Source organism: Chaetodon trifascialis, chromosome 2, assembly GCF_039877785.1.
Source record: "Chaetodon trifascialis isolate fChaTrf1 chromosome 2, fChaTrf1.hap1, whole genome shotgun sequence".
NCBI classification, from domain to species: domain Eukaryota; kingdom Metazoa; phylum Chordata; class Actinopteri; order Chaetodontiformes; family Chaetodontidae; genus Chaetodon; species Chaetodon trifascialis.
The window spans coordinates 27,034,957-27,323,314 of record NC_092057.1 but is presented as its reverse complement, the minus strand read 5'-3'; the positions used below and the strand labels follow the sequence as shown (position 1 = coordinate 27,323,314).

The 288,358-nt window shown below is 40.5% G+C and overlaps 1 protein-coding gene across 1 annotated transcript; it reads right to left on the bottom strand.

Annotated features, from left to right (window-relative positions):
* Positions 1 to 72,288: 72,288 nt before the first annotated feature.
* On the bottom strand, positions 72,289 to 287,373 carry sorcs3a (sortilin related VPS10 domain containing receptor 3a). The gene is made up of 27 exons (XM_070972419.1): positions 286,445 to 287,373; positions 191,371 to 191,438; positions 166,605 to 166,704; positions 154,769 to 154,927; positions 133,450 to 133,523; positions 132,116 to 132,180; positions 130,464 to 130,582; positions 127,852 to 127,941; positions 127,312 to 127,491; positions 123,302 to 123,448; positions 121,106 to 121,208; positions 119,861 to 119,937; positions 118,736 to 118,827; positions 117,433 to 117,540; positions 116,314 to 116,431; positions 116,083 to 116,216; positions 112,873 to 112,986; positions 108,317 to 108,488; positions 99,034 to 99,220; positions 96,526 to 96,659; positions 94,379 to 94,502; positions 93,722 to 93,834; positions 84,291 to 84,422; positions 84,062 to 84,161; positions 81,081 to 81,186; positions 80,094 to 80,254; positions 72,289 to 75,886 (listed from the first exon to the last, which is right to left on the bottom strand). Exons 1-27 carry the CDS (start codon positions 287,126 to 287,128, stop codon positions 75,828 to 75,830), a joined length of 3,720 nt encoding a protein of 1,239 aa, XP_070828520.1. The 5' UTR covers positions 287,129 to 287,373; the 3' UTR covers positions 72,289 to 75,827.
* Positions 287,374 to 288,358: the final 985 nt, after the last annotated feature.

Genomic DNA, 288,358 nt, shown 5'->3' with positions numbered 1-288,358 from the left:
ATGAATGGTGGTAATGGTTATATGATATTGTATTGCATATAATACTTATTTTATTGTTAGTAATTTTTTAATGTTACAGTGTTTTCATTATTATTATGTTGATAGTGATTACTTCATATTGACGACTCACTCCACACACCACACCAAAATCACTAAAGACATTCCCTCTCTTACACACACACACACACACACACACACACACACACACACACACACACACACACACACACACACACACAAGCACTTAACCTAGACATGCCTACCTAATTAAAACAATCTCTACTCTTGGACACTAATCATATTGTCAGATACCATCATTAATCATTGTAACTATTTTAGGCTATTGGCAGTATCTTTGAAAAAAGAAAAAGAAATCAAGAAAACACCCTATTTTTTATGAATGTGTGCTCACTTATGGATGGATTGAAAACCTGGACCCTGATACTATCCGTAAGTGAACCCACATTCTTTGCTGTACTGTTTTCTGTGACACTGTAGTTAAACCCATGCTAAGTCTTTGCTTCTTATTGTTTCTTTATGATAAAGGTCACTGCAACCCAGGCAGCCATTGAGGCAAATCAGACAATACCAGACACACCCAGGCTCATTATGCTCAGTAAGTATGTGGATTTTCCACTTTAATTTATTATGTACACACACACACACACACACACACACACACACACACACACACACACACACACACACACACACACACACACACACACACACACACAGCTACACTGGCACAAGCACTGTCAAAAAAAATTTCTTTTATTCACAACCAGGCACATACATTTACTCGTGCTCACACACTTGCTTTGGTATTTGAATCTTGTATCCACTTCACTGCTGTAACATCGAATATATATAAATAAATGCTACCATTAAGAATGCAGTGAGGTTTTTGATGGTGCAAAGTTCTCCATGGACTTTACTGACATGGTGAGGTTACTTTCAGAATAAAATGAAGTAGCTAATTGAGTAATAATTTGACCCTTCATTTTCAGAACATTAAATCGTGACAGCATCCAGTTGGATGGTGCTGGATGATGCCGGACAACAGTGATAACTTTGCAGCTGCCTTTGCGGTGCCCTTGGCAAGCTACCGCGTCTTCAGTGCGTAGTATCAGGAGGTTGCTGCTTGTATAATGGAGCTTGTTCACAGGCAACAGTGAAATTGGATTCAAAAGTTGCAGGACATAAGGAATTGGAGCACTTGGTGAGTGTTGGAGTCTTCTTTCTAAGCATATTTATTGACTGGTGTGATTGCTAACAGGTTGCCTGTGGATGGCAAGAACTGCTCTGCCAGACAAGAAATGAGCAAGAAGACTGCAAAGGTGGTGCAGAGGAAGGTGATGACCCTCAGCCTGCATGACAGCTGCTTCATTCTCACCTTGACAGATTTTGAATGGAGGACTTCAAACTGAGGGCCAGTGGTAGGCAGCAAATGACCTAATGGCAACCACACCACTCCAGGTGAGCAAGGATTTGTAAGGTTAATCAAGTCCTCCCTGTCCTGTTTGGGGCGGAATAGTGAAACTTGAGTCCTTAAACAAACTCCAAGAACTCTGGACAAAGCACATATATTTGTGTTTGAGCTGTACATTTAAAAAAAAAATAAAAAACACTATAACCTTGGATGAAAATTGGATGAAAAAGGTATCTATAAGTTGAAATGATTTGATTAAATAAAACTCTTTTATTAAGAACATTGTGTCAATTTCCTTTTGGAATATAATTCAGAGTTATAGTAATAGTACAATATTTCTCCTTGGAGATAATTACTCAATTTATACATCATACAATATAATCATTATTGGAAACAATAAAAGCAATCATAATTAGCATTAGTAGTGATTATTAGTGATAATTAGATGTAATAGTTTTATTTAACTGGATATATGACAATACACAGTAAAATACAGTGGAAAGAGACCAAAAGACACACACACACACACACACACACACACACACACACACACACACACACACACACACAAATATATATATATATATATATAGTAAAAAACTGTTTTGTGGTATAGTATTGTTCTTTTTAAAATATCTTCAGTAGAATTACAGTAGATTATTGTAAATCAACATCTAACTGTCAACTGTGCCATCAGTAATTTATACATAGTAAACATACACAGAAGTAATTAAGAGTGCATGCTTTTATAAAACATCACAATCTTAGTCTGTGGTTTTGCAGAATCATACGATAGCATTCTTGTCTTGCGAGAAGACTGCATTATAGCAAGATCACATATTTAACATGAGCACAAATAATCCTAAATAGTGTGGTAATGCATGCAAACATGGATGTGAATAGCAGAGTCAGAATTAGTCATGAACATAATGATGTGGATTTATTAGCATTATTTGTTGTTGGTAAATCTTGTATTTTTGAACCAGGACAAAGCAAGCGTCTACTCAGGATGAATACTTTATTAACTCCTGAAAAACACCTTCTTGCATCAATGCATTCAATAATTTAGTAATATGAAAGCTATACCAGGGCTGCACGGTGGCGCAGCAGGTAGTGCGGGTGCCTCACAGCAAGAAGGTTGCCGGTTCGATCCCCGGGTCAGGCGGGGCCTTTCTGTGTGAAGTTTGCATGTTCTTCCCGTGCACGCGTGGGTTCTCTCCGGGTACTCCGGCTTCCTCCCACAGACCAAAAAAAATCATGCTCATTAGGTTAATTGATGACTCTCAATTGTCCGTAGGTGTGAGTGTGAGTGTGAATGTTTGTTTGTCCTTACATGTGGCCCTGCAATCGGCTGGCGACCGGTTCAGGGTGTACCCCGCCTCTCGCCCATTGTAGCTGGGATAGGCTCCAGCCCCCGGCAACCCCGAAAGGGATAGGCGGTATAGATAATGGATGGATGAAAGCTATACCAAGCTCTTAACCACTTCTACTGACAACATGTATACAGTCTGGACCTCAGAATGGTTCCTTCTCGACTTCTTGGCACTAAATACGATTCTGTGACTTGAAATACAAATACCAGAATGACACACCAGCATCTCTGGGGCCTACTCAATCTATGTCAGATTGGCAGGAGTAACAGGTAATCATTAGAGGTATCATCCAAACGCTGTAATTAAAAGACCCAACTTGATTTACCTGAGGGTCAGTCGTCATTGAACCATGGCAGCAGCCCAGTGCTCTTAAACATGAGCAATCCTCTAGTAGCTGGATTTAATACATAAATATGATCAAAGCCCTCTTTCCATTTTAATAATACTACTAAAATCTTGTCAATTTATGAAAATAATATGACAAATAAGACAGGGCAAGTTAAATTGTTGTGAATTTTCAAACAGAGGTGATTCAAAGTGTATAAAGCATTTGAGCATCATTTCAAAAAATAAAGTTCAATTGAATAAATTAAATAAACAAGGAAAAAGTGCGTTGTAATTCAGTTATGACTTCCCCCAAAATGTGATTAAGTAGATAAAATCTCAAAGAATGGTCTGGACATTCCATTTTGTTAAGTGAATTAATGATGAATGTTAGACAGTAAAACAATTGTGGATTATTGGTATACAGAATTAAAGAGATTTTGTTTTCTGGAACTAATGAATTAGCATTTTGTCAGTTAGGAAAGGTTAATTTGCATATAGCAGTATTCCTTATTTACTTTAAAGTCTATATTTGTGTCCAATGCAGAGAAAAATACAACCCCACTGCTCGCTCTGCACTAAACACCTGACACTGAGAGGAGTCAGACTCTGCAGAGGGAAACACTGTAGGGGGCTGACGCTTGCTCTCATGTCATTAAGCAGCTAGCTGCAGCTTATTTTTGAGCCCCCAGAGTTCATGTGCTCACACCACTGTGTAAGAAACATGTATAAATAACCAGGCTACTTATGCTCTCACAAATATTACAATATGATCCACAGCGGATAACTGGGATACAGATAGTGTGTACAACCTTAAGTCCAATCACAGAGCAGTTAGTATTTTTCCCACCTGACCTTTTAATCTCGTCTCAGTACTTCATTCATGGTTCTGAGTAATTGGCTTGTAGTGTTGCAGATAACAATCCACCTTCTCTTCTGCTGAAAATCCCAGTGTTAGCAGAGACAGGTGATAAGGAGCTTCATCATACCAGTTATCCAGGATCACCAGTGTTAGATTTAGTGATGCAAGTAACCCCCAGGACAACATTTGACATGCAGCCAACAGCATTGGTATGCTAGTGTTGTTTGAGCATTACAATGTCTTGGTGCTCGAATCGAATCTTATCAGCCAACGTGTCTGCCTCCCTTGCCTCCACTGTCTCTTTTTACTACAAAGTATGTGTGCACATATAAACCCACACGTTGGCCTCAACAAAGTGTACAACTGGGAGGGGGGAGGGGGAAACAAGAGACATCATCTGACATAATCTAACATCTAACATATTCCTGCGGTAAAGGGTGACCATGACAGTATGTACTGTACTAATGCTGCTAGCCTCCAATAAAAGTTAAGCCCTTTTGCAAATAAAGAGCCAAAGCCATGACATGTGATGACATGTCCAAACGAGCCTCTGTTCTGCTTGATTTGTTCCTCAATGCAATCTCTCATTTGACATTTCTGAAAGACATGTTCTTTTGGTTTACTTTCCATATTCTAAGACAAACCACAATCCACTACATCAGTTGTCATTACAAATTAAAGGCTTTGTGATTTCAACAAAGTCAAACATGGATTATTTTGTGAATAGAAAAACATTGCCATTGTGGGTACTTTTGTCATTGTAACTTGGTTTCATCCACATCCATAAAATTCACCAAATACTCTCTTCTTTCCCGAATTCTATATATATATATATATTTTTTATGGGCAGGAGAAGGGAGGCCTCCTGCACACTGTCCCTTCACTTTCAATAAACCTTACTGGAGATACAATGTTTTGGTCCTCAGACTTTCATCAAGTAAAATTGATTGACAAAGAATCAACAACCAATCAGGGACCCTGAGTTGTCTACATTTAGTGAATTAGAAGGCCCATCCCAACATCAGAATGGACATTCCACAATTTACAATGAACAGCAACTGCGTCAATCTATTCACAAACACTAATTAATCTCAATTCAATTAAAATCAATATATCCAATATCATCTCTTCTATAATGACAATAATAATATTGGACTAACGGTAGATTTCAGGATAACACTATCATAACTCACTGTTTAGGCTAGTCCATGAGTATGTAGTAAGTTATCAAAATACAAACTAGCCACATTCAATCATACAATAGTAGAAATAGTAAATTTCATGAAGATAAAGTATTATTATAGAAAATGTCATCGGGATTACATTGTGATGATGAAGACAATGAACAAAGATCACCCAGACAAGGCTTCAGTTCCTCTAAACAGGCAGGAGGTTACCATGGCATAAAATGAAATGCATTCAATCACATAATAGTAGAATTAGGAAAATAGAAACAGAAATAGGAAAGGGGAAAAAATAAGAAAAAAAAAAGGGAATATAGAAAATTGCCCATTGTCTAATAATTGAAATAAATTAACATAAGGATGATGAAGACAATGTACAAAGATCATCCAAACATGGCTTCAATACCTGAGCAATAAAAGGCCATAATTTTGGCTAAACTATAATGGCAAACAAATAGGAATATGTCCTGACTGATCCCATTCAAAACTGACATTCACAGTGTCACATTAAGTAGAAACTCACCATTAAGACCTCTGGGAGGCAATATCTACAGTGTGAAGATCCAAATAGCTTCACATCTCTTCAATAACAGGTCATGCTCACCACCTCTAGGTGGTCTTAACCGTCCCTATACTATGAAATCGTAAGGAAGAGATGTCATGCAAAGCAAAGGGATAATCACGTCATTTCTGCATATTGCACTGTGTTCCCTGATGTGTTGCTTTAATTTTCTAGTGGTGTACTAACATAGACCACAAGGGCCATGCAACATGTAAACCACAGGAGTGGAGGAGCAGGTGATAACAATTTTGATAGGAAACTGTTTGCCTGTGTGTGGATGACTAAAATGTGTAATCTTAGAGGTGTTGTTACAGTGTGCACAGTTACCACAGTGGTGGTTCCAATTTGGGAGAGAGCTGTGTGAAAGTGTCTTGGTTGTGTGGGTCTTCTCACGTGGAAAATTTCCATGTATGAAGTAGTCTGTCACATTTAAAATTAAAAGGAGGGGATCTTGATTTGACTGCAGAATGTGCCAGTGCCTTTTCAAAACTGACTTAATGACACCTTAGTTGGGAGAATATGTGGCTATGCATGTGACAGGGCATTCTATTCTTGTTTTTAATACTGGTGCAATTTCAGCGCAAGATTGTTGCAGTGCTGTCTTTTACACTTGGTCCACCCAAGACATAGGATATGCTAGCTGAACAAACCCCTATTTCATTTCGCTAGCTTTTTTCTGTAGAGTCTTCTGTAGAGTGACAGATCCTTCTCAATCTATGAAACTGGCTTTCAGGGAGACCCCTGTTCAGAGGTGTGGGGTGGTAGCTGGTGGCCAATAAAAGTGTATTTTTTATCTGCCTCCTTCCTAAAAAATAAAAATAATAATAAAAAAAAAAAATCCTTTATTAATCCCACAGTGGGGAAATTTGTTGTGTTGCAGCAGCAAAGGGGATAATGTTATAGTAATACACTATAGGTGTAAAAGCAGGTTATGATAAATAATTAAACAATATAATAAGCAAAGCAGACAGGTTGAATTCACAGTATTGCATATAGAAAATATTGATATTAAAGAGTTTGGTATGCCGTGATATTGCACATGCGTGGGTCTGTCAGTTGCATGCGGTCTACTGGGAGCAGTGTTGATTGTAAAGTCTGAAAGCAGCAGGAAGGAAGGACCTGCTGCATCTCTCACACACCGTGCGTGAAACAGCCTGTCACTGAAGGAGCTGCTCATTGCTGTCAGAGTGTCCTGCATGGAACGGGACATGTTCTCCATCAGGGATGATAGATTAGCTATCATCTTTTCTTCGACCACCTCCACTGGGTCAGGGGGGCATCCCAGGACAGAGCTGGCTTCTTAACCAGTCTGTTAAGTTTATTCAGTAAAAAAGGCCCTTAGGAGCCCCCCATGCATTCCAAAAGACCTGAGTTTCCTCAGCAGATACTCTCTAACCTTTCTCATATTTTTTATCTGGAAGTGGGTCTGCTGGCACAAATGAACAAATCCCTGGGTCAGTTATCTGAACTCTCTATCTGCCCCGTGTGTGATGAGGGCAACAATTCCACAGTCATCTGAAGACTTTTGCAGGTGGCAGTTAGCTGATTTGTGCATGAAGTCTGCAGTGTAGAGGAAGGGAGCCAGGACTTTTTGCTGCAGGGCCCCCATGCAGTCGACAACCATGTTGGATTCAGAGTCCTGTATCCTTACACTGTGGTCAGTTGTTGAGGTAGTCCATGATCCATGCTGTGAGGTGGTGGTCGACCCCTGTGGACCAGCGTGTCCTTCGGAAGTGTGGGCTCTATGGTACTGAAGGAACTGGAGAAATAAAAAACATGATTCTCACAGTGCTCCCAGCCTTTTCCAGGTGATAACAGCGTCAACCCAATGCCATGGTTGATAAGCCAATTGTTGGTGAGTCTGGTGATGAGCTCACCAGGGGGCAGAGATGGACAAGAACCAGGCTCTCTAGGGTCTTCATCAGGTGTGAAGTCACTGCTACCAGCCTGCAACTGTTGAGGTCCTTGCAGTGTGAAGTCTTTGTTTTCCATAAAGCTTCAGGCTGAAAATGTATTTAACAATGACATGATGCCTGCAGACCTGCAACCTTCTTCACCTTGGTCCTCCTGAGTTCTTTCCTTGCCTGGTCTGTTGTATGGAACAAATTGGGGCGGTGGGGTCGTGATAGCTAGCTCACGACTAGGGCTCATGGGAAATGGGGTTCATTGAAGGCCGTGAAAAACAAGTCATATTAAATAAATATTAGATTTTTTTTTTTTTTTTTTTTTTTTCAAAAAAGTCTTTCCTCTCCAGGTGTATGAATCAAACCACATGATATACTGTTGGATAAATCTCCAAAGCTGTATTTTAAGTTAATAGCATTTTTTACAAATGAACAAGGTTTTCTTACTACCCGAACATAAGCGGGAAGATTTGGTTTCACTTCAGCTCTCTATATCAGCACCTCCTGTCTTTAGCCCACTTCCTTTAATTCCTCACTTCAGACATCAGTGATGACAATCATACAATTTCCTCACATACTGCTCAGTGAGAATTTAATCGGCATGAAGAATATGAAATAGACGTTACGTTATTCTAAAATAATATACTACATGAAAGCGAGGCTGCTCATTTAGTCTTTATGTAATTTGTTTTCATCAAGAGAAACACAGACTTCCTGCAGAGCCTCACTGTAACTGAATGCCAGAATGTCAGTCAGGGACTGAAGTAACTGACATTTTGCTCAGCATGATGTCTGTGCCAATAAATCCAAGATGTATATGGATTCATAACTTTGGACTTATTTTTAGCGAATGTAGCAGATGGTGTTCAAAACTTTACAACTTTAAAAATGACACGCAGAAGGATTGTTACAGAATGTTCAGTAGTGTGCTATCCCACATATGGATCTGGAACATGTAGGCTGAAGAGTGATGTCTATATATTTGTTATATTTGGTTTATTTTGCTTTGGTTACAGAACCTAATACTCTCGGTGACTTGACAAGGTTGACACGGGGGGTTAAAATATGCACTGGGTACATATAAACACCAAAAAAGTGAAGTGACCAAAGTCACAAAACATTTTTTCATGGTTTTTCAGCAAAAATATGCATCCCTGGTGTTTCTTGAGAACACCAAAATATGACAAAAAGATATCCTTTTCAAAAATATGTGTTCCTAAACTGCAGTCACATTTGCCTCCCTGTCTGATGTATTATTGGGCCCAGCACCACCTGATGTCAGTAATTTTACCACGCAAATTATCATTAAACACACTTCATCTAAACTCAAGTGAAACAAAACTCACCAAAACCATCTTTCTTAGGCTTTACATTGTTCCTATGATCACCAGCTCTGGTTTGGTCAAAATAAACCCATAGGTCATTCAAGTTTGATTTGAAAATATTGTTGCTGTGAGGATCTGCTAGATCTGTCTGCTCCTAGTGTTCTCTGTTTCCCTTTCCTCTAGTGTTATATGTCTGTCTGTCTGTTCCCCTGCCTGTCTCAGCTTCCCTGCACCCAGCCGACTCTGCCTCTCAGCCAGCGCACCTGGAGCACATGAGCCTGATTAGAGCTCAGGTACTTAAGGAAGAAGCTGAGCTAGAGTGGTCACTGGATTATCCTGATCTCTCCCATGAGTTATCCAGACCTGAGCCCAGTGAGTACTTCCAGTCTATGCCTAGTTGCAGTCTCTGTTTTTTGCCAATGTTTTTTTCTCTTGCCTCACCTGTGCTTTTTCTGTTCACAGTGCCTACCAGCCACGTTCAGTCTTCGCCCAGTCTCAGCTTCCCACATGGGGAAATTGTTTCACTCATTGAGTGTGCCTTTTGTTTGCTCTCTCCACTCCTTATGAGTGTGTTTTGTGTTATCTTTATTGCTAATAAATTTGGTTTGTTTTTCTTACTCTTGTCTCCAGGGGCCTGTTGCACAAAAGTAGGATTAAGGCATCCAGGGTAAGTGACTGAGCTGAGTTCAACCAATCCAAACATGAGCGTCCAGGCTTAATCGGTTGCACAAAGACCAAGCCAGGATGAGCAGACACGGATTCAACAAGCCAGGTGAAACCTATCCTGCCATACCCACCATCGATCACAGATTCACCAATTCACCGTGGCAACTAGAGCGGCGTACTTCTCCCCGTCGGAGGCAGAAATCCTCATGGAGGCTTACGAGGAGGTGAAGGACCAAATTAAAAAGAAAGGCAACACCGCCACAGTTATAAAACAACGAGAGAAAGCGTGGCAAAGCATTGCAGACTGCCTGAATGTGTAAGTGGCGCACAAATATCCACTCACTGCTCCACTAAAACCATCACAATTACAATCCAAATAGTTAATTAACATCTCTGAAAACGTAGTTGTGCTCCGATTATGAATCAGTTGAAATTGTATGTGAAATTGTGTAAATGTAACTCCATCAGACTGTATAACTCCTTGTTAATTTCCCTTTGAGATAAAGTTGATCTTATCTCGTGTGTGTATATATATATAGCTGTGTCACGATTGTCACTGTATTTATGAGGTTGTGATGATGAGATTTTGTATTGACAGGTGAATTCTCTGGTGTCTTGCTGGGGTACAGGGGGTATGCCAGGCATTTCTCCTGACACTGTACACATACACCCAGGAAGCATAGCAGGTCTACAGTCATGCCCATGCCAGGACAAGGACCAGGATTGAAATGACCTTTGGCCTCTTGAAGGCACGCTTTCATTGTCTTCATGACTTACGGGTCAGCCCTTTGAGGGCATGTGACATCACTGTGGCCTGTGCTGTGGCCTGCCTGAGGAAGGAGAGGGCCCCCAGAGTGCCATCACACATGGACTAGGACAATCCTGCCATCTTCCCTGATGACAACAGTGGTCTGCTGGTCAGGGACCAATATGTGTTAAATTATTTTAGTTAACAGGCGTGCTTTAAATTTCAGTTAAATATGTCCTGCATTGGCAGATGAATTTGTGGGGGGTTCCCAATTTAGATTGATTTGGCCTCTTATGTTTGTGCATACTGTGTGTATACAAGCTTGCAGGCAGGCTACCGCATGCATTCATTTGTTGTGTACAGATTTGTCCTGCATTTATTTCAGTGTGCGTACATGTGGGGTGTATTATATACAGACCGTTGGATGTGTATTTATTCTTGTATTGTATAATATGCTTTGACTCTGTTCTTTCTATCTTGTAGAGTCACTGTGTGACTTCAGTTTGGAAAGGAACTGATGCTTTGATTTATCCTGATTCAATAAAGGAACATCATGTTATTCTTTAATGTGTAATTAAATTTATATTGTGTGTGTATATATAGATTGTCTATGTAATGACTGCAACATCATCTAAAATCATAATTTATCTACAATGATTGAAATTAATTAAAATTGAAATCAATGATGCTTAAGTTTTGTGTTAATGTTAAATAATGACAGTGGATCTAGTTGAATGTAATAACAATGTGTAGTGGTCTGTGGAATAACTGTTGGTTTCCATTTGTGATGACTGCTGACTGAGATAAGGGATGAGATTAAATAGATCCTGGAACTTAGCCTGGTCTGGAGCAGGCTAGCTCCATAGAATAAATCTCCATGGTAACTTATCCCATAACATATCCCACTTTCCGCTATCCTGCTTTTGTGCAACTGGATCACGGATAAGTTGAGCCAGGATAACCAACATATCCCGGCTTAATCCCTTATCCTAGTTTTGTGCAACGGGCCCCTGGTCTGTACATTGAGTCCAGTAACTATTAAATTTGGGGCCTAGCCTAACAGTTGCAGTACATGCCGTTTTCTGATGCCAAAGCCTTTCTCTTGCTTCTCTTGTGATATTTTCGCATCTAACTCTGTGAATTGAGGGTTTACTTGACTAAATACCACATGAAGCCAATGAAGGAGAAGCTTAGAGGCTGGAAACTGTTTTTTCATGATGGCTTTTGTGTAAACTTACTGCAGCGCTAGCTCAGCTAGTGTTAGCTCGAACCAGATGCCTCCTTGAACATATGGGTAATTCATTTCTTGGTTCATTTGCTGTTGTGGTGACATGTATGGCAGACATAAACTTCGTCATAGTGATTATTCTAGCTGCAAAAACATAGACAGAGATGACCAGAGAAACAGCAAGCAGTACCGGATGAAGCCTGTGCTACCTAACCAATCAGAGCAGACCAGGCTTTGCAGCCTTAAAGAAAGAGGAGGTAAAATGGAGTGTTTCAGACAGAGGGTGAACAGAGGTGCTGCAGTAATGTACAGTATGAGAAAAAGAATGTGTTTTTGAACATTGAAGCATGTAAACCTGTTTTAGTAGACTGCCCAAATAAAAGAATAACCCTGAAAATGAGCATGACATGTCATCTTTAAGATGCTGGTGTGTGTATGATTTGCAAAATATTTCCCCAGTTTGTGATGGGGCCTTTAAATATTTGCTATGGTCAGGTTAATAGTGTTGATTGATGTATTTATCATGTTGAAACTGTTGTCTGTGTCAATTTGGTGGAGATATATGTTAATGGGATTTTCCCGTGAATCAATATGGATACACCGCTTTGTCTTGAATTATAGGGTGCAGAGAAAACTTATCTGAATTCTGGTGACTTTGGCATGTGTCTGGATTAAATTTATTTGTATGATTAAACATTATTATTGCCTTGTACGATCCCGTACTTGAATTTTGTATGTGTGTGAGTGTGTGTGCTTTTTGGCATTTCAGCAGGCCACTTACCCAAATCTAAAGGGATAAAAAAAACAGTCAAGTTAGCTGTCATTTGTTGTGTCGGTTTGATCTTGGTGTGTGTGTGTGTGTGTGTGTGTGTGTGTGTGTGTGTGTGTGTGTGTGTGTGTGTGTGTGTGTTCTGAACTTTCAGTCTATGGGGTGGATGGATGAAAGAAACAAAATGAGGGAACAGCTTAGGAAGGGAGGTAAATAAAACTTTAAATGGAATTAAGAAAATACTAGTCATCCCCAATGCTAATTCTGCTATTATTAATAACTACAGTCAGTCAGAAGTCAGGAGGACTGCTACCCTGTCCACCATCAGGGAACTGTAATTATCAATATGAAATGTGAACTTTGGCACCATATTTTCAATATTGTTTTGTACATTTTTTAAGGAGATTTATGACAGATTGGTCCAGCTTTGGGTCACCCCTTAAGAAGGGGCATTTATGGATTGACAGTTAGTTTACATGAGGTATTGGTTAACATAAGGACATAGTTGACCCATTCTTCTTTTTCCATGCCGTCTGTTCTGTTCTCAGATAAATTTATAATATTAAGGTGGCGCAGGAGTATTAGAGAGGAAGAGAAAGAAAGATAAATAAATAAACTAAGAAAATAATAAAGTGAATAGAAAAAACCGTGTGGAAGGGTGATTACATAAAAAAGTATGTAAAGATGGGGATATAATATTCAAGACAAGTATGCAAAGATTAATAAGTAACAAGAATTGATGACAATTTAGAGTCACCAATTAACCTAATGAGCATGTTTTTGGTCTGTGGGAGGAAGCCAGAGTGCCTGGAGAGAACCCAAGCATGCACAGTAGGAACATGCAAACTTCACACAGAAAGGCCCTGCCGGTGACCTTCTTGCTGTGAGGCACACGCACTACCTGTTGCGCCACCATGCAGCCCATAATATAATATCTGTCCACCTAATTGGCTGGCACATACCATTTACAGAGAGTCATACAGATATCTACACTTATAAATATGCAAGAAATATTTACATAAACCCCTAATCAAACATATACACATACACAGGCTTTATAATTATTGACACACCCAAAAAACTTTGTAAATACCAATAGATATCTTACACAAATAAATACATTCAAACAAACAACTCCCCTCTACCCACTTCCCACTTGATGTTACCCTCCCGGAACTGATAAAAAGGTGTGTGGGCCCCAAGGAAATCCTTTTACCCAAACACCCTGGAAGAAGGAGAACAGGCAGAGGTCAGTATGAGCATGGCACCAGCTGCAGTTTGAAACTCACTCTCTACTTAAACATTATAACATTCTTGAGTCAAACATTACTATACCTTATTTCCTCTTTCACAGTGACGCAAGCCAACTGCAACTTCAAATAAATAATAAATGTTTGTTAAAATATCACGTGTCTCTCACTTGCGTGCTCATATGTATATGTCAATCACATTATCATCTTTAATGGTAAAATATACTGTTAATGGAGATTTAGTAATGGCAACCCCCAACTCCCTACTCTCAAGAATACAGTACCTCAATTTTCATGTACCCAGGAGAGACTGTCACAATGTGGCGATGACTGTGAAGCCATAAGGTTGCAAGAACAGGTACCACCCCGTGAGACGCGTGTTATAGTCCTTTATCCGGTTCAGCCACTGCACAGCACAATAATCTTTCTCAAGGTAGAAGTGACATCCCAGCAAGTAGTATCTCAGTGACTCAGACTACATTTACACTTAGGGAAAACGCATATGTTTTCATGTAGTTTGGCCTCTCATTTACACGCAAACAGAGTTTTTTTCACGGACAACGATCATTTTTAAAAACTCCGGCCAAAGTAGAGATTTCACACACCTTTTTCTTGGTGGAGGGTACAGGATATGAGTGGATGGCATCCACCTTTCCCACTTGAGGCTTGACCACACCATGTCCAGCAACATGTTCCAGGTACTCCACCTGTTTCTGTGAAAAAGCACACTTGCAGCCTGGGTTGATGGTTAGTCCAGCTGTCTTGATCAGGCAAAGGACTTGTCTAAGGTGAGCCACATGCTCCTCCCAGGTCTGCCTAACATGAACTGTGACTCCTCCCTCAACACTTGATTCATTGAGTTGTTGAAATGTTGCTGGCGCCCCCTGGAGACCAAACAGGTCAAACAGGTCTAGCAAAGAAATAGATCTATCTATGTCTATGTATCATTGACATAACAGTGATATGACACATCCTGAAAGCAGCTAAACAGATGACTCAGAGGAAGCTGTTTGAAGCTATACCAGAAATGCCAACAAAGTAGTATTCAACTTTGTCTGCATTTACAAGTATATCATTAGCTACTCTCAATAAAGTAGTCTCAGCACTATGCTTGTGACGAAAGCATGAAATTTGTTGAAGATTTTATGACTCTCAACCCTCAATTTTTCTGACTCTCAACTATAATTTTTAAATTTTAAAGGATTCTATCATATGGACTAAAGGAGGGACACAAATGAGCTACAGTGGTTTCAAATCAAATCAAATCAAACTTTATTTATATAGCACTTTTCATACATATTAAAATGTAACACAAAGTGCTTCACAGGATTTAAAAACAATAGAAATCAAAATAAAGCAACAATAAAAACCCATCCCTCCCACCCTCCGTATGTACAAGCACCCACCCTCAACTACATGCATACACATGCACACATGCGCACATACACGCACATACATACACACACACACACACACACACACACACACACAACGAGACATGGCACGGCACTAATGACTGAGGAAAAGGCCACCTTTCGGGTCGTCCACACCGAGAGACATCAGGGACTGTGAGCACAGGATGCACCCGCACCCGGGCCAACCCGAGCCCGACAGACCGGTGGACCCCACACCAAGGTAGGGAGTCCCCCAACCAGCCGGGCCAAGAGGGCCCGAGGACAGCCCCCCCTGCAACAGATCAGACACATCTCTCGGTATGGAGGACCCGCCGAGGAAACACTGGAATTAAAAAATAAATAAATAAGTTGAAAAAATAAATAAATAAATAAACATTTAAAAGAAGAAAAGTTCATAAGACAATAAGTAAAGTAGATAAGATAGAGTAAAATAATACAATATATAAAACATGAACATTGAGTGAAATGAGATTAAAGGAATAAAAGGAATAAATAGTAAATAAACTATAAATGAAAGCTATAGATAAACTATAAATAAACTGAGTAAATGAAATAAATAGTAAATAGTCATGTTGTTAAAACATACAACTAAAATATGATAAGATAAGAAGCCTGATTAAAGGAATGAGATAAATCAGACACATCAATTAAAAGCCTGGTTAAAGAAATGAGTCTTGAGCCTCTTTTTAAAAACATCAACGGTCTCTGCGGCCCTGAGGTTCTCCGGCAGGCTATTCTACAGTCGGGGGCCATAATGACTAAAAGCCGCCTCCCCGTGTGTTTTAGTTCTTACTTTTGGTATGGTTAAGAGGCCGGAGCCGGAGGACCTCAGGGTCCGCGAGGGTTGATATGGTAAAAGAAGGTCAGATAAATAAGAAGGCCCGAGACCGTTAAGACATTTGAAAACTAATAAAAGAACCTTAAAATCTATCCTGAAACGCACGGGGAGCCAATGCAGCGATTTTAAAACTGGTGTAATGTGCTCCCGCTCTCTGGTCCTCGTCAGCACACGAGCGGCTGAGTTCTGTAGTAGTTGAAAATTTGAAGTACTCTTTTTGGGAAGACCAGAGAGCAGGGCATTACAATAATCTAAGTGACAAGAGATAAAAGCATGCATCAGCACCTCCGTGCTGGCCTGAGAGAGAAACGGGTGGACTCTGGCTATATTCTTAAGATGGTAAAAACCTATCTTTGTTATGTTTTTGATGTGTGGAATAAAAGTAAGCTCAGAGTCAAAAATCACGCCCAGATTTTTTACAGAATGTGTCGGTTTAAGATCTTTTAGTTTTGGTAAAAGTTTCTCTTTCTGGCCTTCAGGACCAATGACTAAGACCTCTGTTTTGTCCTGATTGAGCTGAAGGAAATTTTCTGCCATCCATGACTTGATGTCTAAAATACAGTTAAAAAGGGCATCAATAGGCCCTGTGTCATCAGGAGACACGGCAATGTACAGTTGCGTATCATCAGCATAACTATGGAAGCTGATGCCATGCCTCCTGATGACGTAAAAAAGGTAAGTTGGATACAGGTCGATAGTTATTAAGAATATTGGGATCTAAATTGCTCTTCTTCAGAAGGGGCTTCACCACCGCCGTTTTAAAGGAGGCGGGGAAGACACCTGTCTGAAGAGAGCAATTCACCATGTATAACAGCTGTTCCTCAAAGAACCCATAGAGCGTTTTAAAAAACGGTGTGGGAATTGGGTCTAAAAGGCAGGTTGTGGGGTTTACCTGGGAGAAAACTCGACCAAGTGTCCTTGCATCAACCAGGGCAAAACTCTCCAGTGTTTCCTCAGGTAAAACCTGTGATCCAGACGTATTGGTAGTTAAAACCTGTTGTGATAAAAGACTGGATCTGATGTTATCAATTTTGCGCCTGAAGTGGTCTGCAAAGTCTTCACACAGGGTATTTGTTATTGTCTTATGAGATCTGTTAAAATTACTGTTTATTAAAAGATCAATTGTGGAGAAGAGAAATTTGGGATTATTTTTATGGTCAGAGATTAGTTTTTTGAAGTGAGAAATTCTTGCCTGTTTAATGGTGTTATTGTAAGTTTTGAGGTGATGACGTAAAATTTCATGGTGGACTGTCAGCTTTGATTTTCTCCATTTCCTCTCAGCACTCCTGCAGTTTCTTATAAGGATCTGCAGGGAAATATGAACAAAATCAAAAGCAGAAGGTAGCAAATAGCTGAAGGATAGCAGATGGCTCGTCCACCACGTACAGCTACATGTCAGACCACAGACAAAAAGAATCGAAGGTGGGCACGATGCCAAGGTGACAGCAGAAGGCAAAGAATCCAGGTGACAGCAGGTGGCACTCTTGTCAGAAGAGCTAAACCCTGGCAGTCCTGGCAGCAGAGAACGGCTGGTTCAAGGCAAAGTCACCAACCAGCTCAAGAGCAGAAACCTGGGTATAAAATGGATGGTTCCTCAGCTGGTGCCAGATTGGAGAGGTTGGTCCATGCCCATTGTCCAGTGCTTGGAATGTATTGTTCAGCTGAAGAGGTTTGAATTAGAAAGGTGGGAGGGAGCATTTATCACAATCCCTGCCACTCTTAATCAGTACCCATGGCTCCATGTTGTAAGGAGTGCATGCCTGTGTAACCCAAGTGACAAATCCTGTTTGTTAGATGATCGCGGTATCTCTGTCCATCTCGCGGTACTTCCGTCCATGTCGCGGGATGGTCACCTGAGCCAGCTGGCCAGTCGTTGTCGATCATTTGGTGCCGTCATACAGTCACGTGGGTCAGCGTGGCCAGTATGCTGCTGTAGCTCAGTCTGAGGAGGAGCAGTGGGGAGGCTGCACGAGAGATGAGCTACAGGAGCCTTCTGTCGCGACCAAACCCACGACGAATGAGTGTGTGTAGTACAAACTGTGAACAGGCCAGGTTCCGGACTGATGGCAAGCTAAAGGAGTAGGCCTAGAGCCTATGAACTGGCACATTGCTGAAGAGTTGCACTTCTCCTGCCGGACCGGTAGGGGGCTCTCTGTAGCCCACACTGATCACCTGTCATCCCACTCAATTTCACTTTATTTGTTGTATGTCATTTACTATTCTTCACAATATATGGTACCATCCAAAAAGCAACCTCAGTCTCCTGTCCATTCTCTCCGTAAGCGAAACCTCGAGTTCTGGTTACTTGCTATTACAACTCGTTGCTGCGTTAAACCTCATATATACATCATTTGGTATTTATATGGTACTTATGAGTCTTTGCATTATTATATGAATGACACAGTTGCTACACTTGGGACGGGTTTTGCCCTGAAGAGGGGCCATCTGTTGTCACCTAAAGCCAGGACCAAGGATCAGCTCCCCTCTGCTGGTGGCACAACCTAACCAGGGAAAGGTGACATTATTTGGTGTAATGGAGGCTGAATGCTCAGTGAACGTGTTGCCACTGAAGGAGGAGCCCACTGCGGAAAGTAGTTTGGCTTGGGCAGTAGCAATGGATGAAAACCCCAGGATTACCTCATAGCTTTCTTTGAGACCCTGCTTCATCTATCCAATGTCATCTTGTAACCGTGGGTATGCTGGCAAGCAGTGTCCACAAACAGCCATGATGAAATTTAGCTGTTTCAGAGACAAATTAGTTTAGCAATAACAATAGCAACTTGGCGAGAGAGAGAGAGAGAGAGAGAGAGAGAGAGAGAGAGAGAGAAATGTCTGCTTCTTTTTTTTTTTTTTTTTCAATGACAGAAGCTTGACAGTTGTGTGAAGTTGATGCAGGCCAATGAAAGAACAGGCCAAAAATCCTGAAGGCATCTCACAATTTTAGAGCTGTGAAACTAATATGTTTTGTGCTCAGGACTAATGCAGCTGTGACACATTTTGATGTGGAACTGGGTTTTCCATTACCACTTCTTTGCATTAGCTTATCAACTGTAGATATTTGTAAGTCATTAATTCATGCTTTGTAGATGAGTTATAGGTCACTAATAACAACAACCTTTAGGTTGCCTCAGTGTGAAAATTAATAATAAATTAATAAATGGTAATGAACTATACATTCGCGTAATTAACAAAGGGTCACAAGTTTCTCACATTGTGAGAATCCATTAGCAAATTATATCATCTGCATTCAGAATTTTAAGAAGCTACTGACTGACTGTGTTTTAGTAATTCATAAAATAAGCAGTTTGCATTAATTGTAATTTCTACTCTGCTCACTGTTTGTGTAAGGGGATATACACTGCAATGGTGAATGATTTATCGCTCATTATTAATCTATAAAGCATCAGTATCAATTATTTATAAATCATTAATCAAGTCATTAGTTACAACTTATAAACCCTTTGTAACAGTACCAAAGTTTGTAAAACTATACTGAAAAAGTTTCATACAATATGACATTATTTTCAGTGTCAAAGTTTTCAAAGACAATTCTTCAATAGTGACAAAAAAAAAGTTGGAAATGTCTTAGCTCCACAGCATTTATAGCTTAGAGAAGAATGATTTATGGCGAGTAATGGATCAAATCTCCCATTATAACCCACATAAATGTTAAGCAACAACCTTTTTTGTTGAAATTTTGACACTGGATCATCTTTACATTGTGATTACAAGAAGGAAAAAGCACAATGTGACGATGCTTGTGTTATGGGACCAAAAAAATGGGGTGAAATAAAAGATTTGGAGTTCCATCCTCCTACATGTTGTGATGAATGGGAGCTAGGTAGCTAAAGCTGAGGTCATCCATCATGAGCTATAGTGTTAATTAATGTTGTAGGAGGCAAGCCAACGAAGCCTGTTCCACATCAGCAAAAAGAAAAGCTACTGGTCTTCCTTCAGCCTCTCGGACGGACTGCAGATTAAAAATGTAGTTCTTCAGGATACATGAGATACTAGAGACAAATACTGATAGAAACATACGGACTTGCATGCACACGCAGCCAGCAGACCAGCTGGTCACGACTCTCTTTCTCGCACACTGAACACCTTACAGCGCGATGTGCCACTGTAGCTCAAAGCAAAGGTAGCCCCTGCCATGTAATAGCTTCACCCATAAACCTTTCTTATCAGCCTGAGATGTGACTGGCCATCATAATGAGTTTTCATTACTCTATAATATGATTTATGTTAGCGGTCATTTTGAACACTCTGCCATTGTAAATCATCCCAAAGGAAAACCCTGCAAATAAACAAGCATGTCATGATTGTCAGCATGAAGTGATTTTAATTCATTACAAGCAACCTCTGGAAACATGTCTGCCCCTCAGAATGCCGACTAATCAAAAAAGCTCCTGACAAGTGGGAGAAGCAAAATTTCATGTGTTTAAAGTTATTTGTATTTCTTGGGAGTGATTGTGGACTCTGAGTGCAGGCTTGGGAGAGAAATGCAAGTCTAAATGTAATACTACGGCTTTACATATGGGACACAAAATGGAGGTGTGCAAGGCTGCTTTGCATTTTTACCGTGAGTGCAGTCATGTGAAAGAAAAAGATGAAAGCCCATTGGATCAGGAATTACTCTTTCTTGCTTTCTTGCCAAGACTTAGATGAGAAGATTGATATCACTTTCAAGGATGTCCATTCAATATGAATCGAGAGCGAACAGCACGTTCACTCTAATACTCACTAATTATCACATTTTATCTTGTTTTATTTGTACAAAAACTGAAGCATAAAAAAAATAAGAAAAGAATCATGGTTTTGTAGGGGTTGGTGTGCAGCCTGTAAGCTTGATATGAGCAGAGTATCAATATTCTCATCTTATTCAAGACCACAAAGAGAATTAGCATATTTCCTACGGAGTTAAAGCATTCCTTTGAAACAATATTGTTTACACTATTCTTACATTTAAATTAATATTACATTATTTGTGCATTGATTTTTATCCAGATTGTGGAACATATATAAAACTATTCACTTAAAATATTAACTTGATATTTTGTGTGTACTTGGCTATATGTTTTTACTTAAAGGCAATTGATTCTATTGTCCTTGTCTTTAATGACTGACTTCAAATTTTCTGTGTGGATTTGTTTTTCTTCATGGTAATGAAGATGTTTCCAGTTGGCACTGAGACCAGTTATTGTCCAATCTGCCTTCTCCACGCCTTTTTTTTTTTTTCTTTTGCATAATACTTATTTTGCATGGTCTATCTGATTGTATAATACAATCCATTTCTTCTTTTCCCACAGATTTTGACCTTGACTGTTATATCTCATTTAAAAAGAATAGGGACATTTTGTGGAATCCATGTATCAATTTTCTTGCTAAAAGTTAGATGAAAAGATTGATACCACTCTCATGTCTGTTCAATAAGTATGCAGTTATAGTACTGCCAGAAGTCAGCTTATCTTAGCGTAGGCCTAAAGCAGGCATGTCCAAACTATTCCACAAAGGGCCAACTGGCTGAAGATTTTCTTTCCACACAAGACTTGACTCATTTCATCAGCTGATCTCAGTCTTCAGACAGCTGATTGGTCAGACTGCATGCTCTTGATTGGTTGGAGGAAAAACCTGCAGCCACACGGCCCAATGTGAAATAATTTGGACAAGCCTGGCCCAAAGACTGGAAGCAGGCCAAAACAGCTGGCTTGGCTCTGCCCGAAGGTAACAACACCTATAAACATCTCCACTAAACCTTACTAATCAAGATGTATTGGCTCATCTTCAAAAATCCCGATTAACACCAAATGTAGAAACATCAATTTGTGGTTTTACATGGATAATGTGCAGGGCTATTTCTCAGCAAGGTGCAATAACCCGGAGTCTTGTCATGCTCATGGCAAAATAAAAATACATGTAATCCTTGGCAACAATATATTTATAAATATATAAATTATATATAAAAATTATAAATGTATATTTATAAATATATTTCCCAAAACTATTCCTTTGAAGGTGTCAAAATTGTTGGTCTTTTTTTTGGTAATTCAACATTTTCTTCCACGCTGATTTAATTTTCCTGTTTACCTGCCTAACTTAACTCTAGTGTGCCCTGAGTGCACTGAAAAATGGTGATGGATATGTAAGATATCTATTTGACCTTGGTTTCACCTGGAAAAATGGCTCAGTGCGGTCTTGAATCTTAAATTCGACAAAGTGGACGTTTTCCACTGTGAAGAGGGCAGAAAAAGAGTGCAGTCTGTCAGTGTGATAGGTTAAATGTCAGAGTATGAAGAGAAAAGCAAAGATGTATCTTAAAGTCGGAAGTCTGTGATTAGCCATGAGTGGACGCAAAAGGGCATCTGGCCAGAGCACTGTCAAAAACAAACAGGTCAATGATGTTCACTTTGACACATCTGAAAGAATTAGACATATTAGGTTCTATCTAAAGGTTATGAAATCCACACAGTGCAGCAGGACTCTGCTGAAAGAAAACTAACACCCTCAGCTGAAAATAGATGCCTTCTCCACTCTAATGAATTAAATTTAGCTCAACAATATAACACAAGTTCTTACTTCCCACCAAACTTCAGCTTTATTACAGTTCATTAGTCACCACAAATTCAACTCGCATGCCCTTTAGGTGAACAAGAAGTCCACGTCTATAAGACAGCAGTGACAAATGAAAGCACAAATGACTTAATAAATGTCTGGTCCCTCTCTTTGGATTTTTTGTTGAGTCACTAAATGCATCTTGCCTGCTCTGTTGTGATCCTAAACAATATATCCTCCTGTCTTGGTGGAATTTCACTTCCATTATTCATTTACAATCACCCATGCTCTTCTGGTAGACTTTTTTCTCCTTTTTTATCCTGTACATCTATCTCTGAGTGAACCAGAGTCAAAGTCAGCATATGGGCAGATATCAAGAAGGCAAATTATCAGCTGCCATCATCTCTCCTAGGGCATTATAAATATGGCATTTATCACAGAAGCGATTCACAAACCTCACTTTAATATATTCTCATTTGACAGCAGGCAAAGTGATAAATCTCTCCTTGGACCGTTTTAGACGAGGGAACTACAACATGGAGAAGCAACAACCAGAAATGAATAATTCATACAGTGACAAAATGGTGCACCAATTACCCAGCACATTTACAGCACAGTTGTACTCCGTCTTGCTTGCAGTTAAATATATGCATGATTGGGGAGATGGATGTGACATCAAAGTTAGTTTTCACAAGACAGAGATATGGCATCGTCATGGATTTCATTCCTCACATACAATCTTTGAAGCATTTGTTCGACACTGCGCTGCTTCACAGTGAAGCAATGAATTGCACATTTCACAAGCAGGTTGCAGGATGAACATCAGAGTTTAACGTTTGGTAGCCTGACCAGGCTTCAACACTGACCAGCTGACTGCACCAATAAACTGCAGAACAAGGTAAACAGTGCCTATCGTGTGGATTTAATATAATGGTTTAAATCAGCCATGATTGTCTATAGCCATGCTAGTAACTCTATGAGGCTGCACAACAGTGTTTTCAGCAAAATGCTAATGTCAGGGTCTGAACAAGCTCACAATCCAATACTAACACGGTGTTGAGAAGGCATTCCGTTTACAAAGACAAAGCAGTGAGGCTAATGGGGATGTTATTAATTTTGCAGGATTTTTTTCATACACCAAACTAATGGACTAACTGAAATGTTTAAATGATGACAGCACTAGATGAAAAGTCAGAGGATTGCCAAGGTCCATGGCTTCACCATCTTGGGAAATATCTGTAAATGTCTGTGGAAAACAGAATATTTCAGGCTGGACAAAAAAGGATGGACCACCTGACATTACATTCCTAGATCAATGTCATTGTGGCTGAAAAAGTGCTTGGTTAAGGTTTGGCACAGATAATGGTTTAAAGAAACCAATCCTGATAGCTGATAGGTGACAAGAGACAAACTGTGTCCTCTAAGGTCAGACTCACACTTTGTCAACCGAAATGTCCACCTGGACCTCCTCTTTGACAGGTTTCAAGCCATTTCCATATGCTTCTAAAAAGAACAGACAATGTTTGGTTCACCACCAGGTCACTTGTGGAGAAAAGGTATTTCATTTTAGTAATTTGAACAAGAACCAATGCTGTAATTTTTCCCAGTAATGAAAGTCTTAAAATTTTACTGGAAAATGCATTGGCATTTTAAACAGCACAGCATGCTGCATGACACATGATCACATGAATGTATGATAAACACTCATGCCTTCACTCATTACAATTTATGCAATGCGCTAAAATTTCATTGCTTTCAGCAATTTCAGTGATTTTTGCCCCATATGCATGTTTAAACCCTTCCAACAGTCTAATGGTCAAATTGGACATGTAAGTAACTGCATACATAGACAGCTTGTGCATGTTGCTGGAAGGAAAGGAAATAGCTGCTGCACTAAAAAAAAAAAAAAAAAAAAAATGCAAGTTGGCAGCTCTGTATGATTGTGATAGGTCATGTTGCATAGGTCTCAGTGTAAATTTTAATGTTGGAACATTCTCCATATGCTCATATTGCTGCTTTATACGTCATGTATAAAATAGCAGGATTGCAAACAGTCTTAAGCACAGAGAAGAAAATGACAAGTTTTAGCAAATATAACAAAAAATTACTTTTATACAAGTTACCTACTGCAGCTTTAACATGTGTCTTAGCGGGTCCGATCACAAGTGGACAGCTGAGACACACTGCCGTTCACGGCTGTGTCTATCATACATCTTCAAGGTGTCCAGCTGACCACTTGCATTCAGATTTCGTTGTTGCCCGCGTCACTTCTGCTAGAGGGTCAAAGGACCCGTGCACAGTTATTATGTGTTGTCATGTTTATTTCACACTGGCTAACAACTAGTTAAGAAAACCAAACTCGGCAAGTGGTTTGAGTAATCGGATCACAATGCGTCTTGATGGTTGTTTACTCTTGTGTTTTGCGCTGTCCACTTGTGATTTGATCACCGATCACTGCTCAGTCTGCGATTCCAGTCTTCGCTAGTTAATATTTTCCTTTCTTCCCATGCCTATTCTTGTTTCTCTTCTCCCAGCAGCTCTGTCTTGCCAGTCCTGCTCTTCAGCCCTGAATGGTTACTAACTACTTCAGCTTTGGTGATTGTGTCCACCTGTGTCTCTTTAGTTCCCCTGGTCTATTTATGTTTGGTCGGTCCTTTGTCTGTGTGGGAGCATTCCTGTTGCGTGCAGTTTCCTTGTCCCTGGTTTCACTGTGAGTATTTTGGCCTGGTCCTTGTTTTCCTGGTTTTGTTTATGGATTTTTGTTTTTTTGGGCCTTACCTTTTGTGTTCTTTAATATTCTTGTCCTAAGTGGATTTCGGTTTGCCTGACCTTTTTGTTAAATTAATTACCTGGACGCTCTCCGCTCAGCCTTTGGTTTTGTTTAAGTCTGCATCTTTGGGTTCACACCTTAATTTTTCCTTGCTCCATGATGCCCAGTCATAACACTATTGGACTTTAGAGTTCCTACAGAAAAGTCAGTTATTGCAATATATATATATATATATATATATAATGTATTTTATTTTTTTTCACATTTGAAAGCAGACAGCTGGGAGTGCTGGAGCTTGAGGTTCTTGGTAATGTCCACCATAAAGGTTAAATTATTTGGATTATTCCAAACGCACTAATACTGTGGAACAATTTTACTTTGTCCTTTGCAGCTCCACAGCAGCAATAAGGCACTCATTCACAAATTCTCCTTCTGAATAATTTTTCAGCTTGTCTGAATAACACTGTCTCTGTCAGAATGTGGTCTTGTGAAAGCTGCTTGTCGGCATCCAAACTCCACCGAAGCATTAACTTTATTCAAGTGCATTTGTGCTTCAACATAAAAATAATTCTCTGCTAATTTCTCTTGGAAAGTGAAACATTCTGCACTGACTTTACTTGAGAGTCGCCATCATGCATGTTGTCAGCAATGTGACCAATGTGAACATAAACGGGCCACTCAAAACGATGTGTTTGTATGATTTTATGTTTGTTTGTTTATCTTTCTTTTTATAGAATAAAAGTAATTATTGTCTGCAGAACCTTTTGTATTTCTGAGTTGCTTTTTTGTATTCATGCAATGCTTTGTGGGCCAGATCAAACGGTTTTGCGGGCCAAACGTTCCTCACCCCTGCTGTAGGTGACTGGTTTTCACAAACTCTACAGACAGTTGTGTTTCCGTACAAAGGAGATGTGGCCAGCCAGCAACAAGATTGAACCACCAAATCCATGAAATGTTCCAGGACTATCTCCTAAAGTGAACTCCCTGCATGGGGATACCAAAGAACAGAATGAGCAGCAGAGGAAAGAAAGAAAGAAAGAAAGAAAGAAAGAAAGAAAGAAAGAAAGAAAGAAAGAAAGAAAGAAAGAAAGACTGTGATTTAGACTAGATAATAATAAAGGGTGAATGAAAAATAAAGTTGCTCATACCTACTTACAGTTGCTCATACTTAAACCAAGCTAGTAAGACACACACAAACACACAAAACTCACAACTCAAAACCAGTCCAGTGGAGCACCAGCAGAAGGTGTATTTAGACCATATTATCAGAAACAAAGTCAAATCTTTATCAAAACATTTGGTAGTCACTTGGACTCAAGCATTAACTAATTAGATTTTGGTGGTCAAAGATCAAGGTCATTGTGATCCCTGCCTCATTCTTGTGAATGTGATATCTCAGGAAGGCCTTGGGAGAATTTCTGGTCCAAGGTGTAAGTTACTTTGACCTTACAAAATCAATTCAAGGATATGCTCATTTTGACAAAATTTCACACAAATGTCTGATAGGTTCAGTAAAGTAATGACATTTTATATCCCAAGTGTCAAAGATCAACTTCACTGCCACATAATTCTCTGCAAAACCACGTTAAAAATACCAATACCACTCTTAAACAGCATAACTTAGGAACAGAAGAGGAGATTGCGACCACATCATCTGGTCAGATACTGATTTGGTGACACTAATTTTGGGTGTCAACCTTGAAACTGTGGTGATTGTGTAGATCTTCTGCTGAGTTGAAGATGTGTGTGAAGGATGCATATTGTACAATTTGTAGCTTCTTTGCAGCAACATCCGCATTTGAAGCACCATAGAGTGTACACACACACACACACACATTTTTCCAACTGCTCACAAGTGTTAGAAACATTGGAACAATGTTTTCTTTTCTCTCAGAATTGCCAGTTGAAGAAGGTGAGCTGTTTTTAATATATTCTTCTTTATTTCTCTTCTTTATTTTTCATTCACCCTTTATTATTATCTAGTCTAAATCACAGTCTTTCTTTCTTTCTTTCTTTCTTTCTTTCTTTCTTTCTTTCTTTCCTCTGCTGCTCATTCTGTTCTTTGGTATCCCCATGCAGGGAGTTCACTTTAGGAGATAGTCCTGGAACATTTCATGGATTTGGTGGTTCAATCTTGTTGCTGGCTGGCCACATCTCCTTTGTACGGAAACACAACTGTCTGTAGAGTTTGTGAAAACCAGTCACCTACAGCAGGGGTGAGGAACGTTTGGCCTCTGGACTGTATGCGGCCTGCAAAACCGTTTGATCTGGCCCACAAAGCATTGCATGAATACAAAAAAGCAACTCAGAAATACAAAAGGTTCTGCAGACAATAATTACTTTTATTCTATAAAAAGAAAGATAAACAAACAAACATAAAATCATACAAACACATCGCTTTGAGTGGCCCGTTTATGTTTAGGTCACATTGCTGACAACATGCATGATGGCGACTCTCAAGTAAAGTCAGTGCAGAATGTTTCACTTTCCAAGAGAAATTAGCAGAGAATTATTTTTATGTTGAAGCACAAATGCATTTGAATAAAGTTAATGCTTCGGTGGAGTTTGGATGCCCGACAAGCAGTTTTCACAAGACCACATTCTGACAGAGACAGTGTTATTCAGACAAGCTGAAAAATTATTCAGAAGGAGAATTTGTGAATGAGTGCCTTATTGCTGCTGTGGAGCTGCTAGCAAAGGACAAAGTAAAATTGTTCCACAGTGTTAGTGCGTTTGGAATAATCCACAGAAATGAAGGAAATCCTGATGTGAAAACTCAGTGACAGTCTGTCTAATTTAACCTTTATGGTGGACATTACCAAGAACCTCAAGCTCCAGCACTCCCAGCTGTCTGCTTTCAAATGTGAAAACATTTGAAGTGAAATTAAAGCTGTGGCAAGGCCAGCTGAAAGAGGGAACACTGTTACCTCTTACATTATTCCTTCTTTTTCTTCATCTTCATATTGTATTGGTGGGAACTGTTTGAGTGAATGACTCCTTGTCAATAGATTGCAACTATTGTTCTACATGCTGCCATTTTTTAAAACTATTTCTATTTATTTATTTATTTTCAGAACATTTCAGAGTTTAGTTTTCAAATGTTGTGTCGGGCAGAAAAGTGCCTTGCTGCCTTTGAAGACGTGTTCAGCAGCGAGCATTAATGACAGAATAAGACTGAGTGTACTCTGAACTTACTCTGCAGTTACAAGTACTTTCCTCCATTTGACCCTGATTGTTCAGGATTACTTTTGTTACCCTTTTTGTCATTGTTACTGTCACATAATACAGTCATCTAATGCACAGGACTGGTGAATGAGCTTATGGCAACATTTTGCTGCTCATGAACAGCCCTCACGTAGCTGACACTACAAGGTCATTATGCACTGAATGAATAGCAGTGACGTGAGTTGGATCTTCAGAAACATGCTTATGAAACGCCACATCCACATCTCTCAATCAAACTTCACACATATATACAATAACACTGAATACAGAGTAACACAAGATCAGCCATATTTTATTTTACAATGACAACATAGTCACCAGGTGTTATATTTACAGACAAGAGAAGACTGTGTGGTGAATTTCAGTAATATAATACAAATGAGCATTCACCAGGTGCAACACAGATTCTCTGAAAATAAATGGGCCCCCTGGAACTGGTCCTTCTCAACCTGTCCAGTCTCCTGTGAACCTATACCAAAGCAGAAAAAACATCAGAAAGAAAAATGCAGCAATCATATTCAACCCAGGTATCTGTCAATGGAACACATTTGATTGGTCTTCAGGAAATACTTTATACCTTCCTCTCAGTGTCACTTCCTGTCCTCAGAGGATTTCATTCCAAAATAGTTCAAACCAGGGGATACTAAGGACACTGAGGTCATGCCCTATGTGTCTTTTCTGGGAATCTTTTTTTTATTATTATTATTTTTTTTTTATTTAGGTAGTTTACATTACATTTTGTTCTTTTTCATTCATTCTGTTCTCTTCCACCTGGTAGTTTCAGGGCTGGGTTATGCTAGAAGAGGACTTGCTCATATAACCTTGTCCAACCTTGTCAGAAGGAAAAAGTGTCTACACTTGTTTTGAATGGTCACACTTGAAAGCAATGTGAAAAGCCAGCCGTCATAGAGAGGAGGGAGATGTGATGTTGTTTAAATATGGGTATAGGAGAGCACATTTTCAGAGCACAGAGCACAGTCTCCCCGAGAAGGCTTTCCAATGAAAAAACAGCACTGGAGTTCAACCTCTGGCTCCTTCCTCACTGCCACACACCTGGCCAATCACTGCCTGACATAGATGTGAAAGCTGGATTGTCGGTGTCAGAAAATTACAGAAATTGTCTGCCAAGGCGTGTCGGAGGAGTTTCTGGAGCTATTCAACTGTCCTACAAGCAGTTCTGATGGAGTATATTTGCACTGCAAGATTCTACAGCCATGCTAGCTGCTCTGTGAGGCTGCACCCGGCACAGCAGAGCGAAATGATAATGTCAGCTTGTTGTTATTAGAACTACTCAAAGTAGAGTTGAGGTTGATGGAAATACAATTAATATTGCAGATATTTGTAATAGCCAAACTATTGGGCAAAGTGATGATGGCAGGGGAAGAGAAATTAAAGGAATCACTAAAGGTATTACAACTCATCCGAAAATGGACCAAATTTCATGGCAACCCATCCAATAGCTGTGCAAGGCATTTCACTTAGATCCACATGTCGACCTCAACGAGGACCATGAATGCCTGCACCAAATTGACTGTCAATCAACCCAATGGTAGTTGAGAAATTTTAGTCTGGACCAAAGCCCTGGTCTGGACAAAACCGACAACCTCATCCCTAAAAATTACACATGGCAGGTATTTCTTTTTTTGTTGCCGGGGTGGTATGAGCAGCTCTCCACTCTGTACCGCAGTATTTCTAAAATCCTGGTACAGTCCAGTTCCTAACATAGGAATGATTTGGGTAAAAGGGATGAATTTACAGAAGTCACATTAGTGGGGATGGTATGCATTGCTCTACTGTGATTCTGGCTAATAGCACAGGTGCAGTGTTACATAAAATCTTCCCTAGCTTTTAGGCTTTATGCATGTACTGTATAATCCATACATGCATTAAGCCTTGAGCTAGTATCCATGGACGAAGACTGTAATTTGCATAATGGAAGCGGCTTTATGAGCAGTGGTTTTCTGGTTTGGTCCGGTTTTAAATTTCCTCTGGTAGAGCTGCTCAGTGGACAACGGTTGTCAGTGAGTGGAACCACATGAAAATGACACGGGGCATTGCTGATAGAACAGATGCATTGTCACAGAAGCTTCCCTGAATGAAAATTTGCTTAAAAGTAGTACAAAACATGAGTGACGTTTGGCACTTTAAATTATGTATCGGTTGCTTATGGAATTGTGGACAAACACAAACCTGGCGAACCAGGCGAACCTTAGTGCTACAGACAGCAGAGAGTAATCTCCTCAATTTAATATTTTCACCTGACACCGGGGAAACAGATGGTTGCTGGAATGGTCTTATGGGTCCTCTGCAGGACATCTATAACAGTTCTTGTTATTAATGTCCTCTGAAAGGCTCTAAACTTCCCAGTGGATGGCAGAGTTTCACTTTACACCTCTTGTCTTGACAATGATTCTCGGCTTTGTGATTTGTTGTGTACAGAAAAGAAATGCATTCTGCTCCTCATGGTAAGCAGCTCTGCAAACACTGCCATTACTTACAAATACAGTATATCTCAGCACAAAAACAATTACTGCATTTTGTCTTTCCTATTCAGTTATTAAGGAAACGAACAAAGGAAAGTCATGAATATGGATGCCTTCTGACTTCTTGACTTGATTGAATTGGATCATTGCCCAGTCATTTTGCTCCAGTCATTTCCAAAAATGTGTTGCACTGTTACGATACATATTGTGAAACGCTGAATTCGGATGCAACCAAGAACCCAGGAAGCTTTCAGACACATTCACTGTTTCTGTGACTGAGTATTATGATCCTAAGACACAATATTCCTGAGATCACAGAAAAGGATTTTGAATTTGTTTTAATAAACAGATGGATTATCGTTAACAGTGCTGACATCCATTACTGGTGCATTAACATATGGGACTATATGATCAGGGAGCAGCTGGATCTGAATTAGGGGAATGTTGTGTTTTTTTTTCTTTTGAGGCGAGGTGAGTCTGCCTGCTTTTATTAGATTATGTTTTTCATTTGAAATGCTTTATTCCAACATGAAGTGGTAATAATATCATTCTATCCCTTATACTGTATATAACCTAATAGACCTAATAAGAAATTTGGTAATTTACATTGGTGCGTACTGAAACATATTTTCCTATTAACATGTTAACATGTTACTTTTTTTTTTTTTTTTAACTTTTTAAATCATTAATGGTGGCATTAAGCATACTAGTTCAGTTTTATTTTGGAGGGTCTTGCCTTTTGGGGGGGCTGTAATAATGGACCAGAGTCTAAGTACTCCAAGCCAGCACACTAAAATCAGTGGAGAATGACCAAAGGACCAAACTGTAATGATATCTATTACAAAAAGCTGTTAAAAAGACCAGCCTCACTAAAATGATATAAAAAGCCTTCTGCACTGCCCAGTATCTGACTTTGTGTCTGACTGGTCAGCTGGCTCGCTTCACTCTTCTTTTTGCCGGCTGGCTTTGACGGGGACAATTCTCATGACGTGTTGCTCTTTACTGATGAGCCCACGGCCCTTACAAAGCCAGCAGCAATCATTCAAACCCACTCCTCACCTGAACTGCAAGGCACATCACAGCACTTGCTCCCCACATCCATCGTTCCCCTGTTGTGATTCTAAGCCGCCATCTTTACCATAGTCATCCTCTTCGTCCTTCTGCTGGCAGCTACTTGTTACATGCCATGGGGCAACAGGTCCACCTTCTGTTGCCTCGCAGGCCCTGGGACTGGTCTTCCAGGTTTACTCAAAAACTGCACAGGTGCAGACAGGCATAAAATAAAGTGCATGCAAATAACGCAATCCTTAATGAGTGTCTACTGTGTAATATATATATATTCTCTCAAAGTGTGTGTTAGAGATGTATACTGAAGTGACAAAATACTGAGAAAAACTTGATAATAAAAAAAACAATAAAAAAGGAATAACAAGCACAACTGCTACTTACACTGTGCTGTGACATGACATATTTCATATAATGATATATTTTATTAAAACTATTGACACACAATGACGGAGTTGTGGAAGTGATGGCAAGAGTGTAATTGCAATCTGTAAAAATAAGTTCATTACATTTAAATGAAAAATAATGAATTAGATTAATTGATTAAATCAATTAAAGGTATGCATAACCGATGTGCATTGAGCATATCATTAGGTGAATAATCTCAAACAAACAAATGCAGGTAATTATACAGACGAACACCAGATCAACTTCACTTCACTTCAACTTCAAGGAAACACACTCCCTGTTCTGAACAGTGCCACAGGGCTGACTTCCTGTCTTTCCTGCAGCATTCATGATGTTCCTTGGCTAAGCTGGCAAGATACTCATATTTGAAGATTTCACTGATGCAGTTTTTCTTGACTCTATGAGTGCCAACATTTTTGCCAGATGCTACTACATTGAAACAAGCAGCTGTGATTGGTTCTGGTGGTTAGACTGCAGTTTACTGAGCTGCTGTGTTTTTTTCTGACGGCCATTGTTTGGACTCCTTCAAACTGTATCCTTGGAGAGTATGAGACAGGCGATCTGCTGTGGTCAGGGTAACACTGACTTTCATTTCAATTAGTGCTGAGCAGAACAGACTGTCATTTCACACACAAGATCTTTTTTTTTTTTCCAGCTATTGAAATAATACTTCCGAATCACTAAATTAATCTTATTTATATACAGCAGCTATGACAGAGTAAATTACTATTTTGTGTTTGTGTAGTGTCCAGTGTTGGCAAGCTTTGATACATTCACTTTTGATCAACTGCAAACCATCTTAAAAGCACTGACCTTGGAGGGAATACAGAGTCTCCAAGATGGAGGAAGCTTTGCTCTTTTGCTTCATCTTATTTTATACAACTTTGCTCTGTCAGAGCATAAACACAAAAGAGATTCAGCATGAGAATAGAAGTGGATGGTACAAATGCATTTGCTTGAACTAACTTTGTCAGAGGGGAAGTCCACTGACTTTACACATCAAAGTCTGTTTCCAGGTCTTTGGGACTACGACTGCATATGTTGAAGCCCTTCGAGGCTCCAGGCGTAGCTGAGCGAAGTCTGATAAATTTCCTCACGTGATGTCACAAAAGATCTGTGTGTGTGGAGTTAGCAAGAATAAAGCTTAGCAGACCTCTGCAGCCCACTGCTCATCTCTGTTAGAGGCTTGTGGCTCAATTAGCCACAACAAGCACAACACACCTGAATCTCCAAACAAAGAGTTGGTGGTTGAGTTGCATTGTAGGGAACATTAAATAAAGTAAAACAGATGATATCTCAGGTTCTGCTGCATTGACTTTTTTTTTTTTAAACCGTCCATCGTGAGTATGACAGTGTTAAAGGAATACAATGTTAAACTGGTGGAGTATTCTTTCACTGTTCAGGCAGTTCAGCAATTGAGCACTAAGATGCAAGCACCACCTATTTTGCAGAGATGTGACAATGAATTTTTTTGTGGCATTTTTTTGCTGAGCTTCTGGTGTGAGGACAGTGACAAAAACCCCTTTGATTAAAGCTGAAATAAGCTTTGTCCCTTCCAGGACTTGCCATTGTGCAAGTTCATACAATAGCCTGCTTCCTGAAGAGTTGTGCTGAAATCTAGCATTAAGGGGAGGGGGTTTGAGTGTTGAGTGATTTCTTTCTTATCATAGAGTCTTGTATTACAAAATGTGCCCATTATTATCTTCTCTATTACTCTACTTCTTGTCTTTTGTTATATATGCATAATGTATTCAAAAAAGTTCAACTTTATAGCTTTTAGATTCAACTTTTATATGTACAAAAAATGGACTTGACAGTCTTTTTCTAGGTTTTGTTTTCACATTGATAGTATCAGTAACTTCAGTAGGTCACACTGTTTAAATCATTTTATACAGCTTAGAGTTAACATCAGATATTGATTGATTTTGAATTACTGAGAGCAACTGAAGGTCTCTCCATGGTTGTATTGTGTGTCAGGTTTTCTAAGCCCAGCTAGTTGACCCATCAAAGAAAAGTGTCTCACTAAACCTGCAAAACACTGAGAACAGTTTGTGTGAAGGATTCTGGTCCACACAGATGGTGAGCCTCCCTGTTGATCTCACCTGCACAAAGACATCTGCTTCACCCCTCTGATCCTCCTTTCAGTGGGGAGTGTCAACCATGGACACACACACACACACACACACACACACACACACACACACACACACACACACACACACACACACACACTTGTTAAAAATAATCGCTGGCAATTGCACAAGAAATAAATGATGATGTGGTAATTAGGTGCCAGACGTGGCGTGCCGACTACATGTATGACCCTGATTGATCATGGAACGTCTCATCTCACAATCACACACGACATCAGATGTCATCGAGGAGGCAGGTGAAGCAGCTGTCAATCAAACTGACAGAAGCATTGTGTGTGACACTGTGGTCTTGTGGACCAAAAAAAGGAATGAAAGGCTTTGGATGCACTTTAACATTAAAAGCAAACGCAAGAGTCAGTGTAAACTTTGGCCAATTCGGTCATTATGGACGACTTTCACATACAGCATACAGCAGTGGTTACCTGACTGCGGCCTAAAGAGAGCACCTGATTGGTCAATGCTCATGAACATGTCGTGGAAGATGTCACACCAAATGAGTCAATACAAAAAAATGCTATTTTTTGTGTCTCGGTGTCATGGTGTCCCAGTGTCACACTACACAAGTACAGACATCTGATTTTTGTTCACAATCGGCCATGACGCTGGCAATTCGTCGGCCACGACAAAATCGTCTGCAGATTGGGCCAAAGTCATGTAGTCTGACCCACATCTAAGACGCTTGTGTCTTTAGCAGTGCTAATTGGGAGCTAGTATAGCCTCACAGAAGTGCTAGCATGGCTGTTCCCTCTCAGAATCTAGTTCTGCTCGAGGTTTCTGTCTGTTGGAAGGATGTTTTTTAAAAGGGAAATAGTTGGAATTATTGGGTCTCTGTACGTTGAAGAGTATGGTCCCGACCTGCTTTATATGGGAAGTGTCACAAGGCATCTTCTGATTTTAAGAGGTGCTATATAAATCAATTTAAATAAGTTAGTAATGATATTTTGAGGTAGCCCTTTTTTTGTTTTTTTTCTTTCATTTTTATATATCGTTGAAAATAACATCAACTGTAGATGATGTCTCCTAATTTTTACCTGGTGATGATTAGTTTAATTTGCTTATTCCTTTCCCTCATATAAATACAAAACACATGAAGGAAATACAAAAGTACAGCATGTGAGGGTGTGACAGAAACCTCTAGTGGCTTATATGAAGAGCACAGTCAAAAGACATGCAAAATGTAAACAGAAGTGTACCAGGCCACTAGGGGGACACTTCTTTGCACCTGCCAAACAGCACTGAATGGAGCGGGTGACGGGTCCAAGACGGCGGCCCCACGGCTGGTCAGCGCCGATACTCTTTATATGTCCAGGGTCTGTCCTACAGGACCGGTCCATTCCTCAGGTCGAGTCCCCCTAATGGCCTGGTGCTCTTCCGTTTTGTGGAGTGAATTTGCAGTGTTTGTCTCTTGCAGTTGTTTTGGGTTTGTGTGTGTTTTGATATTTGCAGCATTTTTCTTTCGCATTTGTTTTGTGTGTTTGTAAGTTTTTGCTTCTGCTTTGTTTCTGTGATTGCAGCGTTTTTCTCTTGCAGCGTTTTTCTCTTGCATTTGTTTTATGTGTTTGTGTGTTTTTGGCTTTGCATCATTCCTGTGTTTGCAGCGTTTTGCCGTTTGCGCCGCGTTTGCCTTGTCGGCCACCGTACCTGTTTGAATAGAAAAAAAACTTCAGCCATTTTGAAGTCATGCTAGTTTCTATGGATGATGTTAAAGTGGATTAACAATTCCATTTGCCACTTAAGTACATGTTTATTTTTCTAACTATTTCTTTGTTCACAGTGTTTGTTTGGTTTCATTACTTTATGTTAACTCGAAAGTCCATGTGATAACGCTAGTACACAGTACTATCCCGGGTCTGTTTTGTGTTTAGCGTTATCTTTCCATCATCTTTACAACTGAGTTAGCATAGTAAGGACAGACACAAGTTATGGGTATTTCATTTACTTTTATTATTTTCTGTAAATAGTAATGATGGGACAAACGACTCGAGGTGTCAGAGCGTCTTTCGAGAAAAAGTGGGCGTGCCAGATGAAGCCCCGATTCGAGGCTTGTATCATTCTTGTGGAAATCACGTGACTGATGACAAACGAGGCCTCGGTTTGTGTGGGTTACGTCACTGTCTCATTCCGAGTATCACTTTCGTATAAAGCTGGTTTGAAATTCGCGCTTCTTTGTGGGTGTGTCGGCGTTTAAGGTGGTGTGGAGTGGAGTGTTTCAGTGTCTGTAGCGAGTTGGTAGAGAGTTAAGTAAATTATATAAGTAGATTATTAGCGAGTTCAATATATTATAGATAGATAGATAGATAGATAGATAGATAGATAGATAGATAGATAGATAGATAGATAGATAGATAGATAGATAGATAGATCAGTACTAGCGCCATTATCACAATTATTAGTATTAGCTTCTGTTAGTTAGGGTACAATTATAACAAACATAGCTGGAGGGCTTCATCCTCTCTTTCTATGGAGCCTCCAAGAAAGAGGAAGTCTTCTCCTGTCTGGGAGTATTTTGAAATGGTTGCTCACAACAAGATATATGTCAATGATTATATGTTATTTGCACATCATCACAATATGGCCATATAATCTTCATTGTGTATTATTTTATCTCAAAGGTGAAATGTCTGCTGTGTCAGAAGGAGCTGACTTACAGCAACAATACATCCTCCATGCTGAGGCATTATAGAGCACTGCATGAGCATGTTCAACCTTCCAGCAGACCAGACACCAGCCAAAGTAATTCATGATCTTTTTAATCTTGTCATGTCTTTGGCACTTACAATTGAGCAGTATTTCATTTTTCTCTGTAGATTCCAGTAAGCAACTGGTAGATGAGGCCCTGGTGAACATGGTCATTAAAGACACTCAACCATTTTTGATTGTGGAGAAGGCCAAGGAGAAGGCGAAGGAACAGCTGCAAAATGCTGTAGCTGTTAGCCTGACTTCAGATATGTGGACCTCAATCAATATGGAGGCATACTTGGCAGTGACCTGTCATTACATTAATGAGAATGACGAGCTCCACACAGTTTTGCTTGGAGCGCAGCACTTCCCTGAATGCCACACTGCTGACAATTTAGCTGTGGAGCACCACAGAGTCATGGAGGAATGGGGCATAAATGGCAAGGTGAAATGTCTGGTGACTGATGGTGCAGCCAATATGGCTGCCTGTGTGCGAGCACTGAACATCAGGCATTCGCTTTGCATTGCACATGTCATGAATTTAATGGTTAAAAAATCATTTGATGACGTTGCTGCCCTCACTGACATGAGAAACAAGTGTAGGAAGCTTGTAATATATTTTAGGCCAAGCACTACAGCAAGAGAACGGCTGGTGCAAGTACAGCAGCAGATGGGGAGACCAACACTGAAGCTGCTAGTGGAGGTCGACACTCGCTGGAACAGCACTTTTCTAATGCTGGAGAGGCTTTTCCAGCTGAGAGAGCCAGTGGGGGCGGCCCTTGCCTCCCCCACTGGGGACTGATGTCACGGCACCAACTGCACTGGAGTATGACTCGATAAAAGACGCACTTCATGTTTTTTCCCCATTCCACCAGGCCACAGTTGAGCTCTGTGGTGAAAAGAGGGTGTCTGCTTCCAAAGTCATTCCACTGCTGAAGATGCTGAGCCACACCATAATCAGCAAATCAGAAGGCCTCACTTCAGACAGTGGAAGACAGCTCTCCGACGGGTCAATACACATTCTTCACATGTTGAATCACAAAGTGTGATGACACTACCCACCTTATTGGACCCAAGGTTAAAAAAAATGGGCTTTTTAAGTAATGGAAGACTTCAAGAGGCTATTACAAGGCTGAAATATGAATGTGCAAACATAATCAGGAACTCTGCAGCAAATTCCGCTAGTGGCACAACCCCAGCTCGGGTAGCAACCTCTTCAGCAACAGCAAGAGCAACACCATCAACATCAACATCCATAACCAACAGTAAGTAGTTTGTTTCTTTGTTTTGTCAAAATTAACATTAATTGGTAGTAATGTGATTTGTTAATGCCATTGTTAATGGGTTTTTGTTTTTTTTTTAACATTTATTAGATGATCTTTGGCATCTGCTGGATACAACAGTGAGTCAAAGCCAAAGCCGAAGAAGCTCAAGTGTCACAGCAGATGCCACGGTAGAAGTGGATCGTTACTTAGCAGAGGTGAACATCACAAGAAGTGAAGACCCCCTTGCTTACTGGAGCAAACAAAACCACCAACATCCACACCTTTACCAGCTGGCTCTCATGTTCTTATGCTGTCCCGCATCTTCTGTGCCATGTGAGAGGGTATTTTCAAAGGCTGGAGAGATTGTTTCCAAGAAGAGGAACCGTCTGAGTCCCAACACTGTGAAAAAACTTTTATTTTTAAATAAAAACCAATGACCATTCTCATCCACTACTCCGATGAAAGTGTTTCCTGTGTCCCCCCTGCACTAAGCACAAAAACAAAGTTTTATTTATGGTATTCATACAGGCATCTGTAATCAAAAAAATATTTTACAAATGAGCATAAACATGTGCGTGTGAGAGAACTGTGACAAAGATTAATGTTTTATTATATACAACCACAGAAAAAATGTCCACTCAGGTGATGAGCAAAATTAGTTTTATGTCTTTGCACAGCAGATGTCGCTAGTGAGAACTGAATGAAGCTTCGCGTAGTGAACCCTCTGGCAAACCAATGGGCTGCGAAGCTTCAGTGGTTCAGGAAGCCTCAGTTTGCCATCACTAGTTAAGCACATGTCTTTTGTTTAAGCCTTACCAGGTGCAGCAAGCCAGGGTGAAAAAGGAAGCCACCCAGCAATTCCCGGCCTTTTATAGAGTTGGTGACATCATCAGTGAGGTCAGGGATGCCACCATGTCAGAGGGGGGGAAGCTGCTGATATTATTGAGCTCATTACAGGTTTCTGCTGGGTATAGCTGAGAATGGTGTCTTGGGTTACATATTTGAATCTCATGGGAAATGAGAGTTTCAGGGAGAAATTGTCCAATGTGTCTGTTATGTACTGCGTTTAGGATGGTTTGTTTGCCCACACTGAAGAGAGGATGGTAGGGGCCTGTTACCTGTAATGGAGGGAAAAGGGAAGGATAAAGGGAGTTGTCTGGAGAGGCCAGGTTGAGAAGGGTATGCACAGCAGCTACCAGGGCTTGTGCTGTTAATTTGTGAGTAAATGAGTTCATTTCTTCTCAGTTCCTTATGTTTATAGTTTTTGTTTAGTGTTGTTTTTTTTGTTGCACTATTCTGGAAGCACATGAAAATAAAATGTCCAGCCATGGGGACTTTCAGCTGAGCCTTCTGTGTCTGCCTCCTACTTCAGAGTAGACCCTCTGGTCTCACAATGTGATATACACTTGAAAAGAAACCATTGAAACCAGTGAGAGAAGAACTTGCTAGCTGATTAACAATTTTCCATGTGGCCTTGATATTTCTTTTAGATTTTTTGAACTGGCCACTATAAAACCTTTTCTTGGGTCCTCTAAAGATGAATACATTTGTTTTTAGAAGATTTATAAGTGGCTTCAAACCAGCATTTTAAACCAGCAGAAAGCCAAGGATTGTCATTTTCCCCAGTGTCAATAGAATGTGTGTGGAAAGTGGAAATAATCATCAGCGTAAGTTGAATTAAATAGTAATACCTACATACCTTTTCAAAGGAAACTTTCTCTAACAATCCTTTAAATTTATTGCTTGGATTGAAATTTTTGTAACATTTATTTATTTATTTATTTATTTATTTATTTATTTATTTATTTATTTATTTCATCCATTTAATTGAAATAAATGGGAAATTATGAAATGAATGAATGTTATGAATAACATTCCTGACTTTGTTTGATAGTTAAGAGTGCAGCAGGTTTGTCTGTTACCCTGGTAGGTTTGCTAATAGTGGGACAAAAATAACTTGAAATGGTTTAGAAAATGTTGTTGGACAATGAGTTTCACTTTTAAAAAGGTTAATAAAACATACAAATGGACAAATCTTGCAGCACGTAACATCAATTGAATCACAAGAATCTTAAATTTCCAACGACACACAGCATGAGTTTAAACTTAATGTAGCAGCTGTGCAGAGCACTGAACACTCTGACAGCCTGTCTGCAGGTTAAGGGAAACCCGAGTGCAATGGCACCAGCTTTTGGAACCTCCATGTTAAGGTTAACTCAGAGCCAGTAACTCTACTCCTGGGGACATGAGACTGTCCTCCCAAGAAAAACCAGAGCATCATTCGGTTCAGCTAGTACAATGTTTATGTTCAAATGCCTGTCAAGTGATATTAACCAGGCTTTTAATTGATGTGTCTGATTTATCTCATTCCTTTTATCAGGCTTCTTATCTTATCATATTTTAGTTGTATGTTTTAACGACACGACTATTTACTATTTATTTCATTTACTCGGTAAATTTATAGTTTATCTATAGCTTTCGTTTATAGTTTATTTACTATTTATTCCTTTTATTCCTTTACTCATCTCATTTCATTCAATGTTCATGTTTTATATATTGTATTATTTTACTCTATCTTATCTACTTAACTTATTGTCTTATGAACTTTTCTTCTTTTAAATGTTTATTTATTTATTTATTTTTTTTCAACTTATTTATTTATTTATTTTTTAATTCCAGTGTTTCCTCGGTGGGTCCTCCACACTGAGAGATGTGTCTGATCTGTTGCAGGGGGGGCTGTCCTCGGGACCTTTGGCCCGGCTGGTTGGGGGACTCCCTACCTTGGTGTGGGGTCCACCGGTCTGTCGGGCTCGGGTGGGCCCGGGTGCGGGTGCCCCCTGTGCTCACAGTCCCTGATGTCTCTCGGTGTGGACGACCCCAAAGGTGGCCTTTTCCTCAGTCATTAGTGCCGTGCCATGTCTCGTTACCCCTGCCATCGTCTGCAGTAAGAATGTGTGTGTGTGTGTGTGTGTGTGTGTGTGTGTGTGTGTGTGTGTGTGTGTGTGTGTGTGTGTGTGTGTGTGTGTGTGTGTGTGTGTGTGTGTATGCATGTAGTTGAGGGTGGGTGCTTGTACATACGGAGGGTGGGAGGGATGGGTTTTTATTGTTGCTTTATTTTGATTTCTATTGTTTTTAAATCCTGTGAAGCACTTTGTGTTACATTTTAATATGTATGAAAAGTGCTATATAAATAAAGTTTGATTTGATTTGATTTGATTAAGCATGTCCAGCAGAAGCAAACGAGGAAGAAAGGTGATGTTTTATTAAAGCAAGGAAGGGCAGAGGTTGAGGTGGATATTTGTCAACAAGACATCAGAACAGCACTGTGGGTCGTTGTTGGTAGTCATTTTAATCCAAACCGCATTTACCTTCATCATGAGTTATTTTAACCCAACAGTGATCTCACCTCGAGTTGTTGTATCTAAAGCTAACCAAATCATGGCAGTGTCAGACCAGAAAATGGTTTTATTTTCAAATCTCTCTTAATCGGGGCATCAGACCAAAAATTGTTTGCACGTGTTGTTGTACTGAGCATCTTTTCATTTTATTTATTTTATTTCATTCTTTTGTTAAATAATAGAGAGAATTATAAGAATGGTACTGTCAAATTAAAATGAAGTGGACTTATTTTTTTAAGTTATTCATCAGGTAAATTGTTTTGAGCTCATTTTAGCCCCAGGAGCTGTCCACAATATGACCTATTGACAGTACAGGTTATCAGATGGTTAATTCATGTTGTTTTCTCTTGGATTTAATTGGGCTCTAATGTTCTGTCTACACCAGATTTCTGAAACAGACATGCAACCTTTCAAAGCAAATATCTAAGTTCATTCCCAGCTAAAATTAGATGAGAAGTATTTTGTAGCATCATATTTCTTTGTCCCACAGAATCCCTAACTCTGTGTGTGTGTGTGTGTGTGTGTGTGTGTGTGTGTGTGTGCGCGCGCGCGCATCTTTAGAAGTGTAGTCCACAAAAGTGTTACAGTATCAGTGTAGTAGCTCTTGCGTGTTGCTTACGAGCAAGTTAATGAGCTTAAACTTGGAGTTGTTTGAAGTTAAAAAAATCTCTAGATGAAAGAGTTGTGGAAAAGTATAATAGGCTGGAATCCATACTACTGCAGTTTTAACAAGTCAAGAATCTTATTGTTTCAAAAAAGTTTTTTCCAAGTGACCGTTATTAAGGAAACAGTAAAAGCAGCTTGAATGTTGTACAGAAAATCACAACTGGGCTACAACTGTTACAACTGCAAGGCTTTGCTGTTATAAAACAGCCAACCAGGCCATGTCACTGCATTTAGATTAATACCCAAACTACTGATGTTTCAACTGTATGCTTCTCCCCATACATATTTTTAGGCTGACTAACACAACAGTATGCAAGCTGAAATAATCTTCAGCTGCGTGAATCCATTTTATTCATATTTTCTTGGCTTAGTAGACCAGAACAGACATATTAGTTCACCAGAAGAAATCTAACTGTCTGGGTGTGTGGCAGTCAAACACAACTGTCATCAGAAAAGTTGCCTCCATCAGGTAAAGTGTTGCTTAGTGTATTTAGCTGTGAACATACTCCTGTATAGTTCAACATGAGGTATTTGTCTCTATCTGAATACAAGGTTTGGCAAAGGAGAAATGATGAACTTTTTGTTTGTTCCTTCTCAGTTTGTTCAGTATTATTTATATATTTGGAAGCCTGTTAAACAAACACTGTTGTAGTCCACTAGGGAGAAAGTTTTTGGCCTACAAATTATGTATTTCTTGGCTAAATATTATCTAAAGTATAATGTGTGATCTGTAGTGGAAGAATGTTTTATTTAAAGGTCCCCTGTGGAGATTTTTTGTAAATAAACATAGTTTCTGTTTATATTCAGTGTTACTCACCAGAACGCATTATGTGTAACCTTGAGCTGTTTTCTTCCTCATAAAACATTTGCAAAGCACACTTTTCTTAAAAGTTTCACAGCTGCATTTTTTTATATCCATGTTTCCTTGCAAGCACTCTTCTTTCCACTACCACACTGTTTGCTCTGCTGTAAACATTCGATGCTGAGATGAGTCTACACTCGGATTATGTAGAGAGAGAGAGACACTCTACAGGGGCTGATGCATGCTGTTCTATCATCAACCAGCTGGCTGCCACCAATTCTGTGACCCTGGATTTTATTTGCTCACACCACTGTGTGAAAATCACTTATGAATAGCCAGGCTACTTATGTTCCACACAAACATTAGAATATGAGCCACACTAGGATCATTCATAACAAAGAAGCTAATACAGTGTGCTCAGGTGGGTCCTCAGCAGCGTTCATGTTGTAGTCAGTGAGTCAGTAGGTTTAGCAAAAGATGGGAATGATAAACAATGATGTACACCTTGATATTAAGTTAAAGGGAGAATGTCCTGAGGACCAATCCAGGAATTTTGATGACTAGGTATCACCTGCAAACCCCCACACCCACTCCTGGAAATGATTGCTGTCAAAAACATCACACTCTGGTCTTATTATTAAAACACTGTGAGTGAGCTGCTGAGCCAAGAAATATACATTGCTGTCAGTTTAGGTTAATTTTCTGACAGTGAGCAGCAGTGAACAATGTGAGCACATTAGTTTAGTCCAGTGGTTGCACCCTGGGGGCTGAGTTCCTTCAAATGGGTAACAGACAAATCTGAGGAGTTGTGAGTTGATAACATGAAAGTTCTGGTACACAAAAGACTTTCGAATGAAAAAATGCTTAAATTTGACTTTTATGGACATCAAAAACAGTTATTTAATTGAAATCATATGATGGGTTTGGAGAGCGATGGACAGCAGTAGGAGGAAGGGTGGGGGCATAGCGATCTTTATGAACAACAGGTGGTGTAACCCAGGGCACATCAGTGTACACCACTGCACGAGAGACATCAAGCTGCTTGTTGTTAGCTGTCGGCCATATTATCTCCCAAGGTAATTCTCAAATGGCATTGTGATAACGGTGTACATCCCCCTGCTGCAGCAGCCTGCAAGCTCCTACACACTGTAGTTTTACAGCTGCAGACATTGCACCCCCAGGCCCTCCTCCTCATCTCTGGAAACTTCAATCATGCTCCCGTCTTCCACTCTCTCCACCATCACCCAGTATGTTAAATGCCACACCAGAGACAATAGAATATTGGACTTACTGTATGCAAGCACAAAGGACGCTGACAGTTCTTTGCTTGTTTGTGGTTCCAGAAGCCTCTTATCCAAAAGGCTTCTTCAGTTTTAACTGACAAGTGGGGAGTCCAAGGCATTTGTTAGAGTCACATGAGTCAAGATGTGGCTGGCACAAAAGGTGTTTATGGTTGAGTAGCTGTTTATATTTAGGCAACAAAACTACTCGATTAGGTTTAGGAAAATATCATGGGTTAAAATATATACAGGGGTTAGGGTTAGGGTTAGGGTTAGGGTTAGGGTTAGGGTCATGTTGTTAGCAGTAAGGTAGTTACTCCAAATGCAGACTTCCTTGCTCTTTGTACTATGTCACCTGACTTCCTGCTTTGCTCCTGTCATAATTACCTATTACAGAGTCAACCTACAGTATACTGTTGTTTTCTGGTGAGGACAGGCTCACAGTGTATTGCATTTTGAAAACTTAAATCTGCTTTTTAATATAAAATCAAAATCTGAAAAGTATCTAGTAACTATATCGCAATAATAACTGTAGTGGAGCAAAAAGTACAACATTTCTCAAAAATACAGTGGCGTAATAATGTAAGGTAAAACATATTATGCTGCTCCAGTTTCCCTTCCATTTTCCACTCTGCTGCAGCTGTATGGCATTTTGTAGCATTAAATGTTGTTTTTCACCTTCGGATGTTTAATCTTCTCGCTCTGTCCCAGACCTTTACCTCAGGGAAATCATGGATTACATAGACAACATATTTAAGAAGTGAAGTGAAGACTAATATCCCAACTTAAAAGAAAATTAAGTACTTTGATTTAACTGTTGTCGTTTCAGTCACGATAATGATATTTGCCCCTTGCTGAACACCCCACAATCAGATGTGATGCTTGCATCAAACAATCTTGGGAATCTATGTTGATGCATTGACTAAAAATACATTGAAACTCTATTTGGAAAGTCGAGAACTTGCTTTGGCAACATATGTGCCTACACTTCATGTATGTGCATGGTGCCGACGATGAACCTGTGGCAAAATGCTACTCACTTTTCCAAACTCACTGTGAAAGTAGCAACTAATGATGGACAGTAAGATAAAAAATAAAGCCCTTGGTGCAATATGTTAATGAATTTAAATGTGGCAAAACTTGTTATAATCCAACATAATTTTATGTAAATGTGCTCATTACATGATGTAAGGTCAAAAATCCCAAATGTGCCACAAGTACAAGTACATTAAAGCCAATATGAACCATGAATAAAAGAGACATCATCTGCCAGCCCAAGCTTTGATGTCCATCTGTTAGTGCGCATGCAGTATTCACTGCAACAACTAATAAAATACAGTAGCACAGATTCCTGTGCATCAAAAACTGGATTTATTTTCAAATTTGTTCACTTTCGGTAAAAAAAAAAGAAAAAGAAAAAAGAGTGAGATCAAATGTAAAAATGTTCAACTTAATAAACACAACCATAGAACAACTTTGCATGTACTAGTAGCTCCCACCACACAGCTGCAGCAGTTGTTTCTATGATCAACAGCTTCCAAGTGTTTGACTGCAGTCCATGCACACCTCCAGCTGTCACACTTCCGAGCCTGGGCAGCTTGTCTCCATAGGGAGAGATGGGGTGGGGGAGGGGTGCAACATCCCAGCTTGGGAAAATTCATCTATGATTGAAGCTCCAGCAAAACTACATCCCAATGAGTAGGAATTCTGCCACAGAGCAAAGAGACACTACTGGTGCCAGTACAAACACAGTATTCCCAATAGGACTTTTAAAATACAGTCATTAAATTATCAAAGAAATCAAGAAAAGTTTTATCAAGTGAACTGAAAGTCACAGTTTCAAATGTCCTGAACACCAGTATATTGACCCCAACCTCCTCTTTCAAATGTTGAATTTTTTGTTGACTTTGTCAGTTCTTAAACCTTCATTGACTTCACTGAAATGAATTTGTCTAATACATCCTGCCACAATAATCTTTTCCTGCAGCGAAGCTGCCTCTATTCACAGAATGTTCCACCATCAATGTGTGAGTGAGAGCTGACATGTTATATTATTCTATACTGTCAGTACGTGCTGCCTCCATGCCACCTGCTCATGTATGGCCTTATTCTTTGGGCTCTGCATGTGATGTCTTGCAGCAATTATCTGCCTCTCTCTTTTGTGATACGCTTATTCAGAATGCAAAGAAATCATGAATATTAGAAGAAAAAAGCTTTGTAATAAAAAAAAATTGTAATAATGTTCAAAATAGGACTTGATGAAGTGATTTGGTAACACTTTATCCCTGTCAAAGTGCTTGACTCCTGCACATTTAATTTGATTTTATGGACAATTTACAAAGACCGTCTTGTCTCAAATAAGACAACTGGGCTGTTAAAGCCCCTTGTCACCAATGGCTTGGACCAACAGTGGCCTAAATCTGCATGCCAGATTGCTGGACTCAACCCAGATTCATGATGAATGATGTGCCAGAATCAGCTCAAGTACACTGGTCCCATTCCAGGAGCCAAAGTTGGCCCATGTTCTGCTAGCTGGAGCTGACTATCAGCTCAAATTGGCCCAGGTTCACACTGCCAAAATCTAGCCAAATCTGGCCTGCCAGCCAAATAGAGGCCACAACTGACTCACAATTTGGTTCCCAAACAAGGCAGAGTCACAATCGGTTTGACTCAGTTGGCATCTTGTGTAGAAATAAAAGAATAAATTCATGAGAAATGATCATTCAGTTACACATCAAATATAGTCTGTGCCAAGACTGTCAGTGGAGATGAGTGTTGGGGTATTTGATGTAGGTTTCTAGGATAGTGTCATGTAAAATATATGCAAATAGAAAATGAATTGAAAAAACACACGAAAAACACAGACAACAAATATACATAGAGTTGTTGGTGATCTTTAGACATTAAAGATGCAATTATAAAGTGCACTAATAATTTATATTAACAATGAACAAACAGGGCATCTCAGCCAACTCTGCAGTTTAACTCACCTCTATGAAATATTGAGCACCCTGATTTAAAAAAAAAATAAATACTGTCTAAAACAAAAATTAAAACAGAATGCAATCATTTGCAAACAAACTATGTTTGCTGATAAGTTTTACAAAGTGTTCCTGCATGTAGTAATGTCCTTTATGCAGTCATGTGTTCACAAAGTGGTGAACCTTGCTCCAGCCTCCTTTGTGAACAACTGCAACCCAGGTTGCCCCTTTCATACCCAATCATGATACTATCACCTGTTACCAATGAACCTGTTTACCTGTGGAATGATCCAAACAGGTGTTTTTTGAGTATTGCACATCTTTCCCAGTCTTTAGTTGTCTCAACTTGTGTGAAATGTGTTGCTGCATCATATTCAGAATAAGCAAAGTTATAATAATAATAATAATTTAATTTAATATTATACTTCCTCGAAGTTGTGGGGCTTGCAAGAGAATGATCAAAAGATACTTTGAGTTTTAGCAGTCTGTTAAATATTCACAGGTTGAGTACAACTCCTCATGACTGGTAAATTGACTTTGACAGGCAAAACTGATGGAGTGCACTTTAACATTTGTCTTTACAGCTAATTTTTTGCAGTTCCACTAATGACAGATCAATTGTCTAGCAGTAATAGGTCATTTTGCAAAGATACAGAAACAACGCAAAAAGAAAAGACAGCAGCTTTCCACATGACCCCAGCGAGGTGGTCAGACACTTTGCCTAATCAGCTTTTCATCTGCTGTGCATTTGTCATCCAGAATTGTTGAAAAGGGAAATTTGCACAGGAATAGCTGTGTTGAAGACTGTTCACACATCAGCCAGGTCTCCCTGCTCACTTGGCTCTGCAACAAGTGGACTTCCAGTGATCAGTTGATAGTGTTCCTCACAGTGGGAACACATTTTTACTGCCTTGTGCATCATTTACTTGCTCAGACTATGAATAGCATAATTAAATGCTGATTGGGAGACGATCCATGATGATGTAGATAATTGTTGAGAACTCTGAATATTCCCCTCTCACAGTTGTTGTTGCCGCAATCCAGGTCCATTGGGGGAATAATTAGAGGAGGGGACTAGATATTGAATTTTTAATTTGCTATGCCCCGAGAGTAGAGTGACCTGCTACGCATTGGAGTTATTGGGAGTAATTCCAGTTCCATTAAGAATTCTCCTGGTATGTTAATGGGGGTTGATGAAGTGACTAGAAATCCATAGTCATTTCACACAAAAAAGTGAGCAAGAGCAACAAAAATATCCGCTGTTTCTTCACTGAGCCAAGATGAGGCTTTTCTATTGAAGGGATAAATATGTGACAACAGTGAGCAGGTTATAAATCAGAAATAACCCAAAATGAACTCAATAAATTTTCTGTCTATTCCCATAAGTGCAGGGAAAGTGAGAGTGAAGGAGCTTCAAAGCCTTGGCTCTGTTTAGCAGTCAGTAGGTAACCAGGCATACAAATTATTGCACCAAACTGCTTTTTTCAAGTGTTGTCTCCCACTGCAACTAAAACAGCTCAGGAAGTTTTATGTTTATCTCAGCTGTTCATCTTGATATGTGTCTCCAGGTGCTTTGAAGTGGGTACTTACCTCCTGAAAGCTGCAGCCCATTCTCATCTTAATGAACAAATCACCTAGTAAAATATGTGAGGCACCCTATTGATGAAATGGAAATGGGAATGCTGACCCAGCAGCGTCGTTCAAACACTGACATAAATTACCAATTAAAGCCCTGTGTCTTTCTTATCAGCACAGCTACAGTGATAACTCACAAGACTAATTAATTTTCATTTAGCACTTTTTTTTGGTTGAAATACTGTATTCCTGACATCTATGTATTTCACATATTTTTAAAGTGGTGTATTGATGGGAACATGTTCTCAAGGAAACATTAATCAATGACAAAATGTACTGTTAAGATGTCCAGGCGAAAGTTGACATTTTTAACAAGTTATGTAACATTCAATTTATGTACTAGATACTATGTATTGCACATTTTCAGAGATCACTCTTAAATCAGCTATGATTGAAATAGATAAATACTATGAAACTATGAGATTATCATTAAAAATCTTTAAGTGAATGTTTGACTGTGATTGGGGGTAAGAGACTGCATTGAAATCATTAAGAGGAAAAATATGGAAGGTCGGAGGTGCCATGGGTGTCATTGGTATATTGCCTCATTATCACACTTCCTTGATCTCACCTTTACATTGTTTATTTTCTTGTGATCACAACATAACAGAACTTGACATTACAAACTTTGTTATAGTTGAGTGGCTCAACAGAATTGTATTTTTAGAAATCAACTTCGCTTGTGACAAGATAATGATGACATCAAGCTTGTATGTCAAAATCATAACTTCAAGGAATTGTTTGTCAACATTTTGTGAAACATGCTTGTTCATTTTCTTGCTGAGAATCAGCTGAGAAAATTGATACCATTCCCATAACCATCTGTTAAGTATGACGCTAGAGCCGGGACACAACTAGCTTGGCTTAGCACAAAGACTTGAAGTTGGGAAAACTTTCTTTCCAAAGAAAAACAGTAACAATGAGACTCCAGGAAGTCACTGCATCAGGCCAGCTGTTCCCCACTGCTTCTAGCTTTTATTCTAAGCTAAGCTAACTGTCTCCTGGTTCTTAGTGCATACAAAAAGCATTTTCCAACTATGTCTTAAAATATAGTATTTTTTGATTATAGCAAGTTACTGCATGATAACAACAACAATAAAGAAAATCCATACTTAAAAATTATTGCTCTCAGGGTATCTGTGACCTTCAGCTGCCAGTCAGCAAAAGATCTTAAATGTTTGTAATGGTTCTCTAGACCTACTTTTAATAATATTATATGATTATTTGAAATGCTATATCCCATGGTCTTAAAAGAAAGGCCAGTGACTGTAATTACCATTTGACCATGTGTGCAAGTGGAAATTCAGGGATAATGGCTGTGCTAGAAAAACTACCAGAGGAACAAACATTTACAACATCAATATCACAAAAGCCACAAATTTGGATACTGGTTTTCTATCTTATGTAAAACATAAATTTTCTAAATTGTGAGAGAGGAGTGGGTTGACATTCTGGGGAACATAATTGAGACTTTTCAAACTGCCTTTTTCATAATGATGTATCATGAGTACAAGTGGACATTTGGGGCTAGTGGTGGTGCTAGAAGAAAGGTCAGAGGGGCAGGAAAACTATAGGACTCTTCCTTTGGGGACCATGACTATCTACACCAAATTTCATAGCAATTTTACCTCTAGTAAGCTGTCTTCTCGTTACATGAATGGGAAAAAAAGTTAAACGGTTACAAGAGTTTTATATGCTGATTTTGGCCATCCATTCGAGCAGCACTTTTATCTGTGGAGCAGTTTCATCTGCGAGACCTTTTTGGTAATTAATTCAACTGCCTACTAAACTCCTGTGAGACATGTTTTGTTCCAAGTCAGAGTGAAAATCAAGCTTAATTGACCTTTAAACTGATATTTAATCTTTGCCAGATTGCAGCATAGGCGTTTGAGCAGCTCTAACCGTGTTGCTTGCTGTCAGATTGTGTCGCCATAAATAACCAGCACAGCCTATAAAACTGACATCCACTCTCAGTCATATGCTTTAGACAATTGTTGGTGCCTCATTCTATACAGCCAGCTGTTTAAAAGCCAATCTGACTGTTGGTCTCCCAGTTTTTGGGTGCAACAAATCCCACTGCCAAATGTATTTCACGATGAACTGTAAATTAAAGTTTCTGTCCACAGTGATGTATCTCAGTCTGCTCTGATGCTGCCTGATGATTTTCAAGAATTTATAAGCAAAATGTTAAATACAGTTTAAAAAAAAAAAAAAAAGCTCTTCCTATTTGGCATCCAAATCACACCACCCATCCTTTCAGCAAGGCACAAGGCATCAAGGACAAGCACCAATTTCCCAGGGAGTGAAGGAATACACCAGGCTGCCTTTTTATATGCAATTCCAGATGCCTCATTAGAGCTTGATGTCTTTCATCATTATTCTTTCATGTAATTCTGTAGCACACAGCATCTGCACTCCTCTCACAGTGTTTGTTATTTATGCAAATCATTTCATCAAAAAGCAAATAAACATCCCTTAAAAAAATGGAATTCAAAATCACAAGGTGAAGAGACGACATTGGCCCAATCCTAAAGAGTTTATAACTTACACAATCAAGAAAAGGAAACACCAGCTGTTTTTGTTTTGTTTTTTTCATTTACTAACTCAAGCAGGTGTCTGCCACAAATTTCCATTTCCACCACATTTGCAGACTCAGTTAACCTCCATGTATTTATTTTCATTCTTTTTTTCTCCCTTAAACTACCCTTTAATCTGATCAACAAAAAAGAGTCACCCTCTAAATGAATCCCATGGAAATAACCTCATCCATGCCCTGAGTTCCTGTAGATACATTGATGTCTAAGAAATTAAATCACTTGATTGTTGTTGGGGTTGTTTGTTTGTTTTGTTTTTTTTCCAGGTTATTTTTACTTAAAACTTTAAGAGAGGGGGTAAAACAACATTAAGTGACAAATAATATTTAAAGTTTTCAAACCACATGGTATAATATAATTATATCTAACTACATCAAATGACAGTAATCAACACAGCATGATTCTGTATGGCCCCTATGGCTGTTGCTCTTCTGCTGAGAATTAAAGCCTAAAAACAACAGTTTTAAACCAGAATTCAAATGCAAAAAAAACTGTAACGATGCACAAGCCCAAGACTAAGATGTGCAATTCTGTATATAATATTTTGTTTTCTTCAGGATCAGCAAATGAGTCTCTAAGCTCTAACAACAAAGACATTTTGCTTTTCTTGCTTCGTAAAAACAACAAGAATCTTTGTTTGGTTATAACAGTATGATGGGTTACATCATCATGTTTATTTGTCAGCCTTTTTTATGACAGCCACTACAATTTTGTTGTATTTAAAAACAGAAGATTGATTTCTTTGCTTTCATTAGTATTTATTTTGGACTTTTTGACCACATCACACAGTTCACACTCAGTTGTCATGGAACTTTCCATTATTCTCAACACTTTTAGGACTCCAATGCAGTTTATAGGTGAGTTTGGTCAGGGCAAGAGAGCGGTGTCACCTGTCAGATCTTCCACAGCTTGCATTTTACCGACTCCAGGATGTAAAACATGATTTAGCATAAAAACTAGGCAGCCACAGAATGCTCCCCAGTTTTAGCATATTTAGCTGTGTATTCTTTTCTAAACTCACATGCATTTCATTGACCAAATGTTAATTTCTGAGTGATATTTGAGGAGAAACAATCCAACTCTAAAAGTTTTAACCATAGCACAAAGTTACTGCTCTATTGTGCGAGAGGCAATAAAACCACAAGGATTTAAGGGAAAAGTAAGGTTTATTCCAACTTTTATTTCATCATTATATTTTCATACACCCAGCATTTTGCTCTACTAGTTATATTAACATTGTAGTCACTAAAGTAATTACTGAGATCTTGGAATGCAAAGATAGTGCTGAAAATAAATCTTAGTGGTACAAACAGGTTGTAATATTATTTTTAAGAGAAACCAAGGTAAGCAGTGAAAGTGTCCAATGTAAATATCCATCAGCTGACAGTTGACAACTTCCTGCTCCCACTTTAAATATGAAATTTCATCCACTAAAAAGATCCACACAGCAATGTTAACAGATTTTTTGTCCAGCGGTGTTAAACATCATAGAACTTGCTATGCATACTATGCATTGGTAGGCGTAACCTCATTTCAGCTCTGCAGAGGTGCATACTTCCAAAGAAAGCCAAACTCTGCTTTTACTTGATTGTTGTTGGTACCTCCAAACTCAAAGTTTATGGGGGAATAAATGCAACTCAAGGCAAGTCTTGCAGTGTTTATCTCCAATAGCCCAGCTGAACGGGATTAAAGCGTATTTCACATTCGAAACTTCAACCCCTGCTGTACTGTGTCAAGCTTGTTGGAAACACAAAGTCAAGCTATAGCCAATCTTTTAATCATTCTGTTAAAAGAAAGGATTCACATTTCAAAATGAATTACTAATGCATCTGCATGCAAGCAACAAGGTGCAAGGATGAAACTCAAGTAGGAGTGTAAAGAGCTGAAAGATCTGCATACAAAGTGACACAATAGCTTCAGACAGTCTCCATATGGGCCTTTGGAGCCGGGAAAATTGAAAATGAAAGCACAGATGCTGTCGCAATACATCGGGGGATCACAATTCAACAAAGAGTCTTAGAACTGTCAGGATGTGGCAACAGGACTCGTGACTTGTGTTGCTGAAGAGAGGCTCCTTCTGACAGCTTCACTTACGGCATCATCTCTGTTTTTATGGGAGCCAAATTATCATATTTCATATGTCAGTCAAAAATAAAAAGATGGGTGTTATCCGCTGGCTAAAGCAACAGAGTGAAGTGTTTTTTTTCACTTTCAGATATATAATCTGCTTTATGAAGTACTTTTTGATTAAAGACTTTAATAAGTTTCAATCCATTTAGTCCTCTTAAAAGTAATCAAACTTAGCGAATGCCTCAGTATCCCTTATACTTATCTCTTAATGGGTTATTTTAATGGGTAGTGCTAATCCAAATATCTAAATTATTATCAAGATAAGAGGAGCAATCATATTGATGTTAGACTCTCTGCATCTGATATATCTGCCTCATCTATCTCTGCAGCCATGCTGAACCCTCTAATTGGCCTCCGTGACCTTCCATTCACAGCACAGGATCCTGCTCTGAGGCTTTGCCAGTTAGATGAAACTAACATACGAAACGAGAATGTTTTATGACATCTTAAGCTTACTGGTATTTACGACCCTGTACTGACTTTGTTGCAATCTTGGTGTCATATTTATACAGTTACCACACAGCTGATTCATATCGACTGTGAAGCTCAACATTGCGGTGGTTTCACTTCATGGAATTTGAAATCTAGTAGGGTATCAGCTAGTGGGATTCATCAGTGATGGTGATTAAAATGAAGAAAGCAGAGGATGACTGAGTGAAATAGTCACTGCTTGAGGCAGGGACTCACATTACAATTGTTGGACTGATTATTTTTCTGATTTGGGAATTATGACTGACCAGTCCAAACTGGACTCAATCTGTTATCTGGGTCAGTTGATGCTGATATTCAGCAGACGATTAAGTTTTCTTATTACCTTATGTGTATCTCAGAGGAAATAGTCATTATGTGTGGGCTTTCCTGCTTTAGTCAACTGTTCACAACAAAGCTGTAACCTGTACACTGAGTAAGCGTTACACTCATGCTTTCAAACTAGACTTAAGTGACAATCATGGTAGGATTTTTTTTAATTTATTTTTTTTCTTCTATTTATGGCACAGTTTAGCTCAATATAAAGCTTATTAATTCTTCTAACTTTGAATTAATGACAAATAGCCCTGGGCTTGCAGTTCAAACTGATCAAAAATGCCTCTCTAACAGCTCTGATATGAGGTACATGGTGCATATTTATGATTTACATTTGTGAGTATAAAATCATAAGTAAATCAACTAACCTCAAAGAGTGAGTTTATTCACACAGGCTTCATGGGGATCTTAACAATTTTGTTTGATACAGAGATCACTTCAAATGCATATTGTCTTGGTCCAAGTGTTGTGAATAATGATTGCTTAATTTCATGAATAAATAAAGAAAATTGTAATTTGTTGGGCACAGGATCATCGCTCATATGTTATTCATATGGCAACTGCAGAGGGAGGCAAAGTTTCCCCTCTGTGAAGTCCAGCTCAATTAATTGGGTCTGAAGCCTCTTTTTTATGACAGCATTACAAAGGTCAGTGTCCCAGCAGCTTGCCTCTCTGGCTAAGTGTTGGTGGAGCTCCTGAATGAGCAAACAGCTGATCTTCTGATCTCATTAAGTGTCTCTGTTTATGAAATGTGATCTGTTCTCCAAATGTGATTTGGCGGTAGATTTAATAAATGTATCATTATTATGACAGACTTTCAAAATGCATAAGCTCACCCTAATGGCTCTTAAACCAGTCATGTCCAAACCAACACAGGTCAGTTCTTCTTTGTCTTTGGTTGTGAGTTTCAGAAAATACATCAAAGTTACTGATTTACTTCATGCGCAGATGTTACATCTACTTTGTGATTATGTCATTTTGCCACCCTACACAGATGCAGAGTAGATGGTAAGTTTGCATTCCTCTAAATCAGTGTTTCTCAATTCCGGTCCTCGGGCCCCACTGCCCTGCATGTTTTAGAGGTTTCCTGCTCCAACACACCTGATTCAAATGAGTGGCTCATTATCAGGCCACTGCAGAGCTTGATGACGAGCCTCTCATTTGAATCAGGTGTGGTGGAGGAGGGAAACATCTAAAACATGCAGGGCAGTGGGGCCCGAGGACCAGAATTGAGAATCACTGCTCTAAATCATAAGCTCCAACACCTTAAAGTGAAGTAAATATATCCATCCATTATCTATACCGCCTATCCCTTTCGGGGTTGCGGGGGGCTGGAGCCTATCCCAGCTACAATGGGCGAGAGGCGGGGTACACCCTGAACCGGTCGCCAGCCGATTGCAGGGCCACATGCAAAGACAGACAAACATTCACACTCACACCTACGGACAATTTAGAGTCATCAATTAATCTAATGAGCATGTTTTTGGTCTGTGGGAGGAAGCCGGAGTACCCGGAGAGAACCCACGCATGCACGGGAAGAACATGCAAACTTCACACAGAAAGGCCCCGCCTGACCCGGGGATCGAACCGGCAACCTTCTTGCTGTGAGGCACCCGCACTACCTGCTGCGCCACCGTGCAGCCCAAGTAAATATATATAAATGGAAACTTTGTTCATAGCTTATCGAACATTTCATGTTTTTGAATAAGAAAATTATTGTCATTTATTATGATAATTTCAATGAAGGCTCTTAGAATAAGTTATATATGCACAGTGAAAACACTGATATTATTTAAAAAATGTTTAATTTAAATATTAGATTTATTACATTTTGTACAAATGTCAACGATATGTTGCAGGAGCAAACATAATACAAATGTCTACATTATGCACACTAAACAGGGACCAGTTTTAAAAAGCACAGTGGTACCACTTGTGGGCTTTAACTAGTTGTTTGAAATCTTGACATTGACATTTTTGCATTCATGGGGCTCTGTTTTCCTCCCCGCTGCTGGCCGGGCGCAGGGAGCGAGCCACGCGCAATGGTATTTTCCTGCAGTGCAGGCGGGCACGCAGCGCACTTGGTATTTTGGTAAACAGAGGCGTACAGAGGTGCGCCAAGATGGGCAGTGGGGCGCAGTAGGGGAGGTGTCGTCATAATCAGCTGACAGATTTGGATTTTCGGTCCATTTCGGTCCACGCCCGGGTCGGCACATGAGTCATTCATCGTGGCGAATTCTAGCATCCCTACAGTCTTTCAGGGGGACACCCCTCTGGATGGGTGGCTGCTAGGTGATAACAGCTATCCACTGAAAACGTGGTTGAAGATGCCAAATATCACACCGCCAACAAGACGGCAGCGTGGTTTTAACAGTGTTTTCAGCAGTGCTCGGTCAGTCATCGAACGCACATTTGGGGTTTTCAAAATACGTGTTAGATGTCTGGACCGGACAGGTGGTTCATTAACATACAGCCATCAAAGTGTCGGTGCATTCTTCGTGGCATGTTGCGTTTTACACAAATGGCTGTACGACGTGGATGTCACTATGAACTCACGGAGGACACATTAAGAGAGTTAAGATGGAGAGAGGCCGAACTGCATGTGCCGTGTCAACTGGGAGAGCAGCAGAGCGCACGGGAGAGGAGGGAGCGCCTCGCCGCCCAGCTTTGTCATTCAGTGAGTATTTGCAGTTACATCAGTTAAAAAAAACATCTGACGATCAATAACTTTCCACACTAAACAGATAGACAGTATTGAAATAAATTTCACAAGGCGGAGATACGGCCACTGCGAGCCTGGACCTCCCAGACCAGAACATCAGTCTTCCCCTGGGAGAAGTTTGGGTGTCGGATACTTTTCTGCGCGGGCTCAGGTCGTTTCTCAATATGCGTTCTTCTCTGTACTTGTGTTCTTGTGTACTTGAGAAACGTCATCATTCTGAGTCCAAGTACTGTTCCAATTCTCAAGTCCGCATCTCGACAAGTACACTCAAATACCCGGATGTGTTCTTGCCCCTCCCACTTTATTGAGGATGCATCGGATGGTGACTTGTGCGGACTTGGGGCAACCACATATCCCAGAATGCATTTCATAGCAACCATGCCGGAGGAGAGGACTCACATCTATAAGTTACAAGTTTCAAAATACTGCTGTTTTAGTAGTACGGAATGTGGTTTTAAGATTATTTTATGTGAGAAAGTGGTTGTTAAAACTTAAAATCTGTGGTCGATTCATCACGATAGCGCGTAGTTTAAAATTTGCTCCAAAGTTTTCGGAGAGATGTGTCGTCCTGCTAACGTCATCAAGTACGCTGCTGTCCCAATTGCAGAATGACGGTCCTGCGTCCTCCCGTCCTGGAGAGACTGTACTCCCAAGTCAAACTTGCTAAGTCCGAACTGCCAGGTTCGTAAGTCCGAACTCGGCGTACTTGGTATTGAGAAACGGCCTCAGTCATCCTCGAAACTTGCCATGTGCCTAGCTAGTGGCGTTTTAAAAGGTGAGGCGAGGAGCTGCTGTGATTGGCGCCACTGGGTGGGACTGAGATGAGAAGGGGGAGTAGTTGCGTCAACAGCGCAGTGCACAAAAATACCTAACTCTGCGCCACCAAGCCCCATCGGCGAAGCGGACCTGACTTTGCGCTGCACCTCCGCCGTGTTGGCAGCGGAATCGAAAATAGAGCCCATGGTCTCAATGTGGGGCAACATTCTCCTTTAGATGTGGGACAAATGCTAAAAATCGGTAGCCTGACATGCCAGATGAAAAAGTACTTGGGAGATGACTGCACGAACCTGAATCTGTCTATCAGGTACTATCAGGATAACTTTCAATCAATCAGAACAATGGACCATATGACAAGAACAACAAAAACATCTTTTCCATCAAGGAAACCTTCTATATAACTGATGCTACAGCAGCATCTATGCTAAACTCTTTAGGAGCCTTTGTTGTTTTTGACTGTACAGTTCGGTCATGCCTAAAACATGACCGAACAAGCACTGAACTTGTGGCAAGATGGATTTTCAGCTTGTCTAACTTGGTGAGTTGGCCAATCCAGCTACCCCCAAGGGGAAAAAAGTGGTGAAAGCCAATTTTTCAAATGACTTATTTGAACATGTGTGAAAATGAAACTCTTTTCTAATATTTTTCACTTTACTACATATCCATGTTCATCACTCGACTTCAAGTTGCCTGTCAACAGTGGGATCTGAAAATAACATACCCCTTACTTTTAGACAATATACACAGTGAATCCTAAAATCGCCACTAGGTAACCACTTGCTGTAAAATATCTTCTCTAGTTCCTTCATTAAGTGACTTTAGTTTGGTGGTTGGAATCAGATTGAGATGTGAAATGTTGTGAACAACCCTGTATTATAGAAATAAGAACACAAAAGGACATAGAAATTCAGCACTTTGTTTATTCATGTAGTACTTCACTGCACATGTCATTTACACATTATGCTTCAGTTAAGATAAGACAAACTCTATTAATCCCATACCAGGGAAATTAAATTGCTACAGACAGTTTTGTTTTTTTTTGTTACCAAAAAAAAATTTGAATTGCACATCAATGTTAACGTGGATAATAAATACAGTGTTTGTACTATTGCACAGTGAGAAATATAATGGATATGATAGCATACATTACAGTAGGTTTGTGATGGGAATCAACATCAGCACAGTGCCACATTAAATGACATGTTTAGGAATGAAGGACCTGTGGTAGTGTTCTTTCTTACACAATGGATGCAGCACTCTGTTGCTGAAGGAGCTGCTTAAGGCCCCCACTGTTTCATGCAGGGGGTGAAAGGGGTTGTCCATGATTGGTGTTGGCTAACATCCTCCTCTCACTCACCTTCTCGATGTTGTCCAGATGGCCATCCAGGACAGAGCCAGTTCTCCTGACCAGTTTGTTTAGTCTTTTTCTGTCCCTCTCAGAGCTTCCACAGCCCTAGCAGACCACTGTGTAGGAGATTGCAGATGCCACCATAGTTTCATAAAATGTAAAACTGTCCTACATACTTCAAAGGACCTCAGTTTTCTTGGCAGATTGATACAACTTTGGCCCTTCCTGTACAGGACATCTGTGTTGTTTGTCCAGTCCAGTTTGTGGTTGAGGTGAACACCCAAGTATTTGTACACATTCACAATCTTAATGTCCAAACCCTGAATGTTCACCAATGTAGTCTCTCCTTTGTCTTGCTGGTGTTTATGTGCAGGTGGTTCCATCCACACCATTTGACAAAGTTGGTGATCACTTCCCTGTATTCCAATTCATACTGTGATACACGTCCAACTTCTGGATGTGAGAGGCTGTCAGTGTTTTGTCTGAAGTCCGATGTGTAGAGGGTGAAGAGGAAAGGAGAGAGCACTGTACCCTGTGGAGTCCCCGTGACTATCACATCAGACACAGTTGCAGAGTTGCAAAGCCTCACATACTGTGGTCTGTTGGTGAGGTCGTTGATGGTCCATGTAGCCAAGTGGCAGTCTACTCCAGCTCCTTCCAGCTTCCCCCTGAGCAGTGATGATTGGATTGTGTTGAAAGCACTGGAGAAGTAAAAAACATGACCCTTATCTTGTCTTTTTGGCAGGTACTCCATCCCATCACATTCATCCATCATCCATCTTCCTTTTCTTGTTCTTCAACTACTACTACTATTGGAGGGTGCCAGATATGTGATTGACTTCTCATCACTAGATGTTAAAGGTAATGTTCTACATGCTGCCACCTGCTACACTTGAGAGGAACTTAGAAAACACATCAAATAGGCAGTTATGCCTCCCATAAACCTTTTTTTTAATGAAAAGTCAAAGATATGTGAGATTTAGAGGAAAATATTTCAACTGGACATCAGCGGCACAGAAGGGTAAAATATGCTGTAAACTTAAAACATGGTTTCCACAATGCAGTCCTCCACAAATCACTGGGAACCTTTAAGAAAAAATTTCCTCCCACTTCCCAGACAGATATCAATGTCAACAAAAGGTAGAGTAGGAGAGAGATAATAATCCAACCTGACCTTGGCTGGAGCCAAAAGGTTTATGCAAAAAAATTCCCTGAATCCAAAATGATACAGGACTCTCTGAGTTCGGGTCAGGCTGCTGACCAAAAGCTTGGACACACACCAAATGACCTATACTCCCTAAAATAAACTAACAATATCACCTACTTGTAAATGAGTTTATTATCTATAGTCTGTTCTTTGTACCAACAAATATTTCTATATGAGTATTCCTCATCTTACTATGACAGAAAGCTGCTTGCATCACCTTAATTTTTAGCCATCCTCAAGCAAATGTTCCATATTTCAGGAAATTCACTTAGCCTATGTGCTTTCTGGCTGAGGGTTAGGTAAAAAACTTGATACCATTTACAACTGGCAGCAGCTGGTTAGCATAGCTCAGTATGACTGGAAACAGGGTACATGTAGCCTGTCTCTTCAGTTTACAGGGCACTATGTTTTGGACAATTTCTTGGCAGTTGGCAGACAAAAACCTGAGTTTTTGGACATTTTAACATGGTTGATGATATATCACCCAGCCTTCTGATAGCTTGTAGTGGTAAGAAGGGTGTAGTGTAGGCAGTGACATTGTCATTAATGGTGAATGTGCAGGTGGCCAATAGAGTTTTACGTATCTTATGTAACTGTATGTTACATGTTACAGCTATTTATGTAGCTGTAACATGTAATGACAGGTATGTAATGGGCGGTTTGGCATCTCAGTCAAAAGTGGGTTTTACCTCCTTTCCACCATTTATTCAAATGGTTTCGTGTTATCCATGCTGTTTGCTGGCATTCTCTTCTCCAGATAATTAAAATTTTCAGCACTAATTTTTCATATTAGCATACATTACATTGATATATTGAATCAGTGTGTAGAAACACATTCATAGAATCTGTGTAAAAAAAAAAAAGGCCAAGTAAAATCTAAGTGAATCAATGGCGAGTCCAAAGTACAGACGCTCTGTAGTCTGTCCTGATCTGACTTCCTCTCTAGTATTCTGTAAGAAAGTGTATTAAAAATCAAACAATGTAGCAGAAAATGCAATATTGTGGACTGTACACTATAATACAGTGGAACCCAACCTTTACTTGTTTTTTCCACATTAAGCTTGCACTACACTGTGTGTTCTGTGCCTCTGTCCTCCACCTGACATGCAAGTCTATCAGTAACCTGCACCAAGGGTTAGAGTATGTGTTCAGGATTCTAAGAGCCCTGTAATACATTGTATCAGGCTCCCAAGGTGAAAGGGAGAGACAGGGGCCCAAGATTAATTCGAGCCACAGTATAATGAGGCTGCTCTCAGAATTCCCTGCTGAATAAAGACAAATGGCTTTTGTTTGTGCCAGCTTTGCCATCTTGCATTGATAACTCCAATAATTCCATTTCATGTCCAAGTCTCATCTGCCACAGCCAGTGAAAACAGTAAAAAAAGAAGTGAAAGAAAATGTAATTGAGGGAGGCTTTTATTAAGTGACAGGGTATTTTCATACGCTAGTGGAAGTAATCCCATGGGGGTGGGTGGATGCAGGGAGAGTGGTGGATGGTGAATCTGAGATGACAAAGCTGTCCTCTCTCTGGAGAAAACTCTTTCATGGAGCACAACAAATATCTCACTTCCAATCACTGTGCTCTTGGCTGAATGGACATTTGCATGTAGGACTCTTGAATAGGAGCCATCAAATCAAAGATTTTACTGGTCAGGGTCAAGAAATAGTAGCAGGGATCTGACCGCCATATCATGAAGTCATACCATCACTGCAGTGATAATTAAAGCCCCAATCAATAATCACTTTAATTGCTCCATTAACTGTCATATCACCCCTGAGTATACATGGTCTACAAGGTCAGAGCCATCCCATGGAGGGTGGGACAATCATGTCTACACATGACCCTAAACCTGACACTAACCCTTTAAAGTGCAGCGATTGGCCCACTCTAGCAATCGAAGTGAAGAACTGAATTCATTAATACACTCATAATCAATATTAAAAAGCCCACAAAACCTATTTTCTTAAATGCCTCTTGCCAGGGCAGATTGTGGACTAGATAAACATACAATATTCTGCCAAAGCATTTCACAAGTTTTAAGGTTTCTGGACTCATGCTTTGTCTTTGCTCCACTCACTGTCTGAAGTGTTAAATGTTCCACTATGTTCACCAGCTAGTTTCAAACTGCATTTGTCTACCATTTGATGCTGAACAGGTAGCGTACAGGTGCTAGCTTCTGCTGGAAAGGTCGTCGATGACAGCAGTGAAACCATACAAAAATCAAAACAACAAACTAAAAGGCCCTCTAGCTTCGTAGATCTGAGAGCAACTGCAGAGTTCAGTGATAATTCTCTTATAAAACTATTGTATTTCTGTGCTAGTCATCAACATCGTATGTGCATTACTGTTTTTAGTACAGGTACACAAATATGTAGATAAAAGTCATGAGTTTAGAGCAATTAATGTTACATTTTTTGTTTGCCCCTTAGTAACAATATAACAAATTTCTTGATTATATTGTTATGTTCTTGTAGTTTTACCATTTCTTGTCAAGAAACCAGTTGGCGACCATGTAATGGTCTTCAGAGTCATGATGAGTGAAAGTTATTTTACTGTCAGCACTGACACACCATGTGTATTACAGTTTTTCTCAAATGCTAAAACACAAAAGCCAATCCTCTAAACCAAATGACCAGTTGTCTAAACACATTTACTAAATCTAGCCATCATTTGCCAATATCATAAACACATTTCACATGAAGACACAATTCACAAAACACAATCCTCCGTTCTCATAAATCTAAACACATTTTTCCTTGCTAAAACACAAGTTGCAAAGGAACTCTGCCCATATTCTCAAATGAAAGCTCATGTGATGCAAAATGCTTGCCACAGTCAGCAATATTTGAACACAATGAACACACCTGGCGTCATTCATTACACACAACGACTCAAAATTGAAGACACCTGTTGCTAATGCTGTGACCACATGTATAAAAGCAAGTTCAGAGTGCACAGTTTGCTGAAGATTCCAAACAAACACAATGGATGAAGGCAGAGTCAGGGGAAGAGGAATTCGAGTCAGAGGAGGGAGAGGAGCTGGCCATGGAAGAAGAGGAGCAGGCCAACGAGGAAGAGGAGAAGGCCCAGGAGGAGAGGAGAAGGTCCAGGAGGGAGAGGAGAAGGTCCAGGAGGAAGAGCAAGACAACCTTGCACCATCATTACGGACGAGATGCGAGCAACAGTCATTGACCATGTCACTGTCCATGGCATGACAATGGCTGAAGCAGGACTAAGAGTCCGTCCAAACCTGAGTAGATTCACCGTGGCCAACATTATCAGGGCATTCAGACAACACAACAGGTATTGTACTCTATTGCTTTCTTTGTCACAATACAGTTTTACAAGCCTGTGAAAGTAGTCTATTGGTTTCAAATCAGTTGTTATTGTAAAACATGTCAATTGATAACACATGTTTCTGTCTTTAGAGTTGAAAGAATGCCATATAGAGGTGGGAGGGTTGCCATATTTACAGCAGCACAAGAAATCCTCATTGTGGATATGGTTCGTGAGAACAACCTCATCAGACTCCGGGAGATCAGAGACAAAGTCATTGCCGATAATGTCAACTTTGAGAGCATTGTTGATGTCAGCTTGGCCACAGTAGACCGAGTTCTCCGGCGCCAAAAGATGCAGATGAAACAGGTCTATAGGGTTCCCTTTGAGCGGAACTCTGCGCGACACAAAGACCTACGTTACGAGTATGTGCAAGTAAGTATACGTCCATGTTCACAGTACAGTTAGTGGACATACTGTGTTGCTCAGTGGCCTACATTACTTCTGGACAATACTGTGCTACCTGATTGACTGTTATTCTGAACACCTGTGCACTTTCACATTTTCACAGAGGATATTACAGTTGGACGCGATGGCCAGACCTCATGAGTACCTCTTCCTGGATGAGGCTGGCTTCAACTTGCAGAAACGAAGGCAAAGAGGCCGTAACATCATTGGCCAAAGAGCCATCACTGAGGTTCCTGGCCAACGGGGGGGTAATATTACTCTTTGTGCGGCCATGGGTTCAGAGGGGCTTGTCCACTGGCATGCTGTCCTTGGGTCTTACAACACCCAACGTCTCCTCACCTTCCTAGAGGAGCTAAGAGACATCCTCCTGGACCGCCAAAAAAAACACCATCCTGGGCCCGCACATCCCATTTATGTGATCATTTGGGACAATGTCCGCTTCCACAGAACAAACCAAATCAGAGAGTGGTTCACCACCAACAGTAACCAGTTTTTAAACGTCTGTCTGCCACCCTACTCCCCTTTCCTGAACCCTATAGAGGAGTTCTTCTCATTGTGGAGATGGAAGGTTTATGACAGACAACCATACACTAGAGAGAACCTCCTAAGGGCAATGGAGCTGGCCTGTGTTGACATCCCAGTGGAGGCCTTCCAAGGATGGATTCGCCATTCCAGGGGGTTTTTCCCACGGTGCCTGGCAAGAGAGAATATAGCCTGCGATGTGGATGAGGTGATGTGGCCCGATGCAGCTCAGCGACATGATGCCGCACAGTGATTGTGGTGTGAATAAAGTAAATAAAAAAAACTTCACACCCTGAACATGTTTTCAAGAGTACTGTTGTGTGCAATAGATTCTGTTTTTGCATTGAGTTGTGTTACAGTAGTGTACATGCAGTATTTTCTATAGATTTATACTCTTCATATGAAACTCACAAATCTAAATGCCTAATCCTCTACAGAGATCTAAGAAGATCAGTTACTGTAAAGTTTCTAAAAATATGCATTGGCAGTTATGAAACAAAGAACCTTCTCACAAATTGAGCATTGTGTTTTCAATTGTTTTGCTGTAGTGTGTAATGATGTGTATAGTGTTTACATTTTTGAAAGCTTCGAGCTGCTCTTTTGGTGTGAAAGTTTGAGTTTTGAAGTGAGAAGGTGTGGTTGCGTTTATGTAGCTTTAGAAAAGGGTGTTGTGTTTAGACATTGGGGAACATAGAGGAAACGTTTGTGAAATGTGTTTTAGCATTTGAGAAAAACTGTAATGAATGGAACAACAGACAAGGATTTGGTCCTTATAGCACTCAGCATATATCCTACTGTACTCCATCATGTCTAACAAGGCACCTTCAGTCAAAACATTGTCCTGTGCTTCATGTTCTCCAGCCCACTCCAGTGCCTCATTTACTAACTCTGCCGCAGCTGAGGCAAGAGCAGTGGCTGCAAGTGAAGAGAGGAAAGAGGCAAGTGACAAGAGAAGTGGTCATCAGTTGGTACAAGCTATAATTGTGACCATCGTGTCTCCTTTCCATCTGAAGCTGATATCAAAAATGATCCAAGTGTCAAGTTTGTACCGCATGCTCACCTCACTGGAGATTGAATAGAGAGAAATCTCTGCACAAATCAGAGATACTTCCCAAGCTTAGATTCTGATTCAGAGAGGTTTTCATAAAGTCAGATAACTGTGATAAACAGTTGGCAAAAAAAACTTAATTTCCTCAAGCCATCCTGGACCCTCACCAATTTATATTCAGAACCAACAAATCCACAGAGGATGCCATCTTCATTGCCCTCCACTCTGCCTTCACACACTTTGAAAATAACACCTACATCAGAAAGCTACTGCTGTGACAAACAGAACCAAACAGTTCAGATTGGCAGTCATATCTCCTCCACTGTGATGATCAACACTGGGACACTAAATGAAAATACCCACCCCAGCCACAGCCTTTTCACTCTGCTGCCGTCTGACAAGCAATACAGAAGTATTGCTTCTGTATAGCTTCTGACTCCTCAACTTATCTTCTGCTTTCCAAATGGTCCCAACAAGGCACCTTAGGCTCAAACGTTAAATCTCTGATGGGTTATAATAGGCAATGTATGTCTAGCTGTCATCCAAGACACCCATTAAAAATGTGCTCTGTAGCATCACAGAGGCTGTCGAACTGTCTTTGAGCCCTGCCCAAATGTGGTTCATGTAAAGGACAAGCAAACATAGATAAGGATTGAGCAATAAATAATTAATATTATTTTCATTATAACAATGATTATTATGTCATAAAAAAGGACAAGACTTTTCCCAACTTAAAGCTGTGATGGAAAAAGGTTTATTGCCTCTTGTCTTTCATTTGACATTTCCATCAACTCACATCCCAAATCATTTTAAATATTACAAGAGCTATTTATTGGAAACACTTTAATTATTGCAACTGCTTATTTTGGGTCATGTCAAAAACGGTCATCTTGCAATTGAGAGAATTTAAAGCTAGCAAAGGGAAATGATCTTTACATTCTAAGAAGAATAAATAAATTAAAAGAAAGAAAGTATTTGTGGCTGTTGCAGACCTGTAATAAGCCCATCCATTCCAATCCAATTGGATGGCCTAGCTGCCTGTTTACCTACGTACCTGTGAAACCAGGGTCAGCATGGGTATGACATTTCAAAAATGCATGAACTGAGGTAGTTGAGGGGTCTGAAAAGCAATGACTTGTTTGCTGTATTTCTGGACTGGTGAATCTGGTTTATTGTGTTTAGTGTTCCTGGTTTATATCCATTATGAAAATGTTGGTTTGGGTTGTCGGGGCCCCCGCCCACGACTGCCACCCATATCGCATAGCACTGGCCCCTTCTGATCCTTCCTGCGGGTGGTGGGCCTGCGGGAAGGTGGGCCCACATCGCTCCTTCGGGCTGTGCCCGGCCGGGTCCTGTGGGCAAGGACCCGGCCACCAGGCGCTTCTCCACATCGAGAGGAGTCAGCTGAGGTGGCTCGGGCATCTCTATCGGATGCCCCCTGGACGCCTCCCTAGGGAGGTGTTCAAGGCATGTCCCACCCGGAGGAGGCCCCGGGGAAGACCCAGAACACGCTGGAGTGACTATGTCACTCGGCTGGCCTGAGAATGCCTCGGGATCCCCCCCGGAGCTAGGGGAAGTGTCCGGGGAGAGGGAAGTTTGGGCGTCCCTGCTCAGACTGCTCCCCCCGTGACCCAGCTCCAGATGGAGCGGGAGAAAATGGATGGATGGATGGATGGATGGATGGATGGATGGATGGATGGATGGATGAAAATGTTGAGTGTTTTCTTGCATATGAATCAACATGACTTGTTTGGATACAGTCTCATGAATTCATCCGCCAGTGGTGTTCATTCATGTATTTTGGGGGAGTGAGTACCTGTCAAGCTAACATGACTGAAATCTTTGAGCCACCTCACAACCTGACACACACCTGACAACATGAAACATTGCATACCAATTAGACAATAACTTAAGAGCCTACACTCATGGAGTTAGGGGTTATGGTACATAACTAACTTGATTTAACTGTATTTATAGGAATACAGGAAACCCTTGCTTTGTTGTTGGCACTTCGGCACTTTGAGGCGTGCGTTGGGTCCAGTCCGTTACCAGTCCAGTCCATTGTCCATTGCTCATTTTTCCGTCCCGCATGTACAATCATTACCTGCACCTCATGCGGTGGGCTCTGATTGTACAAGACTACAACCTGGAAATCAGGCACAAGAAAGGGTCAGAGAATGTGTTAGCTGATGGTTTGTCTAGACTTTAAGTGTAGAGTCCACAATTGGTTGTAACAAAACCCCTGGTTTTGTGCTTTAAGGGGAGGGTTGTTACGGCTGCCACCGTTCTTGGGGGTGTTTTTGTGCATTTGTGTGTGTGTTATTGTGCCTGGCATGTGTATGAGTGGTTGCAGGTGAAGGGGTGTGGAAACAGGACTGTCCCTCTGAGCCGCTGGTGCCAAATTGCCTGCAAGCTGTTATTTCCTGCCGGCTACAATAGTCGTCCCAGCCTGGCAGTCTGCGGCTGGCATCTTTGGTGACCAGTCTTAAGCACAAGAGAGAGATCCAATTGATTTGTGACAGATTTGTCATAGCTCTGCTTTTTGTATCATTTTGGCAAACAGACTCGAATTGAGCTAGGTTAGAGGGGGATTAATTTTGCACACACTAGTTTTTTTTTGATTGTTAGCTTCAATAGGATTAGGGGTGCTATTTGTAGGCCTCATTTAGGAGGGTTTTATTTCCATTTTGTTTTGTGTGTGACTTAAGGTAAGCTCTCATTTTTGGAGAGTTCTCTTTTGGTTTTGATTATTTCATTTGTTTGAAAAGCACCCACTTGCTCTTTTCATTGTCTTGGCCTTTTGCCTTTTGTACAAAAACAATTTAAAACACTTTGATTGAAATAAATAACTAATTTCAACCATTTCCATCGGTTGTTTTTTGTTACTTCCTTTCCCCTAGCGAGCTGGATTATAACAGACATTGACCATAACACATTTGTCTGATTATCTTTGCTGCTGTTGCTGCATTTTGATGTAAGAATTGTTTTTGCAGTATGAGAGCATGACACTGAAGGTAATAGTGTGGAACATGACAGCAGCGTCAGAGTAGGCAAACATGACTGCAATCATTGTTTAACATGATGTTCAACATGACATAGTCAAGGTAGGGGTATGTACACAATATTGCCAAAAGTATTGGCTCACCTGCCTTGACTTGCATATGAAATTTAAGTGACATCCAATTCTTAATCCATAGGGTTTAATATGACGTTGGTCCACCCTTTTCAGCTATGACAGTGTCAACTCTTCTGGGAAGGCTTTCCACAAGGTTTGGTGTGTTTAAGGGAATTTTTAACCATTCTTCGAGAAGCGCATTTGTGCGATCACACGCTGATGTTGGGCGAGAAGGCCTGGCGAGGTCTGCGCTCTGATTCATCCCAAAGGTGTTCTATTGGGTTGAGGCCAGTCAAGTTCATCCACACCAAATTCTCTCATCCATGTCTTTATGGACCTTGCTTTGTGCACAACATGCAGTCATGTTGGAACAGGAAGGGGCCATCCCCAGACTGTTCCAACAAAGTTGGGAGCATGGAATTGTCCAAACTCTCTTTGTATCCTGAAGCACTTAGAGTTCCTTTCACTGGAACTAAGGGGCCAAGCCCAGCTCCTGAAAAATAACCCCACACCATAATCCCACCTCCACCAAGCTTTACACCTGGCACAATGCAGTCAGACAAGTACCGTTCTCCTGGCAACTGCCAAACCCAGACTCCTCCATCAGATTGCCAGATGGTGACGCGTGATTCGTCACTCGTCACCACTACTCTAGAGTCCAGTGACGGCGTGCTTTACACCACTGCATCCGATGCTTTGCATTGCACTTGGTGATGTATGGCTTGGATGCATCTGCTTGACCATGAAAACCCATTCCATGAAGCTCTCTACACACTGTTCTTTAGCTAATCTGAAACCCTCATGAAGTTTGGAGGTCTGTAGTGATTGACTCCGGATGGTTGCCAACCTCTGCGCACTATGCACCTCAGCATCCGCTGACCCCGCTCCATCATTTTACGTGGTTTACCACTTCGTGGCTGAGTTGCTGTCATTCCCAATTGCTTGCACTTTGTTATTATACCACTGACAGTTGACTGTGGAATATTTAGGTGCAAGGAAATTTCACGACTGGACTTGTTGCACAGGTGGCATCCTATCACAGTACCACACTGGAGTTCACTGAGCTCCTGAGAGTGACCCATTCTTTCACAATTGTTTGTACAAACAGTCTGCATGCCTTGGTGCTTGATTTAATACACCTGTGGCCATGGAAGTGATTGTAACACCTGATTTCAATTATTTGGATGGGTGAGTGAATACTTTTGGCAATATAGTGTATGTGTGAGTGGCCATAATCAAATTTTTTAGAACAATTCATTAAATAACAATATGAATACAATGTCAAAATGGGAAAGCAGTTGCTCGTAATGAACTGACAGAGAAATCTCACCTAAATCAGCATTGAGTTGAAATTGAGTTTCAGCTAATAGTTTAGCTGTGAGGCAGTGGCCAAAAAATCAGTTATTGCGGGTTTAAATATCATAACATAATCTCTTCTGAACCTTGGTTTTGAAAGCTGCATTTAAAAAATATATAGCCAGTATTATTATGATAGATCATTTTAAGTAATAAGATTACAGTTTCAATCTATGCCTGTTTCTATTTAATGCACCGTATTATCAAGGAACTTACCTCCCCTCTAATAAGTCATGATAACAAATTCCAAACATTCGAAGGACAAGCACATTGAAGAAAAATCCCATCCCCCTGCTGTTGACTGCATGATGCTCACACAATTATGGCTGATTCACAAGTGGTTGAGAGACTGTTGTGTCTTATTGTCCATCTCACTGTTTTGTTTTGTTTTTTTTAAATCTCTCTGCATGTGTTAGTGCAGAGGTTCTCAAACTTATGACTTAAAGGTCAGCATCTGATGTTTATCTGTTTTTCAAGGTCAGAGGTCTGGAATGATCGGCAATAACAAAATTAATTAATGTCACATCTCTTATGATTGGGTCAGCATGAAACAAAAGACAAGGGTCAGACAGTAAGTCCATATTTATTTCTGACATATTCTTACAGCTACACTCTCGATAGTTGTAGAAACTGTGTGCAAGAGGAAATAAGACATGTTCTGTATCTGTGATGTAGGAGCTGATAGTAAATTCTGCAGTGTAACGTTAATGTGTGAACTCACAACAATGTCTCTAGCAGCTACCATGACAATGATGTCAACGATAGGTAAATAAGCCACGTTGAATTTCAAAATAGAAAACATTACATGTAATTATATATTGTCTTACATAACAATGTGGCTCTCAGTTGTGACACTGAACCCATCAAAGTGCATCTATGGGAATGCAACAATGGGGAATAGCTCTGGTCAAATGATAAGACAGTTTGTAAATAAGCCAATAATTTAGCCAGATATCTAAAACATTGTATTTCTGATAAATTTGCATGGTTCTTTGATTGCTGTGAAAAACACTGACTGCATGGCAGCTTCACTTGACACCATCTGTTGGGACAGTAACTCACTACTGATTGACTATGGCAAAATTAAATAATTTAGTTGGATTATAAAGCTAAACAACATTTAGAAGAACTTTGCTGTTACTTGTTTTAGCATGTGCTGGGCTTTATAGCATGTATGGAAACAAGTATTGTTAAACCCACCCAATGTCTTTAGCACTTCATACAGGATTTATGGTGGCAGCCAGTAATGCACACATTTTCATTTTGTACATCAGCAAATGTCTATATTTCAAAGAAGTGCCTATATGTACATACTATCCTGTACATACTATGTGCACAAGCTCTCCACTCAGCAGTATTCACTAGCATTAGACATTGTTTAACACTTGCCCGTGGTCCTAATAATGATAAAGTAGGAAAATGCACACATTAATTTTGACTCCTTTTTTGTGACGAGCTGACACCATTGTGTTTTGGTAACACCAAATGGTCTATGATTGGAATAGGAGCAGGAAGACAGAAACAATGCTGGTAGTTTCCTAACCTCTTTGTGTGCTTCTTTCCTGTAGATTGGTACTGGTACATTGAGTCATCATGTGAGCAGTGCAATTCGCAGAGAACATCATCTTCTTTGCACCCTCCAGTTCACAGGAATTTCATCACCCAGAGAACAAATGCGTTGATGTACAAAAATACATTTATTTGAAACAATTTCAAAATGACAGTTGCTTTACCGTAGAAATATTGAAATAAAGATGAAGCAGAACATTACTGATGATGCATGCATTGTAGATTTTTGTGCACTGAAGAACATTACAATGCTTTTGCCTTCTGAAATGTCATGAAAGCAAGAATCTCTTTCATTTTTCAAGTTTGGATTCCCCGGAGATCTGGTTCTTACAGTATAATGTGGCATTTAAGATATCAGATGAGACAGTGATTTCATAAAGCTGGATCCTAATGATCAAAGTGGTGATTAAATTAACAATGAGGAAATAACACCAGGAAATTATCCAAAGTGCATGAGTTTGTTTTACTGGTGACAGTTCCAGTATGTCTGTGTAGATGTAAAGCACAACATTTTTAATAGCTATTATTTACTTTCTTTACGGGCTTTAATGGATTGAATTCTTACCCCACAACAGCTGCTACAAAGCATTATGGCCTGGTTATGAAGTGATGTAGTCATACATTCTTTACTATTTCACTATTTCCAAAAAGACAAAACAGAAGAAAAAACTAAAAAAAAAAAAGTATGATTTGAGTTGTGCTTAGCACATTTCTTTCTGTTTCACCTAATCCTGTTTTGCTAATACAAATCAGAACAAAGTGACAACATCAAAGCCCCAACCCGATCAAAATCCAGCCAAGCAAACAACCCTTTGCTTATGACATGTGTTGAATACAACAAAGCTATAAAACAATCTTTGTTCAGTGTATATGTTTCAGTAACAATGCTTGGTTTGGCTGTTTGGTTTGAGATGAGAACGCACTGTTCGAGGTAATGCATTATGTGATGTGACAGCCTATGTCTTTGTGCAGTGTTCCTCTGCCCATCTCACCCCTCCTACAAGTGCTGTTTACTTGAGCTGAGTATTATGGGAAAGCTCTGCATGGGGCATCTTCTGCTCAGCTGTCCAGCTTTCTTTGATTAGCGTCATGCTGGATAGCAGGAGGCCGACGGGAGTCAACCCAAGGACACTTAGCTTTTATAGGACTGGAGAGCACAGCGTTGGTGGAGAGTTGCATGCTGGGAGGACGCTACTCTCTCATTTCAAACTAAATGCAAAGCAAGAGTCAAGTGCTGGGTTGTGAAAGGAGCCTGTTGTATCAGCGAGAGTGGATTAATTACATCAACCCAGCTCGATTGCACTGTATCTGCTCTGTTTGTATACTGTGAGACATTTCAATAGATACAAATTGTTCCAGTCTTCATATTTGGAGATAATATTCTGGTTTTGTCAAATAAAAAGACATGTTTGTGAGACTATTTTATAAAGACAGTGGCAGACAGAGCACAGTGGGCAAATAATCATGACTCTCTGTCACAGCTGACAAATACAAAACACTCCTCAAGCTGCATGGAACAGACACCCCAAAACCCTGAGCAAAGAACCAAGTAAGAAACACTGCACCAAAGGGGTTCATTCCAAGTTACGCCCATTTATGAACAAAATTATAACGACAAAATACATTTGATCTTTTTGATATTCAATATCCACTTTAACATAAGCAATGCGATAGCCTTCTAAAATACCTATATTCTATAGACATCCTTAGAGTTGGGTTTTGATAGCATTAGGTGCAAACATGTGCAGGTAACATTCATACATAAAAAATTCCATTTAGGTCCGTTGCCCACCTTTGTTAGCCCAGAGGGCAGAAAAAATGTAGATTTTAGAGGTAGTCTAATTAATGTTAGCGACCTGAAAATGACATGTTGAAGTTACAAGTGTAACATACTTACTCAGCAGACATACTTTTACAGGCTACTGGTCCAAATCTCGGAAGTTCCAATTCATAATTATTAAGTTAATAAGGATAAATATGCATGCAAGTTTAACTGGGAGGTTCCAACTACTGAAAATTACTTGTGATCAGCCAGATCGTCAACTCATCATTGTCTTAACGTTTCATTTTTTATTTGTCCAGTACTGTGGTTTATGGCCAAATACCGAACTGATTAATACCCACCTAACGTTTACAGGTGTATGGACCAAAGTCTTGGACAAAACAAAATTTTGACCTGATTATGGGCAGATCAAAAGTTCTGGGGTCACTCAATTTTTCACATTATCCTGAATGTCTGCACAATATTTCACAGCAATCCATCCAGTAGTTGTTAAGATATCTCAATAAACTGACTGACTGAAAGACAGACTAAGAGACCAGACTAACCAGAACACTGCCATCCACAGAGCCATGCTGAGATCATGGCTTAGAGCAAGGAGGGATGAAGAATAAAAAGGTTTAATAAGATGTTCATTAGTGTCAGAGCTTGGCAGATTTGGGTAGTTTGCCAAACAGAAAGTGAATACAAAATGGAACAAGCTATCAGAACCCAACCCTAGGTCTATTAGTATTTTAGAAGGTCTTCACATAACCTAATGCCACATTCAACTTTGGAATCAGTCTCATCATCTTTTCCCAACATGTGAATGTTGTGAATTTGATCACTGGTAGCCACAGTATAGTAACCATTGATAATAAGTGATTCAGCTGTTGTTCTGAGGCCAAATAAGAACTATCAGAGCCATTATCTTAAAGGCCAATGCAATGATGCCAGTGGCAAATAATGTTTGTTTTAGATAGTTTAAAGACTGGCGTCAATGTAAAAATGTCTGAATATCTACTGTACTGTATATGTCAAATGAATATATAAATATTAATGATGATTAATAATCATGTTCATTTTGACCCTTTTCATTTTATTTCCGGGGTAATGAAAGGAAGTTAAATCTGTAATATACCATTACAATTCTACCTGCGTTGACATATAAACCCTTTCTATCAGATACATAGCGCCCAACGATAACTGGAAAAATGAGAACAAAATCGATCAGGCTTTTTTGATGAATGATTAGAAAAAAAAATATATTTACAACACTTGCTTATCTACAACACAGAAATTGTGTCCTCAATAAGAACATGCACAAGTCAAGGACCTAAGCAAAACAAAGTTGATTTCGTAAAGTACCTAATGTTTGACTTTTTGACACACTTTCAAAAACAGACCACTGTCAGATCTTCTGTCATCGCCGTGGTACTCACTACAAGCATGTAGAAAGCAATAATATATACACTTAACAGAACAAATGATAGTATTGTACATTTCAATAATATTCCCTGTTTGTTTGAGGACTCAGACAGTATAGTCTATATATAGGCAGAAATGATTTTCAAAGCAAACTCCTTAGGAAATTTACATAACTCTTCATAGGTTTTGACGAAAGATATTTCACTCTGCAAATGAATGTTGTTATGTAGCTTATACATCCACAAAACTGATAAGTTTTGCCGGTAATTACAATGATCTCATTGAGTAGATTGACATTTGCTGCATGGATGTTGTTGAACGAGGCATCCATGCAATTTCTGTATAAATGAGGTCCCTTAGAAAACTATTAACATCAGTTGTGTTGAGAATTACAAAACAGAAAAAGAGAACCCCCGACACTGTAATATTTTTCTCTGTACATGAACTGTTGCTTTCCGGCTTTACACACTAGTACAGTTTGGAATCTCCCTTGTGCTCTCGCAGGCATTTCCAATTCCCCCTGAGCAGAAATAAATGAAACAAAAGAAGCCAAGAACAAAGATAGTTAGTTTATGCTTTAATGCCTGTAAAACAAATAACTTCTTTGACATTGACACCTCATGTTAATTATTGAAATTCCAGTGTGATGTTTTATCAACTGCTCTGAAGCTGTTAAAAAGCATGCAAATTAGAAAATGACCCACTGTGCAAATTTGTCTTTTATTATGATATTCTTAGTTCAATCAATGGGCGCACACACAATGACACTAAATTAACACTAAACACTAACGCTGAATTTCAGCTTTGAAATGTATTATTTCTTTGATGTATGTTACTGAGAGACAAGACGAAAGACAGAAGCTGTTAATGTACAGCTCCACTACTGTTCAATGGCTGTCCATTCAGACAAATCATGCACTATGGAACACAGTAATCAATGAATAAATTAAAGGGGAACACCATGAGTATTACTTGGCCTGTGGAACCATAATGTCATCTAGACAAATATTTCATAGAAAGGCTGCATGACAAACTGAGGATGTTGAATTTGAAAGATGTGGGCCTTTATCAGGCAGGCAGGGTCTAATGAATAAGGGCGACAAAAGATATCTTCTGCATATCTCTGATATATCAGAATCTTCTGCAGCATCTTTGACCTTTCTTCTTTAACTGTGTCCATCAATACTAAAATCACAGGAGTACCCTTTTCATGTAATATTTGTTCTAGGGCTTCAACTAATTATTATTTTCATTATTGAATTATCAATAAATCATTTGGTATATAAAATGTCAGAAAATAGACACAATTTTCAAGTTTTGATCAAAAGTCCAAAACCCAAGTGTCCTATTACATTAGATAAAGAAAAGCAGGAAATCCAAACATTCAGAAAACGTTTGGTATTTGTTTGGCTTTAAGGCATACTTCACTGATAAATACGATTTTCTGTCAATCAACTAACTGACTGACTAGACATTCACTCTCTTGGAATGTCTGCCGTTGAAGGATCCTCGTGGAGTTTTCTCATGTTACTCACTTAAATGCACTGTGTGTATCCTTTGTGATGCCTAACTGTTTCTGCCTCCAACTGTCAATCAGTGGAAAAGAGGACACCAGGCAAGAATGTGTAATAGGCATGTGCCTCTTCACTTGCGATACAAACAAACGGTCCCACTCATGATCCATAGCACTACTGATGGTCAGGAATATAGGGAGAATATCAAAATGACTATGGAACTATTACATCTTTCTTTCTGCTGCTGCTTTTAAATCTTGTCTTTTATCCTTAAGCTTTTGAGAACACATATGCTAACACAAGATAAGATAAGATAAGATAAGATAAGATAAGATAAGATAAGATAAGATAAGATAAGATAAGACAACTTTCTTGATCCAATACCGGGGAAATTTAGTTGTTAGAGCCAGCAAGTATTACAAAGAGCACACATAGTGGCATAAAGATATCAAAATAAAAAAGTGTATAGTATACACGGCTTTACATGATACCTTCTATTCTATCTAATGTGTTCTTTCAGTGTATTTTTACAAGAATATGATAATTGAAATGTTCAATTCTGTTAGTGTACAGTATTTCTTATCTTCTCAGGGTAGCTCTCTGGTCAGCATTATTGTTATATTTTCCTGTTCAATATGAGCCAAGACCACCATCAAGTCAAGCTGCTATATGGATTTCGACATGACTGGATCTACTCTGTGGAGGATTACGGGCTGTATGCAAAAGATAGCAATCGACATTGACCTGAATAAAATATTCAGCTGCAAATCCGGAAGAATACTGATGGCCTTAGTTCTTGATGGTGTCCAGTAGTGTCTGACTTGTTTCTGTCCTCTACAGTCATTCTGAAATGCAACACCTGAGTCTGAATCAGCTGGTTCTCCAATTCTGGGAATCTACAGGAGCTTTGTCTGCCTTGTAAACTCAGAACCTAATGAATCCAGGTGCTGCACTTGCCATAGGACCTGCACTGCTTTCTGTTGGTAAAGATGCAAAACATAATCTGCACATCACATAAGGTTAGAGTAAGACATAATCTGCAAATTTGCATTTTACGATCTGGTGTTTTTCTTGATTGAAATATTATTATTAAACAAGTCATATTGAGACCAAATAGTCAAGTCATTAAGGCTGCTGCCTCTGTTCCTGCTGGCTGATCCAGTCCTAGGGCTGCATGCTTAAACCTGTTGGTTTTATTAATTATTCAATGTTCTCAGCACTGCAAGCCTTGCTGGAATCCATTCTTTACAGTGTTAAAACCCTTCCAGGACCGTCTCTACTCCCTCTGCTTTCCTCTTCTCTAAATGATTAAAAATACTAAAAGGAGACTAAGTTGCCAATTCTCTGTTTAAAAAAATAATTAAATAGCCTAAGTATGCTGAGGGGGTCAATCTGCATACATTTGTTCTTTGTATTACCATGTTGACTTCTCCCTTACAACGAAACAAACAAATCCTGTCTCAGACCAGGAGACCAAAATGTCTTTTAAGACAATGGGCTCTATTTTCGGTTCCACCGCCAGCGCAGGCGCGGCGCAAAGTCAGGTCCGCTGCACCGATGGCGCGTGGCAGCACAGACTTTGGTAATTTCGTGCACTGCGCTGCCGGCGCATCTCCTCCCCCTTCTCATCTCAGTCCCACCCAGCGGCGCAACTCGGAAAGAGGGAGAGGAGAAGGCGTGGAGTGGGTTTGACGCAGCTGAGTCCAATCTTCACCAATCACACCAGCTCCTCGCCTCACCTTTAAAAACGACACCGGCGAGGCACATGGCAAGTTTTGAGGATGACTGAGCCCACGCAGGAAAGTGTCCGACGCCCAAACTTCTCCCAGGAGGAGACTGACGTCACTCATGTCTAAATATGAGGTCCTTAGATGGTAAATCCTCCTCCTCCTCCTCATCCTCCTCAAAGCAATGATGTACTCCATCTTTGTAGATAACGTTAAGCATTACAATGATAACATTTGTATTTGGATGAAATGACGTGGGTAATAGCGGACAACGATCATCACTTACGTTTTTTCATGTGTCTGTCTCTCTCTGTCTCTCGAGTGCTCTGAGATAGATGCAGTATATATGCTCTGTAGGATGCCACGGCTGTTTCTGGTTGGCACAGCAACGTTAACCGATTAGTTCGCATCCCTGTTTCACCTGTGTACATTCAGTCAGGGTGAGTGACCATTACGCGTGCTGAACGCGCTTGCGATGTGGTCACATGAGATACTGATCAAAATATATAAATTTAGGTCTGACTGTATGTACTGACTCAGATAGCTGCATTGAATCGTGGCTGTTGCTAATTATTGATCGCAGTGTGCGTTCGATGACTGACCGAGTCCTGCTGAAAACACCGTTAAAACCACGCTGCCGTCTTGTTGGCGGTGTGACATTTGGCGTCATCAACCACGTTTTCAGTGGATAGTCGTTATCACCTAGCAGCCACCCATCCAGAGGGGTGTCCCCCTGAAAGACTGTAGGGATGCTAGAATTCGCCAGGATGAACGAGTCATGTGCCGACCCGGGGAAAGTGGCATATACGTTTGTCACCAGGCAATTTGAGTCCAGATCACCAGACATCCCTGTTTCACCTGTGTACATTCAGTCAGGTTGAGTGACCATTACGCGTGCCGAACATGCTTTCGATGTGGTCAGATGAGATACTATATATAAATAATATATTTATATAAATATATAAATTTAGGTCTGACTCAGATAGTTGCATTGAATCGTTGCTGTTGCTAATTATTGAATGACTAGTGAAATGCCAGACACTGTGGAAACCTGTGAGATGTTGATGACGTGAGCGCACGACTCCGCTGGTTTATGAAAATCCACTTGCCCAGCGGTGCGCCGCTGGCGCACAGAGTTGACCAGGTCTGGGATGGCGAGCTTTCAGCGCACTTTTACACCACCGGCGTGGACCGAAATGGAACGAAAATCCAAATCCATTGGCTGATTATGCCTACACCTCCCCCTACTGCGCCGCAACGCCCATCCTGGCATACCTCTGTGCGCCTCGGTTTACCAAAATACCAAGTGCGCTGTGCGCCCGCCTGCGCTGAACGAAAATACCACTGCGCCTGGTGCTCAGCCTGCGCCGCGCCAGCAGCGGAATCGAAAATAGAGCCCATTGTCTTAAGTGTAGTAATGTCAGCAAGCAAACATATTGACTGATTCAAACATAGTATGACCTGAATATGAAAGCTCTTCACTTACTTTTGACCCTGGCATCCAGTTCCTTCTCCATGAGCTCTTTGGATGTGGAGAACTCACTTAGAGTGATTTTAGGTGTGCTGTCACCTTGGCCCACCGAGCCAATCATCTCCTGTTCTTTCTCCTGGTTCACCTCAGCGTATATGTTAATCCAAGGTATTTTTCTAATGATTTGTAAAAGAAGAAATTGATAAAGGAGCCTCAGAATGATGCTCGACCAGCTTGTGGCTTTTTTTTTTCATTAAAACGTTCTTCATTCATTCTTAGAGTAAAAGCAAAACGTCTGATGTCGTAAGTCATTATTTTATGAAATTCTGACAGAAGTAAGTTTGAGATGACAAACTTTTCTTAAAAGCCCACACATCCCTACTAACCTCAAAGAAAACTTTCAAACTTGACTGTAATTATACCTCAGTAACTAATTCATAGGCAAATTACAGTAACATCAGTATCTTTTCCCATCTGCATGTACATATAACACATTATATACAGTACATCTTTATTTAGTCATTATCCAATTTATTTCCAATTACTATTCATTTTGGTTATTAATTGCTCTGTTTTGTCAACTGTGAGATTTCCTGAAAAATGCATCCTCTTTATACTAATGGGAAATATTGCATATCCATAATTAATGACAGCTTTTCCATTTCCCTCCAACTTTTCAAGAGAATCATTTTGAGTATGAATAATTTATTCAGCAAATAACAACCGAGGCAGAGCAACTGCATATTAAACCATTTAATGGTCGTTTTCTCTGCATTTTATCACTGATTGGTGTGGGTGCCTCATGCATTGGAATCCTGCTAGAAGGATTTACAACCTCTAGGGGGATTTATCAAATGAAATTTCCAAACACGACTGTGATTGACTGGTCCAGACTGTGCTCATCTGGTATCATCAATAATGGATAATATGGAAATAGATATATACTAGAGTTCTATATGATCATGCTGTGCAGCAGGTGGAAGCAATCACAAAGATGTGTACCTCTTGAATTTGTAGATGAGGAACACTGCTAGGCCCAAGAACACCACTGACAGGAGCATTAGCATGGCTGAACTGCTGTGTCTGGGGTTGGAGTCCACCAAGGGTGCTGTGGGAGCAGGAGAGAGGACAGGACAGATTCTGCTATTGTTACATGCACTTCAGTGTTGTTTGTTTTTAACTAAACCTACCCACGCTGGCCATTTGGGTTAATCTGGCTCATTTACACATTGATGTCAATTAATATAAACTGTCCTTCATATAAAAATAAAGTACTTAAAACCTGCAATAACTGATTTTTTTGGCCACTTGGAGGTAGCCGAAACAAGTTTAATACAATACAGCTTATTTACAAATCCTGCAGTTACTGAGCAACATTACCATTCATCTGGAGTGGTTTGTGTCCATCTTCTAAATGTAAGTTCAATATTGACTTTCTTTTAGCTCTGTCTTTGGTCTCCAACAACTCCTGACTCTTTAGCCTCTTAATGCTCCGCTGTGTCACGGACTAGTCTGTAACTCTGTCTGTCTGCTTCTTCCTTGAGCAGGTAGTGTGCAGTGGGTTTTATAGCTGCCTGTTGCAGTTGAAAACAAGTTATATGCGTGGTGAGAGTGAATTGAAACAGTGAAGTTGGAGCTGGACAGCTGAACAATGAGCTGAAACTCACTATAAAGCTCTGGAATGCCGAGGGGAGCTGCAGATTCAGGTGATGATAATCTGTAGGTTTATTACAACAGGTGGCCGCAAATGCAAAATAAAGTAAAGCTGAGGAAAAATTCAGTAAAATTAAGTAAACTTGTTAGAAGACACTCTTTTGAAAACTGTATGCAGTATAAGCAAGGTAGTTTTGGCATTTGGCCACATCTGGTACACAGGAGGATGGTTTCCACCTATGCAGCGATACAGTTCCTAACAAACTACATCATAATGATGTTAATGATGAATGATAAAGTAAAACCATGTAAAATAACAGCAAGTTGGCTTAAGTGATGTCAGGTTGGTGGAAACTCTGTGAGTAGCTGCATATAAAAGGGTTTCCAGCAAAAGTTTTGTTTTGTTTTGTTTTGTTTTTGGCAATTTAGCATTAGGCTATATCCAGTCCATTTACGTGAATAATGTTATTTAAAGGTCTGCTCTGGAGGTTCACATTCATTGCCTCTCATGAAAAAAGACATTGTGTGTGTCTAGTGAGGCCTGACACACTCAACACACACTCATTTCCTTCCTCACTAAAACACAAAATATTGAACAATATTTGAATAGTGCCTGTTTTAAATCGTGGATTGCTTACATCCATGTCTGCTAGCTTTACCTTTGCCATGCTTCTTTTATCTGTTGATCAGCAGAGTGGTGCGAGACAGGAATGTGTATCCTGCGTATACAATACCAATAGGGATCTAACAACATTGCTCCTTTGAGGTACTAGTGGTCACAGCTACACAAGGTATCTTGTGGTCTACTCCTAATGATTAAGTTTATATACTTATATATGCTATAATCACTTTAGCATTTTAGGAGAAGATCGGAGAGGGTGTTAAAAATATTTATTTCAAATTATCTTATCTTCTTTTATCAACATGCAAATTGCAATCTTTTTCATTTTCCTGACTACAGTCACATCACCATTCTGCCTCTGAAATGATATAGAAACCATGTTTATTTGCCAGGAAATGAATTCCATTGCTGATACTGAGTACTGTAAATATACACGACAGTGCACACCGTGAGATGATGCTCTTATTTTTAATATCTCAAATGTCATAAGTTGTGGTAGTGTGAAATTGCTGTTTCAATTGCTAGGCAAAGAAGACAGCAGCAGGTAATTCCTATATTTCATGGATTTGAAATGGTTAAATGCACTTACATTTCAAACAAGCAACACAAACCCAACAAAACAAGCACTTTGATTGATGTCACAGTACCTGGTTTTGCTCACAAGGCCTCCACCTTAAATTCCTATCTTTATTTTGAAGAGTGCATGGCTGTCGTTGCAGAAGTCACACTACAGTTTCCAATATTACTGTAGTACTTGTGAGCCCTTCAGCTCAGAGACAGCAGTGTGTATAATGCTGACCTTTCTCAAGCAGCTTGAAGGCTTTTTAGACCTTTTCTTGGGAGGCGAAATATAAAGATCCAGCTGGGTATACCTCCAATGTCATTGGAGTGCAGCACACCACAAAACGTCACAGAGCAGCACATGCCAGGCTGTTAATACCTGGCACTTTGAGCTACAGACAACTCATGGCTGTGTGCCTCCAGAGACTGTGTGCCTAATGAAACCAGCCAAGCAATGAATACAATGTAAGATCTGTCCAGCAGTGGGACACAGGAGTTGTGGAGGACTAACACAGCACAAGCCAATAAAAAGTAGAGTTTTCCATACTATCCACATTATTTACAGTCAGTGTGCCTCCATGAATCCAGCATTGATTTGGTACGTATCACAGCAATTTGTTTTTTGGCAGGAGAGCATTTGAATTTCTCAAAATGTCAACCAACCTTCCCTTTTCCAGCAGTTAAGAACTTAACAGTGCTGTTGACTCTGCTGATTCTGAATTCTGCTAATGCCCTTAAATTGTACAGTGTTCTTTCTCAAGGACTAAATAATCAACATAATTATACTCAGTGTAACACTCATTTTGTGGTTGGATGGCTATAAAAGAAATAGAACAGATGTTCAGCTTTTGATGGCAGGCATAAAAGATGCCTCGTCTCAAGGAGCTCCACTTAAAATCACACCCCACCCATACTCCCCTGTGTTCTTTTGCCTGGGATGGAGGCAGACTGACAGGAATTTTAATTGATGGACCAAAAAAAAAAAAAAATCTTGTTGTCAACACATGGTTATTACAGTTCCTTTTCTTGGCACTTCAAAATGAAAAATAGAAAATGCTATGCCATTATTAAATTATTACTGCATGTTAATATTATGGTTGATAAATGAATGGCGGTGTTGAAAGCAGTGAGAGCAAATGTTTCTTACCCAGTGTTAACTGTGTGTTGTACACAATCACCCTTACACCAGGTTTGAGCTCGAACTCCACCAAATTTTGGTTCAGCGCACTTACAATTATGTCAGATACCTGTTAAAAACAAACAGTGTTTTTACATGGTAAGAGCAGTTGTAGTCACTTTTTTTTTTCTTTTTTAATAGAGTAATCTATAGAATTTCAACAATTTGTGATATAAAATCCAATCATAGTTGCCCACACCTGCTCTAGCTCCTCCTCACTCTTTTTCTTGCCCGCTGATTGGTTCTTGTGAGGTAACAGGAAGAGCTCAGCGGCTGTTGGAACTCCAGGGAACACAGCTACCAAGACCTGCTCGTCAGGAAAGTCAGACACCTGTGACAAAGCCGAAATATGCCTTATTAGCTATCACATCATACCATCATCATCGATTCAAAATATACATGAAATCACACACCAAGATCATTTCAGTCAGCAAAATCGCATGGAAAGGATTATTTTCTGAATATAATGTATGTATTTTCACTCCCCACAGCATGCTGCCATACACAAGAGTGTATGGATGCATTATGCATGTTGAAGTGAGAGGAGTATGCCGTGTGACTGTAGTGGCAAACTTGAGTTGACTGTCTGAACTATATGTCAGGGTTCACTTTAAGTGGTGCGTGGTTGCTGTGGTCACTCCCTGTGGCAACAACAGTAGTTAGTAGTTCGTAAGTTTATGTGTAACAACCATTCCTTAACAGCCATGGATGAATATATGCATCATGGTAATGCAAGGGTAGACAGTTTCATTCACAAAGCACATTTCATTCCAAGTGAAGTCCATGTGCTTCACATTCAAATGCAAGATGTAGATCTATCCCTGTTCAGAAATTGCATGATTCAATATAATCTTCCATGAAGAGTTACTTTTTAATCTTAAGAGAGAATGTAATTATGTACTCAAACTCAGTCAAGATATAAATGCCTGCCTGTTAGTCCCTGTTGAAGGCTGAGTGGTTGTATACAGTGAACACAAGGCAGAAAGTAATGGTTCAGATGTTAGTGAGCATCTTCAAGCAACAGTTTCTATCTGTCACTATATAGTCGGAGCTCACTGACGCAAAGTCCAGCAAAGATTATTTTAGTTTGATTTGCTTGTACAGTGGTGGAAAAAAGTTTTCGGACACCCCATGCATTTGTGAAATATTGCGTTAAGAATCACTCTTAGGTCTTCAAGTACAATTTCTTTTAGTACAGTCACAGCCAAAATACTAAACTAAAACTAAAAAAAGCCATTAAAAACTAAAAATTGATTGGTTCCATAAAAATACAAAAGAAATTTTGATTATTGGGTCATTTTGGTGCCAGTGATCCATTAATGAAGGTCGTGCTTTTTATTAAAAGGCACAATTTTTGTTGCCGTGCTTCATGTCTATATAAAGCCAGCACATTTGAAAGTTCTTCAGAGACAAAAATGGCTAAAACGAGGAACCTAAAGCAGGAAACACGCCTGAAGATTCTCAGCCAGGAAGGGTACAGCTGCCACCAGATAGCCAGGAAGTGCAGATGCAGTCAAACCAACAGCTTGGAAGACAAACCAAGATCTGGGCGTCCAAGGATTTTCTTCAGCAAGAAATGACCACATCCTGATCCATAGGTGCAGGGAAAACCGTTAAATGACATCACAGGAGCTTCAGCAGCAGTGGTCAAACCAAACTGGTGTCCAGTGTTCCACCTGCACTGTACGTGGCCGACTTTTAGATCATGGCTTAAGGTCCTACAAGGCTGTAAAGAAGCCCCTGATCAATGAGAGACAGAGGTTAGCCCGGCGTCGTTGGGCCCAAGCACACATGAAGTGGACAGCCAGGAACTGGAAGAAGATTCTGTGGTCAGATGAGTCCAGTTTCCAGCTTTATCTTCCTCCTGCTAATGTGAGGATATGCAGAAGGCCAGGCGAAGCATTATCTCTAGCATGTACAGTACCTACTGTCAAGCAACGTGGAGGCAGTATCATGGTTTGGGGATGCATGAGTGCTGCTGGTGTTGGTCATCTCACTGTCTGTGATGGCACATTGAACTCTGCCAAGTATTGTGCCATTTTCGAAATGCTCCCTTCTGCATGTGCACTGTTCCATCGAGATCAAAACTGGACGTTTCAACAAGATAATGCCCCTTGCCACACATCCAGGGCCAGTAGGACTTGACTGCAGGAGCACAGTATCCAGGTCTTAGAGTGGCCAGCTCAATCCCTGGACATGAGCCCCATTGAAAATCTGTTGTGATTATCAAAAGGTCTGTTTCAAAGCGTAAATCAAAGAATTTAGAAGAATTAAAAGCAGTAATTCAAGAAGAATGGGACAAGATTACTCAACAGTGTGAGAGGCTCGTGGGGAACGTGCCAGCCAGGATTAGAGCTCTACTGCGTGCTAAAGGCAAGACTACTAAATATTAATTTGATGATGTGATGTGGTTTATTTATTTTTTTTCAGTTTTGGACACATTCTCTGTTATTTGATGACTTTGATACCGACAATGTATAGTCACTGTATAGTCAGGAGGAGATCTGCTGTATTTTAGTTTTATTTGAATTTGTCAGTGCAAACCTTGGAAAATGCACTAGTTCAAATAGATTTACTACAAATTCACCTGTTTTGTACAGTAAATCAATGAAATCTAGTACAGTTTATAAAAATAAACTTGAACTCCTGCATATCTCTTTAATTCAATTTTAGTATCTTACAGAGACTCAACCCTCAGAGTGTAGCTGTACATTCAGGTAACTGTTTTCCCTGTGAGACAGAGAAGAGCAGAGGCAGAGATGGAAAGAGGGAGATGGAGAGAGATCTGATAGAAAGACAGGGTGAAACACGCAAATAGCAACAGAATGAGAGATGCAAGGAGACAGAGTGTTGAATGCAAAATGACCTTTATGTCTAGCTGACAAATGTGAGAGCACCCTACTTTCTTGGGAAAGAACAGAGACAATTGTTGTTTTTTTTGGATTCGAAAATGACCCTTGTTCATGAGCCAATTAAACCCTCCAACACTTCAGATTAGTTTGAAGATACTTTCACAAAGGGAATTTTTTTTTTCTTATGAGCTTATGAGTAGTTTACATTTTGGAGATACAAGGCTCTCACAGGACAGGGACGAATGAAGGCTACAATAACTGCATGTCAATGTTCAGACTGCCTTCAGGCACATAACTAGTTTATTTGAAACAAACAAAAGGTGAAATCAAACGGTTTGGTTAAAGTTTTCTGACTTAATCTCAGCTTCCAGGGATGTCAAAAGCTTATTTTTGTGTTGATAAAAAAGGTGAAGCCAAACAACTGTTTCTGGTCTTGTTTCCAGAAAAGCAATTTCTAAGCCCTTAGCCCTTAACCAGCTTATACAAGCAAGGGAGGCAGAGCCTGGCTGGTGATCACTCTTCATTTTAGAGCCTGTGATGTTTTTATGTTTTCTCAGTGGCCTGGGTGGACAATGGATTGGGTAGCCAAAGCACATCAATTATCAAGCACAGAAATCACTATTTGAGTACCAAAGTAGTGGACAAATGATAACCATGGGCATGACTTGCAATGAGAGAAGAGGCGGACGAGGTTGGAGATAAAGTGAAAAGGATGACAGAAGAGGCAATAGCCCCTGAAAAAAAAAATCAATACACTTTGACCATGTTTGTTCTCATCACAATCAGTCATTAGTTTAAAAAGCTGGGTGGCCGCTTTGGAGTGCTCCCTTTTGATGCTCTGCAAATTTATTGGTGGATACAAAAAAGCAGATTGGGATGGCAAGCTGAAAGAGAGGTGAGACACTCAATGATGAAGGCGAGGTTACCTGCTGCAGGGAAGCCTAGCTCAATTTGGTCTGATACAAAGATTCCAGTGTGCAAGATTCTGCAAGTTTATTTGAAGAAATACTATTTGAGGAAGATAACCTCTAGAGGCTCTCAGCACAGAAATGAAACCATATGCATGCAAACTGAAAGGTATTTCGCCCCTACAGTCACAGTACATTTTTTTACTTGCCCAACTCAGTTTTACTTTTATATGTTTGAGATTAGATTTAATATAGATAAACCATTTGAGATGAGATGTCATTTTTCAGCAATTCTATGTGATATTTAGATACTACTTCATCAGAATAATCCAGTGTTCCTGCTCAATATATTTTAGTTACCAATTAACCTGTTGAGCATGTTTTTGGTCTGTGGGAGGAAGCCGGAGTACCCAGAGAGAACCCACGCATGCACGTGAAGGACATGCAGACTTCACACAGAAGAGCCCCGCCTGGGGATTGAACCGGCGACCTTCTTGCGGCATGTGCACTACCTGCTGCGCATGGTGCATGGTTATCATGGCTGATATTTGCAAATAAGCACTATGAACAAAATACGGATGAGGCTAATGGAAATGTCATTAGTTTTGCAAGTACTGGGTCATAAACCAACATATTGGACAAATAAAAACTTTGATCTGATGATGGCATTAGACAAAAAGATAAGTGATCACAAAAAACATTACAATGCACTGCTTGGGAAGCATAAGTACATGAACCATAATTCATTGAACCTCATCCAGCAGGTGTTGAGACATTCAGCCTGACCCAAACATGTTTGACCTGATGGTAGTGCTGTAAAAAAGCCAGGATCAATTATCTGTGGACCAAGAATGGATGTATTAAATCTAATTCATACCATCCATCCATCCATTTTCTATGCCGCTTATCCCTTTCGGGGTCGCGGGGGGCCGGAGCCTATCTCGGCTGTTGACGGGCAGGAGGCGGGGTACACCCTGGACCGGTCGCCTGCCGATCGCAGGGCACATACACACAACCATTCACACTCACACTCACACCTAGGGGCAATTTAGAGTCACCAATCAACCTAATGAGCATGTTTTTGGTCTGTGGGAGGAAGCCGGAGTGCCTGGAGAGAACCCACGCATGCACGGGAAGAACATGCAAACTTCACACAGAAAGGCCCGACCTGGGAATCGAACCTGCGACCTTCTTGCTGTGAGGCACCGTGCAGCCCCTAATTCATTCCAGTCAACTAATTGTATGTTAACATATTCTATTGTCCTATGTAACTGGAAACTCGTTTTTCTTTATGTTTTCTTGACTTGTTGTACTTACTCCTTTATTTTATATTTTCTTGAACTATGTTCAAGCAATTTCCTTGTAACTGAAAACTACGGTGGCCAACAAGGGCAAATGCGGCGCAAACGGCAAAACGCTGCAAACACAGGAACAATGCAAAGCCCAAAACACACAAATACATAAAACAAATGCAACAGAAAAACGCTGCAAGAAAAATGCTGCAATCACAGAAATGAAGCAGAAGCAAAAACTTACAAACACACAAAACAAATGCGAAAGAAAAATGCTGCAAATATCAAAACACACACAACCCCAGAACAACTGCAAGAGAGAAACGCTGCCAATTCACTCCACAAAACGGAAGTGCGCCAGGCCACTAGGGGGACTCGACCTGAGGGATGGACCGGTAGGACCAGACCATAGACGGCGCATCGACCGCTACTGCCTATTGGCGCTGACGAAAACCTCCTTGACAATAAGTTCTGTTTCTGAGTCAGTAGGATTCATCCACTGAGGCCTTGAATATCCGCAGTAAATTTCACGGCAATCCATCAGTCAGGATTCATTGTCTGGGGACCATGACTCATCATGCCAAAATTGACAACAACATGACAATTCATTTAACAATTGTTGAGATATTTTGATCTGGGCTGAAATGGTGGACAAAGTGACAAACTGACGAGCATTCTCATTCCATAAGTCATGCTAAGAGTGTTGCTCCCCACACCAGGGTATGCAGTATAACACTACCTCTGCTCACTGATGATTTAAACCAGTGCTAATGCTAACTCCAGCTTAAGTACTTCTAAAATGAACCCTGACGTTAATGGAACTCCTGATTGTATTTCAGTTCTTGTGATGGGGAATCTTTTAAAACCCAACATGCATTCCCGCCATTTAAAAGTAAGTTAATTATCAACACTATAATTGATGAATTGAAACAGTGAAAAGATGAAAATATCACATTGTTCTGCATGATTTACCACGCATCAGTTGAATGAGAAAGTACTTTGGTGCCTTTGGGGAAGCAATAAGGAGATGATCGCTTGATAGCTTGCATTAACCTTCAAGGAAAGCTATGGGGGAGTATGAACATTGTAAACTGTATGAGTTTAAACTGAGAAACGTTAAGGGAATGTGAGAGGGAGGTGGCTGAAGATAGTCAGAGTGGAATGAAATAACCTCCACCATTGAATGTGCATTCAGGACCAGAAGAGGCAATAGCATCAAAATGAGCCTAGGTGAAAAGTGCAAAGTCATGACTTGAAAGATTCAGCAGCAGGGATACACGGCACGGCACCTCAGTTAAATGGACCTTGACTTTAATTGCAAGTTGTTCCCTCTCTCATCTCCTGTTTTATTATTGGGGAGTTGTTTACTATGTTGAAAAGCCATCAGTTGTAGACTGGCCTCTGTCTCAAGCAAGAGATCTCAACCATAACAAAATAGAGGAAAAATAACCCTTCCTGTCACCACTCGGACAATATGTTTGTCTGGAAATGAACTTTGTGTCAGCTCCAGCCTCATAAACAGATCTACCTCCCTTTCATATGAGTAGTAGCTGATGTGAGATTCTAAAGGATAAAGAGGAGGAAAAGAGGAGAAAGATGGGTACAAAAAGTGACACGTCAGCCCCAAGTGGAATTTAATTTAATATAAAAAAAGAAAGAAAAAAGAAAGCACACATTGAAACTTTCACCATTTTCATGCACTGTTCCATTTTACAGAGTCTCCTTCAAAGGGAGACTGTGCAAAGATGCTTAAGAATTGTAATATCAGAATTATGATCACTTGTAGATCCCTCTAATGTGTATTGTAGCACTGAAACTGCATGTACCTGCTTAGACTACCTGAGTGAACCGATTTAAGTACATTGTAGTTTTCCTATAAAATAAAAGTTGTCCTCATCACTAACGGGGCAGCTGGGTGTGAGAGGAGAAAGAGGGTCAGGTCAGAGTCAAGATTCATGTTTCCTATCATTTTGAATCAGTTCACAAATTCTAATTGTTGATTCTTGTAGATTAGAGTTGCTCCTCAGTAAATAAGATACGCCCACGTGACAAAAAAGAGAAGACTATGCTGTCAACAGAGTGCAGTCAAGAGTGGGAGGTGATGAAATTGAGGAGAAAAGTAGTTGAACCCGACAGTTATTCTTATTTTATTTTTTTTAAGAGGAGGAACTTGACATCAATCACAATATGCAGTGTTTGGGTACTTTATTTTAAAGCTTTTAGTATGTGTGCTAATGCAGGAAGACTTACTCATGTTTTTAGCCAGGGCCAGATTAGTCTGGTGGTGAGGGGCCCTGGGGCTAAAATGAAAGTGACCTGTAGAACTCTACTGATCAGTCATTGCCTCCATTCTCTGTACATTATGTACCAGATACATTAAAAGACATGTTCACACTCTTATAAGTCCATCTTAAATGATTCACAAATGTCAGGTATTCGTATAAACAGCAGGTTTTGCATGCTGTAATCACTCCTTTTCATTTTGGCCCTGAATAGACCTGTTCCCAAATCAGTTTCAATGTAAATCATGGGGGATAAAATCCACAGTCCTCGTGTTAGTGTAAAAATACATTCCAAAGTTTATGTGAAGCTCTTTGTTTTCCTGTCACTCCACTGCAGCTCAGAAAGGAAAGGCTGTCTGGGGAAACACAGCGGGGGAATTTATCCTTAAAAGACTGTAACATTGCAAGATATTCACTTGAATTGAAGTGCTTAAGTTTCATATTAGATAAACTTTACAATACAATTTTGCACAGAACAAGGACTAGATTTAGCCTCCCATCACTTACACTTAAATCATGTTAGGAAGATCTTTATGGCCAGTTTCCAGTAACCAATGACTCTTTCAATGCATAGATGGCCAGAAATCAGCTTTTTTAATACAGTCTCAAAAATGCAAAATGTATAATTTAACCACACATTTAATCGTCCTGCGTACCATGATGCAAGCAAAATATGAATTGGAACAATACCAGCCTTAAAAGTAGATTTGAACTCACTGCATGCATTACTCATACACCAATAAACCTTCGCACACAGTGAACCTGGAGCTTCAGGCTCAATGGAAGTCTCAGGCTCCATGGCAGTTTTTACCTGGAGGGTCTTCCACTTCTGTTTTTAACCTGCTGTGAAGTGGAACATAACTGGATTAATCTTCAGACCTGAACTTTAATTTGGACAATGCAGCCCTGAGACAAATGGTAACACATTGTCAAACCAAAATAAAGACACACAATAAAACCCAAGTGGCTCCTCAGATTTTTTGTTGCTCAAATTAATTTATTACCAAAATAATGTAAAATTAGGTGTAAAATTAATTACTAATGTACAAAACATACTTTATATCAAATTTTAATATTAATTTTATATCAAAATTTTAAAAATATATCAGCGTTTTGTCAGCTCTATGTGTGTGTGCGCGCTGTGTCTGTAACCCCCGCCCCTCCCCCTCCTGCTCAGTGCGTACACACTGAAGCTTCACACGTCATGTAGTTGACCAATCAACAAACTCCGATCGTCCACTTCAAAGAGCCGACTCCGAGAGACGTTTCGTTTGCGACCGACACATCACTAATTTCATGCACATACTGCAAGAGTTAACCATGGCTCAGACCATGCCAGTTTTCATGCCAATCTCTGTGATAAGTGAAGCACACAAGGCTAGAATAGCTCTAGAATACATCAATAACTCCTGTGATTAATCGAAGAGTAAAATTTACGTCCTCAGTCGAGTGAGTTCAAACATAAACAAAACCATTGTGACTGCATGGTTGTTAGCATCGATTTGTTGTAAGTAATTTAGCAGAAACATGTCACCTCTGTTCTTGAACTATATATTTTGAAATTAAACAGTATTGGAAGGAATAACTTGTTTTCTTAGCAAATTGTTTTTTCTTTAGATCACATCAAAGTCCAGGAAAAGGGAGATCAATCAGCTCAGAAGCACTGGCCTGAGTCTAGGTTATCCGGGTTATTCATGAGATCCCCTTCACACATTTAGACATTCCTCCAAAAGCGCCCACCTGCAGCTCTGACACTCAATATGTTGGTATGATGGCCAAGAGCACAGCACAACCAAACGCAGTCCGCGATTCATGAGCTGTGAATGGGGAGATGAGTAGCACTTAACAATGATGGGTGAGCTTCCCACACACACCGAGAGCACTTACACCCCACCTACATTCAAGTATGCTCACACACACACACACACAGATTAGACACTGTGACAGATGTTGTTACTCGTAAGTGCCTTACAAGCCCCACGCTTGAAGTTCTGAACTCTGAGTTTTAAAATTAAGGAATCAGCGCTCATGAAGCCGTCTTGGGAGAGAAGGAAAGCAGAGGCGTCTTCACACCTGTCTGATGATGAATCACAGGGTGGCCCGAGGGCGTTTTTTTGCCGCGTCAATGAGCCCGGAGTATTGGGCAGCAAAGGTAATAGGGGTGTAGGAAATAATTGAGAAATAGTAGGTTGAGAAAGAATGTAGGAGATAAAAGACAGAAAGGAAAGCAGCTAAAGACAGACAGAGGGATGGGAGGATGAGAGTGGGAAGGACAAAGAAAATGAAAATCACTCACTTGGAGCAGAGCCTTCTTAATTACTCTCCCCACATCCTGTCTCCACTCGGGTATGTCGGGGTTGAACTCGTCCAGATTAGGGGAGAAAGATAAAAGTAGAGATTTGAAGAATTCTGTCGAGGAGAGTCGGGGGAGAATCAGCCATTAATTCACTCGGATCCGGGGGCATTATTCTCAGGCAGCTGTGCCAACTGTCATTTTGCTCAAGTTGAGTTTCAGGTAGTTAACACTTGATGAAAAGAAGAGGGTTTCTCATATCCCCTGCACTTCCCTTTGGCTAAATGTACCAGATGCACTTCTAGATAATTAGAAAATGTCACAGCTTTACGCCAACCCATCCACTGGTAATAAATCATTGCATTTTACAGATACTTGCTGCCGGATCACTTCATTTCAAATGAAGACATATTCTTTAGAGGTTCTTACAGTAATGCAATATATTTTACTCAAGTAGGAGCAGTTTTATTTCTGAAACAGTTTGCACATGGCTGGGTTAGAGCGCGACAGCTGACTAAAGTGATGTATTTTGAAGTATTGAACAGCTTTCCATAGAACTGCATTTTTAGAACACATCATTGAACTAAAAAGATGACAGTTGTACAGACTTGTTCATAGTTGTTATGAGCTCAAGCACACAATAAGAAAACAAAGACTGACCTTTGACTGCTATGGTTTTTGTATCCTGCAGGATGGTGTTCCCTGCAGCCACTTGAACTGTGATGGTGTGCATTCCCTCAGTGGAGAAGGTGTAAGAGATGCTCCCGTCCAGGGTTATCAATGGCTGCAAGCACAAAACGTACAGGCACTGTATAAAATCATACTTCTCAAGCATGTGGCGCCACCCTTCTCCAGAACGCCATGTTTTTTTCATCAAACAATTTCAGCTATCTTGCCTTCATCAGGTTGTCGTCAGAGATTGAGTCTGGTTTCCTTATTCAATAGTGGTGTGACATATAGATGATCAAAAACTGAGATTTATTTGAGAGAAGATGAAGTGTATTTAAAACAAGAATGTGTTAAGGTCAGCTGTGGACTGACTTAAAATCTGAAAATACTGTTTTTTGGCCAGTACAGCTCTAAAGGTGGTCCATGGTGAGACATTCATGGTCCCCAAAAGATGAAGTTTGCTGACTGTGGTCTCAACAACAGTTTTATGGATTGCCTCTAAATTCTATAGACATTTATGTCCCCTTAATATATGCAGTGAGAACTTGGAGAGATTTATCCAATTCTTTTGTGTTTTAAGACCAAATACCTACAATACTAATACCATTCCCATCAGTCTCAGCAGTACTTTCTGTTTCTGTACTACTGCTAATGAGTGAATGTAAGTATGCTAACATGCTAAACATGAACATGACAATCATCTGAATGTTAGCAGTGTCTGAATGCAGCCTCACAGAACTGCTACCTGGCTGTAGACTCTTAGGATCTGTGTCCATAGTGTTTTCCTGAGTGCCAGCATCTTTTTTCAATTGCTTCCAGTGAGAGGAGAGCATTCGTAGCAGCATGTGGCCGCCTGGAGAAAAAGTACTGCACCCACTATCTTTTTTCAGAGTCTTCTGACAATTTTGTGCCACCACTCTGAGGGCTCCTAGTTGAAAATATCTTAGCATCTCAGAAAGGTGCTGGTGTCTTCACTGTCACACCTTTTCAAGCAACCAATCATACAAGATGGGAAGGGAGTTGTCACCTTGGTAACCAAAAAATTGGAAAAGAAGCTTGTTCTGGCTGTGTCCGTCTGTCCACAGTTTTACACTATGTCAGACAAACATCATAACAGACAGAAAAGCCCATTGAACTCTACTGGACACTGCTGCTGGTGAGTGTTGTCTGTTCATCACCCTCTGCATAGTAAGCTTGTTGTTAGCTGTGCAGTCAACCCTCTGTTAACGTAGCATTACGTTAGCTACCTTGCTATGTCAGTCTGCTTCCTTTTACAACACATTTGCAGCATTTTTTTTTTTTTCTCCCACCTCATAAGCTCATCATCCCAGCACTCCCCAGCACCCTGCCAGCACTCTCTGCCAGAGAAAAGGCTACATGGACACAGGGGCTGCAGCTGCTTTCAAGAAGGCCTGTTTCTGATGTTGGCTCTTGTGAAGGTATATTTTTGCTTAGGAGTTTTAGGATTCAACTTTTTAAACTTTCTGCGACAAACTACAGCGAGGGAAACAATACAGAAGCTGATTTTGCTGGAATCTGAGTTCCCTTAAATTACACACCTCTTCAGCAGCAGAAAACGCAGATCAATAAAGAGAAACAGTATGGGAGCAACATCAGCTTCAAAGTCTGATTATCCAGTATTGGACAATAAACAACATTTATGATACAAGATGCTATATTGATCATGTCATGTTTCTAACCATTTCCTCTATTTTAAGCTTTTACCTACTCTGTGTGGCTGTGTGATGAGCTCATACTCATTTGATAGTAGCAGCCTGCAGTGTGCAGGCTGGCAGTGGCAACTGCTCACTGTTTGAAAGCACTTTTGGTCTTGATGAAAAATTTGTTTGAAGAATTACGATGAAAGTACACAATGACTGATTGAAACAAACTGTGCCACATTTATTTATTTATTTTTTTTCAATTCAATGGACTTTCATTGAAGCTCACAATGCACATACTGTCTGTGCCTTTGTGTGTTCTCAAAGGTATACACTTTTGTCTTTAGCTCATAGTGATGTTTAACTGAGTGAAAAGACTTGGCTTTTATGAATTCAAATTACACAGATAAGAGCCAACAGATAGTAGCATACAATAGAAACTAAGACTGAAATGTGTATTAATGCTGGAAGAATTACCTCAGTATTGTTGCCTAGCCACCAGAAGTAAGTGACAGTACGTGAGTGGCTCGGTAGGACCACTGCTGTGATGTTCACCTCCTTGTTCCTTATGACCACAAAGGGAGCTAGAAGCTGGACATGCTCCACTGGACCTGTGACAGAAACACCACAGAGGAGTTGATATCATGCATGGCTACTTGTAATGATGCGTATTTGACAGTGTGCTTTTCATTCAGTTAAGAAAAAGCCAATTGGCAATATCACAGATCCTAAGTACATGGAGCGAGGGAGAAAATACTCAACGTTTTTAATTATAGATAGATGAGTGTACTTAGAGTTCTCAAAAAGGGGACAGCATCTGCCTTATTACATATATCTCTGGAAAGAAGGATCAGAAAGTAACAAAATTTGTTCACAGGAAATTGCTGCATACAATACAAAGGTATTACGGTTAGGGTAAGGCTCCAGGAAATGAATGTAAGTCTATGTAATGTCCCCACAAGTGATAAAAACACAACATTAGAATATACAAACCTAAGTTTTGTGAGGCATTATAGTCACCACAGTCTGTCCTGATCAATTATTTGTTAACACATTTGATTTATAGCCCTGCCAAACAGCAAACTCAACCCCTGCAAATGATCACCAAGAAGTTGTCTTGGGCAATTTGAAATGACAGCTGATCAAATGATTTTCTAATGCTGTCTGACAATATAAAATGGTGAAAAGCTAAAGATTTTAAAGGCCCTGGTGGATCTGTAACTAAGGTGCACCTAAAAAAGCCCCTTTCTAAATATGTTGACGCCATCATGTATTTCTGACAGGATGCCTTCTGGGTAATGTTAAGAACCTCCCCACTAGGAACCTAATAGGACCTGACAGGGGTCTTGGTTGCTTTACACTAATCTCAGGGATGAAGTTTCCTGCCGCGGACAGATGTAATACACTACTTTTGTAGAAAAACTCCAACGAAAGGTTTGTGTAGTGCTGCGGTCTGGGATGTTCGTCTCGCCAACGCTTCTGTTAGCGCTCATCCTCTTTAACCAGAACTAATCTTTATCCCCACTTTGAGATGCTCAGTGTGTGTGTGTGTGTGTGTGTGTGTGTGTGTGTGTGTGTGTGTGTGAGAGAGAGAGAGAGAGAGAGAGAGAGAGAGAGAGAATGAGAGAAGTATTTTGGTATTAAATATGTTCAACTGAGAAATCACTGTAGTAGGTTTTTTTTTTTGGCATTTCCCCTGAAAGCATCACCTACACTGTAAAATAAATCCAGCTAAAATGATTGGTGTCAGCAAAGTATAAATACAGTTCACACTGGTTGAAACATCAGGCTAGCAAAAGGTTAAACTAAACTGGGCTGAAGAAATTAATGAAAGGAACTCACAAGACAGAAATACAAAAGGGCCTTGTTCAATTCCCTTGGAAACTTAAAATGAACACCATTCTACAGCTGTCTGAATACAGCTGGAAAGCATGACGATGCTGTAATTTATTATGTATACTGCTGTGAAAATTCAGCTAAGAAAGCCATTGTTCTGACATTGCATCTGCAGATAACTAGCAATTAGTTGCAGTGCACTTCTCAGTCTACGTTTCTGCCCCCAGTGAAACCTTGCATAAGCAAGTTTGTTATGACCTTTCTCCCAAAAAGTTCTTTGTGTTTACCACAGCTGCTATGTTACAAACATCCTGTGTATAGGTCAGTGCAGTTCACTTCAGATGAGTTTAGTATGGATCAACAGTGTGTCTGAACATATTTTAGCACCTGGAGCTAGGAAAAAATAGAGAAATGAAAAGAAGGCATTGCTGCTTTAGGATCAATGTTTGTGTGATTTTCTGAATGCTAACATATGTGTGTGTGTGTGTGTGTGTGTGTGTGTGTGTGTGTGTGTGTGTGTGTGTGTGTGTGTGTGTGTGTGTGTGTGTGTGTGTGTGTGTGTAATGCATTCTAATGTGACACTGATGCTGATTCAAATATGGTCATTTTGGAGGCTGCAGTTGGTGATGCTGTTGAACTGTATTGACTTAAACAGAGAGGTGTTTCTGTTATTTAGCCTACTCTCATTCCTATAAATGAGGTGGACATAATAACAAATCCTTGTCAGTATAACACAATACAACTGCACCAGGAACTACATCCTCTATAATGCAGTGTCAACAAAAAAAACATTAAAACCATCACAAAGATAGAATTTTCTACATAATGAAGACTGTTGAATTGGACAACATTTGTTTCAGTATGAAATACAGATATAACTGACCCTGAACCGCATTCAATTACTACATATTTTTGAGCAGTTACAGCTTTAACAGTAAATGTAAAGGCTAAATGTTTTTCACCCCAAAATACAAAGTTGTCTGCCACTATTTTCTCCCCTGAGTAATGGGTGCTGGCATTCCTTTCAGACTGCATACCATCCAAACAACATTCACCAGTAAATTAGGGCCTGAGAGGCGAGACCCGGGGCAGTAAATGTGTCTGCTCTTCTCGTCTCTCATCTGGACTGTGGTGAACAGCAGCACTTACATGTGACATGCAGGAAAAGTGTCGTGGTATCATAACCCAGTGTGTTCTCCGCCAGTGCTGTGACACGGAATATTCCAGCAGACTTGTACACGTGCTTGATCCCCTCCTCAGTCCAGCTCAGGTTAGAGTAGGACACTGCTGTACCGTCGCCAAAATCTAGTTGGATGTTGGTCCGCATAGAGTCACCCTGAAACACAGCACAGCAGGACTTCATTCAGCTGCAGACGAACACTATGCACTGACATCACATTTTCATGTGAGATCACCCTCAACACCACGAAATGGCCAAACACAATCATCACATGTTGGCTTTGAAAGGGAAGAACTACCATACAGAGAAAACAAGGACAGGCCATTGGAAATGACAGTGCAGTCCATACAATGTACAGCACAGTGAGTGGTCTGGTGACACTGAAATGTGGCCAGAAATAAATAGAGCTTCCTGACACATATGATGGGTAAGTGTATACCCCCCATACAAGACTATTATTAACTGAAACAGAACATATGAAAGGATTTTTGGAGAATTTTGAAAGCTTTAGGCTCGCAATAAGAGATGCTCTGTGCCAACCCGTTCTCTTTCCCACAGCATCATATTCTGATGCTTTGTTACAAGACACACAGACACACAAGGTACCATTGAACATCTGTGTGAGATGCAGCGGGCTTTCAACCTACTCCAGTGTAAACCCATCAACATCAATATTAGAATATATGTAGGACCTGCATTTAAGTTTTTATGTTGTACATTATTCACTTCATTTGTTCTGTTTGGTGGAATTGCGTGAGTGTGCATCCTCTACAGGTGGTGACAGTGCCACCCTTTAATTGGCTGCTGGTAGAGCATGATGGGGAGAAGGCGGGCCCACAGATACCGTCATTGACCGCCTGGTATGTGAACAGAGTGAACGTGCTGTGCATGGCGCTTGGGCTTGAAACCTGCTGCAGCCTGTTCCCTTTGTCTTGCCATAGAAATAATTTATGGTCTTTAAAACATTTGCATCTTCATTCTTGTATTTTCTTTCATTTACAATAAATGACCAGCAAAAAGCAGTCAAACTCTCTCCCATTGGATTCTTTTTGGACACCAACTGCGAGTCTGACACTACATTACCTGCTTTCTCCCTGTGGCACAAACATATAGGAAAATAGGATTTAGGGGTTAAAGGAAAAACCAAAAACAGTTTTTTGCTACTACAGAACATGTTCACATCCCAGCAACACACAAAGCCTTCCTGCCGCAAAACCTTTTTAACACATGATTAATGTTGACCACAATTTGGTTAGGTTTAGGTACCAAATTCACTTGGTTAGGTTCAGGGAAAGATCGTTCACTTTTGCTTTCACTTTTGGCTTCCCGCAGTTCCCGTCCTCCATTCGTGGACTTTCTTGCCCTTTATAATACGTCACCTTGTTCTGAGCATCTAATATTGCTGCAGATGGGGTACAGTTAGCTAAAAGCTTGGTGCGTCTCATGCAGATGATCAACGGTACCTTGTGCAAGATGCCAAGTCGGTATGCTCTAGGAAAGAGACCAGGCTCTCAAAGCAGGTATAAACATTCTTAAGAGGGCTTAAGAAGTCTTTATCTTGTGATCAAGAATTAACACAAATTCAAACATTTCCAACCTTTTTTTTTTTTTTCGAGCAATGGTTTTATTTCATTTTGCGTTACTCATTTCATCCAGTCAAAATATGTTGGCAAACAGGTGAATTGAAAGACTGCTTGTTAACTTTTTCCTTTAACTGCCACCTTCCATGAAATATTCAAAAAAGCATCGTAAGCCCTGTCCAAATAAAATTATACTGCCAGTGCATTGCTGCCTGAGAGCTCTACTAACAACAATTCTCATTTACTTAAACTGAACCACCTCTAGCCTAATACTCAAAACTTACTTTAATTCATGGAGTTTGTTAAGAGCATAACAAGGTCTGGCTTTCTGATTCATGACCGCAATTCACAAGAAAAAATTCAAATAAAACAAAAATGACAAATCTTCCTGGTTGTCTGCACAGCCTAGAGGCTCGTTAACCACCCACATTCAGTTAGCAAAACACTGTGAAATCATTGTGGGCTACAATTATGCGAGTGATTAAGCGAGACAAGTTTTTTCTAACTAACACAGTTCATGAAATAGACCACTTGACCACTTTACTAGACAACTCTAAACTGTACTTGCACCATTCCCTTTCAGGTGGGAACACACAGACAGAGGACGGTCACACCAAAACAGCCAGGTGAAAAGGACTTGCCACTGAGGTTGAAATGGCAGATATGGAGTTTAGAGTGGAAAACCACAAGTGAAAGTCATGTCTTTAGAAGGAAGCTGCACATAGACCACCACTTCTCTGCAACACAACATTCACCTTCGTAATACTTGTAAGAAGTGAACAAATGCAGTTTCAGAATTAATCAGTGTCATTTCTCTTCATTTCATGCATTGGCATTACATGTTCATCTTCAGCAAAGTTCATTGTTAGACTATTTAATTATAGTACGTAGGTATAATTACACAGTTTGATAATAACAGTTGTTTCATTTATTTTTCTTCCACTGCTACTGCTGGCTTCAAAAGTTTTGTCTGACGACTCTGCAGAAAACCATCTGTTTCACAAAAACAGACGTCAATGCTCATTTTCTTTTCATTCTTTTTTTTTTTTGTTATTTTATATAAATGTGGCAAATATTCATTTGCAAAACAAACAGTTTGTTAAGCATTAATGAATTAGAGAAAATTCACAAAACTTTCTTCAAGGAGTCCTTGCAGACAGCTGATTTGTTTAGAAGTTAATTCATGAATAAAATAATTACATCCAGCTTTGATTTCTAATGAGCCTCATGCTTGTCAGTCAGTGTGTTGTGTCCTTAAATTCGCAAGGTCACAGTTAGTCCTTTGCTTAATACCATTAACTTTAAGACAGTGTAGGATTGCTGCATGTACTCTATATAAATGTGTGTGTCAGAGGGAGGAGAAAGAATGTTTGAGTGAGAGTGTGCCCATGTGTATCTGTGTATACAGTATGCATGCCACCCCTCCATATTTGCCTTTGCATGGTGTGTGAGTCTTCAGCTGCCTGCGCGGTTTCCTCAGGGAATCACATCTGGCGCTATCCGAGGATCAGCACACAGCGCGAATGTTGGTGGCTCCAGCTGCCACGGCGACCAAATCTGCTCTCATCCCCCCAGGCCTGTGAAGGCAAACTCCCAGGCTCCCTTTTGGCGTATTGTAGCACAGTGCTACAGGGAAGCTCCATTTGTAACACTACATTAGAATGCCAGCTTCAAAAAAATAAATATACCTATTGTTAATTTTCTTTGCCCTGCTCTTTTGGTCCTCCCATTCCTCGCTACCTGAGTCCTTTCTTTGTGTGCTTTTGAGTATGAAAGCATGGGAGGTTCAGTTGAGGCTTCTGGGGATATTTCATGTCACTTTGCCTGGAAAATGATATCTTCGATAAGCGGCTGGAGACAATAGAGAACAGCTACAGTAAGAACAGGGTATGACAGTGGAGGCATTGTTAAGAGCTGTAATGAGCTGGCTTCCAAACAAGACTCAGGCTTGGTGGCACCCATGTCACTCAGCCCTTCTCTGTGTCTGTGTCCATTCTGTGTTCACACTTGTTCTCTATATCAGTCACAATGGGATTCACTAATCTGCATGAGACTGATGCTGGCCCGTCTCTCTAAATGTCACTCTTTGTGTGCATGTATCTCCCAGGGCTGAGCAGATCCAAACACATCATGGCTGCAGCCTTGAGGCTGGGACATCGGTGTTGGTTCACAATGAAAGCACTGTTGTACGGGTCAGCAAGGGTTTGGATGCACAGGGCCAGCATTTGTTCAGGTGTGTGTCAAACCTGAAACCGCAATGTCAACGTTGGATGGGTGGCAACAAAAGACACTGTTAACTGTTTGGTAGTCTCCACAGTAGACAGAGCTGAGTCTGTGCTGTATTTCTGCAGTGACTGTTAATCTATGCATTGTAATATTTTGTCAACTGTAAGATCAGAAACTGTATTTTTTCTGATCAAGAGTTTTCATCACAGTGAGTGTTACTGTGGGTGAGAAAAAAAATGCAATAGAATGAAAATATCTTGTATGTAAAATGTCTGTTTTAATATTAACGATGAATTACCCTCAGCTCGAATGAGTCTTTCAGTCTCCTTTGGTCATTGTTTTTGGTTTTCATGGGCACTAAAAGCATCTAATTATATGCAAGTAAAGAATTTCATTTCAATTTATTTCAGTTATTTACTGGAAACAGTGTTTGCTGAGGACCATTATGATCATGCAATTTATTCATGTAATCCTTGTGGTTGAATATTAAGAGACTTTGTCTGACTTTGTCTAACTTTGTTTTTACTGTGTATGTGCCCACATGTAATACTTTGTGTCTTAAGAAGCTGTAGTCCTTCTCTCCTGTTGTGCTATTCACCAAAACAATCAGGATGGGAGAAAAGAATGTCTGTTTTGATTTTTGTAAACAGGAAAGCAAAGTTAAATGGCCATGAGAAGAAATTGTAAATAATTAAAAAAAAGGATTCATTCAAATCCTGGTTTCCCATTGCGTAAGTCCCACACATGCACACATCTGCATGCCTTCATACACATCCATTCACAAATAGCACGGTAGCATAACATGCCATCTTGTTCTCAGAGACATATAAATCACATCTTGCGGCTCTGCCTGCTATCATGAATTCTCACGTAATGTTGCCACTCACATCTGCCATCTTGTCTTCTCTGTCACCCCTTCCCTCACAGTCACACAGTGACACACACAGACACACAGACAGATGTACACACACACATTCACAAGTGTGAGTGCTTGTTGTTTTATGTTTGTTATTGTAACTCATGGTTATAGCTATGTATTATGATAACAGTTGCTTGTGACAGTAATTGCTGAAATTCAACCCTTCTCTTTTCACCTCATAAATTAAAAACAGTCCTCAAATATTGACATCAACAAGTGAGCAGCCCTTTTTTAGACTGCGTCCACAGCTTGGTTATCGGTCCCTGATCCAAGGGTGGTCCTGCTAACATGTATGGAATAGGTATGCCCCCAATTGTACAGGAGTAACTTTTATTTTATAAAAGATATAAAAGAGTAGGTGATGGCCAATCATATGTGTTGATAGGGACATGTGATGCATATGTATAAAACCGTGAGTGCGCTACAATAAAAATCTCTTCATCCTTTGGATTCCCACAATGAATGTTGAGCAGTTTATTCCTCCATATTATTAACCTCTAGGTTATATCAATGTAACTGAGAATGCACGAGTCTCTGTGCGATTCAACAGGTTCCCATAATTATTAATTCCAATTGATGATTTTGTTGATACCAGTAACTACCTCAGATATTTCCTAATAACCAAACCTGTTCCTATCAGTTCTCAGCATCAGTTTGCTACATCTTCTACAGAACTGTTAGTGAAGAGATGATAACAGAAATGTTGTCTTTAAGCTTGTTAGCTCCATGAGACCACAATAAAACAAAAAACAAATAATAATAATGATAATGATAATGATAATGATAATGATAATGATAATGATAATAATAATAACATTTTGATACATTCTTGATTTGTAATAGCCAAACATGTAATACTATGACTGCACAGAGTTGAAAATGAGCGCAGCAGTGAATGTTTTAGCTGGGAATCCTCGGTAGTCACGCCTGTCATGTTCGATCACAATGTTCTTCTGCAGGAAATTCCATCTAGCTTTTCCACTGGGGCAGAAATAAGTTTCTCAAAAAGATAACATGAGTAAGAACAACTGTAGAACATTTTCTCCCAAATGTGAGTAGAGTATGAAACAGACAGGTGGCTGATAAAAATTCAAACTGACAAAACAATTGTTAGGCAGATCACAGAGAGCTTGTATTAACTAAGAATGAACCACTGCCTGAATCTTTGAACTTATAACCCATTTCCTGAGTATTGAATTGGGGACACTATGCAATGTAGCAACAGCCACACAAATGGGAACAGGGAATAGGACCACAAATCTATATCAAGCTGAACACTAGTGTTTAATAATAAGTAACTCTTACTAAGTAAGAGAATTTAATAGTTATAAATAAATTCCTTTAGGTTTCCTACCTTAAGGGGATAATTAAAAAACTATATTAAAAACCTGAAATAACTGCTGAAAATTCTTTTGAATTTGTGAGTGGAAAATTGTCTCTGTGATGAAAGTACAAAAAATGAAGTGTGCTCTCACCAGGGTCTCCAACTTAAGCACTGAACTGGTGATGCTTTAGTTAGTTCAGCATGGCCAAGGAAAGTGAAGCCAATTCAGATTAATGACAACACTGAACCAGGAGAGAAGCCAGATTATCCATGGACAGGAAGTCAGTGGTCATTGTGCATCGCCATCTGATTCAATCAGCCATTGTTGATTTAAAAAAGAATCAGTCACAAAAACAAAACGTGATGTACATACAATATGCAGCTTTTCAGGCTGCAGTTTGGTACCATGCAAGGTCTTAACCAGGATTAGTCCAGTATGAAAATATGTACATTAACCAAAAGCAAGGCTCTACTTGGAATCTATCCTTCAGAAAATGTGAAATTAATCAGTTATGCTATCTGTTATGGTTGCTACTAAGAGTATGAAGTATTTACATGTAAATCATACTGGTGTATTAATCTAAATGCCAGTTATGTCATTCTGATGCTGAAAATACCATTAATGGGTCAAAAAAGTGAATACCAAACTGTTCAACTCTATGTTCTATAAACTTCTATCCATATGATGATCTGAATGCTGTTTCAAATCCTTCTCCACACTTTCAGGAATATCATTGTGGATATGTGAAATTCTAAATTCTATGATTACATAGAAACGTGTACAAAAAGATTCATTAAAATATGTTACAGCAACAGTTTGGCATTGTGATAAATATGCTTATTTGTCACATAATGTATGTCACATTAAATGAAAAAATGTATCCCACTCATATCAGTTGGCTAAATATTAAACTACAGCCAGCAGCAGGTTAGCTTAGCTTAGCAAAGGGACTGTAAACAGCGGAAACTGTTAAGTCTGGGTTAGCACAATGTAAAAAAAAAAAAAAAAAAAACAACCAGCACACCTAAAGCTCACTAGTTCACCATTATATCTCATTGTTTAATCCAAAAAAAAAGAGGTGTACAGACAAGTTGCTGATTTATGAATGGGAGCTGTAAAAGAGCAACCATCACAAACTCCAGGAATTCATCAATGCATCAGTCAGAATAACAACCTTTAAAAAATGACCACGTTATTTGTCCGTAACTCTAGAATCACTTCTTCAGGTTGTCGCAAAAACACTCGCATTTAATAGTGGCAAGGGCTATGTCAACTATTAAAAAACTTTTCACATGCAACATGCAATTACCTGTATGGTTAGTACAGTGCATTGTTAGTATGTGCGTGGTTTGAATGCAGCGCCAGGCTCAAGTGTAAGGTTTTGCAAGCCTCGGTAGAATCTTGACAGTAGAGTTAACTAGAGACTTACAATTTTCTACAAGCCACAGGTACAGCTATGAAATATTCCCTGCACTCAATTTGTTGACATGCAGTTATTTGCATTTGCTGTCATGCAGTTATTTTTATTTTGAACAAACAGAAGCTCATGCATTTCAGACATGCCACTTAAACACGACTCACTAAGTACCAAGCTTGTGCATGAAAAATGCCTTCACGCTATATTTCTATAGAAATTCTCTTTCCACTACCACGCTGATATACACTGTATACTGTAAACACCAAACCATTTTAAGTGGCAGACAGAAAATGAAGTGAATGTGCAAGTGTCTCAAATTCCCTGTCTCCTTCCTTTGATGCCAAATATGGAATGGCAGTTAAATTCTTCATGAATTGTTTGAGATTTGTTTGATGTCATTTAGGCACAAGCCGATCACTTCCCTGCCAACCACTTAGTGAAAAGTCAGCTTTTTTACAAAGCCCATCTGTAGCTGTTATTATTGTGTTACATAATAGGTTTCTAAACAAATACAAAACCAGTTCTGATGAGGAAAGTGAACCATGTGGTCATCCTGATCTTATCATATCCCAGAACATGTGTCCATTTTTTTTTAGATTTCTTCCTTATTTTTAAATGTGGATGTGAGTCTTCTGTCCATTAAATATTTAAGGGCATTTGCTCTCCTGAAGAAATACAGCCATTGCAGGCTTCATGAATATAAATTAAAGTTTGAATTCATCTTGAGAATTTCCTCAAATAGGGCTGACGCTACAAGGATTCTTTACCCCACTCTTCTCTTCTTTTATCACATCGTTCTGATACCCACCTCCCTTCCTCTGACAACCCTCCCTCCCCTTTCCATCAGACAATCCCCTCATGATGAAAGAAACAGGCCTCATTTCCTCAACTTATCACACAGTAATATGACAACTGGGCCCTGACAAGACCCAGGGACATACACACTTACCTTGAGCTGTTGCAGTTGCAGGGAAACACTCCTGTTGCTGATGCCCCAAAGCCTGCAGTTATTATCAATGGACCATATTCTGCCTGACTAACGTGAGCCAGTTCTGGGGTGATGAGGTATCCTGGCAGAACACACTGCCTGTCACTGACTAACAGGGTCTCCGGTGAGGCCTTTTACTTCTGCCTCTGGACCACAACTTTTGAATTGTGTGGGCGATTTGGAGTCATTTGACTCTATTAAACTTTGGAGGGTGTTGAGAAAGAGGCTTTCCAAGGAATCTCCAGACTCACTCAAACTTCAGCATTCATGCTTCACGGTTCTCTAAACTACATCTTACAATGTGTTACAGACAAAATGATACCCCATCTCAGTTCCATGTCCGTCATAGTTGTAGTTATACAGTCTGAAATTTTGCTTTGGTTCATTCTCGCTGCTCTCATCAAAATTCTTTCCAGATGCAACAGGCTGCTGTTTTCAGCAAAAAAGCTCTGTTACACCAACTGTCCGCTCCAAACAGTAGACAGGCAAAGTTAGGAACTCGCTGGTGATCATAGTGGTGCATTGACCAGCTACAGACAGGTCCCTCAGGAATTGGTGGAGACCGAAACAGAGCTAAAAGAAGAGTGAATATTGGAAGTCTCCAGATGAATGCAAATTTGTGTCTTGTCTGCTGGATATCACAGTGGAAATTTGTTGCAAACTCATGGGCCAAAATAACTTGTATGCCACTGATTAAAACTAAACATAATATATCTGTGCCTTGGGGACACAGGTATCCAGCTAGATTAGTGAAGGAGCCATGTTAGTTCTACCCCCATAGGCTACTGTGTTCTCACCTCATCCAGATGCACCAGGAAGGTTACGTTGCTGCCCAGGTTGGCGGTGAGTTTGCCGTCTTTGGTGGTCAGCAAGAGTCCTTTAGGAGGTCTGTTGGGGCACTGCTGTTTTCTGGCCGTGTACATTTCTTTAACCCCTTTAGTGCAGTTGTTCAACACCACTTTACGGTACCTTTGGAAAGATCCAAAAAATGAAATTTAGTGTTTCTTTAATATCATCCTATTCTGCCTTTTCCTAGTTTAATCTAATGGAGTCTACACATTCCTTTAGCTTCTCAATGAATCCACTAGATGCTATAAGGTCTTGTGGTTTAGAGTCAGCAAAGTGATGTGTCAGTACAGCTGTTGTGCCTTCCAATTGCAAAAGCAGAGTGGATGACAACTGACAACACAAGCTGTGTCAGAGGCTGAGACACCTTGCAAAGCTTAATCACAGCAGTAGGGAATAAAACACTCCCACTGTGATTAAGCTTTTCAAGGTGTTTGTCCCCTGGGAGCCTCAACACTACCACAGAGAACACATCTGGCTGGGACAAGAAAGAAAAAATCCCATTCAAGTAAATTGTCTGTAAACCTACTCGGCGTATTGCAGTGAGAGTAATTTTAACTTCAAGGATGAGTAGTAGAATGTAACACTGACATAATCTCAGCTGAGCTCCGTTGAGGAGTTTATGCCAGTGGTAGAAGCAGTACTCAGATCATACACTTAACATGAAACTTTGTAACTTTAAGAGACAACATAACCCTACAAATAAAAAGCAGAAATAATAATATATAAAACGACCTTGCTCAGTTCAGTACACTCAAAGGTTTTGCCCGTACAGCCTTACCTTGGTTTAGTAGGACCAATAGCTTAAAGTGGCTAATGTTAGCTTAAGTTAGCAATCTTAAGATAGATGCTGTGTTACTGACATTAATAGTCCAAGCTCAAACACTTTATTGTCACATGTGCAACACATATACCTTATTTTCTATTAGCATATGAATGTATCAGGTGAACATAAATGTGTCAACTGTAATGTATAAAACCAATAAAGTAATAAGAATATTTGCTGTGCCATAAAGCAACTGACTCCAAAGAATATTGGGAAATTACAACAAATTAACTGTGCAATTATCCTGTAATTTTCTCCTGTTGAATAGTTTTGCTTTGAGTAAATGTATGAGTACTCCCAAGTTACAGGTACATGTCCTGCATTCAACTTCAACTTAAGTATTAAGAGTAAAAGTATTCATCATAGAGACAGAATGTCCCAATTCAGGGTGTTAAATTACAGAGCCCCAAAAACTTTGTTTTATCTTGTGTTCGCAAGATTGTTGATCCATTAAAATATAAGTAGCATTTTATTGTAGCTGGCTGAAGGGTAGCTAATTTTTAATGTATACCTTTGAAGCTCTTTGGTAGTTCAGTGACCCTGCAGCCCATTTCCACTGATATTTTGAGATAAGATACAAAGTTTTTTTATCCCACATCGGGGAAATTAAATTGTTACAGCCAGCCAAGTCAGGCTCGTACTAAAAAAACGCAAAAACAGCAAAAACAGTGGGACCAAACGGTCAAAATAAATAGTATACAGGATACAGAATAACAAATCTATGTATATGCACAATATGTAGTTTCTCAGAAAAGTGTTGCCAATATGGATATATACAGTGTTATTGCAACAGTTACAAAAATACAACAAATTAATAAAAAAAAAAAAAAACATGATTTAGAATTGGGGAAAAAACACCACCAACACAATGCTACATTACATGATGCTGGAGTTTAACAGTCTGACAGCTGTTGGGATGAAGGACCTGTGGTAGCGTTCTTTCTTACAGACTGGATGCAACAGCCTGTTACCGAAGGACCTGCTTAAGCCCCCCTACAGTCTTATGCAGGGAGTGGGATGTATTGTCCATGATCGATATCAGCTTGGCTCTTACCCACCTCCTTGATGTTGTACAGAGGGCAGTCCAGGGCAGAGCCAGCTCTCCTGACCACTTTGTTTAGTCTTTTCCTGTCCCTCTCAGAGCTTCCACAACCCCAGCAGACCACTGTGTAGAAAACTGCAGATGCCACCACAGAGCCATAAAGTTTTTAACAGTCTCCTATGTACTCAGTCTTCTTAGGAGGTGTAGACAACTTTGGCCCCTCCTGTACAGGACATCTGTGTTGTTTGTCCAGTCCAGTTTGTGGTTAAGGTGAACACCAAAGTATTTGCACGTGTCCACAATCTCAATATCCAAACCCTGGATGCTGACCAGTGTAATCTGTGGCACATTCCTGCAGAAATCTCCTTTGTCTTGCCAGCATTTATGTGCAGGTGATTCAGTCTACACCAGTTGACAAAGTTGGTTATGGCCTCCCTGTGTTCCAGTTTGTCTCCCTGTGATACACATCCAACATGGCTGTGTCATCGGACAACTTCTGGATGTGACAGCTGTCAGTGTTGTGTCTGAAGTCCAATGTGTAGAGAGTGAAGAGGAAAGGAGAGAGCACTGTACCCTGCGGAGCCCCCGTGCTGCATTGCATCACATTGGACACACAGTCACGATGCCTCACATACTGTGGTCTGTTGGTGAGGTAGTTGATGGCCCACACAGTAAGCTGCCAATCTACTCTGGCTACTTCCAGCTTCCCCCTGAGCAGTGATGATTGGCTTGTGTTGGAAGCACTAGAGAAGTCAAAAGCATAACTCTCATTGTGCTTCCAGTATTCCCCAGGTGAGAAATGGATCTATAAAGCACGTAGACGACCGCGTCCTCCACACCAATGCCTGGTCAATATGCAAACTGTAGCGCGTCCAGCTTGCTGCTCACCAGGTGACGGAGATGATTCAGTACGATCCTCGCCATCGTCTTCATCAGGTGGGAAGGCAGCCAGTCTTAAGTGGCTGGGCTCCCTGGGATGCACGGTCATGAGGATTAGATCTACACAGGAGGTTTTCCCCAGGGCTGCAACTCTCTCCAATCTGAGGCTCATGTTGAAGATGCGCTGAATGACCCCACAGAGCCAATATGCACATTCCCTGAGCGGTCTGGAGCTGATGCCATCAGGGCCAGTAACTTTCCTCACCTTCATCTTCCTGAGCTCCTTCCTCACCTGATCTGCTGTCGCTGCTTCACAATTCTCTGGCGTTTTTCCCCTGAAGGTGATCCTCCAGCTTCCTCCTGTAACTGTCCTCTCCTTACCTCCCGTTTCAGCTCCATCTGCACCGTCCTCAGCTCATCTTTGTCCCCTGATCTAAGGAAGCTTCTTCTCATTCATTAGGGGCCTGCATAGGGGGCTACTGAATGAGGGGCCTTTGTGTTTGCATACAGTAAGTCCAGTGTTGTATTGTCTCTGGTGTGCCATTTAACATATTGGGTGAAGGTGGGGAAAGTGGAGCACAGGGAAACGTGATTTAAGTCACCAGAGATGAGGAGCACGGCCTGGGGATGTGATGTCTGCAGCAGTGAAACCACAATGTGTAGGAGCTCCCATGCTCAGAAGATAATATGGGTGAATGCCAATGGCTCTCCTTCTCCTTCCTCTCCTTTGCCCTCCTGTCCCATCTCAGCAGTTGAAAATTGTCTAGTGTAACATACGAGTCCAGCGTGAGTTCATTTAACCAAGTCTCTGTGAAGCATATGAGACTACGCTACTGGTACTCCCTCTGCAGTGTGGTTAGCTCTTCCATCTTATTAGGGAGAGATCTCATGTTCCACATAAGAAGAGATGGTATGAACATTTTTTTTTTACCATCTTTTCTTCTCACAGCACTTCGTCCCTAGCTCTGCATCTCCCCCTCCTTCTCCTTAATTCCTTGGGGATCTCCAGTCTTTCCACTAGGAATACGTTTCTGTTACTCAGAGCTATCAGTTCTTACCATATGTAAACAATGGAGCCATGGTTAAATGAATCTCGCAATGTTTTTTTTTTTTTCAAGTAATCTAAAAAAGAGTGGATCAGTGTTTTGCCTGATAAAAGCTTTCCCTCAACTCACTTTGATTCACATGCTCTCACTCCCCTGCTAGTTTTGCTACAGGACAAGTTAGAACATTTTGATTCTTATTAGTACATTGAATTTAGTGACCTCAAGTAAATCTCAACAAACTGTTGAACTCCAGCCTGAGCAGGTCCAATCAACATCTGTGGGTATGAAGGGTCCTCTATAATCTGATCAAAGATGATCAAACTTTAACTCTTATTAATTCAGTCATGTATAAAGTACAATATTTCTCTGAAATGTAGTACTACTTGTAGTACTAAAATTAATTAAGTTAATGTACCAGTTTGCTTTCCACCGCTTCTGTGTAGCTCTTCACGGACTGTATCAGAGTTTTGTATTCCCACAATGTAAGCATGTTTAAACCAGCAGCCACTTCCTACCGCACAGCATCTCATTCAGGTTTGCAACTCTAAATCATATTAAATCTGAGATCTCTATCTGCTCTTAAGCCTTTCTTGAGCATCCAAGAAAAAGCCACCATAACAGACACATTTGCACAAAGAAAAAATACACAGAAATGTATATACATGATTCAGTAATAATGAATAATGAATTCCTATTAAATAACATAGTCCTCACCCTGTACTGTTGAGGTAGTTTTGACCCTGGCTGCAGCTTCTGGAGATGGTAGAAGGATTGAACCAGAAGGCAGGCCGGCAGTTCCCGTCACCTCGCCGCTCATATCCATAATCACTGTCGGACAACAAAGCACATCCACACGGCACCTGATCAATATCAGCATGTGAGAAGGGACATATTGTCATATAGTGTGTTCCACATCCCTGACTTATCTATCTCTTTATTACTGGTGACCAGGGGCCCGTCTGGCACAGAGACGCGTCATTATTATGTATTGATTAAGACCACTGTTGACAAATGTGCTTACAGCAGTGTGAAGCAGTGTGTGGACACACACCATGGAGGGGGGCTGTTGCCATACACAAGGATGACTAACTCTTGCTGCCTGCTAGTGTTTCCAATCACAACATGATTTATATCTAACAAAGCAAGGTAAGCAAGTGCCCAATCTAATAACAGTCATGACATTGATTTATCAATTAATCACCAGGCCAAAACAAATAAACAAAACCAACAAGCCAGTGACTGACTAGTCCAGTTTGATTCTGTGATTACGACAGTGTGAACTACTCATTAACAAGCTGTCAAGGCAGATTGGTTGCACAGATGCATAAGGACAAAGAAGCAAAAGATTAGTTTGGTGAATTTGGAACAGAACAGCTAAAAGCATATCTTGAGAGTGAGATTGTGTGCAACTGTGTTAAAGCTATGTGTGCACACAGAATTGGCATTGTGGTTTCATCATTTTAAAAAATCACACCTCTTTTTTTGGTGCTACTTTAGTCACTTGGAAACTTCTAATTATCAGAAGAAATCAATTTAAACAAACAACAGCTTCAGTGTTCTTTGATTTTTTTGGTGCCAATGCCAACACAATACCTCAGTTTTGATACCAAAATAAAACTTTTTCCAATATCTTAGTTTGAGGAGGAAAACCATCTTTTTCCACAAACACTTTTTTCCATTTAAAAACAGATGCTCCATGTATCACTTTTTAATGTCCTAAAGCAACGTTCTGGGGAACAAATGAGGGCAGGCATATATCACTTTCCTGTAACCAGAACAACCAATTGAAAGACCGCCAGGAGTAGAAGGGATTTTTATGTTAGTAGTTCACATAAATTGAGTGGAGATACCTTGTAATAATGAGTCTTGCAAACAGCATAAAGTAAAGTAGGACTGACCTGTTTTCTTCTTCTCTCAGCTTGTCGTAAAAGGTTGTATAATAAGTCAAATTAAAGGGGCTGCTTTCACCCAAAAAAGGTGGGGGCCTGACACAGTACCTGGATGTGCTGCTGACATCTGCACGCTTATTTGCCTCCACACCATAAGTTGTGTGAGAAGGTTGATAATATTCTTAGTAGTTTGAAAACAGATATAACAGCACTTGTAATGTTGAACTATTCACACACTGTATCGCATCTGTTTAATCCTTATAAAAACGACAGGGACTCATGGTGGTGCTAAAGTGCCAAAACCATTTTTTGGCTAAAATAGCTGTGCACGATGACCTCCTGTAGACCTGTTGTGACCACAAGGGTGTCAGACAATTAACTGACACGCTGTACAGGGCTGGGCAGATGAATAAACTTTTGTAGATGAGATACCGTGTGTTAATTAGTATGCTTCAGAGAAAATGTTTACTAACCTTGAAGATTACCCCATTGTGATGTTTACCCCATTTTGAGTCTTTATGCTAAGCTAAGCTATCACGTCCTGATACTGAGCACAGGAGACTGGTATCAACCTTTTCATCTAACTCTTGTGAATCTTGTTCTGTATACAATGATGGAATTGGACAATTTGCAGCCAGGTCTCCCCCTTGTGTAGCACCACTCAAGCTAATCATGTGGCAGAGAGATTCTTCACACCTCAAATAACGTTCAAGGATTTGAGCACTAGAATTGTAAATATGCACCGAGTAATTTCCTATAGAGAGAGAGTGAGCAAGATAGACAGCCAGACATCAGACTCACAGAGACACAGGAAGAAAAGAAAACTAACTTTACAGCAGTTCAATGGGAACCAATTAGCACTCACTCCCTGACCTTCTACAGACACTATTTACATAACTGCTGTACATTTTGGCTTTTTTCACTTCCCTGTCATAACAAGATAAAAAATACAACCATTTAGGATTTGCATACAAATTGAAACTATTTACACACCCCCCACCCCACTTCGTCTCAACAGAATTACAAGCATAGCGAGCTTACAGACAGATGTGACAGAGACAGGCATTAGGAGCAAATTGTGTACAACGATCCAAAATTTATCAGATTATTGAAAAACGCGCAGCCAATGGAGTAAATTAATGAGACACATGAATGGCATATACAATAGATCCCCTTAAAGGGCTTAAAATTGGCCTCCAGGATGAAAAGTGAAAACGGTGTTTGTCTGGAACTCCTCTTTTGTCCGGACTGTACGCTTCAGTTGTTGCACTGTTAATTCATTCAGGATGACACACACTGCTGAGGAATAAATCATCCACTTTACATATTTTCTCTTTTCCTCAGAGGTGTTTTTTTTTTTTGTAGTTTTGTTTCCTTTTGCTTTGTTTTGTTTAACAGATGTAACCATCTCTGGTCTGTAGTATTTCTACAAGAGTGCATCCATGAAGCAAATTTTCTCTAGGATGTGCCTGTAGCCACTCTTTTTAGTAACAAATGCGATGAGAAAACCATTAAGAAAAGAGTCATATGTAAGAACACAGTGAACTAAAAGTAGATCTTCACAGTTCAAAACATTAGTGTTCTCTTCTGATCTGTGCATTTTGTTTGCCCGTTTTGCACCAAATGAAGCTTTTAAAGCTAGAGGGCTTAAGTGAGTGAGTAAGTTGTTAGTAGCTTAAGTAGGTAGGTAGGCTGGATCAACCTGGAGACCTGAAAACAACAAATGGCTATTGAATGGTAGCTGTTTTTCGAAGAAATCCCAGTGTTTTCAGCTTTTACTTTGACAAACAAGAGCATTTAATTTAACTAGCATTAAACTGAATGACCTGCTGAGTCACATCCATATTGTTACAAGCACTCATGTTTGGCAGCAAAGCACTTGCTTTGAAAGGAGTACGTCTACATGTGTGGCGGAGTTGGAGAACAAACATTGTTGTTAATGAAGCTCTCCTTCAGCAGACAATGGCGAGAAACATAATCCCCCTCGATGATTATGAAGAAAGGAGCTATTGTGCAAAGGAACACATCGTCTTACCATTCAAAATCATGAGCTCGGCAAATACAGGACTCAGCTGAGAGGATTCGGGAGTAGTCCTTTCCCAGCATGCAGTAGTTTCCAGGCCTGCGCTTCATATAAATTTGCTTTTGTCCCATCACACATGGCTCACCCTGTTGGCACAATAAGCATCATAACTACAATGAGTGATATTTCCTTTTATGGCATGAACAATAATATAGTCACTGGTGCACAGGTTGTTTTTCTTACCTGGTTGTGCAGGTGCCAGGTTTGATAGTCTTCCTCTGTGCATTTCCTGCTATAAACAGATTTGTAGTCTATCTTGATGAGCTGCCATTCTGAACGGTGGCTGAAGTGTCCAAAAAAGCTGCAAAGGCAAGGGACAAAATATAAGATGATCGAAATAATGTGAATCAACACAGATTTATGATACATCGGGTCTAATTTTTATAGCTCTGGCCATGAATTCTGTTAGTCAATATAACATTATCCTACCCAAAGTAAGTGATTAATCAGTGTCCAAAGCAGTAAAATTATCTAATATTTCACAAAGAAACAAAGATTAAAGTCTGAAAGATTCATCCAATTTTCAACTGGAACAACCTGAGAAAGAAATGCCATATCACAGTATGGCTGAACCGCTGCTGAACACAAGCTTCCACTGCCTTTTCGGGGGTCATAAGCCAAAATGGATGTAAGCCATTGGTCTAAAATGATTTGAAGGTGAAACCAAAAGTTAGTGCACTCAAACTGTCACCACCAGTCTGGCATTGCACAGGAAACCACTGAGCTGCTGATCTATGCCGAAGTAATCAATCAGGACCGTGTTTGTAAACTGTGATGGGTGTTTACAAAAGACAGGTTGGTTGATAATTCTAATTTGATTTCCCAAAGTGACAAACTCACAATAAATAATAACTAAAGATGTTTATTATTTTTTTATGATTGCTGATCATTTAGTCTGACTGTATGACTATTTAATTCCACTGTGAAATAGTCATGTTGTCAGGGACTTTAAGGTTTAACAATAGCAGTGGCATTAACAAGTGATTTCCCTATGAGCAAAGCCACTTGTCAGGTGACATAATATCCAGAAAGGTCTGGTTAACAGCCCTGTATGACCCGTTACCTGCCCCTCAGAAATGTGGCTTAATAAATACTAAATACCGCAGAGCTTTGAATGGACACCTTCTTTAAAGGTCTCCCATCTCTCTGGCCTTTCTACTGAGAAAAAATAACATATAGGGCCAAACAGAGAAGAGAAAATACCATTCACCTTTGACTCAGCCCACAACACCCTCTGAAAGGACAGAGAAATCAACATCTCTCAACACGTCATTCATCCCTTCTTGGATTGTCATTACTTACGTCATGATTTGGTTCTCAGCCCCAGCCTCCACCAAGACTCCATCCACGAACAGAGGCACTGAGGAGAAGCTGTGTTGGGTCCACTGCCTCCCCTCGTCAAAGCTGACCCTGTGTATGTGTGTCAGAACGCATTTCCATCAAAAACACAGCAACAGTGAAGGCACGGAAACAGATGCTCTCTATTAGAGCCCGGTCATATGAGGGGATTTAGGTGGGGATCAGGATGACTGGCTTGTCTCAACACACAAGTCTCTGAGTCTCTGTGCAATTAGCTACTGTAGCTTTGGGTGAATATCAGAAAGCTGAGCATTAAAGGCATATTTAAGAAACAGTCAGTCTGTTTATCAAAGCAAAGATGCACAAAACTGCGTTCAGAGCATGTCGAAAAGGAAAAGAGCGATGTCACGGGTCCTGGGTAATGTCTACACAGAGGTGAAAAAAACAAGACCAGAATAGAACTGTTTCATGTTCAGCTACAAAACTGGAGAGGGAGAAGGAGACAGAAAAAAAGAAAAAAAATTGGACAGCTTTCATCACTGGGGCCGGGGCTCTATTGATTCTGACAGCTTATCAACATCGGTGCAGACGTGAGAACAACTACGACTACCTGAGTGTGACATGGGTCGAAACAGTGCCTGTGCTTGGAAGAAAGAAAATTCCCCCATGTTGCCTCAAAAAACCTCCACTGCCTTCATTTGGATAAAAGCAATGACTACACATGCACCTATTATGAGATTCAGACAGGGGAAGTGTTTAACTCAACAGTGGCTGGGAAAGCAATACTGTTCCTTAGCGGCTGTACAGTGGCTGTAAAGATACACAGGCTTCTCTCTATCTGTCATTTTTTCACTTCCTCTACCATCACACTTAAATTGGTTTGGAGACAAAAACCCAGCAGGCTACACTTCACTGGCTCTAAAACTAATTTCAGAATTGTTGCAAAAGCGACTGGAGAACAGATCTGGTCTCACTTGGATTAGCCTGCACTGAGGCACAGCGTAGGCAACTGATTTGGCAAGAGGAAGGCAATGTGTTAATGTTGGGGGGGCGGGGGTGGGGTGGAGGTGCTGAGACTGCTGCCTGTTAATGATAAGTGGTTTGAAAAAAATCTCTCAGATTAAACTTTTTTCTTTCAACAACCACAAAGTGCACCACTAAATAAATCAAGTGTTCATATATAATATATATATGTGCTCACTTTTTGGAACCAGAAGCATTGAATTAACCTAAAAATAGCAGTAGGAAATTGGAAAAGCAATTCAAGAGAGGGAGAGCATCCAAAAAAGATCTCAAATGGACGTACCACAAATGTCTGGTTGGCACTGATGGCTGTTTGACAGCGACGAGGGCCCCTCCTTTGTCCAGAAACCACACATTGTGCTCCTCCTCAAAAATCTGAACAGAGACATGCAGACATTGCTGGTACTGGGAAAATCCTTGTTTTGTTTTTGGTCTAAATGGTTTTATTTTTCTCTAAATGCACACATTTTGCAAGAGTTACTTTACTCCAGAGAGAGAGAGAGAGAGAGAGAGAAAGAGAGAGAGACAGAGAGAGAGAGAGAGAGAGAGAGAGAGAGAGAGAGAGAGAGAGTAAAAGTGTTAACATAATGTTTGAAAATACAAACAGTAAATCCAACATCTGTATAGCTTGTCCAAGTGTGCTTTTCACAAAGCAACATGGATCATGGGTTTTCTGACTGACTCAACATATATGTGATGTATGAAGCCATCAAGTGCATATTTAATACCCTTTCACAAGGTCCTTGTGTTAAGTCAGTTGGAGATGGACTTTTCAGCCAACTCAGAGGTATATGAATTTGCTACCCAGCTGAAGCTGATTAAATCTGCTAGCTGCAGTTTTCATTTTAGTCTGCAAAACAGAAGGTCGCTGGATAGAAATGAAAAGCCTGCTTTTGTTTATATCTGTCTAAAATCAAGGATGTGCTTTTTCAAAAAATTTGTGTGAATTTAGAGTCATAAATCTCGTCCTGTTGTGATGGCTCTCACACAGGAGGCATTTATACCTGATGTAAGAAAAGCACACATGTTGCTGATGATGTTAACAATGGCTCTGCTCCAGTGTGTCAGTAAGGCATGGTGGAGTGACAGTGAGCCAGCATGCACAATACCAGAACCCTGACACCTAAGCAGCTAAATGGAATTCAGCCATCATTCATTTTATCATTTACACTTTTGCTATTCCAACTGTGACATGTCAAAACATCATGTGAACAAGGCTTTTTGTAAACGGTGAAAACAGTGGGATGTGGTTTAGCATGGTGTCAGCTGGGATGTATAGCAAGACTCTAATACTTACTGAAATACTATACATTTTGAAAACCAGTAGCTGCTCTGTCAACAGTTCAAACTATTGTACTGAGTGTGTCAGTTGGCTGGATCTTGGTGTGATTTGTGGTGTGAAGCTCACCTGTCTCCAGCTATTGCCAGCATCAGATGATATGAACATGCCAACGTTGTTGTATGACAGCTCTGCTCCGATATTTCCTGCAGTGGAAATGCCAAGAGAACACGTGACATAACCCAACTGCAGTGAGATCACACAAATAAAGAGCCATATGTGTTTTAAGTACATGCTGCCAATCACACCACGTCTCTGATTAAGTCATTCCTCTGGCTTGATTCCCAGATCAGCTTGCTGTCTCTTGATTCATATGAATAATACAGAGAAGACCTTAGGTTAATTCCTATGGATGCCTGCATCATTCAGGCAGCATAATATGAGATGTGGAGGAGGGCGGGTGCCTCCTTCGCTCTGGCAGTTTGCAGTGTTACAACACAATGCCTCCAAAGCTTTTCCCTGTGAGTGTGCAGTGAGTGAACTAGCTTCTTTTGTTGATCTGCTCTACTATCTTGGCCACGGCTCAGTAAATAGGCATGTGTTTGATCTGGATGGTGTTTGTCATGTTGGTGAGATGATCTCTGCACCAGCTGACGTCTTAAAAGGCGCAGCGGGCAAAGTGAATCGAGGTGCCAAAGCAAAGGCTCGGCCAGCAATACACACACACAAAGACACACTGTGCAAGCATGGCAGCAGAGATGTATGTTTATTCACCATTCACACACACCAAAGACAAAACAGACACATCTAAGGACAAACACACACTTACGTATGAACGTATACACTCACACACAACAAAAAAGCAGACTTTTTCTGCTGAAACCGCCACCGGTGCTAACACATCTATTTTGTTTTAACTCATCTTTCTTTGCTTCAACTCTTTCAAATGCTCTTTCCCTTGCAGGTGCAAAGACACTGCTCAACACAAGCTGGCTTTTGCTCCCACACATACACTGAATTGGCTGGGTGACGTGTCATCAGAACAGCTGGACATGTGATTGATAGCATGTTTGCCTGTGGAGGAGGCAAAGACCCTGCAGTGTGCATGTCCAGTGTAGCTTGAAGACAGCCGCTTAAGTTAGCGGGCATCAGAGGGGTCACATTGGTGCCGCATGAACTAGTCTGGTGGCTGACTGGTTGGATCACAGTACAACTCTTCATCCAAAATACCTTGCTTTCATAATTTGAAATTAAAGTTTTTACTTCAATGTTGCAAGCTGAGGCTAGACAATGGGAATTTGTTCAAAAGAGGAAAGGTTTAATGGACAGTCATTTAGCAAAACTGACGTTACTATGCGCAGTCTTTTGTCCTACCTGTGGCCACTATTATCCCTGGTGCAGAGCTCTTAGTGGAGATTGTTCCTGACAAGTAAGGGTTCTCTGACATTTGCAACTGGAGATGGAGTGAACAGAAAGGCTGCAGAGGAAGGAAGAAGAAAAAAACATGTTAAATTAAAGGGAAAAGAAACAGGTCGACACAGATCTCAAAATACTGCATATTTATATGGAAAACTATAATTAATGAGCCAGGAATTGCTCATGAAGAGTACTGATCACTTTGTCTATGTTGTAATATAATGGATCATATTAAAGTAAAAATGATACAAATAATCTTACCATTGCATTTTGCAATTGACAGAGATTATCATTTTGAAAACAAAACCATCAAAAAACAAGCCAGATTCATTAGTCTCCCAAAGAGAACCAACTGTGTCTTCACAAGTTTTTTAATTGCATTTAATCTGCCATTAAAACAAAGGGTGATGGAATTTGCATCAAGGTATGAAGCCAAGTCTCCAGGGCATGCACACAACAGAAGACAATTACATTTGTTAACAGAGCAAAAAAAAAAAAAGGATCTGCCTTCATCTTTGCAGCAGACAGTGTGTCAGTGGTGTAAGGACATCAAGAGCAGTGGGACTGAACAGGGTAATCAAAAGGAATCTACGGCAGTAATTAAAATGTCACATGAATGCACAATCACAGGGAACCTGTAAGCCACACCACACGGCCCTGAAATCACCTCTTAAACAGCATGAAGTCCCCCTAATGTCTCAGACATGATCCCTCCTAACAGTCATCCTGTTCGTCGTAGTTGCAGGGAGGCTGTCTAATGAGGAACAAGACACCATGGATCTGCCAGTGTAGCACGTTATCTGCCTCATTTTTGAAGCACAATTTGCAATTTCCACAGTGTTTATCATTGATAAACTCCTGTACTAAACACTAATATTGGCTTTTGCCACAGTATGACTCCATAGCAATAATTGGCAAAAGTGAACTATTAGAAATTGCATTAGTTTTGCCACTTTATTGTACATCAGATTGTTTCTGCAATGCAGCTTTTTAGGTTTTCAGGGGAAAGGAGGAATGTTGCATCGCCAGTTAAGTGCCACTTTCTAATAAGGAACCATTCATAAAAGGTTTACTGTAATGGCTTTATTAATGGCCAATAAACAATAAACTAATGTTTTCTACATCAGTAATTATCCATTAATACACAACAAACATAAAACAACATTCCATTTGCCAAAATGTGAAAAATGTAAAATAATCCAGATCGGCAATATTAATTATTGGTAAAATGAGTGGATTTTTATTCACAAGCCCCATGATTTTCAAAAAGCCAGAGTCCACTGAAGGATCCTTTGTTAAGGTTTGGGGTTTGAAGGATCACTCTCTTCTTGTCTTCTTGTCTTGTTCTTCCCACCTTTGTGATTGTTGATTAGTCTCACTTGTCCCCCATTAGCCCTTCCTCTCCAGTGTATTAAAGTCTGTCTTTTTCCCTCAGTCTTTGTCAATTTGTCTTTGTACCTTGTGTGTCAAGTATTCCAACCCTTTCCAGTATTTCCCCAGTGTTTTTGGATGGTGGTTTTGTTTGTTCTGGACCTCGTCTTTTTTTGGTCTTTTTCCTCCCTGCTGCCCTGCTTGCCTGTTTGGACTGCCTCCTCTGGTTTTGACCCTTGCCTGTCCCACCATCCACTAAACCTTTTGTTCTTGCCTTTTTTTTTTTTTTTTTGAATAAATCACTTGAACTACACCAGCCCCACTTCTGTAGTCTGCGTTTGTTTCCCTATACAATAACACAAGTGTCACAGCACAAATCGGCCAGTCATGGACCAAGAGCATGCATGTTCTCATTTGCTTCACTCAATTTGGAACATGGCATGAAACTGCTTCAAGTAGGGAATATAATAATTTGCATTACAATCTGTGCAATAACTGAACCGAACATGAACATGTGAGACAATCTGTGCACCTGGGCAATAACCTGTGCAATATTTTTGGTACATTTTCTTAGGATGATGTTGTTTCTCTTTCCCTTTCTATTAGACCCCTTTGTATATACTGTGTTAATTGCATGCACTTGTTGTCTTTTTGAATATTCTATTCACTTATTGATGCTGCTGTGAAATTTGGAATTTCCCCTCGGGGGACGAATAAAGGAATATTGAATTGAATTGAGTTTACATCTCCTATAAAACATGACCAGAAAAGGCAAATTCTTACCAGTATGCAGTGAATGTCATTTCCATCCAGGTCAGTAGCAGGAGCCTGCAGGAGTCTCCAGTCCCGACCTTTATTGTAGGTGATGTAGGTCTTGACCTGGTTGTCTTGCCTCTTATTAGCAATCAACATGCCCTTAATTCCTGCCACCTGATGGACACAGACACACGACAGGTTGAATCTAAACTTTACCCTCTTGAGTTGAACCAGCAAGGAGCATTTTATATTTGTCCCTCTGGTAAGAGTTTACTTCATTGCAGATGAAAAAGCATACCCAGTCCTCTCATCAGAAAGGGCATTTAGTGTACGGAGGCAGCAATCTTCATGACACAAGCTCAGTTAAATGCAAATGCAGTGCTTATCCTTTCTTGCAGTCTGGCAGACACCATCAGCAGAGTCGGCTGCATTCTTATACAGTGCTAAGTGCTATCTGTAATTATATCCCTACACGTCTCAGCAATCCAGACATTACAAGATGAAGACCGCTGAGAAGTGACACCTTGTCTGTTTTCTCAGAATCAATCTGCACCTCCCAAAACACACACATACATACAAACACACTCATACAGACACAAACTTCTCTTCCAAAATCCTCCCTGCTAGTTGTCTCTCAGGGATTAGACATATTCCTCAACTAAACCAAAGCCTGATATGCAATGGAAAGGACAGAGTCCCTCCAAATGGTTGCCATAGTGAGGGGCTCCAGTTGGATATGTTTCCCTCCCTGAAGGGACAGGTCTGTATAAGTGGCACTAATAGGCAGTACATGTGACATTGTCACAGAAACATGGTGCTCAGGATGGATGCAGCTAACGAGGGTCCTCCTGCGTCCTTATCCAACCCGACCTGTCAATCACAGCAGTAATTTTTTACTGCCTCCGCCTCCTCTATCACATGTGCACACATAAACAAACGCACACATATACACACACCTCCTCACACCTGCACACAAACAAGAACCACACGCCCCAACCAGCATACTTTTCTCTCTATCCATCACTCACAGCACCCACACTCTACTTTCTTGACGACAAAGTGAAGGATGCAGACATAGATGCCGATTCTACAGCACAGATGACTCTTAGCAGTGCAGCATTAAAGGGATACTGCGGCATTTCGAGAAACAGGATACCTTTTAAAGCAGTTCTGCCATTTGCTGAATACCAACGGAGTAGAAATGAAAAAGAGAATAAAACATAGAGATCGTGCTGCAGCATGTGATCAAAGACAAAGAACACGCGGCTGGTTCAGATAATCTCTGCTTCCATCAGTGTAGCATGAGTCATAACTTTGACCAGAATGTAAAAATGGTAAACAGTGAACAATATTACATTTAATATTCTATTTTAATAGTTTCGAGGCAGAGGACAATGCACAATCTGAACCTCTACTCAGATCTCCTGCCATTGCCTCCAAAGACACATCTCTATTTGCTGAGTGTATTCAGCACTGGATATTGTTAACTTAGTTCTATTATCTTACAATAGGGAAATCTTAAATAACACAGAAGGTAGGTGACCTGATTGGTCAGCATTTACAGCACATGGAAGCTCTGTGCATTATAAATTCAGTCAACTTAGTTAGCAGTGAAGCACTGTTCCCAAAGCAAATTCCTGTACAGTTATTGTCCATTACAATAGAGCTGATCATTGATTGAATGATTATTTTCAATTCATTGGATATATCAGTTCTTTTCTACAATCTGCAAAGGGAAAAGGGGCATTTTTTAGAATGCCATAGCCCTTTTATTAAGTGCTTTTTACTCTTAACCATCCACTTGGGTCCCTGGAATTAGATTTTTCTTATGCAACATCCTATCAAAGCATATTTTTCCTATTTCTCTGAAATATTGTTTGCCCTCATAGAACATTAATGGGTGTGAAGAGGACCCCGAGCATTACTGTGTGTTTGTTTCTTCTTTTTTTCTTCAGTGCTGATCCTTTTTTCCTGGACATCTTCAATTTGCTTTTCTTAAACCAACAAAGTATTAATTTTTTTTAATCAGAGAAAACACATTTAAAGAGCTGGAACCAGAGATTCTTTGCCAACTTTGTTTGATAAATGACCCAAATGTTCAATGAATTTTCCGATTTCTCTATCGATTGTGAAATGAATTGATGAACAGTTTCAGTACTGTTTTGCACTTAAAGCTCCATTGATAAATTTCTGTTTTGGCCACTTGGGGGTAGCACAATAAGCTGAAAATGGAGCTAAGACATATTACTACTCTATAAAGTTGTTGCCTGTTTACATATCCAGCAGAAACAGCAACATTAGCATTCTTGTCATGTTTGTGTCCACCTGGTGAATGAAAGTCTATCCTTTTAAATCACTTTAGTCTCAATTAACTTCTAAAGGAAATATCTGCCTCTTTAAATATTAAAGTCTGTTATGGTCACCACCTGGTTGCTAACTTTGTCTGCTGTTTGTGACTTTATCGGTTTTTTTTGTTTGTTTGTTTTTTTGTTGAAACTCAGACAATGACGGGCTACATCATCATGAGTATCAGCATCATCCAGATCATCGAATGCTCTCCACTTCTTGTCTTCAGTCAGTCATTCAGAGCTGTTTGTAGTAAGGCAATAGGTGGATAAATGATTCTTGATGCAGTGAACCCAAGCCAATCAGGGAGATGATTGTGGGAAAGCCACCTGCTATAAACCACCTCTCAAATTGAAGGGAAGTTTAGTGGGTGATGTAGAATCCTGATGTCGACAGAAAATTAGTTTGCACAACAAAGGCCCATGATTACAGAAACTGCCCTTATCCAATGTGATTGACAATAAAATAATCTTTCTCATTTAGAAGATAATTGCACAATTTTCCATGTGGAAGTGGCATAATTGATTTTAAGGTGGAGGATACAGAGAGAACAGAGGCCCTCTGGGAAGAAACATGACTTCCAAGCAAAAGAACAAAACAACTTTCACATGCTTTGCTGTCTCCCCTCTGGTCTGACTAGAGCTGCGTCTTCTCTCTGGAACATTAGGTCTGTGAAGTGCAGTTTGTCAGGGTCTAACAACAATAAATGGGATGACTTCCACAGCATATATCTTCCCTCGTGTAATGGCTCTGATTTATCAGAGACAGCAGTGTATCATCTGTCTTTTGTTTAGGTTCTGATCATGAACATGGTTGTGACCATGTGACAAATGTAATTAAAACACCTTATTATCTCATGCTGCAGGGTGAAATGCCTTAACTACTGCTGCATGGTAACAGCAGCTGCACACACACACACACACACACACACACACACACACACACACACACACACACACACACACCACATACTGTGCAGGAAAAGTAATGGCATTGTTAATTACCACACCGCTGCCACTGCTACTGGCCAATATCTCACTTTCTTCACTCTCTCAGTCACACCTGCCAGTGTAGGAGTGATAAACTGGGTTCAACAGAGAGTGGAGGAAGAGAGAATTCTACTTTCCTGCAATGAATGCTAATGCAAACACATACAGTAGCTAGCCCAAAAGCTAACAAGGTCATTACAAGTCCAGAGGTGCATGGCAGTGAGCCCCATTAAGCATGATCTTCAAACTGTATGTGTCTGCTGTCAGGAAGATGGATGACCATAGTCTGTAATGTAAACCTATCCATATAAGACAAGTAACTGCAACACAGACCCTATCGCAAACAACACAAACTGATCAACTGCAGTTACTTTTTTTGAGCTGTTGCCAAATCATTATCATGTGGCCACATTAACAGTAGATCGAATGACTATGGATAATGTGATAGGAGTCGCTAGCAGCATCAGATCCAAAGAGAATTATCATCCCACTCTCCAGCTCCCTTCTAAGGTGTGTAGCTTTCAAAAAAAACTTTTTACTCCACAATTCATGTGTTGACACATCCATGTGCCTGTATTCTACAACAGATCTAAGAAGTAGTGAGACAGTAATGGTCCCTGACTTCCATTCTAACTGAGATTCAGTCAATGAAACCGCACTGTATGTGTCTCCCCGGGGCAGACAGTTTCATCAGGTGCCTACCTCATACAGGTCCAGCATCTGGTTCCCTCCGATGCCCCTAGTGGTCTTGACATTTTCCATGGCCAAGGTGAAGTAGATCCCTCTGGTGTCGGACAGGTAGAGGTTATAGGTGTCATTCTGGTTCCACTCCTGCACAGCCGCGAATACCTGCTTCTCATCAGTGCTGACAATGTGTAAATCCTATCAGGGAGCAGGGAGAGATTAAGAGGAGTTATGACTGGAGGCGGAGAGGTGACGGATTAGAACATGCTGACCCTGTGGGACTGGTCATGAGATCAATGCTGCGGTGTGAATATAAATGGTTGACGGCATATTATAAGGTATAACTCACTCTGGCTCGCTCATGCGTGATACCACTACTCAAAGTATGACTTAAAAGACAGTATGCCAGTGTTTAAAGGCAAATAAACAAAACATAAAAAAAGAAAAAAAAAGAAAAAAGGTGGTGACACGCCTTTCACGCCTTTCAATGACACTCTGTGACATTCTAAAAACAGATTTGTATCATAGTCATAGAAAATTAACAGTCATAACACTTACCTTCGGCAGGGAATATTTGGGAAGTTTGGTTTGTATAAACGAGTCTCTCTTGTAGGACACATAATAGGTGGCCCGTCCTGATGTAGGAACCTGCAACACATTACGTACAATTACCTTCATTTATTACATATTACATTTCCCGAGGCGAGCGAGGGTTTTATTGTCGCTTTGTTTTGCTTCTCGTTCATTTTCACTGTTTTCTCTCAGATTTGATGTGATGGAGCTTTGCTGCTGAACAAATGCCGAGGACACCTTGTATCAAGGCCTCATGTGTAACCTCATCACTGACACCATATCATATTTTCTCCAATCAATTGAAGTGGTGGGTGAAAGCACACATCAATCTCTCTCTCTCTCTCTCTCTCTCTCTCTCTCTCTCTCTCTCTCTCACTCTCTCTCACTCACACACACACACACACACACACACACACACACACACACACACACACACACACACACACAGTGCACCCAGGGTATTTTTTATAGACTTTAGGCCATTTATAGCAATCTCCTGGCTTGCATTCAGACGATGCTGCCCTATCTTGGTGTCAATGCACTTGGTGGTTTCAAAGTGGACTTTGGTAAATATCTCGTAGGACAATCGATAGTCTCATTATTCTTTGTCAAGAGAAATCTTTAAGTTCTCTAACCAAGCATCATCTGCCAGCAAGGAAAAAAAGTCATCCACAATGGTCTAGACCCTTTGCAAACACTCCAAGCTGTTAGTTGTTAGCTTATGCAGCAAGAAAACAGAGGGCTGGTGGATGTTGGAGAATTGTCATTAGCCTTGTGGTCACAGAAGCCAAGCACTTTATACACGCACACACAAGCAGAGACACACAGAGCAAAGAGAGGCGGCAGCTCTGTAACCCACTTTTCTCTCTTATCAATAATGACATGAAATTCATTAGAGGGAAACCTTCAAATCAAACTTCTGGTTCTCTGCTGAAGAGAAGTGATATAAGTATTAATGTTGTATGACAGGGCTGATTCTTTTAGTGATCTTGTAAGTGCTCTGAATGGCTCAGAAGAGAGAAAACAAGCTCTGAGAGGAGATATCGCGGGCGAGCAGTGAGCACTGCAGAAAAGTCCCACATGCAATCGAGTGAAGGAGCAAGAGATCGATGGACGGGTAACTAGAGGCGGTTTGAACTTTAAGAGGTATTGGTATGATTGATTTCTTTTTTTCCCCCATCCTTTTCAGGATCTTTCGTCTGTGACGCATAAGTGTTAAAATGCGGAGGTGCTAGAACTGAAGGGGAGGTTTAGGTTGAGTGCTTGTGAGTTTACTTGAGAGAATTCAGAGAGGTCAAACAGGATTGAAGGTTCTTTGGAGAACAACTCTATTTCTTTGCGTAATGTGCTGCCAAGGTCAGTAAGGCTTCAGGCGAAGGACTTGCCTGTAGGTTGCTCAGGTAAGGAGGAAGCTGAGAAATCCCTCTTCTCTACTGAATAAAACATTTAGTGGGATCAAAAGCTGGAAGAGCACCATTACAAGTACTTCTACAACTGCTACTACTGGAAATGATGATGTAAGGCAGAATATTGTTATATTTACTACAGTATAATATCCCGAATATATTATCAAAATATATATTTAATCACAGAAAAGTACAGCACAGTACTTAGAGCACAGTAGGGTGGGTTCAGGTTTGCAAGACTTGTACAGGTTGATATCAGACTGTGTGATGCTTGGTGGACTTTGGAGAGGTGAGGGATCAGGGTTTGGAGGATTTTCTAAAAATGATAGTCACTAGTTTGTTGTAAAAAGGAAGGTTTGTGGAGGACATGGGTCACCTCGTCTCTCAAGCATATGAGTGCTGTATAATTTTAGGAGCAACTGGTTCTGAAAATAGTGAATCTTATCTGGAGATTGTTGGAGGTGGTGCCAGCTGCTGCTACTGGTTTTATAGCCACCTTTGAGAGAAGATAAATTTTGAAGAGGTGAATCTGAAAACATAACCAGATATTTTTCTTCCCAACACACAGGTGCTGAAAGCACCTTTAACAGACATCAAGCACCACAACAATTGTTGGAGGTAAATTTGAATAAAATTGGCTTTGTTATGGACTAGCCATGTGATTATACTGACTTTTCCTGTTCACTTTTTAATGTATGAAACCTCATTTACACAGTGTCAAAGTAAATAATATTCATGCTGTAGAGAGAATTAAAATACAACTCACAAATTACCATTTCAGATTTTTCTGTCACACAAAGCATGATTAATAAGACACACCAGGCGGTGGCTAGGGTGAATATTAAAACTAGTGTGGTGTCACAAAAAAACAAATAATAAAAAACAAACAAATATACAAAACAAAGTACCAATGTTCAGTTGAGGTACAAGTAAAGGGACTTCTACATGTTTTCTTTGCGGCAAGCAACATCATTTCTATAGGAGATATTGTATATGCATAGAAAGCATCTTTCTGATTTTGTGGTAATGGAGTTGAAAAGAGTAGCAAAGTGCTCAGCAATCACAAATAGTAGTATTGCTCAGCAATATTTCATACAAAATAGCTTAGCTAGCTATAGCGGCTCCCCAATACACGTTACTCAGTTTTGAAAATGTCTCCAAACCACGTATTGAGCAGGACTGAGCACTTACTTGTATGAAAATGTAGTCATCTTGAACCACCAAAGAGCTGATGTCAATGTAACCGGAGAATGGGTAGTTCCTGTTAGCCTCTGTGCACATCTGAGCTCTGCATGTGACATACTGCACATCTGTCACATCGGAAGACACAGAAAGCATCAGCGGTTTAGGACAGCTAATTTTGTTATGCTTCTTATTGTCGATCTTAATGTATAGAGCTATTGCAATGCCTTGTTTGTGACAAATGAGAAATTAAGGGCATCTTTGAATGGTAGCCATTTTTCTTATTATATGGGAGAGATAATAGGTCGTTTGCATATGACATCAAATTACTCTTTTGTTGTTGAACTGCAGATGGAGGGCAGGAAGTGAATTTCTGCATAGGAAGCACTATAACACACACTCAAAATGCCTATGTATTGCATCATTTATGGTTACTCAAATCAATCAAACCAAGAGACCACGGGGACCTTTTATGGAGTACCAAAAGTTGTTGTTCATATAGGTGAAAAATGCAAGAAACTGACGTCGAAAAAAACATGGGAAAAAATGGCATATTAACCATCCGCGGCAAGTCAGATAATCATGGAAATGGTGTAATATTAGCTATTGTTTCAAATCTATGGTGATAAATGTAAAGTAATAGCCAAAAGCAACACGACTAACACTTGTTAAATCAGCGTCAACGGTTACACACAAGACAGGTGAACGTAAATAACGTGCACTGTCTTGTTTCACGATGATCCACGTCTTTAGTGGTGTTTAACCCGACTTTTGCCAGTGGTTAATCTAGCAAACAACTCTAACGTAAGCATTGATAGGCAGCACTGCAGCGCTGAAAGTTTGCTGCCCGGTTAATCCACAGGACAATAAAAGCTAGCCCCTAGCAAAAAAGAAAACAAGTCATCCCGGAGCACTTTGGTACCAAGGTCGTGAACCCAACCACTGACAAAAAAGTTGCATGCCTCCATACTTTTGTATGCTTTCATTTGGTTTCTAGTGTAGACTGCATGACCACATAATTGGTTATCTATTGTCTCAATAGCAGGCTAATCAGTCAAGGGCCACAACATGTGTTTTTACCTTTCTTTCATAATTTCATCTGAACTTAATTTCTCGTCCATTGCGGTTTTCACTTCCTGCCCTCCATCTGAATTTAACACCACATGACTCCAAACAACCTATTAAAGTAGTGCTCAACTTACTTTAAGTATGAAGGCTTCTACTACATCCATCTATGCATATGACATTTTCTGGGACTCATTTACTCCCTTTTATTCTTATCATGTGTACAGTAGATGGGCCACCACAAATAAGCATCCCCACCTGTCAATCATACTAGTTGTAGGAGAAAAAGCCATGCTTATATCTCAGAGTGATGCTACTCCAACATCACAGGCATGCATAAACAGTTTCACCTATGTCACCTATGTAAGACCCCGGAGGTACAGCCATTCAGAGTTACAGAGCTGACATTCACAGAGAGAAAGGAAAGAGTAGAAAGGTCATTTTAATGAAGAATCATGCACTGGATTTATTGGTGGGGCAGGCAGTGCTGTTTCCCCACAGACACACTCTTTTCTTTGGGAGAAATTCATTTCTATAGAGATAGAGAGACTGTTCACTACTCCTCTTTGATGTGTATGTGTGTAGAGGACACTCACTTCCATCGTGTGTATGAGCCTCCATGTGGACCAGATCTGGCTCCTTGTCTAGGCCCGAAACAGACCTTAAAGAGAATGACAGACCATGGAGGAATATGTAATAATAATAATGAACAGAAAGGGTTGTAAGGGAAAAGCAGAGGGAAAAAGAGAGCAGCACAGAGGGACCGTTGTTGAGGAAACAGAAGTAAAAGGACAAGGATCAACCAGAGGGATTCTGCTCTAGTTAGAGCTGTTTCTTCAACTTAGTAAGAAGAATGCAGGAAAGTCTCCCCTATATTCTAAACGCCACAATATAACAAGCAAATCCACAGCGACTCCAGGCGAGTTCCCTTCCAGCAAAATGTGACAATACAAAGAAACACAAATGCAGTCTCCACATCACTGACTGGGTGGTGCAGGGTCACCACACTCTCTGACTATGAGTATATCTCTGGGTAAAATCTTGCTTTCTTGCTCATTTTGCTGCTTGTGGATTAGACTGAATGGACACAGCTTTCCCATTGTGGCGATATTTCATATCCCTTGGAGGCTGATGAAGCCATTGTCTAAATGCAGCCAACTGGAGGCTTGCCTAGCCATTGCTAGAGGCCCATTCAGTGTTTAGATGCCCTTGAAGGGGCTTTGGCGGTGAAGGGCAAAGCCAGCGATGGATTGGGCACATTATTTAGGATTAAACCACAATGGCACGGAAGTAGCTTCAGACTTATGCAAGTTACGGTGGATATAGCCAACGGCATACCCAGGCACAACCCAGTCAGCTAAGAGAGGGGGAGAAAAGCAATGAGCTGGAATGGATCCGGGCCTACGCTAGTGATGACTGTGCACTTTCAGACATAGTAGGTACACTGCAGGGGGAGTGACTAGCAAATGTGACTGGATGAGAAGTGACAGGGACGTCCCCATTATTAGTCATAGCTCCTCCTCTGTACATAAGCTTCCGTATCTGTATGTACGCATCTGTAGAAAACCAGCCCCTCTCTGTCTACTACTGATGTAAAAATAATAATTTTATAATTTATGTGCCATATGCCTGATATGAGCAGGGCGTGTGAGAAATGAAGTGGAATGCGACATGCCCTCGGACGCTGAATGCAAAGTGTGCTCTGAAGGAGGAGATTAATCTCTGCCTGATTGTATCAAGGGGTAGAAAATGTGCAGAATTTCAGCAGCATCACCAGTCAGTCACACACCTTGTTCTAAGCCATCAATATCACTTGCTCAGTCGTGCAGAACACAAGCAACAGTTTCTGTATTCCTGAGTAAACAAAACTTTGGAGGAGAGGAATGGAGTAGAATAAAAGAAGTATAAAGCAAAGATGTTGAATACTCACCAGTAGAATCTGTTTGGCGTGACATGTTCATGGATGAGCTGCCATTTTCTTCCAAAGTCCACAGAGCTATACAACTGTAGAGATATCAGAGAAGAGGAAAAAAACAGTCTTGTTAGCAAGATGAATGCATGTGTCTGCAGTGGTCGGCTTCTAATGAGACTGGCTGATTTAAGCGTTGTAACAGTGACGAGCAAGCTTGAGACATGGCTGGATAATTCCAGGCTGGACGTTAGTCTGGGGCTATAAACCATTATTGGGAGAGATAGGCTGACATAACATAGCACTGAACGGCTATCATCATTACCAACTGGCCATTTAAGCTAACATATTGTCACAGATATAGGCATCTCTATTCCCCTCTCCCTGTATAAATTAGAGCAAAGGGTTTTGAAAAAGCACTTCATGGGAATGATAAAATTTAAACTGAAACAAATATGACATGAATGTGGCCACTTTTAGCTTCATCAGCAAATAATCAGGTTTGATTCAGTAGGTTTTAGCTGCTGTTGTATTAAAAACAAATGTTTAGTGCTACAGAATGAGCCCAGATGAATGCAAGGAATGATATATGGCTCAGCTGATGTGGAGGTGTACAGTATGCAACCACTGGCCTGATTTCAATGTACTAATTACATTTTCTGGTGCTCTGGAAAACAATTAATAACCCAGGTGCATTTCCCAACACTGTATTGATTGATGTTGTAGAAACGGCTCCCTTTTACCTGTGCTGTGTTTGTGCATTATTATTTGCCTCCAGCGTGGTGAGTCAGTGGCCCCAGTTGAGCTCTATGCTAATGTTCCTACTTGTTACCTTTTATCAAAGCAAATCTGACACTTACTCTGATAAAAGGATACACATTTGTCACCTACTGCAAATGTATTTGTCAGCTTCGCATGGGAATATCTATCTCTGTCAGCAGGTGTGTTTTCTTTTTAAAAATGACATTAGTGTTCACATTAGCGTACAGCAAGAGTGCCATACATAGACAGATTGTGGCAATTATCTGCTTCTAATTTGGCATGATTCTTTGGGTTTCATACAGTATATGGAAGCCAGTCTCTATCGTGTAATTATTATTAGATCATATAATCAGCAATTGAAGGCCATGTGTCTGTTTGGAGTGCTTGACAACGAGAGGCAATGGCAGGAGACCAAAACATTGATCTTAGCGCCCTGTATGTGGTTAGCATGCCTAACCACATACAGGGCGCTAAGATAGATCTTGGGTTCAATGGGAGCAAACATTTGTCTACACATTTATGAAGCTGAACAGAGGCTAATATGCAGTACAAATAGGTGTCCATTCTACAGAAAATAATATTTCTGATTCTGGCTCCCACCAGAGTCTTGGGGTCGGTGTAACAGGGCGGCAGGCAGGGTCCCTCATCACTTTGGACAGTGACATATGACACCATCGGGCAGGCTCAGCTTCTCCTCTCTCCATTCATCAGTTCAATGACATCTTAAATTTTAAAGCTTCTGAGCTGTCACAAAGTAGGCTTCATAGTTTCCCACTCACTACGATAAATCAAAAGTACAGCCAGCCAACTGCCACGCCACCGATGGAGTCAGTGACAGCCGAGGGAGCCAACAAAGGACGGGAGCTCAAATGGTGATTGAGGAATTGCAGAGAGCACGCTCGTTAAAGTCATCTATTCACGCTGATGGTGGCTTTTGAAAACATTTGGATTGCTCTGACTTGTGCATCAGGTTGCAGGTAAAATGTTATATGTGTACTTCCAAGCCAGATCTGTGAAGGGAAATGAGACCAGTGTTTCTTTCACCAATGAAAAGTATGACAAAAAATATTTGTTCACAAGGTTTTTTTCTGCAGCAAAAAAGACAAGAAACAAAACAAAACAAAAAGTAACCTTGAAATTGCAAATTTATGATGGAACCTGAAAATATAAATGATGTGGACGCATGTTACAATTTTCTTGAATAAAGAAGGACTAAAAGATTCCATGAAATAATGAAAAATAAATATGTCTTCTTTGGCGGCTGCTTTAGGTGGGGCACACTGGTGGCTTAGATGCCAAACATGAACTGCAACACCCTTTGTTTGAGATAGCAGAGGACCTTTGCTGCATCTTTCTCTGCTCTGTTTCCTGTCATCTGTCTACCAGTGCTGGCTAAAGTGTGAATAGTTGTGAATAATATTTCTAAGACCAAATAACTAAATGATACATGCAAAATACACTGCCAAAGCTGGAGTACAGAAAGAAAAACACCCAAAAGGCCATTCCACAGAGTGAGTAGGCTTCCTTATCTCAGAAATAATTCATGTTAATCAAGATACAGGGAGATGCACTCAAACACTGTTTACACATGAGGCGTGTCAAAGCTAAAGAGAATGACTCACTCTGTGGTTTCCATCACAGTTAAGGTCACTGAGGTCCATGTCTCACAAGAAATTAATTCCAGGCCATGTTGGTTCTATCACATTTAGCCATCAAACAATTTAAAGTATGCTGCAGGCATACAGGCATAATAAGCAGGTTTTGTTTCCCTACTCTTAGCTTAGACGTTACACAGGGATATTGGATTTCAGTATATATGTACAGGGAATAAATCTTGAGGTTTATGTATTGGTCTACATTTGTTTTTCTCCTTGTAGCCTTAACTTGTGCTTTAGAGGAAACAAATCTACACGGGGAAGTGAGGTAAATCAAACACAGATGGAACCTAAATGAGAAATGAATTGATTCAAATTCTGGTCTCTCACAGGCAAGCTACGCAACAACCATTGAAAGACAAATTTCATGATGCCTTTTCTCCTCTCAGAGGTGTGCAGGAAATGCTTGAAATGTATGTTATTGCATTGGCTGTTGCTATCTAACTATTTAAAGCCTGATGTAAGTGCACTTTTGCTCAAGATGAAATATGAATCAGAATAAAAGATAAATGACTGCTCTGCAGTCGCTGTCTACCCTTTAAATCAATTAGAAAAGAGTCTGTGGTGGTGCTGCAAAGACATGTCCCCTGAGGACAGAATGACATGAGTTTTCAGTGTTCCAAGAGGCCCGTACTGTTCTCCCTCACACAACAGAACAGCTGACCCTGTTGCTTGTTTTCTGCTGCAAAAGGCTACTTGTTACCTGTGAGGCCCACTGTAACATCTACCAAATGTACCGTTTGTCACACACAGAGCTGGCTAAAATAATAATCATGGCTTTCCTTAACTCTCACTGCGAGCTTTGAAAAAGCCTGCCGTGAAAAAGATGGATGAAGTGAGAAAGAGACAGCGAGACAAACCATTATTCTCACAGCAGATGATAAAATGTGGTGGACCTGTGCAAGCTATGACTGCCAGGAAGCTGGTGTGGGACTGTTTTTGACCCCGCAAAAACCCATTCCCACAAGATTTCCAATCATTACCACTTTTCCTGTTGGAAAAAAAACAAAGCCAATCAAGGCTCTGAAGGCAGAATGGGCACTTTAACTTTACAGTATGTGCAAGTCAAATAAAATGTCCACATCCATAAAAAATAGTTCCAAAAGAATCACCACAAACATAAAAATGTGAATTTATCTGCTTTTAATAACTGTTAACACAACATCTTAATGTATACCTCGGCCACTAACTGAATATGTTGGCCAACATGAACAGGATGTCTGACTGAATAATAAAGACAAACAAAATGACAGTTCAGTCAATGCATTATCAGGCAAGGTGAACCAACCTGTAACATTTGAAAGAAATGTAAAAAAGAAAGCAAGGAAGAAATATGACTAAAATGTATTTGGAAATGTAACAAAACCACTCCTACCAGAATGAAAGTTGGAAACCCCTCAACATTTCTGTTGATTTCCAGGATCCCAGTAATGCTGCAGCCCTCTGGCCTCATTCACAGTTTGCAAAATGAGTCAAAAGAACATTTTGATTGGACATTGCCATTAACAAGATTGAAACATGAAACATTGACAAGAAAAAAAAAAAGGTGAATACCCTCAAGAGACCTTCTTGTTATTGAGAGAAATTTCTTACAATCTCTCTCTGGTTCAAAATATGGGTCCTAGTTCGTCATGGCTTAGCCCTGATGTTAGGATAATGTGTGTAAACTTGAATAATATATTTTCTATGACACACTGCAGTAACAGAAAGCAAAGCTTTCTGGCTTTTTCATTTGCACAGTTCCTTCTGCAGCATTGCAACAATCTGCCACCCAGAAAAGCTTTGTGCATTAACATCAAAGCACAAACAGCTCCACCAACACATAAAAGTTCTGATAAAAACAGTCAAGACTTGGGAGTTATGGAAATGATAACTGCTGTAATATAGGCCCGTGTGTCCCACACAATTACTATAAGTCACTTTTATAACTCCTAATTAAGTCTCCTATAAATTCTTGATGCATCTATGTACAGTGCTCTAAATCAAAGTGCTTCTGTTGGCATCGCCTTGGCATATCCCATATGGGAAGGAAGAGGAGGGCTGGTTTTATACCTCACAATTTATGGAGCCTACAAAGTACACAGCAGTTGGGATGCTTCTATAGAGGGAGGGATAGGAGAGGGTATGCAAATGAAAGGCCTGGACTGTTCTCAGTGAGGGGCCATCAGGATTCTAGAGGGTTGCATTCTCTCTGCTTGCTATGTATCTCTATAGACAGAGATGGCTTTTTTTTTTTTTTTTTTTTTAACCACAGCACGATTCATAGGCATCAGAAGTAGAGCTGAAACAGCTCGATTGATTAGTAAATTAATAATCAAAAAATTAATTAATTAATTAATTAATTAATTAATTTTTAGAGCTCTTGTTTCATGTGAGGACTTTCTGCTTGTCTTTTTTTGTATCTGTGTAAACTGAAAATCTTTGGGAGTGTTGGTTGGTTAAGACACAATATTTGAAGATGTCACTTTGGAACTAATTCAAAGGCATTTTCACTATTTCCTGGCATTTTACAGGCAAAACAATTTGTCTTTTCATCAGGAAAGTAATCAGCCCTAATCATATAATATATTAGTTAATCAATAATATCAATAATCAATTAGAAGCCATGTTAAAGTAATTTGTAAACAGCACAATGGATCAGTGGAACTATGCTGATACCTAATGGTCACATGTTCTCATGACCTTTTATTACATTATAAATGCCAGAAAGTATTCAGAACCATGTTATCATGTTATTACAGTACAGGCACCAGCGATGTGCCCAAATCCAAAAACATTACTGAAGAAAGCATTAGTAATGCAATGGAAATACTCAAATTGAGCTATATCCTTGTGGATGGTCACAAAATAAAAATGCCCATTCGTAATTGTAACTGTCCTTCCCTTTAGTTGTACCTGACATACTGGAAAAACCCTGGTGTTCTGTAAACGGGGTTCTCGTTGGGAGAGCTACGCCACTGAGTGTCACACGGATTGGGGGGTGCAGTCTCACCCAGGCCGGGCCTAATGGTTAGTGAACAGTACAACAATGCACAAAAGTGCACTAAAATTAAGACTGGAGTCATTGTGGTTTTTTTAGTATTACTGTACCTCGTCACAGTTGAAAAAATTGCCTCCTAATCACTGATTTAATGCACCACACAGTAAGTGTCATAAATAAAATACACCCAAGATGCTGGATGACCAACAACTGCAGGCTGCATTTGGCTAAATGCTAAAATGCTCACGGAGGATCCTCCAGCAGTGACTTCTATGTTGTACTTTCTTCCTTCAATGAGGTGTCTGAGGACTTTCTGACAATTTCTGCCACAGTTGTGACTGCAGAGCCTCATTCAGGTCAAAACGTTTGAAATCTTTGAGAAGCACAGTGGGACAGAGAGGTGGACTGGTTATAGAGGGACAGACAGACAGACAGACAGACTGTGAGGCAGACTCAGTGCCAGGATTTCAATTTTGGCTGGGCCTTTAAGGTACAAAAGTTAATACTGTTTGCATTCTTTGAATGATTTTCAACTGGTAGTCTCTCTAAAACAGAAATGACTGATATCATGCTGTGGAAGGCAATGGGCTTGTCTGGTTGACTATGTCAATTTTTTCTGCAACATGTACCTGCTGAGCGTTCTGGTTATAATGTGAACTGGGAATGGTCAAGCACAGCCGTTGAGCCAAGACACAAGATTCACAGAATGACATTCAGACAGGTGAGCACACTTTGTTTGAGTGCATGGGTGTGTCTGTTTCAATCAGGGCCTGACAACCTAGTTTCCTCGTCCCACTGACTCATCTGCTGTCAATCCACTCATCAACTACACCTGTAGCCTGCAGCATATAAACCCCAGTCCTTCACTCTTCTCTTTACCAGATTATTGCATGTATCATTGTTGTGCTATGCTTGGTTGACTCTCCTAGTTATGTGCAATATCCTTTTGTTGTCTTTGAACATGCCTAATCCCATTCTGTGCAGGTCCATTGTCTCCTGCCTTCCTGATTTACCCGGTCGGCCCTGATCCTCTTCGATGTTCAGTGTTCTTCCTGAAGGTTCCAGCCACTGCCTGCTTTGCTCCACTGTTTGCCTCTGATTCACAATACACAATCCAGCCAGCCCCACTGCATCGCTACAGATTTCCACCACTAACTAATCTCAGAATAAACTGCTTTTGGTTGAACTTTTGTGTGGTCTGAGTTCTATGTATTTTTGGGTCCTGTGTACTTACCGAAAACTTAACATTGTTGGAATTTTAGATTATACTCTTTAACTGAAATTACTGTAGAGGTGATAATTTTCAATATATCGTCACTATGAATAGTTTCTATTTTTCAATGCAATACAGAAGCAGTTTGGTTTCTGAAACTTTTCTTTCAGCTTATGTTTATTAAATGACCCCAGTTAAAAGGCTAGTGGTGGAGGGGTTCACAGAGTTCATAAAATTTTAGTTTAAAATAAAAATGAAAGGTACAGTATGAGGATATGGAAATTACCTAATCAATATACCAATATTAAATCAAATGAATGCTTTGACAGCTCAACAATTGCATTGCCAATGAATATTAGGTTAGAAAATGCAATATTTGACCTTTAATCTTCTATGTGAATATAGAGACAGATTTTATTTGTTGAACAGGTACAGATAATAACTCTCTGTGCACCTCTAACAGGCACATTGTGTGCCTATTGGCAGTTCTTATCATCACAGCCTAAATGTGTTTGTTTCAAAGTCAATAAGAAATATCTAGATAAAAATTACAACAGCTATTGAAACCTGAAGTCAATGGGGTTTTCAGCCACTTGTTGTTAGCAGCATGCTGAACAAATTAAAATATTATCCTTTGTGATTATCAGTGTCAAACACTAATGCACCCCCAGTGAAGTCTGACAAACGCATTCCCTCTGGCTTTATTCTCACTCTCGTACTGCACCACCTCTTCTGATTTCCCTCAGTGATTTCTTGTTATGCTATCTTGTTGCCTTCTAGCTACATAACAAATGATAGCAGGCAGCACACCTGCCTGGCAGTGACACAGGTACCGTGTGCACTCACAGATGACAGTGAGACATGTACTTCAGTTGTTTATTCTGTTCTGCTGCCCCACCACTGTAACAGCATGTGCTTAGAAAAACCAGCCATCTACATCTATCATATTTGTTGCTGTTGGGGTTCACTGAAAATTCCTACAGCGCTTTTAATTTTAGCCTGTCATGAACTGAACTGTACTGTATTACTCTACGTGTACACTAACCACTGCCTCACAATATGTATATGATATAAAGTAGCTTGCTTTAACATAAGCCTTCAGGCAATCATTTTTCTCCACTTAGCAACAATTATGCTATGAATTGCTAAGCCTATATGCATGAAAGGGAGGCCTATTATCTCCATCTCCAGCAAGTGCACTGTCTGTATTGTCCTGATCATGTGTTTCAAATTAAAGTCCATTAAAAGTACCCTGGGAGGGCGGACCCACTGCAGCCTGATGGAGCGCAGCAGAGCTGTCGCAGCTCAGGACAAGGGAGCTGAGCACTAAAGATACCTGCCATCTGGAGAGTCATTGAGTTGAGAAATGCACTGCAGCAGCTGAGCAGCCTTTTTGGCTCAAGCTCAACCACCTTTCAGACAGGGGCAGCAAGAGGCTGGAGGTAGCTGTTCAAATAGACACACTGATAGATTTGTAGGAAGTCTTTTGGTTTGAGGAATTACAATCCGCCATTTTGAATCAATGCTTACCACACCAGAGACTGATTTTCGTATAAATTCAAAGTGAAATCACATTTGCATTTTATTCTGTAACAGAAGCAGGTCTGCTCTGTAAATTGCATGCCTGTATGTCCTCTCTTTTGAAAAATCTTTGCCTAAAAGTGAGGATTTATGTTTGAAATCATTTGGTTTCATGAAGGAGTCACATTGACCAGCTGAATGCTGTGTTTCTGTATACACAGATTATGGCCATTGATGTATTCTATATAACTACAGGGCTTGCATGGGGCAGTAATGTTGCCTATCTATTGTGCCGACACAAAAAATGAGCCTTCAACTTCCCTCATCAGCATGGACAGAACAGCAGAACAGTGGTGGATGGACTCTTCTACATGAAAAAGAGGCTGAGCCATGATTACGCAAATTCTATTACAGCGACTGGTCCATTAACTTACTGTGCTGTGTCCATCACACACAGTGCAACTGCATCACCTGCTCTCCATAGAAAATGAACAGGATCATCCATCAACGCATGCAGTATGTCTGCACCTTAATACATGAAATACATGATGTACGGTTGTGGCATGTCATGTCTGATACACAGACTCCGGCCTGCTAGCTTGACTGTTGGCAACGCAGTTGGTTATGCAGGGTTTGAAAGCACAGACTAAATTAACTGGTACTGAATAAGTAAACTGACCACTTCAATTGCAGAATCATAGATACGCACTGATTTGATTGATTGATTCTAATGTGAAACGTGTGTCATGTGATGTGACATATCCGTGCCCTATTGCTTGCCAAACCAAAGTCAACTTCCTGTGAGTTTTTTCCAAACTTTAAGCAAGAATCAACTTCAGCCCAGGAGGAAAACAAATATGTCCTCTGTACTTCCTGACTACGTTCTGAACAGGTTGAACAGGAAAAGGCTAATACCGTGTATTTCGGCTCTAAGTTTAATCAGAGGAAAGTGGCCCTGCTTGAAAGCACTCCTGACTATATCAAACTGTGACGAAAATAGCTGTTCCATCAGCAAACTGGTTTACTCTGTATGATATCAGTTTTGTATATGTCCATATAAGGGGTTTAAATGAAGAATCATATTAAGAAGGCAAAAAGCTGTCAGCTGGGAATTACAATGACAGAGAAAGATCCTGAAAGGAAAGCACTCAGGGATGTAGGCTCACTCCTTCCTATTAAATAAGGTTTGAATTAAAAGAGCTTATCTAAAGAGGACACTTCAATACCAGAATCTATAGCCACAGACAACAATATCACCCATATTAGGAATGGTACAAAATGGAAAATGCAAATTCTTTTCATGGAGTCGATGCAAATGAAAAAGAATGAAAGAAAAAAAGTAATCCTGAATAATGTCTCCCCCTTCTCTCCCTGAATACTTTATTGAGTCTGATGTCCCCGTTGCATTTCTGAAAACGTTTAGTCAGGTTGCAATTCAGCTAGAAATAATTAACAGCATAAATTTGCATCATTAGGGTGGATTAAGTCAAACAATGTTTGCATGTTGAAAGTCTGAAGGGACTGTGTGGTTCTCTCTGAGAGGCGGTATGCCTGCTCCTTTCATATTTTAGGTGGGCTGTCGGCTTCCCTTGGGAGAACAGAAAATTCCTACTTTATATGGACACAAATATGCAGACAAATTTTTTTTTGTTGTGTTGTGCACATATGTATGCTAGCGTGTACGTGTAGGAGAACAGCAATGGATAAGAATGGCAATAACAGGCAGCAGTGTAGTGTGTTTTAGTCCTCCCCTGAGCCTCTTCCAGTCACAACCTTTGCAGCTAAAGTAACTTGCCCATATTCCTCGACAGAGCATTTTCCCATTTGCCAGGCTCATTCTGCTGACTGGTAACACCCGCTCCAAAATCTAAGACCCTGACAGACTCAGACAGCTTATCCAGATGTGTCTGCACCTGTTTCAGTACATCCCTGCCAAGTATTCACAGAAAAATAAGAAATGGGAAAGAAAAAAATGTTATATATGTATATATATATATATATATATATATATATATATATATATATATATATATATATATATATATATATATATATATATATATATATATATATATATATATATATATATCAAGGTCAAAAAGACAAAGACTGAACACCACACTCTATTTCCACCAGTATAGACACCAAGGAAACATTTTAACTGTGGTCCATAAGCAGTTATTTTCCAATTTCCTGCAGTCCAGTGTATCCAGTCTATCTACTCTGAGATGCACATTTAACCTGCCTGCTGTCTGTATCATCATCATCCTGTGTCCGTGCATCTTCTTTTCCTTCTCTCAGCCTTTTGGTCAGAGGGCAATTTTCCTTTCTCCGCTTGCTCAGATGCTTCAACAAAGCAAAGGTGGTCTGGAACCAGAGTAAAACATGTGCCGCAGTCCAGATTCCTGTCTTGAAATTAACAGAGTAACTTGGCCCTTGCCTTTATTAATTTATGTTTTTATGCTACATGTATGTTTTTACTCTATGTGTAGCTGCCATGTGAGCCATGTCACGTGTTTTCCAACACACATAAGTCACCTTGTCCTCAAACTTGGGTACAAGGGTAATTTTTTCATGTGTTAAATATCACACATTGTTGATGAACTGAGTTGTGACTCGATCAATGTTGTCATGTAACATGAATGAATTGCTTTGCAGTTCTATCTGTTCACAGACATGAACAGGTGTACACTTGTACCCCAGTCCTACCAAGGTGATAGCCATCCAACAGAAGCTTCCTCAAAGACTTCATAATTTCTTCAGGGAACAAGTGCCAGCAACAACATTACCTCAACTGAAAATGACTCGGTCAACTTAACTCAGTCATCACCATTAGTCGAGCGGAAGAGTAATTGAGCTCATCCCCATTACACGTAAGACAACAATATGGCACAGGGACGTCATTAGGTGCAGGAGGGGACAAAAGTGATGAAGAGCTCACTGAAATGAGATTGGATTTAAACAAGTGCCGCTGCTGTCCTGGGGGCCTTACATGGATGCTCTTTGAGCAGATAGGTGGAGGCTGCATAATGATGAGACACTTAGTTTCCCTACTGTTCAGATTTATGGGCTCCAAGGTCTGTTACGATCATTAGGGGGATTGTGAAAGGAAAGGGGAAATGGGGTTGAGACTATATGGGCTTGGGAGGAGGTGGAAATTGCGCAGATATTTTTTTCTGGTAACACAGCACTTTTGAGCCATAAATCTGTGATCCTCTTCTCCCTATTTGTGCAATGGCATTTTATAATGGAAGACTCCCTATAATTTCACACTCCAATTAGTAAATTACTAATGTCCTGATATGCAAGCTGGGGTGGTAATAAACAAACAGGTCACATCCTGAGGGAACCTGGTTAACAAAAGAAAAAATATATTTAACACAAGGTTCATTAAAATGAGTTGCTTTTATTTGATTGTGTCTGACAGTACAAGAGAACTACTGTAAAGCAACACTAAAAAAAGGAAAGAGACCCCTGAAACAGCAATATAATGATTTAGTTTTTGTTGTTGTTGTTGTTGTTGTTGTTTTTTATTTATTCCTGCAAGTAGACCAAAATAAACTTCAGTCAGTGAGTTGAATCTCTGGCAAAGGCTTTAGAAAACATCAGCAAAATTTTACCACTGCTACAACTGAATGAACGGCAGTTATTAGGCATTTGGAACATGTTGAATTATTCAAGCTGCATAGTCTACTTAAATCAACAGAAACATTTGCTTTAATGTTACCAGGGGTGCATTTACAGCAGAAAAAAATGCTACTGTTGCCCTGATGACTCTTAGTGCACTGAGACTAGCTCAGTTTTTAGTTGCCAGCGTTTGTTGAACTGGGAAAACTAATCAAGGATTGCATGTGTATTTTTGTTGACTAGTTACATGTTATAGCACCACATAACCAGAAGTCTAGGCAGGTCAACTGAATGTATACTTACCTAGATGTACACCTTTCCTATCAGTGTATAGCTTGCAAAGCAAGACTGCGTGTAGTCATGTTACAGTATTTCATGTAATGCGTGGTGTTCACTAAGACAGACTTCTGACTTCCGACTTAAAGGCCGTTCTTTCTCCCAGACAAACATTTGCCATAATCCCCAAGCTTCATAAGTTAGGCTCAAATGACTACAAATATGAAACAAACACAAGGCACTTTTAAACTCTGTCAACAGGAAAAAACATCTTGTGTTGTCAAAAATGACAATGATAATTATGAACTAGAGGAAAAAGCATCTCCTGGACATAATTTTAAATAACAATGTTACGGCTACAGCTGCAGCATCGTGGTGGTATGAGTTGATAGGTGGTGAAGGAAATCCTGAAAGTAGCAACGTGACAATCTATGAACACCATTATAAACAAACTCCATGTCAGCAAAACGAACCTTAAGTTTAAAATGTAGGCTACTCATATTTCAGCTGGGGGTAACTATAGAACCCACAGTGTACTCACTTACCAAGACACCATTACACCGATCCATATAACATCTACCCGCCAAAGGTAGAATCAGAACATCTGAGAGTGTGCTTTTTCAAAGCTAGAGTTAGAGTTGGGCTTAGGGTTAGGGTTAGAGGGGTGGGTTGTCATTTTATTTCTGATCAGGGTAACAGCAGTTGACAAAACAATTTCAACTCCCCTTACTCACTTGATCTGGAGCTTTTGACCACAGTAAAGTAAGAATTGCTAGCCAACATGCTCAAAGTGCTCAGAATCATGAAAACTTTGGACATTTAGAGACAACTGAGCGATCTTCATCTGCTGACGTAGACCATGTCATAGAGTCTAAAGCTCAAATAACAACAATCAAATAAATTCAGTCATGGGTTAAAATAGTTTTTCTTGTATTTGTTTTGGTTGGAATAAAGAAAGAATGTTTCTGTGACTCTCTTGAGCTTGAAAAGCAAACCAATAATGTCTTAGTGGCTTCCAATAGCACTAAGAAAATAAATAGATTAAAAGTTAAAAGCACATATTTTTCAACAAGAGCTTTCCAAACAAAGTTTGGTAAACTATGTTTTGTGCCCCCCTTGCTGTCCTGGACAGGCTCACTCGTGAGATGATGGGGACTAAAATGAATGTCATGATTATCTGTAGCCCAAAAACATTCAGTAGACCTTGACTCCTAGCTGCGAGAGAACAAGTGAGAGAAGACCCTGCATCCATTCTGCAGTCAGCCATCACAGAAACAAGAGGAATCAATGATGTAAATTGGCAACCCCCGACAGAATCTAAATATGCAAACCACTGAAATGTTTTCCCTTACCCTTTTCAATGTAATGACCCCTCATTGGGTTAGATTTTAAGTGATTTTAACCTAGTGTGTCATATCAGGGGTTGGCCTGGCTGCAGTGTCAGTGGTGCAGATGAGGGGGAATACACTTCAGACCTGTTTGAAAGCTGATAAACTAGCCAACAAACAGATCACCTATATCTAGTAATTCAAGCATCATCCATCAATCTTCATTTGCTGTCATTTATTGGTTATTTTCCTTTGTCTCAACCTTTCTCACACCCTCACCTCACAGTCATATCTGCCAATAGCCCACGCACTTGACAACTATGTTTCTTTTCCATGAAGAGCAAACATTGGACCCATGCAGCTTCAAGAGAGCAGTGGTGATGTAAGCAACATGAAAGGTTATAACGCACATTGAACTATCAAAGACTGTGTTTACCAAAGGCAAAGAGACGTGCTTCTACCTTTAAACCATTGCCTGTGAGAAAAGAGGACAACTTCCACCTGATCTTTGGACACAATGAAGACTTTGTAATAAATTGCTAAATTTAATCTAATTTCTTTCTTTTTTTTTCTTTTCTTTTTTTTCTGTAAGGGGTCCTCAGGATAGGGTTTGGTTTGAGAGTTAGGTGGTAGGTTGACATTTCATCCTTGAAGAGCAGTTGGCACATACAAGGTTACAACAGATTGGAATATCAAAGGATTTTCCATCAGTTGCTGAATTCTGCACACCTTCAGACGACACAGGTTGTTTACCAAGGGTAAAGAGACTAGCTGCTATGTGTACTTGTCCTTGATGGAGAAGTGTAACTTTCCCCAACCTTAAGCAAGGTGCTTTTATTACCTAAACCTGGCCACAGTTGGATGTGAACCCGAGATTCTGGTGTCACATTCCTGCACTTTATACATCTACCATCCACAAATGTTGACTCTAATCATAATGCAGGCAATGATCACGTTTGTCACCACAACATAATTATGACCGCAAATTAGTTATGTATAAATGGAAGTTCTTCTTTTTCTAGAGGCTCACGGTCAGATTTTTCCTCTCCGGAGCAAGTTCAAGCTCCACTGTGACCTCCTCTGTCTCCTCCCAGGTGTCTGAATTGTCTCCTGAGTGCTTCTTGGTGCAAAAATCTTTCTGGACAGTGGGGGCTGAGTTTGGTTCCGCAGAAGGGTAGAGCCTGCAGGGCAAACCTTCTCCCTCAGAATCCAATCTGTTCTTAGGCTGATCCAAACCTTTAAGCTGTAGGATGTTTGAACAGTCTCATTACCTCAACAGGTTCCTATGTGTCACATCTAATGAATCAGGTCTTTTCCCCAGCTTTCAGTTTCATGGGTTAAGATTTAGGGTAAAGGGAACGGGGGTTAAAACATGAATGATACTTCCTAGTGGGGCTCAGAATGGAAAGTCTGAATACTCACAGTTCCATGACAATTGAAAGCCGAAAGGTAAAGTTTAAAAGGGAGTTAATGGACATCAAGCTGAGGTCGTTTTGTCAATGGCTGTTTCCATGGTCAAGAATCAACTGTCGACCCTAACTGATACCCTCCGTTCCCTTTTCTAGCAAACTGGTCATTACAATCAATTGATGTGCAGTGAAACCTAGGACTTTTGGGCCTACAAGGCACCTGGATATTTGCTGCTTTGCCAGCTTCATAATCTGGTCTTGCATGGCAGCTAAAGTAATTATAGCTATTATAAAAAATCTATTTTTGTACAATTTCACAATAACAACATTTGGTAACAAAACACACAAACTTACTCACAGAGTCCCCACAGAGCACCATCCAATAGTCCCTTTGTTCCCATTAAATCGTTAATCAAAAAATAATCTTTAGCAAGAACTACCAAGTAGTAGGAAAGTTTCTTTTCACTGCTGTTAATACACTCCACTGTTAGCTTGGCAGCACACCTCCATCTGCTGTTTTGACAACGGAGTGACGATATATCTGCCATTCCATCAGAACAAGTTACTCCATCTGTTCCGCCTGCCTCCCCTTGCCATGTCGCTGTCAGTGCTTCACTGTATCCATAATTCTCCTTTGATTTCGAAGCTTCTTTCCCTGTTTCATCGTGACAGATGCAACAAAACCACAATGAAACATTTCCTGATCAATCTATCCATGCTTGACCTGGTGTCGTCTTTTACCATTTCACCCTTTTTCAAGTTCATACAGAAGGGTATGCCACCCCTTCTATCGTGATTGACTGATTATGACCCCGACTAAGCTGCCAATACTTTTTTCTGCTCAGTACTAAGCGTATTTCCTCTTCCATCTACAATTAACCTGCCAAAGACACCACCCTCTATGATAATTTAGTCATGATCTACTGTATTATTCCTGTTTGACTATTAGCTATCCATCACCTGACTAATGATATTAATACTTCTGTCTGCAGCAGGATGCCAGCTCGGTGCCATTAAGAGCTTTGGTTGAATCCCATATGTGTTCAAGTTCAGACTCAGTAATATAGCTGCTATAACCATTGAGACATCAGCTTCCCGCTACAGTAGCTGCAGCCTTAATAGATTGCTGCTCCTCCAGTGGAAATACAAACACACAAATTAAATGTTTGCCAGGACCAAGGATTTGTTGTGTACTGTCATGGGGTAATGCAACTGCGTCTCGGTGTGAAAACGCACTACATTTCCATGTGGATGACTCTTTATGAGGTTAGAACTGAACCATGGAAACCCCTGTCCTTGTTAAACTGTGAATATACACTGGTGGCTCTCATTATTTCTCTATGGTGCAAGTTTGGTTATTTGCTGCTTTGGTTTCAAAGCTAATGTGAGGATGGGGAATTTCAATTTGTCAGTACTCAACTTCTGTTTCTGTTGGCTGGTCAGACTGCAGCAGACCAGCAGGAAATACACCTTCTGAGTCTGTGTGCTTGTGTGCAACAGGCAGCTGTTCAGACGTGGCAGACACCTGACAGGCACATTTTTAGAACATGAGCACAAAACACAAATATGTCAGTCATGAATCTGTGGAAAAGCAGAAACCGAATAATTTAAAATGCTACGAATATGATATGACTGTATATTAGAAAAGAAAGCAAATTTACAGCTATTGGATGTGCTAAAGTGTGGCATTAATTTCCCCTCTGGATTAATTGCAATAACACTGGCACATGCCCCATAATCAGGTCAAAATGTAAGTTTGTCTAATACTTTTACTTGGCTCTCAGCAAAACTGACAATCCAGTCAGTCTCAGCTGTCCTTTATGTTTGCTATTTAAATAATATTAGCATGCTAACATGTAAAACTAAGATTGTGAATATCATCAGATATTGCTGCACCAAATTTGACAATTGATAGAAGTGCAACACTAACACACTGGAGTACTCTTTAGCTATACCACAAGGGATACAGGGGATCATAACAGTGGTAACAAAGATAATAATGACTAATGACAAATAGGAGCTGTCATAAGTCAGATATTCACATAGGAAATAAGTGATTGCAAACAATGCTTGATTACAGTGTACAACACTGTTCTCTTGTCTCTGATGCAGTTATTGCATGAGTAAATCACTTACAGCCCATTAGAGAGTCATGGCCTTGTCTCCCAGGTTTGATGAGGTATAAACAGGGGTTTGATAATGTTCAATCCTATTCATAAAAAACACCTATTCTTAAAAAAAATAAAAATAAAATAAATCACTATGAATCCACTGCTAGTGACTTATAGGGACATGTTCATCTGTTTTTCTTCCCTTTTTGAGAAATGTGTCTTTCTGCATCCCTCTGTATCCCTACTACTAAATATCCGCCTACACACCATCACAATTATTGCTGTTTTTCAAGTCAGGTAAAGGGCAAAAAGGTCTCTCATGAATAAGTGAGGAATTTAAGGAAAAAAGGATTTTAGGCAAGATGCCCTAACAGCCACTCTGCTAGCAGTTCAGAGTTTTCACAGAGAATAAAACAAGACAACTCCTATTTATTCTTGTTGTGGGGTTTTTCTCTCTGCTTTTCTTCTGTGTCAGCCTGTTTACATAACTCACTCACTTGGCAGGAGCAACACTGGCCTTATTCTCAGAAGCCAACTTGGGACTACATCAATGAGTAATTGTCTCCACAAACCCCTCACAGTCAAGAGATAAGAGCCTGGAAAGGTCAATAAGAGTTCTGACTCTAAAAATACCGCAATTTACTCAAGGAGGGGACTGACCTGAATGTTAATAATAAAAAAAAAAGTCATAAAAGAGAATCAAGAATTATAACAAATACTTAACTCTAGCCTATTTGTCCAGACATGGATTCTGATGTCTCACTAAAGAGTTTCACTCCTGCCTCAAAGTTAAGTCCTCAGGGCTGCACTTAACCACAGCTAAGCACCAACTTACAGCTGATTAAATTCAGAGTGACCCAGTCTGAAAACTATTAGCCAGTTACAAGCTGAAAATGAGCACATTAAAGCTTCTCGCTGCTGGCTCAACAGTCGAGACGAAGTATGGAGGCTGCAAGGGAAATCAGGTCAAATTAAGCAAGCAATAATATCTGTGTAAACCTTTTTTCACTGACTAGATGAAGAACATATTCTTTATTTACAACAACAGCCCTGGGGAGGTGTTTTCAGTGTGTTGATGACACATTCAAGAGAGGAATAAAAATAGGTTTCGCAGTGGTGTTAATCGTGCCTTGCTTGGTTGTCTTTCTGATGATCAAATTATAGCCACACCACTCATATCCTCATAATACATGTAATCTGCATTGCATGCACTGACCCGCACCACCTTGTTAATGTTGAGTTCCCACATCAAGTCTCAGCAGCCTCTGCCATCTTGAACTTCATACTCTGCTGCTTGATGTATATCCCGCCTTCATGACTGAGATGTATTTAATCAGTGAGATCAATAGCTGTGACCATCATTGATCTTGGAAGTCTATTTCATGGGCAAGTCAGGCACATCTCATATTTTGTATACGCTGTAAATTATTTTAGATAATCTAAGATGCTAAGGGCTGTTTTAATTAACTATTAGGAAAGACTGTTTTGGAGTAATGTAAAAGCTGTGACTGATGAGTCGTTTTTACTCCTTGGAATGCATCAGAATAATTTTATGTTTTGCCCAAAACCTTGGCTGAAGGCAGACAGCACCTCTCTTTCAACTGCACTCCTACCCAGACTTCACAGGGATTTGAACTTCTTGAACCTGGCTACCTTGTTAATCTTCATAGTTACTCCTGCAGTCTAAAATAGCAGCAGCAAAATTTTCATGCTAAGTTTTAATGCTGGAGTAAAGTGGTGGAGTTCAAATTCAAGTTATTATCTTTTAGACTTTTTTTGCTCTCTGTGACCGAATGGTTAATTTGTGAAAATAACATTTAAACATAGATGTGAGACTAGAGAGGAGGGAAGGAATCTGTTAAAAGCAAATCATGGATTCTGTTCAATTAACAAAAGTCATAACATCCACTAAAGATAATACATTTTATAAAAAATATGCAAATAAACAAGAACTAGGCTTCATATCTGATCAATACAATCTAGAGGCAAATTTATTTCTGCATTTCTGAGTCTTTTTGATTCATTGTTCACCAATGTTATTGTTCATTGGTACAACATTACACCTCAGCCAGAGTAGTTCTAGTCTGCCACGAAAAAGCCTGACATTGGCTCTTGCAAGTGACAACAAAGCTTTGTCGTTGACAGGTGCAATACAGCCACCACTGTTTACCAATCATCACCCTCCTGCACCATGTCACCCTTGCAAGCTGATGGCTTTGGCTCTCAGGTCAGAATTATTGACCTTAATGGCAGACCTTTGCTGGGTACAATCTCAGAACACTGTGTGAAGATAGTGGGCAACGCTCCATACTGTGTTTCAAAGCCTTGTGAAGGTGACAATATGATGACGACTGGTAAGGAAAATGAGAGGCTGAGAATCACTTTTGGAGACTAATGTTTTTGGATAATGTAATAATATATACTACTACATTTACTACTACATATACATTACATTACTTCTGAAATGAAAGGTTGAACTCAAACACTGTAACAGCCAGGTCTCATGCTCTGTTCATACAAAAAAGGGCCAGCCCAAAATAAAGCCACATCAAATGAACAAATTACTCACACAGTTACGGTAATGACTTGCATGATGCATACAGTGTTGCACACAATTCCACAGCATCACTTCTATCACTGCAACTATATACTGGTGTGACATGCCACTCTGCTGTTCTGAACTTCACTTTTTAAGAAACAACTCCTCTTCAACCATGTTTCTTAAAGCTGCAGCCCAAACACTTCTTGAAAATGTTTTACAATGAAAGAACCAAGTTCGTGAATTGCTGCAAATATCCAAATGATTTTCTGAGAATTCTTTTAAAAAAAAAACAAACATGTAATGATGCATTAATTATGGGTGAAACAGAAACATTGTAAAAACAGTACACTTATAATGAATAATTGTAATTCAATATAAGGTACCTGAACCATGAGTTTTTTAGTGATGTGTACCTTGTTTACAGGCAAGAGTACAATTCCACTTTTATGACTAAAATGTTTTCAATAATAAACTGAACACAAATTATTATTTACATGAAGCCATTCTTTAGAAAAGTTCCTCTGGAAATCTGTTTTAAAAGTTGAAAACTTGACCAATTTCACACAGAAAAGTGTATACTCCCCAACAAATAGGTGTTGGGTAGTAACAGTATGCACACTATATGCATATGTGAACAAAAAAAATGCATAAAGCCTTTACTATCTCCAGAGGAAGCTGTGTAAAGCCTGACAAATATCCTGAAATGATATCACTTGAGTCAGTGTCAGCTGGGTCTCAAGGCCACAAGTTTCTTGTGACCACACCTCTATAGCCAGCTCTTCATCTGTGCCTGAGGCTAACAACTCAACGCTACATTTGCCACTACTATCATGATATACCTTAATCTCCAACTGATCTGTCAGTGGTTGAGTAACATATTGGGTAATGTCAAACCAGAATGCATGGAATAAAAAAAATCTCTGTCCATTGTGACACCGACTGTGGTATAGGAGTCCAATACTAAATTGTAAGTAACTGAACTTCAAATGATATGTAATAAATATCAATTTACACAGTTCTTTCCAAGAAGCTTCCAATAAATTACTAGAAAAATTATAAGGAAATAAAATATAGCTTAACCAGAGGAGATGGTTTAGATTTTGTTCCAGCGCTTCTGCCAAATTGGGGTTTCTGATTTACAAGAACAGGATTAGTGCCTGAACACACCAGGAAATGGTGACATGTTGACTACTTGTGGTGGATAAAATTGGTTGTGGTTAGTTGTGTTTGGGGCAAAATAGACAAGGTTATCATTACTTGCATTGACACTGCATTGATTGTGTGATGCATCCAATATAACAATATTTATAATGGAGGACCCATTATAAATTTTTGTTTTTGTCTGCACTGTCAAAGGTCAGTACTGTTAAGATGGTTTGTTAACCTGGGTGAATTTACTTTGTTTCCATGTGAAAATCCACTCATTCTATTGAAATTAATTGAATTCAGTAATCGTCATAAATTTTGGTATGACCAAGCCAATATACCCATTATTACTCCAAAGGTGTTAATGTGGAACAATGGAAAAAGTGTTTATTTTCCAATGACAGAAGACATTGCCAAAGCTATTTTTACAGTGTAAATGGGAGCGGATCAGAAAATTAGAAGTCCTCTTATAAAAAAAAACAAAAAAACATACAAACCGAAATAATAAGTGAATAAAGAAATAAAGGCCTGTTTCTCCATTTCAGGTAGATAAAGGCTCATACCACTACTTTAGAATTTATGTTATTCAACACGATTCATATTCAGCAAATTGATGAATGAGGTCATTTACTAAATTGATGAAAAATACAGGCCCTAGTGAATAACACAAACACAAAGGTAACACAAAGGTAGAGACGTCTCTAATTACATGACTTGCAATTAACTGTGATTAGGATAGAAAAGACATATGACAGCAAGCAGAATCTCACCTTCTGATCATGACTGTAGGCTAAGGCCCAGTCCTCTTCAGTGGGATGGAATAAAAGGCTCAAGACATAGAATGTGAGGCGGTACTTCTGGAAACTGGCTCCCTCATCAGAACTGATGAGCACGCTGCTCTCAAACTCTGGATCTGTCAACACCATAATCTGCGAGCCGGGAGAAGAGAATGGGAGGAGAAATAGGATGTGCACACATGTGAGGGAGTAGGTAAGAGATTTGAAGATGGGAGAAGAAAGGATTTGAAGGGCGAATTTGAGTAGGGGTGGAAAGATAGGGAGATGAGAGAAGGTAGAGAAGAGATGTTAGAGGCAGGAGCAGTGTCAGCAGAAAAGGCCTGGCTTTTGGCACACATCAGGCTTCTGCTTGGCAAACAACTCATGAGAGTGACTCTCACGCTTCTGTTGCCATGGCTCTGTGGCTCTTCCTGTGCGCTCTAAGGTGAAGACTTTGAGTTTTCATCATCTTTCAACATGAGATCAAGGTTGCTCATAGCAAGAAGAGGTTAATATTGAGTAAACCAAAAAAGACCATAATGAACATGGAGCATGTATCTAACATGGATCTAAAATATGAGACAAGCATGGTAGAGTTTATGGCCGTGTTTTAATTATGCATTGTACAAACACGGGATGAAGCAGCCACGCATGAATCTGCATATACAGTATGTTATTTTCTTTATCAGCTAGTCCTTTAGCATGTAATTTCTTAGCATTTTCCTTCCAATAAAATTCTAATTTGAAATTTAACAGAGCCACAGTAGTAGAAGCCCTAATTTCATGCTTGGAATATTTCTGTCAGAGCTATCACAGTTATTTCAGAATTCAATGAGAACAGGAATTCCACAATGCATATTTCTTTCCACTAATGGCATTTAGAGTCTTTGTGGAAGCAGATAAAATGGTCACAGGAATTCCTCCATTACTAAAGAAGAGGTGTTTGAATAGGTGTGAAATATATTTCTGAACACATGTTCATTTTATGAGTTTATAAAATTTCAAATGTGGAAAAAAAATCTTTTTCAGTACATATAACTGGATGCTCTGCACTATTGTAGATTAAATAGTCAGGAATTAGCATTTTTACACCTAAATAAGTATAGGTGTTAATTTAAATTGTAGTTGCTGCTATATGATACACTTGGTGGCTATGCCAGTCTATTCATTATCCTTTCCAGATTAGAATCAAAATTAGAAAAACTTTATTGTAAACCACAAGGCAATGGGAAAATGAGCCCGATGAAACGCACAAGTGAATAAAATCACACAGTACACATGACGTTTGTTATTATTTTTTTGGCCACTTGGGGGCAAATAAATAATCTGAAACACTGACATATTAACACTTTAAAAAGCTAATATGGTAAATATGTTAGCAAACAGTTTCTGGTTTACACATTGAGCAGACACTGAACAAAATTAATATTCCATTAGAGCCCATTTGAGTTTACAATATTAGCAATGCTAACGTTGCTTTTCTCTGGTGACCTGATGCATTATAAGTGCATTATTTACTTTTTTAACTCTGTTTGTGTCTCCACCAACTGCTGAGGAAATTATCCACCTCTTTAGCCACTAGCTGTTCAACTACCTATGCTTAGCTGGCTAAAGTTAAACCCTATACCTGTGTGCTGTTTTCTGGTGGGCAGGTAATGTGGGTTTATCAAAGCTCTTTGGCTGAAAACAGCTTCCTCCTACTGTGGAAAGCAAGGTTGATGAGAGGAGTTTGTGGGCAACAGTTGGGTGATAATTTGGGAGATAATTCTCTCCAGATTTGTCACTATGGGTGAACCCCTTCACATTATATTTAGTCATTTGTTACATTATTAATATGAAAATATGGATTGGAATAGCTTTAAATGTTTATCTCTTTGCTCTGAGTCTTTTATCTGATGTAAACTACAACAGCCATATCTGTACAAATACTGTGTGGTGGAAGTGTGGGTACTTGCTGCGCTTCTGGCCTCAATGGCTGTATCTCATCAATTCTATTGGAATTGGGAAAACACAGCACATTTGTCACTGAAAGAAATACCAACCATCTTTCCAGAGCTTTAAACCAGGAACCCTCCCCGGTGGTGATCTAGGTAAATTGTTTTTTTCATCAAGCATCAATGAACAGGCAGCAAAATTTCAACCTGGATTTCTCATTGGCCTGGGCTTGCTCATTGTGCCATTCATTACCTGTCACTGTGTAATAGCCTCATCTCCTAGTGTCTTTGGGGATTTTCAGATGTCATTTCTAGGTTTTAAGCAGCAATCATATTCTGTAATATTATAGTAAGCAGCAGAGTCTATTATGAAAGAGAAATTGCATTTTGCCATGCCTTATTTTTAGTCAACTGTCAGGACTTTCAGTTAAAAAGAAAGGTAGAAAAGCCTTAAAGAGGTCTATGCACATACTGTGCATTTCATATTAAAATCCAGCATTGCTCCCTGTTCAAGCCTTGTACTGATCTATGACTGTTATGTGCTCCCTCTCCATGCTCTTGTTGTAACTATAACCTTCAATCGCAGTGCTTTTAACTCATTTTTTGTCAAGCCTCGATTCAGGAAGCCTCACAATGTCCTCTTTCAATACTGGGAATGAAGCCTAGAAAGTATTGTCATATTCGCATTCCTCATTTACCGCGATGTTAAGTGTGAAAACAGCCACATTATTTCCCAACCTTACACATTATCGTAACAAGCCAGTTTCTGTCTGTCGCCTCAGCGATTAGAAAAAAACCCACAACTAATTTGAAGCGAATACAAAGGCAGGACTAGGAGCAGTTGCCAATTTCTCTCCTGCCTACTAAAACAATCGCCCTCAAACAATAATTACTCACTTCCAAAATCACAGTGACCGATAGCATTAGCAAGGGGTGATTAAGATTTCCCACACAGCACCCATTCAGCCTTTGTGAGGAAGCGGGAGAGTGAGGAGGGTAACAATACTAAATCGATAGAGGTTGGAGGGATAACCATTTTGTTTTATCAGCCCGATGTTGAGCTGTGCATAAGCTGAAGCACAGCGATAGAAGCCAGTAGTTGTCGGATCATGAGGTAAGTGGAGGTATGGATCAGAAACAGAGTGAAAGAGACACCCTGCAGCAAATGAATCACGTCACGCCAGATCAATTGAGCTTAGTCTGTCTTTGACGGAGGCTTTAACAGAGAGTTGTTGCTGCAATATGCTCATTAACCATGGATCAAGATTTAATCACCCACATTTAGTGATCATGTTTTCACTGTCTTGCTTCCTCAATGGCATTTTAACTGTGCATGTCTTTATTTTTAAATTAACCTAATCTACCAGCTATTCAATCAAACTGCTCATGGACTGAATGCACACCCAGCTCAGGAAAAGACATCAAAATAAAGCCAAGAAGATTCATGGGGGGTGTCATTTTCAGAGGCTTTGCACTAAATGTCATTACTATCATTCAAATCTATAATGTGACATTGTAAAAGGTCACTGCTTCAACTTTTTTCTTGGACAATGTAAGAGAAAAAAAAAAATCCACATATGCTCCCAGAATTTTTATAGTGGACATATAATGATTCCTTTATCGTGGTTGAAAAGAATATCTCAAAGAGCAGCAGATGATTATATCTTACAATGAGTGATTAGGCTTCCAGACTGCTCTCTTTATCCGGTAGAACGTAGACAGATGCTAAATAAGGCCTCTCAGTACGAGGAGGCAATAGGGGAATGTAGCCAGCATTCAGGCAAACTTTCATCCATCTACGGGATGGCAAATCGAAATAATTAGATCAGAGATAATGTGCAGAGAGGGAATTGGCCATGGGCAGAGCCAGAGGTCACCCATTAGAGTAAAATATTCTCCTCAGATTGTTACTAGTTTTTTGGCTGCAATGACTCACTTACACAGTAACATGCATGCAAAAACATCTTAAAAAAAAAAGAAAAAAAAAGATCAGTGTAAAAAACATGAAATATCCTGAACATACTTGGTGAAACTGATATCAGTACTGTATTGTTCTTAAGTGTTGTTTACATCACGAACGGTACAAGTTTGAATCCTCTTTTTGCTTCTTGGGGTGTTAACAAAGTTTGTGTAATCTTATATTATATATATATATTATATCTTATATAACTGAAATTACAAAAAAAAAGTATGTCACATCAGCAACAGACAGAACCTTAGGGACGACATTCCTGCTATGCCCTTGATGTGGAATTAAATTTTCTCCACATAAAATAGGCAGGAGGAGTGAGTCATGAGGTGTAATCAGCGCTGGCTATAATCTGTTCCTCGCCTTGGCATGGTTTAGCTCAACAGTCCCAGGATCCTAACTCCCACACCATGCAGTGGATTCAGGGTCAGTACCTTGGCTTGGCCCTGGAAAAATAAGGCTGATGAACCGAGCACCTACACAACTTCGAGCACGTCCTCATCACACAAGGGAGTCTTGCTTCATTTTCTGTTAGTCTGTTGATAGCATGCAGATTTATATTTATCCAACTTTTGACAAGGCTAATTCCACCTGACCAATATGATTATTCTCAAGGATAACATGTTCGTCTAAAGTTTTGCAACACTTGTCACATAGCAGGAAAATTCTCAAGTCTATTAACTGGTGGCCATGACTTGTTTTTTACTGCATCATTATGCTGTGGACAGTAATTTCACATTTTCATAGATCCTTGAATCTGTGAAAACCACTGTCTTTCTCACTGTTTTTGTTTTCAGATGTGTTCTGGAGAAAAAAAAAAAAAAAAAGGTGTGCATACTGATCACAAAAACACTTCTACAATTCAAATATATATACGGTATATACACCCCGATGTCCAAAAAAGTTGGTACAATGTGTAGAACATGATTAAAAACAGAATGTGAGGATTTGCAAAACACAGAGACCCCATGTTTAATTGAAAATAACACAAAGACAACATATCAAATGTTGAAACTGTTTTGAAAATGATATCCTCATTTAGAATTTGATGCCAGCAACACATTTCAAAAAAGGCTGGGACAGGGTCATGTTTACCACTCTGTTGTTGTTGTCACCTCTTCTTTTAACACTCTGAGGAGTGAGGAGACTGATCGCTGTCATTCTGAAAGTGGAATGTTTTCCAATTCTTGCTTGATGTACGAATTCAACTATTCAACAGTTCTATTTTATGTTTCATAATGAGCCAAATTGTTTCAAATGGGTGACAAGTCAGGACTGCAGGCAGGCCAGTTTAGCAGCCGCACTCTTTATGCTGTTGGAATACAGGCAGAATGTGGTTTGGTGTTGTCTTGCTGAAATAAACAAGGCTTTCCCTGAAAAAGACACTGTCTGCTTGGCAGCATATGTTGCTCCAAACCCTGTCTATATGGTTCAGCATTAATGGGGCCTTCACAAATGTGCAGGTTGGCCATGCCATGTGCACTAATTACACTAACACCCCCATACCATCATGGATACTGGCTTTTGAACTGTGTGCTGATAACAAGCTGGATGGTCCCTCTCCTCTTTAGCCAGGAAGACCATGATTTCCAAAAAGAATTTCAAATTTTAACTCGTCAGACCACAGAACAGTTTTCCGCTTTGCTTCAGTCCACCTTAAATGAGCCCTGGACCAGAGAGGGATGCTGTGTTTCTGGATCTGGTGTACATACAGTTTCCTCTTTGCATGGTAGAGTTTCAGCTTGCATTTGTGAATGCAGAAATGAACTGTGTTCACAGTTGATGGTGTTTGGTAGTGTTCCTCAGCCCATGCAGTGCCGTCTGACAGCCATCCAATACTGGTTTTCTGCTTTGTCCCTTGTGTACAGAGATTTCTTCAGATTCTCTGAATCTGTTAATGACATTATATACTGTAGACAATGAAAACCCCACATTCTTTGCATTTTTACGCTGAGAAACATTACTGTTACATTGTTGCCAGCGCAGTCCTGAGGCCTTTCTGTGTGAAGTTTGCATGTTCTTCCCGTGCATGCGTGGGTTCTCCCCGGGTACTCCAGTTTCCTCCCACAGACCAAAAACATGCTCATTAGGTTGACTGGTGACTCTAAATTGCCCCTAGCTGTGAGTATGAGTGTGAATGGTTGTGTGCTTGTGCCGTTGACAGCCGAGATAGGCTCCGGCCCCCCCGCGACCCCGAAAGGGATAAGCGGCATAGAAAATGGATGGATGGACAATCTATTTTCTGAAAGTGTGTAGCCCACTCATAGAATCGAAAGTTCAGTAAGAAACCACCACTGATCTTATGTCTTTGGAGCAATGATTTATGGACCTTTGGACCTCGCACCCCAAATAAAACAGCTAATCATTTGTCCAAGGAGTCAACACTAAACAACAAAAACAAAACAAAACAAAAAAACTTTTGGTTAGAATAAGGGAATCGATTGAGACAAATACAGAAATTCAGTCAAAACATTCAGTTTAACAACATTAATTTTCTCAATTAACGAGAGAGACAGATTATTCTATCCCTGAAAATCTGACTTTTGGCAGAAAAGGGACATAAAAATGTACATGCCACATTGATAGCAACAGGAGGGCCTTAGTGAGGCCATTGGTTCAATGGTCATGGTCAAGAGAGATAGTGACAAAAGACAACCTACATTCTTGTACAAAAATGTAGTTTGTTTGAACACTAGCCCATAGAGATGTATATAGTACTGTGAATAGGTACCACTACACTTCTCCATCAAATGCCTTCTCAGCATCTAGTGAGATTAGTCTCATGTAAATTACCAGAATGTGTAGAATGACTCATATTTAAAAGAATATGAGTGTTAAAAAATAAGTGACGCCCCTTAATAAAACTGTTCATTCTGTTCCTCAGAAATAGCACTAAGCAAAACCCAGAGGGCATTAGCTTTGGCCAGAACTTTTACATCAGCATTTAGTAAAGACAGAGGTCCATACGAGCCACAGGAAGTGGGATCTTTATCATTCTTTGAAAGAAGAGATTTTGAAGCTTGAGTCACAGTGGGAGGTAACACACAATTTTCCTGAGATTTATTTAACACTGACAGAAGTAAAGGCACCAATTTGTCAATAAATTTCTTTAAAAACTCTATTGGAAATCCATCAGGACCAGGGGCTTTATTAGATTGCATTACTCTAATTGAAAAATGGAATTCTTCAAGGGAAAGTGTGTGTCCAAGTCATTTGCATGGTTAAGATCTATGGTAGGATTTTCAAGATTAGCCAGGAATTTATTCATTTTGGTAATATCGGTAGGGAATTCCGATTTGTACAGAGAAGAATTGGATGATTTAAATGTGGCACAGGATCTGTAACAGTAAGGTTACAATCATTATTAATAGATCTTATAGAGGTATAAGATGGGGGGTGAACTGACGTTTGAACTGCTGTACCAATAATCAGTTTGCTTTGTCACTATGTTCAGCTGCTCAGTGCCTCTGGTCGAAATACAGTCGAACTCTGCCTGAAGATTAAGATCTTTCTTAAATAGTTCTGCAGATGGATCTGATACACAGTCTTAAACAAATCTAATCTACTAAGTTGAGTATGCTTAGTATTGAGTTTATAAGAATAGGGGGAATGTGAGATAACCTGCCCTCTAAAAAAAGCTTTCATCCACTCCCAAAGTAATGAATAAGATGTGGATTAAAAGACTTAGACATAGCTGACTGAGATAAAGAGCAGGGACTACAATCTAACACTGAGTAAAACACACAATTCAGATCCCCTTCAAAAAGTAACAAATGGGAACAAATACCTGTATTTGTAAGGTAGCCATTAGCATTAGCAATAACATCAGTACATCCATCCATCCATTTTCTATAGCACCTATCCCTTGAGGGGTTGTGGGGGGGCTGGAGCCTATCCCAGCTGTCAACGGGCGAGAGGCGGGGTACACCCTGGACCGGTCATCAGTCGATCGCAGGGCAACACACAACCATTCACGCTCACACTCACACTCACAGCTAGGGGCAATTTTTAGAGTCACCAATCAACCTAATGAGCATGTTTTTAGTCTGTGGGAGGAAGCCGGAGTGCCCGGGGAAACCCACGCATGCACGGGAAGAACATGCAAACTTCACACAGAAAGGGGGATCGAACCAGCGACCGTCTTGCTGTGAGGCACGCGCACTACCTGCTGCTCCACCATGCCGCCCAACATCAGTACATAAAAATGTACTTCTTTTGTTACTTAGCACAATAGCACAACTAATACAAAAATAGCCCATATTGGCTTAGACTTAAATGTAACATAAGGATGTGTATGAAATGAATTCAAAAAATATAAAATATGAAAACCTAACTTATTTTAACTTTCCTATACCTACTGGAGGCATAAAGGCATGATATTATTTCAACATATTATGTAGAAACATGACCCAATTTTATCGTTGTTGTTGTTGTTGTTGTTGTTGTTGTTGTTGTTGTTGTTAACGTAGGCCTTGGTATCCTCTGCCAAATGCCAGTTTTGACACAAGCAGTGGCTCTTTGCCCATGTTGAATGCATCCTTAAGCAGGGTGGCTACAGGTGATGGCATTCACAACTGTCTCCTTAGGGACTCATGATTATGATGCGGTGCAATCTGGATTCAAGGTCCTCACACTTACTCTCCAACTAAGTAACTCAATGCTAGAACTTGATCTTCACTTCAATACAGGCAGAAAATGACTCCTCTATTTGCCCCACAATGTGACCAACTTGGCATCTGAAGCAGATTTATGTTTTCAGTGATTTTTGGTCAGTTCTGATAACACATGAATCGCCCAATGCTGCTCAATCTAATGTCATATCTCAAAGAGGATAGTAATTATACTTTCTGTGTTGAAAAATTTCAGTTCTGCCTTTGGCGTGGTAGAGCCATGGGGCAGAGTTGAGGAACCTGTAGCTGTGATCACTACCTGCAGACCAGGCCTCTGTTATTGGGCCATAGCACGACAAAATACCTGCACAAAGCTCACTGAGATATCTTTCCTCAAAATAAATCCATTAATTAAATCTAATAAATTAAAAAACCTTCAGATAATAATGTATTAATCGCAGTCTGTGGGAGACACTAAACACACGTCCTACTCCATAGGTAGGTCAGCAGTACCCCATCTTTCATTGATTTCAAAGTGAATAGTGGACTTTCATTTGCCAAGTTGCCAAAAACATAACTCTAAATGAATAATACGTTGCTCCATAACTGCTGGATGTATAAATTAGCAACTGCTTGCTAGCAGGTTACCTCAAAGACATTTTAATTGGATAACCTGCTTTAGACCTTCCAGAAAATTTAACATGTCTCCTGTTGGTGTACTGTATGTTTACTTGATATTTCAGCTCTGATATGAAAACCAGTGAAATGTTTATTTGCCACATGCTGAAATATAGTGGAATCATAGCACAAGCTGAGAAGTGTGAAAAGTCACTCAGGCACGAAGAGTTTCAGTGGACTCACTCCACACGCGCTTCACATGCAACTCGCTCAGGCATGTCTGTCACACAACGATGCTAATCGTGAGTTAATTAACACTGGCCACCATAAGCAACAGCACGGATCGTACAGCACCAAGTAAGGTTGTAGCAGCCAATTCCCGAAACGTGCTCAACTGAGCAAGAGTGTCTTTTATCACTTATGAATTCATCTGTAAGAGGAAGGAAACTGCATTATTTCTTATCTCAAAAGTTCCACAGTCTTTAAGTACTAATCAGCTCATCTTTCTTCTGCAGCTGTGGTCAAGTTGTACTGTAATGTACTGTAAGAATCATCCCAAGTATGGTACTGTCAATTGGTTTTTTAATATTACGTTCATGAAAAAAATATCAAATTTGGATTTTTTTAGTTGTTGGTTACTAGTGATTGCAGACACTGCACTGATTCAGACATACTATTTTCATCAACAATGATATGCATTCAGTCATTGCAACTAATAGCGTCTAATTACCATGTCAAGCTCCCTGAAACTCTAATATTAATGTCTCCAGCTCTGGGAACAGATCAGTTTAATGCTGTGCAACCTTCATCTCTTCCATATGCATACAATCTGTTGTAATTAGTCGTGGAATATTAACTACAGCTGGCTCAATTAATATTTTTTTTTATATAATACATTTTTTTTTGTTGTTTTTTTGTAGTTACAATAAGTTGACTAGAAACATATTGATATGGACACAGCCTTGGGGCGGTCTAGTCTCGGATGGAGACTAGAGACTACTTTAACAGAGATGTTCACAGCACTCTGACCTCTTGGCTAGGACTCCACATGTCTATCAAATCCTTGCTCAGAGAAGCAGACGGGTGGAGTTCACAACATGAGGGCAGATTGACTGCCTGATACTGTGAGCTGTGAATCACAGTGTAGTAAAGTGTAGGGATTTAGAATGTATCCTATACATGGATCCATGGACCAGCCTACGTGATGCAGGAAAGAGCATAGTTTTGATAGGGGATCCATTACCTGCACAATTTAGTTCAGCTAATGTCAAAGCTGAATGTGAATTTTCCTTAAATTAAAGCAATACCACATTTACGCCAAAATTTGTGCGTATATGTCGGTTTTTAAAATGTGGGTAGATCAATTAAAATAGCCTATTAACTCCCTTCCAAATGCCAGTAGAGAAGTTTGCCAATCTGTTTTCTGTCTGGTGTGTCACGTTTGAGGTCACAAACAACAGAAAGCAGCACGCAGGCCAGTGACAATATGGTGGCTGCTTTTTTATATACCTTTTATGCGGTGATGATGGTGAGATGGAAACAGAGCGTGATGAGTTGACAATTATGTCTGGACAGTTTCCAGTGCTTAACTGTCATTTTGTTTATCACCTGTATTTTGCAGGGAGGCAATGCAATAAATGAACACAATGTCCAGTGTATCCACAGACAAACAAAATAATTGAGAACGTATGGATTTACCTGTATAATCTATGTCATAGCTCATACTGTAAATTCAGCATAATGTACATTTCCAAAGCATTAACTCCATCTGTAGAACAACAGAGTCATGTTTAATGGACCACTGAGCTGTTCTGACTCTCTGTTCTCTAACAGAATTTTATTTAATATTGGTTTCATTAACTAGTCCAATCTCTTCAATTTTGTAGTTTTTACAATCCGTGTCAAGCTGTCGGCACTGAAATGCAAGACTTTCTGCAGATGTTTCAGATCAAAAGACTCAGGAAATGCTCTTAAAAAGACAATTTTGTATAATTATGACATCTGTGAAGACTGTGTCATCCAGGTCATGGTTATCCAAGTAGGATCGAATCAAGGGAACTGGACTAAGTTGTAGAATGTTGAAAATGTTTCACCTCTTATCCAAGGAGCTTCTTCAGTTCTAACTGACAGGTGGGGAGTCCCAGGTATTTAACCTCTGTAGGGTTGTTATCACGGTCATTGATATCGATATACATTGATATATTTGGGTCATTAGTGCTCATGGCTGTGTAACGGCAGTCTATAACGAGTCATAACTGCACATTTATGACGTTACATTGTGTCTGTATTGGGTAATAATCAACATGTGTCGATATATATACTTCTTCTGTTTTAGTCAAGGTGTGAATCCTAGGATTAGCTCATCAATTACATCAACATGTACGCATCAAATTAGTCTGTGTATACAACACAAAATTCAGAGATATCAATTCCATGTCAATCACTGGGGTGTGATCTAAATGCTTAAGTGGATAACCTGATCAAGTTAGTAAATAACTTTTTGCCTATGCACCTGATATCATGTTGGAAAGCATACACACAACCTTGAAACATAAAATCAACAGCCTACCACAAACAGGTGAGGCTGTTAATGTCAAACACCTGTGTAGGAAATGTTGAGATGGATTGATGGTAGCTTAAAAAGCTTAAATGTAATCACTGAATGAGACTAAAAAAATAAATGATTTGCTACATCTCACCTTTCTTTTGTTAGTTGGACAGACGTACAGGTAACTCAGGACAGTCTTGGATCCGACTTTGTCATTCATTCTCTCATAGGTGGAGCCGTAGTCAGTGGATCTGAACGAAGGAAGCAAATGGAAAATGCAGTCAAAAGCAGGCAAATACTACAGTAGAAAAACCTCACAAAGCACACTGAAAGTTCACTGACAAGCTACTGGGTTCAAAAGACAAAGGATTAAGGATTACTGGGATATTGTACCATTCATATCAAATTACACATCATTTATTTTTCAGTGATGGAAAAAGGATGCAATATCACAACCTACAGTTAAACAAGAAACATACAGGCTGGTGTGTGTGTGTGTGTGTGTGTGTGTGTGTGTGTGTGTGTGTGTGTGTGTGTGTGTACATAAAGAGAAAGTATACACACACACACACACACACACACACACACACACACACACACACACATACACACACACACGTGTTTATGCATATATATGCATATATACATACATATACACAGAGAGAGAGAGGCTGTATATGTATATGTATATGTACATATATATGCATACAGTTTCTCTTTGCAAGACTGAAACCTCTGGCAGTAGAACAAGAGGAGGTTAACCAATCACCCAGCTGCCAACAAAAACGATGCATTCAAAAATGTCTGGGGACCCAGCACTGTAAATAATTAATTCTCTTTTGATGACTACTATGAAATAAGATATGACGAGTGCAAAAACATGTGGATGTTCCTGAACCCATGGGCTTTAATAATTTAACAGTGGGAATGAGCCTGTTAGCCAGCATAGTCCCTAGAAACTCTACATAAATCCATCATCACAAGTAACTACCAAATCTGCCTTCAAGTAGAATATTACATCATTTACAGGGCTGTACTCGCTTTTCCTTTTTTTCTGCGAAAGCTGCATTCATGTGTTTAGGATTTTCAAATTTTTCTCAGGACAGAAGCACCCAACCAAAACAGTGGCATAACTTCCATTTCGATCTGCAGTCTACTTCACAGGGAGGAAAGTGAAGACGAAACCTATTTCTGTGTTCTTTCCTGTTTTGGTCAGAGCTCCTTCCACAGGGATGGAGATTCAGTGAAATAGCAAAGAGATTTCTCTCAATTCCAATTCATTCCAGAATGTCTCTGAGAGACACAGTTGTTGCTATGATTACAAAGCACGATAATGAGTCAGACAGCATCATTTCCACAGCATTTTATAGTGGAGGTGTGGGGAGAAGTGCTGCACTGAGAATCCTCCTGATTTGGAGCAGGGCTGTGAACTACACTGTTGGCCTCTGAGTAACACTGTTGGAGCCTCCTGAGAGGAGACTTCATAAATAACATAGAAGCATATGTTGTTTTTGGCATTACTTTGATAAGAACTGCTGCCAGGCGTACCTTCATCATCTGGTCACCATAATGCATATGCTTACATTTTTTAAATGGAAAAGGGTGATATCTTTGGCGCATACAGCAGGGAGATGTCAGCTTTTGGATGTGGACCAAGATTAAGTGTGACTCCCTAAACACTAACCCTGCACAAGACAGTTGATCAATACCGAAAGGAAAATTAGCTAATTTTGTTAGCGGAAATGGCAGAATGAAAATAGAAAGGTATCCATCTTTCTCCTTTATTTTATTTTTCATTTTGTTTGGAACCAGTTTGAAATGGAATTTGGAAATGGTCAAGGTGGGCAGAGGCAAGACTACTGCAAAGCCCAGTGGTGACACTGGGCTGCATCGAAAAGGCAATACTTTGAAGTTTCATGGTTCTGTCATTAGCAGGACGCTGTATGTTCAGCATTCTCAGTCCTTCTGAGAAAGTTTAACCAAATGCATAAAATATGCCCAAAATGTCCTGGTTTGTGTCAGGAATGCTACATAAAAACTAAAACAAAAACCCACTTTATTGACTAATGCATCCTGTTACTGAAATACTTTTAGGTCGTCAAACTTTTGAGTTTCTGACCACCAGCAGTGCTGGAGCAAAACAGTTATAAGTGAGGCCCTGTTCTGTTTGTATCTCATGCACAAGCACGATCAACACTTGGTGGTGGTAACATACGAAGAAACTTGTCTCACAGGGTCCCTTTAAGGAAGAGCTTTTTGGAAATTATAATTTCTTTAATAATTTAACGAGGTAATTTTTCAGGGTCTAGACAAAGCAACAATCAAACCAAGCAAATTCCTATATTCAAAGACTTTTTAAACTAGGATCAGGCCCAAGTGCTGCGTACAGTGTAATGCAGTGCAATACTAATCCTGTCACAAATATTACCCCTGTGATGCTTATGATATTCTCTGTAAGAGGTTAGACTGTTGAGCTCTACAGTTATTTACTGAGACCTGTGATTCTTCATTGTGCAGTGAAGAACATGTTGTTTTTATACATTTCAATCAAATTAACAACTTCACATAACAGATCAGTCAATGTCAATCACTGGCTATACAAATACAATTAAAATTTCCACAATTAAATTTAGACAAACTGAAAGTCTTTGTTATAGGCTCAGAGTGTGTTTCCAGACACATTTGGCCTGCCCTTGTCCCCCTAATGAAATTAAGTTGTCACATACTGACAAGTCCAATTTGACCTGAGCAATATTTTTAAGCATCCTCAGTGATGCAAAGAGGATTATCCGTGCAAAAATTTCATGGAACATCAATTAGTGTAGTGCCTTCCTTCTCCTAAAAGGCTGAATGCTGCTGTTGTTTTGAAAATAGCCAGGCTTTAAAACCAAATTTACAGATGGGAGCATACCTCTTTTTTGGGTTTCTCTTTGTCGGTTGCCTGTACATTTAAAGATTGACTTTCAGATTTGATTGATTGTTTTTAGGGGTTAGAAATAGACCAATGAGTGTGAAAAACAGTGTGTCTTACACTCCAGTGCACTGATAGCTTTTTGACGGCTGGATCACCCACAACCTCCTGTATGGCAGCAGGAATAGGCAGGATGTAGCATCTGTTTTCTCTGTACAGTGACCATCAGACAGGCCTGTGTCTGGAATGGGGCTTTTCTCCTTGTTTGCTCTTTGCAGATGCAGGTTTTCTGTGACTGCTGTGTGAGACTTAAGTTTTCCTGTCGCTGTGTCACACAGAGTTTCTGGGCTTCACTTTCTCAGCCTTTCAAGCTCTATTTGAGGGTGAAGCTTTTGGGAATCAATATGATGGTTACTTAATGTAACCCTAGTTCTGTGACCACACACAGAGCTTTTAATCAGCAGCCCAGTATACCTTAGCTTTACTTCTCTGCTAGACAATTCTGCACCTCATGATTTATGCCTGATGCCAACATTCAGTGCCAATGCCGGACATAACGTGTCCTTTATGTACAGAGGTGGAAATTATAGGTGGTCGGGCTGACATGTCATGTGTCAGACTTTCCTGCAGGAGGCTGTTCATCTCCTATCAAGGTAATTAACCATTGTTTTTTATTTAACAATGACCACAATCTTTCAGTCACCTTGACCAAGTGTTTTAGTTGCCTAACCCTAACCATATCTTAAGCAGGTTATTTTTCATATCCACAATCTGTCCCTAAACTTAACCGTAGATGACATGCACAAATTGTTTAGAAAGCAAAAAATCTGAAAAAAATGATTGCTGATCACCTATGGTAGATCAAAAATCAAGTACACATTCATTAGTAAATAACCACAAATGAACTTTATGTTTTGGCTGACATAAATCACCAAAAGTTTCCTTGCCAGCATTCAGTGCGTCAAATAGACACCAGTGGCAGAAGAAATGTTCAGATACTTTGCTCAAGTTAAAGTACAAGTACATCAGTGCTGAAATAGTCCATAACAATTCTCACATGGAAAACTCTGCTTCAGTAAAAGTACAGAAGTTAAGTAAAAAATGTAGGTAAAGTAAGTAAAACTACTTGTTGACATGATGATATATCATCCCAAGATTCCACCAGGCGCATCCCCCTGATGTTGCTGATGCAACACGTTTTTGTTCCGTCCATGCAGCTGCAAAGCCCACTGGGTGCATTTTGTAAGCAGAGCATTTTGCCTGCTTTATTTTGTTAACTTACTCGGACTTTGCTGATTTGGTCATTTTTCCTTGATATTTGTGCTTCTACCATGCAGAAGTACTGTATGGCTCTTAGATAAATAGTTTCCTTTTTGGTCTGTTTTAATTGCATTTATTGTTGATGTATGATCGGGAGTCTGCAAAGGGAGTTTTATTTTGAAAAAGGACTGGATTCACTACACCATTTCAGTGTCTGACTTCCTGTTTTGCTTAATCTGCATTTTGCAGATTGATGAATCATCCATCAAAAGCAGACCTGGCCGTTTTCTCAGAGGAGCAGAGTGAATGCCCTCCACGCCCGGTGCAACGTACGGGTTCTCTAAAATGATCAGCTTTGTCATACGCGTTGCATATGGAGAATATGGAGGTTATACTCTTGGTAGGAAAGGGGCCATTCATTAATTGTTCATTGATAGATTGTTAATGCTGATGTATCAATGTGTAATCAGCATGGTACAGTTTTTAGCCACTGGAGGTGGAGCTAATTTTAACTGCCTTATATTATATAAGGTTCCACCTTGATTCATAGAATTATCTTTTTATTGCATAATCATTTTCTGCAAACTAATACGGTTAAATATTTCTGAAGGTCTGCAGACTCTTTTCACAAAACGATCATAAGATTACAATGTTTATCTGCGCCTTGTTTTTCAGTCACCATCAGTTGTCTATCTGCTGAGTCCACTGAGATGTTTGTTTACCTCTTGATTTGTCTGGTTACTATGTGCAAAGAAGAAGGAGTTGAACAGACTGTGTCAAGAAAGAATGGAGGGAAGAAAGAAAAATACTGCCAGTGCCTTGAGTCCTCTACATATTTCCAATTTGAGGCACATCACGACTACGCTTTTCGCAAAAAGTAGCCTGTTTTGATTTCTGTTTAGACAAGCAGTTTGTGAGCTTTCCTGTGGAATTAATGGCTGTTTCAGGCTTGTAGTGAAAGATAGCAGCTGGAAATATTTTTGTGACTGTCTGTAAAAGAGATTAAGGCAGATTTGAATCAGGATGTTACATCAGACTCTCTCAAGTGGAAGGCTGTCTAAATCTGTTACCATGAAACAGACTTATCACATTGGCAATAGTATGTTCTTGGAGGTATGGTATTTAAACAGAATAATCGATAGCAGAATGGAAAGGTGTGTCACCGTGTTTGCTTTAATCTGTCTTTATACTTGTGAAGAAGAACAAAAGGCAAGATTACAACATTAGTAGAGTATGCCGGGTCAAGATTCTCTTGAAATGCAACTAATTAAAAAGTACAAAAATGGCATCTGCTGTATCTACACAGTCACAAAGTGGAGGTTTCCATTTGTTTTCATTTGTGAAGTCCTCCATTTTTTTGAGAGCCAGGGAGAGAGATGCAGTGCAGTGCATTGCAGTGTGTGAACATCAAATGATTGGAAAAAAAGGCAGACAGAAATTGCATTAGGGAATGTTTGTGAGGTTTGCCAGATGGCTGCCAGTAAAGCAGAACGATTCAGCGTTGGTGTACAACACTGTTGACCAGGCTCTGGGGAGAAACAGAGACAGATAGAGAAAAGCCGTGCACTTCAAAGACTGAGGGATGAGAACTCCAACCAAATCATCTTAGTTTCTCAAGTGTGTACAAAGAAAGCACATCACCCTGAAGCATACAGGAATTAAAGAGAAATGTCTTTTGCAATATTGTTCCAAGAAAAACAAAAGGTTAGCGATCTGACTCTTCTCACTGTAACGCTGACTTTGGCTTGCTTGTTGCTGAATAATAACTGTTAATGGGTGCAAGTGCATATGAAACAGCAAGGAAACACAATGAGAAAAGAAAACACCAAATCAAAATTCATCAGGGGTCTGAAAATGAAAGCATCGTCAGGTGGTTGTCGGAGTCGAACCGAAGCAGAAACACCTCAACTGCCTGTCCTAAGAAAAAGAGTCACACTGAGACACAGGAGGCTCAGAAAGCGAGAGAGACTGAGTGAGGAGAGGTTTCTTAGCAGAGAACCCTGCGGCAAAATCAAGCCTGAAGACTCTGAACACTCACTGACTGATGCACTTGAAAAACATTCTCTGCACTGGTGAACCGAAGCGTTCTATGCAGTGCTGAAGGGTCAGAGGCAGAGACGCCTGAATGCGTTGCAGATATTTCCACTGCAATTGTCTGAATTGTTGCAGTCTTTTGTTCCAGGAACACACTCTAGGGGGGTGACAAAGCCAATTCCGTTCCAGCCACAGGTCCTCGACACAAGCCTGCTCTCTGGATAGAATCCAGGGAACTTTGGATGACCAGGAAAAGAACTAAACAGAGCTGTCGCCAGAACAAAACGCCTGAGAGTTTGATGACAAAGTATGAGAGACCAGACTTGGTCCACCTGAAAATCTTATTAACCTTATTAACCTACCTTCCAGCAAAGCTCTCTCTCTCTCTCTCTCTCCCCCCCCCCCCCCCCCCCCCCCCCCCCCCCCCCCCCCAGTGGCTTGCTTTAAGTCCATTTATTTATATATACTTATGTGGAAGTGGAACAGAGCTGAAAGAACAAGAAGATCCTGTCACACCCTGTCACTCCCTCCAGCCATGTTCCTACTTCATCAACCCCCCTCAATGCCATTCTCTCATTGTCCACCAGTGTCCTCTGACTTTTCCACCTGTCCCAGTCCTCTCACCAACTCCAGTCACATGACCCTTCACCTGTTTCTACTTTTCCATTTTCTTTTAACCCGTTGCCTGCTCACCTGTCATGCCTTCTGGATTTGTTTGACTATTTTCATCTTTTGCAGTTTGTTGTTTTCTGCAGTATTTGAGCACGACAACTATGGTTAATGTTATGAAATATTGTGATTATGGAATATGAATTAGGCTTAAGATATGGTTTGTGTTATGCTGCTAAAATTCTGAATTCGGGTAAGGGAAAGACTGTGATTACTGTTCATAAAACAGCAAATGTTAATTGCTACCTTAAATGTGTGGGGACACTTAACCAAATAAATCAAAACATGTCTCTTGCATAAATAAACGATAATTATCCATCATGGGAAAGTAGAAACTTTCATACACTAACACTCTATCATGTGATCTGTCATATTCTATGACCTGTAGCAGTGCGACAGCCACTTTGTCTTCAGGCAAGAGAATTGAGCATATATGTACGTATGTGTATACATTACACACACACACACACACACACACACACACACACACACACACACACACACACACACACACACACACACAGTGAGCGCAGCCATCAGTGAGGAGCACCCACTGTTTTCCCTCACAGCAAAAGGAAAACTGGGAGAGGACAGAGATAATGATTGTCACATAGCTGTGCCAAATATATGGTGAAAACCTACCCTGCACAGCAAGGTGTCTGTGGTTCAGGTGTGAAAATGGGTGAATTAAAAGTTTTAAGTAAGAACTGTCTTCAGTCTCCACCCAAACAATCTATGTAAAACATCTAATAAGAGATTCAGCATTAGATTCAGATTTGGTAAAATGCTTTATAACCCATCTCTTATATTACTACTCTCCGCCTTTATAATGCACCTCACAGAGAGGACACTTTACTGCACTGGTTCTGTACATTGGCAGTGGATCTGCAAAACATAGAAATTGTTATGTGCAAAATTCCGCAATATAATTCTGAGCGATGCTGGCTGTCTGGGACTTCTACAATCTCTGCCAAGGAGCACTGAAGCTGTTCCTGTGGATCGGCCAGACACCTAACAGGGGGACTTGATGTTGATGTTGTTTTTTAATATTGTTAAGAGTTATGGGTGACCTCGATGTCTAAAAATGCCAATTTTAACCTACAGTAGACAGTCTAGACATCTCGACGAACTGAAGATCAATGCTCACTGGGTCAGAACTGCCCACAGTGTAGATTGTAATGTGTTTGTAAGATGGCCCTGCAGCGACTGATGACCTGTTCAGGGTGTTTCCTTGCCATTTCGTCTGAGGCATGAACAGAAAGGTTTCAGCCTCCCTGTGAGGCTGAACAGGACTAAGCAGGCATAGAAAATGAACGGATGGATGAGTTGCCTGGGGCAATTAGTCTGTTACTTGCAGCCAGTGTACGGCTTCATTCAACCAATGGAATATTAAATGCTTTAATCCAAAGCACAAAGTCGGCACTCTAGACAATATTCAGGCAGAAACACTGTTGTCATAGTTCACTGTCATGGCAAGTACAGTTGGCATAAAGGTTACTTTCAAAGCAGCTTCTCCATCCAATCACTTCATTTCCTCTTTCCTCTGTTCTGTCTGTTTCTGTATTGATTTTCCAAAAAAGGTTCCATATCATGTTGTCCTACACCACAACAGAGGATCCATACTGTGTGCATTTTCAAAGCAGCCATCCACTGACAATGAGCTCTGGAGCAACAAATAGTTCTCTGGACTTTGACATTGAAAGGCCCAATGTGCAGAATTTTCTTGTGATGATATCATGTTCCACATTATTCTGATGACTCCAGTTTTGGTTTGGTGAAAAATGAGCCAATCTCAGTGTTAAGTCAGTGTCACCAGGTTGGATCCACAGTGTGTCTCAGTGCCTTTGTGGATAGCACCACTAGGAGTCGCCAGAATCAAATGTTTAAATTCCAAACATAAGCGATTCAGACTGACTTTTCTGGAAAGATACGTAGGCTGTACCACTTGGTTTAAGGCACACTAATACACAAGAGCCTGAAAATGTTTCTGTGCATCTAAACTAACATTGTGAAAAATCAAATCCAGTACATTTATGGACAGAAATCAGAAATCAGCTTCCCTATTATTGATTTTTTTTTTTTTTTTTTTTGCTTTTTATGGAAAGTTGTGGACATAATGTTCATATTTATTTACATATATACTACAAATATCTACACTGCAGATGTAATGTTTAAAATGATTCATTAAAAACACATAAAGGTGATCACAGAGACTCTAATGGCCCAGTCTCGTGCTAAAACCAGAACATAAAGCACCACTATCACTATTCATGTTCATTTTCCACTGGCTTCTATCAGCAAAAGGAATTGTTTTGAGCCAAGAGACAGCATACAAAAACTTTTCAGAGAATGAAAATGTATTCTGATGTGCTGCAAAACAAAGGAATAAAAATGGTGACATTTCATGAGATCTGAAAGTGAAAAAAGCATGTTGCAAGATTGTGTTGCAGCATGTCTTAAGCAGAGGCAGCAAACATCCAGCAGTTTTTAATAATCGCTGCTACCATCAGCAAAGCATATCTCAGCATGGAGAGTCATAATGTACAAGCTGTCAAGTAGTTTATCTCTGGAATATACGCTCACCCTGAGCTGCACTCTTGTGAAAACTTGCACAGCAATTGAAGCATACACACACAGTCCTGTTCAAAGGTGGCACGCACACACACTCACACATCCACACACACACACACACACACACACACACACACACACACACACACACACACACACACACACATCCACACACACACACACACACACACACACACACACACACACACACGCTTGCATCTTTCCATGTTTTCACCTAAGGCAACTGCTGCGCAGTGTCTCCTCTAATGCAGAAGCCACTGAAGCGTAATTGAAAATGACTTTGGAGAACTGACACAGTAAGATTGGAAGATACTGTATTTGCAGGTGTCTCTGTGGCAGAGCACAGATTTGTCAGTGAAACACACGTGAGAGCAGAGGATGATGAAGCATAAAAAAATAATGGAACCTCAGAAGACTAAGCACTGTACGGCAATGTCTGTTTTTCAATAGATTAAGAAATGTGTTTATGTGCATATCCGACTGATTGTGTGACTGTAGTAAGTGTTAGTGGGAGACAGAGAAAGGAAAATATAAAAGCAACCCATGTGTGAAGCAAACAGAAACAGGAAACATGCCTGCCGACCGTGGTAGAATCCATGCTGCTGCTTATACAAAGAGTCGGAGATGATCCTACGGTGTAAAACTAAAGATTTCACGTAACAGCATGTGCTGGAGTGTGATACATGGAAACGAGAACAACAGAAATGGAAGAAAAAATGTAAAAAAAATAAAAAATCTCACAGTATCCTGTGCTGCCATCAGGCCTTACCAAATATAACCCTGACCGCATCATTGCACTGCGCCTGACAAATGCAGTGTTGAGGAAATACCTTAAAGGAACAGCCCGAGTGGGACAGAAGTGCTGACATTCAGAGATCGCTCTTAGTGACAACATTTGTCGTGTATCCCACTCACAGCCCTTGTTCTCCATTCAACCTTGACAGCAGGAAGGCAAGTATCTTTGCTTCATCCCCTTCCCTGCTTGCCACGCGCGAGAATGCTTTTTCCAGAATGAATCTTTAAATAAAGTATAAAACTTTAAAAATTCCTCCCAGACATGATAACTTTTTTATGAGGTCTAGAAGGATTTTTAGGTACAAACGATAAATCTGCTTTTGACATCCACCTTGTTTTCACCGTGGTTGCCGGCCGCTGATCTGACCCATCGTCTCATGACTTAGTCACCTCACCCGCCCTCTTTCCTCTGTTCTGTCCAGTCCAACAAACCAACAACCAGTTCCCCTTCGCAGTCGATCACAGATGCCACTGTACAGTGTGTGATTTAAATCGTAGTCAGAGTGCATGCTTTGGAGGAAAAAAATCCCCCAGTGTATCTTTCAACTCTGCAAAGCTGGTGGGCAAAGAACAACCAGAAATGACTTCCATTCATTATTCATGCCACAAGAAGGCCTGGAAAACAGCAATTCAGTGGCTAGATTATAAGAGAATATGTAGCTGGAGAGCAGCAGTGCACTACAGTGGCCGACAGGTCTGAGTTTGAGCTATAACAAACTCCCTTGACTGTCGTTAGTGATGGTAACTGACATGTTGGGGTCAGGAAGAAGTAAAAGTCAATGTGCTAAAAAAAAAAGGGAGCAGAGAAGTAGGGGAGCTCTCTAGTGAAGATGAATGTGAAGATGGTCGATTAATAAGTATGCTAATTCTTCTCTATATCTCATAAAAAATTGAAATTCACATCAACTTTTTAAATGGTACACAGAATGCTTGCAGTGTAAAGAGGATTTTCTGGGTGCCAACATGGAAATACTTAAAATTTAAATGCAAGAACATCAGGGTATGAAACACAATCTTACTGAATTTTCAGACACAACATACATACCCTCCAATAAAAGCCAATAAAAGATCACTCAGAAGTGTGGAAGTCAAAAATGCAAAGGTACGTAATATGTACGTAAGTATTTTAGTTTAAAACATTCAAAAATAAACAAAAATTATCATCACAATGGAAAGAAATACAAAGTTTGAACAGTACATCAAAGACATAATGCCAACGTCTACCTCAAGAGAAAACACCTTGTGCACACTCCCTATTGTATTTTAACAAAAAACACAATTTAAACAGATACATAAAAAAACATGTAAGTACAAAGCCTACTTACCCATGGTACAAGCACAAATATTGAGGGAAAATGACCAAAACAGCTAAAAGTGAGCAAGTCAACCAAATCAGGCAGGCAAAATGCTCTGCTCCTGGAGAACTTGGGGTTTGCAGCCACGTGGAGGTCGGAACAAAACGCGTTGCATACACGATGACACAGAGATGCGCCCGGTGAAATCTCACAGAACTGCAGGATTTTGCGAATTTAACAACTTGCCCTGTGCAACAGCAAAGCACGGAAAGTCAGAGGTCCACAGTCAGAGCTGGCTTGCTCTGAAAACATTTGGACACAAAGTAATAGGCCTGGCTTCAAATGAACTACAGCTGAGCATTTGCATCCACAGTGAGAAGGTCAAAAAAGGGGGGAGAGCCTCATAGATGCTGTGTGCATCCTTGGTAAATAGGAGTCAATGTTCTGTGGAAAAAAATGAGAGTGTAAGTTCAAGTTTAAGGCCAAGACAGAGGAGTTTTACAATGCTGTCATCAACATCTTTTTCAAGAAGGACGGGCACATGGACTTTATCTGTTGTTAATTATTGTGTCACAGCACAGTGACAGCAGTGGTCGTTGTGAGGTATCATACATGGTCAAAGATTTTGATCTTGTATTGCAAGTTGATTCATCTGAACAGCCCGTTCATAATAGCTGATTTCAGAATGTTTGTGTGGATGTGTTGATTTATGGGGAAGAGATGTTGCACATTTTGAATATGTGGATTTATGTGGATTTATGCAGACTATTGTGCATAAGCTTATTTGTAATGAAGTTTTTGCTGCAGATGCACTGCAGTGTTAGATGTGTAGGCTACTGGGAGACTGTAGTCATGCGGACTGTTACGCAGTAAGTTTGTTAATGGTACTTTACAATCTTGATTTCCAAGATTTCTCCTAAAATGTGTTGTGCACTCTGACGACACATGAACCTGGCCCGAGATCCCACAGCACATTAACACACAGATGGCAACGATGTACCACGCAAGGCTCTGGCCTGACCATGGGGAGCAAGTTGCATTCTGTGTTTTGCCCAAGGGCACTTTGACATGCGATGCCCTTAAAGTGATTCGTTTACGTAACAATGGTGTGGACAGTGATGCTGCAGCACATGCATGATTTCTTGATGAAGAAGGTTAGCTGCTTGAACAGGCTGCTGCTCAGTGAGTTTGGCTACAGGTGTTTTCAGTAAAGCTAGCCAGCCCCACATGTCACACACACACACACACACACGCATGCACGCACATGTGCTAAGGAAAATTTGAAAAGTTGTGTGCGGAAAATGGAGTAGATTAATGATAAACTTTGTGTCAGGACCACGCAAATAGAAAAAAGAATATGAACATGAATAAAACAAGGTTACTGCAGGAGCTTTGATGTTTTTTTCACATTCCATTTTAATAAGTATTTATTGACGTATTTGGCTATGTTTCACTTATGAACTGCTGCTGCTAATCCACTGCTCTTTCTTCCTTCAGTGTATAGCCCACGTACAGCGGGGTTGTTAGAGGTGTAGAGCACAGACACAGGGATTATATGTGCTTTCACACATCATTTCCTCGAACAAATCTATCCCATGGCATATGGAGATTGCTTAATGATCTGTCTGTAAACTTACTGAGTCGCTCTAAAAATAAAGGGACATAGCTTGCTTTTAAAAACTGATAGAAGTGCTGAGGCAAACAGTGAAAGAGAAATATTTCCTCTTTTAATATATGCCTCACTGACTGCAGGGACCTCTCTGAATCCTTTTTTCAACCATATCATAATGGATGAGGGTAACAAACACGCTTTTGATTTATATCTGCCATAATTCCTTTGGATTTATGCTCATCATGCACTGTGTATGCAGAATCCAATTTTAAATCACTCCCTCCCTTTCTGTCAGCGAAGAAGTTGCTTGCTGGGGATGAACGACTCACAAATGCAAGTGTTTAGCAGAACACCAGCTGTTTCACTCGTGGAGACTTGGTAAAGTAGGAGTGATAAAAGCCAGGCAGGAGTGTAAGAAGTCTGAGCACGCTCTAAAAGTCTTTTGTTTGATCGCCTGCTCATTTGCCAGTGTGCATCCTGTTGCGGCAGCACAGGGTAAATACAAGTTTTGTTTCCATTTCCAAAGAGATGAGGGAAAATAGTGCTCTCCTGGAAGGTGAGTGGGAGCTATCCTTCACGACTCTGCAGCGACTTTATCTGGTACCTTTCTTCTTTCTGATAAGCAGCTCCAGAGCCAATCATGTGGAACTTATAACTCAGACATGTGAAAGTGAAGTTTTACCAAAGTAAGTAAGTAGAAAAAGGGGAAAATGAATAATAAACTTTCCTCCAATCGTCTGTAAACTTCCATCCTGTGCTGCACAGACCCTGATGCTGTTTACACATTCAGCAGTCCTGGCATCTTCTCTCACAGTTGGCAGCAACTCATCCATAATCTCAACAGGTCTGAGTCTGTGGCCTCAGCGCTGACTATATAAGTGGCCATTGTGCAAGCATCAGGAAGCTGGTATGGACAAAAACATAACATGCATCTAGCTATAGCACCCACACCACCAGTCACATCACCAGCTGCCACAGTCCAGCACCATGCCGCAGGTGATGGGTGTCAGAATGTTGTCCTCTGTGGAAATAATTGTGTCATTTCAGATAAGCAGTGGAGTCAAAGCTCTCAGGTTACCTGCTGCTGCTGTCGACAACACAACCGAAATTCCAAAAAAGTAGGGATGCTGTATAAATACACAGCAACTATGATTATTTGCTAATCCCTTTGGATATATACTAACTTGAAAACAGTACAAAGACAACATATTTCAAGTCTGACCTCATCAGCTGCATTGATTTTTAGAAAATATCTGTTTATTCAGAATTGATGGTAGCAAAATAGAAGTGAAAATGCAGATGGCTTTCAAATGAAATACCTTTTAAACACTAACAAATATGTGTGGAATATTCCTTTGCGTCCTCCTTTGCATTAATCACTTCAACATCTTGATGGCTGATGAGACTTGGATTTGATTACCGATGACTGAAAACAAGCCAGAGTTGCCTCACAGAGAGATGCCCTTGAATTGCCATGGAATGAACCTCCACACTGCCTAGAGACTAAAGCCACATGATGAAATCCACAATTTGCTGTTATGACAGCTAGCAAATGAGCATGTGCTTCAGGATATGAGACAAAGCCCAAGAGTGTGTAATTAAAAAGGTAAGAATTTAAATATGGTGAGAAAGGATCACAATAAATGACCTCTTTAATAACAGCGAGGGTGATTTATGCGTTAACTGTAAGGTAAAGCACGAAGGGGGAAACAAAAATGTTGCTCTAATTCACATGAAGTTTGTTTTAAAGCAGCATGCAGAGCATATGCTTTTCCAGGGTGCCTATAATTCAGTGCTGTCATTTTTTTTATTTTCAATTTTTATTAGCATAAAATTTAAGATATGTGCAGTCACGCTTGCAAATGTATGCTTTGTGTGGACTCCAGGTCGACAGCTGCTTATGAATAATCCAGTCTAACTCGTTTCGGATGGACATTTCTGATACTTGTGACTGCATGTATCGGATGCTAACGTGAAAAGTACTGACAGAGATCAGGATTGCAAATATGTTCATAATGGAGGATTCTTCTGCATCCAATTTCTGTCATTTCAATCTTCAATGAGTCACTTATCTTGCAAGGCAGAAAGTAATGGTGTAGAGGTCAGGATGGTGGATGGCCATGCATTGTGGTTAACTAGAAACTGCAGACACAAACAATGGAAGACTGCAATGTAGCTGCAATATATATGTATATTTGTGTGTGGTATGTATGTTTATGTGGATACATACATATATATTACACTGGCTTCCTGTGACATTCAGGATTGATGTTAAGGTCCTCCTTGTATACAAAGCTCTTAACTGTCTAGGACCAATCTTTTCTATTTGCCTTCACTGCAATCATCTGCTGCTGGTTTATTGGAGATTTTCAGCAACAGATGAAAGAAAATGAGGGATGCAGCCTTTGTCAATTATGCCCCAAAGCTCTGGAACACTCTACCCATAGATGTCAGGGAAGCAGATTGCTGAATACTCTGAAAAGAAAGCTAAAAAAAAAAAATATTGATGATGATTTTATGAATTGTATGTATTCCATGTTTAAGTTTTTTATTATTGTTATTCAGTAGTTTTATTTTCCATCTTATGTTAATCATCCTCTTTATTCGGTGCATTGTCCATCCTAATTTACATGAATTTTCTATGCCTGTTTTTATGTTCATTCTATGTCCTTTTAAAGTCATGCTCTCCTCTGAGCTGCATTTCTTGTATGACAGGTGTCATGCAAATAAAGTTTATTGTGCACACATACATGCATACACAACATTACACACACACGCACACACACACACACACACACACACACACACACACACACAAACAACAACAACAACAACAACAACAACAACATTAGCATTCATTTGTTCATTTGTGACCTTGTTTCTGATCACCTTTTTTGGCTCAACAACAAAGTCCACTTTAGCTGCTGAATGTTCCACTATGTTCTCCAGCTAGGGACTTAATAATATTGTAGTTGCCACATGCAGATAGGGTTGTTATTATCCATCGTACTATTCACTGTTTTTTTTTTTTTATTCTGGTTTAGGAGAGCCTATGGTAGCTTTATCAAACTTATCCTCTCCAGAGTGTTTTCATTGAAGTGCTCTTCAAATGTTCTGGTGAGCTCAGGCTGGTGAGGTTTGGAGGGAAATACCAAGTCCAATTGCAAAAGGTCACAGATATCAGGTGGGTCTCTCTGAGTGAGCCAGGCCCTTATTATAGCCACTGACCTGTGAAATATCACATAGCCTGTGAGCATGCTCAGCAAAATGATGCAATTTGAGAGGATGTCACTCCTCACCCCCAGGTGACCCCATCCTGGCACAGCAGGAGAGGAGGAGTCTGCAGCCAGGGAGTGATAACATAGACCTTTCTTCTTTCTATCTCCCTCTCTCTTTGATGGTCCCCTGTATTTAGGCAAGGTAATCCCCTCCAACAATGATGACCTTCTGAAAAGAGAGGTGGTGCACATCCAGTGATGGTGTGTGTTTTTTCCTCCTAACCCTCTCTCCTCTTTCATGGTCTGCAGTGGAAATTCATTTTAAAAGGGCACCTTTTAACTTCTATTCAACTGTACAGTTTGTAGTTATTTTACTGGGTAGCCTGCCTCATTAAAAAAAAACAAAAACCCTTCTTCTTACTATTATTGGTAGTAGTAGCGGTAACACTAGTATATAGTACTTTTCAAAATCACTTTACAAAGTGTTTTATAAACAGACAAAAGCAATAAAATATAATGTGTCAGAAACATAAAAAGTACAATAAAAGGACAGACAGAATAAATAGCCAGCAGAAAAACTGAGATAATGTGTTTTGGGCCAGGTATAATTAGGAAAGCATATTTGTTTCAATGAATACAATATTCTTCACTATGCTAATGCTGAGCTTCCATAGGCATCCCACAGGAATTTCTCCCAAGAAACAGGAGTAGATTTTGGCAAAAAATACCAGTATTTCAATTCTTGATTTTCATTAGTGATGTACTGTACATGCTACATGCTTAATATTGGTTCTGATGCAAGCCACGATGAATACTACCACTGCTGTATTTGAAGGACAGTTAAGGACAGTTCAAGTTCAAGTTTAATTTTACACAAATAATTAGTTCCACAGGTCGACAACAATCTGTGTGTTGTTGAGTAAGATTGTAATTACTGAGCTTTGGGGAACGTGTGGTATTGCAGCTTTGGAACAAAGTAGTGTATAGAGCATAGATAGAGGTCACAGATTGAAAAAAATGTCACTTGAGTCAGTGTTTGAGAAGCCCAAATGTGCGTTCAATGACTGACCGAGCACTGCTGAAAACACAGTTAAAATCACACTGCCATCTTGTTGACGGTGTGATATATGGCGTCATCAACCATGTTTTCAGTGGATAGTCATTATCACCTAGCAGCCACCCATCCAGAGGGGTGTCCCCCTGAAAGACTGTAGGGATGCTAGAATTCGCCGGATGAACGAGTCATGTGCCGACCCAGGGAAAGTGGCATATACGTTTGTCACCAGGCAATTTGAGTCACAGATCACCAGACATCCCTGTTTCACCTGTGTACATTCAGTCAGGGTGAGTGACCATTACGCGTGCCGAACACGCTTGCGATGTGGTCAGATGAGATACTGATCAAAATATTTATGTCTGACTGTATGTGCTGACTCAGATAGTTGCATTGAATTGTGGCTGTTGCTAATTATTGATCGCAGTGAAATGCCAGACACTGTGGAAACCTGCCTGTGAGGTGTTGGTGACATGGGCACACGACTTTCAGCGCACTTTTACACCACCGTAGTGGACCGAAATGGACCGAAAATCCAAATCCACCGGCTGATTATACCGACACCTCCCCTACTGCGCTGCAACGCCCATCCTGGCGCACCTCTGTGCGCCTCGGTTTACCAAAACACCGAGTGCGCGCCTGCCTACGCTGCAGGAAAATACCACTGCGCGGGGTGCGCACCCTGCGCCCCACCAGCAGCGGGGACAAAAATAAAGCCCTAACTGTGTTACAGGAGTGCAAGGTGAAATCTGTGGAGTACTTCTTTAGCTGTAATTTTTAATGCTGATTATTTTCCTGTCTTGACAGTGGCATTGCTAGGGTCTCTTGGGGCTCCAAGCAAGAAATCCCTGGGGCTCCCACCCCACCCATGCACGCTGCAAAAATTTGGTTTTTACACACATAAATGCAAAATTTCCAGGACATTTGAGATGAATACTGAAAAAATAGATTAGTGGTTCTCAAAGTGAGGTCCAGGGACCAACAGAGGTCCCAGAACAGAAGCCCAGGCCTAACAATAATTGTTGTTGTAAATAAGTGACCTAGTGGCCGGGGCTCCAAGCAACTGCCTGGCTTGCCTGTCCGCAAGCCCCACCCCTGGGTGTGTGTCTGTGGTTTTGTTAATAACATGACATTTTTAGAGTTTTCTTTCCACCAGTTGTCCGGCTGTGCCTAATACTTCATAATCACTGTCATTTTTTTATGATACTATTTTCAGGCAGTTTTCCTCATAATGAACATTTCTTCATACCAAACATCATTACAACTGTAATCAGCATGTTAATAGGGAACAAAGAAGAGAGAAGTGAATGCTCTTTTCATATCAGATCAGCATTAATTTGCTGAGGGCGAGAATAAGACCATCCATCCATCCATCCATTATCTATACCGCCTATCCCTTTCGGGGTTGCGGGGGGCTGGAGCCTATCCCAGCTACAATGGGCGAGAGGCGGGGTACACCCTGAACCGGTCGCCAGCCGATTGCAGGGCCACATGCAAGGACAAACAAACATTCACACTCACACTCACACCTACGGACAATTTAGAGTCATCAATTAACCTAATGAGCATGTTTTTGGTCTGTGGGAGGAAGCCGGAGTACCCGGAGAGAACCCACGCATGCACGGGAAGAACATGCAAACTTCACACAGAAAGGCCCCGCCTGACCCGGGGATCGAACCGGCAACCTTCTTGCTGTGAGGCACGCGCACTACCTGCTGCACCACCGTGCAGCCCAGAATAAGACCAATTAAATCAAAATAATTAGACTTAAATGCCTGATCATTTGGTGTGAAAATCTGCCTTAATGAAATAGGACAAACTGACTAAGACTGCAGCAACATTCCCTGGAGGATGAAATGAAAAGTCAGTTACTACATGTTTATTGGTAGTGTGGTGTTATCACTTAGAAGTCCACTGGGAGAGCTGTTCATTCTCACAGTATTGATTGAACTGAGACCATGGAGAAAGCATAACAATTGTCAAACTAAGAAGTATTTCCACTGCATGCACTACAGAGAAAGGGAGGCAGTTAAAAGTAATAGAGCTTTACAGGAGAGATGCATTGGAAAATGTACAGGACCTCCGTACAACTACAACTCTTAAAACCACATGCTAATGCATTATAAATGTGCGATGCAAATTCTCTGTTGTGCCATTATTTGGACAGTGAGACCATTTGTTGTTCAAATGAGCCACTTGTCAGGCACTCCCCTCCTTCTCTATTCTCTTCTCTTCTCCTTCTCTATAGGCGTCAAACGCATTTACCATGTTGTAATTAAGATTAAGATTAAGATTTACTTTACTGATCACACACAGCACAACATGCATATGCTTCCATGCTTTAGTGAACACAACAGCACTACATGTATGTGCCATGCTTCGGTGAAATTATTTCCTCCACATTTAACCCATCCTGGAAGTCCTTCCTCCATGGCAGACCAGGAGCGGAGGGCTGCCAGCTGACAGCGGCGGCCGGGGGCCAATTCCTTCCTGTCACCATTGGTCAGGTGGTGATCTTGCATGTTTTTAGTGGGGGTATTTTATGGAGGATCCCCCAGGTGAACATGGGGAGAACATGCAAACTCCACACAGAAAGGCCCCTTTCCTAAAGCATCAGGCACCGAAGGCATGGTGGAGCTGTGAGCTGTGTCTAGCTGTGAGGCGACAGTGTTACCACCTGTGCCACCACAATAAGCTTCACTTTGGTCTTATCTTATTATTATGTAGACCCTACTAAACAAGAGCTTTGTTTTTTGTTGAGGAAAACTGCCCAAATGATACAAAAGGTTTCCCCAAACCATTTTTATTCGCCCAGCCAAATAAAAGTAGCCCAATTCCACTGAAAAATGTCTAATCTGGCAGCAAAGCTCACATGACATGCTCTTCTCACTGGATCATACAGTAGGCCTATCCAACTATCCAATGCATCCTTTGCAATATAGCAGTGTACTCAAGTTAACAGTGCCTGTTCTGTCTGTGTGCCTGTTCTGTCTGTCTGTCTGTTCTGTGGCATAGTGGCCACATCCAGTATTGCAGTCTTGTCTCAGTGTACGCACTTTAGTTTGAGGATTGTGTTTATTCCCGTACTAAACATGTCCAATAACTACATCTATTTAATATTTGCAACAATATCTGACACCTAGTAGTTTAAATGTGAAATAAGAAACAGGGACTGGACAAAAAGACATTAATAACAGCTCATCTTCAAGCTTTCCAGCTCAGTAATTCAGTAACATAGTGTGAGCACAACATCAATGAACTCCCTATAAACACACAAAGCAAGTGCTGCATAGGCTTGTTTAGCAAAAAGGACAAGTATAGAATATGTCAAATTCATACAGTGATAGGAGGGAAATACAATCTGACTTTACTGTTGGCATTCATTTACCCATGTCTGCAATACCTGCAAATGAGTACAGGGCTTGTCATATTTGATACATTTTCATCCACAGAGAGACAATACTCCTGAGGCCAGATGAGAAAGGCGGAACAACTTTGAAGAAGAATTGTTTTGCTGAGTTGATTTATTGTCAACAATGAATAGCTCGCCTGCATTTCTTTCCCCACGACCACGCACATATGAAGGCTCCTTTGAAAATTATGCATGGACTGACTGAGCAGCTTTCATTGTTTAAGGTCAGGATGTTCATTAAAATTGACAGACTGACTGGGCGATACTTTGAGGTGTTGCCACTGCCTTGACCTTTGCAAAAAGGCAGCGTTAGACTTGCCATTTGGGACGTCTTCCTGTGAAGTGATAAACATTCTCTCCAACTGCTCCTCTTCAAACCCTATCAGAGCTGTGATCTCAATTAGCCAGCAACGGAGAGATGAATCACGGAGCGGAGCTGACATGAGACAGCAAGGTTTCTCAGCACTGCCACAGTTGAGCTGATTGAATAAAACGGCTGCTTCAATAAATAGTACTAGTTGGCCTTTTGTATTTCTATTTTTTGCTCCTCAACTCAAATGCTCATTAAGTTATAGTCTTTTTTTTAATCCTGGATCCCTTCAGACAATGATATATTTGAAAGCCAAGCCTCGGTGGACAGCTGATCCCCTCACTCTAGGTTTGTGGGTGAATGACAAGGCGTGGAGAGCTGCCAGTAATGCTGATCTTCAACCACAGTGACGTGCCTGTTCTTGCATCATGGATAAGTTACTTCACATGATTATGTCTTCCTCACGGAGTTAAAATGTCATGTGCGTTCCATTCTGATGACAGTGCCCAAGTTTATGCAAGTCCAGTCATCACTTAGTTGTGTGCAGAAATTAGCTGTGTAGCAGAGGATAATACTGTTGACTAATTTTAAATGTACTTTGTTGAAAGCTGCAAATAAAGTTTATGTAGGGACTCATTGGATTGTATTTTTGTGGGTGAACTGCACTTTGGCCATTGATTTAGTATTTTTGTGCTTTATGTAACAAGGATGTGTGCAGGGAGCCGGCATGAAGTCAACTGGCTCGACCCCATCTTTGAACACAATATCTAGTTCTCTTTAATGCATTCATGATGACAACATTGTTTGCTGCCTCAGCTTGCTCCACCCTAGCTTCTTCTTTATGTGATGAATTTCTTTGTTTGATTGATTTAACTTAGATCTTATGTTCATGTATATTTATTAAAGGGGATTTGTTCTCCAAGCAGAGTCCTTATTGCTTCATTGATTATTTGAGAGCTCCATCAAAGCGCAGAGCCTTTGGAGGCACCATTGAATATAACATGAGAGGACAACATGTTAGATGCCGAGATGATGGAGTATGAAGTACGCCAATGCGGTTTGATTACTAGAACTTCAGTTTGCCCTATGTCCTCTGTGCCATCTGTGGTGTTTGTGATAGGGGTATGTCTGGGTGTGTTTATGCAACAGGGACTATAGGGATCATCAAAGTGAACTAGACCACCAAAGACTACTGAAGGATCCCTTTTTCTAAGGTTTTTTGTGTAGCAGGATGAACATGTAACAAAAGGCAACCAGAGTTTGAAAGGACAGATATATCCAGACAACTGTATGATACATAATGTGTATCGCTAAAGCAGCTGTGCTCTGTCTCACCACAGAATATCAGGGGGACTTCATTTTCTTTGAGCTTATTCAAACACCAAAACACTGTAGTTTGGACCCTGAGGCATAAACAGAGTAGGCTACACTAGCTGTCTAAATGCCAGAAATGGCTAGCAGTCACTTTGGCACCACTTATCTTTGTCAAACTACTACTTCAAGCTGTGCAGAGTAAGTACTTGAGATGTGCAATTGTTTTGTGCTTTAAAGGACTGTCATTTCTGCACTCTCAAAAAAAAAAAGTCATACAGACAGAAAAACAATCCTTTCTCTTTAACCAAATAAAACTGGGGTTTGAACCAGTAATTGCATAGTCAAGTGCAGAATTGCATCACTGGAAAGGAGGACTAGTGAAAAAGCAAATTTAAACTGAATAAAAAACATGGGAGTGAATGTCCTTACGAACAAATCACTCTCACTCTATTTTCTCCCAAAAAAGCTGAATAAATCTGTCTCCTAGTTTCCTTGCCTTACTACAGTTGTCCTCAGGCTTTCTCTCTTAAATTGGCCTTTTCTTATGGTTGCTTTTAATCACTTTTTGAGATCCAGTTAGCATCTGAGCACCCCACAGAAAAAAGTAAAGCTGTTGAAACATAGAAGTGACTGTTCATTAAGCTGTGCCACCCTTGGTGATTGTTGCCATTAAGCTTTCCATTCTTACATGGCACATGATGCAGTTTACCATCATAACAGTGGCAGATTTACCACTGGACTCTCTTAGCCATCTCTGCAACAATGGCTCCCTGTTTCAGACACAGGCAGACAAAAGCAACCTTCTCATTTTTAGGTGGCAGCTGTCAATTTTGTGAGCTGAAACTTAAGATGGCAGATTTTATCAGCTATACCTAACCACCTAATTACGCTAAAGTTAGTTTCAGTTGGTTGAAAATGCCACCTGCCACTAACTTCACTTTTTTAACTAAAGTAATTATAATGAGAATCCTTTAAACGGTATCTAATCTATGCACTTGAAGGCTACACACTTTACATGTTGTGCTAATAGATGGATGCTAAAGCTACAAGTGCCTGGTGAATTATTTACAACCTCAGCAGTTGAGGATACATGTAGAAGACATGCAGCCTACATGTAGTGCAGTGTGGAAAAAGGCAAGCCCTGACTACTAGTTATCAATCTCGCACCACCCTGTTTGGCTGCGCTTAGGACACAGACTAGTTACCATTGAATGGTAACTAGTCTGTAAAAATTTAATGAGTAAAGGCTTTTAAGGTGATTGGCAAAAGATTATATGTTGCTCCGTTGGGTAAGGTTGGGTAGGGGCTGCTGGACAGAGCTACTAACATTAAACTAAACTCAGCTAAGCATCCCAGTTTACGCTAAAAATGAACTGGGGATATTTCAAAGTCGGTCTAATTTGTAACTCTACAGACTAATGTTGTTAGTTAATGATGTGCCTAGTAGTATTGCTGGGTTTGCTGTCAACTGAAACATGTCATAGCAGATAGACACACCATTCCATCAATTCCTTTCTCTTCTGTTGTTGTATTTTTGGTTTTGGTAGAGCTATAAAAAGGCACCACCTTCCAAATTATTTAAATACAGAGTATCACTCTTACTACAGTCCATGCAGACCTCTTCAGCATTTCGAGAAACCCAAAGCTTTACCAACCTACTGTGCCTAGTTACAGTTGCTAAGCATGGACAACTGCTGTGTCAGGGAAGGGTTTGGTGAAAGGTAGGTTAAACTGAGAGGACCCATTACCCCAAGTAAACTTTTTCGTTCAAAAAACTGACCAAATATTCACATGAACATGCTGTCTTGTGTGGCGTCATCCTAAATCTCAGACAAGGAACAAATGTATGTGTTACACAATGCATCCAGGTTTGAAAATGGGTTACATGCAGTTTCAACTCATCTGGGATGTGTTACCCATCCTTTTGCTAGTGCATTTTTTACTCTTTACAAGCACTCTTGTTGTTTCCGGAGTGTGTGTGCATGTGTATGTGTGTTTATTTTATTCCCGGGAGGAGTGAGGAAGGGGAGTACATCAGATAATATGCCAGAACAAGAGCATTGCAAACAGCATCTTCCACCCTGAGTGTCCTGTCTGACCATGCATGACACTAGAACATACTGTTCAAAGCACCAGAGGAGCGGTTGAGGAAAGGACGCAGAGTGTGATTGCAGATAGTTGGGGAAAGACACTGGTGGTTCAGAGTTGTACAAGAAATTGAATGAGATGAAGAGGTCCTAGCATCTGTTTTAATGGTTTCCCAAAGTGGGTCGAGACAGATGCTGTGTTGTCAGTCACTGGAAAATACTAACATCAAGCAAATCACAGGATCATCGTATAAGGATAATTCTAGCCTTTGGCTCTACCTCTTGGCATTACAAAATTCAAAGACATCTACTAATGAATATAATAACCCTAATATAATTCTCCTTTCAACTCACCTCCAAAGAGTGCTTTCAGTGACACTGCCAATGTGGAAGTCGTACAGCTTTGTTAGAATCAGGATCACCTGGAAAGAGAGGGAATTCCACCATTACAATCTTCATATAAGACAATTAAAGTAAGTAGTGCATTCTAAGAGAAGGGGAGGATGCTTTACTGGACTCTTTTTATGAAGGGGAAACTGAGCCTGAAGCTCTTGATACCTGTTGACCTACTTTCCAACTTTAACCTTTCCAACCTGCACCCATGGTCATGAGCTTTGGGTACAGACTTTAACAATGAGATCCTGGACAAAAGCGGCTGCAAGTTTTCATCGCAGAGTGTCTGAGCTCACCCTTAAAGCAATAGTTTGATATGTTGGGAAAACAGACTTCTTTACTTTTTTGTTAAGAGCTATATGAGAAATTCAATACTATTGTCATTTGTACACTAAATGCAACAGCACAATCAGCTGCCAGGTAGTTTAGCTTAGCACAAAAAGTAGAAACAAGAAGAAACAACTAGCCTGTCTTGTTTGTTTAATCTGTATCAAAGCGACATCTTGAAGGCTGGTTGTCATTGTGAGGTTGCCAGGCAACCAGCAGTACATAAATTCTCATCTAACTCTCAAGAAGGCAAATAAACACATTTCCCAAAACATCAGTCTATTAATTTAAAGACAGGGTCGAGAAGCCAGACATCTAGAAGGAGCTCAGAGTAGAAACTCTTTTGCTCTAAAAGAAGTCAGTTAGGAGGCATCCTAATCCATTCAGGATTCCTCCTGGACGCCTGCCTCTGAAGATATTCCTTGCACATCCAACTGGGAGGAGACCCTGAGGGCAGACCTAGAACATGTGGGAGGTATTACAGTCTGGTTTGGGATTGCCCCGGGAAGAGCTGGAGGATGTGACTACGGAGAGGAACATCCTTCCTCTATCTTACTGAGACTGCTGCCACTGCACCCAGGCCTGGATAAACCGTAGACAGTGAAAAGGATATTCCTTGTTAAGTATGGAAGTGGCCAAAAATATTAAATGAAAACAATACTGTTTTTTTTCCATTGCTCATACAAAAATTACATACTTCTTCAAGCCTGTAACAGACAAAGTAATAAATTGCACAAGCAATTAATTAAATTCTCCACTCAACACCACCGAAATAACTACGAGGTTCTGAGAGTAACAGATTAACATGTTGGGAGGTAGTGTTTTGCATAATTAGTACTATGTAACCAACACTGTGTATGCCACTCTGAAACGTAGTTTTTCTCTTGATGGAGCACACTGCCGTCCATACCCCTGTGGAAAAGCCTGATCTAACATTCTCTGTGTTCACGGCTTTGGTCTCTGCTCTTTTGGAGCAATGATCAGCAGGCGGGGCACTTTGATAAGCACTGTGCAAGTCCTCAGAGCGAATCACAAGACATGAAGGCCAAGTCTGCTGTGACAGGATCATTGGTCAGCTGTGATACTCCACTCCAGGGTGGAGTAACTGTGGGTACTGTTGATTACACTTTAACCATTTGGTACAATCCATGACTGATATAAAAAAATGAGTCGAGCAAATGTGAAAACACACAAAAGTGCACACACGTAATTGTTTTGTATGTATTACACACTTGACCTGACCTCAAAATCCTTTTACATAATCATGCTATTTTCATCCTCCAGTCCATGTGTTGTCTGCTGTACTGTTTTTCCTTTCTGAGTAAATGTCTGCTGCTCTTCCTCATTAGCATCCATGTCTCTGGTTTGTATTTCCCTCCGTGCAACAAGCTTATGCTTGTTTAAAGCAACCTGACATGCTTGACTTGAGTCACTAGGCTGGGAGGGGATGCAAGAGGTGTAGCTTTGACTCTGACAGGCATCAAGATTCAGGGCTAAATAGGAGGAAACTGAATCTCTGTACATACTGGAAAAGAACCAGTATACTCATGTCCTCATGAAGCTCTGACTTCCAGGCCTGCAGACTTTCAAGACCTTTCCACCTCTGGCTGAGCCTTGCTGTCCCCACAAGCCATTCGAGGAAGCCAGCCGTGTACTAGGGACCTTTAGATGGTTCTTGTGGGGAGATGTGCTACATGCCCAAGGATCCCTCCCACTAAGAATGTGAACATATAGTTCAGGCCAAGAAAGACTGTACTGCCAGGGAGAGAGCAGGTTTGAATACGATGAAAATTGATTCTTGCCATATGTCTGCACAACATATAAATAAAATGGATTGGTGTGTGTGTGTGTGTGTGTGTGTGTGTGTGTGTGTGTGTGTGTGTGTGTGTGTGTGTGTGTGTGTGTGTGTGTGTGTGTGTGTGTGTGTATTTGGGTGCCTATTTGCTGGAAGTGCATGTGTGTGTGCCAGTGTAGAAATGAGGAAGTCAGAGAAGGAGTGTGTGTGTGCTCCTGTGGGCTTTGTGCTGTCAGATGTGTGGTCTCATCTGCTTGGGGGGTGACACACAGACACAAGTCTTCTCATCCCCACATGACAGCCTGAATCTGAACTTCACATTGAACAACCAAGGGACCGGCTGAAAAAAAGAGAAACCGTTGTTGTCTCTTCAAATGCTTCTTAAGAAAAGCTTAAAATACGTCTCAAAAATATCTTTTCAGCCACCCTTAAAAGCCGTCTTTGAAGGATGTTTAATGCATTAAGCCGCAGACCTGAATGAAAAAGGCTCTGGGACTTTAGGGAACACTAGGCGCATCATCTTACTGTTAATTTACATGCTTGGTCACAAATGTTCAGGGTCCTTTTTCAGCAGACAGCCGGTATAATGGAGGGACGAACTTGAAAAAATTGACAGTGTGTATTTCAAGTACGCTGTCCCTTCTGAATCCCCAGCTGACTTGCGTTTATAAAATTAAAATGTCAGTCACATTGCGTCTGTATTTGCCTTGTTGCTTCAGCAATTAACCAACTGTGGAAAAAACATATAATTAGCATAACTAAATGTCCCCTATCCTTAAAGACCAAGTCAAAGTGCCCACAATTTTATTTTGATATTGGTTCAGCTCATTGCGTGCTAATGGCGATGCTAATGACTTCTATGTGAAAATGGTCAAGTCTTTGCGGACCAATAGTTTAATTGTCCTCATGACCTGGAAAGTTTTCACCTTCAGTGTCAGGTAGTGGTTCAAGACAACTTAGCAAGGCCATTAAATTAAACTTATTTCTACAAATTGCACCGGCTGAATATGTTAATTCATGCTAAATGTCAAGTCAGTTTTATTTATACGGCACATTTCATACAACATAAGCTCAGTGTTCTTCATACACAACAAATATGATCAAAATAAAATAGAACATGAAGACATATTTAAATAGATATAAAGGCAAAAGAATTATTCATCCCCTGCCCACCCACACATACCCAAAGAGAGAGAGAGACAGACAGACATAAAGAGAGTGGGTCCAATGTAACTGAATGCACTGTCACAAGATTAACTGGTGATCATGGGTGCAGTTAGGAGAGCAGTGTCTGATGGAGGGTTGTAAGCAGTGAGCAGGTCAGATATGCATTTATGAGTTAGACCACTGAGTGATTGGTGGACAGTGAGCTATATATAAGCATTGAGCAGCATGTGCCTCAGACAAGATGAATTTAACTTTGGGAATATTTTTTTGTTGGCAAAATACAGTTCAAGTTAAACTTGTAATGTGGCCATGGGGGGTAGCCATGCCAGCATACAAAAACAATCTTCCCTCTGGGATCAATAAAGGAATCTGAATCTGAAGCTGAATACTGACTGATAAACCTACCTACTACATTTTCATGGATAAAACTTCATGGTTCTGATAGCATTGTTATTCTTAATGAGTCAGGTTATGTTTAAAAATATGAAGAAGCAGTCTGAGATTGCAACATGTACAATTGATGTAAATGTAATATTCAGACCCTTGGAATGGAGTAATCTTCAAATAAATAAAAAGCAAAAGATAACAAGGCATTGGAAGCCATATTTGGTGTGGTTCTCATTATATTGTTAATTACAATCAAGAGAAAGTTGTTTTCCTTTCTTTCTTTCTTTTTTTTTTTTAGATCAAACGACATTCTCCCTGTCCAATGTGCATTTCATTTTATTCATTATTTTTATTGCCCTGCGATCGACTGTCCAGGGTGTACCCCGCCTCTCGCCCTTTGACAGCTGGGATAGGCTCCAGCCCCCCCGCGACCCCGAAAGGGATAGGCGGTATAGAAAATGGATGGATGGATGGATGGATCATTATTTTTGTCCCTGCTTCATAAATTACTCTGCTCTATTCAAAAGCTCTAGTGACATCAAAGTAACCAATCAAAGCAGAGCAAAAGATTTAAAACTTGAATCCACATCCACAGCGTGTGGATCTTCTCAAATGCAACTTCTCAGACACTTCGTTCTTCACCTCAAACATTTTCAAAGACGTGTGCTTTGTGCATTCCATTCTGAACAAAAGGCCTGTTTTGCCTTTGATTGCAAAATGTCATGGTACTCCAGTATTGACAGTCTCACACACAACCGAAAACAAGCTTTTAGGAATCTGCAAACAAATGTCAGGATAGTCAACACCAAAATGGCAGCTGGAACTGATCATTATCTAGAAGTGATTAAGCCTCTCAGTAGCAATGAGCAATTACTCTGTCGATTGGCAAGAACTGTTTATGAGACACATTGTCAACTAGTGGCAATAGAATTGCCAGTTGACATCAACAAGAGGCAGAAAAACACAATCCTTTCAGACAATTTGGCATGACCACATGGGAAAATGAAGCTACTGACTTAATGGTAAGTGGATAAATACACGGAGAGATGTTTAAGAATAACTGTATGGATCATAAATGGAGGCACATAGAGAGCTGAAATAAACAGGGGGAAAACAATAGACAACATCTAACATACAGGACTAAACTGTCATCTCTTGCCTTTTCTTTCCGTCTGGCAACAAAGGGAGCCGGGCTCTAACGACCGCAGTGTCTATCTGTCTGTTCCATGGACGGCATTAACATGGACGTAGCGTCCGTGATATTAGCTGTAGGTTTCTGAAGAGCGATTGTGAAGCAACTGTCGTTGTCCTGGCAGTGTCTGACTCCGCAAAACTCCCCGCTAGTCCAAAAATGGACACAGCTGAAACCTAGTGACTAGCTGTCATTCAAAGTGGCCATGCCCATAATTCTGCATAACGTAAGGCTAAACCTCCAAATGGCAGCAAGAAAAGGCCAACAGACAAAGTTAGTTGTTAGCTGGTCATGACAGTCAAACATCAAGCAAGCTGTAGAGCCAGATATTTTTTTCAACACCTAAACAGACAAAAACAGAAGTAAAAGGAGAGTGAATATTGGACTTACACTTGCCAGGTTGCATGCCTACAACAGCATGCTAATGTACATCTGTGGCCTTTGGATGTATGTAAAATGTCTGCTGTAACATCTTTATACAGAGATAAAATGTCAGATAAGGAGATGTCTGCTGACCCAAAGTATCCTCAAAAAAAAATAAAAAATAAAAAATGAATGCAGCTTTAGTTTTTTCTTAGCTCTTCACCAATGGAGCTAACTATGTAAGAGTAAAGTGTTCACATAATAATGAAACGTTAGTGTGCAGTCAGTGATTTGGGAGCTAGCTTGTTAGCTAATGTTAGTTCATTGATGTTAGCTAATTAAGTAATTATCATGATAATATAGTAAAAATTAAAACAGTTTGTGTAATTTTACACCTCGTCATATCAGGGTTAGAAGGAATCCTATTAAAGGAATCCTTGACAATATTCGGTGTAGAAGAAATAATATTAAGCAAACAAATGCATGAATCCTATAAAAGGAATACATTTTAGATCAGCAATAGATATAATTATGCTATATTGTCCTAAATTCAGCCACACACGACGTACATTTTTAGTCATTACATTATGAAAGGACCGACACTGTTCCAGATTTCTGAAAAGAGAGATAATAGAAAAAAGGGTTTAGGTCCATGAACCTCTTCTTCCCATTTTACTATCCATGTATTTTCACTAGGCTACAAAACTCATGTCCTTCAACAATGAGAATCTTCAAAAACTCAACTATTCAACATCTGTATGGAGTCTGAGTAACCATCAGGCCTCTACAGGACAATCGCTGAAAGCCTTGAGCTATCTGTACAGAGTATCCCACAGTTTCTGTAATGTCAAGCCATGTCAGCCTTAAATAAAGTGAGAAGTTTGAGAAAAAGAAAAAGGATTACACTTGGAGAACTGTATCGCATTATTCTCTGACAGTGACAGACACTGCTGTAAGCTTGATACATATCTAACATGCTGTGCAGCTTAAGGTAATTTATCAGGCAAAAGCATCATATATTTACTGTACATGGACACATTATGCACATATAAACACAATCTATAGAGAGAAATAATCCCCGTTAGCCTTGAATGGATTTGACTGCTTCTTAACTACCATCACTCAGGGCATCTTAAGCTCACTGTCTGAATGTTGCAATTAACTTATCAGTATTATTGAATGGATGCAATGCTTGATGAAGGCCATCCGTGGATGAAAGGAAGTGAATAAATATGTAAAATCAGTCATGTGTGGGTGTGTAAATGCAGTTCACCAGGGTATCCATTAGTTGTTGGTGTGCTATGGTCTCATCAAGGCCACACCAGAGAGAAGACCGCAGCACTGTGCCCCTTCTGGACTTCACTTACTCCGCCTCCTCGCGGCTTCCTCCTTCTTTCTTTTTTTTTTTTCTGTCACTCTGCTTCTTCGCTCTCCCCCTCACGCTTTGTGTCTCCATCTCTCTGTCTCTGAATCACTTCCTCCCTTCTGTTATTTCCTTCCTTCCTCATATGCCTCCCTGGAGTGAAGTCGTCTCTCATTTATTGCATCCGTCATGTGCCTGTCTTTCCCTTGTTCCCTTTTTTCCTCACTGGCCACATCTCACCCCTCCATTACCTCACCAACTCTGAGCATATTTCCCTGTTAAACCTGTTTTATCTCCGTTTATCTGGGCTTGTCTTTTACCTCTTCCCCTTGTGCTGGCCTCCTTTGGTTTTCCTTAGTCTTCTTGCCTACCTCTTATCATTATGCTCTCAGTTGTTTCACATATTCCAATCCGAATATGACCAGCCTCTGGTCCTCTCCTTCACTGTGTCATTTGTCCTCTGGTTATCTCTTCCTAATGCTCCTCCCTGTCGCCCATCTGTTACTTTTACATGTCTGCCTTGTTTTATTTCCATGTCTGTCTTCCACCATGTCAGTCTGCTGTGTCCTGTTAAAGTAAACAGGCATAGACAATGACAATGTACTGACAGAAACCTTGATTAATGTAATAATGTTGAACTACAATGAAGAATGGTGCTAGTTTGCTGCTTAAAGGGACCCTTCAGCTTTCTTTTTCATAAAGAGGTAATGATATAATATCTTCTGTGGCTCTGGATTCAAATTCAATAAGTAGGATGCTGTCTCCATGCTCTCATTGTTAATTACTCTGTATCCGAGTTGGCTGCTAAATCATGATATGCGTGAATCAACTATCTTTTTTGTCCAAACAAAGAATCACATGGCCATGTATAATGTCACAGATGTCACTCTTTGTGACAAACCCACTGAAAAATAGGACGTATCACCCAACTCAGTTTGAGTCTTTTAGTCTATTTTGTACCATTGTTTTGGTTTTCTGGCCCCCAAACTCCACTCTAATCAACCTCCTTTCAGGCCCCATGAGAGGGGTGTTTTTAATATAAATGGATGGGTGTGTTAATAGTGAATTTCACCATACTATAAGTCTTACCTAGCTCATTTAGAAATCACCCCATGATATTTATTAAGATATACAATGTCTGATGTTTTTTTCACAAAAAAAAAATCAATTACCTCAAATTGCGCATACCTCACTGAAAATTAATTTCCCAATGTATGAGCACTACAGCCTCCAGGTTTCAACATCTCCCTTGCGTATGTTGCATTTAGGACCAAAGTGAAGCACAGAGAAACATCAGCAGATGATGAATGTGACAGCAAACGCGGCACATACACACATCATTCTGCACAGTGAAGCTCAAACATCCAAGTGAAGTAACAATAACCATTTTTGGCTTGAGGGGGACTTTGAAAAGATTAGAGATCTAATCCTCATGTTACTTTTTCACTCATGTCTTGTACATAACCCGACTCCCCCCCCACCCCCCCATTTAACTTAAGTTTAACTTTTTAAGTGACATATCATTTCGAAGCACAAGCTTCATTGAATTGCTTTATCATTGACTGGTTGAGCAGCTGACATGGCATTCAGAAAAGAACTGGAGGATCAATATCATGCTACAAGGTGAGGGAAAGGTCAATTGATAAACCAATCAAGTGGCCTGCATGGCAGTGGTGAGATTGTGAGCCTATCTGCTTTATCACCTGAGCTGGACCGCTAGACTGCACACTGAGATAAACCTGTTATATTCCACAGTGCATTCCCTCCCCAAAAAAGTTTGCAGTGCTTCTGTGTCACACAGGTACACTATATCCTACCTCAGCTTCAAAGAGTTGAGATAGAAATGTTACCATAACAACTGCTGTCTGTAAAGCAGCTACAAATGCTTGCAGAGCTCCAGCCATTCTGGATCCACGGTTTTCAAAAGTCTAGAGAAGCCTGCTGCTATCTTCTTCAGACAGGACTTCTAATTTGTCAAAAGCAAGGATATTCTGGCACGGGTGATATGAAAATGCTGAAACACACCAAACGTCAAAAGGAAATTGGAAAGTGATTTCTTTTACTTAGGTTACTTTTTGCTGCACTGCCATGAGCTGGCTGCCTCTATGCAAAGCATGATACTGAGCTGCTAGGTTTAACCTTTGCTGCCATTTTGAATGATAGCAGCAGGCTGATGGGTGATTCATCTAAAAAAGAAAAAGGGAAGAAGTGACAGTCCTTCCAGATATGAATCTGCATTTTCACGTAATTCTTGGCATTTGTAACATCCTCTTGTGAGTTCACCCAGAATGTTTCCTGCATGAAACTGCTTTCACAGTATAAGGTAAGACAGCAGCCACATTCCTAATTAGGCTAAACTAACTTTGAAAATAGAAATATTTGCAGATGCAAATCTACATTGTCTTAAACAAACAAAGGGAAAATGCTGCTCCTCCAAGTCTTCAGCATTCTTATTAATAGCCTCCATTTGCATGGGCTATTTTAAGCATTTCAAGAGCACGCAGGACACCAGCCACTAAGATCTTCTATTTGCCCATTTTTTCTTTCCCATGGTACATCTGTCTCTCAGGCCAGCTCTTGAGGAAGTCAAGCGAAGCAAACACTATCTGGCTGGCGGTGGAGCTTGCACTTGGGGTTAGAGCTTATCACAGTGCAAGCAAGGGTGCAATAAAAACAAAGACTGTGTAGGCTCCCTGACTTTACCCCATGATACTATATAACACAGAGACAGACAGAAAAAAGGAAGCAGAGGAAGTATTTACCGACACACAGACGCAGACTGACCTGACATCACAGTGAAACAAAAATGACATCCCACAATCCCATGACCTAACGCCAATTATGTGAAACTATAATGCAGTATAATTGACAATGAAACAAAGGAGCAGCAAAGCAGTCCACTTTTCTATGTTCTACTGCATCTCATTTTTCACATCTGCGCATTAAAAACATGGAGGGTTAAGATGTTCAAAGAATATTCATTTCTCTGAGGGAACTATTTTTATAGGAATGTAGCCCCGTATGTTCCCTAATTAGAAAACAAGGCAGTAGCTGTTGTTTATATTGCAGGCAACAGATATCTCAAGTTAAAGAGTGGACTGCAGCACAGAGACAGCTCAGAAAGTCACTAATGAGATGCTGTCCAATATCGCCTGTAAATATGTACAGTATTGTTTGTTGTTACGTGTTCCCCTCAGGTGAAAGCATCATGATTTAAGAAGAAGAAACGGTCATAACAAATCATGAAGCCTGTCCGTATCTGATATTAAAAAGAAGTTGAATGCCCAGTGCAAACTGTATTTTGTACATTTATTTTTTCACTACAATGTAGACTTTTTGCTTTGCCTGTTTATTTGGAAGTGACAGTGCAGACAGCCTCTGGAAACATGGGAGAGGGGCATGACATGCAGTGGTCCTCGGCCAGGGATTGAACCGTAGACAATGCTAGTGTGTGGTATGTACCAAACCAACAGTCATGGCAGTCCCCCCCCCCCCCCCCTCCACCTCCAAAAGAAATTTGGACTTTTGACAGAGAGATTGCAAAAAGAAATACATCAACAATCTAAATCATGTCAAGATATCATCACTTTTAGATCTTTTTAAGGATCAACCGCCAAAAATACTGGATTCTACACTTCTTAAAATGTTCCATATAATGTTTGAATGAGACTCTCAAGGGACGCGTATAACTCGCAAGGAAATGGTCACATGACATATGAAGATGTGGTACCACATTTCAATGTGGTTTCACCTATATTTAGTTTTAACAATACAGCATGTTTTCACTGTGATTTGAATGAATTCACCGAAAGAAATGTCCAAAGTAAACATGCAGATTATGAGAGGAACAAAAACATAAACTCTATCCAAAATATGACATTATACTCTCCATGAAAGCAGTGCTAGCCATATGAATGCACTGCGAGTTACTGCCTCTGTCAATCATGTGACCTCGCCTTGGAGGTAATAGCAGTTCCCTGATGCCTTTATTAGATCCTCCCTGCTTTTTAAAACAGCCACATCTTTAAGCTCCAAACCCCAGCGTTGTAACGCAGGATTTCAGCTGAAAGCCTTGGTGGTGAAATCCTCATACCACCGCCACAGTTATTTTTTCAGGCTTTTGAGAGCACCTCCAGACCCACACAACACTTTAGACAACTGTGTTCACATGCTGAGTAGAACAGCTCAGTGAGTTGATGTCTAAAATTGGCCCTTTAAAGGGTGATATAGGATGATAAATCTTATCTCTGAATATCTTTCAATGCTTTTCAGAGTTCAGAAGCACCAGCCTTTGTGCTGCAGTGATAAAATGCTGGCAGAGCGAAAAATTTGTGAAATGTTCCCATGGAATATTCTTCTGCGGGGTGTTGAAAGATTTTTTTCATGTGGCGAAAATGAAGAAGAAAGATGTAATTTTTAAGTTGTGGTAAAAATGTGGTTAAAAAAAAAAAGTTTTTACCTGACAGGAGCATTATGCTTTTCTTGCCAGAGGGAGGCAGGTGGGCTGATGGTCTGTGGCTCACAAGTGACAGACACCTGACTGAAATGTGTGAGTGGGAAACATTCTGTACTACCCAGTTTTTGGCAAGAAAATGGTCAGTTTTTTGTGTGAGAAACAATTTTGCAAGGAGACATGTGAGACTGGCTGGTGTGAGCACAGGGGAGTCAGTCAGTGTGCAAAGTGTCATCAGCCACAGCTATTGTGGTTGTTGTGAAAGTCTACCTTTCTTAGAGATTTCTCATCTTTTTTGAGAACAGAAAGACGGACTGTATGTACACAATATGAGGACTGCTAGGTTTGATTCTCCAAATGTGTGAATGTTCCTGACAGCTGAAGGTCTAAACACATCCTTGAGCACAAGCTCATATTAATCTAATCAGAGACATCTTCCACCACAGTGAACCTGAATATGTTTTCGTTTTTTTCCTCCATGTTGCCACAGGCACGTCATTTCTGATTAGAGGGACACATTACTCTTAATTCAGCAAACGAGAGACAGGAATTAGTTAGAGTCTGTCATTTATATCTTCACATTATTTCTTTTTTCCTCAGTCTTCCTCTGCTCTGGTAATTTTCCCCACTCTGGTGTCAGCAGGAGCAGATGAGAAGAGGAGAGGCGAGGCAGAGAGTTTTAACTGCAGGCGTACTACTGTGGCATTGTGAATCTTCTCAGACGTGACACGATATGGAGGCAGCGGGACGTCTGATTAACGCCAGGCTCTTACGTGCATTTTTCCCTGGTTCTGATGCTGTTTCCTGTCTGAGGATGGCATATGCATTTGTGGGGTGGGGTCTCTTGCTGGTGTAACGAGACACTGCGGACACACTAAAAGCATCAGACGTGAGCTGGGCGTAATTAAAATTGCAATATGGTGTCCTTTCAGGGACATTATGTTATCCATCAAGCACTTGATCCATTGGCTCGACGCAAACCAGCTTGCTGATGGCTCAGGGGCTGCTTACACTGACATCTGCTGTGACAGTGCTGGGTTAGCAGACACAGGAGTGTGGCGCTGATGCCACCCCGGCGCACCCTCCATTACCGTTATGCCTTTCACCTAACTGACGGACCGTATTTGGGGAATCATTTCAGAACAGACTGTTTCTTTTTTTCAGTGAAGAAACTTTTTAATGATGGGACAGATAAAAAGAAACTGTTTGCTTGCCTTGGGTTTTTCACTTACTCGATTACTAGTCGATCCCTCTCTATAAGGAAAACAATGATTCATAGTATTCTGTATTGATAGACAAACAGAATTAAGTCCACTGCCATGCTAGCTGCTCTGTGAGGTTGTACTTGGGCACAGTGGTGCTTTGAGCTAAATGCTAACATAAGCATGCTAACGTGCTCACATAAATAATGCCATAGGGCTGATGTTCAGCACATATTGTTTACTACATTCGCCATGTGAAGAGATCACAAAAAGGTGAAGATGGAGGTCTGAACCAAATTTCATGGCAATCCATTTGATAGCTGTTATTTCAGCCTGGCCATGCTGCTAGAATGGCTGAAAAATAAAAAGGAGCCACTTTTACATTCAACACCACAATTCAAAAGAAGTCAGAGAGATTAGCTGAAGGCCTAAATAAACATCTGGTTGAAATGTGTAGCAGTAAAGAGGATTTCCACAATGACACATGATATGATGTAAAGTAATAGCTAACTTAATGATTTAGGATTGAAAAACATGATTTGGCAGTTGTTGACTGATTGTGTTTTGTAGACAGATATCACATCTATTCCTGGAGGTATTTTTCCAAGAGAACCACTGAAGTGGGGAAAAATAAAAACAAAAATATTTTTACTCGACGAAAAGGCTCAGTCCATTTCTGAGAAATTGGTCCATCAAAGTGCATAGTTACATAGAAAGCACAAACTGTCACTGCGGTGAAGTTCCAAAGAGACAGCGCTGCTCCCCAGTCCTGCTGACAGGCTCAGGAGTGGAGCTCCAGAAAGCCTGCATGTCTCAACTCATCATCCGGTGCCATCATGGGCGGTGGGCATCACTTTGTGCCAACAACAGCAGCCCAGCAAACAAAACAGTTGGTGCCATGCGTTGCATGGCGTTATTCATTTTGACATGTCTAGTGTCCAGCGTCCTCACAGCCAAGGGTTTTAAGTGAGTCATTTCTGAGAGTCAGCTCGGACTCCTGGGTGAGGCTCATGGTCTGCAGGTCCCCAAACAAAACCCTGCATAAATACTGAGGGAGGAGTTGAAGGTTTGCTCAGACTGTAAACACTACAGGATGTGCTGTCTCATAATGAGTCCTCTGCATTCTCACATAAACATTATGCAATGAGGGCTTTAAAGGAGGTGGCATTGGTCACCGGAGACTACACAGAGAGGGAGCAGGTTCAGCAGAAAATGCTCACTACATATGCAGAAGCAAAGCAGGAAGATCACCTGCTGTTGTGATACACAATAATCAACACAATAGTTGCAAGAATGTGTGGCAGCTTGGGGAGGCCAATGGAGAAGGATTTGAGGAGACGACCCTTTATGAAGTGATGTCTGCCCAGAAAGTTGAACTGAATCTGTTGCATTCTGTTAAAGAACAGAGAAATTTGTGATTCTAGTATTTACACAGCCTCCGATGGTTTGTGTAAATCACTAATAAGAAAACAAAACCACTTTGTGTCATACTTGTTGACCAATAAGAATTGAATATAAATGATATTGTATCTATGATGGTATGATGCTGGTGAGGTTTTTCTGCTCATTTGAAGTTTAATATATGGAGGTTTTGTGTAGCAAGAGGTGTTATGTTCCTGCAATTTACCGTCATGGACAAACAAAGAAAATGTCTGAGTGAAATCGTGTCTTGTTTAAGGATTGGATTGTGTCCTGCCAGTCACAAGCCTGTTTAAGTGATGAAGTGCACTACTTTGGTGGTTGTTTTTAGAGATGCAACAGACGTTTTATGTTCGTGCCATAATTTTGTGGCCTGTAGCACAAAACTCTGAACCTCTCCAGCACCAGTACTATGTGCAAAATCGGGTTAACTTACTACCTTTTGTGCGCACCTTTCCCTTTCATATCAAGCTGTATCTTTATCGATGCTCCTCTCCACACGTCCACAAATGTCTTTGAACAAGATATTGAACCCTAAATTGCTCCCCATGGGTCGCCATTCATGTGTGTGTGTGAATGGGAAGCAAACCATAAAACACTTTGTCAGCTATGGTAGACAAGCACTGTGGATGTCCAGTGCAGTTCTCTTGTATTAGACAGGCTGCTTTGAGCCAACTCATGCTACCTTTAAGCACAGATGACAGACGACAGCTGTTTCCATTTACACGTCTTTCTTTTTGACTTGTTAGATGATTATAAAAGCGGATTTGATAAAGGCTCTGCAGTGCTAACCCCTCAGTCCAGCAGAGCTCAAGCATGTCTTAAAGCACTCTGGAGCAACATTACAGTCAAGCCTCGTCCATGGATGTAAAGCACAGGACATGACTACCTGAGCAGTATTACAGCCTTGCCAAAAAGAACATTTGACCTTTAAAAATGACTTGAGATCTGCAAAACTGTGCAGCTGCACACAAAACCACACTTGGAAATTCCTCACAAGACATCCGATTCTGATCAATTTAATAAGCTGATCAATCAATTAGCCTCAATGAACTTGAAAGCTCTATGCTTTTTTTCACAGTATATGAAAAATAAAATCTTTAAATCATGCATGACATTGCTTGAATGACTCCTTCAAGTTCAGTCCTCACACGAGGGAATAAAAAGACATTTGAAACAGCCTTTACTTATCTAGCCGAGCTTCAGTGCAGCTGTGAGAGACTTTCGTAAACCAATTAGAGGAAGAAAAGGTCATCCAGTAGCCTTAGAGGAAAAGAGATAAAAGCCTGATTGGATTGGTTCATGCTCTAATTTTGACCATCACACTTTTCACTAAGTTATTCAATTGAGCATAGATGTGGAGAGAAGATGAGACTATGCCCATTTCAGTCTGTCTCCAAATGCTACTGATAAAAAAGAGCAAACTTATCAAAATGAATTGCAAGCACCCAGATCGCTGTGTTCGTGTGATGCAGAATGTGCACGAAAGATGAAAATTGATCCCAATCTATAATGAAGTTTTGTCGGAATAACAACAACATGACACACGAGTTGCTTATCAGTGAAAACAAGGGAGAAGAGGAGTCTACACATAGACAATCCCACACTGTAATATAAAACTGGAGTAACCAGCAAACACAGTGTTATGAGACATCAAGTCGATGTTTTCCAGCAGTGGACATGATTTATAGTTCAGACGTCAGAAACGTTCTTTTCTATTGTCCTGCGTCCACTTGACATCAACTATTCATTTAAGCAAACTCTTCAGTATTATACCTGACTCAGTAACTCTCTTGCGTGCGTTCATATAATTCTATTCATTTTATTCTTTTCTTTTTCTATTTTTGCTACATTCTCTGAAGATCTTATAACAAATTTTGCAAAAAAATTTTTCAATAAAAGTTCTAAAAAAAAATAAAAAATCTTAACCCAACATCAAATACATCAAATCTTGCACCAAGGCCACATAAAACTAAATTACTTTTTTAAATGATAACAGGAAACAAAGAGTGGGCCACCTTCGTCTCCATTGCAACGGTGGCTGAAGATCATGGGCAATTTAGCCTTCTTTTCTCATCATTCTCCTCATTGAACAGGTACATAACATAACAAAAATTAGATTACAGCTCAGATAAACACAAAGACAATATTCAAACATCCAGTGTACTGTAACTATACTTTGTTTTATTGAAATAGCCTGATTTCATTTCGTTTTACCTTTATCTGATGAGTATCTGTATGCAGACGTTACATTGTCCTTTGGTGCCACCTTGTGGTTTTTTCCGTTATATGTCTGTGGGGCGCTGCATCAGATTAATTGCTTCAGTCGGGAGGTCGCTAGCGCAGTTCAACTCCTCGTTCATGGCGATGTTGGGACACTATATGTCTTTTTACAAAGAATGTTGAGAGTGGATTCAATCACGCTGTTCAAGGATGGAAATATAGTCTAGTCTAGTTTGACAGCAACGTATCAGACGAGGACAGAATAGTAAAAAGACATTACAGCCAAGTCTTGCTGTACGAACAGGATTACAACTGGACGCTTTGCATCTTCCCTTTTGATTGTCAATACATAAGAGATGGATAACCGAGAGAAAACAGAAGATGTCCACTCACTTGGAGCACGGTCACTGTCTGCATCCAGCAGAGCGTCACAACGTAGCAGTCGGTCATCAGCCAGTATAGCAGCTGCGCGAGCACGTGCAAAGGCTGAAGCTGCACGCATAGAGCTGTCTTATGCTGGAAAAGAAGCAAAAGTAATGAAAGAAAAGGCACGGCTCACTGCAGATACAGCATACAAAGAAGCAGACGTGCAGGCACAGCTACACATCTTAAAGCTAGAGAGGGCAGCAGCTACAGCCACGGCGGAAGTGAAGGTTTTAGAGGCTGCTGCAGAAGAGGAAATGCAATCCCACTGGGGAAATGACATTCCAGTACCCTCTCTCGCTCCTGCCCAGCGAACCAAAGACTATGTTCAAAAACACTCCATGCCCAATACCAGTGAAAACTAACTGGAATCCGGACGACTAGATTTGGAGCAGTCATGGAAGACAAGTCCGATTCAGCGTAATGCTGCAGATGAAGCTCTTAGCTCTATCAACCGGCAACAGCTAGAAGAGACAAACTTCCAGCCACTGCCAACCAGCCACACATTTAGAGCACACACGCCACAGCCAAAGTTGGATGCGGGCGAGCGACCCATGCCGGCTCTGAAGAGATATGATGGGTCACCTCAAACGTATTCTCAAAATGCTCCCACCAATGAGTCAGCTGCGATCCCGGACGTGGTCAAATTCCTAATCCGTCGGGAGGTGGTGACTTCAGGCTTCCAGAAGTTTGATGACTGTCCGCAGAACTACTGGGGGTGGAAATATTCCTTTATCAGCCTCACTAAAGACCTGGAACTGTTGTCGAGAGAGGAACTGGATCTCTTGGTGAAGTGGCTGGGGCCTCAGTCATCTGAGCAGGCGAGGAGGATCAGTTCTATACATATGCAGAACGCAGCTGCAGGCCTGAGTATGGTATGGAGACGTCTAGAGGAAACCTATGGTGCCCCAGAGGCAATTGAGAAAGCCCTTTTTAAGAAGATTGATGATTTCCCCAGAATCTCCAACAAAGACAATTTAAAACTACAAGAGCTAGGAGATCTACTTCTGGAGATGGAGCTTGCAATGGAGGAAAGCTATTTGCCCGGACTCACATATCTAGACACAGCCAGAGGGATAAACCCAATCGTTGAAAAGCTACCATATGGATTACAAGAGAAGTGGATCAATGCAGGCTCCCAGTACAAAGACCAATACAGAGTCGCTTTTCCACCCTTCTCTTTCTTTTCACAATTTGTACGCAACCACGCCAGGACAAGAAATGACCCTAGCTTCACCTTCTCCTCCTGTGGCCCCCCACAGCTCACCAAGAAAGAACTGAAAAGCAGAACTCAGGTGTCAGTGAGGAAGACTGAGGTGGGCAGTGGATTTACTGAAAATAATGACCAGGAGAAACACTGCCCTCTCCATAAAAAACCTCATCCCCTCAGTAAGTGCCGCAGCTTCAGAAACAAGCCACTTGAAGAATGCAGGGCTTTCCTCAAGGAACATCACTACTGCTTTAACTGTTGTGCTTCAACAAAGCACATGGCAAACGACTGTAAAGCGGTGAGAAAGTGTACAGAGTGCGGCAGTGACAGGCACGTCTCCGCTCTGCACCCTGGGCCTGCTCCAATAAAAACCCTGCCAAAGGTGGTACAGCAAGGCGGGGAGGCAGACACAGAGGAATCTACGGAGCAAGGGATTGATGAATCAACAGAGGTGACATCGAAGTGTACTGAGATCTGTAGAGGAGCAAACAGTCCAAGGTCGTGTTCAAAAATATGTCTTGCAAAAATCTATCCAAAAGATCATCCAGAGAAAGCAGTCAGAATGTACGTGGTTATGGACGACCAAAGCAACCAATCCTTAGCACGGTCAGATTTCTTTGATCTTTTTGACATCAGAGGAGAAGCTGTGACCTACACGCTTAAGACATGCTCGGGTGTAATGGAAACCACAGGAAGGAGAGCCCACGGCTACATGGTGGAATCTCTCGATGGAAACATTAAAGTACCTCTCCCTACTCTTTTGGAGTGCGACTTAATTCCTGATGATAGGTCTGAGATTCCTTCTCCAGATGTGGCACGACATCACTCCCACCTGAAAGCAGTAGTTGACCAAATCCCACCGCTCAACCCCCAGGCACACATCCTCTTACTCTTAGGAAGAGACACTCTGAGACTTCACAAAGTGAGGGCACAGTACAACGTCTCGACCTAGGGTGGGTTGTGATTGGAGACGTGTGTCTGGGACGCATTCACAAGCCTGCCAATGTGACAGTCTACAAGACAAACTTGCTGAATAACGGGAGGTCATCATTCCTCACACCCTGCTCAAATGCCATCCATGTCAAGGAATCCTTGCCGGGCCGTACAACGCAGCCAAGCCATCTTCGCCAGCATTCTACTGACAGCCCTGTACAAACGGAGGCCACAGACAGGCTCGGCTCAACAGTCTTCGACAGGACGAAAGATGATGATCGGCCTGCTTTATCTGTAGAAGATGAGACGTTTCTTGACATTATGGATAAGGAAGTTGTCAGGGATAGCTTTAACACATGGACTGCTCCCTTGCCCTTTCGTACACCACGCTGCCGCCTTCCAAATAACAGGAGCCAAGCACTCAAACGTCTCAACACTCTCAGACGCACACTGGACAAGAAGCCGGATATGAAGGAGCACTTCATCGGTTTTATGCAAAAGATGCTTGACAACCAGCATGCAGAACAAGCTCCACCTCTGCAGAGTGATCAGGAATGTTGGTACTTACCCATTTTCGGTGTGTACCACCCACAAAAACCAGAACAAATCAGGGTTGTCTTCGACTCGAGTGCAAAACATGAAGGTGTTTCCTTGAATGACGTCCTACTAAGTGGTCCTGACCTCAATAACACGCTGGTAGGAGTACTTATGTGCTTCCGAAAAGAGGCCATAGCCATAACGGCAGATGTGCAACAGATGTTTTACTCCTTCCACGTCCGCGAAGACCATCGAGATTATCTGAGATTCCTTTGGTACCAAGATAATGATCTCCAGAAGGACATCACCGAATATAGGATGAACGTCCATGTATTCGGAAACAGTCCCTCACCAGCTGTAGCGATATACGCACTGCGGAGAGCTGCCCAGGCAGGAGAGGAAGAACATGGCATGGACGCAAAGGAATTTGTCGACAGAAACTTTTACGTCGATGATGGGTTAACCTCTGTTCCCACAGAAGAAGAGGCAGTCAGCCTTCTAAAGAGAACAAAGAACATGTTGGCAGAGTCCAGCATACATCTTCACAAGATAGCGTCCAACAGCTACACAGTCATGGGATCCTTTTCTCCAGAAGACCTTGCGAAAGATCTCAAAGATTTGGATCTCGGAGGAGAGCCGTTACCCATCCAGAGGAGTCTAGGACTGTCTTGGAACCTTGAGTCGGATAGTTTCATCTTCAAGGTGTCCAAAGAAGAGAGGCCATACACCAAGAGAGGCGTGCTGTCCACAGTTAACAGCCTCTACGACCCTCTAGGATTTGTTGCTCCCATTACTGTACAGGGAAAGGCTCTGATCCGGGAGTTATCTTCTGAGCTATGTGAGTGGGATGACCCCCTTCCTCCTGAAAAAGAGCAGTACTGGCGAGCTTGGAAGGATTCTCTATGTGATTTGGAACAGCTATCCATCCCAAGGCCCTATGTCACAGTACCACTGTGCTCAGCACAACAGAGAGAGATCTGCGTCTTCTCCGATGCATCTACTGTCGCCATAGCAGCAGTGGCATACCTACGGGTAGTGGATTCTTCAGGACAGTGTCACCTTGGATTTTTGATGGGAAAGGCCAAATTGGCACCACGACTGGCTCACACCATCCCACGGCTGGAGTTATGTGCTGCTGTCCTCGCTGTTGAAATGGCAGAGCTGATTTCCCAGGAGCTGGACCACGACATCCAAGCTGTGAAATTTTATACTGACAGCAACATCGTCCTGGGCTACATCAATAACACCTCCCGACGATTCTACGTCTACGTTGCTAACCGAGTCATAAGGATAAGAAAGTCCACGCACCCAGATCAGTGGCATCATGTGACCACTGACCCCAATCCAGCAGACCACGCCACTAGACCTATTCCAGCAGGTCTTTTGGAGCACACCACTTGGTTCTGTGGTCCTGCATTCCTCAAGCAAGTTGAAACAGGAGAACCCACAGTCGAGACACCAAGGAAATTCGAGCTTGTGGATCCTGAGACAGATGGAGAGATACGGCCACAGGTCACTGCCCTCTCAACTAAAGCTGAGGGAGAATGTCTCAGCGCACAACACTTTGGGCGTTTTTCGGTTTGGAGATCGATGATTCGAGGCATATCAAGGCTCATCCACCTCGCCAGAGCCTACTCCAAATCTCCCAAACAGAACGCTCAAGATGTACAATCACAAGCAAAAGTCATGGTCATCAGGTGTGTTCAGAGAGAAGTCTTCAAGGAGGACATCGGCAGACTAGAGAAACAACAGAAGGTCTCCAAGAACAGCCCATTGCACAGGTTGAACCCCATCCTTGACCAGGAAGGTCTCTTAAGGGTTGGGGGCCGTCTATCTTCAGCTGACCTGCCAGAAGATGAGAAGCATCCATACATCCTCCCAAAGGGACATCACGTATCGACTCTACTGGTGCGTCATTATCATGAAGGAGTTGCTCATCAGGGTCGTCACCTCACGGAAGGGGCCCTTCGTTCTGCAGGAGTATGGATCATCGGAGGTAAGAAGCTGGTCTCCAGTGTCATACATGGATGTGTCATCTGTCGTAAGCTGAGAGGAAAGACAGAAGAACAAATCCTGGCAGACCTACCAGCAGATCGACTCACCACCGAACCACCTTTCACCCGGGTGGGGTTAGACGTCTTTGGACCATGGAGCATCACTACACGCCGCACCAGGGGAGGAAGTGCTGACAGCAAGAGGTGGGCTGTGCTGTTTACCTGTCTGGGGACCAGAGCTGTCCATATAGAGGTAATAGAGAGCATGTCTACATCAAGCTTTATCAATGCCTTGAGAAGATTTTTTGCTGTCCGAGGTCCCTCTAAGCTACTCAGGTCCGACCGTGGGACTAACTTTATTGGCGCTTGCAGGGAACTGAAGATCCAGACAGATGACCCTGAGATAAAAAAACTATCTCCTAGGTGAGGGATGCACCTGGACCTTCAACCCTCCTCATTCATCACACATGGGCGGATGCTGGGAGAGGCTGATTGGGGTCGCACGACGCATCTTGGATGGTATGTTGATACAAGCAGGGCCTACTCGTCTGACCCATGAGGTCCTTACTACGCTGATGGCGGAGGTTATGGCAATTATGAATGCCAGGCCGCTGGTTCCTCTGTCGTATGATCCGGAGTCACCCACTATCCTGACACCAGCTATGCTCCTAACCAGAAAGACGGCTCCTACGTCAGCTCCACACGGGGAATTCGATCTCTCAGACCTCTACAAACAACAGTGGAAGCATGTTCAGTGTCTCGCCGACACATTCTGGAAGCGCTGGAGGGAAGAGTACCTGGCAACTCTTCAACCCCGCAGAAAATGGACTGAAGAGAAACGCAATATCCAAGTAGGGGATGTTGTGTTACTTAAGGACAGCCAAACCAAACGAAATGAATGGCCCACTGGACTGATCACAAATACCATCTCAAGTCAGGACAATAAAGTCAGAAAGGTAGAAGTGAAAGTGGTGAAGCAGGGAACTGTCAAGGTTTACTTACGGCCAGTTTCGGAACTCATCCTTCTTCTTCCAAAGAAATTCTGAAGAAATGGACTTATCTTTGAGTAGCATAGTGGTGATGTTTATACCAGGTGGGGAGTGTACTGTAACTATACTTTGTTTTATTTAAATAGCCTGATTTCATTTCGTTTTACCTTTATCTGATGAGTATCTGTATGCAGACGTTACATTGTCCTTTGGTGCCACTTTGTGGTTTTTTCCTTTATATGTCTGTGGGGCGCTGCATCAGATTAAATGCTTCAGTCGGGAGATCGCTAGCGCAGTTCAACTCCTCGTTCATGGCGATGTTGGGACACTATATGTCTTTTTACAAAGAATGTTGAGAGTGGATTCAATCACGCTGTTCAAGGATGGAAATATAAGTAAAGACCTTAAACTTCCACGCCTCAGTTTTTCATTGGACCACCTCAAGTGTTAACTATCTGTCTAAATTGACAGCAACTTATCAGACGAGGACAGAATATCCAGACTATGAGGTTTCAGTTGTAGCAGAGTCCAGCAACCACCAAGGCAACAGTAAACGTTGCATTTAACCAATTTTCTGGCAAGATCTGAAAAATCTTTTGTAATAACTATCAAATTAAAGATCATAAAAAAACTCAAAATATTGCATTTTCCACTGAGAATGACAGAAATATCTGCCATATTTATTTTCGCACCCCTTAACTTGCCAGTCATATGACATGGATGCAAGACATCAGAAAATTATAGGCAGAAAAAAAGCTTAAGGGTCTCACAATTTTAAAGCTATTATTGTTGTTGTGAGACTCATTCATTATCTGTTGTGGACCAATGTAACTATGACACATTTTAATGTGAGACTGGGCTGGGATGTGCTGCTTATTCTTATCCCTGTTTGATTTAAACAGGATCCAGTTTACTGTTCAGCTGTGCCAGAATCCATTTTATTCCTCCGCATCCCCGACAGTCTCTGTCTAATAGTCTTCTGTGTAGAAGTGAAGGTGTTATCAGTTTTAGATGTCCTGACCACATTTCATGATCCAATATTTATTTTAATTCTATTTTGGATTTTTTCACTATATTTTACAATTTACAGGGAAGGTCCTTTGCATCTGAGCAGCTCTGCATGATTCATACACAGTGGTGAGAGGAAATGAGTTACGGATAAGCTGCAACCAACTGTTTCATTTGATGATATGACAGCTGGTGTCAGCCTCCAGTAGAGTGTCCCCTTGTAGAATCTGCCTGCAGACTCCAACAAGCATCAGTTGTTTAGAGCAGTGTGGGCATTGGTTTTATTAAACACCCTAATGTGCATATTGGACAACAGTGTGACAGACCTTTAAGAGATGAGGTACCTGAATTAATAAAAAAAAAAAATAGCAACAACAACAATGACAACAACTGCTGAAGGATAAGGGAAAAAGCATCATGTCAGTTCTTCAAAAAAAAAAAAAAAATGAGGAAGATGTCAGCCTGAGTAGGTTGTGTATAGATTAAATGACAGCAAATTTCATTTTGTAATATTGCAATCAAACAATTTTAAACAATTGTATTGTTTTATTCCAGTATGATATGTGCTATTTTCTGATCAATATAAATGCTTGCTGCTCTTGGAAAAAGAAAAGCCCAGTGTAAAAGAGATTAGATTTTCCTACATTGTTTGCTTACCATATTCTTTAAATGTTTAACTGGTGTATCCTTGTCATGCAGGGAACAATCAGTAAACTGCACAGTCCTTGAATCTGACGAGCTATCTCTGTTCTCAGTGTGAAAAGCTCAAAAATCACTTTGCACCTCCTGTTGTTGTGGGAACATAATCTACTTTGTTGCGTTGAATGCAGAAAGAAAATAAAGGATTTCTATTGACGCGGGGAATTAGGACCATTAGGTCTCATTAAGAGACTCGATCAGAGCCTGCTTGTGTACTTTTCTTGCCTTTCTTTGGGCCTGCTAGGGAGATAGTGAAGGCCTGAAGTGATCGTTACAAAGAGAAGCACATTTATTCTTTCTGTCAGCCGCCGAGACACAGTGGATGCTGCCAATGAATCTCTAATTTCTGAAGCCACTGAAATGGGGAGATTTAAAAAAAAAAAAAAAAAAAGCACTGAGCTTGTGCTACTTCAGCTGTTGTTGTTGTTGCAAAACAGGAAGAAAGCGATGGAAAGGGAGATCAAGGAGAAAGAGGTGGGAACAGAGTATCCATTTGATCTTTTTTTTTTTGTTTTTTGTTTTCAAATTGATCAGCATCACAAAAAGCCTTTGAATGCAAAATAAGATGTATGGCTTCTGCATGTAGAGCCATTTTTATTCATGACTGTGAAAACGCCAACATAGCTTCATATTGCACTGTTTTATCAGCAAATGTCTTTTGCATGCACCTCTCTCACACAGGCCAAGTCTCAGTGTTAGATGTGGAACTTCACTGTGTGTATTAAGTAGACTTTCTGCCTGCCTCTCTTGGCTGGTGTTCTCTTTGCATCTACACCAGCATTGCTAGGCTATAAATAGGGATCCTCAGAAAAGCGAGGTAATAAAAGTGTCAGGATTTTGCAATGAAGAATGATGCCTTTGCTGTTAAGTTTCTCCATTGGGCTGATGTATCATTGAGGTTGAGCTCTCATTATCAACTTGGAAGATTATAGGCCCTAACTCTCTCAGAGGAGAGAACTGACTGCACTTCTTGGATCAGGTGTAATTCAGAAGCAAAGAGATTTGCTGCCAGTAGAATAAGGACATATCTATCCTCTGTTTCATTTCTCTCACCGTCCTCCTTCTCGTTCTCTCTCTGTTCCCCTGTACTGTTCCCCTCCCTCCTGCATTTCTTCCGACCATCTTTCCCCTCTTGGCCATTTTCCTGCCTCCTGTCTCTATCACCTGCATTCATTTCTTTCATGCTGTCTGAAAGTTCAAGGCTTTCATTGACTTTGCTGACTTTCACAAGACTCTAAGGACCACTGGAGTTGAGTCTACCATTCCTGACGCTGACATCTCTTCTCAGTTAAATCTGAGACCTTAGCAGCAGACAGTGATAGCTTTGGTGATAGCAGTTTACTGAGCTGAATACAGAAACAGAGCTGGTGTCTTACTTAGACTGAAGTGAAAATGATATATAACCATTACACATAACCATGCGTTCATTTGACCTCAAAATATGATTTAGTTATCGTTTAGCATAGCACTTTAATGATACGCCTAACGCAGTGACGTGAGCCATTTCATCAGTAAAACACAAGCCAGCAAGATAATGTTGGTCAGTAATGATGTAGGGGGTGCAAGATGACACCTAGCATATGACCGTCAGACTGTCGACAAAAGTAAACCACCAATAATCTGAGCAAGGAACATCCTGATTAAGTAAGATATTCTGTTGAATGAATGTACCAGTTAGTGAATATGAGTTAGGGGCTTATGCAATGCAATGCAACCACGCCCCACTCACATTTCCACAATGCCAATGTTAACATGTTGATGATTAGCAGGTAAAGCTTACCACGTGTGTCAGATCAGATCAGATTACACAAATCTCGTCTGACTTTGAGATGATTTTGTCGTGGCTGATGAATTACCAGGGTCACGGCCGACCGTGAATGACAATCAGGGGTCTATACCCATGTAGTCTGACATGTTAAACAACCTGTTGTGCAACGTCTGGGATGCCCCACAACAACCCAATGAAAAGTATAGCATGTCAGAATTTTTTTGCCTTGACATGTCTTGTGTGACATCTCCCACGACATGCTCCTGAGCGTTTACCAACCAGGTGTTCTCTCCAGTAGAAGTAACTATGGCGAAGAGGAGGAAGAGGAGGGATGCCAAGGTTGCTGCTGTCAAGTGGGACAATGAAAAAGAGGACAAGTTTATTTAGCTTTGGCAACTGTACCCCTGTCTATTTGACGTTTCCTTGAGGCAGGAGGACTGACTCAAAAAGACAAAATTTGGTGAAAAATAGCAGAAGCACTTCATCAGCCTGACGAGTAGCCACTATGCTGTCATGACATTTTCCACAGTCCTAACTGGAATATGCTTATCATTACTAATTCCAGATCTAATGTTAAAGTAGTCTGTTTAAAGGGGCCAACACAGCCAAGCCTGCTCCTTGTGCAATAAATATTAAAAAAAAATGACTGTATGTGAAACTCATTGTGCCTGTCCTAATTGTTACCTGGATGCTACCCATTAAATGTAGAAATGATGACCAAATGGACCGAAGTTTACTCCGTCTCTTGAATTTGCTTTTAATGTCATAGTGCATCCACAGCCTTTTTTCTTTTTCTTTTTTTTCAGTACACAAGACCACCAGCATCACACACAACTCTTCTGTCAGTTTGATTGACAGTTGCTTCACCTGCCTCCCCGATGACATCTGAACTTGTGCGTGATATTAAGACATGGTCAGATTCATATGTGTATGGCACTGCGATTATTAGATCATGTAGCCTGATCCCAGCATTAGTTAAGCGTGTTAGCATGATAGCATTTCCTAACTAGCACTAAATAGTACAGCACAAAGGTTGATGAAAATCTTATTAGTTTTGTAGGTATTTGGTAATAAAGGTAGAAAAAGTATTGGACTAATTAACATTTTTACCTTGAAGAAAGGTCAGAGAATCACAATCAAAGTATTTAATATTCATCCTGAAGGTCACATCTCTGTCTGAACCACAATTCACAGAAATCCAACCACTAACTGCAGAAAGATTCAACTGAATCAAACATGCCAACCTGGTGGCACTAGAGGAAAAGTCAGAGGATCACCAAAGTCATTAATGTCTGTACCAAAGTCCATGGCAAACCATTCAAAAGACCAGTTGTGGAAATATTTCAGTCTGGAACAAAGTGTTGGAGTGACACTGCCATCCTTACAGCCACACAGCTAGCAAAGCTAAAAATCTGAGGAACATCAGTTGGATTTAATTGTTCAAACAGCCATTCCAGTGAAAACCAAACACAAACACTGTTCCTGGGCTCTCCACTCCCTTGCTCACAACAAAATAGTATTAGTGTGTTTCTTGTGTTACTCTAAGATGTGTGTAAAGCCGGGTTCCATGTCAGTAATGCAAGGCCTGCCGCTGATGCATTACCAGGACAAATTGGTATGCCAGATAACAATGAGGGATGGCAATTAGCGATCATCAGCTGCTTTTCATCCAGTCCATTTTGGAAAGACAAAGCTCAGCTGAAGTGTAGCATCAAGCCCTCCGCTATACCGGATAATAGAAGCTGGTGGAGCTGGAGGTCCACTCATCTAATCTACTCTACAACTAACCTCAACAGCGCCATAAAGAAGAATTCAAAACGTAGTGGTTGCTGCATCACAATCTGGATCTTACAAGCTATTTTGACCAGAATGTGATTTTGCGAAGCTGCAAATAGTTAATTTTGAACTAGGTGACATGGAGTCAATGCACTTCTGTCTTCAGCTTAAGTGTTACTACACTTTGAGTGTGCTAGCAGCCCTGTGCATGCACAACAGCCACACACACAGACAGACACACAATGACACCCACACCCACACCCACACCCACACGTACACACACACAATGACAGGCTATGAGCAGTGAACGCACAGAGAAAGACAAATCTTTGATAGTTTGCCACATGACAAACTCTGCCTCCAAATATAAATATCATGCCTGAGAAAAAAAAAGAAAAATTGCCACGCATTTCATGCATTTTATGTTCAACTACTAAACTATGTGCTAAAATACTGGCTGTCAGCCCAAAGGGGATTTGTTGAATTATGGTAAACACAAGAGAGCTGTGTGTTCAGGAGAAACAAACAAAACATTTAATATAGCTGGTGGGGAAAAAAAAAAAAAAAAAAACTCTGAGCCATAACTCTGCATGTCTTTATATGACAGAGGAGATAGGGGACACTTGTTTTGCTAAAAGTTCCAGGAAACAGGAATTTATGTTCATTGTGAAAATCAATTAAAGCTGCTGGACCTTAGAAGCTGAGAAGTGTACATTTTTAAACTTACTCCATGTTTGGAAATGTGTTCTGTCTTTCCATGAGGTGAAACAGAGCTTCAGTTCCCTCTAAAATCAATGCCTCATTTAGGCTTTCATTTCTGATACTTGCCACTGTACTTGAAATGATTGACTCTGCAAGTGCCTTTGTGATGGAATCTAACCTGCTTTTATACAATGTTAGACTCTAAAGAAAGAGCAGGATTTTTTTCATTATTTCGTGATTTCTATATAGAGTAAATGAATCCAGTATCACTGTAATTTAACCAATGTATCATATAATGCCATCAAGTTGTTGTGCACTGTAAATGGAATGAAATGGTACAGGAGTGCCTCCTGATTATATTTCCTAGAACCAAAGCAAACAGTAAGAGATTACATCTATAGAAAAAAAATCTTTCAGTTTACAGGCATTACAGCGCAACTGTCAAACACCTTTTAAAGCCTGTGAACCACAGTAGCCACACAGATTTCATCACAAAATAACCTCCATTCACATCTGCCATGTTCACAAAGGCTGTGCAACTGAGCACTTCACACTTTAGATATGTTGCTATGCTTCTTGGCAACTATTGAATGGATTGTCATGGCCTAGATGGTCTAAATATAAATGTTTCCCCTAGTCTATGAACAAATATCTGCAAAGCTAATAACCTCAGCCTTAGCTGTTCTTTGTGCTCATAACTGCTAAACATCAGCATGTTAGCATTGTCATTGAGAGCATGTTAGCATGCTGACATTAACAATTAATTCAAAGCACCACTCTGTCAAAGTACAGCCCACTAGAGGTCCCACTAGATTTGCTTCACTCACCACCAGCAAAAAACAACAACAAAACTTCTATTAAGTGTCTAGATAGACAGGCAGACTGACAGTCAAATAATAATGATAGCCTAATAATAATATTAATACTACTAATAATAATGATAACAAATTGCACCTTGTATGAAAAAGCCATGCATAATGATGGATATGTGTATTCTCTGAGGAGAACATTTAAACTTAAAACATGTTGAATTATAATGTGAAATCATTTTGAACTGAATTAATAAATATGTATTTCTTTCTTATCTCTCCTTTAGGATCATTACTAACATTTTTAAAACCAGCAAAGCCAGGGAAGGATAACGTGCCCCCTCCCAACACTGATAATGAAAACTGTAAGTTCAGTATTCCACTTTAATTGATAATATATGCTATGTCCTCTAAATATTCTTTATGACAGCAGCATAAAGTAGTTGTAGTAGAAAGTCCTGTGTACATACATGATCACATGCCTGCCCTTAAAAATTCTTATAAGCCCCGTTGTTGTTGTTGTTGTTGTTGTCATTTTTTGTATCAGTTTCATCAATGTCAGCTTTAAAACTCATAAAAACCTACCTCATGCCAACCATGTCCAAGGAGAGACTCTCTGGACTTATGGCTCTTATTTCCATAGGGCGCAATGTGCAAAGGTCTTCCAATCTGGACAACCTTGTGACAGCTTTTGCACAAGCCAAAGCTTGTAAGCACCATTTTTAGAACTAACGGAAATGTATCCTGGGAGTTTCAGTCCACTGTTATGCCACTGCCATTCCACTGTGAAGTTTGCACTAGCCAAGCCTAACTTTGTACTATTTATTTTATTTGACAATATTTATTTCTACTATTTAATTATTTTATATATACTATATATATAATTTTTGCAGCATGCATGGGTGGGGTGGGGATTTCTTGCTTGGAGCCCCAAGAGACCCTAGCACCTCCACTGGCCCTGAGGCCCTAAGGTTAGGCAGAAAGTTACTCATGCCTTATTTCATCCTATATCCATTATTATTCATTTTGACTCAGTGAAAAAAAAAAGGCTGAAATTGTCTACAATAGGTCCAAAAACCAGCTGCTCTAGCTCTTACTGTTCTGATGGCCCGCCTGCAGGCCAAAGAAGAATTTTTTTGTTTATTTTTCTTCTGTCTATTGACCCAAATGCTACATTTACATTTATACTCATATTATGCATTGTTAGAAAGCTAAGATTCCCGTGAATGAATTGACAGAAATCATTTCAACATACAATCAAAACAGGAGTCACAATCAACACCAAAAGCATACAAAAATCCAGTTTTAATTGATGCAACTCACTGGTGACATCTCTCAGTGATCCATAGATCAATAAGATCAATCAACAAAGAGCCATATGATCCACTGCAGTAAAGATGTTTAGTCCAAAACATGCCAATAATCCATGTTTTTTGTAATTGTAATTTCTTCTTTCAAATTAGCAGGCGATGTGCTCCTCTTCTGCATGTCTTCTGTGTTTTCCCTGACACTATTGCCACCAGTTATCTGTGAGTCTCAGGTTTAAAATGACACCTCACTTGACCAATCATGATCTGTCACATAAGCCTAGCAACCTGAGAAGTCAATAACAGTCTGAGTTGAGCAGAAGCCCTCCTTTTCTTCTTCCTTGTGAAGATCGAGCCATTTAACTGAGTTTGCAGATGTCTGACGCTTCAAATACCCAATGAAATTCTGAACTTGTTGATATGATCTATGATTATTTACAGCTCAGTCACCTCAAATTAAGAATTTCAGAGAGTATAGTGCTAATACGCACAATTTGAAGTGATAAATATAGCAACCCAGATAACAAAAGACATTAATTCAATGTTGGATTTTGGTCAGATTGGTTACTTTTGGTTGAGGTTGAAAAAGCTATGTTGATTCAATGTTTAATCACAGATACCATTTCAACATTTGAAAAAACGTTGTTGAATCAATGTAGAATAGATGATGACTTCAATGTTGAAATGCCCTACAGTGAACTGACATGATTTCAATGTGTGGTGCTGATACTGCTTCGCCCCCTCCCTCCCTCCCTCTGCAAGACCAGTGAGATCTCAAGGGACTTCATTTTTCAAAGGCGCTTTTGTGGCTTGTAGTTGCCATAATTCAACCATCCGTGTCTAAAGTTCTTCTCTGTGTGCGAGCAATACAAACTGGTAAGTCATTGAGAATATAATTTATTTTGCTGTTCAGATACCATCACCTGGCAGTCATTGTTTGACTCAATGTTAACTTTATTTAAATCATTGCCCTGCGGTGAAAAACTTGTATGTACCTTCCCAGATATCAAAATACAGTGATTCAACGTTGAATTTTGGTGAAATTGGTTATTTTTGGTTGAAGTTGAAAAATCTATGTTTATTCAATATTTAATTAGAGCTACCATTTCAACATCTGAAAAAATGTTGTTGAATCAGCATTGTATTGATGCTGGGTTTTCAATGTTGAAATGTCAACATTAAATAGACATGGTTTCAATGTATGGCATGCTGTGGCTGTGCACCTGTGCCCCCGCCCACGAGACTTGCTCTCTCCTGAGACCAAACCAGTTCAAACCAGTCAACAGTTGGCAGCGGTTGGCAGCTTTTAGTGGCTGTTGTTACCTTCGAGTGACAAAAGAAGACAAACTGGTTAGTCCTAATGAGAACACAATGTATTTTCACCAGCATGTCAACTTTGTGAATTATTACCGTGAGGTTGTAGCTTATTAGCGTCGTTAGCATTAGCTAGAGCTAGCATTCTAGATAACGCTAGCTAACGCTAGTGTGTCCGTGTGCAGAGGCTACGCTGAGGGTTCAGGGTTTCCCCCAGTGTATTATAAGCCTGGCGGGCCACCAGGCTTTACTTGCCCCCTGCCAGGCTAACGCTACGTTCCCACCAAACGCGATGAAAATTATTTAATAGCGCTCCAAATAAAATCGCGTCGCGCCAGACGCTCCAGTTTTGACGCTGGTACAAAAACCCCTTGCGGCGTCATCGCGTCGCGCGACAAGCCCGCCCAACAACAACATTTCTTCCGCCATTTAATTCTCTCGTCGACCACGTCCGTACATCAGCACGTCGATGACGATCTCAACGCTGATAGGCTGTCGCGGCGCGTCTTCACGCGAATTCGCCGCAAAAGTTCAACTATTTCAACTCGAGTGATGAAGCGATAACGCGATGGGGCGACGCGATGAGAGTGATTTTCGCGGCCAACGCGTCCATCGCGTCGCCCAGCAAAATGACGCTTCAAATCGCGTATGCTTCATGCAATTTGCCTTGCATGAGGCATATTTAAAACCTACAGATGAAGGCTGAAAAGTGCTGTAATGGTCCTTTAATTAATAACATTGTTGCAATGTAGAATCAATGTAATTTCAATGCATTTATAAATGAATCAATATTGATTCTATGTTCAGATTAATTGACAATTCTACATTGTTTCAATGTTGAAAATGATGTAGTTGAATAAATATTGAATCAATGTTTAGACTGATTGAAAATTCAACATTATTTCAATGTTGATCATAACGAGCACTTTCAATGTTACTTTCAATGTCTGACATCAATGTTGATTCAATTTTAAGCCATGACCATATCTCAATGTTGATTCAATGGATTTTTGCTTTCTGGGAAATGACCTCTATATAAAGATACAGAGCCAAAACATAGGAACATTGAATAGAAATGCAGATGACCAAAAGTTAGATTTCATAAATGTAAATATTGTTATTTATGTAGATAAATAGATAGCAAAATGCCTTTTTCTGAAGAATGCCTAAATACACTATTGAATTGAATTGAATTGAATTGAATTGAATTGAATTTGGACTAGGGTAAGGCTTCATGGTGTGGTCCCATTGGGTTTTCCAGTTAATAAGACCCAGATATAGTCATCTGCAAGCATGTATTTGCAAAAAAAAAAAAGATCTGGTGAAAACCCCCAAAAACTTCTACTTCAGTGTTTTCAAACATCTATTACTCAATGCCAGCAGGATTCACACTGATTCTTGATTCTGACTGCTGGGGATCAAGTTTCAGAGTGTCACCTTTCAAAAGAGAGCGAAACCATGCATGTACACCAAATGGTTCAAGAACAGATATCAATTTACTTTGGGTATGCCTTGGATAGGCTTTAGAGGCTCATTTTTCCTGGACTATTAAGTGTTTTAACTGCAACCATGACAGAGAGAACACATTGCTCCAACTGCAGCATCCCTTCCCATTGCTTCCACAGTGCACTTTGATGAAATTCTGTTACCCATTTACAAAGTATTAAATGGCTTAGCTCCAAGCTATATCACTGATCTACTTTTTTGTATTTCCTGGACAATATATAATTAATTTTTTTTATGATTTCATTTCATTTATCTGGTTTTACTTTTAACTGCATCATTATTACTGTCACCCCTGTCCTTTATGACTATGTTAAATAAAATTTCTCAGCGTGTAATGGGAAGCACTTGAGCCCTGACCTCAACCCTGTCCAATTCCTTTGGGATGAATACGAAACTGTGGGCAAGATCCCTGCAGCCAGGTTACAAAAACCTATGGAGGGCAGAGGACTGGAGGCTGTTATAGCAACATATTAATACCCATGTTTTAGAAATGAAATGCTCGACAAGTGCATGAGGGTGTAGTTTTTAGCAGTCCATATACTGTGCAGGTAGATGCAGCACATCATTAGGTAATTCCTTGAAAATCTCAAGCCTCCCATACTTCTGGCTCGGCAGATATTCCACAATCCATAATACACTTGATAAATTGAAATGGCAAGGTGCCCACTGAAGAAACTTTCAATGGAAGTTTACATAGTCCACAAACCATACAGGGAGAATTACTAGAACTTTCTCAGAAGTTACTGATGATCAACCATCACAGATATACTGGACAGGCTGTGAGTATGAATTCATGTAAATTCACTTTTGCAAGTAATGAATAAAAACTTAACCCATTATACTATCTAGTGCTATTGGATATCATAAATGATATATCTTTATGCAGTAGCAATGTAAATGTATCAACTGTTTTAGTTTCAACTCATAATTCTTGCTATAAATTACATTTCAAGAGCAGTGCAGCTTTCAGGCAATTTCAGCAAATCATACAATATAGTACATTATGAGCATGAATATTGCTCTTCAATGTGTTCTGTTTTTAATTCATTATTTCATTTCTTTATTCATGTTTGATTCAAGGCACAGCATTTTCACTTTCTTTTCATTATGATAAATTTAGACTCCAAACCAGCAGCTCTGTGCTGTGTGCTCTGTATGAGACTTGTTGAAGGTCACTATCTGCTATATTTACATATAAATCTTGCTCCTGTTTGAAGTATTTTTATTTGTTGGAGAAAAAAAGTTATATTTAGGAGTCTCTGTCAGGTCCTGCTGCATTTCAGCGCTGCTCTGTTAGAGGAGTCTGTCAGCGGCTGGAGCAGCCAGTGACCTTTCAGACAGCCAACACACACAGCAGCCTCCAGTCACCTCTTCAGCTTTAACTTGGCATGTGAAGACTCTGCTGAAGGCTCCCCAACACCCACCAGCTCCAGCACATCTTTCTTTGGATGCACATGACACACAAAATACACGCTCGTTTGCTCACATGTGCTGTTACACAGTTAAACCACACAAAGCTGTTTCAACACCCTGCCAACCTTATGTATGCAGTCACATGCCTCTCAGATGCAGGCTCTCTTTTTCTTCTCCCTCTCTGCGCCTGTATCTCTCCCCCTTTTTTTCCACAGTCACATGCAAACACACTCAGTAGATCAATCTCCTTGGATTGGATTGATGGCCTGCAGGCCCTCTGCTGACTAAGGCGCTGCCAAATATGGTGAGTTATTGGGAAATTATGCTTAGCTGCCACTCTATCTGGGATGGTGATCCACTTTGTCAGTCCTGATCTTTAGCTGCTGTCACCGCAGTACCACCCAGCTCGCCTCTGTGACCTGATGCTGCGAGTGGAGACAGAGCAGATGTCACTACAGGCCTGATAAACGCATGCAAATCAGTTCATTCTTTGGTTATTCTGATCAATATTACTGACCTCCAAAGAGAAACATTACATTTCCTAAATGAATTTTGGTCTGATTTAGGTGCAGGAAATTAGAGTAAATGTATATGTATTAATTTGAAATAAAACAGCCATGTCCAGTTTCTGTCAGAAATTGTCAAAGAAAAAGAAAACAAACGCCTTTGTGTGGTCGTGGGTTAGTGAAACAAAGGCGCACAGAATTTCTCTTTCCTTTCATGCCCGGTCATTTCCATATGTCCCCCCTGCTCTCCTACCCATCCATCACATTTCACTCAGGGCAAGACAGCTGTCTGGGGCTGAAGCATATTCACAGTTCAGCAGTCCATCAAATTGCACCAAATACAGTAATTCTTCAGTCAAGCTGGGGCAGGGGGTGGAGTGGTGGGAGGCAAAAAGCGTCAAGGAGGCAGAGTTGTGTTGTTGAACCCTGCCAGCCTTAACCCTTTGAACATCCTTTAAAATCGGCAGAAGAAGAAGAGTGTGAACACACTTTTCCTTCCTACAAGGCGTCACTGAGTTTGCCGCCCTCAATGAACTGTCAGCCACAACTGTTATTACAGTTAGAGAAAACTAATTATAGGAACACTTCTATTTTGAGGAGGTCACATACAAAACAGAAACCAATGGATTCTTCTCCTTAACAGTGATGATAATAATAACAATAAAAAATGCACATGGGCAAATTTGGTAATGCTGGATCAACTGCACAGGTGTGGAAATTCAGACAAAGCTTAATTTAAAAGAAATATTTTCTGGTCAGTGTAGATCTTTGCAAACACGTAGCTACAGTCAATCCATCATTGGAGAGGCTGAGGTGAGGTACAACTAGATTATGTCTTTGATTTGCTGTAATGTGTTGTGTATTGTTTTATAACATAGGCCATCCGCTATCATGCAAATCACCTATATAATGTGATTTCTTTATATCATCTTTTTATTAAATTTTACAGCAACAAAAATATGGAAAAATGTTAACGTACTAACAAATATTTAGTAATCACTAAATATTATTATTTTTGTAAATTGGCCAAAATAAAACAAAAAAAATAAACTTAAAATAATGTAAGGTTCCATGAAGGACACTTCATACTTTATGATAGATGATCTATGTGCATCTTTACTATAAATGAACATTATCCATAACTGGATTGTTTTTTCAGTCATGTTTGAAAGAATATTACCTGTCAATAATAATACAGATTCAAAAACAAAAACAAGCAGAGGAAGTGTGTGTCGAGCACAAATTAGCTCTTGGTACACTATTATTAATGGCTAGCCAGCTTATTTCAGTCAGTAAATGTGTTACTCTACTCTTGAGCATTCCATTGTGTGTGAGAAAATAGGGCTGATGACTCAAAACAAGGATCTCTATGCAATACACCACCAGGTTGCAGAGAACATGAAATAACAAGCTTTGGGGAGCTGCACAAAAGGGAGTTGTGCAGGTATGACTGAAGCAAAGCGTAATTTGTCTATACTTAGCGGGTGGAGGTAGGTCCAATAAAGAGATGCCACAAAGGATAGCTTTATGATTGATATCCATTTAGTATGCAAATGCTATGATGCATTTTAGTAGCAAAGAACAAAACTGGCAGCACAGAATGGTACACCAACAGGACATATTGGAGTGGCTTGGATGCCAGATGTAGAACAGATGTAGAACACATAGCAACAAAAGCATGTATTTTCTTTTCTTTTCGTTTTTTTTTTTTCTGTGAAAAAGCACCACTATTACCTAAAATACAGTGGTCCTGCAGAATCATATTCCAAATGTCACTTTAAAATATGAAGTATGACCATTTCATTTCCTGTAAATATCAGTAATCCTGTGAGAGGTTTATTGTGCTGAGCTCTTTTTCCCCATTTCTTTTCCCTTTGAGAGGTTTATGACTTTTTGGAAAGGCTTGGATTTGAAGCCTTTGTTCTCTCTGGGGCATGTTGATTCCTCACTTGAGAGTGCCTTGTTAACGCACTCAGTAAGCACACAAGTGCACTTTATTTAATGCATGGAGGTGGCACTGAGCCAGCTGCTGCACATTTTATATTATGGCAGGCTTCACTCAAATCCCCTCTATTAAAGACTGCCAGCTTCCACTCCTGCACTTACTCATTATGTCGTGATCAACCTGTGGCGATTTTCTTCACCGTGGCTTGTGCCTCTTTTCTCTCTCAAGACAGATGTAAGCTTCCTCATGAATCCAAATGAAAAGCAAATCAAATGACAGATGAAAACACCTCATTCATGGGGATTCATGCCTTTTAATGGTGGAATTATTTGCATGCCCCTTTACCCTGGGAGCCATGTTGTCATAAGCAATAGCTTCCAGTTGATTCTCTGAAGACAAATTGGTAGCAAGGAGGGGCTATGCAATTCATAAACCCCTGTAAAGTTCGAGCAGAGAAGACTGGCCACACTGGGACTGGGAGCTCACAGGTGGATCTAGTGGTGGGGCCTTTACTCAGTGACATTGTCGGGCTCTATGCCTATGCCAAACTAATGCTAAGGAGACACCTTAGAGCACCTGCTGAGGGCCCAAATGGCCGACAGATACAGCAACTAGCTGGTGAACAAAGTGGAGCAATTAACAGCTTAAGAAAAGAGAGTTGGCTTTCGGGTGAGCAATATTAACTCTGATCTTGTTGTGGAACAGCGGACCAGGTCTTCACTCTTCCAAGAAAACTAGAGGTTGCGTGTCCAGTCTGGATGCATTTGTGACGGGCGTTGAGGTTGAGCCTCCTTCAATGACAGGGTGAGGAACTCACAAATGTGCAATCAGCCTGAAGTATGGGACCACAGCTCCTTCATATCAGAAGAAATGAGTTGTATGAGTTGTGGTTTCAAATGTCACCAGGATACCTCTCTGTTGAGAAATTCCAAACAAAGTCCAACGGGGAGATGACCCCCAGGAAGACCCAGAGCACACTGGAAGGATTACATATCCTGTCTGACATGGGGAATGTCTTGGGATCCCCATGGAGGAGCTGGAGAGCATTGCCAAGAAAAATTACATTGAGGATATACCTTTTTTTCTTGGCCTGTCGTTGTGACAGAGACCCAAATATGCTTGGGGAACTAGATAGATGGATGGCTTTGTTTCCCTATTTTCTATTAAGGTCGATGATAAAATTTTGGGGTTAAGTGAAAGGCAGTCATTTATAGTCCTGAAACAAGAATTTCAGTTACTTTTCATTTACTGACGAAATCGAAGACATCAAATGTGGACAAAACTGCCATTTTACAGAATATGCAACTATTGTTTCAGTACTGGGAAGGTTAGGTGTTGGATTCCTTTCATTGTGAAATGGGATGCTACTTGTCATGCAAAGAAACAAACATGAGACAGCAGTCTGGACAATGAATGCAGATTACATCTGAAATATTAGCACAGTTAATTAACTCCAAATCATGGTTGGGTAAACAGTATGGCAGTTTTGGAATATCAGCCCCTGGCTTTGAATGAATGTGTCAAACTGACAGTAATTTCCTACCATTTCAAATTTAATGGAAACATTTGAAACTGGCATTTGTAATGAGTAGAATTAGAAATTGTTTCATAGAAAGAAGATCACACAGAAAAATGAAACACCAACACAGACACCGTGACACCACCTGAGACTCCTAACTTTTAGTCAGATGTTAAAGTTTGCAAAGTTAACCTACTTTCCTCCCAGTAGTTCACTGACTTTCAGAACTGAAAATCTCAATGAACAGCATTTAAACATATGAAAGACAGGGAGGAAAACACTCTGGATTATGAGAGCTGGCGAGTCATTCTCTGTAATGTTTTATTAATGTTGCCTCTCTGCCTGAGGGGTAAATGTTTCTTTTCCATTTCCACACATCCACTTAAAGAAATCAATCACTCTGCTCACTAATGGCAGATCATCTGTGCTGGCAGGCGAGAAGCAACTTTTCAAAGCCCCCATCCCTCAGCTTTTGCACTGTGTTCAGAAACTACAGATTAAAAGAGAATGGCATTGATGGACCTGTGGAGCTATTTTTGTAAGGGCTGAGGAAGGGTGACGAGGAGCACAGAAATGCATGACTACAATAAGGTTTCCCTTAATTCTGCTGAGAAACTTGCAGCTCAGTGAAGGATATGTCAGCAATAATCTCAAGATCTTGTCAAATAAATATCTGAATTTCAAGAGATTTAGAATCAGAATGATTCTGGTTGAAAATGGTTCTATTATGACATGGGCTTTGCCTGTCAGGGAGACTCCATCTAAGACAAAGAGATTTTTGGTCACTGTTGTGAATTAGTTATCTAAGAATATGTTTAATTGACCAATATGTAGAAAATTACCTTGAATACCTCACCTCCTATCAGTGATAACTGCAACACACAAGCTCTATTACTTAAATCATGGTGACAATAGTGAGTCAGCCAAATGAAAGAGGTGAAAACCATCATCTTCGACAGAGGTATCCTTTGTATGAATCACTGCTTCCCTCCCTAGCATCTCCTCCTCAGTCCCTCGCCCCTCCCACTTCTGACTCAGTGGCATGGATGAGATGCAAGGGTGGAGGTACCTACACAACAGACAGGCATCATTTCAGTGACGTCAGTTCATTGGTCACATTGCACAACTGCATCACCTGTTACTGGGCTACGTGATACAGTGGTGAGGTTGGATGCTGTGTCATATTACAATTATCAGCACGTTTCAGTCTTTTCCTCACTTTAGTCTTAGCCTCCAAATTACAAGTATTATATATATTTTCCCCTGAAATTACACTGGTGGATATGCAAGGTGCTACAGATTTTATTTTCACCACTCTTCATTAAGGACTGTGTGAATAAAATTCAAACAAATAATTACTATTGAATAATTATGTGATACAATGTCTAATGACAATAATGTTCATAATTGTATTCCACATACAAAAGTGGATTTAATGTGTTACACCAGCTTCAAGCCACTTATTAATGGACTTATTCTAAAGCACATTAGGCGCATTAAAAATGATTTTCATTCAGAAAATTAGGCCTATAATGGCCCTAAGTGAGGGAAGTGATAAAAGCACTGTGAGGGGAACAATATGGGGGGGTGGGGTGGGGGGGTGGGGACCAACTGATGTTGTGAAAAAAGTATCAAAATTAGCATCCAAACTATTCTTTGGAGAGAATTTCCCCCCGTGTTACCTTGGTGATGCCTCCATAACTTTTTGACCCTAATGTCCACTTCATTTGCATACAGGGAACGACCAGCAGAACTATTCTAAGATGAAGATATGATCCCGCACTGGCTTCCGTCCATGAGCATGTTTGTTGTAATGTAGAACCAAGCCCAGGTACTGCCAGTGGAAATTGCACCCCACATCTTTGAGGGGTGAAAATTTGCCCCCGAGCTGCCTGTACATTTTCTGCTCTCAAACATTGTTGTTATAGATGGTGCAGTTAGCTTGCAGCTGAGGGGACTCTGGAGTAAATCCTGGTGCAAAGCAGGCATACAAATGAAAAACGTCCCAAATCTGATGGGAAACCAACTACAGCAAGAACTCTCAGTCCCCCAGGAGGATCCAGAATAGCTGCCAGCAGCCCATTTTTTGGGTGTGAGGAAGGTTCGAGACAGAAAATGCTAAATGTATTTTAAAGACTACGCAGGCTACATCCCCAGCTGTAATAATACCTTACAGTGACATTTTGTTCTACAGGTGTTTGTATTGTGAGGGAGCATTACAAGGCATGGGATATTAGCAAGATAGGGTTGGTTCCAAGCAAGTTAGTTAAGTATTGATTCTCAGTCTTTACAATCAACACTGTTCCCAGTGCACAACACACACTGAAACTGACAAATTCACTCATGTGCAGATTTACTGTATGCTAAACTGTGCAATATCAATAGTCCCCATACGTAATAATAGAAAAAAAATTCTTACATATCATATCTTGCTTCTTACTGTTGCACTATTCCCACTGCTGCTATAACACCGCAACTTTCCCCTTGTGGGATTAATAAAGAATTATTTTATCTTAGCAGTTTTCATGTCACACTTCAATGTAGACTTCACTAAAGTGTTTGTTCTCATAATCCATTACACTACAATATTAAGAAAAAGGTAACTTATTGGCATCATTAAAGGGAAATAAAACTGATATGAAAATTCTTATTATTGCTAATTTGTGAGTTCTATCACAACACACAGCTTTTCTCTGTGTTATTGTCTGCTTTATTGGCTGGTTAAAATCCATCTATTTTTAGACTGTCAGTTCCTGTTAAAATCCCACAGCCCTCCTCCTGATTTATACATTTATTAAATGGAATTTAAATCTCTTTCTGATATTCTGGTACATAGAGGTGTGCAGGCACCATGGCAACAGAAAAAATCTTGGTCATTTGCTTGCATAATGAAAGCTTACCCTGAAACCAGCTATGTACAGGAGTATATTCGGGCAAAATCTGAACCTGAGTCTGGCAGACTTCCCTGGCTCCGTTCAAACACCACACAACAATGTAGAAAGTGCAGAATAGCCACAGAACTAACCTTGACTGGGGCTGCCACTGTGGGCGGCTGATGGAGGAGCGGGGGAGTGGAAGAGGAAGAGGTCCTGAACTGCCCCTCTGGTACTAAATGGATAATTCAACTCTATTCCACTAAAACACCTACCAGAGCCAGGAGGCAGCAGAGTTTGTACAATTCCTCATGCCATCAACAACATAACAAGCTCCATCACCTCTTGGAATAGAGGAGTGAATGGTGAGCAACCTCCACATAAACACCTCCTACCCCCACTTTCTTTTCTATTACTTATTTCTGCTGTTCCCTGCCTGTAGCTCGATACAATCCATCATCTTCTGCTGTGGCTGAGTCTCCTCAGGTTCCATGAGTTCCCAGTGCACCATATGGTTTCCCTAACAAAACATTTCTCCTCTCTGAATCCAACTTGCTCTGCCCCTGTTCCTTTTGACCTCTTGTTATTAATAGACAAGATACAGAGCAAACCACTTAGGGAGATGTATGCTTTGCTACAAAAGATGAAAGCAAATGTTGGAGGAATAGAGGATAATGGGATCCTATCTATCTGTCCTTGCCTCCTACTTTGTTTTCATTTATCACAGCACATTCAAATTACACTTGCTTTTTTGCCATCTAAATATTCTGTTCTCCAGCCCTTGCACTGCAAGTCAATTATTCTAATACTAGAAATTTGCCTATTACAGGTTTGCATGTATTTGAAGTTGCTTTCACCAAGAAATTAATGAGCTCAATTGTAAAAGTAATGTTGTAGAAATCAACACTTTATCCTGACAAGGGAGGAAGATTCAGGTGTTTGTGCAATATTGATAGAAGCGTCCTCATGGAAGACAAATTGTTTATCAACTTGATATTGAGCAGATTGTGTGTGTGTGAGATGGGTTTTTAGCTTGCAGATGGAAGTCATGAACTGCATTTCAGCATATTAACATCTGCATAATAAGTGCTGGACAGTAACGCTTTAGTAACAAGAGTAAAGTTCTAATGACTTTTTTTCAGTAACGAGTAGTGAAAGGAATTCTAATTTGAAATTCAGTTAGTCTAACAGTGAGCCTTAGTAATCCTCTGTTCTTTGGCATTTTGGGGGGTTCCTTGTTTGCTTTCTTACCAAGAGTTGGATAAAGGTGTTATCATGTTTGTCGACATGCCTGCGGACAAATTGATGTGGAACATATTAGGCCAACACAGATGCTGAAGGGTTAGGTGCGCATGGTTAGCCTCTTAGGAACACGCCTTCTGGTGACTCCAAAATTGTTAGTTAGTGTAAACTTAGTGGAGCATTTAGAAGCCAGATATTGCCTTCAAACAACCTGGTATCACACCAAAGTGTGTAAAACACCTGCCAGTCCATCTCCAGTCTGCTGTGCCTGTATGGCATTTTGCATTGCCTAGGCATAAAAACACCTCATTCCGCAGACAAGTTAGCAATGATAAATATGCAACATCCGGTTACACTTTCAAAATATACCTTTCTGAGGAAACACTTGGTTTGGCCTAACGGTCACACTAGCATGCTACCCTGTAGTGGATCGGCAGGCGTGTTCTATGCTTTGGTGTGAGACTGGACTGCTTTGGGAGCTGGCACAACCCAGAAAGAGAAGGAATATTTGACTTTTGCAAGGTGACCAGAAACATGACTCCTAATAAAAGACAATGATTCTTCACAAGGGCTAGATGTGTATCTAGGCAAGTTTGCTAACATGTTCGCCATATCAACTTCAAAGATGATAGGTCGATGTTTTATTCATGATTAGCTTCCACTGCCCCAAGTGGCCAAAAATATCTGTTATTGCAGGTTTAAAGACACATATCAAGTACCTAGGCTGAGAAACAATATACAATGCAACTCTTACTGAAACAAATTACTTCAACCATTAACTAAGCTGTTACCTTTTGCCTCTGGTTACATGTGTATATAATATGCCATCGGTTACATCTGAAGGTCATTTGCCACAGTGTGCCACTTTGTCATTGAAAAGACGAAGGCTTTAGAGCACATTTGAAAAATGTACTTAGTGAAAATCCTTTTTGGGTGTCTCTGAACATAGGCATTGTTGAGTATACTGCTCATCACATATTCCTACCTCAGGATGTGCAAGGATTAGTCACACTACCATTTATCTGTAATTGTTGTGTGCTGTTTTATCCTGTTTTAATGGAAGGATTATTTTGTACTTTGAGCTGACTTTGTTTTGTTATGACCATACTGTATTCATCCCTGACTTGCTGAAAGACCTAGCACTGTGAGATAATGATGGGATGCATTTCTCTGCATAGCTTGTGTATTGCACTGTAACAAAACCTTGATAACCACTCAACATTTCTCAGGTGTTGGTATTATCAAATGTGACAGACTGCAGCAGCGACAATCAATATCCGAGGTTTCTTCGACATCTACACTCACTATCTCTCAAACTACCTAAACGCCAGTGATTCTCCAAATGGAACACACAGCAACTAAATGTGCGATAAAAGCTGAGCAGGGCGCAAAGGCAGCCAGACAGTGAAACTGCCAAAACATTAATTTAGGAAAATCATTAAGCCACCTTCAAAGACCTTATCAAGGCAACTTGTTTCTGCAGTGCCTCAAAGGGGTAAACATTTCGTGTCAGCAGCGATACAGTTTTGTTAAGATGCTCACTTTTGTTGTAAAGTCAAATGAAGGATAAAGAAACAATCCGTCTCATGTAGCTCATTAGAGGAGAGATGAGCCGGGCGCTCCCAGCAGAGTAAGACCCATCAGCTGTCAAACACCTGCTTTCCATGTCTGGGAGACAGGCAGACATGGAGCCTCACAAAGCTGAGTGCAAACAGTCTGTACTGAAAACATCCAAAACAACATCAAGAGGAATATGCCACATCATTACAACTGGAACCCATTCCACAAGTACATGGCAATATGATAGCAGCTCTGAGCCTTTGTTGAGATTCAAAGCATCTTCACCGCCTAAAAACAAAGACAAAACCCTGATGAAGGCTCGAGTTTCATACAGTAAAAGGCTAAATCAGTGGCAAGGATGCGCTGCTATTCCATCCTCTGCCTCATATCTCTGGTCTTTGGGATGATATATATTTCAGCTCATTTCCAGTTTTTTCCTCTTTGTTAATCCCAGAAAAGGTCAGGCTCAGTGAGGAATTCAGTCTACTTGATCCCCACCAGAGGTGTAAAGATGAATTGTCCATCAAGCTTACGCCTGTCCCAGGAGAGCTTTAAGGTATATCCCACCACTTGGTCTTTTTGACCAATCGCATTGATCATTTTCCCGTCAGAGTAGCTGATACAGACACAGATGCTACAGCCTTACAGAATGTCATCAAAATTGCACTTAGAGCTACCCCATCCTGCAATTTGTTCACTGTCTTATGGTGACCTTTGCATAAATGATGTTACCAAGGCAATTATACATTCATATTTAATTCAGGAACACGTGTATCCGGTCTATGAATAATGCCAGATTTCATCACATGAAAATAGAAAGAATGTTTACAAAAAAACTTGATGGAAAACCATATAAAATAAAACATTTGAATCACACAGATTAACAATGTAGACAGATGACCACAGAGTTTTTGATATATTCATTTCAACTCCTTTTGATGCTTACACTTCAACCGACACTTCAAACCCTTTCAGGTGTCAGGTTTCCACCTGAAAAACACCACAAAAAACTTAATGCATTGTTTACATACTCCAACTACATTCACTTCTGCTGACACTCCTGACAACTGACAGTTTATGCTCTGGAAGTGACAGTGATTTCTTTCAGGGCTTCCACTTTAACCTTCAGTACTTGTACTCAAAGTGAATCTTCAACTCCTTTCAGAACTGATACTTAAACTTAACACTTATTGGACACTTCAACTTCATTCACAGCTTACACTTAACATGAAACATCCACTTCTTTCAGTATTAATTCAACTTTCTTCAGTCCCTGTGATTAAATACTAATTTCTCTCAGGACCACTTTAACTGAGACTTCCAGCGCAATTTAAAACCAACACTGTTGTTTCAGCTCCTTTCAATGCTTGAGTTTGCACTGAATCTTCCACTCCTTTCACCACTTGAATTTCAACTTCCTCTAACTCTGTGTGGTTTTGGATACAGCACAAAAGAGCAGAGCCTTTGTGATACATAGCCTATATCCATCCACCCTCTACCTCCTGGAAAATAACTGTGAATCCAGTTTGCAGTTTCACTTATTATTTATAGCATCAGGAAAAACCCAAAATCCAACATTTTTCAACAGTGAGAAAATGTAGAAAGTACAATTACTCTGTATTACACCTCACTTCTGGCTAAATTCAACGCTTAAATCACACACGGCTTCACTTAAGAGGAAAGCTCATTTTGTCAGAGAGGTAAATGATCTTCTCGCTTCCCTGGTTTTCCCTTGTTTCACCAAGCAAGAGACTCACTCTTAATCTCTTCATGAAATGAGACTATAAACAATGAGAAATTCACCAGACATCTCCTATTCCATTCCACTGGAAAAGGTTGAAGTTAGCCTTGGGCAAAGCTGTTAGTGCTTCATGCTCCAGCAATCTGGCAACTACTTCTGTTGGGGAACCTTCGTGCAAGGGTGAGGGAGGTTGTGTATCTTGCCAGGCGGCATGATGTGTTTTTTTGTTTTTTTCTCTTTCTTGCTTTTGTTTTGAAAATCAATCCTTAGTTTTGCCATGTGCAGAGGAGAAAAAGGGGAAATGAAGTTGTTTTAGTTGTCCCACACAGACTTCTGAGACAACTCTCTTTGTGACTGATGCAGCATTCAAGCACTGCGAAATTTAATTTAGCTTGAATGTCGCAATGACAAGGAAATGTAAGCCAAGCGTGATCAGAGTGGGTGGCTCTTGAACAATATGACATACTATAAATTGGTGTGCATTCCCGTTGTGTATTTCAAAAATCTATAAAGGTCACACGGAGCATTATTAGATTTTTTTTTTCTTGATTTGACATTATTTTTCAGATTTTTTCAGATTTATCTGTGTTAACCTTGTTCATCTAACAATGTTATTTCTGAAACTCAACAGAAATGATGCAATGAGCTAAATTCCAAACTCACTCTGAACTTCTTAGAACGCTACACACTGTATGCAGCCATCCTTTCTCCTCTCCTCTCTCGTCAGGCCTCCTGCTGAGGATCTCTCTGCTCATTAACCTTTGTGCTCCAGCATACCCCAGGGCTCCGTTTTTTGGGCGCATTTGCCTCTTTTATGTTGCTCTGGGTATGCGTGCTGGGCCATTTCACTGCTTGACCAGATGCCTCCTATCACTCCTTCTGAACCTCTTTTGCACATTTCTGCCTTCCTTTTTCTGCTGCTGTCCTCTGATAAAAGTCTTCTATCATGCGGGTTGCAGAGTCCTCCTGTTCTCCTCTGCAAACCACCAGAGGGTATCCTCTAACTCTCCACTGTCCTAGCACATTAAATCAAATATATGTCCTCTTTCAGCAGACTCTGCCTTATGCCCTCTTTTGCTACTTTTTCAAAGAGGGAATCTAATAGAAATTCTCTGAATGTCACATGCCAAGATTTTCCACCAAAATAAATATGCAAGGGAAGAAAACCACCTAAGCATTTAGATTCGGCCTGCCAACAGAGATTCTCAAACCAACTCCAGTTGTCTAATTGCAAGTTTACGACGAATTAAATCCAATTACAGATTCTGGTTTCCATGGAGCCTTTGAAGATATGGAATAGGTAGGTCATGTAAGAGTCAGCACAGCAAGAAATTATGATAAATCCTAAAGATATGAAGCGCTCTGTACTGGTGATGTATCATTAATAGCTTTTTGTCAAAGGTTTTTCTATCCAGCTCCTGTTGGCTTGAGACTGTTGTTCTGCAGACAGCTCAAGAAAGTTAACAGTGACACATTCTACAGTTTTATCCAGCCATCACCGTATCTTCATCTTCCCATAACACTCTGGTAATACAGCACAGACTGTCAGACACTCAGAAAAACTGAGGAGCACACTCAAGATCATTCAAGGCCAGGTTTACCCCTCCCACCAAAGCAATCAGTGTACTTAGAAAATGCATAATCAAAAGTGCAGGTAAAGTCTCTGCTCGATATACAAGTCTTTGTCTACCAAACATCCAACTTGAAGAACTCTCTATCTCTCTATATTCTGCAAAAAGAACTCTGAACTCTGTTATCCTTCATTCCTGACAAATTTTCCCTCCACTCTGTGACTAGTTTGCTGTGTGATATGTAATACTGGCATCTGTTTAAGCTTTATTATGACTGCTAATACCGTGAACTGAGCTTACCTGTGTCAAAGTAAACTACACCACACCCATTAGAGGGGTCATGAGCTGCATCACTGATAATGTGCTAGCCTGATGAGGGAGGAGCTCCACAACAACCTGTTTTTAATAAAATATCACTGTACAAATCTGATGCTAGCAACACTGCCATTCATTTAGAGTCCGTCCAATTAATGAACATAAGTTGAATATTCAGTCTCTTCCAACTTCTTAGAAAAACATCTGTTTTCAGCGAGCTAAAAGGTCCCATATTGTGAAAAACCAACTTTTTCGAACACCCTTCCACACGAGCCATTCGAATTTGTCTCTTGCTAATACGTAACAAGTGAAGATGTTCCCACCCACCAGCCACCACCCCCTCCCCATCTCCCTGGTGTCTCTCCACCCACCAGATACAGCGCTACCTTCTCACAGATATGCCATTTAGTTATCGAAAGCACTGTTTAAGTAGTTATCATGTCGAGGCGCTATACACATTGTTCTGTTGTTGGCTGTAAAGACCAGCACAAATCGCACATGTGAATAAATGTGTAATATACAGTATTTGCTAAGGAAAAACGTGGCTATATGTTCAAGTAAAAATATAGTTTAGTTTATTATGGTGTATAAACAATGAAGTTGGTTAAGATGAAACTCACTGCTCTGTCCCCCATAGCTGTAAAGGACCGTAGTCAACCCTGTAAGTGTTGTATGCACATTTAGGCAAACAGGTTCTAAACCTGGATGCTCGATCATGCCTAGAGGCCTTTCGTCCAGCTGCTGCAGCCGTCTTGTAACCTGTTATGCATAACATAAAGTGAGTATCTGCAGTGGCATGTTATCTGCAATCATACACTGCGATTATACTGTTAGTGCAGGTAAAGATACTGTGACCTGTGGCACCTCCTGGCAGCGTATGTTCTCAGGCTCTGACTGCATTGTTGCACAATTTCCACGTGCACTGATACAATCAAATAAAAAAAAGACAATTCATGCATGTATAAAGCTAAAAATATAAGAAACGTTGCATACCAGCATTTTCAGCCAATAACAGCACCCCTTTTTTTTCTTTTTTTTTTTACATTTGAATGTGTGTGCTCTAGCCAGCTACTTTTCCTCAGCCTGAAGTGAATGGTCAGTAGTGCTGCTCAGCAGTGTCGTCTGTGTGCTCTGCCCCTGCATGTGTAAATGAGACGAAGCGCTGAAACTAACAGCGCAGTTAGACTGGACAATGTCTCAGCAACCCAGTGACTACTAGAAACCCCCTCCTCTTTATGTAAACAACCAGGACCTTCAGACTCTCTGCTTTCATATGATACCAGGCTTGTGTGGTTTGTGTGACGTGGTAAAGTGGACATAAGCTATTTCCGTGTTTTCGTCACATGCCCATATGATTTACTGCTGTATGAATTATGTTTCGTTTGGGTGCAAATGCTTGGTAGAGGCTTTTAGCTGAGTTTCTCCCCGTCATTCTGATATGCTACAAGTTAGGATTGGTGCTTCCTAGCGTGAGCATTGACCGTCTGAACTGCGGGCCTCTCACGCTGCCTCCTGTACAGGCGGTGCTCATACTGAAGAGAAAAAAATATAAAGACGTTTTTAGACTAACCTTTCAGAAGCGTCCTGCTGAATCCTCTGAGGTTCTATAGGAGCCTCCCCTCCTTCAGCATCCGATTCAGGTTCGAACACGTACGGTTCAACTACTGACGAACTTGGTCTGTTTACTGTCGCCATGTCCGCTACTTTCACATGCGTAGTGCAACGTGAGCCTACGCTCTCCGCTCTTCCCGTTACCACGGTAACATGGGTGGGACATCAGCAGCTCATTTGCATTTAAAGCTACAGACACCAGAAACAGCCAGTCTGAAAGGCAAATAGAGGGAGGCAAGAATCTTTTCCATCCATCCATTATCTATACCGCCTATCCCTTTCGGGGTTGCGGGGGGCTGGAGCCTATCCCGGCTACAATGGGCGAGAGGCAGGGTACACCCTGAACCGGTCGCCAGCCGATTGCAGGGCCACATTCAAGGACAAACAAACATTCACACTCACACTCACACCTATGGACAATTTAGAGCAGGGGTGGGCAAACTGTTCCACAAAGGGCCGCTGTGGCTGCAGGTTTTCTTTCCGACCAATCAAGAGCTCACAGTTTGACCAATCAGCTGTCTGAAGAGTGAGATCAGTTGATTGAATGAGTCAAGTCTGGTGGGCTGCTGCTTGGTTGGAAAGAAGACCTGCAGCCACAGCGGCCCTTTGTGGAACAGTTTGCCCACCCCTGATTTAGAGTCATCAATTAACCTAATGAGCATGTTTTGGTCTGTGGGAGGAAGCCGGAGTACCCGGAGAGAACCCACGCATGCACGGGAAGAACATGCAAACTTCACACAGAAAGGCCCCGCCTGGCCCGGGCATCGAACCGGCAACCTTCTTGCTGTGAGGCACGCGCACTACCTGCTGTGCCACCGTGCAGCCAGGAATCTTTTCCTGAAAGCTATTTTCAGCAAACAGCTCCAGAAATATGTTTTATGGAAATCATAGACCTATGTAACTTATTGAACAGCTTGATAATATGTCACCTTAAAGGCTTGTCTTTGTTTACTAGCTAACAGCTTTCTTTGCTGTTTGCCACTTGGTGCTTGGAGGGGGGCAAATGTAATTCACTGGATGTAGCAATAGATGATGGTGTTTACTGAGGGTCTGCTTGAGCACAACTTAACAAAAATATCTGTAAAAAAAAAAAAAAAAAAAAAAAATCAAGGATCTTAGCACTGGCGGCACAGTGGCACAAGCAGGTAGTGCGCATTCCTCACAGCAAGAAGGTTGCCGGTTCGATTCCTTTCTGTGTGAAGCTTGCATGTTCTTCCTGTGCATGCGTGGGTTCTCCCCAGGTATCCTGGCTTCCTCCCACAGACCAAAAACATGCTCATTAGGTTAATTGGTGACTAAATTGCCCCTAGGTGTGAGTGTGAGTGTGAATGGCTGTCTGTCTTTGCATGTTGCCCTGCAATCGGCTGGTGACCGGTCCAGGGTGTACCCCGCCTCTCGCCCGTTGAAGCTGGGATAGGCTTCAGCCCCCCGCAACCCCGAAAGGGATAGGCGGTATAGATAATGGATGGATGGATGGATCTTAGTACTTAAACACAAGAAAAACAAAAGTAAAATAAGTGAGTAATTTATCTCACTCATATATTTTGACATCCTTTATTCAAGTATTTGCAACCAGAGTAATCTGACATGCTGTGATTAGTTTTCTGGAGGGAATGCAGGATCTTTAGCACAGAGTAGAAAGGCGGCAGCCGAGTTTGGGTGTAATGAAGCAACAACTATACAGCTATCCATTTGTGTTCTATTTTAATGAAATGACTAAACATTGCCTTGGGCTTGAATGCCAGCAGGGCAGTAAAGAATGCATTGACAATAAGGCTTTTGTGTCTCTACACATCACACCCCACATAGTCACAGTATGTCACTGAATTAAAGTTTTGGGTTTTTTTTAATCCAACGTGATGAAATTGTTCTCAATATTCTGCCCTGAGGTTGCACAATAAAAACATTTGGAAAGCCCTTTGTTCTACATTATTGTCTGCAGTCTTCAAAGACGAGCTTGATGAGCAGTCATGCATTCAGTTGAAATACAGTGCAACACCTTTGCAAAAATGTTTCCACTTTATAATACAGTGAAAATATCCAGCAAGTGTCTGCTATCACCTATTTTACATTCTGCAATGTCATAATAAAATGATTTAATTGCTGAGCAGAGTTCTTTCCGGTGCTAATATAGAAATCTAAAATTTATCATGAACTTTACATAACTTCCTTTTTCCCCAAGTTCTCTTTCTCATTCACTGTCTTTATCTCTCTCTCCATCTCTCGGTCTTATTATTTTGCTCCCATTTCTGATTCAGTTGACACCACATCACAGGCACCCACTTTTGTCATTTCCAGTGTCGTCCTTATCCTCAACAGACATTCTTGCCTTGCTCTTCTTCTTGCCACCTTTATTTTCCTTCCCTCCTCTGTGCCACTCCCACTTCCTGGGCCCCTGACTGCAGCTGCTGCCTTGCATTTTGATGAAAATGAGGGAGAAGCAGAAACCCCAAACAAGGTCCTTAAGCACTGATTGCCTTAATTCTAACTCCCTCTTATCGTCTGCCTCTTTCCCACAATACCCCAGTGAAGTTCTTCACAGTTTCCCTTAACTGTTACACAATCTGTTCCCACCAATGTAGGTCTGAGGTGCTATCCAATTCATCCCCTCTGTTTGCTTGCCTCTACCCCTCCCACCCCCGACTCTCTTGTTCTTCCTTCTGACAATGATTCTGCCTCATGTTTCACCAGGGCAATGACTGCTATTCACATTCTTTCACTTAGAAAAAAGGTTCTCCCCTGAAGTACTCATCTGACTTGACTGTGATGAGGTTAACTTATTAACTAGTGTGAAACACAACACAGTGTCGACAGCCGCACTCACAGCTGGGTGGCACGGTGGAATAGTGGTAACACTGTCACCTCACAGCTAGAAGGTCCCAGGTTCAATTCCCGCTGTGGGCGCTGGGAGGCATGTCCTCCACCATGGCTTTGGTGCTTGCTGCTCGAGGAAAGGGGCCTTTCTGTGTGGAGTTTGCATGTTCTCCCCATGTTCACCTGGGCTGTAATCCCTAAAATGAAACCCCCCTCTAAAAACATGCATGAAGAAGATCACCACCTGACCAATGGTGATGACTGAAAACTGGGTCCCCTTGCCCAGCCCACCGCTCCTGGTCTGCCGTGGGGGAAGGACGACCAGGATGGGTCAAATGCAGAGGAAAAATTTCACCAGTGCATGGCATGTGTGACAAATAAAGAGGATTGTCCCTCTTCTTCTTCTTCTTCTTCTTCTACTAGCTCTGTGAGGCTCTACATGTGCACAACAATGCTTATGCTAGCATGGCAATATGCTCACAGTGACAATGTTAACATCCTAATGTACGTTTATTGTTCACCATCTTAGTTTAGTGTGTTAGTATCGTAACATTTGCTCATTAGCACTGAACACAAAGTAAAGATGAGGCTGATGGCTCAAGTATCTGGTTATAAACTAGTATTGGACAAATAGAAATTCTGACTTGGGCACAAGCGGTAAAATATAGGGATCAAACCATTCATCCTGAGAGGGACATGAATGTCTATACTGTTTCATTTTCAACAGATGTTGAGACATTTCTGATTCACAAATACAATTTCATGGTGGCAGTAGAGAAAAAGTCAGGGGATCACCAACGACAGCAGGATTTGTCCTCTGGTGGCCACATATAAAATAAAGAAGAAAGAAAGAAGAAAGAAAAAAGGCTGTTAAGATATTTCAGTTCAGACCAAAGACTGACAGACAAACAGCCATGCTGCTTGCTGCAGCATTTAGTTTCCAAGAGGAGATCTCACCATTGACAGTATGGTTAAAAACCAGACTACAAGGTTGACCCAAACTGCTTGTTGACAGTGTTGGCTTTAGCAAAGGCCCAGTCATGATGACATTAGAGCTGTGTGTTTGGTAACTCCCTGTGGATGTCTGGAATCTAATTATGTTCAGCTCTGCACTCGCAAAACATTGCCGGGACATTTCTCCCCCTGTCACATTACTGTGCTTTCTGGGATTTCATTTCTTCCTAGGAAAAAACACAGATGGCACATTGGAACTGATGTGTTCAGGACTAAATGGGCCATGAACATTTTGGCCTGACCTCTTGCAAGAGTGCACATCCCTAAAAGAGAAAAATGCATTTCACCTTTGTTGGGGCTTTGCAAAGCCTTTCTCTCTTCCCCTCTGTCTCTCTCTGTGAGGCAGTCAAGGATTCAATTTATATACCGCACTTGCCGCAGTTCTCATCAATGAAAGTTTCCCTAAGTCAATAAGCCCTGTGCCAGCATGACATCAAGTTCTAATAGTCAAAGTAATTTGCTGTTACATATTGTGACTCCACAGGGGGACTTCAAAATGGACATATGGACAGAGGCTGTGAGACTGTGAAAGTCATTGCAATTAGTTGATTTCCTTATTGAGGCCATCAACAGCTCGTCAGCGTGACATTTCATTGCCACACTCTCAGCAGGATAAAACTAACAAAAAAGACACTTGAGTGGGCATTAATGGCACCTGTCATTTCAGTGGCTTTGTCATGGTGGCTAAATGCTAAATGCTGTGGCTACATTTTTGGTGACACACTGAGAGCAAATTCACAGATGAGTTTGTTCCCCAGCAAAGGGGACATGAGCACAAGCAGGATTAGTGTTTTTATGGTCACATTTAGGTAACTCAAAGCACTTTGGTTGAGGTCAGGCAAAGATTGTGCTTAAATGGTAATAGAGAATCTTATTTCTGTATTAAAGGAGAGCACAATCTTAACCAAGTGCTGCCGGAGCCTAAAGGTAAGCATGAAAAAGCTGAACAATGCTGTAATGAATATGAGTGGAGAGCACATTGCATGGCTGCCTATTCTGGCAGAAAACAAATTAAACATATTGTCACTGAATATTTTAGTGTTATGTTGCGTATTAAACATTTTTGCAACTTACCAGGTACCTTAATTAACAGCGTTTCCTCATTAAGTTAAAGAGAAAACACAAGTCAGTCAGCATTTCTTTTGCCTCAATATGTATTTGCTGTTGCAAATTAGGTATATATAAACATAATTTGAGATGGGATGTGCTTACGTTCAGAATATTTCAAAACAGCAAATTTCCCTAATCTTAAAGCAGCAGTAAATTGTTTATTGGAACCACTTCCATTAAACCTATAAATACAATATTTACATATGATCACCTCATGAATTTGATATGGGAAATATGTTATCAAACACTTCTACGTTTAAAGACCCAGCACATGTGGAGCAACTTCAGTATTCATTTAGAGTCATGTTTCTGGTGGTGCTTAGTGCTCGACAGATATAGTGCACCGTTCTTGCTGCAGTTGACTGAACCAAAATAGTAGCGTAATGGGCTGTAAGCCCAAAACAATGAAAAGAAAGATATGAAAAAGTTGGTTTAAGACTTTGTAGCAGAACCGGCCTTTAACTGACCCCTTCTTTCCCTCCTTTTCTGGTGATACTCAAGGGAAATGGAGGTGTAAACCCGCCAACTGATTGAATTATAGACCATCTGGTTTACCTATAATGCAATCTGATTTCGAAGAGAGACAAGATGTCTGGACAAGAGACATCTCCTCCATGTTTTCTTTTCAGGGAAGCCAGACACAGACACCTCAACATCAAAGGTGGCCTTCTCCTTACCTTCTCCTCACTAGGTTTCTCATGGCCATGCTAATTCTCTCCTGATAGCCCCAAGAGAGATCAAGACAATAAAACCATCTGGAGAGACAAACGCCAGGCTCCAGAGGAACATCCACAAACATCAGCAAATGCTGATGGGTCGTAAACCGGACATCCATTGAAGCAACTTGTGTATGCTTGTGTGATTGTCTTCAACACTCCAAGATAACCAGATTTTATGTTAAACTTAACTTTTCATGTTTTCAACTTACAGGACTCGTTGTACGCATAATATTGATGTTTTCCCAGTATCTCTGACCTGAAGTATGACCAAGTTGTGATTTTAACAGTTTTATAAAAGTTTGTCTGAATTGTCACCACAAAACCATACTGCCATCCAGAGGTCCCTAACCATCAGATTGAATATGCTTGACTTGGCACATTTATCGATAAGTAACCGTAATCGTGATAATCATTTTTGGCAAATATAGTCTGCATCTCTTTATTCCTGTATCTTTATTTGTGTATTAGTTATTCATTGAATCATTATACATGTTGAGATGAAACTGTACCATGATTACCATTTAATGTTGTCACCCAACCATAGAAAGTGTCTAATGCATGCTGTGAACAATGTTGAAATGTCATTGAAAATTTGTCATTGAAATTATATGTGATTGACCATAGTGAGAAGCAGATGAGCCCCTCGTATGAATCATTGATTAGTTCAGCTCCTTGAGGCGATCGCGCGTCACAGACCGTCTCACGTGATTCGATGGCCTGCCCGACACGCCCCGGAGCGACCTTTAAAAAACTGCGTGTAGTGCAGTGTACTCAGTTAGTTAGTTAGTTTTGTTAGTTAGTTTTGTTTTTGTAGTTCTTTTTTTTTCTTTTTCACGTCTAGTTACTCTCAGCTGAGTTCTTTTCCTTACTTCTTTGTCTTAAGTTTTGCACAGTCGTTTTGCTCTTTAAGTTTTTCGTCTTCGAGCTACTCAAAGCCATTCCGAGTAGCGTAAATTATCTTCAGAAGACGTATTCTTATAATTTGCCGTAAGCTTTAAAGTTAACTTTCTCTTTAGCCAAACGTTTTGTTTTTAACATCAGTAAATTTAGGCAAGTATACTAATTTTGTAGCCTTCTTCGACCGGCCATCGAAGAGACTCTTAATTTGTACTATCAGTCTAAAATAATCCGTCACGGACTCAACCGAACCAAACCCTGCGGCCAGCTGTTGATCCTTGGTCCGGTTCACAACCATCCGGAGCAGTCCCTCATCTGTAACCGACACCGCAGAACCAGTTCCAGAGACGCCCCGTTCAGCATCAGCTCATCACCTTGGTGTCTGGGCCTTCCACCAGATCACCAAGCAGATTGAGCCACGGACGAACATCTGGAACGTCTTCGAGTCAGTTCGGAGCAGAGCACAACGGGACGCCAGCAACCAAGTAGGCAAGCTAAGCGGGTTTGAATAGGAGTTGGTCCATGAGGTTAAGAGTAGGTCAATTCGTCCAAATTCTCTCCATTAATCGTTTATTCCCTTAACTCTGCGTTAGCGTCCCCATTATTCCCTTTCAACTGCCTCTCACTATCGCCAATTTATTTACCATTGTGTTGCCATAAGTTTCTTGTGTGTTCTGTCATATCACCTCCCATCTTCTGTCTTATTATTCATGGTACATTACCCATTATGCACAATTCTGCTTAATAAATGATATTTTGATTGAAGTCCTGGTTAGACGGTGTCCTTTTGAACTGAATATATACGATCCCTGTATCCAGAGTTTACACTTCAGGTTATCAGACTGGTTTACAGTTAGTCCATTCGTTAGTTTTTATCAGCGTTATAGCAGTTAATTTCTGCAGTCCTTCTTAGCTGAGGAAGGTGGTGCCCCGACATTTTATCAACGAATGCAACATCAAATTAAGGTAGTACACACTACAACTTCTTTGAAGGTTCATAACCAGGAGCGAATTTTTTCACATTACACATAGTTGACTGATTGTTTATGAAAATATTTATTTGTGCAACTTTAACCAAAATGTTTTAGTAGCTTAAGTCTGCATGGGATGCAGCACAAAGCTTGGCCTCCAGTGTCATAGTCCTGTGCTGTGCACCCTGCAAGTTACATAGTGCAGGCAGTAATCACATTCCCTTCAAAAGATATTTGGTAAACCATTAATGACTAAATAAATGCATTTTTCAGAAGGCAGAATTCACTCCTTGTAACAACAGAAATAGAATAGAAACATTTACTGTAAAAGAAGTCTATTCATGAGGAGGTTGCTTGCTTAGAGCAGAATATTACATGACACTAGGATAATATGCTAAAAATAGTGCGTTTTCACAACACTCCTTCAAAATTTTGTTACTGAATATGGTTATTTATAAGACAAGAAAAGTGGAACTGTGTGGTGCCCTGACACTCCATATACTGTGTGTCTAAACAGCGTGTGATAAAGAAAAGATCCTCATTAATTAATGTGACACTGACTGCCATCATCGTTTGCTCATGGCTTCCAGTGGTGGAAGAAATGACATGCTACCCTTTCTCACAGTTCATGTGTGTGAATGTGACCATGTGATGTGACAGGAGGATCATTTCATATTGATCTTCGTTATATGGCTCCTCATCTGCACATCTAAGCATACTGTGGTTGAATATTATATACTTGAATACATCTCCCTAACCAATTGCACTGATGAGTTCAGCTGAATCACTTTAGATTTGCATAACAAGTCACGCTGCACAAATGACTGGACCCGCGTACATGCTCAGCTATGATGCGCTGCATTTTTGATCTTACTGTACAAATTCGCTGATTTTCTCCTCACTTTGTCAGTAAGAACCTCAAGAGCAGTGCGTAATTAGCTCAAGTGAAAGACAATAGCTCATTAATGCTGTTCAGTCACAAACACAAATGAAGGGTAATGGTGGTATAGTTTAAATTTTAAGTCATTTTCTGAACATTTGAGTTATTATGGTTGCCATAATTTTGTGGAAATACACAGAGGAATATGGAAATGGAAACTCTTCTTCTCTATCTTCTTAAACCTTCTTTTCCATCAGCCATTTAGAAATAGAATATTTTCAGACAGCTGATGGGCATACACAGTAGCCCATTGTACATGTTTTCATTCTGCCTGTTAGCAAATCTATATTTAAACAGTTTGCAAAAAAAGTCACCAACCTCACCCACACATACTGTATTGGGAACTTCACTAAGAAACTGACCCACTACATCATTAGACAGATGAAAAGCTAGCAGAACACATGGATACCACATGGATAACTCTGTCTAAAGTGTCTCACAACAAAGAGTATGCATTTATTTTCAGCAGACTGTTGCCAGTTTCAGTTTAAATGCACAGTTCTACAAATCCAAAGCTGATGCACCGATTGCAGACTCTCCCTCTAACACATACTGCATTGTTTTTTTGGTTTGTTTCTTTTGTTTGTTTTTTGTTTGTTTGTTTTTTTATGAAAGCACTGATTTACTGCACTGTATGTGTAGAAAATATAAGTCCATCATTTTAATGATGAATTTTAAAAAATTCAGTAAAATTCTCAATACTTTAGGACTAAAGTTGATGCACTCTTTATCCCTTTACAGAGTGAAACTTTGAAACAAATGTTCCCTGGAACTGCTTCAGAAGAGCAAGAAGTTTTCACCATGGTTCACAACAAGGGCACGTGTCATCAAAATGAAGCGTAGCAGGCTGCATCATACTGTATGGTAAATGACCCGTGTAATAGCTGGGATGGCAAAAAGAGGGACTGTAAAAACTACTACGGACCAAGATTGAGTCTCTTTTCCTCCTCCATTTCTCGGTTTCCAGTCAATCAGGACAGATTTCAGCCTCCTACCCCATAGTCTGGCATTTCTGGGATATTTTGAAGTCTGACCAGGGAGTTATAAATTGGTAGACAATATATCCTTGCACTTGGAGCAATAAAGGATATTTTCCAAAGGTTAGCAGCACTTCAAAAAGCCTGCCGATAATTGTCCTCATCTGGACAGCAAAAGCATTTAATCTATCTGATGAAATAATGATTCAGCTCTCTTAACAACCCTTATGAGAAATCTTGAGTGGAAGAGGGCTTGGATGCTGAGATTATAGGCAACATCAAATGACTTTACTAAACTGACGGTTTAAGGCCAGATGCTTCATTTCATACGAAATGTCAAACAACATCTCAACCAAGTTCATTATTGGCTAGGAGGCGCGTCATCCCAAGCTAAATAGTGTCCACAGATAGAAAACCTACGGAAGAATCTGAGAGCCTCCCTATCTTGTAAAAGCTTCCTAACAAGATCAGGGATTGATTCATCCATGTTGTGAAAGATGAATTCCTTACCTCAGAAACCAATCAATGGCAGAAGCCTGAATGGCATCACCATGGGAACTTGCACACGCAACCCTTTTGGTAGAGCGTGGCCGTTAAACCATTTCACTCACATGCAACATCAAAGCGGGGAAGCTCACATGTGCTGTGGATGGATCCTAAAAACTGATCCCCTCACATTTTCTCTTGCACCACCACAAGGCTGACATTTCTGCCTTTCAGTGAAATGTGTTGATGACTCTTTCTTGTCATTAAATTTGGTGTTCACCTGACCTCAACTAGTACCAACATCAGGTCAAAATCTTTGTCCAATACTTTGGTTTATGACTTAATGTCCTCTAAACTTTCATTCCCATCAGCCTTAGCTTGACTTTGTGTTTTGAATTAATTCGCAGCTGTTGATGATGAACATGGGAGCATTATAACATCAGGATGTTTGCATGTTGACTTTAACATTTAACTCAATGCAACCTCATGAGGCTTCTAGCATGGCTGTACACTCTTAGTTTGTTCAAACAGTAGAGGAGTGAAGGTATAGCATACTTCAAAACATGTTGCCACAACATCAAGGTCAATGCATTATGGGTAAAATGTTAGCAAATGCTGTCCTATCTTTAATCAAACATTTAGCAGGGACAGAGCAACATGGGCATCCCAGTCGAGTCCTCCTTGCTACCTCGAGTTTTGCCACTGGTCTGGTCCATGCATGTCTGATATAAACACAGCTCTAAATGAATGATTCTCTTTATGTTCAGTTATCAGAGGAGCCTTCGTGGTCAAGTTACAGATTTTATATGTCTTTGCGTTTTGGAATTGTTACTGCTAAATATTGTTATGGGTTATGCTATTCTATTTCCTTTTTATACTTTTGCTAGAATATTAATATGGCTCTGAATCTTCCAAAGTCCATGCTCCCTTTTTTGCATATCACTTCATATCCAGAGAAATAGACCAATCATTGATAGTACAAACCAAAGCCGGTAAATATGTATGAGGATTTGAACACACAGAATCATGTTATGTGCATATATTTTATGCCATTTTCCTGCAAAGGTTATCCACCTTGCCTTGTGAAATTAAAGTAATACTCATTCAAATGCTGTACTAAACAGAATGAACTAAAATTGATTTTTCAGGATGCCTATGTTTAACCACTGCAAGAATATTGAATTAGTTGTATCAGGGAAACTATATCTACTATTACATCTGCTTCCATATTATTAGTATGTAATGAGATATTTCTTTTGTAAGCTTCATCATTCAGTCTCCGACTGTATGCCATCTTCTGGCACAAAAGATGGATTAGTGCGTATGACCCCATGTACACATGAACCTTTTTAAGCTCTGTATGTCTTCTTGGCTGTCTTTCACAGAGATCTTGTTTGCATTTTCATGGATTTTGGATTCCATTTTCACTCTGTTTCTTTCTTACACTGGTCAAAGACAACCTATTCACAGGCACAGGGCAGTCTAATGAATTCATTTGTATATTTTGACTGAACAGCTGTGGGAGAGTGTATATATTATAATTTGCTGGTTTTACTGAAAAGAAGAGGAAAAATGGATGTAGCTAAACAGCTTAAGCCCACTCTTAAATTTTAGCTCCTTAACACAAGTTGTATGAAATAAACACTTAGCCAGTTTAGGCATGAAAATCCTGTAGTATACTTATGCAATCAGGGAATTTGTCATCTTACTGCCTGAGAACACGTATATGAAATATATGAGTGTTTCGACAAGTCTTTTTCTGTACAATGGGTTTCATTGGATGCTTGGTAAACAAGCACTTGATGCTCAAAGAGAAAGCACTTCTGCGGACAGACCTCTGAGTGTTTTCACATATACTTCTTTCTAAAGTAATCAAACTCCATTCTTTTGAAGTGAACCAGCTGCAAATGAACTCAGCTCTCTTTGTCTTCATATAGTGTAAGAGGAGATAAGAGAATTGGAAATAAACAGCTCTTTCTAGTCTACTATAGCACTGATGATACGGTATGTCTGATCACTTTTCACATCTCCCAGGCTTTGGCACTCACACCACTTATACCACATTTTATGATACACTAACAATGGAAGACAGACAGTGGAAACTTTCGAAGCAGTAAAACATAACTGAAGGTTAAAGAACGTGGAAATGACCGAGAAAACAACACAAAATTTGGCTGCTGAAAAACAGACAGCTTGAAGACACACTGCTTACAGTATGAAGATACTTTGAGGGGGCATGAGATCCAGGGTGGAGACGTGACAACAACAGCGCTGCCAAGTTACGATGTGGTCCAGTGTGGTGGACATTCAGGTTACACTACTGCTGAGGGCTTTTTGTTCATATAGCACTACCACTGTTTTCAATACTGGCCAAAGATCAGAGTCAGAATCAGAATCAATTTTATTGGCCTGGAATGTGTGCATATACAGTGAATCTGACACTGCACTCAATGTACTTCCATAGAAAAAAAAGGTCAAAAATCTCAACAAAAAATGAAACAAAAAGAAGAAAAGACGAAACAATAAGTTGGTCATTGGAACACATTGCCAAACAGAGCGTTGCATTGGCCTGTTTTGCAACTAGTGAAAATTCCAGGAAGTTACTGGCCGCGATAGAGTTCAACATATAACCACCTGTAAAATGGGAAATTGTTGCTTTTATAATCTACAGAATATTGTGGTAATTAGTGAGGTGGGTGCTTGTCCCACTATTTGTTACTGTTGGACAGAGCAAGGTGTGCTGTTTCCCCATGTTTCTAGTCTTTATGAAAAGCCATTCAGCTTCTATTTGCTGTATCCTTATATTTGATAAACAGATGTTGTTTATTTACTGGGTTTATTTGTATATTTACAGGAGACAGTGCACATTAATCAACTCTGACATTTAACTACGTCAGTGTAACTCTCCATTAGAATGTAAATAAGCAGATTTTGAAAAATGTCAAACTGTTTATTGCAGGACTGTGACAGAACATCAAACTCTAATTTCCTGCATTAAAGTCTAATGCACTACATGTCCATCCACTACAAAGTTCAGTGCCAATCATTTGCTGCATTGGCACTGAACTTTAAGACTCTGCTTAAATCCTGGCCACTGGACTCATCCAAAATGAAAGTAATTCCAAGGATACTGGGATGACTAAGCATATGTGGAAGATTAAAATGGACCAGGTGTGAGGATCACTTTTGAAAATAAAGATTGTTGAAGATAAGATGTTCCAGACAGCAGTAACAGCAAGAATAAAAGCAAGAATAAAAAGGAGATGTAGAAAAAGAACAATTGCTGATAAAAAAGAAAAAAAGGATACAAAATAAAAATGAAATATATATATATATATGTGTGTGTGTGTGTGTGTGTGTGTGTGTGTGTGTGTGTGTGTGTGTGTGTGTGTGTGTGTGTGTGTACATTATATACAAGAAGAGTATAAAAATAATATAGCACATGGAAGACACAGATTATAAAATACAGTGTTTTGTACTACTGCACAGTCAAAATAGCAAACACAGTAGAAAAAGAATATATAAGCACAATAAAAAAATATGTAATATTGCACAAGATATGTGCACAGATGTAATGTATATTTGCAAATGTTAAACATAAACAACACAGTTGGGCAAACAGTAGGTTTGTGATGTGAAACAGTATCAACACAGTGCTGTCAGATGAAGTTGGAGTTGAGCATCCTACGTCATACGCCAATGTTCAGGGACACGTGCCTGATCTTATATCTGATGGTAAAAGATAATACATTACACACAAATTAATAGGCATTTTAGAAGACAAATGAGACAATTCTAGCAAATGGGTAAAGGCTCATTCTATTGCAGGGTTATTATTCAGTGGGATTCAATTTAAGGGAATTCAGCCCAGAGAGTCATTACGCCCATAGTTAGTCCTCTGTGTGCAATTGCACTGCCACGCATGATGAGAAAAATACCTAAATTCAATGAGCTGACCGGAGGGTCAAGCTGGGTCAACAAAGAGAGAAAAATGTTCTCACCATGTGCCATGGATCTCAGCTTTACACCACAGTGGCCTCAACAGTGCGTCCATCAGTGAAAGAGCATCATGTATTGGAGTAAAATGAAAATTCAGCTGATGTTTTTTATCTACTGCATTTGCCTTGCTAACTAGCTGGATAACTAATAGTAAAAGAAGCATCAAATCAACCTTGAGGCAGCCAACATGCAGCTTTTTGCATGCACTAATGACCAGCTGGAGTCAGACATGACCTCAAAGTGAAAGTAGTGATGAAGGAGCCTCGGTTGATTCAAGAACATATCGTTTCATTATCTGTGTGGAGTTGGCATGGTTTTTAATTAAGACACATCTTCACCTGAAGTCTAAGACAAAAATTAGAAACAAAGTCATGGATTTATGAAGGACAAGTTGATTAAAGTCAGATAAACATCCTTCAAGGTAATTAAAAATATGTAAGCGTGGTCAGGCTGAGGGCTAATTGGTATGTAATGATGATTCTTGAGTGTTTACTGCGGCTTGATTTTAAATGAACTAGTTAAAAAAAAGAATATCTAGCTGTAAAGTGGAGGGCAGGAAGAAACTGAGTTTAACCACCTGAGTTCAGTAGAAGTGATGGGTTTATGATGTATAGATAATAGGGTGAGTGTTACCTGTAAAACAGCCAGTCTGAAACTTGTTTTTCCCGCTGTGAAAATGCATGGAAAGATCTGAAGCCCTCATGCAGATGGCACTGATTTGCCTCTGAGCTCCAGCTTCTTTTACTATCTTGGCTTTGAGTTTCTCGGCTTCTATTTTGGTAAAGGAGGAATATGTCTGTTTAAAGAAGCTCAATGACAAGCTTTTCCAAATATACACTAAAAAAGACAGGAAAAACACTCTCGATTAAGATTTCCGCAAAGCTGTAGTCGATCTTCAGTCTGCCAAATATGAACAAGACAGAGGGAATTTAATTGGCTCATTCAGTATTTTTTGACAAAATATAATAAAAGTTGCAATAATCAGTATTTATATATATAAAAGGCGACAAACCCATGGGGAATTATCTCCTATCTTCAGTTTCCTTCAGTTCTGGGGGCATTTTTTTTGTGTCTTTCAGCCAATTATTTAGTTTTTGCCAATTTGTTTTAATCTCACCAGCTCATTAACTGTTTAAAACATAGCTAAACATACTGTGAATATCTAACTTATAGTCACTGGAGAGTCAGAAACATAACTCCAAATCTGGACTCTAGATCAACAAATAGGGAATTTCTCTGGAGACACATTCAGCCATAATATGTTAGTGCCCTCAAGTATCAGAAAATACAACAATTTGGCTTTAAATTTGTACAGTTTAAAGCCAACCAAAAAGAAAAGATAAAAATAAAGGATTCACTATCTAACCACCCAAATTTTATTCCTAAAAGTTTTGAAACAACATTTAGACCTTCATTTTGGAAATAAATTTGGCACGAAATGTATTATAAATGGTTAAATAAAATGTGAAAATCTAAACAATTAAAAATACAGGCTTTGAGGAGGGTGCTGTGGGGGGACCAAGCGGCAACCTGGGGGCCCGAAAATGAAAACAACATGGAAGTGCCAAAAACTGCAGTTCCTCGAATGGCCACTTTAGGCTGGCTCCAAAGGCGATTCAATCCCCATAGACCCCCATATCAGAATGTTCATCTATGTAGCTGATTTGTCCGTTCATGACAACTGAAAGGGGTGAATTTTTATATAATTCAGTCATTTAAAATATGTCAAAGCTTAAAATTATGCAGAATTATTGGCCTCAGCTCCACCCACTCTCCACCTCTTTGTCCATTTTAGGATTAACTGGGACTTTGGTGGAGTCAGGTCCTGCCAAGATGCTGACGGCCGGAGTCTGTGTCACTGAGCCTCACAATGGCTCTCCAGAGACCAACTGGTGATGTCACTGAGTCTGCATCATACGTCATCCAGTCTGCAGGGGGACTTGGACTCATGACCTCAGTATTTCTATCCTGGTGAAGCACTGTCACTGTTCACAGCCTGCATGTGACAGCATCAAAGATAATTGGCTGCGTGTATCTATGCTGTCTCAAGATGGAAACCATGCTCTACTGGAACTAACCTAATCCACACAACTGTTAAATGCAATCATTTATTATCAGAGGACGTGAAATGCATGACAGTGACATTTTGTAATTGTGTAGAGAATATGCAGATTCTTTCCTAAGACTGTTAAATACCTGAAAATCAAGTTGAGCTAAATGACAATTGGCAAAGCTCCCTGCGTGTAATACCTCTGGATCAGACTGAATTAAAAGGTATTTTCCCACAAGTCTCCATGAAGGAATTCTTCACATCACCACTTTCATCTGCTCTTGTGTATACAGTCTGCTCTGCTGTTGAAGCATGAAACTGAAGATATATCCTCAGAATGCGGGAGCTCTTTTCCAGACTGAGGGACAGACGTTGCCAGCTTTGTCTCGCCTTCAAGCCAAGAATGCTAATTGGGCTATTTAAAGGCTGTCCATCCCTGGCAAAAAAGGCAACAGTCCATATTTAAGATGCTTCCTGAATCACTATATCATGTATCTGGGGGAAACATGCTGTATATTTATCACATGGAGACAGAGGGACAACTCTATCAATTCATGGGCAGTGTGGGATGACAGTAGCATCACACATGTTTCATGCAGAATGTTGACTCTCTCTCTCTCTCTCTCTCTCTCTCTCTCTCTCTCTCTCTCTCTCTCTCTCTCTCTCTCTCTCTCGTTGTTTTGTTCCTGGTGATAAGAAGCAGGACTGATATGTGTCATTTTTCTTTGGGGGTGTGTCCATTATTGCAATTTTTGCAACTGATGATATAAGGATGGATGACATATAAGATGTAATAAATCAATGATTTTTGCATGCACAAGCAGCAAAAGCACAGATGCACACCTTCCAACTCACATCACGGCCCCACGCAGTTAAAGACAGGGCGACATGATGTGAGAGGAAACACTCTCACTGCGGGATCCATGGTACAATTAATGAAGTGATGACATTATATATTTATTTACAAGTCATTAGGATTCAGGGCCCGAGGAATCACATCCTGTCTCTGCCAAGTCTCTCTGAGGAGCATTCATTTTGTTTGGTCTTCATAACAAAGAGAAAAATTAAAAACTGGCATAGAAGCCCTCAAGCTTAAGGCACACAAAGCTTCAAGTTTGCACTGTTGAAGGAGAAGCTTTAAGCATGGAGAGGGAATTTTGTGACTGAATGTTTATAGATTTAATTAAATTACAAGACAAGACAAAAAAGCCCAAAGGCAAAGCGCTTTAGTGTTTAACAGAAGCGGCTATGGCTATTGTTTGGAATGAACAATCAGCTGGAATTCCTTTTTGAGGCTGAATTGTGCTTTATATTCTGCATAATATGCTGACTACTAATGGTATCAGTGGGTCTATTAAGTAATGACTGCACTGAAGAACAATCCTCAGTAGTGTGATCTTGGAAAAGAAATAGCAGGCATAAAGGCAGCAGAGAGGGGATGTACAGTATGTATGAATGTGTGCATATGTGTGCTATATTACTTATTTGTTTTGTGAGCTCCTCATCCCTGTTCTTCTCATAACCCAGAGGTGATGAACTGGCATGGAAGACTGCCATCATTACGTTATGTCATCACTTAGTCTCATCAATTAATCTGGTGACATAACATGCCCCCTGACTATACTGAGAGCTCAATCTCAGAGTGCCCTTGCCCATATGTATCTTCTGTGACAAAAGCCAAAGTGTTGCCAAGCCCTGATATTGCCGTTCGGAAGGTTGTGCTAAACGAAGGGGCTTGTCCAAGTACTAACACTTTTCACATCTTACAACAAAACGGCCTGCCCTACTCCCAAACAGGTCTGCACTATATTAAACAGATTGTGAAAAATGACCACAATTGTAATTTCATGAGAAAAGGCATTGAGGCAAGAATACATTACTGATGGTAAGTATAAAATCCCCTCTGCTTCATGCATATTTACTGTTAGAATACAGATGTTTTTACCTATTTTACACCATTGCACATAGACAAAATCTACCTTTGCATGTACAGTTCATGCTTTTCCCCCTTTTCTAAAAGTAAAATGAAATTGAAGTAAAATTCCCCATTCCTCTCAAGCATGGGCCTACTTGTATTCTCAAATATTAGTTTGAACTTTAACCCCTTGTCCAGCTCCCATAGGGCCAGTGGCCAGGTGTTGCAGGGGGTTACTGTGTCAGCATGACGCTGGGGGGAACAGCAGTGAGTTGGAACCAAGGCAGAAATAGGTCAATGGTGAGAGAGGATGGCAAATTGAAAATGACACTGAACCCCCAGTGGAGCAAGAGAGCATGGGGAAACATGGATGCACTGTCCAATTTATGGAGTTTCTTGAATAGCCAATCCAAAAATGTGGAAAAGCGACATATCTGTTCATGCTGTGTATAGACGAAAAGTTGTCTTTTTATTTACTTGGGAGTCAAAACATAACAATAGGTGTTGTCCAGAATATAAATTAGAGTCAGGAGTTTATACTTCACAGCCACAGGAGCCTCCAACTGTGGCTGAACTGAGGTAAGCAAGGTAGGAAGGCAGCATCAAAGGTAACGTCCAGCTTCGTTGGTCCAGCTTGAGACCTCAGAAAGCGATGTGACATATCCCCAGCAGAGCCAGAGCACAAGCGAGCTCTGAACACAACACTGATATATCATCTCTTTGATATACAGCTAACAGTGACTTATTTATACATCCAGCATGAGGGGGCCACATTATCATTCAGTTGGAGTTGTGTTTCTCTCCAACTGCCAAATTTGAGATTTAATTAGCTCTGTTTTGGTCTCTACCCTCTCTATCCTGAGGGAAATATCTGGCTCTTTAGCTGCTAAATACTAAACGCTTAAAGGTCAAGTGTGTAGGATTTAGTGGCATCTAACTGTGAGGTTGCGAATTGCAACCAACTGAACACCCCTTGGCTCCCCTCCCCTGCTCTCCAGAGTGAGTGTTAGGTTCAGAAGTACTGTTGAAACATGCAACATGGTGGACTATATGGAAGAGGACCCACTCCCTCTGTACATAAAAAGAGCTGATTTTTAGTCACAAAAACACGCTGATTCTTATTTATGGGTGATTATACGTGAAGGACAACATAACTATGACTATTATAGAACATTTCTACCAACAGATCCCACTAAATCCAACACAATGGACCATGTCTGTCTGGGCCAGTAGTGCACAGTAAGTATTTAGAGCTTTTTCGCTGAAAACAGCTGCCTGCAACCTCCGAAAGCTAGTCCATGAGAGCAGTGAGAGTGAACCACAACAGAAAGTTGCAGATGGACAGTTGAATCTCACTATAAAGCTTCTTAAGACTGGGGGGGGGGGGGGGGGGTCAGGTTCTGCTAGTAATTCTCTGTAGGTTCAACACTATGGGCTTTATTTTCGATTCCGCCGCAGGGTGGTATTTTCGTGCAGCACAGGCAAGCGCACAGCGCACTTGGTATTTTGGTAAACCGAGGCGTACAGAGGTGCGCCAGGATGGGCGTTGCGGCGCAGTAGGGGGAGGTGTCGGCATAATCAGTTGGCGGATTTGGATTTTCGTTCCATTTTGGTCCACGCCGGCGGTGTAAAAGTGCGCTGAAAGCTCGCCACCCCAGACCTGGTCAACTCTGTGCGCCCGCTGGGCAAGTGGATTTTCGTAAACCGGGGGAGTCGTGCGCTCACGTCACCAACATCTCACAGGTTTCCACAGTGTCTGGCATTTCATTGCGATCAATAATTAGTAACAGCCGCGATTCAATGCAACTATCTGAGTCAGCACATACAGTCAGACCTAAATTTATATATTTTGATCAGTATCTCATCTGACCACATCGAAAACGCGTTCGGCACGCGTAATGGTCACTCACCCTGACCGAATGTGCACAGGTGACACAGGGATGTAAACTAATCAATTAACGTCGCTGTGCCAACCAGAAACAGCCGTGGCATCCTACAGAGCATATATACTGCATCTATCTCAGAGCACTCAAGAGACAGAGAGAGACAGACACATGAAAAAACGTAAGTGATAATCGTTGTCCGCTATTACCCACGTCATTTCATTCCAAATACAAATGTTATCATTGTAATGCTTAAGGTTATCTACAAAGATGGAGTACATCATTGCTTGGAGGAGGAGGAGGAGGAGGCCGAGGATTTACCATCTAAGGACCTCATATTTAGACATGAGTGACGTCAGTCTCCTCCTGAGAGAAGTTTGGGCGTCGGACACTTTCCTGCGCAGGCTCAGTCATCCTCAAAACTTGCCATGTGCCTCGCCAGTGGCGTTTTTAAAGGTGAGGTGAGGAGCTGGTGTGATTGGTGAAGATTTGACTTGGCTGTGTCAAACCCACTCCACGCCTTCTCCCCTCCCTCTTTCCGAGTTGCGTTGCTGGGTGGGACTGAGCTGAGAAGGGGGAGTAGATGTGCCGGCAGCGCAGTGCACGAAATTACCAAAGTCTGCGCCGCCACGCCCCATTGGCGAAGCGGACCTGACTTTGCGCTGCACCTGTAACCTGCCGGCGGCGGAATCGAAAATAGAGCCCTATGACTGATCCAACTTATCTAAACAACATTATTATATTTCCACATACCCCCAGGTAACTCAGGAGTACCCCCTGCTCTATAAGTACCCTGATTATGAATCATCGTCAAAAAGCAGAAGGCAAAGAGCATCAATTTAACTTCCCAGAGCTAATCCATCATCCATTCTCTATACCCTCTTATCCAGTGCAAAGTCACTGGGGGTTTGGGCTTAACCCAGCATTCATTGTGCAAGAGGTGTGACACACCCTGGATGGGTTGCCAACCTATGACAGTACTGTATCTCTTTAAGTCTTCCTCTTTCTCAATCACCATCTCACTCGACTTTTTTCTCATCTCTTCTTTCTTTTGCAGCTCATTTGCACAGCTCTCTCTCGCTCAAACTGAGCACATTTAGAAAATAATATGAACCTGTAGATCGAGACAGTTATGCAGTAAGCAGTTAAGCTGATGCCTAGAAGAGAAAACAGAAACGACATAAGCACAACACAGAGTTAATGACTAGTAGCACCACAAAGGCTTTCTTTAAAAACACATTATGTTACATTGATGTTGTTCCGGAAATGAAGTCATTGTCAAGTTTATACGATGAAAAGAAACCTCATTTCACATCCATCATATTTAGAGTTACAACATTAGATGATACAACACAATTTAGTAGTCATTGTACAACGCGATCATTTCAAGCTAAACTTTTATCTGTTTTTAGTATCAAATGAGCTAAGGAACTTTCTCAGCACTTCGGATGTAGATGAGCATCATAAAGTGTTGATGTGTTCTTGTCTAAGCTCTGCTAAACCCTGTTCTCTAAAAGACGGAACTTAAGGTATGGATATTTATGTTGGCATGTAGTCATGCATGGTAATTATCTGCTTGTCTAAGCCTCTATAGAACAAAGCATCCCTAGTGGATATAACTGGAGAGGTAGAGTGCAACACAAAAAAATGCTAAGAAGTGGGCAGAATATTGCAGCAAACTAGCACAGAGAATTTCACTGAAACCCTTTGCTGATCAAGAAGTTGAGAATAACTACTGTAAGTTCCTGTTTCTGATTCTTTCAAATTGAGTTCTTTTAATTATATCCCCAACAAGACACGAGAGTCTCCTCGATATTTTAATGACACTGTAAGTTAATGTTGTGTGCATCAGTTTCAATTATGTTTTATCTTTGTTTCACTTTTATGGTTTCAGTGCAAATGAAGGTGTCACAATGCTTCAAGCAAACTACATCTAGAGGAAAATGCATTTCTAGCTGTTCTGAATGGACACACTGAATGGCACAGCAAAACGCTGCATTCATAGCATCCTTCTGGGTGCATCACACGGCCTACCAGATCTCTCCAAGAGCTTTCTTTGAAGTCTTTGTAAAGCCATGTAGAAACTCATAATGTAATAAGTCTGGATAATATAATAAGTGCACACAATGTAGTTTAAAGAAGTTCACTGGCATAAAAACTGATAATGTAATAATCCATATAAGGTATATATCTAATGTAACAAAAAGGGTGAGTGCATAACGTAATAACTTTTTGTGCAGAATTTAACAAGTTATTACATTTTATGAAAATTGTTACATTATGAGCGTCAACTCACTCCACATTCATTAAGTGGCCATCACCTCATGTTTGTAAATGAACTGCATTCGATTTTACAGGTGTATAGAATAAAGTGGGTATTGAGTGCGTATTGTACAGCACAATTTCCATCCTAACCATCATCTTATGGTCTGTATGAGCCACATCCAATTATGCCGCAGGTATTCACATGAATTTGGTTGAAATTAAAATGCAAACTGCATAAAGTCATAAAGTCAGTTTTTTTTCCCCTTTTCCTGTGCATTTTAAGTGTTTTACATACCGACATAAGATACACCTTTCCACAATCCACTTCAGAAAAAGGCCAAAGCAAAAAACAGAAACAAGATATTGGCAATCTTTATTGAGCCCTATGAATGTATAGATGCAAATGTGTGTATAATGTGTGCAAAAAGGTAATGAATAGTTTGTCAGAGATTTTAATCTATGCATAAAGTTCAATAACTATGACATTATGGGAAGAAAGGTATTGCATTATCCCTCAGCATTTTGATTCCAATTCCAGTAATTATTCCATTCCAGTACATTATGATTATCTGCTTTATTATATCTTCTAATTACATGTACACACCAATTGCATTATCCACAGTAATTACATAAAGACTTTCTACAAGCCATAAAAAATAAAAACAACACGCTTTGAAACAGTCTATTCAATTTAATTCAATCCAGTTTTATTTATATAGCACCAAATCACAACAAAAGTTGTCTCAGGACACTTTCCATATAGAGCTGGTACAGGCCAAGCTCTTTTATCTACCCAACAATTCCCTCATGAGCAAGCACTTGGCGACAGCGACAAGGAAAAACTGCCTTTTAACAGGCAGAAACCTCAGGCAGAATCTGAACCTTTCAGTCTAGCCTGAAAAGCATTCATGGTGTTATACCTGGATACATTCAAGAAAAGTTCCAGAGATAAAGAATGAAAAGACAACATGAAATAAGTTCTCTCACATCTCTGTTTGCTTGATCAATTGTGACTGTTGGTTTGTCCGTTTAGGAGAGTTACACAAATGGTCAGACGAATCCCTTAATTCCACCATCATGCAGAGACAATCTGATGCGCACTTCGTAGCAAGCTGAGGCCTTGAGCCTGTGAAGAGGGTACAAGTCTGAGGTGTAAATCAGAAACCACAGCACATTTTAAATGCTTCTTTGTTGCAAACAAGATCAAAACAAAATACTCCCAAAACAGCCTGAAAGTGAACTGATTTGCAGATGTAAACCTGACCATGTTTTATCAGGCTTCTACAAAGTGTAATCATGAGCTTGTAATACATACAACAGAATTTTATGACTGGATGTTTCCTACTGAAATTCACCTTTAGACCTTTGACTTTTTATCAAAGAACCACATATTTTCTCACACAGTTGCTCATCTTTTGTACTGATTATTCAAGCAGGACATCTTGATGTCTATGCAGAAAATAAAAAGGCTTTTTACTTAGAGTCATGGATGACTGAAATAATATAATGTACAGTTTGTGTGGGAAATGTAATTTAATACCATGTCAAATAACCCAGCTACATCAAAATTGATGGTCTTTAATTAAAACTGTTGCATCGCATTCGTATAAAAGTTGAAAGATAAAGGTAGAGACCTTGAGCAAATTACCGAGCAAGACAGAGAGAGAGACATCATGAGGGAGATGGGGGAGGGTGCGAGTTTGATTAGACAAGCTCAGAGAGAGGTTTCGTTCGGCGTGAGGGCCGTTAATTACTGCTATGGTTCAAAACAATCTCTCTCTCCTGCTGAGTTCCTCCCTTCCCGTACGCCATCAGCCACATGCTCTGTCGCATGGCAAGCCCTTCATCAGGCTCGGGGGCCCACATTACACATCACATCCTCATCACCCCAGATTGGTGAGCATCACCCTCTCACCCTGTAATTAGCTCTCATAGTCCACCAGTCACAATCACTGCTGTAGGAAGTGCAAAGTTCCTGATTGAAATCCTTAACACTCTAATGTACCTGTGAATGGTGCTGTTTGTAGGATACATTCAACAATGCCATCAGGCACTAACTACTCCTTGTAGGATTGCTGTATATAAAGCTAAAACACATTTGTCACAATTGTTAAAGAAGTACATGTTTATAGAATCTCTCAAGTGCAACAGTATTTCTCAAGTGGAATACAACATGACATTAGAAGTTTTCTCATAAGAATATTGGCAATGGTACTTTTCATGGCAGTAGAATATATATGGCATTACCTGAGATCTGTACAACAAAAGGCAGCAGGCGATTACAGCCAACCTGTCTCATCCCTCCCATCATGGGCTCAATCATCTTCCATCATGACAAAAGCTCAGGTCAAACATGACAAAGAACCACTTACTGCAAATCCACTTTCTTTCCGCTGTGTCATAGATTGTGTATCAACCCACAAGTCATGCTCAAGGATATAGGATTCTTCACTGTTTCCATTATAAGTGCTGTTCAGTATTAGTATTTAAGGGTTGACACAGATGTATAAATGTGGTACTGCAAGCATTAGTCAATGAGTAAAATTTAAAGTTTGAGAGTTAAATTTTACTCATAGACAGTGGAAGTTTTGGTGGAGCTGTAAGGTTGTTCTGGGCATCTTGGGCTCTGGAAATAAAGATCCTCATCATTTTCTGCCAATGTTAGGTGACAACATTGGAGCATTTCTGGTGCTGTGATGTGCATGAAACACTTGCTTCAATCATCAATATAAAAGATAAACTGCATTGGAAAATATGTAGTTCTTCAATAAAATGTAAAAGACATAATTTAAGAAAGGAAGTTAACTGAAACTGCAAAGCAGCATCTATGAAGGAAACACTTAATCGTCCAGCTTGACATGCTGTTGTGTTCCCTCCCAGCAGAGCCAGAGTCCAGACCTCTGAAATTGGCAATTCAGTCCAATTGTCACGCTACCACTAATGGCTACTGGAAGTTAAGATTAGGCTTTGTAGCAACCTGACAAAACATTTAGCATGTGTAGTTTAACATTTTGAACCACACATTTTGGCTTATTCACTTTCTTGCTGAGTGCAATGAGAAGATTGACACCACTTTCATGTCTGTGTGCTAAGTATGAAGCTGCTATCAGCATTAAGACTGGGAACAGGGAAACAGCTAGCCTGTGCAAAGGTAACAAAATCCACCAACCAGCACCTCTAAAACTGCACAGTTAACATGCTTTTCTAGGTGCACTGTGGATCGTGATTTAAGTGATTACTGCACAGTGTTTTGTTTTGCAAGGAGGCTCATGGGTATTGTAGTTTGCCAAACCAAACTTGTGGAAAATCAAGATTTCTCAGGAAAAAGTTGGAATTATTAAACCTGATCCATACTGCATGACATAATCATATACCATTGTTAAATCCCCCAAAAGAATCCTATGCTTCTATTTTGAGGAACATTAAGAATAGCGTTAAAAAAATAAACTTCCAGAAGCAGCGCCTCCTCCCACTTCGCAGCTCGACTGACCAATCTGATATTCTATGTGTGCCCCAAATGCAACATTCACCCTGCAAGTTTTAGATATATCCTCAACATATCTGTGCATCTTTGGAAGTCTATATCCATGCTCCTAGTAATTCTCCATGCTATCTTGTTTGAGCTTAGTTCAGTGCATGATCCAGTTTTAATCAGTTTCCTATCACAACCTATGCAACTTTTCTATAGTGCTTGCTTCAAGGGTACAGCAGTTGAATTTTTGTGATCTTGTGCTATTTTTTACAGAATCAATCTGCTATGAAAACTTCCTAGTATATGAGAATCATCAAATAAAGTAATACTGATATTTTGTTCCAGGGGAAAAGATAAATGGCAGCAGAGCTCTCACAGTGGGTTCATATCTGTGCCAGGGAGGCATGGCAGCCATCCTCTTAGAGCCTGACCGTTTTAATGCAGTACTCTAATTGATCAGCATTCATTCCTCATCCATGCTGGATTTACGGGGAGACAGCCCACGGCTGCCATAGGGCTGCCAGACCAAAAGAGGAATGGCCGGAGGAGCTCTGCCATCCACCATCCACAGTGGGAGGTTCCAGACACCATCACCACACATGCTGTTTACTAATCAAGATTTACGCCATTTGTTTGTATATATCAATAAATCACTTCTGAGTGCATGTGAATGACCATGAATCTAAAACAGGAGTAGAGCTCTAATTGCCTCCCACAGGGCTGAAGCAAATATATACCATGGTTTTACCTCCCAGAGTTTAATATTTGACTACTGGGAACAAATGCTTTGTTTTTAATTGCTATATAACCGTGGCTTCTGGGGAGATTTTCATTTTTACTCAGTCCTGATAGCGAGAAGTGATCGTCCCGGGTGCCAGAGGCAAGGCTGTGGATTCATCAACCACGTATTACACTCCATGTTTGATGTCAATGTTTTGAAAAACCTAATTTCTTCCAAGTCCCTGTTGAGAGAAAAGAGATGTTTTCTACCTCAGGGATGAAATGATCCAACAACTAAAGACACATTTTCAAATTTAAAATGTCGTCTTGATGAGGGCAAAATGTCACAGTCTGTGTAGATTAGTCAGCGCCTTTCTAGGATGGATGGAAGGGAACATTATATGTTTCTAAAGGAGAAAGAGATACACTATCCTCTCAAGGTCACAGAATGAGACCAAGATATCTGTAATAGACAGAAGGACCCTTGGAGGAGAGGAGGAGGCGCAGGAGCTGAGGAGATGGTTTAAGTTCCTGTCCTTGGGGAAATCTCCATCCATCTGGGGAGTCGGTGAGAGCGCAGCCAATTCACATGCTCTAACAGGCCCTTAATTTGGGAAAACATATGCCACCGCTTAGGCCTTTTGGAATCTTTTCACATGGCAGAAATTGGCTGTTACGGTGGACATTAGCTAGTAGACTAGATGAGGCATAAATAATGTTATGTGATGTACATTTAACAGTCCCTCCTGAACGTGCTTTCTCTTTTTAATCTCATTTCATGTATTTACACTCTATGATTGCCTGTGACACTAAGAACTATTGGAATTTGCACATTACAATATGAAAATTTTTAAGACCACCGTCTGAGCACATATAATCCATGACACAAAATGCCCCTTGTTTTTATGTATGGGGACAGAGCAAATTAAATTCAGATGGCATTACTGAGCCAAATCCTTATCTGTCCCTGTGGATAAAACCTGGAGTCACAACCACAGGATCAGTGGGGATGGAAGTACTCAGATCTCTTCTGAATGTACAAGTAGAGATACTACAATATAGAAACAGATTATTTCAAAAACAGTTTTAGGCTATTTTGTTTAGACAAATGTCTTGTACGACAGCATGTGTTTAGCATTTCATATTTGCTAGTTTTTTTTGTGTGTGTGTGTTTGAAAACAGATTTTGGAGCAACACATGCTTATTTTTCTCAAAGTATTATATAAAAATAAGGTATAAATAATAATGCAAAACAGTTATCTCTAACAATACCAAGCTTCAATAAGCAGCATGTAATGTTATAGCTGATCCTGGTGGAACTAATTTGATTTCACTTATTTACAGTTGAGCAGTGCAATCCAACGCATCACATTTTATAAGGATATGTTTTGATATAAAATCTTAATCAGCAATGAAACTAGTCACTGCAGCTGTCAGATAAATGTTGTTAGAGTACAAAGTAAAATATTCTGGTATGAAACGCAGTGGAGTATAAAGCAGCATATACAGCACAAGCGCCTTACAGTAAAACTATACTGAAAGGAGACACTAAAGGAACGTGTCCAGCTTTGTGCTGTTGGTTTGGGATGTCAGGACTCCCTTCAGGGGTGCAAAAAACTTGGCTGCTATGCCTCGACAAAGGTCCTTCATCTTTGAATAAACAAATTTCCCAGGGGTCCCAGTACAGTCACCATCCTTCCAGTTTTGCTTTCTCTGCCACATATTGGTCTGAATAGTGAGAACATCTTAACTCATTACTGACACTGCAGCAGTAGCACAGTGTCAAGTTTGCAGTTCACTCCCTACAGTTGCTCCAAGCTTCAACTCCAGCCCCCTGCAACACACCACAGTGGGGAGAGAAGTTTTCTACTACAGTGGCAGACCCAGAGGGAGCACAGAAAAATGTGGAGTGGGCTCTTTCAGTAATTTCAGTGCCAGCCCCCACCATGCACATCAGAGCCTGAGGAGCAGATATGGTCCGAATTGTGAATCCACCCACACTGCATGTCACTCTCCATAACACAGGAACTGTAAGCATGCTATCTACACTGACAACACATATATGCACACACACACTTACACTAATCTTGTGGAGAAAGTATGCTGCACACATATAAAGAGAAATGGAAAAACTTCACATAAAAAGCCGCAGAGTCGATTACGAAATCAATATACTGTATATAACAAAAAAGTTCTGGATATTCCTATTTCCCTTTGCACTTATTTCAGAGTGCTTCCAGACACGCTCCTGCTGTAACTACCTATAATCTTGTCTTGATGTTGCATCTAAGGTTTGAGTATGAGTAGGAGCTTGGCCTGTTGGCACGCTCTTTGTCTGTCTCCTGATAGAACGCTTTCCACTCGGCTGAATTACCCACTCCATGATGACTCGATGCAGCAGAGCAAAAAATGATGCTCCCCAGACTCCCGCGTATTCAGATTCTTTCAGATGGATTCCTCAGGCCCCCCTCATGCTGTAGACCCGAGCGGCAGCAGGAATATAGCGTGTTATGGATCGAGCCTCTTTCATATCCAGCTGATAAGAAAATATCAACTACACTAGGTTTTTTTTTAGATTTGTGCTTTTGACAGAATGTGTGTATCTGTGTGTCAATGTGCATATATATGTGAGTGTGTGTGTGTGTGTGTGTGTGTGTGTGTGTGTGTGTGTGTGTGTGTGTGTGTGTGTGTGTGTGTGTGTGTGTGTACAGTATATGCACAGATGTGAAAACAGTTCTGTAGCAAACATGTCATTACTGCATAATTTCTTTATAGGCAACTAACTAGATGCTCATTTGACTAAAGTGCTAAAATGTATACTTGCTTAGACATCATTTAATCTCTGCTCTGAACATGCTTGTGGATGCGCTGTAGAAAGTCAGTTCATTTGAGGATATTACCATCATTGCAAAGAGAGTGAAAATTACAAGTTAACTGTACTGAGAAATGAAATTGCTCTATTACCAAGTGGAATAACAGGAAAGATTTTAATTTAGATTACTTTAATTTCCATGCTCAACTAGGTTGTGGCGCTTGTATAAACTTACACAATCATTTATTAAACTGTCTTGCTGTTTTACTGTTGTGTCGTGACTTCTGTCTATGAGCCATTGATTGGTTTGACCCATCACCTGTCTCCCCTCCTATCTGCACTTTAATGCTCTGCATGCCCATCACTCCATGCACAGGCGGGGGAGATGGTGACGGCACGTCTCCTGACCTTTGAACTTGTGTTGACAACTCAGCTACCTCAAGTTGCAGAGGAGGCTCATGCGTGTCTTGGTTGGCATGGCGATGACATGAGAAGTAATATCACAGGAATATATTAGAAGGCTGCTACCACTGTATTGATATTCAATCCACAGGAAAACAAGACATGACAGACAGCATGCAAAATATGTCAATATTCCTCTGCTATTTGTTTATCTGTATTTATGTGGATGGAACAACACATCACATAATTAAAGTTACACATAGTGTAGCAATATTGCATGTGGAGATAACGTGAACTAATCTAAATCATTCTGTACACTGGAACCTTTTTCACAGCCATAGGTCTAAAATCTGTACAACGAAGTTGTGCAGCCAGTTTGTCTGTTGATGGCTACAAGAACCAACAAAAAAGTCTTCATCTGCTCCCACCATCTGAGGATTGCAAGACCCAGTGAATTCATTTTATTTTTGACGGAAACGTGATGGAAATGTCCCCACAATGACTACAAAACTGCGTATGCATTTTAATGTTACTCCAATACAGCAACGGCGCAAGCTCAAGGATGGATCAATACCCATACCTAGTACCTGTCCATGACCCTGCTTCAAACTTCAAAGCTGTCAGTTTTGCTCTGTTGTGTTTTTTAAGGGCGTATTCACACATGCCTTGTTTGGTTCGAACCAAACCAAAAAAATCACTGGTGCGGACCTTTTGGGCTGGTGTGAATACAAACCATTGAACTCTGGTGCGGACCAAACAGCCGGACCGAGACCCAGCCGGAGAGGTGGTCTTCGCTTCCAAACGAACCCTGGTGCGGTTTGCTTGATATGTGAAAGCGACCGCGCTCGGTCCAACCCAGTTCCAAAAATTCTATGCCTTTTAGGACGCAACAGGCTCCCGTTGCTGCAGGCATTATGTTGCGCCAAACGCCTCTGATGCTCCAGAAATCCTGCAAACGTTTATAACTGTATGAAACAAATCAATATAGGCACAATGAGTGCAACACACTGAATCTCCATAATCTCCATAGTTTTTTTTCACCGGCGCTTCCCCCCCCTTCCTTTTTTTACCGTGTTACCCTGCCCCCGACCGTATTGTCCAATGATTGAACGATCTTTGCACATGTGGTTTTGTTGGCAAATTCTAGGGATCTTTCGAAAATTGCAATGAGAAAAGGAACCACACCAAACCAAAAAAGAAACATTGTATTTTGGTCCGAACCAAAGACAGTGGACCAAAGGACTTTCCCGGTCTGAATACGCCCTTACTGTTTCCCAGGACTGGGAGCAATGTTGGACTTAGTCTGTAATATTGATAGTCAAGGGAAACTGTGTATATATTAAGCCTCATTAGATCCAGCTAAATAACGAGAGTAGCATGTTTGATACCGGATAACTTGCTTTTTGTGTGTTTTTACTGCAGCACTAGCTCAGCTAGTGTTAGCATTGTTGTTATACAAAGCCTGTTCTGCTCTGAGATCCTGGCCAGTATTTGTGCTTGTTTAATTGCTGTATATAAATTTACTTGAAAGACATGCTTGAAAGTAATGATGTAGCTAATGTGAAAAAAGAAACAATGAAACAGGACAGCAGGAATTCAGTTGCTTGGCAACACTGTGTAACTTTGATTAACACCCAGAAGCTAGCTTACTCAGATCATACATAGGCCGCTGCAAAGCTGTAACATCAGTACTGGCCCACTGGGGAGTGAGGCTCACGCTAATCAAATTCATGCTCAAACAAGTGCAACGGTGAAGTCTCTTTATTATTTTAGAAGGGGTCGTTGTGGTGATTGTCAAAGTAGAAGTGCAGCTAGCTAGAAGTTAAAAACAGCAGCAGAGCAGATGTGAAACACGGTGAGCTGTGCTGTCCTGTGTGAACTGACCAATCAGTGGCTGGGCTACTTGGTGAAGCCCTCAGCAGTACTGGAGCTAAGGCCTGGATCAGATTTCACGATTTTAGGCTGATTTGAGACGATGTTTTTGTGACCAACAAATTACGAGGGTCATGACCGATCGTGAACAGAATCTGACATCTGTACTCGTGTAGTGTGACATGCTAAACGACCTGTTGTGTGGTGTCTGAACTTGGCCTAACATGGTCCGTTTCAGACGGAGGGAAACGTGCTGTTGCAGCGATGGACAGTATGAAACAAATGTGTTTTCTGAACATTAAAGCATGTAGACCTGTTCTAGCAGACACCTGAAATAAAAGTAAATTTCATATCTGGGGCCCCAGTGGCCAAGGATAGAATCCCACCTGAACTATTTCCCCCATTGCCTAAATGAAATATTAAAATTCTATGTCTCAAGCTATATTAGTTCCCCTTAGACATAAGGCTGCAACTACAGTAACTAAAATTTTCATTATGAAATAATCTGACTGATCGATTAGTCTATAAAATGTGAGAAAATGGTGATATCTTCAAATCATTTGTGTTTATCCAACCAACAGCTTAAAACTCCAATATTATGTAGTTGTAATCAATCAATAATGCATAATGACTATATAATGTAATCATTCATTTGGTTTTTGCTCAATAAATTACATAAGTAAGTACTGGATTGCCTTATCATTTTGTCTTGATGCTGTATTCAGGGTTCATCATCTGGGAAGCATGAATAAAAAGAATTCAAGGGTTGGACAGTCGAATGGACAGACAGCAAACACTTTCATGACCAGTGGGCAAATATGATAAAGGTTAGCTGACATATCTCTTGCTTTAGGGAAAATGCATGAAACGACACAGTGAAATCATATGCCACCCTGTGACCACTGTATCTTGGGGCATAGCACACCTAAGATTTTCCATATAAATTCCCTCTCCCAGTGATGGCTAAAACTAAAGCTCCTTAAATGCAGAGATAGACCGCAGAAGTGAAGAATCTTTACTAGCCGGATTATCTCTCTTGTAGCAGCCTGCTCTACAAATGCTTTTCTATCTGGTAAACCATGTAGCTCTAAATTCAATTAGGGCCACATAAACATTTTCATGTGTGGCAAGTGAGCTGTGAAAGGGCAGGAAACAGGCTCAGGCTGCAGCTGGGAGAGACGAGCAGGGCCTGATCTACTTCTGAGGAACAGAGGGAAGAGATTTGAGATACTGCAGGAGATGCGCTGTAATATTTAGCATGCACCGAACTAGCTTCTTTGTGAGAGTCCAAGAGCGTGGCTGTGTCTCTTTATCACTCAGCGGATGTCTGCTGCTGTCATGTTTCCATCCATCTATCTGACTCTGTATGCCTCACCCCTGCCTTCTCTCATCACACACAAACACAGACAGACAGACAGACACAGAGTAAACTCTGTATCTATTAATTTCAATCACAATCACAGAGTGTTTTTATCTGCCAAATAGCATGACATTCGACCAGGATTTGTCCAGTGCATCCATCCAGCTATGCTTTACATATACGACACACAGCATTTCATCTTTTTGTAAGTATGCGCATTGAAGCTGAACGGGGCACAATGTGGCTACAGCTCTGAAGTATGGGTAATGAATAATTAGTGGTCTCTCTCTCTTGCTCTACTTCTCCCTGCATCCCCCTGTCCTGCAGCCCATATTACACTTCATTATTCTTTAGGCTACCTACTCCCTCTAGTGATGGACAAAGGCACTGCCCGAGGAGCAGCCAGCAGGCAGACAGGCGGCAAATGTGGGACCACGGGACTGACAGGAAGAGTTAGCCTCCTCGCTACGGGCTGGATGCTGTGCCAGACTGCCCGTGGGAAGCACAGCAGTGGACTGAGAGGAACACTTGTGTGACAAGAAAACAAAACAGTCACTTCCACATAAAAATGACCGACTGAGTTCAAGTGTTATGCTCTGTTTCAGCAAATGTGGTGGGTTAAAGTGCTAAGAAGCACATTTGCTGAAACAAAAAGCACACAGGAACAGTAAGAGGATAAATACAAATACACATACAGAGACACACAAACATGCTTGATTAACTGCTCTCCGCTGTGAAAAAGCACATTCATTTGTATTTAAGTGGCGCAATGTGATAATTACCTGGGCTGGGTTTCTTCAGAGCTGCGTGCGACTCTGTGGGTTCCCAACTAGGCCTAGTTTCCCTCAGCCCCCGCTCCTCTCATCCATCTCACTGGTCTGGATGATGTAGCGATGCCTTCACTTGTGGCCCTACCTCGGCGAATGTTAATAATCATACACAGCCTCCACTTTCCTAGCTGCATTCCCAGCACTTATCAGTGGGATATCGCCTTCGAAAGATAAACATTGTGAGAAAGAAAAAAAACAAAAACAAAACAAAACAGGTCTTCAGCTTTAATAACCCATCAGTTATTAAGCCTATATCAGATTTTGTGTCCATGTGTTCAGAACAGGAAAGATTAGCCCACTTAGAGCCTGGCTGCATGTATAGATACATAATGGATATAATAGCTCACTCCCGAGCTACATGCACAGAGCAAATTAGAAAGTGAGTCAGAATTCAATGCACTGAACTGAATAGAATTTATTAAATAAAGTTGCTACAAGCACTCTCCATGCAACAAATCATTGCTTCAATTTGAATGATCCCATTCCATTATGTCTTTACACTGACATGTTTAAAATCAGATAGGGACTGGAAAGAGATCTATCCCCTTCAAGATAATTGATACCGCCAGAGTCTGGGCAGACCACACCGTGAAAATGGGGCATTATTCATAATTCATAAAATTTTATATAACTGACTTACTTTTGAAGATTACACAATAACATATTCATTGTTAAAGAGAGAGCCATGGTCAACCAAGACCAAGCATTGTAGGATTGAAGGTCCAGACATGACAAATCGCCTCCCATGTTTTTTGTCTGAGACATTTGACATGTTACAAGATTACCAGTGTATGTTTTTAGTGTTGAATCCAGGTGTTTCCAGAATCAGGATTACCTCACTGATGTTGGCATTTTACAGTTTTTTTGCCAGTGTTTTTTTTTTTTTTTTTTTTTTTTTTTTTTCCTGTTGTGTTTCAGCTCATCTGCCTAATGAAAAGGTCAAGCTCTGGGATAATGTGCGATAATTAAAAGGGCTTTGGCATATGGCTACCACTGCTAACATGCTGTGTGAGTCAATGGGAGCAATTTGTGCCTTGTGAGAAAAGATAATGCTGCTGTGGATAGAAATATACCAAGCAAAATGCAAATAAATGAATAAATAAAAATAAAAATATCAAGATCCAGTATTGGGCTAGGCTAGCAAACAGCAGAAAAGCTAGGTCAGCCACCTGTAAGTTGCATACTTACACATCAAGCAGACACATCATTTGCATTTAGAGTATTTTTTAGTCTAAGACTCATTTTACTTTTACCTCTGTTCTATGAAATCTGTCAACGTTATCTGGTTCCATAGCTTGCAGCTGTTCAACTGTCTTCGTTAGCAATCTTTGTCATACGTTTTTTTTGTTTTTTGTTTTTTTTTTTTGGTTCAAATGGCTGCTTAATGAATGCCAATGATGAGAGTACTGAGAAGGAACCATGAAGTAAAAGTATAGGCTGTAATTCAAACAACAGGCTAAAAGAGGCTAAAAAGCTCTGTGGAGGGTTGGTTGTTAGCTAATGTACAAGGATTTCAGCCCTACAACTAACTCCTGTCACATCATAGTCATTTTATTCAAGAATAATGTCAAAAAATTTGAATAGTGCAGTTTTATGGTGTCCTTAAGCCATGAAAAAATGCAACAGCCAAAAAAGTCTCACAGTGGCTGAACTGTTTTATTTTCGCTGTAGCCTGAAGGCATATGACACACCAGGAACGATTCTGAGCACCATTGATTGTAAAGGCCCACTATCAGTCTCTCTATGACAGGACTGGGGCAGAGCAGTGGCCACTTTCACTGAGAATTATTGGGCTTTAGAAGGTTTCAGCTTCTACCATGAGGCAAAAAAAGAAAAGTACTGGGGCGTGCCAGTTTCAGGATGGTTACATGTACTTTTGTTCAGCAAATGACACAGCAATGTAAGTGGATATTCAAAAGGTTCTCTTCATTACAGCTGCTGCAAAAAAGGTAATAAAGCTTTACATTAAAAAAGAACAAGCCCTCGTTCATGCTGCCTTTTATGTGCTGCTCTCAGCACGACAAGCCACACTGCAGAAAATCACTGTGCTGTTGACGCAGGCAAAAAGAGGCTTGCAAGCCGGAGCATGTAAAAAGTGTCGGACTAAGGGTATTTATTTGGTGACGTGCCTGTTACCACTCATTACTCAACATTACTGCTTGTATTCAGTACAACCTCAACTCAAGACACTGTGAATAAAGTAGGACCAAACAAAGAAAGTAGGAAAACAAGTGATGAGGGTTGAAGTGATGCCACTTGTGGGATAACTCTATCACAGCAGCAACAAAAAGACACACTGTTCAGCTGTTGAGGCTAATGTGACTTCCAGGCTTTTTTTTATCAGGGGTTTGCTGTGTATGATTATATGTCAATTTGCAGCATGTTTTTGCCACAGTGTTGTATTTCTATCTTCATTTAGTTGCCGCAAACAAATTACCCACTTGAATAAAGACCAAACCTTTTGAGCTCAGTTCTGCTTGCTTTTTCAGTTAAATAAGGCAAAGCTGACAACTCTTAATTCATTTTTGCTTCATTAGGTTTTTATGTGTTAGTGGCAGCTCACATCCATAAGCAACTACACACATTAATGCATACAGTGTGCGTTTTTGCAGACACACACACAAAATACATACGTCCCCCATACTAATACATACAAACACGCACATTCACACACAGCACACATCTGTGTGACCACATGAGGCAACTGAAGTAACTTCTAGAATGTTTGCACTCATACCTGGTAGCAAACAAGAACAATGCATGTGGATGAATGCGATCTCTTCTCATTTCTCACCAGACAGACATTGACCAGCAACAGCAAACAACAGCCTCATTCCTCTGTGCATTCGAAGCTTGATTACAGGTGGCAACAGCTTGTTGTTTGTCAGATCAAGGTTCTAACTCTCAAAGATCCTTAAAAGCAATAATCAGCTGAAACAACATACCAAATCCCATTTGGCAGTTATTATTCCTTTGATTCATAAACAGATTGACCAGAAAAACAGACTCCTGTAATACAATCAAGAACAACAGCAGTGCAATAAATGCTTCTTTTAGACAAAAAAAACTCCACCCAAGGCCCAATGACTAGCTTGTTGTGTAGCTTTTGATCGTATCATCTAGTTTTCATCAGCAGAAGTATGAATAGCAATCATGGAGCCTTTACATGTACAAGCTTTCTATTATTCTGACCCTTTAAAGGCTTCTCATTCATGTTGCTTTGAAGCAAGCCTATGTGGTAATTTGGTTCGCAGACAATGCACTAATGAGGGTACGGGCTTAAACATAGTGTAAAAGTAGAGGAGTCATAAAGTGAGCAAATTAATGCAGTGATATCAGTTACACAAAATCTGTCTTAAGTTTGCTAACATTTGCAAGTATTAGCCAGTGACCACCATAAGCTGCTGGTCATACCAGACTGCAGAAGCCTGAAGCAGCAAAAGCTCTGAGTGTCTCAAACTGAGCAACAGCGCAGCTTTTATATTTATGTATTTAAATGTTATTTTGAGGAGGAAATTTTTGTAATGTCTTATTCAGTTACATACTGTCTCCTCAAGAGACAGAGCTTGACAACTCCTGCCTGTCAACATAGAAACAGCAGATCCAAGACAATCAAAGGTCCGCTTACATGTTCTGTATCTGTCGACCACATCATCAGGTCACATTTTTTAATTGTAAATATTTTATGAATATCTGCTTATTCTGAATTTGATGCAGCAACACATTTCAAACAAGTTAGGACAGGAGCAACTGAAGACTGGGAGAGATGTGGAATGCTCCAAAAACACCTGTTTGGAACATTCCACAGGTAAACAGGCTCATTGGTAACAGGTGATAGTATCATGATTGGGTATGAAAGCAGCATCCTGGAAAGCAGCATCCTGGAAAGGCTCTGTCTTCATAAGCAAGGATGGAGAGAGGTTCACCACTTTGTGAACACATGATTATAGAAATAATGTTACTACATGGGCTAGGAAACACTCCATGAAACTGTTGTTGGTAAATACAGTTTGTTTGCAAATGATTGAATTCTGTTTCTATTTATGTTTTAAACAGGAATTCAAGTTAAACATCACAATGCAGTCCAACCCACCTCACCACAAAGTACAGCCTCAAAGTGTACCACCGAAATGAGTCACACTCGACTTACTGTGAGTCTTTGACATTTTAAAGAAGGTAGTATTAAGCACATTGTAAGTACAGCGTACAGCACGAGTGCATACCTGTGTAACTGGCTTCAGTGTGAATGAATTGCCACAGGCGCGCGGTGTCACCTCAATTCAGTGAGTAACTAAAGGGATGGTAAGTGATACCTTTGAGTTTGCCTTCTTACTCTTACTCTGTGTGGTTCACAGTATTTTCCTAAGCAGGATTATATGATAGCAGTGTACTTTCTTTTCCTCTGGAAGCTCCACCCTCACAGAAAACACCTATAAAAGGCATGAGGATTAATAATTCATTGATATCCATGACCACTCACACTCTCCTTTATAAGGCAGTCTTATAGTAGTACTGTACCCGTCAAGCAGTTCAAAAAGCTCTTACGCTGTCATTAAAATTTTAAAACCAGCTCAGCATGGAGGCCAGATAAATAAGAGACAATTACTGCGTTTGATAGAAATGTAATGTGGTCCCTTTTCAAAAGAAGGGAGGAAAATTACTTATAGCCAGTTAAGGGCGGATTTATTTAAAGGGTTTCACACCAGATACTATGGACAGTCAGAAGTATTTTGCAAGGCTTGAGAGGGGTATTAACAGGAAATGGAAATCCAAAATCATGAGCGACTATCTCCCGCCACCATCAATGAAAGATGCTTACACAATCTGTTTGCTAATGGGGGGATGTTTAAGGAGGTTATTACCATTAAAATCCAAATAGAAATAAAGAATCAGACCTGATTGTAAAGTTAATGCAGCGTGGACCCATTTTACAGCCACTTTCAATCTCTCATAGATAAACCAGTAGATCACTTTAATTAGACAATGTGTTAATTGACTGCAGGTCCTGGGGTGTAATGTGTCAACATTAGTCTCCATCAATGACAACCTCCTCCAGGCACGACACCACTCACTCCGACCGAAAGTGAGACTGAGAATGATTGAGGGCGTGTGTATGTGCGCATTTGTGTGTGTCTGTCCTGTATTATTATTATTCTTTTTTTTACATAAACGTGTGTGCATGCATTCAACTTTATGCCTGTCTGTTTGCATGCCAGCAAGTATGTATCTGAATGCCTACAATTCCGTGTATTTGTGACCTAGTGAAGACATATCAATGTGTGGGAGGGACAGCGCCTGCTGAAGGACGACAGAAAGAGAGAGTGAAAGAGAAAGAGCGAATGGAGGGCGAGGCAGAGAAAGAGAAACACAGCGTGCAGTCTATCGCTTCACTGTTGTCTGACATTATTACGTGCTCATCGCCTGGCCGCTCTCCACGGCTTCCCTGTGTTTGGGAAATGGCGAGTCACATCAACATTACAAGGTATCGCACTTGGCTGAGAAAAAAAGGTGGAGGAGGTCAAGATGCACAGTGCCTCTGGGATTTGGAAGATTCAAACTCCAAAGCTCAATACTCCTTAAATCAATCCATAGGAGCTCAAGCTGTGCGCAGCACGAGGAAAACAGTGGGAAGAAGATATATCACCACAGTAGGTGGTACCCAGCACTCTCTGGGCACTCCAGATGGGGAAAAGGCATTTAATAGAATAGGAATGAAACAAAATTAAATCTGACACTGGGGTGCACCAATGTAATTAACACACATACACTTACACGCAAATGTCCCTCGACCTCACACTCTTTCCCGCGCATGGATAATGTCAGCACCCTTGTACTGCTGAGTAGGAACAGTGACCAAGCGTATGATTATACTGAACTTTCTGAAGTCATAGCAAGGTGGCTTCCATCAGTGCCTCAGCCAATGTGGCAATCATACAGGAAACATAATGAGGCCATTCAGTACGGCGAACGCAGCCTTAAAGCCTCTTGTCTGACCGACTGGATTTCTACTTTGCATGTGCTCATAGCTTCAAAGCTTTTAGCAGTTGATGTGATCCAAGATTTGCGGCATGCCGCAGCAGCAGATGCAATGCATCCTGATTGGCTGGCTTCCTGAATGGCTTCCTTAATGTGGTGCTGTTTCTGTGAGGAGCGCTAAGGAGAGTTTTAACATTATGTGACATGTTTAAGTGCATCTGGTGACCTTTACAGGGAGTTATAAAATGCAGTCTCAAATTGTGCTGACCTAGTTAACTTCAGGTAAAAGGAGAGAGCTGGATTTTTGATTTTTGATGTGAGTCTTAGTTGGATTTTCCATAGCATAGTACAACATAGTATGTTTTTCTATTTCAAATTCTGTGGTTAACTGTGCTGCCCTTCCAACTCAAAAACTTTGTCAGAAAATGCTGCTTTTTGTTCCGCAATGCTAAACTCTGCTACACCATAAGATATCCAGAAATGAAATATGACCGGCCGAGCATTATGCGACTCATCAAACACATGAAATTTGAAAGCTTAAGGATACAGTGTAAGCATTGTGTGAAGGAATCAAGAGGTCAAGAGTGAGCCTCAGACCAACCCTGACTGTGTGGTAACTGCAGCCAAGAGTTTAGCTCTGGAGGCCATTCAAGACAGATTCTCCATTCATGTTTTGTGGCACGTGGCTTCTTGCCACAACATCATACTTCAAATGCAAAAAAAAAAAAAAAAACAAGGGAAGGAAAATAAATTTGTCGGGTAATTAGAGGAGGAGGAGGGAACAGAGGAGAGATCAGGGATAACGGAGATAAAGCCTGCTGGAAAGGTTACATTATTTATAATATTCTCGTTTTTCTCCCCTCTTTCTTCATCCAGAGCAGAGAGCCACCAGGGTAGCGGGAGAGAGAAGAAAAGAAGCAACTTTATAATGTATTACCATCAGTAATTTAGGCTGAGGGGTGAGATGGGTTGATGGAAAGTGAGCAGGAACAAGACCTGCCTCGACATCCTAAATCAAATCCCCTCGCCTCAGAGACCCTGGCTGGAGATGCTACATGTGGCTCTGTCCTTGTCTGTGGGCCTTTTTCTGCACTATGAATGCTACATGTAATGACCACAGCATGCAAATAGCAGCCAGCCAGGTTGATCAGGTATTCTACAGCAACATTTTTGCAGGATGTTGGATTCTTTCAAAATCTTCCAAAGAATCCAACATCTTCCAAAATTCAAGTATTGTATTCGTCTGGTCTTCACCTTTAAATCTCTTATTCATGCTTGGAACGTACGTGTTTGTTTTTGCTGCATGGCTTTTTTGCTTTCAAATACCACTCATGAGAGTCTGCATGTGCTCCTCCAGTTCTCAAGAGGGATTTGAGAATGTTAAATACACGCAGCTCAATTGATGACTTGCCAGATATGACTGACCTGTCTCTGTGTGAGTTCTCATGACTTGAAAGACCACTCAAGTCGAGTCTATACTCACACCGTCTTATGCTAATTTTCCTCAAAGCTGACAACGCTTATACAGAACAGATGAAGGGACATCAAAGACGGCGCCATGTGCCACGGTACATGAAAAAAACATCTAGGAGTGAAAATAAAGTGTTGATCAGCCGAAAAGCTGATGCCGTCCTGAGCTGTCGACTAAATATGCTGGTATTTATGGTCACAGTTTTCTTGAGGGGAGGTATTCATTGTGACTATGCGCTTGGGAGGAAATCTCAAGGTTCCCTTAGAAGAGATGAATGTTTTAAGATCACACTAAAACAGGCACTGCTAAAGCCATCCATTTTGTATTCAAGCTGTCAGTCACAATGCCATTATGCTCATGTCTGCTGAGGGTGGAGGGATTACACAGCCTCAAAGATACTTCAGGAAATAACTTGTCACTTTGCTGTAGGGATGCTTCACTGGCATTATGCCCATGAATATAATAAATGACAGTTAGTCTCAACATTGCTACCTCTACATTCTCAGTTCATATCTAATGCTAAGGCTTTGACATGACCTGTGTAAGTCTGAGGCACAGACATGAAGATGCATACAATGACAGACAGAGAGAAAGAGGTAGGGCAGTGGGGACAGAGACAGCAAGTTGGACAGGTACAGAGAGACAGCGAGAGTGCATTAGCCTTGTGTACATGCCTCAAAGGACACACCATTCCCCCCTAGGGAACCCACAGCAGTGTCAAGTCTCCCAGAGGTAGTCACAGTACAAGACACAGCCGACCAATCTAGCTGACATAAGCTGAGAGAAAGTCTCTCGACCAAAGAGGTTGTGAATTTATGGTCAATGCCACAGGCAGTCAGACAAACAGAATACCAGTCTGCCTATTGAGATGCATTTACATTTATCTTTAAGGTATTTAGTCCAGAAGGACGAAGTGGTTGAGCAGCTTGAGTTCTGTATCTTGACTAAAGGTCAGTGGAACTGAGCACAACCGGCCATGCAAGAAGTCTGTCAGCTATTCAGGATGGATCATTTTCTACCAAACAGAAATGCGGTTGTCTTTGGTGTTGTTTGACTGGACTAGGTTTAGGCAACAAAAACTTCTTTGCTGAGGATAGGGCTTGCGGTTATGGTTTAAAGAACTGTCGAGGTTAGGGGAAGATTGTGGTCATGGTGTAACAAGAAACAAACTGACTGTTGGTGGAAAACAGAAAGCAAACAACAACCTCTCGTGTCAAAGTCAGACATCAGAGGCTAAACAAACAAACACACAAAGTCAGATACCAGAGGCCATAATTTGGTTGAGGATAGAGAATGATCATCGTCATGGATAAAAGAACTTCTTGGTCAGGGTCAGGAAACGATTGCTGTCATGTTTAAAAGAAGAAGTACATGGTTACGGTTCAGAAAATATTGTGGTCAAGGTTAAAAGAAACCAATGCTGACTGTTACTTGGACTCTTCCTGAAGACATTTTGCAGCACAACAATGTCTGGATCAAACGGCATGAATCTAGGCCAATTTTGAGATGACTTTGTTGTGGCCAATCAATTCCCAGTGTCATGACCAATCAGGAACGACAATTGGGCTTCTATATAGTCTGACGTGCTAAACGACCTGTCGTGCAACATCTTGGAGGCCCAACGACACCCAACGAGAAGACTAACATGTCAGAATTTTTTTGTCTTGACACACCTAGTGTGACATCTCCGACATGTTCCTGAGTGCTGACCAATCAGGTGCTCTCTGCAAAGTGCAGTCAGGTAACCACAGTGGAGAGGAGAAGAAGAAGGAATGCTGAGGTTGCTGCTGTGAGGTGTGACAGCGAAAGAGAGGAAAAGTTTGTTGAGCGGTGGCAACTGTATCCCTGCCTATTTCACGTTTTCTCGTTGGAGTACCATGACTGAGTCAAAAACGACAAATGTTGTCGGGAAATAGCCGGAGCACTTCATCAGCCTGGCAAGTAGCTGGCTGTGCTGTCATAACATTATCCCTGGTCCCAACTGCGGGAATATTCTTATCATTCCAGATCTAATGTTAAAGTAGTCTGTTTGATGGGGCCAACACAGCCAAGCCTGCTCCTTGTACAATAAATAACTATGGAAATAAAATGACAGCATGTGAAACTTGTTGTACCTCTCCTAATTGTTATCCACATGCTACACAGCAGATGTGTAAATAAAGACTGAATGGACCAAAGTTTGCATTTGCTTTTAATTTCATAGTGCAGCCACAGCCAATTTTTCTTTTTTTGGTACACAAGCATCACACACAACCCTTTTGTCAGTTTGATTGACAGCTGCTTCACCTACCTCCCCGATGACATTTAACCTTGTGTATGAAATAAGACATGCTGTGATTGGTCGGTGTCATACATGTAGTCTTACCCGACCAAGACACAGCCAGAATTAATGGCACTGTCATCGTTAGATCTGACACAGTCACCACCATCAAAAACCAAAAAAATCCCTGCATAACACTGCCACACTAATTTGCATTATTATTTGTATGGCCACAAAAGGTTCCTCATGACAACCTAACCATAGGTTGTTTACAGGTTTTATTATTTAAACTTTTTTTTTTTTTTTTTGGCATTGTTGCCTTTATTTGACAGCTGACAGTGGAGAAACAGGGAACTTAGGGAGGAAGACAAGGGTATGCCATGCACAAATGTTCTCCACGGGAAAAAACCCAGGGGTGTTTTTGTTCTATATGATAGGTCTTAACCACATGATCAACAGGATGCGTCAGGTGGTTTGACACGTATAACCAAAAACACAATCAGACAGCCTCTGACGTACAGTCAGATGAAAAATGAGAGATCCAAAAAGGGTGCAGTCAAGATTAAAGTGACTGGAACACGCTGGTCATTCATCCAACCAGCTGGTCATCCCATTAGCCAGCCACTCACTCTTACTCTAACTTAACTACTGCTTCAGTTAAGTTAGAGGACTTCAAGCTCAATCTCTTTGTCCTACCACTCCATTCATCACCAGAACAAGCACCAACAGCCAATGAAGATTAAATAGCAGATCTCCTCTCTTGAGGATGCTCTTGAGGGCAGGCCTCAATTCTTTTTGCCAGGAAAGAAGAAAAGACTTTGAAATAGAGGCCTCAATCTTCAAGATAATTATTAAAGATTTAAAGCTTTGGGGCAGCGGCATTCAATAACCTCCTCACCCTCTCCATCCAGCACACACTCATGCAGTCACACACAAGCATGCACAAATATGCACACACACGTGTTCCCTCACACAGCCTCAGTCTTCACTGCGGGTTAAAAAACAAGTTCATGCGCCGTGTCATAATCAGCTCAGACAAGACTGAATATGTGGGAATTTTTTTTCTTTTTTTCAAATGGAATAAAGCGAGAGAAGCAGCCACAACAACAAATTAAGCTTGTGAAACCACAAAGAAGAGCCCATCGGCTCTCTGTGAGCTTACATGGTTGTGTAAATGACTTTGATTCATTTTGCCTCATTATTCTCTTCCTGTGAGGGTCCTCTTGTGCAAGAGGGGCAGGATTTTCATCCAATTCGTATCCAGAATGGACCTGAATGTGGTCAGTGTCACTATAGAGGCGAGTTATTGGCACTGTGAGAACTATTTGCTGCTGCTGTAAACGTTTGCACGTTATGGCACCAGGTTGCCCCTGACTTTGAGCTGGACGTGTGTGTTGTTAGACTCAAAGGACTGCATGTTGTCCTTCTGCAGCCACAGAGCAAGGGGACTATTATTAAGTTCAATTTAGTAATAGCAATAATAACAGGCTAATTTTAATGACAAATCTTAATTAGGAAGTCTGAAATGTATGTTTGTATGTTGTCGTTCCAGAAATAGGGAAAACAAATCATTTTAACTGATAAAGTGTTGAGAATAACAAAAAAAAAAAGAGAGAGAGAGAGAGAGATTTTTCCTTGTGATTTTCATGTGAGTGCTGTCATGATGCTAAAATTCAGCAGAGACTTCATGTCATTCAGTGCCATTGATTGATGGAGGCACAGTCTCATGTTTAGGATTAGTGTACATAGGGGTAAGACCCAACCTTCAAACACCCCCCTTTGGAAATTCTGTGGTAATGCATCCAGGGCAGACACCTTCTTATTGCAATAGAAATATTGTATCACTGGCCGATGACCATATATATATATGTGTGTGTGTGTGTGTGTGTGTGTGTGTGTGTGTGTGTGTGTGTGTGTGTGTGTGTGTGTGTGTGAATCTGAAGCAGTTCAAAAAACGAAAGCAAATCACCCTTTTTAGGTTTTCAGTTCAGTAAATCCAAAAATTCAGTGGAAGCATGAGCAGGTTTACAGAGCAGAAATTCATAATCTAAAGAATTTCAGGCTTTATTGGAGATTGAGCAATAATTTATGACTCCCTCCTTCCCCAATCAATTAGTTTGGCTGAAAAACCTCGCATCATTTGGGAGGAATAAATCATGCATTTGCATATCTCAAATTCGCTGCAAATAAATCATAAATATTTTCCCCACTAAGGCGATAAAGCACGACAGATTAAATATTAACCTCAAAATACTCGATTTACAGCCCATGCTCAGATAGAGACAAGTGTAGATGTCAGGATAATGTCAGGAAAAAAGCAGAAGAAATGCGACATCAGAGAGCGTAATCGTGCGTAATTGCTGCGAGAGTCAAAGGTCGCGGCCGAATCCAATTCACAGTCACTGCACAAGTCTGGCGTTCATGGATCACTGTGCGTCGGTGCGCATCTGTAGCTTCCAGTGCACCTGTTAACAGTGGACCACAACTCAGCGGCACGACAGAGCACCGAGTCTCTGCTCTGTGCGTCACGGAGTTTCTTCACTCAGCAACTCGAAATATCCCTCTCTCAGGAAGGAGTTTATGTGAAATGTGGATTTGTAAAAAGCAGCAAAATATGCAGAGGAACAACAGCAATCATAATAATTCAGGGTTACTTACGCTGCTGTTCTGCCCTGACCAGTAGACCACCGCGTGGTTATGCGCAGAGTCCCCCGTCAGAGCGAAAGTGCTGCTGGTGAGCTTGGGCTCATCCTGCCGGTTATTTCCTCTGCCTTCATCCCTGTTCCATCTGAACTCGGACCTTCCCTGTCTGTGTCCGTCAAACAACGAACCCCGATCCACCGGTGCGCTCGCATCCATGCCAGTCCGGTCGGTCCACCCGTTCTCGCTGAACTCAGCAAACTCTGGACCGCTTCTCTTCGCTCTCCGGAGCGCAGCATCCTCACCCTTCTCGGGTTCTCCGATCTCATCACTGCGGTGACTTTCTTCACTGGACCCTGCTGCATCTTCCTTTGCACTAACTCCATCCAAACTGACATCTTGAGGAAAGTGGGGGACATCCTCGACAGAAACGCCTGTCTCATGGTCGTCGTCCACTCCAGTATTTTGGTCGGTGACCCCGAGTTCCCTAAACTCCACTCGGATGTTTTTTAGGGTTCCTGGTTCCTCTGTCTGTTCAGCGCGCACCCCCAGTTGTAATTCCTCCAAATGAAGTTGAACTGGCGACGGGCAAGATGAGCAAGTTATCTCCGCCTCGGTATTTTGTAGGGTATGCGCGGCTATCATCAGCCAGATACCCAGAGATAAGTGCAAGCTTGGGCAGAAGCCAGCCCAAGTCTCCATCGCTGACAGAGATTTGGGGGGGTGAAGGAACGTTGGAGACCTTATCCAATACCTTAACTCCCTTCTCTCAGGTCGATATGGAATAACTGACGCCTCGATTGTCCGTCTGGTTGTTTGGGAGGGGGGGGATAAAAGTGCTCTTCAGCGAAACTGTTCACGTCCAAGGATCTTTGGTCGGGGAAGCCACCACACAGGAGGGAGGAGCTGTATCGCAGCCAGCTGCCGAGTGTGCGCCCGGAAGAGACAGTTAGAGGAGAGAGAGAGAGAGAGAGAGAGAGAGAGAGAGAGAGAGAGAGAGAGAGAGAGAGGAGCTGTCCCTGGTGCTGATCCCTCTCCCATTCAAGAAGTACAGATCTTAACACGAAATAGCCTCTGTGTTAATGATCTAAATACAATGAAAAATATACGTTAAATCACATTAAACAATAGTAAGTATTGTAAGAACAGTTTTCTCATATTTTCATTTTCATTAAACTCATCAGTGTTATCACTGTGGAGCTACTGAGTCAGTGATGCAATTGAAATAACTCTCTGGATAAATAAAAAAAAACAAAGTATTCATGATTTATTTTATTTTATTTATTTATGGGGGGGGCTTACTAAAAAATCTGATTTTATGTTGGAACATAGGCTACTTCAACTGCAGATGGTTCAGCGAGGCTGAATTACAACAACACATTTTGCAACAACACACCATTAAGGGGTTAATTGGGATGGAATTTTGGCCAAGACTCAAAATAATATTAATAACAAACAGCCCCCCAAACAGCAACAAGCAGCCATCACTGGTCAATTTTAGATTAGATTCGTTACTTCTGTCAGTGTCCATACACCGCATGCCAATCTCTCACCCTCGCACCAGACTCAACATAATGTGAACACTGAAGCAGAAGCAGCAGCAGCTCCTTCACGGTAAGAAGGCGGTGGTGCTGGTGGAACCCCTGGGGGGGGGGGGGGGGGGGGGGGGGGCAGAACACTCACTGATGGATTGGAAGAATTGGCAGGGAGTTGCGACACTCCTAGGGGGGAAAAAAGCAGCGCCTAGAGGCATATGAGAGAGAGGGAGGGTACAGGGGTGCTGCGTTCTGCGCACCAAGGACTTAATGCGCCGTGGTGATATAAAAGCAGGAAATGTGTGTGTGTCTGTGTGTGTGTGTGTGTGTGTGTGTGTGTGTGTGTGTGTGTGTGTGTGTGTGTGTGTGTGTGTGTGACAAAATGATACAGTGCTTT

Coding starts and splice junctions, on each gene's coding strand:
- sorcs3a (XM_070972419.1), bottom strand. CDS start 287,128: ATGGAGACTTGGGCTGGCTTCTGCCCAAGCTTGCACTTATCTCTGGGT. Junction 117,541..118,735: donor GTGCCAACCAGACATTTGTG/GTACGTCCATTT, acceptor ACACATACACAG/GGTCAGCTTTGACGAGGGGA. Junction 84,162..84,290: donor GTGAGGAGGAGCTAGAGCAG/GTGTGGGCAACT, acceptor TGTTTTTAACAG/GTATCTGACATAATTGTAAG.